The sequence below is a fragment of the Episyrphus balteatus genome, chromosome 4 (genome assembly GCF_945859705.1).
Source record: "Episyrphus balteatus chromosome 4, idEpiBalt1.1, whole genome shotgun sequence".
NCBI classification, from domain to species: Eukaryota; Metazoa; Arthropoda; class Insecta; order Diptera; family Syrphidae; genus Episyrphus; species Episyrphus balteatus.
The window spans coordinates 37,109,814-37,373,444 of NC_079137.1; the positions used below are offsets into that span (position 1 = coordinate 37,109,814).

At 31.0% G+C, this 263,631-nt stretch overlaps 11 protein-coding genes, 2 long non-coding RNA genes and 1 other non-coding gene across 29 annotated transcripts; 5 read left to right on the forward strand and 9 right to left on the reverse strand.

Annotated features, from left to right (window-relative positions):
- Window positions 1-3,883: 3,883 nt before the first annotated feature.
- Window positions 3,884-13,725, reverse strand: LOC129918476 (coiled-coil and C2 domain-containing protein 2A). Its single transcript, XM_055999060.1, has 10 exons — window positions 13,556-13,725; window positions 6,898-8,373; window positions 5,963-6,839; window positions 5,777-5,897; window positions 5,469-5,634; window positions 4,966-5,412; window positions 4,663-4,911; window positions 4,361-4,599; window positions 4,189-4,309; window positions 3,884-4,134 (listed from the first exon to the last, which is right to left on the reverse strand). The coding sequence occupies exons 2-10, from the start codon at window positions 8,353-8,355 to the stop codon at window positions 3,949-3,951; spliced, it is 3,864 nt and encodes a 1,287-aa protein (XP_055855035.1). The 5' UTR covers window positions 8,356-8,373; window positions 13,556-13,725; the 3' UTR covers window positions 3,884-3,948.
- Window positions 13,726-13,843: 118 nt separating this feature from the next.
- LOC129918477 (peptidyl-prolyl cis-trans isomerase E) lies at window positions 13,844-21,812 on the forward strand. The gene is made up of 6 exons (XM_055999061.1): window positions 13,844-14,150; window positions 16,293-16,469; window positions 16,532-16,753; window positions 16,953-17,125; window positions 17,192-17,353; window positions 21,466-21,812. The coding sequence occupies exons 1-5, from the start codon at window positions 13,950-13,952 to the stop codon at window positions 17,334-17,336; spliced, it is 918 nt and encodes a 305-aa protein (XP_055855036.1). The 5' UTR covers window positions 13,844-13,949; the 3' UTR covers window positions 17,337-17,353; window positions 21,466-21,812.
- Window positions 19,665-21,719, reverse strand: LOC129918478 (uncharacterized). The gene is made up of 6 exons (XR_008772964.1): window positions 21,601-21,719; window positions 20,880-21,373; window positions 20,530-20,594; window positions 20,279-20,347; window positions 20,008-20,078; window positions 19,665-19,795 (listed from the first exon to the last, which is right to left on the reverse strand). It is a non-coding gene; the product is annotated as an uncharacterized LOC129918478 (long non-coding RNA).
- Window positions 21,023-21,104, reverse strand: LOC129920327 (small nucleolar RNA Me28S-Cm3227). Its single transcript, XR_008773245.1, has one exon. It is a non-coding gene; the product is annotated as a small nucleolar RNA Me28S-Cm3227 (small nucleolar RNA).
- Window positions 21,813-24,922: 3,110 nt separating the features above from the next.
- LOC129918712 (uncharacterized) lies at window positions 24,923-42,713 on the reverse strand. Its single transcript, XM_055999415.1, has 16 exons — window positions 42,471-42,713; window positions 42,341-42,393; window positions 42,033-42,284; window positions 29,382-29,459; window positions 28,788-28,873; window positions 28,628-28,729; window positions 28,398-28,564; window positions 28,225-28,330; window positions 27,708-27,948; window positions 26,611-27,652; window positions 26,441-26,551; window positions 25,889-25,964; window positions 25,662-25,830; window positions 25,528-25,588; window positions 25,191-25,465; window positions 24,923-25,129 (listed from the first exon to the last, which is right to left on the reverse strand). Exons 1-16 carry the CDS (start codon window positions 42,625-42,627, stop codon window positions 24,992-24,994), a joined length of 3,114 nt encoding a protein of 1,037 aa, XP_055855390.1. The 5' UTR covers window positions 42,628-42,713; the 3' UTR covers window positions 24,923-24,991.
- Window positions 42,714-43,231: 518 nt separating this feature from the next.
- Window positions 43,232-57,402, reverse strand: LOC129918396 (uncharacterized). Of its 7 annotated transcripts, XM_055998892.1 has the most exons (6): window positions 50,937-51,023; window positions 50,770-50,859; window positions 47,281-47,879; window positions 46,892-46,976; window positions 43,667-43,918; window positions 43,232-43,605 (listed from the first exon to the last, which is right to left on the reverse strand). In XM_055998892.1, exons 3-6 carry the CDS (start codon window positions 47,788-47,790, stop codon window positions 43,451-43,453), a joined length of 1,002 nt encoding a protein of 333 aa, XP_055854867.1. In that variant the 5' UTR covers window positions 47,791-47,879; window positions 50,770-50,859; window positions 50,937-51,023; the 3' UTR covers window positions 43,232-43,450. The 7 variants fall into 7 exon arrangements, with proteins under 7 accessions (XP_055854867.1, XP_055854869.1, XP_055854873.1 ...); XM_055998894.1 differs by lacking the exons at window positions 50,770-50,859; window positions 50,937-51,023 and adding an exon at window positions 56,691-57,402; XM_055998898.1 differs by lacking the exons at window positions 50,770-50,859; window positions 50,937-51,023 and adding an exon at window positions 54,428-54,445.
- Window positions 54,866-58,282, forward strand: LOC129918398 (uncharacterized). The gene is made up of 3 exons (XM_055998901.1): window positions 54,866-55,542; window positions 57,710-57,932; window positions 58,000-58,282. Exons 1-3 carry the CDS (start codon window positions 55,188-55,190, stop codon window positions 58,094-58,096), a joined length of 675 nt encoding a protein of 224 aa, XP_055854876.1. The 5' UTR covers window positions 54,866-55,187; the 3' UTR covers window positions 58,097-58,282.
- A 17-nt stretch (window positions 58,283-58,299) lies between these two features.
- On the reverse strand, window positions 58,300-62,364 carry LOC129918397 (uncharacterized). 2 transcript variants are annotated; one of them, XM_055998900.1, is made up of 4 exons: window positions 62,247-62,364; window positions 61,739-62,194; window positions 61,555-61,683; window positions 58,300-58,641 (listed from the first exon to the last, which is right to left on the reverse strand). In XM_055998900.1, exons 1-4 carry the CDS (start codon window positions 62,275-62,277, stop codon window positions 58,481-58,483), a joined length of 777 nt encoding a protein of 258 aa, XP_055854875.1. In that variant the 5' UTR covers window positions 62,278-62,364; the 3' UTR covers window positions 58,300-58,480. The 2 variants fall into 2 exon arrangements, 1 of the variants encoding a protein (XP_055854875.1); XR_008772950.1 differs by having other exon boundaries at window positions 58,420-58,641; window positions 61,744-62,194.
- Window positions 62,365-70,711: 8,347 nt separating this feature from the next.
- LOC129919523 (GTP-binding protein 128up) lies at window positions 70,712-75,801 on the forward strand. The gene is made up of 7 exons (XM_056000429.1): window positions 70,712-70,896; window positions 70,961-71,081; window positions 71,143-71,318; window positions 74,664-74,880; window positions 74,935-75,256; window positions 75,323-75,445; window positions 75,511-75,801. Exons 1-7 carry the CDS (start codon window positions 70,855-70,857, stop codon window positions 75,611-75,613), a joined length of 1,104 nt encoding a protein of 367 aa, XP_055856404.1. The 5' UTR covers window positions 70,712-70,854; the 3' UTR covers window positions 75,614-75,801.
- A 1,851-nt stretch (window positions 75,802-77,652) lies between these two features.
- LOC129918498 (golgin subfamily A member 1) lies at window positions 77,653-91,011 on the reverse strand. 2 transcript variants are annotated; one of them, XM_055999087.1, is made up of 8 exons: window positions 90,369-91,011; window positions 90,018-90,224; window positions 84,387-84,743; window positions 83,663-84,088; window positions 83,502-83,600; window positions 78,843-79,277; window positions 78,539-78,772; window positions 77,653-78,472 (listed from the first exon to the last, which is right to left on the reverse strand). In XM_055999087.1, the coding sequence occupies exons 2-8, from the start codon at window positions 90,210-90,212 to the stop codon at window positions 78,311-78,313; spliced, it is 1,908 nt and encodes a 635-aa protein (XP_055855062.1). In that variant the 5' UTR covers window positions 90,213-90,224; window positions 90,369-91,011; the 3' UTR covers window positions 77,653-78,310. The 2 variants fall into 2 exon arrangements, with proteins under 2 accessions (XP_055855062.1, XP_055855061.1); XM_055999086.1 differs by having other exon boundaries at window positions 77,654-78,472; window positions 90,018-91,011.
- A 2,264-nt stretch (window positions 91,012-93,275) lies between these two features.
- Window positions 93,276-166,040, forward strand: LOC129920067 (centrosomin). Of its 6 annotated transcripts, none has more exons than XM_056001232.1 (13): window positions 93,454-93,566; window positions 130,275-130,925; window positions 150,485-150,528; window positions 155,359-155,591; window positions 155,707-155,865; window positions 158,434-158,532; window positions 158,648-158,851; window positions 159,108-159,275; window positions 162,170-162,355; window positions 162,426-162,458; window positions 162,519-162,686; window positions 163,779-165,729; window positions 165,794-166,040. In XM_056001232.1, the coding sequence occupies exons 2-13, from the start codon at window positions 130,855-130,857 to the stop codon at window positions 166,033-166,035; spliced, it is 3,558 nt and encodes a 1,185-aa protein (XP_055857207.1). In that variant the 5' UTR covers window positions 93,454-93,566; window positions 130,275-130,854; the 3' UTR covers window positions 166,036-166,040. The 6 variants fall into 6 exon arrangements, with proteins under 6 accessions (XP_055857209.1, XP_055857204.1, XP_055857207.1 ...); XM_056001231.1 differs by lacking the exon at window positions 93,454-93,566 and adding an exon at window positions 107,571-108,374; XM_056001229.1 differs by lacking the exon at window positions 130,275-130,925 and having other exon boundaries at window positions 93,277-93,566.
- Window positions 166,041-179,501: 13,461 nt separating this feature from the next.
- Window positions 179,502-193,091, reverse strand: LOC129920069 (ubiquitin-associated domain-containing protein 1). 2 transcript variants are annotated; one of them, XM_056001236.1, is made up of 6 exons: window positions 192,694-193,091; window positions 192,089-192,542; window positions 191,822-192,027; window positions 180,138-180,255; window positions 179,778-180,081; window positions 179,502-179,709 (listed from the first exon to the last, which is right to left on the reverse strand). In XM_056001236.1, the coding sequence occupies exons 1-6, from the start codon at window positions 192,879-192,881 to the stop codon at window positions 179,561-179,563; spliced, it is 1,419 nt and encodes a 472-aa protein (XP_055857211.1). In that variant the 5' UTR covers window positions 192,882-193,091; the 3' UTR covers window positions 179,502-179,560. The 2 variants fall into 2 exon arrangements, with proteins under 2 accessions (XP_055857211.1, XP_055857212.1); XM_056001237.1 differs by having other exon boundaries at window positions 192,599-192,715.
- A 6,239-nt stretch (window positions 193,092-199,330) lies between these two features.
- On the forward strand, window positions 199,331-219,365 carry LOC129918188 (poly(A) polymerase type 3). 2 transcript variants are annotated; one of them, XM_055998578.1, is made up of 10 exons: window positions 199,331-199,416; window positions 199,516-199,784; window positions 206,218-207,051; window positions 207,118-207,314; window positions 209,272-209,486; window positions 209,582-209,936; window positions 210,000-210,251; window positions 210,392-210,860; window positions 216,102-216,198; window positions 216,299-216,440. In XM_055998578.1, the coding sequence occupies exons 3-8, from the start codon at window positions 206,280-206,282 to the stop codon at window positions 210,668-210,670; spliced, it is 2,070 nt and encodes a 689-aa protein (XP_055854553.1). In that variant the 5' UTR covers window positions 199,331-199,416; window positions 199,516-199,784; window positions 206,218-206,279; the 3' UTR covers window positions 210,671-210,860; window positions 216,102-216,198; window positions 216,299-216,440. The 2 variants fall into 2 exon arrangements, with proteins under 2 accessions (XP_055854553.1, XP_055854551.1); XM_055998576.1 differs by adding an exon at window positions 219,320-219,365 and having other exon boundaries at window positions 199,369-199,784; window positions 216,299-216,378.
- LOC129918189 (uncharacterized) lies at window positions 199,806-200,904 on the reverse strand. The gene is made up of 3 exons (XR_008772932.1): window positions 200,792-200,904; window positions 200,139-200,735; window positions 199,806-200,065 (listed from the first exon to the last, which is right to left on the reverse strand). It is a non-coding gene; the product is annotated as an uncharacterized LOC129918189 (long non-coding RNA).
- Window positions 219,366-263,631: the final 44,266 nt, after the last annotated feature.

Sequence of the window (263,631 nt, forward strand, 5' to 3'; positions counted from 1 at the left end):
GAAGCACTTCTGGAAGTGGTTCTGATGTACATTTTCCAGTACTTTTTTAACCTACAGAAAAAGCACTGAAACTTGTACTTTTAAAGTACTTATTTGGAGCACTTTCATGGATTTATATCCGTACTGCTAAAATCCATATTTTAATTTCATCTGAAAATAAAAAAATCTTCAAAACAAACAAACAATTCTTTTAAACTATTATTTAATATTTTATTGGAAAAACACAAAATAGTTTTTTTTTTTTGAAAACAAAATACATAAAAAAAAGATCCTTGGGCACGCGCCTGTGGCCTGGCCAGTTGAGAAAAGGAAAAAGAAAAAAATACTCTGCGTCTGCAGTCTGCACTTTGGTGGTAGTTTTTGTATCTTGTTATGATTTTTTTTTTCTAAATGCTCAAGGCTGAAGCTGCTGTAAACTCAGTCAATGATGTCTGGAATTGATCGCCACTAAAAGACAGAAAAATCAACAACTTTATAATTCATCAATTTTATAATCAGCATACCTTTATTTTCCAAATCAATTGGTGGTTGTTTTTGTATCATTTTTGTATTACTTTTTTTTTCTAAATGCACAAGGCTAAGGCTGTGCATTTTGATGGTGGAAATAAATTTTTGTGGCGTGCCGAAGAATTTGTGTGGTAGATATTGTTTAGAGAAAATAGTTTTCACAAATAACAAATAGCGTTTCGGACGCGTTTTTGACGCATTTCGGACGTGTTTTGGACGCGTTTTAGACGCGTTTCGGACGCGTTTCAGACGCGTTTTGGGCGCGTTTCAGATGCGTTTCAGGCGCGTTTTGGACGCGTTTTGGACGCGCTTCGGACGCGTTTTGGACGCTTTTTTGACGCATTTCGGACGTGTTTTGGACGCGTTTTAGACGCGTTTCGGACGCGTTTTAGACGCGTTTTGGGCGCGTTTTGGGCGCTTTTCAGATGCGTTTCAGGCGCGTTTTGGACGCGTTTCGGACGCGTTTTTGACGCATTTCGGACGTGTTTTGGACACGTTATGGGCGCGTTTAAGATGCGTTTTGGACGCGTTTCAGACGCGTTTTGGGCGCGTTTTAGGCGCGTTTTGGGCGCGATTCAGATGCGTTTTGGACGCGTTTCAGACGCGTTTTGGACGCGTTTCACATGCGTTTTGGGCGCGTTTCAGATGCGTTTTGGACGCGTTTTGGACGCGTTTGAGATGCGTTTTGGGCGCGTTTAAGATGCGTTTTGGACGCGTTTCGGACGCGTTCCAGACGCGTTTTAGGCGCGTTTTGGGCGCGTTTCAGATGCGTTTTGGACGCGTTTCAGACGCGTTTTGGACGCGTTTCAGATGCGTTTCAGGCGCGTTTTGGACGCGTTTTGGACGCGTTTCAGACGCGTTTTGGACGCGTTTCGGACGCGTTCCAGACGCGTTTTAGACGCGTTTTGGGCGCGTTTTAGGCGCGTTTTGGGCGCGTTTCAGATGCGTTTTGGACCCGTTTTGGACGCGTTTCAGACGCGTTTCAGATGCGTTTTGGACGTGTTTCGGACTTGATTCACACGCGTTTTGGACGCGTTTCAGATGCGTTTCAGGCGCGTTTTGGACGCGTTTTGGACGCGTTTCGGAAGCGTTTTGGACGCGTTTCAGACGCGTTTCGGACGCGTTCCAGACGCGTTTTAGAAGCGTTTTGGCCGCGTTTTGGACGCGTTTCAGACGCGTTTTGGACGCGTTTCAGACGCGTTTTGGACGCGTTTCAGATGCGTTTCAGGCGCGTTTTGGACGCGTTTCAGACGCGTTTCGGACGCGTTTCAGATGCGTTTTGGACGCGTTTCAGACGCGTTTTGGACGCGTTTCAGACGCGTTTTGGACGCGTTTTGGACGCGTTTCGGACGCGTTTCAGACGCGTTTTGGACGCGTTTTGGATGCGTTTTGGATGCGTTTTGGACGCGTTTCGGACGCGTTTAAGACGCGTTTTGGACGCGTTTCAGATGCGTTTTGGGCGCGTTTCAGATGCGTTTTGGAAGCGTTTCAGATGCGTTTTGGAAGCGTTTCAAACGCGTTTTGGACGCGTTTCAGACGCGTTTTGGGCTCGTTTCAGGCTTGTTTTAGGCGCGTTTCAGATGCATTTTGGACGGTTTTGACGCGTTTCAAACGCGTTTCGGACGCGTTTCAGACGCGTTTCAGACTATAGATGGATAGTTCCGCAGCCAAATAGTTCCTGGAACTAGTTCCTCACTCGGAACTAGTTCCACTATTTCCCCAAAATTAATTTAAACAGTTCCATCGTTCAGACACAGCCACACACAATAGAAAGAAAGAAGAAGAGGAACAAGAAACAAAACGAATGCGAATATAATCTCTGTCTCTGTTTGAAATATACAATACACACACGCATGTCATAGAATTCTCATCCAAAGCCAACACACATGGAGCACGAGTTGAGCGCCAAAAATTCACAAACCAAAACCACAACTACTTTCTTATGAATCATGCTCACGGACATGGAACTACATTAATAGTTCCAGTTCCAGGATCAGGAAAAAATATTCAATATCATACTATTTCTTTTTTTGATGCATTTTCCTGAAAAAAAACTAAAATTCTAGATAGTTCCGCGGAACTAGTTCCAGGAACTTGTTCCGACCGAAAAAAGAACCGTTCCATCGTTCCATGTTCGTTCCGGCTTTGGAACTGTTTTGCGGATCTCTGCTTTGAGTAATTTGCCTTGTCTATAATAATAATAAAATCAAAATTGAAACTTTTTCTCATGATTTCTCTTTCCAGTTTTAAAATGAAACCGTAATGCCGACTTATAACGAGTCGATTTTCGCCGTGCGGCGAAGCTTTTTGGCGTCAGTCGAGTCGTGTGAACGTAAGCCGCACGCGACTAAAGTGACAATCCCCATACTAGAGTCCTAGTCGACTTAAGCGAGACATATCATGTTGTTAAAATCGACTTGTGAAAAGTCGGGATAGGTATACCTACTTATACCTTTTGAATCTAATATATTTTCTAATAACTTATCGTTAATAAAAATTATCTGTGAACCATCAAGTTGCTAAAATTTTTTTGTTGAGATATCACTACAATATTTATTATAGTTATTTCAAAACTTTTAGTTTACATTTATAAAATGACATCATAGGACACCAGATTATATCCGATTAGTCTCTAGTAAGTTACCTGCACAAATTTCTAACCAAACTTAAAAATAGCTTATGATATTGAAAAAGCATCGGAAAAGGGCCCAAGAATTATTTTGCCTAGAGGCCCATGACATGGTTAATCCGGCACTGGACAGGTGGCCGGCTACTGGAGAAGGCCGGAATTAGGCAACTCTACCCTAACAGTTTACAAAATTTTGTTACTATGGATTTTTTTTAGGACTTTCTTTTCAGAAAGCATCTGTTTCAATACTGCAGAGTGTTCCAGAAAAAAATCACTTTTTTTTTTAATCTAAACATGCGTGCTGTTGATATTTTATGAATTACGAAGCCTTACAAAAATAAAAGAAAGTTCTGGGATCGAGTTACGGCATACATTCGTTAACGTATGGTTGCTATGTGTCCCTATCTTTTTCCACTAAATAAATAGAGACACAAATAGTAAAAACTTTAATGATGGTAATCGTATGCTGTAATTTGACCCCTGACTTCTGCATTATATGTTTTTGGGTCGAACCGGGTGAACTGGAATCCAGAATCCAGAGTTAATTTTCCCCATCACTAAAACTGAATCATGAAGTTATTTAAGGAAGCCTACATGTTAAAAGTACCATCACTCAAAAAATAGAAATTATCCGACTCGGCTGGTATTGCTATGTTTAAAGGAGGAGCCCTAAGTACCCTGTCAAAATGGCGATATTAAATAGGAAAAGAAAGTAGGAAAAGTCACACTTGCAGAATTGATTCCTGGATAAAGCTTTTGGTTATCATCTTTTGCTGTTTATTTGTTCAAATAATAAACATTTTTAATTTTATTTATGTTGGTATAATAGACATAATAAATATCCAAACTGATAAAACATTATACGGATACGCATGTATGTGCACAGCCACAGAAAATTCAACTTTCCTATCAATATTCAAATGGATTCCTGTTGATTTTATTCTCTCTGATATTGAAGATAAGTTAACATAAGAAAAATTTAGTGTAAATCCAAAAACCTTTAAAAAAATATTAAAAATTAAATATTAATAAAAGTTATTAAAAAAATCTACCTTGTAGTTTCCCAATTCTGCCTCCAATCTTTCAGAATGATTTATTGTAGATGGAATTGAAGTGAATGTCGATTCATATTCCAAATCAACTAGGATTTTTAACATTGAGTTTTGAAAAGCTCTGAAAATGTATTTATTATAACACTGTAATCGGACATGTTTTTACTTTTACCTATTCCAAACAGTTTTCTGCATTGGGCGCCATGCACTTATTTTTTTCATTATCTTCCGTTCAATGTTCTTTCTTAATTCAGATATATTATTGGAGCTCATATATACATAATTTAGTTTTTGAACGCCTCCAAGTGGAGCTGGATTTTTCTTGCTAAACATAGCAAACCAGCATGATGAATCTTCTACATTAAAATTCATCATAGACACCCGATTTTCACTTTGGATGTTACAATATATCTGGAAAAAATAATAATTCAAAGCTTTATTTTGGTTTATAGAAAAAAGAAAAATTATTATTACATTATGTTGAGAAAAGATGTAAAACACTTTATTCATTGGGCAGTAGGAATCTTTCGTTGAATACTTCTTTCCCGTAGTAGGGTCTAACAGTACAAGTTCAGTACCATCTTCATACAAAACATAAGCACTTTCACCGTGAGGAAATGAAATTCCTAGAACAACCCAACAACGAATACCGATTGTTAGCAAGTAATTCGCTAAAAGAACTCCAAGATCTTTGGCCGAGCCCCAACCAGTTTCAAGTAAAACCTAAAACAAAATTTTTAAAATCAATACAAATTCACACATAATGGTCGTTCCAACCTGGTTATTCAACCATATCCCCTTGAACTGCATATATGGATCAAAATGCTTGAGAATATTCAACAAAGACACATATCTGCAAGCAGTATCAATTAAATTTTCACTTATTTCAATTGGCAATGGAACTGGTTCAAGTAATCTTGTCAAACAAACTCGTTTGCCATCCATTGTACAAACTAATGGATCAATAAAACGATTTGGTTGCATATCCTTAGCTTCAATAGACCACTCCTGAATATGATTTCTAACATCTCTAAGCTCTGAACACTCAAGATTCTTCAAAGATATTTGGGGCATATCAAAACATGGATCCACACTAACATATAACCAAACATTGACGCGTTCTTTTATTTCAGGGATATTTTCTATTGGCAATGCTTCACTTAGAGATGGCGAGTTATACCCAAGAAAGACTTTTGGTGAATTCAGTTTGAAAACTCCTTCAATCTGAAAGGTGATTGGAAATTTTAAGCAATTTTTTTGTACTAAAATATAAAACTTACCCTTTGGTTTGTTAAAATTGTAGTTATTGGTAATCGATATTCACCCAACCAATTTGACTGAAACCTCTGATAGATTTCCATGGATCGCTCTTCACTTATGTGATTCTCTACATACTCATCAAAAATTGCAATTTTAAGATCTCCTTTTAGTTCAACTGGATTTCCTCTAAAATAAGATAAATTAATTTAATAACAAAGGATCTGAGGCAAAAACTGCAAAAAGTCCCACGTTGGGCGCCATTCCATGCATGGAAAAAATAGCGATAAAAGCTAAGATACTGAGGAATGGACTAACAAAATGTTCTTACGTTACTTGAAGAATCATATGTTCATTCCATGTTGGACTTGATCCATCAGCGGTCATTGTTCTGCTATTTTTATCCATATAACTAGCCAAAACATATGGTCTTACATTCGAATATTTAAAAGCTGTTAAAATGAAATACCATTTTCAATACAAACACGAGTTTGATGTTATAAATTATAAATCTTACTTTGTGAGCTAAACATCGATGTAGTACTGCTGTCTCTTCGGTCTAAATTTGGCGTAGAAAATGATCTGACTGGAATACCTGTAGCTCTTACAACATTGATAACAATATTAAATTTTTGTATATGCCGGTATTCTGGTTGTACTAAACTTTCTGAATTCAATGAACAACGAGGACTGAACATGGTTGCCAAAGATGCAAAAAAAGATTTCAAATCTACAATTGAATTGCCAACCAATAGCTTGTCAGATGTTCCACTTATCAATGCTAATTGATCACAATGATTTCGCACCACTTCATAAAGATTTTTAAGATATTTCTTTCCATTATGTTTGTGAATATCAATTAGATCCATCCAGTTTCCCATATCGATTACTTTCTCATCGTAGTCTTCTTCAATTTCTCCTTCTATATAAGGGACAAAACTTAAGTCTTTTGCTTTCATATCTCGTTTGTAGATTGAAGAAAGCATCCGCAAACGAGGATTGTTATCGATTTCTTCTCGTGAGCAGAATTCTAACAGAGTTTCTTGGAAAGTACAAGTGTCTTCTGATGGAATTTCCTTATTTTCGATATCCTCACCCTCAGAGGAATTTTCATCATCATCGTGAAGTGCTTCAGTTGCAAAATCGATAGGATTTTTCTTCTGATAATCTTTTCTTATTTCTTCAAGAATCTGAGTCCTTGGATTTGATTCAATAGATTGGTATTCATCGTCACAATTAAAAGCAATACTTATTTGGCCGGATAAATTTTCTTGCTTATGAGAAGAAAAACTTATGACTTCTAAGTCTTGATTGTTATTGTCAATAGATGGCAGTGGAACTATTATGTTGGCAATTTTAATGGGCCTGTATGGAATCCTTTTCTTTTCATAAAGCTAAAATAAAATTATTTCTTAGTCGAAAAATGTATAATAAAAAAGTTATTAAACTCACCTTTATCTTGATCTCCTTTGGAATCCTTCGATCTAGATAAATTCCCAAAGACTCATCGACAGCCAATGATAAATCGGGTTCCAAACGAAAAGTTTTGGTTGAACTTACTAACTGTCCATCAAATAAAATTCTCATATAGTAACTTTTAATTTTCTCCAAAGGACGACAAGGATCAGATAAGATGGTTCGTATGATTTTCATATCTGGCTCGCCTGGAGTTCGAGAGCATTTTTGAAGAGTTTTTTTTAAATCTTGTTTTATTGTTTCAATATTGGGTTTTTGAGGTTTTTCAGAGTACTTTTCTGGATCAGATCTTCTCAGTCTTTTAGCTCTATAATATGCTTCAAGTTCTTCACGGTATATCTCATTTAGTTCGGTTTCAAAACGTTTGGTATAAGAAGCATTGTCAGCATCTGTATCAACCTCAATCAGTTTAATTTTTATCTTTAACGATGTCCAATGAAAACCCTGGCGCTTACGAAGCTTCTTCAAGAGTATCCAAGTATCTAAAATATTTCGAAGCAAGTATTTGCTAGTAGTCTCTTCTTCATAGATTTCATTTCGTAACTGTTTTAATTTATTTAAATTTCCTTCAAGTTCATAAACATTTTGAGTTGTACCGTCTTCCAAAAGTTCATTTGCAATATTTCTTTGATCATTTAGTTGTCTCTTTAATTTTGGTATAATTTCACTATCTTTTCTCTTAAAATGAACATCGAGATAGCTTTCTAGTTTGTTCAACAAAATATGTTCCTCTTGCTGTAACGGATGCTGAGTGAATTTCAAGCCTTTTATATTCAAAGTCATGAATTTGCGACTTGGAATTATTGGAGTATTTTTGTCACCCAACTTTGCTACATAGAAAACTGGATTGAATTCCCATTCACAAACTGTTGCATAAAGAAGATCATCTTTGAAGAAATTAGTTTGATTTTTCAAAGAACTACCGGATGTGAGTTGCTGATCATTTCCTTCTTCATGATAGCGATTTACTAATCGAATCAGATTGGCATTTGGTTTAAGTTTACGATCTTCCATAAGGGTATTTTGAATATAAGGATTTATTGTTGAAGATGGAAAATATAGTGCATTTTCATCGAAAAATATTTTTTCAGATTCGACTCGTTTAATTGGATCATCATCTTCAATTTGAATAAAAGACGAGGCAGTTTGGATTTGTGGTGAATCTGCTGACGATTTGTCACTTTCTTCTTCTTGAGATGGAGATGGTATTTTCGATTTTGGTGAACTTGAAGTTTCTCCATTTTTACAAAAAAATGCTACACCCAATTCTTCAGCATCTTCTTCAATTTTATCAATGGATAGTTCTGTGCTGTTTAAGATAGCAGTTATTTCTTTCTCTGTTTCTTTGAATTCTTTAGTCAATTTTGGTTTATGTTTTTTAGGTTTTGGTTTGTTCTTTCGTCGCTTGTGAGTCTTTTTGCTTGATTCTGGCATTTTATCATAGTCTTAATTCTATTTAAATTTTGGAAGAAAATATGCTGAAAGGTTATAAGGTTTCAAAAAAAAAAAAAAAAAAAAAAAAACATGTAACCCTAATCTGTAACTACCCCATTGGTGTAGTAGGAGAGGATCCCCTCGACATCAAAATCATAAAAGTGCCAAACTAAGGAAGAGTATTCCGTGACATGTTCATAACCAGCCCTATCGAGGTATCCGTTCGGAGAAATTTTTTTCCGATTTGTTCGAGATCGGAGAATTTTCTATCGAGGTATCCGTTCCGATTGATATATCGGAGAATCTTCCGATGAAACATGGCGCCCATCAACGCATTGCGATGAAGTGTGATCAGCAAAGACTTTTTGACAGTTGTGCTTTGAATTTTATCGGAAATTCTCCGATACAAAATAGTTGCGGAATATTTTCAGAAAAGTTGAATTTCACAGAAAAAAAAATATAAAAATGTAAATATAATTTTGATTTTTTAGTGAAGATTAATAAAAAACAGCGACAAAGCCTCAGCAAGAGAGGTTGCTTGAAATTAAGAAGACTTGAGCACATGTGTCAAATGAATGCGATTGTATACTTTATTTTCTTTGTTCAGAAGTGGATACCTTGAAAGAAATGTAAGTTCCGATCGGAACGGGCTATCGTTTCAAAACTTTCTCCGAACGGATACCTCGATAGGGCAAAACATGTCCGGGATATTTCAGGAACATATCCGGGAAAAGTCGGGGACTTATCCGGGACCTGTCCCGGACCTTTCAATTATTTTGATTTTTGTTCGTGCCATCTCACTAAGACATAAAAAAATTAAATGAAGTTGGCTGCACTCAGTTTTTTTCATTTTTAAAATCAAACTTTAATATATATGTAGCGTTTTCTGGTGACTCTCTAGAGGAGTTTTTGGAATTAATTTTTTTGGACCTAAAATAACGGTACTTGTCATATACCGATTTTATTAAAGTTGAATTTGCTTGAACGATTTTGTTAAAAAATGTATATGTTGGTTTCAAGACAAGGTCTACCTTCTAATGAAATTTTTTTTTTGAAAATCATTATTAACGGTACCCACCTTTAATAGAACCGTTTTTTTTTTAAATCCAATTTTCTCCGAAACTCATAATTTTTGTATAATAATTTTGAAAAAATTAATTTGTTTTTTTTTTTTTTTTATTTGATTTTTATTTTTTCTAATCAAATTTTCGAAAACAAGATATTTCGGTTTAAGATGTTGATTAAAAATAGCTATACAAAATGGCATACCCATTTTATTAAAACTTGGTTTAAAAAAAAAAAAAAAAAAAACATTTATAAAAAATTAGTTTTTTTTTAAAAACGGCTCTAATGCTTTTGAAAATATTTTTTTTTTTAAATGCATCTTAATAACACAATTTAAACTGCATACTTATTTTGGAGTTCAATTTGATTTAACGTGGTTTTATTTCAATTTGAAAAACTTTGGGGATTTTGGCTTTCCACCATTTTGTTTTGTGGGGATTTTCTATGTGTGATTATCGGTTTTGGCCATTCATCACTAACCCAAAAAATAAACATTGGAAAATAAACTTTCTATTCCATAAAAACTCATTTCGGTTACAGGCTGCCTCCACTGTGCATGAACGTTGCTCTGTTGATGAATATATCTTGAAAAAATCCAATAGAGGCAGAAAAATCCATGCCCATTTAGACATCTTGTCGAAAAATCTTATTTTTTGAACATGACATGATAGCCCAGTAATTTTAGACATTTTTTAACCCAATCTGCGGAAAAATTCCTACTGGGCTCGATTTTGGTATAGACCTTCGTTACGGCGTTGTTATGAAGATGTGAAAAATCGACATTGATATCGTGTCCGCGTTAAGAGTTATAGGGGTCAAAAGGTCACAAAAACTGGTTTTTCACGATTTTCAGCAAAACGGTAAGTCTTATCAAAAAATTTTCAATGCAAGAATTGTAGACCAGATTATTATATATAAAAAGTGTCATGACACTTTTTTTCCTAAGACCCACCGTTTCTTAGGTATAACGATTCAAAAAGTTGAAGTTTAGTTGTAATCGTCATAATCCTATTCCTGAAAAAAAAAACTCCTAACTGAAAAGTTCCTGAAATTTCATTATTTTTTTAGCTTGAATTTCGTTCCTCAACTGTTAAGAATATGGGGAAACCAAAAAAAAAATGGAAATTTTCGCCATTTTTCCGATTGGGGCCCTTCTCCCGAAACCATTTCCCTGGGAATTTTTGTTTAGAATATGTCTAAAAATACACAGGGTGTGCAATAGAGAATGGACAACCCTAAAACGGCTTATAGCTACACTTATGATTGTTCTAAAAACAGATAGAAAAAAGTTCTATCGCAACCAGTTCATAAAATATGGACTTTTTTTCGTTCAGTGTATTTTAAATTTTATCATCTTATGTTTTCGTTCACTACAACCACGAATGAATGAATTTTATTTCTCCTTATACCAGAATATTTTTAAGAAAGTTGGCCACCTAGGTTTCTATAGATTTATTTTATACCACAGGTGTTTAAAATTTTTCATAAAATACTTTTTTTACATTTTGCATCAAAAAACAGATTTCAAAATTTTTTTTACGAAAATGTGCAATAGCTATGAAATTTTTAAAGTGTTTATGTACTCATCCAATTATTGTAGAAAATTATAAAAAAAAGAAATAAATAAAATTCATTCATTCGTGGTTGTAGTGAACGAAAACATAAGATGATAAAATTTAAAATACACTGAACGAAAAAAAGTCCATATTTTATGAACTGGTTGCGATAGAACTTTTTTCTATCTGTTTTTAGAACAATCATAAGTGTAGCTATAAGCCGTTTTAGGGTTGTCCATTCTCTATTGCACACCCTGTATATTTTTAGACATATTCTAAACAAAAATTCCCAGGGAAATGGTTTCGGGAGAAGGGCCCCAATCGGAAAAATGGCGAAAATTTCCATTTTTTTTTTTTGGTTTCCCCATATTCTTAACAGTTGAGGAACGAAATTCAAGCTAAAAAAATAATGAAATTTCAGGAACTTTTCAGTTAGGAGTTTTTTTTTTCAGGAATAGGATTATGACGATTACAACTAAACTTCAACTTTTTGAATCGTTATACCTAAGAAACGGTGGGTCTTAGGAAAAAAAGTGTCATGACACTTTTTATATATAATAATCTGGTCTACAATTCTTGCATCGAAAATTTTTTGATAAGACTTACCGTTTTGCTGAAAATCGTGAAAAACCAGTTTTTGTGACCTTTTGACCCCTATAACTCTTAACGCGGACACGATATCAATGTCGATTTTTCACATCTTCATAACAACGCCGTAACGAAGGTCTATACCAAAATCGAGCCCAGTAGGAATTTTTCCGCAGATAAAACCTAAAATTACTGGACTATGAGCATTTTGTTCAAATCATGGGCATGAATTCTGACGTTTCGTATACGTATAAGTTTTCTCTAGAATAAAGAGTTAAAACGAGTCTTTTTACCTCTACATTCAAGAAAATATCTTAAACATACGCAAAAGATAAAATGAGACGACAAGACATATAATTTGCCCAGCGAAAAAAAATGTGCTGTTTGTGGATTTTATTGCGGTTGTGTTGTGATATTGGGCACAGGGATGGAACTTTGCTGCAATTGCAGTAGATCTACTGCATTTTTTTCAAGAAACAAATCTACTGCCTTTAAATAAAATCTACTGCACTTTTGGTTTAACCCTTTGCTCCCGGAAAAAAATACAAATATCTTGAAAAAAAGTTTTGATATTTTCTAATTACACACTAATATGAAAAAATAATGATTGTACTAGTAATAACATTGTATAAGGAATGTTTTGAGCTGAGAGTACAAAAGGACAAGTCCATTTTTTATTAAAAAAAAAACTAACAAAGTAATTAATACGTGGTTTCATGCTGAAACCACTAGGAAGCAAAGGGTTAAAATAAATCAGCGAGTTTCATGTAAACAAGATTTCACCCGAAAAAATTCAATTTTTCAATTTTACTTTTACCCTATTATAAGTTCCGTCTTCCGTGATGAAAGTTGTTCACGTTCAGAAAACTCCCCGTAGTTTGAAGTTTTTTTTTCAGTTAATGAGTGAGGTAGTCGACAGGTCTTTTCTAACTAAAATTTAGGAACTAGTTTTGCCGAAAATATAAATTTCATTCGGGGGAAACTTACAATATTATATTTTTAATTTCTATGCCAACAAAAATGTTTTGGGTTGAAAATTTCCAAGTGAATCTCATGTAAAAATGTTATGAACATATTTGTGTTTGATCGTATTTCTGATTGCAGTCAATGCATACATTTTTCTTTTGTTCTGTTTTTGTTATATTTTCTTAAAAAGAAATAAATGTTAAGTTTTTGTAAATTTTTAGGAAATTTTATACAAATATAAAAATCTTCTGCGATAAAAATGAATCTACTGCATTAATTGTTCAAATCTACTTCGACTTTTTTTTCAAAAAGTCCCACCCCTGATGCTTATAGGAGATGCTGTGTAAAAAAAATGTTCCAGAAAGTGAAATGTTTGTGCAAAATGTCAAGAAACTCTCCAAATAATCTAGCACAATACAGTGCCTACGTTCTGTAACTCTCGCATCGAGAAATTTCTCGCAAAAAACACGCAAATCGGAACAAAAATAATGTGAATCGACACAAAAATCATTTTCTCACATTCGTTTGTTTCTATAAACAAATTTTTCTCGCCTTGTTTTAAATTTTTTCGATGCGAGAAGTTCTCGACTAAGTTACAGAACGTAGGCACAGGTAAGAATTTCGTTTGTCGAGCTACGTACTATAGCCTAGTACGCAGCTGAAGCGAAACGAAATTTTCCATACAAAAATTTCGTTAACGAAATTAAATTTGTTTTGTTTTTGTTTTTAACTTATTTTCTGATGTTTTTTTCTAGAATTTTTTTATTTGTATTTTTATTTTTACTTTACTATAATACCCGATGGTATTTTTTCGTTAACATGTTCGCTGTTGACTTTGGAGACTTCAAATTTTTCGTTTCGCTTCAGCTGCGTACTTGGCTTATAAAACGAAAAGCATAACGAAATTTTTCATATAGGTACTAGGCTTAAATAAATGGATTTCTCCGAGATTCTCATTTTCTATTTTTTAGTTATTTTGGATCAACTTCCTTTTCGTCTTTTTAAGCGACAGCACTGGTACTCACCTTCCACTAACAACTACGTTTCTTTGGCCAGTTTGATGTTTTAATACAAGTAATTTAAACGTATTCAAAAAATAATAATTAAATATTATTATTATTTATATAACAAAATTCGTGGAACTACTTCTCCTCTGCAGTTTTTATGTATGTATATAAAAAATAAAACAAACAATTTAAAATGTTTGTTTTGAATTATTTTCGTTGATATGGCAACGAGCTTGTCCTGTTCCAGTTTCCATTTGAAAAATGTGAAACTCTGCGAACGATTTGGAAACATGAAACATTTGACATTTCATAATTAACTCGCGGCTTTTTTGTTTACGTTTATAAAAGTTTTGCTAGATTGTTTTTTTTATAATAATTGTATATTTTATTAGAATTTTATAATTTTATTAAAATGTCCAATGATAAAAGAACCATCTATGTTGGAGCACTTGCCGATGAAGTAACAGAAAAACTCTTGAATGATGCTTTCATTCCATTTGGTGACATTGCCGACATACAAATGCCCGTCGACTACGAATCCCAAAAACATCGAGGTTTCGCATTTATCGAATATGAAGCTTCCGAAGATGCTGCTGCAGCTATTGACAATATGGTATGTTCACAAACAAACACATTTTATTATTCTTGTTTTTGGAGAAAGTAAGATTATTACGCTTGATAATATTCAAAGGCATTTAAATAGAGTTTGGCATCAAGCTCTCTTATCGAAAATGCATACATTTGATATCGACGATTCTCTTATTTATTGGATTAGAAATTACCTTTCAGACCGTTTAATACAAGTCGTATTGGATGGTTTCAAGTCTGAAACCCACAAAATAAACGCTGGTGTGCCCCAGGGCTCCGTTTTGTCTCCGACTCTCTTCCTCATTTTCATTAATAAAATCTGCTCTCTGAAACTTCTAATCCATTTAATTGTTTCGCTGATGATAGTACACCCTCAGTTTTTCATATTCGTTTTGAGGATTCTGATCTTGACAGCATTATCCAATGAAGAATAAGAAATCGCGGAGAATTTAATGCTTCAGAAACACAATACTGCTTACTGTCATTAAAACAGAACCTTCGGTTGATCATCTACTTCATGTTGTTAACATTCAAATAAGCTAAACGATGATGCCATAGTATTTGCGATGCTTCGGTCAATTTATCTTCGCTAGCAATCCCAGCAAACAAACTTCTTTCGACATAGAAAGTGGTTTCATACAGATGACCTTTTCGATTAGCAGCAAATATGTTTTTCCTATTCTTGGATATCAACGCCATTGAAGATTATTTTGTAACCTTTTTCTGTTAGTTGATGAAAAGACAAAAGATTAAACTTCAAATTTTCAACGAACAAAACATTTGTAATCGTTTTCGTTTTATTGTCTTCAGCGAAAAAATCTTGATCGAAATGTCACCTCTCTGCTTAGCCACCAACCAATGATGCACCAGACTTTGCTGTTGATATATTAATCGGGTCAACTCTTTGAATGTTATTGAAGAACTCTTTATTATTAATAATATGATAAATGTTGCACCAGAATCAAGAATAAAACGTATTTCTTGAAAATCATTGCTTGATTTCTTCGAGGCTGAACTCATGCAACAAGACTCAACTTTATCATTCGATGCATTATTCAGATATTATTCTTCACACAGCAAAAATTCTGGATCAGAATCATTTGGATTTAATATAACCTGGCTTCTTACATTTATGGCAAATAATCTTCGAACGGTCCGCTTGCATAGCCATTGTATCACTGGATCTAATGCTCTGTTCATGACCATTAGCACGCTTAGCACATTCGTCCAAAAGACGACAAATTCCATCGTCAATTTAAAAGGGTCCATCGTCTCTATAGCCGTTACCAAACTATTAAAACATTTTGGTAAAGTAAAAAGAAATTTACAAACGACATCTAGTTCTTCTAAGGTGGCACCAGTCGATCTCAGCTCACGCACTTTATGATCAAATTCAAGAAAATATTCATGAATGTCTTCGCCATCCTTGTATCTCCAAAACATTTAACTAGAACTGCATTGCATTTCTTCTCATTCAATTTCAAAGAACTTTTCACATTTTCATCTTGTTCAGCCTCCAAAAACGAGTTCAATGGAGTCTTCAAAAATATTTCCAGAGATTTTTCTTCTAGTAAAATCTAAAGTCGATATTTCCAATTCGAGAAATTCGTTCCATCGAAATTCTTTTCTTTTTGCAAAATATTTTCCATATTCTCTATACTGAACAAAATCTTCTTTTGACTCGATTTGAAATTTTGAAAAAAAAACAATAAAAACTTATACAACCCTATTAGATAACCTGTTATTATAGCAAAACGATGTTTATTGTTTGATAGTTTAAAATCGAGTGAGGAAAATTTTATTTGAATAAATATTAAAATATTAATAAATTGAAATTATTGTCAGAGATTAAAATAAAATTAAACATTACAGTATTAAAAAGCAAACTGAATAAAACAAATTAGTATTCTAACAATTCTCTGATCTAGCTGTAAACTGTAAATCTTACATTTGACCAAAACTTGAATACAATAACGTATTTGAGTATCTTGGACAGAATACAAAACCGTGCTTTTAAAATGATAGATGATAGATCGATAACTGAGACAATTGCGTCCCTCGACCACCGACGTAATGTTTCATTTCTCTCCTTATTTTATCGCTATTTTTATAAACAATGTTCAGATGAAATAGCTAGTTGCATCTACTAATTTTACATAATTTTAAGAATGACTCGGAGCTATGTGGACGAACGATTCGTGTCAACCTAGCCAAACCAGTACGAGTGAAGGAAGGAAGCTTTAAACCAGTCTGGGCAGATGATGACTGGTTGCAAAAACACGCTGGTGCTACTCTGACAAATGAAGAAGGAGCTGAAGGAACAGAACAACCATCATCTGAAGAAGTATGCATTATAAATCAATTCTTTCAACCTTTATTCTATTTTACTATATATATCTGTTTCAGCAAGTTGAAAATGTCACTCCAGTGGTTATTTCTAAACCAGAAAAACGTAATCCCCAAGTATTCTTTGATATTCGTGTTGGTGGCAATGATGTTGGGCGCATTGTAATGCTGCTACGAGCCGATGTTGTTCCAAAAACAGCGGAAAACTTCCGAGCGCTTTGCACCCATGAACAAGGTTTCGGGTACAAAGGAAGCACTTTCCATAGAATCATTACTGAATTTGTAAGTATATAGCTGCGTTCCTTTGGAAATATTTATCTACTTTTTAGTACTTAAAACTACTTTGAATTACTTTTGCTATACTGAAAAAGTAGTTCAAAGCAGCTTTAAGTACTAAAAAGTAGATAAAGATTTCCAAAGGAACGCAGCTTATGATGAATCATCTTATTTCGATACAAATGAATACATTTTTCTTTTAAAGATGTGTCAAGGAGGTGATTTTACCAATAATAATGGCACTGGAGGAAAATCTATTTATGGAAAGAAATTTGCTGATGAAAATTTCAACTTAAAACACAATGGCTTTGGAACTCTTTCGATGGCTAACTCTGGAGCTAATACTAATGGTTCACAGTTTTTCATCTGTACCACTAAGTATTTATTTTTTTGTTTTAGTTTCTTTTGAAGTATGATATTTACTTGGGTTGTTTTTTGTTTCAGAACCGATTGGTTGGACAATAAGCATGTTGTTTTTGGACATGTTATTAGTGGTGCCGATGTTGTGAGGAAAATTGAAAGATGTGGAACAAAAGCAGGAACTCCAACTCAAAAAGTAATTATATATTCTTGTGGAGAATTGAAGTAAATTAAATAAAAAAGAAGGTAATGAAATTGTTGTTTTGTTTTACATTTGAAATAGATTTTGTTAAGTTCGCGGTGCAATTTTGGGTTTAACTGCTTGATACAGTCTTATACGTTAACTTAGTCGAGGTCTGATCCACTTTCGTACTTTCTGAATTAAAGAGATTCTTGTGGGAGTAAATTCTGTAGTTCTGTCACAAAAAGCAAAAAACTAAAACAATTTGAATTGAACTGACGAAGATGAAACTCAAAATCAAGGAGAGCATAAAGCATACATTCGTCCAAAGCTTTCTTTCTTTAGTCGTACTACAGGAATGTGGAATGCAATACCCGCCTCAGTTTTATCTTCCCATATTTTTGTTCCCAGTTGAAAATGTGCATCGGTATCGCCTTTTAAATACTTCCCTCTTTTCCTAACGCTCTTACTATTAAGGGCATCCAAAACCCACGCAGATTATAATAAAAAAAAGGTTCTGTAATTCTGTCTTGGCATGTTTTCTCGCTTCGAATTACAGGCTAACCGTTGAATTTTATTACAAATTGCTAATTAGGATTTTTCCTTTTAAGTAGAAACTATTCTTTTAAAGAAACAAAAGTCACTATATCACCAACAATTAAGAAAACGTCTCCAACAATTTTAAATTTTGTGTTTAGTGTTATTTTTAAACTTGTTTAAAGTTTAGGTTCGTTTCCTACTCCTGCTATAATTTTTGATTGTGTTCGTTACAATTACTAGTTATGATTTTAAGAAATATTGATTGGGCTGGGCTGTTCTATTCAGAAATTATAAATGGTTTCTTATCTAATTACATAGCTAATTTTTCCGCAAATGCATACACTTTTGAGCAAAATAGTTAGACCTTGTCACGTATCCGTGCCTCGGATGGAAATTCTCCAATTTCATACGAATCATGCTTCCGACAAAAACAAATGTCGGGGCCAAATTTGTAAAACGATAACACAGCCACACAAAAACATATAAAAGTTCTGACCTGGGGTTGCGACTAGGTTTTTCATATAGTTTTTGGGTAGCGGAAACCGAATCCGAAGTCCATTTTGGTCCATCACGTCAGGTTTTCGAGATAACCTCAAAAAATGTCACGAAAACAAAAAAAAATTCTCTGATCTGGATGTGCGAATATGTTTTTGGATCGCTGAATTCAGATTCGAAGTCAATTTTGCCCTATCACGTCAGGTTTCTGAGATATCCTCAAAAAATGTCTAAACTCAAAAAAAAGTTCTTATCTGACATTTTTTGAGGATATCTCAAAAACCTGACGTGATACGGCAAAATAGACTTCGGATTCGGTTTTAGCAACCCAAAAACTATATGAAAAACCTAGACGCAACCCCAGATAAGAAATTTTGTTTTTTTGGTTTTGACATTTTGTTGAGGATATCTCAGAAACCTGACGTGATAGGGCAAAATTGACTTCGAATCTGGATTCAGCGATCTAAAAACTATATGAATAACATATTCGCACATCCAGATCAGACATTTTTTGAGGTTATCTCGAAAACCTGACGTGATGGAGCAAAACGGACTTCGGATTCGGTTTCCGCGACCCAAAAACTATATGAAAAACTTGGTACAACCACAGTTCAGAACTTTTATTTTTTTTTGTGTGGCTGTGTAATCGTTGAAACTACTTCGTTCTCGTTGAAATGCGACTACGTATTACGATAATCGTTTTACTTCAACGATACTCGTTGATCTTTAAGAATGCCATTTACCTAAAGTTTGACTTTCGTTTTCGTTTAGCTGTCAAAATATTTCTGCGTATGCTGGTAGAATGGATGTGAACCTCAAAAAAATATTTTTTCGGTTTAGTTTGCCCAAACGACTTTATTGTTTTACATAATCGCTCTTTGTCGTGACTATCGTTTACTTCAGTATCGTTGCTCGTTTCGTATTACGTAATAGACCCCCTGTATTGAAGCAAATTAGGTACTACCACTGCTCGATTGTATCCATACAGCACACGATTTTATCAATTTTGATATTTGTGAAAACTTCTCAAAAAATGATTGAGCATCATACTCAACTTCAGTTGCACCACGTGTGCAATGCATTTTTTGACTTTGTACCTGTAGTTGCATCGGCATCCTATATTGTGCTTGAGAATTTTGACGAAATTGCTTTTCTATTCAATTATGGTCAAACCTATGGTCCCTAGTTTCAAACGAGTGACAATCTCTTCAAAACACATCGTAACACCGAGTTTTTTTCGGGTCCGATGGATACCTTATCCAAAAAATCTGCTCTAAGTAAAACTTGTACTTATTAGCTGTTCCAAACCATTTTCAAGCAAATAAGATATTGTAACTAAAATAAAGTTAATGAAACAAGTTTTTTATTTTTACGTTCTTTATTTTTAAATCATTAAAAATTAATAGATTTTAATCATTTTAGATATTGACTGCCAAGCCAAGATTGTTGGTTTTTCAATTTCATCTTAAAACCTGAAAAAAAATAAGAAATTTTTTATTAATTTACTGATAACAAAAATTAATTCAATATTTTTTTTTTTTGTTAATTCAATCAGAATAAAGTAAACAGCATGGTTTTTATTTGGGTTCGCTCAGAAGAGGGAACCTGAATAGGTATGGATATCATCAAATCAGATTACCCATTTTTATAAATTATTTTAGTTAAAAAAAAAATGTATTCTCACCTCTAAAAGGAAAATTAAGTATCACCCATATCTTCAGAGGAAAGCAAGTATACGACATTCATCACAAACATCTGCAATAAAATAAAGAAAGAAAATTGTCAGAAGCGTCTCAAGTAATTTACAAAAAATTTAGAATAGGTATAAAATTTCAGACGAAAAGATTAACAGCATGGTTTTTATTGGGTTCGCTCAGAAGAGGGAACCTGAAAAGGTTATGCTATCATCATTAAGATGAAAAAAATACTTAGAAAAGTAAAACAAAAGAACTAACCTTTTGTGAGAATTTTTTTTTGGGCGGGCATACTTTCTAGATTGATCATACGACTTCAAATCATCAAAGCTGGAAAATAAAGAAAAAACATTTATTAGTTTTTATTTTGGAAAAGATACAAATTAATTGGTTAAGTGTGATGTCAGTGAAAAAATTTGTTACATTCTAATTCAAATGAACTATACTTTAAATGAATCATCATTATAAAAGAAGGTAGTTCTAAAAAAGTTAGACTAGTGATATATTCTTACCTTGATTATTTTTTTCCCGCCAACGTTTTCAAAATTGAGTCTAGCAAGAATGCCATATTTGCACGCTGCAATTAAAAATAAAAAAAGCAATGAATTTTTGAAGTTTTAAACATTCAATACAATAAGGTCTTTGAATTATTTATATCTTCAGTATCCTTTTGGTTAATTAATGTGAAATCAGCATAGCTTTTCTTTCAGATTATGGTTAACATCATGTAAGTTTTGAATACAATTGAATCGGTTTCATTTCAAAAACAACTTATGTCCAGTAGTTAACCATTGGACTTAAGTTGTTTTTGAAATGACTTATTCAATTTAAGATACAAATAATTCTTGGAGACAGTTCTTACCTTTTTATAACCCGCTTTTTCTTCTACATCGTGTCTGAACTACAGGCACATTTAACTCGTGTCAAACGAAACTCTATAAAAAGAAGAGGAATACAAGTTGTAGTTGGGTGATTTTTAATATTCAAACAAAAATAAGGATTAGAAATATATTTTCAGTATCCTTTTGGTTAATTAGTGTGAAATCAGCATAGCTTTCTTTCAGATTAAGATTTTCATCATTTAATTTTCACTTCTGTTGAAAGATTTATTAACAGTGCTTTGAGATAAGATAAAGGATAAATCCGTTAGGTACTGTTTAAGCCCATAAATTAGCGGGGTTTTGAGGGAGGATAAACAGTTTATACAACTGATTCCCAAAAAAGTAAATTTGTTTAAGTTTCAACCAAACAGAAGTGAAAAATTACTTAACTATTTAATTTGTGTTTTTTTTTATAATTACCTTATAAACTCCATCAAGTCCGATGTACAACTTTTTCATAATGAATTTCAGCCATCTAAAATGAAAAATTAAAGTCCACAATGATTACTCTTGTTTTATAGAAATGTTCAAAACAAAATTATAAATTTTTTCATATTTAATTTTCAGTTGGCCGTTCTTATCTATCCGCAATATATTTTAATGAACAAGTTCATTAATATTAGGCGATGAACTCTCATCATATTAAATTGAATTGAACCAAGTAATTTTTTGACAAATTAAAAATTTTTTTTTTTAACTTACCATTTATTTAATCCAAGATTATTCAAGGCATCTTTGGTTTTTTTAAGTTTATAAATGATATGCCAGATTGTTTAAAAGTTTGATTATATAAATGATTTGATATTTTTGGAAAAGCAAACATTTTTAAAGTTAAATAAAACTTCAATGTTCAAGTTAGGTAAAATAGTTTTTGAGAAAAGCACGTCCAACTTTGACAAATGACGATAGTAAAATGAGAAAGATAAAAGCGGAAAATGAATGATGTAAAATTAAAGTACAAAGTGAAGTTAGCTCCAATTTTATTTTATTTGTTTCCGTTTCAATTCCAGGATGTACCAACTATTTTATTACACTACGCTTACACTAACCGAGTATCAGTTTCGTTCCTTGAAAATTGGAAATTTTTTGGGCTACTTTTTGCAAAAGTACAAAAGTAAAAATTATTTTCTGTCTGGTAGTTGATAGAGTTAGGGCGATTTTGTTCACTATTGCTCAACTTGGAGCAAACTCTCAAGTTGACAAACTTGAGAGTTGACTTTAACTCGAGAGTTAAAACAAAAGTTGAGAATCTATTTTGTTCACTATTTTTTTCTTAACTCTCGAGTTTAAAAAACAAAAGTTGGCCAACTTTCAGTTTTGAAAATATCCCTGGGATATTTGTGACAGCAAAGACAAATAATGTCAGTTTATAATCATCTTTTTATGTTTTTGTCATCAGTTAGAATTTTAATTAAGTTTGTGTTTAATTTTTGGTGTTCAAAATGTCGAAGATTTTTTATTAGTCCGATTGTACGTGCGCGCCGTTTTTCAAGAATTTCAAATTCAAATCATTTGATTGATTTGATAAAATTATATTATTTGTATGGCTGTCAGTAATATAAAATGCGGAGTAATTGAAATAAATGTAACTGGATAGATGTGAATAGCGTCGGAAATGGTCTTTAGCAGAATTAAAAAAAAAACATAAAAAATTTACACCTCATACCACCAGAAAAAAATATTTTTTTTCACAATTTGATAAAATTATATTATTTGTATGGCTGTCAGTAATATAAAATGCGGAGTAATTGAAATAAATGTAACTGGATAGATGTGAATAGCGTCGGAAATGGTCTTTAGCAGAATTAAAAAAAAAAGACAAAAACAGAAAAAATTTACACCTCATACCACCAGAAAAAAATGGTTTTTTCACGAAGGTTTTAATAAAATATGTACATAAGAAAATAAATAATGCAATTCTTTCTCTTTAAATTTGTCTTTGTTTTCGTTTTGTTTTTGCATCATATTTTTTTCTATGAAGTTGTTCTTTTCCATGAGCAACATTCTATATCGATACCACTAAAAAGAAAATGTTATTTTTCGATTTTTTCCTTCGAAACATTAATTTTTATCACAATAACTGCCAACAAAATTTTGACAGAAAAATAAAAAAATAATAATTTTAAAGCAAACTATCAAGTTTGGTCGGCAAACTTCTACTTTTTCCGGAAGTTGAGAAAGCCGAAAGTTTATAAAGTCTCGAGTTTGAAATCGAAAGTTAAAAACGTCAACTTTGCGTGAACAAAACAAAATCCAGAAGTTGAAGATAAAAATCCTCAAGTTATGCTCAACTTCTAGTGAACAAAATCACCCTTAGTCTATTGGGCTTTTAAGCCAAATGTCAGTGTCGACGAAAAAAAAAAAAAAAAAAATTTTGACATTTCAATTTTGAGGAAAAGTAGCGTGTATTATGCATATCGACGGTTAAACTTCATAACCTCGTAAGTCGTTTTTGCAAGTTTTTCAGAAATCAAAAAACAAAATGTTGTGTTTCTTGTTTTTGTATGGGATCTATCAATACGAGTGTTTGAATTTTGTCATTCCTGAAAAATGTTCAGAACAACATTGTTAAGCTGAATATACCAAAAGATAGCTCTGAATTTTCTGAATTGTTTGCATTAATAATATTTTTTCGAATTTTTAGACTTACGAGGTTATGAAGTTTAACCGTCGATATATGCTTTTGTTTTCCTCAGAATTTGTTTTGATTTGATTGGTTGGTTTTTTCTTGTACTTCTTTAATAAACAGTTATGATAGAAAGGAAAAAGACAAAGACAGATTGCTTAAAAGCCCAATGTGCCTGGCAACACAGTGATTTTTCAATCGATTGAAAAATCACATGCGGTGGCTACAATCACGTTCCACTTTTACATTTTCTAGAAACAAATGTCAAAAAGAGGAAAAAATTAGCAATGGAACTGTACTGCCCTCAGAAAATTAAGTTCCCTTCATGAGCATCTTCCCCCTTCACTTCTATCCCTCTTGCCTACAAACTCACTGCTTAGGCGATTGAAAAATCATCGTGTAGCCAGGCACTATAGAATTATTAGGTGTGTTTTTTTATTACCACCGGTCTTAACTGGACAAAAAAAACGCCTCGGGGCTTAACCTGAAATCTTGGCAGCACTGCATATTGAATGTTCCGAAAACAGCAGACACAACAAAAATTTAGAGTTGTCATATTTTTGCTTTAGGGTATTTCTTGTATTTTTCTTGTATGTTTTACAAAGAGACACAAAAATGTATGCTACTAAAACTAGTTAAATACATTTTGTCACTCCAAAAGTGAGTTTTCACGTTTTTAAAAAAATTCTAAACAATTTTTGAAAAAAATAGTTTGGTAGCACAGATTTAAAACTGTTCAAAACGTTAAGCCCAGAGAAATCTCCGGGCTTAACAAGTAAGCCCACGGGGCTAAGGTGTTGTTGTATTTAACATGTAAAATGCTTAGCCCCGACTGCGTTTTATTTGTCCAGTTAAGCCCGGTGGTAATAAAAAACACACCTAATGTACGAAAAAATAAACATTTCAAACCAGAACCTCGACGTTTAGATGAAGTATTTTTTTATACAAAAAATATCTGCGGCATTTTAGGATGTCTCCACGAGGACAGCGATTACCTCATTTGGGCTCTAGTGAAAACAGAGCGAAAATGATCTCATTTCAACTGTCAAATTAAATAATATTCTATACGATTTGACATTCAAAATTAAATCATTTGCGAAATTAGCTCAGGGTATTACTCTAAGGGCCAAGGATTATTCCATATAAAAATCCTTGATTAAAACATAATCGAGTGTCAACAAACCGGCCCTAAGTTTAGAAAAATTAATTTTAAAAGTGGCAGTCCTATTTTTTTCATTTTCAGTCAGTATCAATTTTATCTAGGTATCTATTGAAACAAATTTTAATTTTTAACTAATAACCTTATGAACTAAGTTACTCGGCAGTCCACCGCTTGGACTTTACATATACTTTGATACTTTAATTTTGCAATCACAAAATGTGTGTTCGCTCTTGGTCTTAGGTTGAAAAAGCTATTTTTTTTTATTTGCTTTGTAGATATCTCATTATTTTAATCTATGTATACTTCTATGAGAAGCTTAATAGCCTAATAGAATGTAGTAAATTTCGTAAATATAAAATAATTTGTTTATGTTCATTCATAAATGTAGAATCACTTATGTCACCGAAATTTGACTTAATCAAATGATTGAGATCTGCATACCACTGAAAAATTAATATTTGTATATTATATATATATATTTTTTTTAATATGTTTGCTTCTCACTTCAAGATTTCGCCAAGTGGATACGTACTCCAATTCAGTTACTCCCATATCAGTTTTAACCTCATTAATTTCGACAAACATTACACCCTCTGGAGTTATTTGAATCAAACATAAATCTTGATCTAATTCCTTGAGCTCTCCAAGTTTCAAGACCATTGTTCGTCGTTTTGATAATTTGTTCCAATCGGAACTATGAAATTTTATATTCGATACATTTAAACTTATAGAGTCATAAGTGTGTAGTTCAGCAGCTAAATGCTTTTCAGAGAAATTTCCTAAAATTATTATTTTTTTTGTGGTCAAAATACTTAACATGAAGATCAAATTTGAAGCTTACCATTTACATACCAGACAGTGTCGGGTTCAGAGAAAATGTTCAAAAATGTATCTTGTAGTTTCTGTTAAAATATATCAAAAAAGAATAGTATATTTCTGTATGATGAAGTATTCAAAAGTGGAATAACGCCTTACCTTCTTAAAAATTCTTAAATCACTTATGGGCTCATCAATGTCCAAAAAAATCTTCCGACTCTTTAGAGTCTTCGAAAAATCTGTGATTAAAGCTTTATAGCCATCCCCAGTTATGTAGATTCTGAACAATGCATATTTACTTTCGATTTTCAACTCTAGTTCATTTGCTCTGAAAAACAGAACCTCATTATCTTAGAATTTTTTGTATATAGTTGAAAATTATGTACTTTTCGTCATTGCGTTGAAGTGACCAGCTTTTAAAAGGAAAATGCTGATATCGATTGAATGCCAATCCAAATGTTCCTAAATTGAACAAAATTAATTTATTTGAACTTAAAATCCAAAAAAAATCGTTTAAGGTCTTGACTTGTAGGTATTTGAAATGATTTTCGAACAAAAAGTCTCTTATGCGGAGATTCATCTTCGATTTCCTCATTTACTATTTTCTTTCTCTTTCTTATCTTTCCCGAATTTTTTTATTTAATTGTACTCGAAGTCGAAGTACATAGTTCGAAAAAAGTCTTGCGCTGATAGTTTACAAATCTACTTTAGAATGTATGTAGACTAACAAAACACAGTAGATTTTTGAAATACCTTTGTATAAGTGAATACAAAATTCAAAAAAATGAGAAAGAAAAAATCCGAGTATGGTTTGAGTCTCGGGTAAAATAACTGCGACACACAGTTTCGAAGAAGATTTCGAAAAAGCAACTTCTTGAATGTATGATTGTGCAAAGTGGTCAATTTTATCGTTATTGTTATGATTTCTTTGAGCATACCTAAACGATCCGTCCAAATTGTTATTTTCTTTTCATTTGGGTTGAATACAGTTTTCAGAATATTTGTTGTAGACCATTTTGAAATAGATTGTTCTTCATGTCTCCTTTCCTCTAAAAAAAATCTATTTTATGAAAGTAAATGCTTTAATTCTGAAGAATAAATTAAATACCAGTTTCCAAATGACTTAAATGGCTGTCTTCTTTTAGGTCTGGTATACTTTCAGGAGTTTTCACTTTTTGTGGTTTTTTAGTTTTATTTTTTAAAGGTTCATTTGATTTTACAGATAATTGTTCCTTTTTTAATGAGGTTCGATGTTCTAAGGATTGTCGGCTGCCAACTGAATCACGTCCATTTATATGTAAACTTGCCCTTTTAGTTGGTTCTATTTCTTTAGCCTTTTCATATGCAACGAGTTTTGTTGTTATTCTTGGTCTTCTTATATTTTTTTCATATTCTTCAGCCAAAATTTTGACAGGATTACCAAATTTATCTTTGAATGATGACTTTCGGTACGAGTCCTTGATCGATTCCAAAGTCGACATGAACTCTGAAAAATATTCATATGGTTGTGTTCCCCGATTTACTTTATCTTCATCAATAGGAAGAATCACGACTGGAAGTACATTTTTAAACAAAGGAAATAGTCTTTCAGGATTGCGTTGCATATCGAATGATAAGAACTGCTTTTGCAACTCATGTTCTTTATTTTTTTCCTCATTTTCAGCCTTTTCTTTAGAACGGCCCAATGTTGACTTGGATTTTTTGTCTTCGTCTTCGTTATGAAAATCTTCAGGAAATTTAAAAGTGGAAATTATTCTTGGGTTACAGTTCTCAAGAAAATTGTACATCATAGGCTTTGTAAAAAGATCGTGTAAATTAAAGTCATTTATAATCACAGGTGAACCGATTTTTAAAGCTTTTTCGGTTTCATATAAACTATCATTGACTTGAGATTGATGTTCTTCAAAAATACATACAATTGGTTCACTAGAATGACAGAAACAATCTGGTAATTCGAATGTTATTTCGAAAAATTTCGAAATGTCATCAGCATTAGAAACGTCAGAATAGACTTGAGTTTTTTTGGTTTCAAAGTGTTTCTCAGATTTGTACCAAGTCATTATTAACTTAGGAATGTTTGCAACATTTGGTTTCGTAAGTGAATTGATATGATAAACACCACCCAAAATTTGATATTGCCTCAAATTAACCTTAATTATAATTAATTAATTAATTTAAGAATAAATACTATTGTTTTAATTATACCTCCCCATTTGATAAATTCAGTTTATTAGGATGAAAGAGTATAATAGAGTTTGCATACTCTTGAGCGTCGTGCTCAAGAAAATCTTTCCGAACAATTGGAACCAAATCCGGTGTTATTATTGGGGGTTCTTTGGGAAGTTTCTTAGGAATCGCAGAGTTTTCCTTCTTTTTTGGTGCCTTTTTGGATTTATCATCCTTTTTGGCTTCCTTAGCTTTGAGCTCCTCTTCTTCAGCTTTTAAACTTAAAACACAAAAGAATAAACATAAAGTTGATTTTTCCAACTCTTTTGATAGATTCAGTGTCTCAAGTTAAGGAAAGACCACACCGGATAGGTATGCGGTAGCGGTACGGGCACGGTTCGGGTACTTGTATGAAATAAATTCCAAAGTGACACATCAACATTCAGATTTGGAATTTTTTTTTAAATACAAGTACCGTTACCACTACCGCTACCCGCACCGCTACCGCATGCGGGTAGCATGCGGTGTGGCCAAGCCTTTACAAAGACAAACTAACCGCATTGCTTCTTCAAAATCAGATCTCTCTTTAATCATATTTGCTTTAATTTCGGCTTGAATTTTTTTCTGACCTGCCCACTCTTTTTGCAAAGCTATTTTTAAACCTTTATCAAAAATTAAGCAATTTAAAAAAGGAGCCTGAATAATTCAATGGATATAATAAGGACTAACTTATCACGGTTTCATCTTTAATTGGCATTTCATTGTACCTAGCAAGTGAGCTCAAGTAATCAAAATGACAATATAAGCCCCTGATTACCATATTTTCTGACAAAACACAAAAAGGAATTATAAGTTCGGTCTTGATTTGTTTCAGTTGAATGGTTATGGATTTTGTTCTAAAATGTTTTTAAAAAAAATTAAATGGGCTTAGAAAATAGTATTTTGAAAAAGGTAAATACTCTTCAGGATCCAAATAAATTGGTACATTTTGAAAAGTCCAAAGATGTATGTCAAAATGTTGACCTTGATAGAAATATTCTGCAGATATTACATTAATTGATCTAATCAAAATTATATTGGTACAAAATTCTTTACTAAAATATCTAAAAATAAACTTACTCCATATAAGCGGCTTCAGAGTATAAAACACGATATGTTAAATTATCGATATAACAACATATTTTACTTTTGGCTGATTGGTATAGCTGTGAAATAAAGTTTATACAAAAATCAAGATTTTCCAGCGTATAAGCATTGCTGATATTTTTACCAAGTAAAAAATTGCATTAGGTACTACCCAACAAACTATTTTGGTTATATAAAGCTTTACAGATGCAATTGTTGCTTCTGTAAAGCATTATAGAAGCAAAATTGTTAGTAGGGTAGATAGTATAGATATGTAGTTCATACTCTAAGTATATAAGAACTGTCTGATGCTCCGCCATTTAATCTGATTCTGAAGATCTCAATTTTGTAAATTCGCTCAAAAAACTCAAACATAACATTTAAAGCAAGGAAAATCGACTCCTTTTGGACCGTTTTTACATCAAAAAAAAGATTGTACATATCTTATTTGCATTAATGTTAATCATTTTAAATTAAGGCCTTCAGACTCAAGGACGCAGTATGGGATATTATATTTCAAAAAGGAAGTTAAACTTCACAAGAACTTAACATTTCTAGTTATTTAAAACAACAAAAATAATTACAAACCCCTTCGATATCAAGCAGTGTTTCTTTTGGAATGTTTTTGATTGGACTTTCCAAGAACTCTTGGATTCTTTTTAGAAGCTGAAAATAAAAGGCTGTTTAGTTTTTTTTTCTAATACTCTGTAGCTTCTCATTTCTATTTTTTTTTTTTTTTTAATGAGAAGCGTCTGAGAAAAAGGCAAAACTTGGCTTGTATCTGGTCTATACAGGGTGTCCCAAATAAAACCATCCTGAGGTCATTTTAAGTCGAAAAACTTAAGAGGTAATTTTCTAGTTTTGGTCCCGTTTTCGAGTTATGACGGTTTTTATGATTTTTGCTCTCTTTTCCCCTAACTGGCTTATGTCGTTTTCTTTCACTCCAATGAGAGTACCCTTTTAGTACTTATTTTTGCACTTTTGAAGGTTTTGTGTTCTTTGACGCCACAAAAGTGTAAAAAAAAATTACTCCGGAGTACCCCGGATTTACTCCACATTTTTAGTCAGATTTACACCGATTTGCACACACACTTATGAATTTGACGTTTGACATTTTAAAATTTTGTTTGAAAAGTGAAAAATGCGAAAAGTTTTTTTTTTCAAACTCTTTTGTTATTAACAAAAACAACCATTACGAATATGTTTTCAATTGTATTATATTCCGCCAGATATATTTCTTCCATTTTTTCGTTAATTCTTCACCTTTTCAAAATGAAATTGAAAACCGAATAAAAAAAATTTTCAGCCAGTGTTCTTCGTCAATAACAAAAAAAATCCTGTGCCATATAACAAAAAAATCCCATTTTTTTCTGCGTTGATGGGATATTTTTATTTTACAATTATCAAACTAAGGGTGTGTGTCAATTAGGCTAAAAAACCCGATCAGAAGCGTGATGAAAAATATACCACAAGTAAACCTAAGTACGCTTCTACACGAAGACGCAAAGCGCAAGACGCACATAAGAGCAAGGGAGAAATAAAGTTCGAAAAAAAGGGAAGGAAGATTTTCTACCGTGAGTCCCCGGTAAAAAAAATTTGTGACTCTTTTTGACGTTTGTCTTTGATCTTGTTCTTTTTTTTGCGACTTCCGTTTTGACCGCCAACGTGATAAGACGCCATCTTCTGATCTACTAAAAAAAAAAAAAAAAGAGGGAAAATTCTGGAAGTTTTTTTTTCTTTCCATATTAAAAATGAAGCCGATTGTTAATGCACCCTACTCAAGGGGGAAATCGCTGCCAACAGACGCCACCGCTGCTACAACGAGTAAGATTATTAAAAACCACCGTCAAAAGCTTGAAGCTGCTCACCAGCTGCTAAATCTGCAAACCTACATCGCCAACTCCAATGCCACCGCCACTGACACGATGCCCACCAACAACTCCGATGCTGCCGCCACCGACACCATGTCCACCACTCCCGCCACCAACGCCACATACGCTAATGATGCCACAATCTCCACCAAATCGATTTCGGGTGCGCAAATGCTTTTAACACCGAACCACGCTGCCACGCCTCCACCAAGTGAATCGCTGCAACCCTTGCCACCTCAATTCTCGTCGCCACTGCAAACAACGACATTTCCCAAGCCTCCGCAATCCACACCACCTGCATCCAGTAACAAGACTCCATCCTGGAGCCAACAAATTGACGAAAATCTTGATACTTCTCAAGAGATGGACGTCTATGACAACGACGAGGAGCGCCTCTGGGTAAATGATAAAGATAAAGCTACGTCGGCGACAGGAGACTCTAATGGTTGGATAATACCTAGAAAAAGACAATATGCACTTGCACATTCACAAAAAAACGAGGCAACAAAACAGACGGTCGCCGAAAATCTAAATCAAAATCAGTTTGCTCTACTAAAAGATTTAAAGATTAACGTCAAGGCACCGAAAAATCGAAGGTTGGAGATTGTTCCACAGCAGCCTACAATAAATGATACTGTTCCCGGGACTGTTCCTGCTGATGCCGATGCTGCGACGGGGGACCCGAACACCACTAACTCCACTAATGAAAAACTGCTCAGAGGTAAGTTCTGTCCTCCAATTATTACAGTAGACGTTGATATGCGTAAATTAATTCAAGATATAACCAAAGATAAAACAGTAATATTTAATTACAAGCTGGTGTACCGCGGGTCTACCTGCCGGCTTTACGTAGATAACCCCGCGTTACACCGCGAGCTTCTATTGTTGATGAGATCCAATGAGGACGTTCAAGCATACTCATTCACTTGCAAAGAAGAAAAGACAACCAATCTAATCTTGAGAGGGCTAACGTCTGATTATTCGGTAGATGAGATCCTACAAGAGCTCAAGATTCGAGCTCCTTGTGTAGACAGGGTCACAAAATTTGAAACTATTCGATCCAAACAGTTATGTCTGGATTATAACCTTTTCTTAGTTCGACTGCTCCCTGGCTCGGGTGCCAGTGCAGTTAATTCAATCAAATATATCTTTAACACTAAGGTGTCCTGGGAGAAACCCAGAGGCAATAATGGCCCTCTTCAATGCAGACGCTGTCAACAATTTGGCCATTTGGCTAAAAACTGCGCGAACAGATATAAATGCGTTAAATGCACTGACACACATGAGCCAGGAGCATGTATGAAAATAAAATCTACTGAAAGCAAAGCTAAATGTGTGAACTGTGGTGATGATCACCCTGCCAACTTCAGGGGCTGTAAAGCCTACAAAGATTTCAAGGCTAAAAAGGCAAAAGCATTGCTGGATGCTCAACAAAAAAGAACCAAAACTCCCTTGATTGGCAAAGAAATCACTAATAGTGATTGCTTGCCTGGTGTCTCGTATGCTAGTCATCTAGTGAAATCAGTTCCTATTAAAGCAGTACCCAAAACGACCAACTCTAGGAGCACTCCCTCCGAATCTTGTCCACGTAGTAACAATGTTATCCATGAATTTATGGATCTTTCTAACGATCTATTTGGGGTTGATATGGGAACATTAGTTAAAAAAATCGAAGACTTCATGTCAAATATTTCTAAATTCACTTCTATTGTGAATAAGAAACTCGCTTATCTGGAGTTGGTCAATCAACTTCTCGTTTCTTCGACGCCATGAATCTAAAAATACTCACCTTTAACATTACGTCCTTGATTTCACATGCCAGAAGAATCGAATTACTAAAAATTCTTCTGGCTAACAATATTTCTATTGCGTTTATTCAAGAGACGCATTTAAATCAAAAACACAAAGTTTTTTTAGATTCATATAATACGCTCAGAGCTGACAAACATCAAGGAGTCGCAGTAATTATTAAAAACAATATGCAATATGAACATGTTAACGTCAATACTTTTCAGTTTTTGTATCCGTGTCTTTTTCTCTGTCTTAATATGCGCAGAAATAATGTAATCAAAAAAATTCTTGTTGGTTCTATGTATTTCCCGTCAAACTGCTCCGTCTCATCTCTCTTAGACGAATTAAACAAAATTGACTCCCTATCAAACAACTTTGATGGGGCAATTTTGGGGGGTGACTTAAATGCTAGGAGTCCAGATTGGGGGGACTCGATAACTAATGTTAACGGTAAAACACTTGCGGAGTGGCTTAGGATATCTAATCCTTCTCTAGGTCTTTTTTCTTCTCCTACGCCTACGTTTCATAGGAGCTCCTCATACCTAGATCATTTTTTGATTTCCAATCAGCTAATAAACCCGGTAAACAAGAACTTTGAAATTTCTACACTACATTCTTTTACTGAGCACTTTCCTGTACTCCTGGATTTATCCCTGATTGATCTGGATATTCCAATCCTGTTTACCCCAAGCGGGAAATCTTTTAAAAATACTGATTGGGGTTCCTTTAGAGAATCGTTAGACTCCGGACTTCAAAGGAATTTTCCACCTGTTTCCCGTTGTCTCTCCAACGAGGACATTGAAGATTTTATTTCTTCCTTCAATCAGACTCTTCTCAGTTGTCTCGATGATCACTCGACTAGCATTTCAGTCTCCTCCAAAAAGTATAATAATTTACCCCATGATATAGAAACACTCTTCAAAAACAAGCATTCTTGGCAAAGGCGACTCAAGCATATTTATCATAACAATTTCAATAGAACTTGCCCACAATATAAAGACTTATCTAACAGAATATCTCTTCTTAACAAAATAATTCAAGAAAAAATTTCGCTGTGGCTTAATAAGCAACTCAGCAATAGTTTAGGGAAAATTAAACCAGGTCCCCAGGCCTTCAAGGAATTTTTCAGGCTAGTTGGCAAAAAAAAAGCCTTTTCGTGCGAGAAAATAATAGTTAACAACACCCAACTCAATAATGAAAGTAGTATTGCTGTGGCGTTTGAAGATCATTTCAAAACCATATACACGGAATGTACCCCTTCACACAATCCCAGTGTAACGCAGGAGGCGATAGAGACTGTCAATAACATCAGAAGATCCAAGCCCGAAAGAATCTTTATTTTCAATGAAGTGAACACTTCCATACACCCCTCTGAGACACATATTTTCACGGATGTGGATGAGATATCGTGTATTATCAAACAAATTAAGCCTAAAAAGTCGACTGGCCCTGACGAGATTTCAAATTTCGCCTTAAAAAAAATTTCTCCCTTTGCCGTGGAATTTCTCACTATCATAATAAACAACTGTATAAATAATGGATTTTTCCCTACCTCCTGGAAAATTGCTAAGATCTTGCCTATTCAAAAGAAAAAAAATGTCTTCGAAATCAACAACTTCCGACCCATATCTCTTCTTTCTAACACAGGCAAGATCTTGGAAAGAATAATTCTCAAGAACTTGGAGTCTCCTGTAGAAAACCCTATCGAACCACTCACGGACTACCAATTCGGTTTTCGTAGTGGACATTCCACTGTTCAAGCTCTTTTAAAATTACACAATGATGTAACACTTAAACTAAGACAAAAACATTGCACGGTCGCCTGCTCTCTCGACCTGGAAAAAGCGTTCGACAGTGTATGGAGAATCGGTCTTCTCTCTAAGATCTCTAACTTGAACTTCCCGATCCACATAGTCCATCTTCTTGAAAGCTTTCTCCAGGATAGGCAATTTTTTATACAAATACAAGGCACTAAGTCCAATACTTGCGCAAGTGATAGGGGGGTACCGCAAGGGTCAATTTTGGGCCCTCACCTCTACAACCTATTTTTACATGATTTTCCGCACACACTTTCAGAATCTAACCATCATTCCACCAGTCTTCTATATGCAGATGACACCATTGCATACTCCAGTAGCAGTTCTCCTTTTACAGCCGCTCACGTCCTTCAAAAACATCTCAACATTATTAATGAGTACTATAAAACTTGGGGTATTTCTATCAATATTCCTAAATCAGAAATGATTTGTTTTAGAAACGCGAGCGGGAAAGGGCCTGCTAGCACGGTACTGGAAAGTAAAAATATCCTACTTAGAATCAATGGCCATAGCCTTAAAACTAGCAACAGTATAAAATACCTTGGGGTTAACTTCAGCAAACTTTTAAAATTTAATTCACATGCCAGAGCAACACTCTGTAAAGCTCGTAAAGTCTCGAACGCACTAACTCCTTTTCTAAGACATAAGTCACTTAGTAAAAGTTCTAAAATGCTATTTTACAAAACCTTGATTCGACCCATAATAACGTATGCCTTCCCAGTATGGTTTGTCATCTCTCCCTCAGTTGCCCTAGAAATCGAAAGATTTGAAAGGAAAATACTACGATGGTGTGCGGGAAAAAATTTTCAAAGTCACCACAAACGCTACTCCAACGACTATATATATAACGACACCAACACCATTCCGTTTATGAGATATGTCATGATTGCATTGAAAAACACGATCTCAAAGCTAAGTTTCTCAAATAATGACCTCGTCAAGGAAATCGTCTCCACTCAGTCTGATGCCCCTTGGGACTCGGAGAGGTATTTAACGGTGGCTGACATGTCCTCAATGGATCTGGACTCAACATCCGTCGTATCAGCTTTGCCTTTTTATTCTAAGACCGTATCAGGTCAAAATCGTGGCTGAACTATGTTCTCTTACAGCCATATTGCACCGGCAGGTGGGCCTGCGACGCACCAGCTTGTAATTACCGTTTTCTTATCACATATATTTGTTTTTTTCTTCACATCAAAAGTTGGACAGAACTTACTCTTTATTTATTTATTATTCTTTTATTCTATACTAACAATATTGTATTTTCGTGCTTTTTTAGATTATTTTATACTTATGTTTAATTGCCAAAACGGATAAGATTACATCTTTTCTAATCATTAATAATTGATCTCAAAATAACTAAAAAAAAAATTCAACAAGAACTTACAATACTATCGATTATATTCTCAAAAATATTTAAATATAAATTTATAATTCAATATAAATTATAATATTTTATACTGTAAATTACACTTTAAATGTACAGATTCAATAATCTTAAAGTCTTTGATACAATTTTATATATCAAAACAAAACTACCTCATAGGTATTCGCAAAAAAAAAAAAAAAAAAAAAACAAACAAAACAAAACAATCCATCCAAAAATGAAAATATCATACTCTGGCGTATAGTACAGGAAAGATAGACTTTTTCGTGGAACGAAATACAGGACGGCTGATTTTTTCAAATCTGAAAGAAGGGTATTAGAAAAGCTTAAGTCCTGGTTTTCGGGACACCAACCCCCTGGCGAAATCCGCCATCTGGAAAAACGCGAATCGGTCTATATCTACAAAACTATTGGCCTGACCGAATAAGTTACTTAACCAAAGTTGTAGGTAATATAAATATCTTTTCTTGTGCATTCACAGTTTTCCTGCGAAGACAACACTTTTGAGGTTATGTCGTTTTATTTTTTATTTTTTTCGGTTTTTTCAATTTTTCTCAGTCTATATGATAGTTACATAATTTTTTATCATCGTAAAAGTTGTAGAGCATCAAATTTCCATTAATTTGGTATACTTTTGGAGATTATATGACTTTTCAAACCAAAGATACCGAACTTTAAAGAGTAATCCTTCTCAATATCTTCAAACAATATACTAATATGTTTTTGCATAAGGTATGAAAAGAAGGCGAAATCGTGTACGTTATGTAAAAACAAGAAAAATATGATATGGGTGGGAGTGTGTTTCCCATTAATAAGGTGGGTAGGGCAATTTCCTCTATATATTAATTTAATATTAAAAAAATAAAAAATAATGGTAAAACTTAAAATATTGTGGTATAAATATTTTGTTATACGTCAAACATTCAACTTTTATGATGCTAAAAAATTATTTAATTATCATAGAGACTGATAAAAATTAAAAAAACCGAATATTTAAAAAATAAAACGACATAACCTCAAAATTGTTGTCATCGCAGAAAAACAGTGAGTGCACAAGAAAATATATTTATATTACCTACAACTTTGGTTAAGTAACTTATTCGGTCAAGCCAATAGTTTGGTAGATATAGACCAATTCCCGTTTTTTCAAAATGGCTGATTTCGCCAGGGGGTTGGTGTTCCGAAAACCAGGACTTAAGCTTTTCTAATACCCTTCTTTCAGATTTGAAAAAGTCAGCCTTCCTATATTTCGTTCCACAAAGTGCCTTTTTTTTTTACTAACTTTCCCGTACTAAAACTATAGTTTTAAGATCAATAGCTTTCGACTCATACATCGCATGACTTTCAAAAATATACCAAAATATTGGAAATTTGATGGTCTGTAACTTTTACGCTTTAAAAAATTATGTAACTGTTACCGGGAATGATAAAAACTTAAAAAAAAAAACGAAAAAAAAATTAAAACAACATAACCTCAAAACTATTGCCCGCTTAGAAAAATAATGTATCACAAAGAAAAAGATAATTAAATTTCCAAGAACTTTGGTCTGATAACCATTTCTCTAAGACTAATAGTTTTGGAGATATAGAGAGATTCGCGTTTTTCAAAATGGCGGATTTCGCCAGAGGGTTGGCGTCCCGAAAACCAGGACTTAAGCTTTTCTAATACCCCTCTTTCAGATTTGAAAAATTCAGCCTTCCTGTATTTCGTTCCACAATATGCCTGTTTTTTTACTAACTTTCCTGTACTAGTATTCGTACCTGGAGAACTTGTATTTGACGTATACTGTGTATACTCATTTTAGTTCTATAGTTTTAAGTATTTTGTATTTATGTATATATGTATATATGCGACCAAACGTCACACGTCACATTCTACTACAACTGCTCCTGAGCATGAGCAGATTCAGTTTTCAATTGACAGCCAAGAGGCATTCTTTGTAACTAGATAGTGCAGGCAATACTTGATAGCCGCGACAACATAACTTAGTTAAGCAATAATTATCTTTGAATTGTAATCACTTTGTAAAATCTTAAAAAAAAGTCTCAATAAAATCAATTCAATTCAATTCTTTTTTTTGCTGCTCTGCTTTATTTTATTTCGTCGGTCTCGCAGTCTTCTTCGTCGGTTGTGTATCATTTGCGTGTTTTGAATTTTAATTTATTCAAAAGTTTTCGTTGCACATAGACCCCACAGGAGTTTTTTTTTTTGTTTTTGTACATTTTGATGTTTTTTTTTTAGAATTAAAATACATAGTCTGCTTCTACACGAAGACGTAGACCTAGACGCACAAGATGCACATAAGAGCAAAATAGTCTAAGAGCCGGCAGCATATTTTGGCAGTTTTGATATAACCGAAATTCGAGTGTGCACATATCTAGATATGCACCACAGTATGTCAACGGAACAAGTCTGGCAGTGATCTTTTTCAGCTTTCCCTTGCCAGACGCATCCAAAGTGCAGCAAAAAATCAATTTTTGGCGTTTTGGTATAACCGAATAAATGATACACCAAAAAATCATAAAAAATCCCCTGATTTCGAATCTGTGGGTACAGCAAGTTTCTTTTTAAGCTTTCCCCCCGCCAGACCGCTTTAAAGCATTTTTAAGTGCATTTTTCTTATAAAAAACCTAGTTACTTATTTTCTGTTAGGTATAACCGTATGATGGTAACAAATTAATATTCTATGTGTATTCCAGGTCTAGAAAATATAATTTTTAGCCAGCTATTTTTCAGCCTTCCCTCTGCCAGACGCATCCAAAGTGCAGTCAAAAATCAACTTTTGGCGTTTTACTATGTATTATCCCAATAAATGATACACCAAAAAATCATAAAAAATCCCCTGATTTAAAAAATGTGGGTACCGCAAGTTTCTTTTTCAGCTTTCCCCCCGCCAGACCGCTTTAAAGCATTTTTAAGTGCATTTTTCTTATAAAAACCTTGATTACTTATTTTCTGTTAGGTATAACCGTATGATGGTAACAAATTAATATTCTATGTCTATTCCAGGTCTAGGAAATAAAATTTTTAGCCAGCTATTTTTCAGTCTTCCCTCTGCCAGACGCATCCAAAGTGCAGTCAAAAATCAACTTTTGGCGTTTTACTAGGTATTACCCCAATAAATGATACACCAAAAAATCATAAAAAATCCCCTGATTTCAAAAATGTGGGTACCGCAAGTTTCTTTTTCAGCTTTCCCCCCGCCAGACCGCTTTAAAGCATTTTTAAGTGCATTTTTCTTATAAAAACCTTGATTACTTATTTTCTGTTAGGTAAAACCGTATGATGGTAACAAATTAATATTCTATGTCTATTCCAGGTCTAGAAAATATAATTTTTAGCCAGCTATTTTTCAGTCTTCCCTCTGCCAGACGCATCCAAAGTGCAGTCAAAAATCAACTTTTGGCGTTTTACTAGGTATTACCCCAATAAATGATACACCAAAAAATCATAAAAAATCCTCTGATTTAAAAAATGTGGGTACCGCAAGTTTCTTTTTCAGCTTTCCCCCCGCCAGACCGCTTTAAAGCATTTTTAAGTGCATTTTTCTTATAAAAACCTTGATTACTTATTTTCTGTTAGGTATAACCGTATGATGGTAACAAATTAATATTCTATGTCTATTCCAGGTCTAGGAAATAAAATTTTTAGCCAGCTATTTTTCAGTCTTCCCTCTGCCAGACGCATCCAAAGTGCAGTCAAAAATCAACTTTTGGCGTTTTACTAGGTATTACCCCAATAAATGATACACCAAAAAATCATAAAAAATCCCCTGTTTTCAAAAATGTGGGTATCAGAAGTTTTTTTTTAGCTTTCGCCCCGCCAGACCGCTTTGAAGCATTTTGAAATGCATTTTTCTAATTAAAAACCTAATAGCTTATTTTCTGTTGGGTATAACCGTATGATGGTAACAAATTAAAATTCTATGTCTATTCCTGGTTTAGAAAATATAAGTTTAAGCCAGATATTTTTCAGCCTTCCCTCTGCCAGACGCCCTTAAAGGTTTCCCAAATAGGTTTTTCCATAGAAAAAACACCTAGTTTCTGTTTTTTTCTTATAAAATTGAAATAATATTTTTTTGTTTAGAGTAACCATATGATGGCCAAATATTAACTTTCTCTGCCTTTTACTGATTTAGAAAATGTAAGTTTAAGCCAGTTTTGTTTCAGCCTACCCTCTGCCAGACGCCCGAAAAGGTATTTCAATAGTACGGGAAAGTTAGATTTTGCTATATGGGGCATGAGGGTCTGGGAAAAAATCCGAAATGTCAGAGGGTAGGCTGAAACAAAACTGGCTTAAACTTACATTTTCTAAATCAGTAAAAGGCAGAGAAAGTTAATATTTGGCCATCATATGGTTACTCTAAACAAAAAAATATTATTTCAATTTTATAAGAAAAAAACAGAAACTAGGTGTTTTTTCTATGGAAAAACCTATTTGGGAAACCTTTAAGGGCGTCTGGCAGAGGGAAGGCTGAAAAATATCTGGCTTAAACTTATATTTTCTAAACCAGGAATAGACATAGAATTTTAATTTGTTACCATCATACGGTTATACCCAACAGAAAATAAGCTATTAGGTTTTTAATTAGAAAAATGCATTTCAAAATGCTTCAAAGCGGTCTGGCGGGGCGAAAGCTAAAAAAAAACTTCTGATACCCACATTTTTGAAAACAGGGGATTTTTTATGATTTTTTGGTGTATCATTTATTGGGGTAATACCTAGTAAAACGCCAAAAGTTGATTTTTGACTGCACTTTGGATGCGTCTGGCAGAGGGAAGACTGAAAAATAGCTGGCTAAAAATTTTATTTCCTAGACCTGGAATAGACATAGAATATTAATTTGTTACCATCATACGGTTATACCTAACAGAAAATAAGTAATCAAGGTTTTTATAAGAAAAATGCACTTAAAAATGCTTTAAAGCGGTCTGGCGGGGGGAAAGCTGAAAAAGAAACTTGCGGTACCCACATTTTTGAAATCAGGGGATTTTTTATGATTTTTTGGTGTATCATTTATTGGGGTAATACCTAGAAAAACGCCAAAAGTTGATTTTTGACTGCACTTTGGATGCGTCTGGCAGAGGGAAGGCTGAAAAATAGCTGGCTAAAAATTATATTTTCTAGACCTGGAATAGACATAGAATATTAATTTGTTACCATCATACGGTTATACCTAACAGAAAATAAGTAAATAGGTTTTTTATAAGAAAAATGCACTTAAAAATGCTTTAAAGCGGTCTGGCGGGGGGAAAGCTGAAAAAGAAACTTGCGGTACCCACAGATTCGAAATCAGGGGATTTTTTATGATTTTTTGGTGTATCATTTATTCGGTTATACCAAAACGCCAAAAATTGATTTTTTGCTGCACTTTGGATGCGTCTGGCAAGGGAAAGCTGAAAAAGATCACTGCCAGACTTGTTCCGTTGACATACTGTGGTGCATATCTAGATATGTGCACACTCGAATTTCGGTTATATCAAAACTGCCAAAATATGCTGTCGGCTCTCGGTCTAAAAGAGAATCGATCTTTCTCTCTCCCTTGTTCTTATGTGCATCTTGTGCATCTACGTCTTCCTGTAGAAGTCATCATACGAAAACAAGAACAAAATATAACCAATGAAAATAGCTGTCAAATTTGCGTCTTCAAAAAAATACTACGTGTAGAAGCGCGCGACGCACCGAAACGAAAATCAAAAGGAAATTTAAAGATAATTTCTGCGCCTTGCGTCTTCGTGTAGAAGCAGACTTATCAACGAACGTTTATTATGCTTCATATGTTATTAATATTACATTTTTTTTTTCAATTCATACAATTTTTCCTTAGGCCTGTTATCACTATTTTTTTAATGGAAATTATCCATTTTTGCCTTGTCACACACACAATTAAAAAAAAAAATTACTCTCATTATGTTCTTTCACTCCAGAAAAAGGAGTAAAAATTTAGAGTACTCCTTAATAGAGTGAAAGAAAACGACATTAATCTTTGCCAAACTACGACTGATTCGAAAGATTCAAAAATCATAAAAACCGTCATAACTCGAAAACGGGACCAAAACTATATAAAAAATTACCCCTTAAGTTTTCCGACTTAAAATGACATCAGGAATCCATGGTTTTTCACTTGGGGCGCTGACTGTGGGACACCCTGTATATGCCAATATCAGGGTGGTCAATTAAAGCAAAATAAAAATACTTTTTATAAAGCTTTTGTTATTTATTAGAAGAAAACTTTCACGATTTGTAAAATTTATAGTAAAAACTCGAAAACGCTAAAAGGTCGGACAAAATTGCAACCACCCTTATTTAAACTGATTAACCCAAGAATTTTGGAAACACTTAACATAATAATTTTTTTTAAATATCTCTCACCTCCATAGTATCACATATTCGAATATCATATTGCTGACCAAAATCGGATCTATCTAATTTTAAGTTTGTCTTTGTCTTATTTATTGACTCAATGTCTTGATTCAAAATACTACGTTCATCAATATCCAACATCCAATTGATCGTATTTTGAATATCTTCTATTTCATAATGAAGAGATTTATCGAAGAAATTCCGAATCTTTTGTGGTTCGAATGGTTTTGGAATTTTGTCACATTTAAGATATGTTTTCCACTTTAAATTTTTAAAAATTTATGTTCACAAATGCTTTATATTCGTTTTTCACTGACCTCTTTAATGTTATTCTCAATGTTGGCTTTTTCTTTGACTGCTAGCTCTACATCTAAGGTATTTATTATGAAATATAACCCATTAAAACAATTGAGATATAATAGTATGTAGGTGTAGGTATTTACAAACCCTCAAATAAAAGTGCACTTTTCCAAACGCGTTGTATCAGATTTTCATGTTTAATCTGATAAGCGTGATTTTCCTCAAGGGTTATCAACTGATATTCGGTTGTTTCAGGTGCATTAGTTTTCTTTGAATCTTTCGGTTTCGATTTCTTTTTTGGCATTTTGATAAATAATTCTAAATTATTCAGAGGATATTTAAAAAATATGCTTCCGTTTGATTTCTAAAAATAAAATTATTTCAGAAAGACAAATAAATTATTTAAATATTTAAAATAATTATTTTATAGTAGCTTAGTTCATTCGGTAAAGGAAAAGACAGTGTATCAAATACAGAAGTTCTGATTTTTGGCGTAGCGGTTTACAATTTTGGACCTATGAACATTCTCAAGTTTTCGTATTGGAGTGTTAATGTATTTTCAAAAATGCTACAAATGATAAAAAAAACCCAGTCTTTGTTTAATAAAGCTCTTAAGGTGACATTTTTGGCAAAAAGGTTTTTCCGTTTTGTAACTTATGACTAAAAATATGGCCTGTAGTGGTTTTAAAGTATTTCATTCATTTTACTAGGGACCAAACTTTAAATACTGGTTGTGGTCAAACGTGTGTGCATATGACGCTCAAATTTTAACTTCCTTTAAACGGATTAATAATGCATATCCTAGTTTAGCTCATAACCTTATAACGTTATAACTCTAAAGCTTGCAATTCATTAAAACAATTTTTTTATTCTCAATTAAAAAGTAAATTACATTTATTAATGCTTTCATTTGGAAGTCTTTTTAAATTGTTCGAAATGGTCAAGGACTTGGAATATAAACTTGGAAATACACTTAGCAAATATGAGTCAAAAAGGAAAGATAATATATTTTATCAGACAGAGTAAAGGACGGATAAATAGCAAAATATAATGATTTATTCTTCATCAAAAAAGGTTTTCAAAAAATTTTCACGTTCAAATTTCTTTCTGCAGTTTTTTTTCACATTTCAATGACGCTGAATCATTCGGTGCCTTTTCTTTATATCCAAACCAAGTGGATCCTCTTCCGAAAATGTTGCAATCGAATCTCTTCGTCGACTTAGAAGACCCAAATGTTGCAAGCTAACTGCCGGTACAGAACATCTTCTTGATGACGGAATTTCTTAAAAAAAAAATTATATTTAAAAAAAAAGGATGCATTCAAAAAACATTTACAAACATACCAGAAATTAATAAGCTCTTTGGTCTACTGACACTAGGTACAATCAAATTCGTAGGGATGATGATATTTTCAACAGATGGACTATCTGCTGTGGGTGGTAGAAGTAATGATGTGGTGCTATTCGAACAGCTACTCCGTTCATGTTCATCTACAGATGTGTATGATCTCAATATGGGATAGATGCGTTTGGACCGTTGCAATATTGGTCGATCAACAGATTTCGATCGGGAATTCATGGAGAGCAGCCGGTTTTCTTCAATTTGAGATAGTTTTTGTATCCTTGAACGTTATTGTTGCAGATAAAATTCGTAACACAAAGATACAGAATAGCGAAAAGTAGACACAACATTTATAAATATATCAAAAATCAAACAAAAGAAAAACAAAAGAGAGATAGAGAGGGTAACCAAAGATTAACAAAATAAACTTTTTATTTTACATACCATTGCTGTGCAATTCAATTTTGAAATCGTTGTTTTTTTTTTAAACGTTTAGAAACGAAAACAAAATTTTGTTTAACAATATCGATGTTTTTTTTTTTGTTTGATAATTTTGGTGTTAAGCCGTATGTATTTTCTGTTAGTTATTTGTGATGGTTGATTTTAAATAATTTTGTAAAATTTTGTTTATTATATTTTGTTATTTTAAAAGAAATATCCAATTAATATCATAACTTGCCAAAACAAACTTTGAAACTGCTTTTAGACTGTAAAACAATCCAATTAAAAAAACCGTTTATACATAATGGGGCATATTCAAAATTGTTGTGTAACTGTACCTGGAGTCTAAACAATTTAATTCAAAAAGGATAAACTCGAGTTTTTCTTATTAAAAACAGCTTGAAAAGTCTTTATGAATATGCCCCAATGAAAATAAAACAAAACAAAATTTTCTTGAATTAAAAATGTTGCTAATTCCTTCAATATTACAATCGTGTTACGGTATGAGCTACCAATTTAGTAACATAAATTTGAGAACATTTACTTACCTTTCACATGCGTCAATAATAGTCCTTAAATAAATTCCATCAAAATTTACGCATAAAGCCGAATAATAACGAAACATAGTTGCGAATAAATTGGGCGAAATTTTTTTTTAGAGAATTTTGAAAAAAAAAACTCGAACACAAGAATTTATGAATTGTCTTGTCTTAAATATTAATAAAATGTGAGGCTCACCTTATCAGATTGGTAAAGCGTCAGCAATAAAACCATAAACGTTTTTGCAAAAGACTTCTTTCGGACAAATAATGAAATAAAAAAGACTTGATGTCGTTAACTGGTAAGTGAATAAGGTTTGGCTAGCTCAGGGTGTCCCACAGTTACCGCATCAAATGAAAACCATGTATTTCTGAGGTCATTTTAAGTCGAAAAACTTAAGAGGTAATTTTCTCGTTTTCGTCCCGTTTTCGAGTTATAACGGTTTTTATGATTTTTGCTCTCTTTTCCCTTAACTGGCTTTATCTTTGCCAAACAACGTCTGATTCGAAAGATTTTTTTTATAAACGATCAAGAATTAATTGAAGTTTTAGTTTGCCTCAAAATAATAAGCGAAAAAAATTAATATTAATTTAAGTGTTTTTTTTTTATAAAATGATGTGAAAGCAACTTAAAAAACTAAGAAAATTGGGTTTAATGCAAAATTGCGGAGAAACATTTTTCCGCAGAAAAAAAAGTTTTGGGGCAAATTAAAACTGTAATAAACTCTTGGTTGGTTGTATAAAAAATCTTTGGAATCAGACGTAGTTTAGCAAAGATAAGGCCAGTTAAGGGAAAAGAGAGTAAAAATAAAACCGTCATAACAAAAAAAAAACGGGACGAAAACGAGAAAATTACTCAGGAATCCATGGTTTTCGTTTGGGGCGGTAACTGTGAATCCATGGTTTTCGTTTGGGGCGGTGACTGTGGGACACCCTGTATATGAACCTACTCGTTTCGTGTCAAGAAATTTGTGATAGAAGAAAACACTTATTCGTATAATTTTATCTTGATTTTTTTGCGTTCATTTAATATTTCTTTTCAATTTTCATATAAAGAATTCAGAATTCAGAATTCGTCGAGACCTTTCAAATAATATCTGTCCCTATGTGCTACACCAATTGTCAACAAAGAACGGTGATAGTTTTGAGGCCACAGAAGACTTTACCATGGGAAATACTTATCCCTTGTACAAGTTGATCGAAGGCAAGCTCCTGTTTTTGATCTAATTGAAAAATCATGTTTATCTAAAAATGTTATGGATTTGTTGCACTAATAAATTAAATTAAAATATTTAAGACTTATGACTTTTTTTAATTGTTTGTGAGGCCGTGCATATTTTCTTTTTACTGGAAAAAATTTGGCCCTAAAAGACTTTTTTTCATTATTGTCAAACGCCTGTTCGATTTTCTTCGGGAAAATAAAGTTTTTTTTTACTTAAATAATCCTTAAATTAGAAGATTTGCTGAACAACTGATTGAGAGAATGAAAACTGAAAAGGTAACAGTATCTAGAAAATGTTGTCTCAACATTTTACGCAATGGGACTATGAAGGCAGTTAACGTTAACTTTTTGAACTTAAATTGTTTCTTCTGTAAAATAATATAAGAAGCATTCTTTGAGTGCATACACATAAATTTATTAAATATTAAATGTTTATATATAATAAATTGTATTACAGCATCTACAAAATTAAAAATACAATATGATATGATTAAATTAAAAATTTAAACTATCTTAGAATTAGGAACTATTACAAAAAATCTTGTGCTTATAAAAAACATGTTTTTATTTTTAAATATATGGAACAATATGAATAAATTACTTAAAACAAAAATCAAGCTAATAAAAAGCATTGATACAAAAATTACATTTTCTTAAACTTTCATATAAAAATGCAAGATTAATCAAAAATTAAAATTCTATAAAATTAGCAATTTTCTTGTACAGTTGAAAACACTTATTTATTTACGAGTATATAACGTTTTTTTTTTATAAAAAATTAATAAATTGGGGAAAGCATTTTCACGTGAAAAAGGGGGAAGAAATAGAAAGAAAAGATACAATAAAGATAGAAATTAAATTAAATATAATTTTTTTTTAATTTTGTAAATTTTATTTACAAAGAAATACATTGAACAGTTAGATATTATATATTTTGTATATAAGTTCACATTTAATAGTATAGATATTCAAAAGTATAATGATTTAAGACTTAAAATAATTTAATATTTTTTTGAAATTAGTACCTTTGGATGGACGTCGATCGCTTTTCATTTGAGCATAAACTTGCAAGGAGCATCGACGATTATTCCGTTTGTCTCCCTTGGATTGCTACAAGTATGGAATATTGAACAGATTTTAAAATAAGTGTTAAAAATGAGTTATACAGTAAATGAATCTGAAATGAAAACTCAGCTAAGGGTCTATAAATATTTTGGATTCGTTAAAGTAAATAGAATCGTCGTTATAACTTGGAAAAGTTTAAAGATTATTCTTTCTATATTCGGTTCGATTAAAATCACTTAAATCCTTAGGAAAGTGTGGTTAAAGAGCCTATACGACTATGTACCGTAAAACTAATACAGTTTCAAAACTTATTAATTACAAAAACAGTGATTCCAAAAAAGTCTCTTACCTCTTTATAATGTTGAGTTATATCAGATGCTGCCTTCAATAGAAGATACAATAGAACAAGTACAAATAAATAAATAATAGGTTCAGTTGAAGCCCCTTTTTTCGGTGGCGGAGTCTTATTCAAATCCTTTTTACGATAAGTCTTTTTAAATTGCTTTAGTAAAATTTCATTTGATTTATCAATATTTTCTTTAATAATTTGTTGAATTGATTGATCTTTAGCAAGAATTTCAGCTGTAAATATCTGCAAATCATAGCAACAGTCTTGATGTTCTTTTAATTTAGCTGATATGTCGGCTTGACGTTTGATTTCTTTTTCTTCCAATTCCAATCGCAGAAGATTTTGTTGTTCTTTTTCAAATGCACTCAATCGATTGGATTCTTCTAATTTTTTTAATTGATTGTTGTTATCATAATTACGTTTTAGAGCATTTGTAGTGAAATATAATGTTACAACCACAAGGAGTATAGCAACAGAAGTTACAAATGTATTTTGTTGATTAGTTGTCATTTTGATTTGTGTCTTTTGTGTATGCTATTAACGGTGCTATGGTGGATCAAGGTGATGCATTAGAAGTTAGAATGATAGGAGTATGCAAGCTAAAAAAAAATAAAAATTAGATTTATATCTATCACTTATAAGTTATGATATATATGTAATTTCTTAAAAACACAGGATAAATTTTCAAAGTATTTTCTTTTTACTATTCTTAGACCGAGAAAAACGCGAAATTTTACTTTGCGAATGATTTGCATTTTCCGAATAGCCCTACTCTTAAAGCAGTCCTACTCTACAAAATCTTATACACCTCAGCTTTGCCAGAGCCGGCTATTTATCGCCAAACAGGCTCCTTGAACATTTCGCTACAATTTTTTATTACAAAAAAAAATATAAACAGACAACTAGTTTTGCTTACATTTTTCGTTTTTAAGTTTTGCAAATTAAATTTTATGCCCGTAAAAGAGCATGAAAACCAAAATGTGTAAACAAAACGAAAAACAATAAATTATTATTTTCGAAGTCTTATAAATAAAACTTATCTGACCGTATTTTTTAAAGCGGTTTTTTTTTTGCTCCAACATTTTTAAAATTAGACTCCTTGTCTCTAAAATATTTTAAAAACACTAAACCTATCCGATGCAGTTCATTTTAAATATTGTTAAAAGTTTAAACTCCAACGGTCACTGTAGCGTATGTGGAACATTTTTTTTATTTGTTATAAACAAATATTTTTTCCTTTTGTAAGTAAATATAATAAAAGTGGTTAATCATTTTGAAAATTTTCTTTCCATTTGACACCGATATCGTCTTTAAGCTCTATGAGATGCACAATACACTTTACCACGCCAATCGTGGTTTCCTTTACTACTAATAGCCCTCTTTCACTTCCAAATTTAATTTTTCTTTAGCTCGATGAATTGAGCGTTTCTGCAGTGGCCGCCCGGCCTAAAATTGTTTGGGTTTTTTTAGATCATTTTTGAAAGTTCTCTTTAAGATTCAATTTTTTCAAATATATATATTCCAAAAACACTAAATCTTTCGGAAATCAATAGTCTAGCAGTAGAAGTGTTGACATCTCTAAGAACTATTATTTTACTTTGCTGTAAACAATACCTCATAGTTATTTTCAGATAGACACTTCATTTTGTTATAAGATGAAGGGACTACAGTTATCATTCTATCATTTACAAGAAAAGAAACCCCTTCTCTTAAAGGCCAATTGTTTTTATTTTGTATTATTTTTTCGGATGTAGTTAATTAAAAATATTTTTAAAAGTGTTAATTCCAACGGTCACTGTGGTGTATGTGTAACATTTTTTTTTTGTTTGTTATTTAAAAATAATTTTTCTTGGGTAAATAAGTAATGATCCTGGATGGGAAAAAATTCTTTCCATTTACACTATATATTGGTAAGTCAAAATCTTAAAAACAAAGTGTCTTTTATTAAAAACGCCAAGAGGGCAACAAGCTTTTTCCCAATAAAAAAAAATCACAAATCTTTTATTTTATAATTTTTGTTTACTATGATAAGACGAAACATATATTACAATATATAGGTGACGTGGGGGCAAGATCGCCTATGGGGGCAAGACCGTTTTTGTACTATTTGTATGATAAAAATTGGCAGCACTTGTAATAGAAAATAAGTGGCTTCTAGTAAGATCGATCATGTCTGTAAGTATGAGCAAGTTCAGTTGAAAACACAAAAAGTTACGGTAAATTTTGTGTTTTTTCATGAAATTCTTAACTTTTATGTGAAAAATAGTTTGTACTTTTGAAAGTGAAATAATTAAAAGTCTTAAATTTTTCTTTTTTTATAATAAAAGGTGGGAACCGATAAATATATATCATACGTGTCTAATTATTGCAAAAAAAAAAATCCATTTTTACAGAAACAAACGGTTTTAGTACCAACAGAATTTGATAAGGCCGGGCGGTCTTACCCCCATTTGGGGGACAGTTTTTTGTTAGATGTTTTTTCAAAACGTATTAGCTTTTGTTCAGTATTTTTTATTTTTATTATAATAATGAGAGTTCCTGCAAAACACGTTAAACGGATAAAGACTTTATTTTAATTAAATGATGTTTTTTATTGGTTTTTAAGTCAGTTAAACACTAGCCCTCACTTCCCCTACGCTCCAAAATTATTGAATTTCATCACGCAGTGAAAATGTAAACAATTTTCCATCACTATTATTTTAAATACGTTTTTTTGTACTAATCATTTCAAAATCGTATACATTTTTAGAATTATCAGTAAAATAAACACCCACCATCAGTTAATAAAACACAACTTTTATAGACACATTTATCCAATCTTTTTGTAGGTATGTACATGTTTATGTATATGCAATTAAAAATTCTTTTTAATTACAAAGTTAAAAAATTGCACATCCTTTTCGTATCTATTCTTTCACAATATTAATACCTATTTTTACCCTGGCCTTTATGAAATGTATTCAAATAGTTACTTCTCTGTTATCGTTCCTTAAGCCGATGATATATTTATTCAACTAAATCACACTCTCTAATAAAGAATCTTTTATATTAATAAATGATGAGAACTTTTATCAGGTTGTTTATAGATACTTGTGTTACTATTGATGTTCTTTTTATCACTGCTCTCATTTCAATTTCAGTCCCCTTTTTTTAACAACTCCAAGCCATATAGTGAGGTAGGTATACACATAGTACATATCCCAGTAATAAAAACATTGAATACCAATATCAATAGAAAACAAAAAAAAAAATCACCGTCCTTTTTAATTGTTCCTTTCTGTAATCTGTGTCATAAAAAATCTGCTCCAGTTTGGGTAAAATCAATATTTTCTTTTCACTTTTATCTATTTTTTTGAATAGGCTTAATAGGTCTTTGAAAGTTTATGTTTTCTTTTTAACAATTCAATAAATAGAAATATTTAAGATATAAAAACACTTAACATCCAATAATATTTTTATGAAAGATAGTATAAATGTTCTTTTACTAACATAATATTGCGCCGTTGGAAAATTGGTCTGTTCTTGTTCTCTTCGTTATTTTTTAACAGTTCTGCTTATTTCTTTTAGCGAATAAAAAAGCTTTGTTTAAAAATTAAATTTATATTAAAAAAAGGTTCTATATAACTTAATAAATCTAATAAATTTTAGAAGCTCACTATCTAAAAGAATATTTAACTTTTCTGTCCTTCAACTGACACTAAGCGTTGTTATGGCAATGGTAGGATGTAGAGCTCTGTTCTTTGTGGCATGACAAATTGTTGACACATGCTCTTTGTTTATCATGCAAAAAAAAAATATCTTGGACTTGTTGAGGATGGATAGGGACTACACTTTGCACCAAAGAAATTGACCTTTTTCGATTTGTTACTGTAAAATTAAAAAAAAACACAAACAAAGGGATCCAAGCACACAAATGTACTTAAACACATTTTTAAACATATGTATGCTTTTTTCTATTTTATCGGACATTTCGTCGCCCTATTGGAGTACCGTATCCGCCAAATTGCATGCAAATTGTAGGTATGCAGTCTTATGTTTTCAAGTGTGCTCTTTTCAAATCTGTTATCCGTTTTTTTTTATCTTTTTTCGTTGCTGGGATATTCACGTATTAATAATTGACGTAAACATCAAATTTTTGAATTAAAGTCAAATTTTTCATGCAATTTATGTATGAAAATTTTGAGAATTGTTTTGACGTACGTCTTAATGCGGTTATGTTTTTCTTTTAACGTAGGTGTATGAATAAAAGAAACTTCTGATTTTCATGGTGTATACGGCAAACTCATTTTGGACAAAAATTTAAATATTTTGAAAACTAAACGCATTTCAGATGTCCAATAACATGTATATAAAAGATAGATTTTAACTAAAAAATCAAAAAATGCCAGCGGTTAGTTCTTTCGCAATAACACAGAGAAAAATAGACCACATAAAATAGAACAAAAACAATAAGATTTCTCTATGGTTTTCATCCAAGAAGGAAACCTTATTAAAACAATCGGGTTTTCCTTATTGTTTTAAAATCTACAAAAAAATAAAAAAAAAACGATGACCAGGCTGGGAATCGAACTGGAGACTTCAAATCATTAGTCGCCCACCTAACCACCTGAACCAACCTGCCATGAAATTATTGATCGCGATTTTTGTTCTAGTGCTAAGCTGCAAAAAAAATCAACTTTTCAGTCAAATTTTAATAAGATTTTCTCTATAAAAATAATAAGAAATCTCCTTAAAAAAACCTTATTAATCGTTGATTTTAATAAGATTTCCTTATGAAATGTATGGACGGTAAAACAATATGGCAATCTGTTAGTTTTTAGCGGGTCATATTTTTCTCTGTGAATCTTCCGAACATTTAAATGCGATTTCCAAAAAATGTAAAAATGGCGTATACGGCACGATTTGCACACCCAATCATCATGCATTTATTGCTGGTTTCTTTTTTAAATACCATTAAGAATTAAATTCATAGCTTCTTTTTTTTTAATTTTTCTAATGGCTCTTACGATTTTTTGTTGGGTTGTTCATGTTTTATTGTTAATTACGTAAATTATCTCATTTGGAAGGTGTAATTAATAAAATGCACGACTGGGGTCGCTACTTTAATGTTAAGTTTTTTACTGAACAAAATTAGGTAAAATTTAAAATTTTTAAGAAAAAAAATCTATTTTTATATTTAATTAAAATGATGTTTTACACCAAACCAAGTATGCCAACAACGTTTCGGACGCATTTCGGTCGCGTTTTGGACGTGTTTTGGACGCGTTTCAGACGCGTTTCGGACGCGTTTTGGACGCGTTTCAGACGTGTTTTGGAAGCGTTTCGGACGCGTTTTAGACGCGTTTTAGACGCGTTTTAGACGCGTTTTGGATGCGTTCCTCTTGTTTTTTGTTTGTGGCTACATAGTCGGAAGGATGGACATCCCAACAAACATTATCCCTTCTATAAAGCTTTACAGGAGCTACATTAACACCTCTAAAGCTTTATAGGAGCAAAGGACAATGGTAATTTTTGTATGGGAGCTGGCCCTGAGACCAATAACGATAAGTCGTATGTCATTGGAAAGGTATTTTTGCGTAGATCAATTGTTTATACGGCGCCAAGACTCAATTCGCTGTGGGGAAAAAGTTATAGCCATAAATGTAGAACATAGTAAAAATATGTAATAGACGGAGAGACGACCGCCGAATTACTGAGATCATACGGATAAGGCATACAAATAGTGTCAAATGAAAGATAAGTTGATAGAGAAAATGAAAAAAATAGGGTTACCGCTTTTAAAATGGTAACTTCTATGTGGCAACCCTATTTTAAAAGAAATAATGGTATATTAAATATCTTTGTAGTATGATCAAATAAGAACATTTTTTAAATGCCAAACAAAAACTTAGATAGTGAAAAAATTAACAAAATAATATAAGAAATGTTGGCCGCCTAAAAATATGGCAACGCTATTAACGTTAACAAAAAAAAAACAAATCAAAAAATATTTTTTGAACAACAGATTACAATTTTGTATCCACTAAAAGGCTGAACTCTATATCAATCTTTAGCTGACAAAAAGACGATCAAGTACTTGGGAACCTTACGGAAATCCTAAGAAATACTTTACAGCCAAAATGTGTGATATCATATGTTATCTTCTTACCTTCAACTCTTTCAAATTCCATAGTTTTTGTAATAGTTTTTCTGTGTTTCTTAACATTTGCGTAAGGTTGCCAAGTAGGTACTTGCTCGTCTTTTTATCAGCTAAAGATTGGTACAGAGTTGAGCCTTTCAGTGGATACAAAATTGTAATCTGTTGTTCAAAAAATATTTTTTGATTTTTTTTTTTTTTAACGTTAATAGAGTTGCCATATTTGAAGGCCAACATTTCTCATATTATTTTGTTAATTTTCTCACCATCTAAGTTTTCGTTTGGCATTTAAAAAATGTTCTTATTTGATCATACTACAAAGATATGTAATATACCATTATTTCTTTTAAAATAGGCTTGCCACATAAAAGTTACCATTTTAAAAGCGGTAACCCTATTTTTTTCATTTTCTCTATCAACTTATCTTTCATTTGACACCAATTTTATCCCTTATCCGTATGATCTCAGTAATTCGGCGGTCGTCTCTCCGTCTATTACCTATTTTTACTATGTTCTACATTTATGGCTATAACTTTTTCCCCACAGCGAATTGAGTCTTGGCGCCATATAAACAATTGATCTACGCAAAAATACCTTCCCAATGACATATGACTCATCGTTATTGGTCTCAGGACCAAAATTACCATTCTCCTTTGTTAGTCAGGATGTTTAAATTTATTTTGTGGAACTAGTTTATTTAAATTTTTCAGCCCGAAAATCTACAAAAATGAGTTTGAAAATGTTCACTTTTGTACTTTTTTACGTTTGCGCCAGTATAGTATACCTAAAATATAGCTACAACGAGCACTCTTTGCGAACAGGTCAAAAAGTGAACATTTTCAAAAACATCTTTTGATAGTTTTTCAGCCTGGAAAATTCAAAACAATGATGCAGAATTCTTGTTTTTTTTTTATTTCTATTTTTGTAGTGTTTTCCAAAAACAAATGATTATAAAAAGAAAAAATATTTTGTACTTTTGTAAATTTCCCAATTATAGTTATATCTTTATACCTTAACACGCCTTACGAAAAAGTATAGTTTTTTTTGCAAGGAGTGGAAAATTTATTTCATTGCTTGAATAAATTTAACGGTTGAAATTACATATTTTTTTTGCTTGTTTTTTTTTTTAATTTTTTTTTTTTGATTTATCAATTCGAACGAGTATTTTTCCGTTATATTTTCTCTTGTATTTCATGTGAAAAATCTCGTATATCATGTTGCATCCAACAACAAAAAAGCAATTTTATACCAATAAAAATATTCCACACAACTTCACGAACACACCTCCTTTTTCAACAACGCACCCACTTGTTTTGCAACAACAAAGAACAACTACATCAATGCCCCGCAATCAGCTGTCAAAGTGCATTTTGATGACGACATTTTTTTTTCGATAATCGAAATAAATTTTTTTGCGGCGCGCAGATCCGCCATTCTCGTCGTATCTCCCATTCAACAATTGCGTCATTTATTACGTAGCAAAAAGATAAGATTAGTGTGGGATTTGTTGACGATTCGTAATTTAATGTTTTTTTTTTGTTTGAGTTTCTCATAAAATGATTCATAAAAGCTGCTAAAACATATGTTTTCTGTTTGTTTATCTTTTATTTTTCTGTTGATTTCATTCAAAGAAGACTCATCTTTGTGAACATCGAATAAAAGTAGAGGCAAAAAAAGCTTGTTGGGAACTAGAGGGTTGTATTTCGGAGCAAAAGATTGCTCTCCCGTCGTCAAATAATAATTGTGTATTCTAATAAAAGTTATTCGGAAAATGGTCTCTCCCACCATGTACTTGCACAAAAACACATTAAACAACTACAAATACTCTGTAAATGGAGCTGAAGGAAATAGAGGAGCAAATAGTAGAAATATACGTTCATCTTTGCTCAGCTCGTTGTCACCAATCATTCTAAGCACTGGATTGGGTCGGTCAGAAGAAATTGGTGCAGCTATCGCAACAGCAGGTGAGCAGCCGGCAAAATATTCATTCTACAACCATCACAAAGAATACTATAGCAGCGGCTACGGCAACGGTTCAGTGAACAACACAATTAACCCAAAGCTTCGAGCTCTACTGATTTTGGTGGCACTTGTTTTAGTCGGTTATAAGATCTATATTATTTCAAGTAAGTCGAAACAATTTTTATAAAGTAGATAATTATTATCATAGATAAGTAGTATTCAAATGCATTTTTAGATTGCATTTATTTAAATGATTTAATAAAATTATATTATATTATATATATTATATAGTCTCTTCTAATGCGCATTTTAAATTCTTAAAAAATTAAAATCAATTATTTCTTCATCGATCTGTAAATTAATTCAGTTCAAGGTTTATTTGTTTCTTTTATTTTTGGTGGTGTCGATTTGAATGCAATTCGGGAAATGATAAAAATCCAAAAATAGAAAACCAAATCGATGATCTCATTGTGAAGTAGGAAGAGTAGGTACATAACGAATACGTAGAATGGGTGGCAGGCATATACAAAGTGAAGTTCATTTTTTTTTGTTTTGTTTTTTTATTTTTTTGCTTTGCCTTTTGTTGACGTTGAACTTGGTTCATTTGAATGTGAAACATCGCACTGTCGCACCTTCCTATCGTGGGGTTTAGATGTGCACTGTTTTATTAGATTCTATTTAAATCTTTGTTTACCTTTTAGCGTTTATTTGATTACATTAAACAAAAAGTAGGTATGTAAAATAATAGAAATATCAAGGAGGTGTATTTTAACTTAAAAGAGGTACTAATTTATTAATTACATTTATAATTGAATATTAACAAAAAGTAAATTACATCAACAAGACTTTCGTTAATGTACTTTTTTTGAGGTCATTTAAATTTAGCTTTTTAGTTTGCAGTTTTGGATGTACCTAATCGGCCAGAACTTATGTGAAACTGACCTACATTTATGTGGGAATGTATACCTATTTATTTTTGCTTGCAAAACTTGTTCCTTCTTAATACCTTAGTTGCAGCTTGTCGTCGATATAATTAATACAGCCATGCGAGGTATTAATATTCTGGGTTGCATTTTGCGTGGATGATGATTAAGCAAAAAAACTGATTAATGATATCGACTTTATATTAAATATGAGAAAGAAATAAGCTAGATTATATTGTGTGCAATAATTTCACAAAATAAATAAAATAGCTCATCAAACTAGGTTAGCTTAAAAATTATAGGTATACTAAAGAACTTAACATACAGATTGATAAATTTACACTTTATGTACATCTTAACCTTGTAAAGTCCAAATATAGATAACTTACCTTGTAAACTCCAAATGTGGTTGTTTATGGTGATATTTTTATGTTCAACGTAGGTACACAACGTTAAAATAATTTTAAATTTTCATTTCCAAAAGTATGACGTCAAAAATCTACGATTCAAGGCTAATACAAGCATTTAAAAAAGATTTGAATGTACATATAAGGCAAATTGCACATATCGTTCATGGAAGTGACTCATTTCACTTCAAATGTTTACTTCGATAAAGGTATTTGGTAGGTAAGATAAGAGTTTTGGAGGCAATTCTCTAAGGGAAAAATTTAAGTATAACGGTACCTATTTGCCTTTGAACAAAATGTACTTTTTTTATGCAAATATGTGATTCAGTGATGTGGTGCTGTTGAAAGAAATTCTAGCTTACTGTATAAAATGTTTGATCTGCTTGTTTCAACTGACATTTACCACTGCAGTCATCTATCAAAAAACCCCGAATGAACATTGCGTACTTTTATTTTAGTAATTTCTTAGGAAGACGAACAGGAAAAATGAAAATTTTTTATACGGTTCGTTTTCATGTCAAGTTTTATTTGAATGCATACATTGAGTGTATGCATTAAAATAAAGTGTATGCATTCCCTTTTGGAAAAAAATAATAAACACACATGTTAACGAAATCCGACGATGATGTCGGTACCAGGCACATTCCCTTGATTTTGTTGCTGTTGAAGAAATATACGTACATATACTCGTTCCCTTCGTAAGTTTATTGTTTTCTTTCTGTTTGAAATTGTATCAAAAGCTTCCCACATTCATTATAATACATCATTAAAGCCCACGCTTATGCAGTTTTTTTTTTTTAATCTTCACATTTTATTATATCAATCTCATTTTTATTCAACGCTACACGTGAGTGGCACATTATTAATTATTATTATACGCTGTCAACATTTCTTTCGAAGGTCATTAAAACATTACAATGCATAAAATAATTCATCCCACGTCTAATATAACACAAATAAATTTAAAAAAATGCGTGTTTTGTTATTTTAATAATTTACAGTGCCTTACACCAGTCAAGAGAGTCTCTCCAATATTGGAACAATCGCACAAAAAAAACTTGATGATACTCTAGAATGGATTTCTCATCCAGATGTCCAAACTAAAATCAATCCCATTCTCTGTGGGATAGCATTTTCCGTGTTTTCGTTTGTTCTTGTTTATTTAGATAGTAATGTGCCTGGAATAAATCCACCATCTCCATTTTCGCCACGTTCCAAAATGCTGTAAGTTTATAATAAAACTTTTTCTTTTAAAAATCATTTTTAATATTATAATCTTCATTCTTTGCAGATATCGGCGGCAAAAGACTAGTTCCATTCACCTTGGTTATTTGACAGCCATAGCTGGTGGATTTGTTGTAAGCGCATTAATGCTCTTGGATTTCTAGAAAAAAATTAAACCAAGATTGGATTAACTGAAAAATGTGCCTTTTTGGTTATGTAGATTTAGATGAATTTCTTTCACATAACACAACACACGAAATAAGTATTATAGTACAAATAACTATTTATTTTTTTTTAGATAACAAATAAATATACGACAGCAACAAACAACTGTTGTAGTTAGTATGTATATTATTCCTTTTTTTAAGCTTAAGTAAATAGTTATTATTAGTTAACAATATATTTATGTTAGGTTTGGTTGTAAACATTTTTTGTTTGTTAACATTATTTAATTTTTTTTTATTCAACATAATTTAAATTTATTAAAAAAAAAATATTTAACAATTAAACTTAAAGCTTATATAAAATGTTAATGAAATTGTTTAAATTTATTTTATTATATCGTTATGACTTTGCAATAAAGCAAACGCGGATACATTTTGTATTCTGTTAAGTTCTGCATCTTGAGGTTCTATTGGAATTAGCTCGATTTTGTGTATATGAAAGCGGTTTTGAAAGTTAAAATTTCCAACGCAACGCACCAAACTTGCTGAAAATATAAATTGCATAAAATTATTAAAAATTATAAGAATAAGTCAAAACCTTCAGACGAATATTGAATTAAAAACAAAAGGTACTAATTTTTTTCTGCTCTAGGAAGCAATTATTGCTTCAAACCTTAGCAAGTTGTGCTTTTGTATCTGAAGAAACTCTTATAAATAGTGTTACCCTCGTGAACTTGGCAAACAAATTTAATTTTGGAATAATACTCAAGGATCAGATAAAAATTTAAAAATATTTTTGGTCAAAGGGTGAGTTATGTGTGAGAGGGCTGAGTTATGTGTGAGAAAGTTTTTATAGCAGCTGACATAAATTTTGTTTAAATCTAAAATTTGGTGTAAAGGTTATCTGTTGATTTTTAAAAAAAAAGAAAAAAATCAAAATTGGTAGCATTCAAACTGCAATAAAAAAAGTTTCATTTACAACGGAAAACAAAATATTGTTCCAATAACTTCCTTATTACTCCCGATACGATGAAAACTATAACCATTCTGAAATTCCTTAGGGCCATTATTTACGTTCCTTTATAAAGTCTTATACCACAGGTGTTAAAAAATTTTCATACTTTTTTTTTTACATTTGAAGGGTACAGGGGAAAAACGGCACATTTCCACTTTTTGTAAAAAAAATAAACTAATGATGAGGTCTTGTAGTAGTAGTATTTACTGAGCACTATCTGATGGCATCCTTACTTCTATTAAACAAATTTAAGCCTTGCTGAAAAAATAAATTAATTGTATGCTTTTAGTACTAAGTTGTATGGAGAACAAAATTTTAAAATGCGTTTTTCTCGAAATGTGTTGGAAAGGACCAGTAGGGTGGGTCAAAAAACTCGAAATTCTTTTTTTTGAATTGGTACTCCGAAAAATCGATTGCTAGACCCCTCCAGAATATACACACCAAATATGAGCTCTTTGTATTAATGGGAAGGTCCTCCGCTTTGCAATTTTCCATTTTTACATCAAGCTTCTACTAAAAAAAAATAATTTTTTTATTTATTGACTTTTTAGCAAATTTCTTTTCATATTCTTGTAGGAAATTGAACGCTCTACAAAAAAGGCCTTATACACTTTTTTCGTTTATCTAACCGTTGAATAGATATTTGAGGTCCAAAAATCGAGAAAATCTTTAAAAGTTCGTTTTTTGTTCTTAATTTTGTAACAAATTGAAAAATTATAATGATCAAACGCGCAAGACATATTCTTGTTGAAAATTGATTGCTCCACAAAAAAGGACTTATTAACTTTTTTCATTATGATAACCATTCTAAAGATATTCGAGATCAAAGTTAAAAAAAAATATAAAAACATTTTATATTTTTAAAAAATTTCTAATTCACTGAAACTTCATTATTTTCAAATTAGCAAGATATATTCTTGTAGGGGCTTAAACGTTCTACAAAAAATTCCTTGGAATGAAACTGATTGCTTTAACCGTTTAGAAGATATTCGTATCCAAACCAATGCTCACTGATTTCAATAGTTTTCTTATGACCCGTATGCATTGCGATTTGGATACGAATATCTTCTAAACGGTTAAAGCAATCAGTTTCATTCCAAGGAATTTTTTTGTAGAACGTTTAAGCCCCTACAAGAATATATCTTGCTAATTTGAAAATAATGAAGTTTCAGTGAATTAGAAATTTTTTAAAAATATAAAATGTTTTTATATTTTTTTTTAACTTTGATCTCGAATATCTTTAGAATGGTTATCATAATGAAAAAAGTTAATAAGACCTTTTTTGTGGAGCAATCAATTTTCAACAAGAATATGTCTTGCGCGTTTGATCATTATAATTTTTCAATTTGTTACAAAATTAAGAACAAAAAACGAATTTTTAAAGATTTTCTCGATTTTTGGACCTCAAATATCTATTCAACGGTTAGATAAACGAAAAAAGTGTATAAGGCCTTTTTTGTAGAGCGTTCAATTTCCTACAAGAATATGAAAAGAAATTTGCTAAAAAGTCAATTAATAAAAAAATTATTTTTTTTTTAGTAGAAGCTTGATGTAAAAATGGAAAATTGCAAAGCGGAGGACCTTCCCATTAATATAAAGAGCTCATATTTGGTGTGTATATTCTAGAGGGGTCTAGCAATCGATTTTTCGGAGTACCAATTCAAAAAAAAGAATTTCGATTTTTTTGACCCACCCTAAGGACCAGTGCCGTTTTTCCCCTGGACCCTTCATTTAGTATCGAAACACAAATTTCAAATTTTTTTTTAAAGAAAAAGTGCAACAGCTACAAAAACTTTTATCTGCTTACCCGTGAGTCAATTATTGGAAAAAAATTATAAAAGAACTGTAAAAAATGGAATTTGTAAGTTGTAAGTTGTAAAAAATTTTCTGTATTGGAAAATGTGTGCACACGTATTTTTTGATTTTTTTTTTTTCAATGCAAAAAATGTTTTATTTGCAATAAAAAAATTTTTTAAAGCCAAATATTTTTCTTGCATTAAATATTTTTTTTTTTTTCAATGGAAATATTTTCAGTTGCATTAATTTACATTTCATCGTTGGTCATCCAAAATAAAATGGGCAGTATTTTCAGAATAATGTTTTGATAGAGAAAACTATTTGAAACCATACAAATTGAATCGTTTTATAGAAATTTTCAAAGCAGTTTAAAATTAATTTCTCTAAAATAGACCTTAAAATATCTTAAAAAATCCTACATTTGAAATACGGAATACATAAAAGTGGAACCATTGTATATATATTTCTATAGTACTATCAATCCATGAAAATACTTTAGCGACATCTTTTGGTAGCTCTGCACTTCAATTTTCTGCATAAGGTTCAAACATAAAATAAACTAGCGATCCCAGCGGTGGCGACGCAAAACAGAAAATTCTACTTCATGAGAGTACTATAAGAATATATATACAATGGTGGAACTTACCCGTTGGAAAATTTAGCAAAATATTTTCAAAATCATAATAGAATCCTTGCAAAACTGGTCCCGATTCACTCCGCAATAGAATAATGTGCTCAAATCTTATTTTACTTTTCGTTATTTTCATTATATTTCCTAAATAAAAAAAATAGTGAAATATTGAATTTGTTTCTTAATTTAACAAACTAACCATACACTTCATATAACGCCTTCATATCTGGATATAATTTGAAATTTCTCAATACAAACGGAACACTTCCGGTGATGAAAACATTTTCCCTCTCAGGTCTTGATCTACTTGGTGTTATCTGCTGTTTTGATGATTGTGTCAATTGCGATGACTGACTTCTTTCTAAAAGTGGTTTCTTCCTTGGTGGCGGAAGATATTCAACTTCGCCAAAATCTTTAACTACCCCTGTAGTAGTTGATTGTTTTCTTTTATTTCGTGGAAAATTATCTTTATTGAAGATTGGAGCCAATTTAAGGGGTGGTCGTTTTAGTGACAATTTTGACATAGACGGAAACAGACTTGCTGTTGTCGTCATGTTGGGTGGAAGCATACTTTCAGCTTTGCGAAATTCTCCATCGGTTTTTTTCTCATTGAATTCCCGAACAAATTTGGACATGGAATTTGTCTCCTTGGGAACTTAATGGGGTGGTCATTATAAAGGTTGGGTGTATTTAAAAAGATTTCTTACTTGTTTTTCGTAATCTTCCATAGCTTTCCATAATGGTTGTTCAAAATAGCTCAGGATAAAATGAACAACTAATGTTTTCTACTTGTTTTGCTATGTTGATTTATTTTCAAAAATAACTGTAATTATTATATTTTGTAAACAATTTTCCGTTCGAGACTCGTACAGTAGGAGAGTCGATGGCAAAAATTGGTTTGAAATTGAAATATGATGGCGTTATTCACAGAGCGTTCATAATTTAAAAGACTAATAAGATTATTTCCCAAGCGATAATACCTGCTTTACTTTGGAGGTGGTCGGCTTATATTAAGATTAAAATTGAATATGAAATAAATCGCCTTTTCGTCCAAACATTTTTCACTAGTAATTTAGAGATCTAGTTTAGTGATCTGAGGCCCGAAGAGAGCGTTCTCATTGATCTCAGTCCTCCGTTTCATTTCGACGTGTCTACTGCTTTTTCAATCGCACTTCATGATTTGAAACAATTGTCTCAATTTGCCCCACATGAAGCATTTCAAGACGCCCCAGGTGGGGCATTTCCAGATGCCCCACGTGAGGCATTTCCAGATGCCCCACATGGGGCATTTCAAGTTGCCCCACATGGGGCATTTCAAGTTGCCCCACATGGGGCATTTCAAGTTGCCCCACATTTGGCATTTCCAGATACCCACATGTGGCATTTCAGATGCCCCACGTGGGGGATTTCCAGATGCCCCTCATGAGGCATTTCCAGATGCCCTTATGGGGCATTTCAAGATGACCCACATGGGGCAATTCCAGATGTCCCACGTGGTGCATTTCCAAATGCCCCTCATGGGGCATTCCCCACGTGGGGCATTTCCAGATGCCCCACATGGGGCATGCCCCACATGGAGCATTTCAAGATGCCTCACATGGGGCATGCCCCACGTGGGGCATTTCCAGATGCCCCACTTGAAGCATTTCCAGATGCCCCACATGGGGCATTTCCAGATGCCCCACGTGAGGAATTTCCAGATGCCCCACATGGGGCAATTCCCCACACGGAGAAATCTAGTATATTTAATCAGAATAAAGTTGAATATACCAGAAATAAAGTTAAATATACCAGAAGCATAGTCATCCCTGCCTTATTTTTTCTCTGTGCACGTGGGGCATTTCCAGATGCCCCACATGGAGCATTTCAAGATGCCCCACGTGGGGAATGCCCCATGTGGGGCATCTTGAAATGCCCCACATGGGGCATGCCCCATGTGATGCATTTCAATATGTCCCATGTCCCATGCCCCACGTGGGGAATGCCCCATGAGGGGCATCTGGAAATGCCCCACGTGGGGAATGCCCCATGTGGGGCATCTTGAAATGCCCCATGTGGGGCATCTTGAAATGCCCCACATGGGGCATGCCCCATGTGATGCATTTCAATATGTCCCATATGGGGCATGCCCCACGTGGGGCATTTCCAGATGCCCCTCATGGGGCATTCCCCACGTGGGGCATATCCAAATGCCCTGAATGGGGAATGCCCCACGTGGGGCATTTCCAGATGCCCCACATGGGGCATTTCAAGATGCCCCTCATGGGGCATGCCCCATGTGATGCATTTCAATATGTACCATATGGCGCATGCCCCACGTGGGGCATTTCAAAATGCCCCGCATGGGGCATGCCCCACGTGGGGCATCTGGAAATGCCCCACGTTTGGCATTTCAAGATGCCCCTCATGGGACATGCCCCACGTGGGGCATTTCAAGATGCCCCGCATGCGGCATGCACCACGTGGGGCATTTCTAGATGCCCCGCATGGGGCATGCCCCACGTGGGGCATTTCCAGATGCCCCTTATGGGGCATGACCCACGTGGGGCATTTCAAGATGCCACTCATGGGGCATGCCCCACGTGGGGCATTTCAAGATGCCCCTAATGGGACATGCCCAACGTGGGGCATTTCAAGATGCCCCGCATGGGGTATGCCCCACGTGGGGAATTTCAAGATGCCCCTCATGGGACATGCCCCACGTGGGGCATTTTAAGATGCCCCTCATGGGACATGCCCCACGTGGGGCATTTCAAGATGCCCCGCATGGAGCATGCCCCACGTGGGGCATTTCCAGATGCCCCGCATGGGGCATGCCCCACGTGGGGCATTTCCAGATGCCCGACATGGGGCATGCCCCACGTTTGGCATTTCAAGATGCCCCTTATGGGGCATGACCCACGTGGGGTATTTCCAGATGCCCCGCATGGGGCATGCCCCACGCGGGGCATTTCCAGATGCCCCGCATGGGGCATGCCCCACGTGGGGCATTTCCAGATGCCCCACATGGGGCATGACCCACGTGGGGCATTTCAAGATGCCACTCATGGGGCATGCCCCACGTGGGGCATTTCCAGATGCCCCAGATGGGGCATGCCCCACGTGGGGCATTTCCAGATGCCCCACATGGAGCATTTCCAGGTACCCCACATGGGGCAATTCCCCACACGGAGAAATCTAGTATATTTAATCAGAATAAAGTTGAATATACCAGAAATAAAGTTAAATATACCAGAAGCATAGTCATCCCTGCCTTATTTTTTCTCTGTGCACGTAGGGCATTTTCAGATGCCCCACATGGGGCATTTCAAGATGCCCCTCATGGGGCATGCCCCATGTGATGCATTTCAATATGTACCATATGGCGCATGCCTACGGTGACCATATTTCTGGAAGCGAAACCCGGGACCGATAAAAAATTTGTTGGATCGTTTTGAAAATATTGATTTTTCAAAAAAAAATAAAATTTTTTTAAATGAATTTTCATAATTTTTCTTTATTTTAATATCAAGATTTCCTAAACGATTTTATGCGAGCGTTTTTGTTGAAATCATTTAAGTCGCTTACGAAATCAGAAATCGAAAAAGAATATTTTTTAACCAAAATCGGGAGAGCTGTTTTTTAACATTTTAGTTTCATTTCAAATGATTTTGAAATTGTATGATCTTTAACATAACTTTTAACATGTCCTTAAAAGTTATTTACTCTTCCATTTGTTGTTCTTTATTCGAAAACATTTTTCCTGGTGTAGCAACCTGAAAAACAGAAAATGGAACTAAATAATTGATTAATATTAAAAAAAAAAACTAAAGGTCTAGAGGCAAAACGAATATTTTCATATAAAACCAGCACAACGAAATCGTAAACGAAAATTTTACTTTTCGTTGCAAAATACGCAGCTTAGGCAACGAAATTCTTACCTGTGCTAGAATATAATTATGGAGAGTTTTCAATCATTTGTCAGTCCCATTTATTTGTACAGGCAATTTTTCTTGCAGCAAAAGTTTTTTTTTTTGACTTTGGAGACTTAAAAAAATTTTCGCTTTGCTTCAGCAGCGTACTAGGCTTAATGCTTCATCCGAAAAATTTGAAAAATTTTAATTTCAACCACTTTTTTCTTGTTTTCCGTACAAAATATTTAAAATATTGAATACAAAAATCAGAGAATGTGCAAATACGGGACAATCACGGGACAAATTACATAATACGGGACACTTATACGTCCCGGGTTTCTTAAATAAAAACCCGGGATAAGCTGTAGAAATACGGGACAGTCCCGGGTTAACCGGGACGGATGGTCACCGTACGCATGCCCCACGTGGGGCATTTCAAAATGCCCCACGTTTGGCATTTCAAGATGCCCCGCATGGGACATGCCCCACGTGGGGCATTTCAAGATACCCCGCATGGGGCATGCCCCACTTGGGGCATTTCCAGATGCCCCGCATGGGGCATGCCCCACGTGGGGCATTTCCAGACGCCCCACATGGGGCATGCCCCACGTTTGGCATTTCAAGATGCCCCTTATGGGGCCTGATCCACGTGGGGCATTTCAAGATGCCACTCATGGGGCATGCCCCACGTGGGGCATTTCAAGATGCCCCTCATGGGACATGCCCCACGTGGGGCATTTTCAGATGCCCCACATGGGGCATGACCCACGTGGGGCATTTCAAGATGCCACTCATGGGACACGCCCCACGTGTGGCATTTCAAGATGCCCCTCATGGGGCATGCCCCACGTGGTTCATTTCCAGATGCCCCACATGGGGCATGTCCCACGTGGGGCATTTCAAGATGCAACTCATGGGGCATGCCCCACGTGGGGCATTTCAAGATGCCCCTCATGGGACATGCCCCACGAGGGGCATTTTCAGATGCCCCGCATGGGGCATGCCCCACGTGGGGCATTTCCAGATGCCCCGCATGGGGCACGCCCCACGTGGGGCATTTCCAGATGCCCCTCATGGGACATGCCCCACGTGGGGCATTTCCAGATGCCCCGCATGGGGCATGCCCCACGTGGGGCATTTGCAGATGCCCCGCATGGGGCATGCCCCACGTGGGGCATTTGCAGATGCCCCGCATGGGGCATGCCCCACGTGGGGCATTTGCAGATGCCCCGCATGGGGCATGCCCCACGTGGGGCATTTGCAGATGCCCCGCATGGGGCATGCCCCACGTGGGGCATTTGCAGATGCCCCGCATGGGGCATGCCCCACGTGGGGCATTTGCAGATGCCCCGCATGGGGCATGCCCCACGTGGGGCATTTGCAGATGCCCCGCATGGGGCATGCCCCACGTGGGGCATTTGCAGATGCCCCGCATGGGGCATGCCCCACGTGGGGCATTTCCAGATGCCACTCATGGGGCATGCCCCACGTGGGGCATTTCAAGATGCCCCTCATGGGACATGCCCCACGTGGGGCATTTTAAGATGCCCCTCATGGGACATGCCCCACGTGGGGCATTTCAAGATGCCCCGCATGGGGCATGCCCTACGTGGGCCATTTCAAGATGCCCCTCATGGGACATGCCCCACGTGGGGCATTTCAAGATGCCCCCCATGGGACATGCCCCACGTGGGGCATTTCAAGATGCCCCTCATGGGGCATGCCCCACGTGGTTCATTTCCAGATGCCCCACATGGGGCATGTCCCACGTGGGGCATTTCAAGATGCAACTCATGGGGCATGCCCCACGTGGGGCATTTCAAGATGCCCCTCATGGGACATGCCCCACGTGGGGCATTTTCAGATGCCCCGCATGGGGCATGCCCCACGTGGGGCATTTCCAGATGCCCCGCATGGGGCACGCCCCACGTGGGGCATTTCCAGATGCCCCTCATGGGACATGCCCCACGTGGGGCATTTCCAGATGCCCCGCTTGGGGCATGCCCCACGTGGGGCATTTCCAGATGCCCCGCATGGGGCATGCCCCACGTGGGGCATTTGCAGATGCCCCGCATGGGGCATGCCCCACGTGGGGCATTTCCAGATGCCCCGCATGGGGCATGCCCCACGTGGGGCATTTGCAGATGCCCCGCATGGGGCATGCCCCACGTGGGGCATTTCCAGATGCCCCGCATGGGGCATGCCCCACGTGGGGCATTTCCAGATGCCCCTCATGGGACATGCCCCACGTGGGGCATTTCCAGATGCCCCGCTTGGGGCATGCCCCACGTGGGGCATTTCCAGATGCCCCGCATGGGGCATGCCCCACGTGGGGCATTTCCAGATGCCCCTCATGGGACATGCCCCACGTGGGGCATTTCCAGATGCCCCTCATGGGACATGCCCCACGTGGGGCATTTGCAGATGCCCCGCATGGGGCATGCCCCACGTGGGGCATTTGCAGATGCCCCGCATGGGGCATGCCCCACGTGGGGCATTTCCAGATGCCCCGCATGGGGCATGCCCCACGTGGGCATTTCCAGATGCCCCGCATGGGGCATGCCCCACGTGGGGCATTTCCAGATGCCCCGCATGGGGCATGCCCCACGTGGGGCATTTGCAGATGCCCCGCATGGGGCATGCCCCACGTGGGGCATTTCCAGATGCCCCGCATGGGGCATGCCCCACGTGGGGCATTTCCAGATCAGCCGGCCGCGAGGTATTAGTATCGCTAATTTTACTTCAAATATCTGAACTCAGATGTTCAGGATGTTTTTTTTTTTTTTGTTCAGGTTCATTTGTTACATTTTTCGTCACAGAAAAAATATAATGTAAAATAAAAAAATTTTTATTATCAATTGTTTTGCTTCATTGTTGTTTTCCATTATATTAAAAGGATCTCAAATCTGTTAAGACGACAAGGAATTTGTTAAATTTTTTTTTAAATATTCAAAAAACTTCGCATTTGAACGCTTCATTTTTCTCCTTGCACTTCCTCTTATTTCTTAAAATGCCTACGGTTGTAATTTTCTCCAAAAAAAACTTTCATCCAATCTGGGATTTTAAACTGGAATAGTTTTTTTCGAGCAACAACTCTTACCACTAAACCGCACTTGTAAAATAGAATTTAACTACAATTTTGACATAAAAAAATACATAATATTTTTTTGGAAAATATTTATATCCTGATAAGGGAAGGGCCTCTCCCAGCATAACTTTACCATAGCACCTCTTAATCGCAAGTAAGGAAATCTTTAAAAACACAATTTAATTAGCAACACCAGGGCCCTTTAAAAAGAAGTTAAAAAAAAGACAGAAAACAAGAATGAACTAATTAGCACAACTTTCTCAGTACACACACATCATTGCAGCATTCAATAGCTGCGTTCCTTTGGAAATATTTATCTACTGCTTAGTACTTAAAACTACTTTGAACTACTTTTGATATATTGAAAAAGTAGTTCAAAGCAGCTTTAAGTACTAAGCAGTAGATAAATATTTCCAAAGGAACGCAGCTAATCAAAACCCTTTTATCCTTAAGGATTCATAATAATGTGAATCTACCCATCCAAGGAAAAAATCTCTACCAGCAGCGAGCATCATCACTTGACAATCGAATTTATTTCCGGTCCGTATAAGGAATATATATCTACGTACCTATAATAATGGTAAGTGCAAAAGTCACCCAAGGGAAAAAAAGACATACCACAAGGGAAAAACAAATAAAAAAATTAAAGATGACCCAACAAGAATGAAGAATAATAAAGTGCAAGGATTGGTTGTACAACCTTGCTCTCTTGAACAAAAAGCTATACTCCCGATATAATTATCCTTTGTGATTTGGTACCCAATCTAACTTATAGAGGACTTTGGATGCAAAATTAGCACGAAGTTGTATAATTTCGGTATGGCTCTTCTTCAATAAATTTTGTGATGTCATATAAAGCGGGTTGTTTCAAAATCCGAAATCCCGTAAACACAAAATCCCGAAAGTCCAAAATAACGAAAACCCAGAATCCCAGAATCCCGAAAATCCGAAAACCCAGAATACCAAAAATCCAGAAACCCAGAATCCCGAAAATCCAAAATCCCGAAAAATTAAATAAAAAAATGAAAATTTTTCAACCAAAGTTTAAGTGAATATATTTCAATATTTTGGCCTTTCTGGATTTTGGGTTTTAAGGATTTTGAGTTTTCTGGATTCTGAATTTTTGGGATTCTGGGTTTCCCATATTCAAGTTTTCGGGAATGTGTTGGTCTCCCAAAATCCCGGAAACCCAGAATCCCAAAAAACCGAAACCGAAAACCCAGAACACCGAAAATCCAGAAACCTGAAAATCCAGAATCCCCAAAATCCAAAATCCCGAGGTAATAATGAGGTAATTTTTCCATATTATTCAAGTTTTGTACCCTTTCAGAACCTTTCAGAATACAAAAACTTAAATAATATGGAAAAATTACCTAGAAAAAAGTCGGATTTCTTAAGAAAAAAAAAATTTATCTCGGTTATTTATGGAATATTCCCAACAATGTTATACCATTTTGAAAAGAGAATTGAACACACCAACTTTTAAGGCAACTTGCCGAAACATTGTAGTGCATTTTTTTTACACTACGGCTCATTGAATTAGAGTCATGTAAAAATTTTTAGTACTAAGTTGGGTAAAAAAGTAATATTTTCTTTAAAACTGATACAGCTGAGTTAAAATTTTTGAATGCATTTGATAGCAGGGTTATTCAAGGTTCCGTAACAAAAGAAAAAAATGAGAAAAATTAAGATTTGTAGTCACGGCACATGAAAAACCGTCACAGGGTGACCATTTTTGGACTTTTTTTCAAATGTCCATAACTCCCAAAATATATGGCTGCGATTTTTTTTGTTATTTTTCTGATAACTGTCACCACCTACCCTAGCTACCGTTTTCGTTTCGACGTTAACTTTTGGGACACCCTGTATATGGCGGAGTACCTATAGTAAAATAGGAAATATATTCATAATGGTTGTTTTTGTTAATAACAAAAGAATTTTAAAGAAACATTTTTTTTTTCAAACAAAATTTTAAAATGTCAAACTTCAAATTCATAAGTGTGTGTGTGCAAATTGGTGTAAATCTGCTAAAAATGGTGAGAAAATCCGGGGTACTCCGTAGTACTAAAATTACACCGGAGTAATTAAGTAAACGAACCACTGTACAAAAAAATCGACACTCGAATATATATTATACCAATTGATTGAAACAAATGTATACCATTTAGTAGAAATGTCATGTTCAATTGTCAAATTTGACAACATCAACTTGCCTCTTGGCACGTCCACGCGATTACTTTCGGTATTTGTTGTCCGTCGGAATTTATTTAATTTAGCAATTTATTGCTATTTAATTATTAATTTCATACAATTGACTAATAAAATTGATCAACAATGAGTACAATTTTAGAAAAAATCTCAGCCATTGAGTCTGAGGTAAGTTAAAAATTCAAAAATTGTATTCGACTGAAAACTAACCCCAATCGGAGTTTTTCCATAGATGGCTCGGACGCAAAAAAATAAAAATACCTCTGCTCATTTGGGTTTGCTGAAAGCAAAATTGGCCAAATTGCGACGAGAACTTATTACACCAAAAGGAGGTGGCGGTTCAACTGGCGAAGGTATGAAGAATCTTTTTGAATCAATAAACTGAGTTTTAACTTCTTGTTGTTAAAAAAAAAGGTTTCGAAGTTGCAAAGACCGGAGATGCCCGAGTTGGTTTTGTCGGTTTTCCTTCCGTGGGTAAATCGACTTTGTTGTCCAACTTGGCTGGAGTGTATTCGGAAGTTGCAGCCTACGAGTTCACAACGTTGACAACGGTTCCTGGATGCATCAAATACAAGGGCGCAAAGATTCAAGTAAGTACCACAAGGTAGTCACCTAGGTCCGCTTCTTTTTAATGTATGTATATGTAAATGAAATTCCATTTTTACTTAAAAATGCATCCTGCTTAATCAATGCATATGATATCAAGCTATTTATGTGTATTAAAATGCAGTTATTTCTTATACAGCCCTATTCTGCTATTCGATTCACGTGAATCGAAGAATTCCCTTTCTTAATCATATCAAATTGGTTTTGAAAAACTTCTAACTTTCGATAGCAAAGTTTTGTTTCCGTCTTTTTTAGAAATTCTAAAGAAAAAATTAATTGTTTAATCACCTTTTAAACACTTCTTGTTTTAGACTTTCGCTTGAATCGAATAGCAGAATAGGGCAGATAATCTTCGAAATGATTTAAATACACTTGCTTATTGGAGATTACTTCTTCGATGAGTTAGATGACGTCTCTTCCTTGCCACTAAGAAACATAATGAAATTCATCCAAATTTTAGAATGGTGCAGAGAGGCACCAAACACCAACACCTAATTCCCAATAAATCCTTCCCTTACCCATCTAAATTCCTTCCCACCCTAACCCTGGGGAGCAAATTGGATCCATCGAGATACTAGTGAGATGATTCGACTTGTCGGATAATCACCCCTTCAACCTAACCTAACCTTAGTGGTGCAAGTAAAATTTACTACCGCTCAATATAAACAAATGTAATGTTTTCAGCACATCGTATTTTGACCCCAATATATTGCGCAACAACCATATTATCAATGATATTCTTGATCGCAAGCCTGAGATTCGTGATGTTTAAAAATTCTGTAAATTCAAAATTCTGTTTTTTTTTTTTTAATTCTGCAAATTCAAAATTCTGGATTTCAAAATTCTCTATTCCAAAATGCTGTAAATAATAAAAAAAATTGTTTTGATAGTGAAAAAAAGTGCGCACATTTTTCATTATCAAAACAATTTTTTTTTATCATTTACAGAATTTTGGAGTACAGATTTTAGCTATTTTTTTTTTAATAAAATGCTTTGAAGTTAAGTATTTCCCCCAATTGAATTGCGTATGGCTTACAGCTATTGGATTGAATTTGAATAACATACATACCTTGAATACCAAAATACCTTGAATACCAATATTTAAACCAAGAATCTTCATATACATATTTCATCATTTTTTTTTTTTCGTTATTACTTGCGATATAGGTACTATATATCAAGTTATGCATTCGTACAAAAAAAAAGTTGAGATAAAATTTTTCCACTACATTACGATGGTAGAGAATGAAAAAAAAGTGGGTCCCGGAAGTCCATCTGTCTGTCTGTCTGTCTGTATAACGAGCTACAGCCTAAACGGATATACTAATTAATGTCAAACTTGGTATTTAGCGTTATTTGGCGACTCTCCAGAAGGGTTTTAGGAATTAATTTTTTTGGACCAAAAATAACGGATCTTGTCGTATACCGATTTTAGTAGAATTGAAATATCTCAAAAACGGCTCCAACGATTTTGTTTAAAAAATTCAAATGTGAGTTTTAAGTTAAGGTCTATCTTCTAATGAAAAACTTTTTTTTTGAAAATCATTGAACCATTTTTTTAAAATAGGATTATCTCCGAAACCGCTTATTCAATTTCTATGCAGAGGTTTATGCAGAGGAAAAATTAGGGAATAATAGACACTGTTATAATTAATTCCCATATTAAATACAAATTGTTCAACAGGCAAAAAAAAAATGTATAGGTTTGCAATGTACAGAATTCCAAAATACAGAATTTCGACCCATTCCCTTTCATTACACTTAGAATTTATTATCGCAAAGGCCAACTCTATGCTTGGTTTCGTAAAGCGAAACTGCAATGAGTTTACAAATCTTTATGCTTTAAAATCAGTTTATATGTCTTTAGGTGGTCCAAATCTAGAATACTGTTCAATTGTGACCTTTCGACTTCGATTGGCATAAATCGAATCGAAAGAGTTCAAAAAGCATTCACTAGGTTTTTAATTAGGCAATTAAAATGGAGAATTGATACTCCTTCTTACAATTCAAGATGAGCTTTGATTGGTTTGGATTCTCTAGAAAAAGACGTTCTGCTCAGTGCTTGTTGTTTGTTCCTGTTGTTTTTTCTTATCGAATTAAAAGAAGAATGCTTCAACGTGATTTTTTTATGGATATAATTATGGTTGTAATGTAATCTTTCTAGGTGCATTGAGCTTTATAATAACTACTGTAATGAAATAGATTTGGCAATGAATAATTAAGAGTATGAAGCAAAAATATTGTATTTATTGAATTAATTAAGTTTATAATGAAATTTGTAAATACACTCCTGCTCAAATTTAACGCACATCATATTTATTTTATAGAAAATTCCTACTATTACTTTGTCTCACAGTATCGTGGTTATTTTCTCAAATAAGACAGCAGTGATCTTAAATTGAAGGTATGGAGTAAAATGTTTGTGGGGAAGATTTGGAGAGATATGCTGAAGTCTATCTGTCAACCCGCTAACCTTTTAGAGATGAGTCATAAATTTTCATGAAGTAAACTCTGCTTTACAACACCTACGGAGTTAGTGAGCTCTCCTAGACCTACTTTAAATACCCAAAAATACTTGACTGATATCCTCGAACACCATGCGGTTCCAATAACCCCTAGATTTGGTCCACAGTTGAGTCTGATGCACGATAATGCATGCTAGAGTGGTTTGAAAATATCTTCAAGATTAAAATATGCCACCCTTGAATTGACCACACAGATATTTGATTCAATAGAACATTTGAATTCAATAGAACATGTCTAGGAAATGTTGAAAAAAGTGCATTTGCAGCCGAAATCCACCTCCAAGCATTCTTGATCCACAGAAAATTGGAGTGAAAGAAAAGTTACAATAAAACCTTCAAATGTTAATTCGTGGAATGAATAGATGACTCCAAGTTGTCATAAGCGCTAGAGGAGACAATGCCAAGTATTGAATAAAATTATTGGAAAGAACTGTCACGTGCTTCCATTTAAAAAAATTTTTTTTCTTAAAAAACAAAAATTATTTTAATATCAGTTTTCAGACCTTAAATTGCTAAATTTGGTTCATCTTTTTTTTAGTTGATAATACTGTTGCAGTTTAGCATTTTTCTGACTTGCTTAATAACAACCAAACACAAAAAAATACAACAAATAATTTAAAAGCCATTTTAAATAAGATGTAGGGGTATGACTAAAGAAGAAAAAAGTGTGCGTTAATTTTGAGCAGGAGTGTAGTCTGTAAGATTTATAAATCCGTAGATGAATTAAGAATAAAAAATAAATAAATTAAATAATTTGCCTTTAATCTTTTACCTACTGTTTCTTAACGTCAAATTAAATTTTAGCTTTTGGATTTGCCTGGAATCATTGAAGGTGCCAAAGATGGTAAGGGTCGTGGTCGTCAAGTTATTGCCGTGGCACGAACTTGCAATCTTATCTTCATGGTGTTGGATGTTCTAAAACCTCTGGGACATAAAAAACTTCTAGAGCATGAATTGGAAGGTTTTGGAATCCGTCTGAACAAAAAACCACCAAACATTTACTTTAGAAAGAAGGACAAAGGTTAATCATACAAAATCCAATAAAAATATAATTTCTAATGATTCATTTTTGTAGGTGGTGTTAACTTTAATTGCATGGTGCCACAATCCGAGTTGGATGCTGATTTAGTAAAAACAATTTTATCCGAATACAAAATTCACAATGCCGATATTACTCTACGTTACGATGCTACTAGTGACGATTTAATTGATGTCATTGAAGGAAATCGTATCTATATCCCGTGCATTTATCTCTTGAATAAGATTGATCAGATTTCAATTGAGGAACTCGATGTTATCTATAAAATTCCTCATTGTGTCCCAATTTCTGCACATCATCGATGGAATTTCGATGATTTATTGGAACTTATGTGGGAATATTTGAGACTTGTTCGAATGTGAGTATAACTAAATTGGGACAATCTCAAAGTTATTCAATTTTTATTCTTATTTTTTCCTTTTAGCTATACAAAACCGAAAGGACAACTGCCTGACTATACTTCACCAATTGTCTTGCACAATGAGAGAACTTCAATTGAAGATTTTTGTAACAAATTGCATCGTACTATTGCGAAAGAATTTAAATAGTAAGTTGATAAAAATGATGGTTAAGTTTTTTTTTTTTATTAATTAAACTAATTTATTTTCATAGCGCTCTTGTGTGGGGATCATCGGTGAAACATCAACCTCAAAAGGTTGGAATTGAACATGTTCTAAACGATGAAGATGTCGTACAGATTGTGAAGAAAGTTTAATTTTTTTTTCTATTATAAATAAATATTTTTTTTTATAAAACACAAAAATTTGCAAGAATTACAACTTATCTATCAATCGCTTAAACATCTTTTTGAATTTATAAACAATTTTATTTGAGTAAGTTAAAATTGTATATCGATCTAAAATTCTATAAAAATAAAGATAAGTTTTTCTTTAGCTCAGAGAATGGAAGATTTTTATTATGATTACATATTATATTTATGCAAGATGGGATCCTTGCTATAAAGATAAGAATGTCACGTTATTCCATATGAATTCCATAGAAAAAGTTTTTTGGAGCTTATAACCCCTTTTGCACATTATTTTTTATCAAAAAGTATGAGTTCTTTAACTTTTTTTAAGTCAATCCGTATCTACATGATAAGTGTAAGTGACAAAAAAAATTTTAAGATATTTCGACAAAAACTTAAAAAAATTCAGCAACATGAATTGTATTTTTTTCGTTTGGCTCTAATAATATGGCAAGGTACTGTAGTATATGGCTGCTCACATGCAGGTGTGGGTTCGAGTCCTACCCTAGGCAGCATTCTTTTGCTTATCCCCCAGCTTGGACGCCACCCGTGAAATTATTCTCAATTCACTGTACCAAAAAAAAAATCTTTCATACCTTGCTATTCTTTCTAACCACCACCGTGCAGTATGTATTTAAAAGACCTTGGGTCTTGCAGGCATATAGTTAAAATTATTATTATTAAAAAAAAAGTTGTACTTTTGCAATTAAAAAAACTGCCATTATTTTATTCTGATTTAGCCCTTTGATATAAGTCAACTATTTTATTTAAAGTTGGTAAGCCATTTTGTTTGAGTTATTGTAGTCAGAAATGGAAATAGTGTAAGTGTTAAAGTATTTCAATTTAAAAAAATGTTACGTACACGCCACCGTGTCCGTTAAGTGTGTGGATCAGAATCAAAACCCATTATATCCACTTTTCAAAAAAAAAAATGACTTAGGTATGAGGTTTTGTTTCTATTATTCAAATACATACGTTGCGCCCAAGTTTCAGTCTCTAATTACATTTTTTGGCATAGAAATCAGACCACAAAGTTAGAGGTTAATTTCAAAACCCATTTTATCCACTTGAGCTTTTGTTTCAAAACCCATTATATCCAAACAATTTTATTCGCATCAAAATCCATTATATCCACTCAAAATATTATTATTAAAATAAATTTGAAATTCAAAAACCATTTTATCCATGGGATGAGATTAGATGGGAATATCGGAAAATTTATATGGATTTTTGAAAAAAAAATTTTCGGCATTTGGGATTGAATTTATTTGTTCAAGAAAGTAGGCGTAGTTAAAAAAAAGGATATAAAGTTTTCTTTTTTTTTAATGCCATATTTTCTTATTTTGGTCTGAAATTCAGAGGTGATTTTCAAAATCCATTCTATCCAAATTTGTTTTGGGTATAACTCTAAAACCATCAGATCACGATTTCTGGACTTAAACTGTAGGGAATCTTAATTGAATCAATCCTGCATTTAAAAAAGTACTAAAAAAATGTTTCGTTTACGAGATACAAGTTTTTCTCGATTTACTCGAAATCAAAAAAAGTGGATAAAATGGGTTTTGATTCTGATTCACACAAGTGTATATGCTAAAATATATAGAAAAAGGGTATATATCTATCTCTGCCAAGTAGTTAAAATGTTTGCTTGAAAAATACCAGTTGTTCGCCATAATCTTCGTTTAGTGACAATGTCTAACTTAAATCCTTTTCACGTTTTGTCGTTTCACCGAAATTTCAATATTTTAAAAAATATGTAAGTTTTTTTTAACAAAATTCTTTATTTTTATTCAGTACAAGTTAACACTTAAAAAAAATTAAACAAAAAAATAATGAAAATAACAAACAATTTGCTTAATAATAAATTCAGGCTCAAGAAATAACACAATAATATAATACTTATATAATTATTAGAAGAAGGAATAATATTTTTTTTTAAATAATTTTTCATAAAAAAGTTGGCATTTAAAATACATAAAACAAAAAAAAATATCAAGAAATGTTTTGGAATTGGAATGTTGTTAATTAATTTTTTGTAACTTTATTGAAATTTGACTATAGATTTTGGTAATTTTTTTTTCTATTAATTTTTGTTTATTTATTTTTTTGACTATTTTCGAATAAATGCTATTTAATAAATTTTGTATTAAATATGAAGGTCTGATAATATCTTTATTATTTGTATCTTTTTTTTCAAAGTCAGATATGGTAGTGTGTGTCTATTGTGTTTTATTAATATTTTTGTTTTAAATAATTTTAATTTCTTTTTTTTTTTTGGTCAAATTGTAAGTGTGATTTATTTATTTATTTTTTTTTTTTATTGTCAACTACTAAATTAAACGCAATTCAAATTTATAATTTTATATATCAAATGCTTTATAAGAACAATAATTGTAATATTCGATAATAATTTCTCATACAACTTTATACAAATGTGGGGTTGGTTGAATTAATTTGATTTTCTGTTTAATATAAATTTTAAATATTTTTTTTTGTGTGTAAAATATGGAAAAGTAAAGCTGCTTCTTTTTTTTTTTTCTTTTATTAAATGTAAATATCGATACATATTTGAATACACAAAAATACACACTTTTGTGTATTCAAGGAAAAAAATAAAACATAATGTTTATAGGAAAAATAATTATTTAAACATTGTGTTTAATATTAACTTGGTGGTATCGAGAAGGCCCTTTGGCCAGTTCCATGATCGGGTTTCGAGCCAAACCAGCTCATTTTCCAATTAAGTGTGTCATTGAGAAGCTTCTCTTCTTCTTTACTTAATTTAAGAAGTGTCGCTACTGCTCGAATCAAATGTCGTGCTTCAACCTAAGGGTTAAAAAATATATATAAGTGAGATAGGAAGAATTTAAATTCGAAAATATAGGTGCTTACCTCTCTGCTAGTTAAAAATTTTACAATCACATGCTTCAAATATTTGAAATTAACTTCATCCATGACAATTCCACCGTCTTGGGTCGTTGTAGAATAAGGACAAACACCATTTCCGGTTATGGAATCGAATGAATTGCCATTGTCAAAGGACTTAGTGCTACTACTACTTCCACGCATTTCCCTCTGAACTGTCTTCTTAATATCAGTTAACCGTTGATTAAGATTTTTTATCGTCTAAAAAATAAACCCATAATTTGTTAAAAAAACAAGCAAATATTGAATTTCAAAACCATTATTTTATTACTTTATTTTTTTCACTTAGTTCCGTATTTATATCATCGATATGCGTTAGTTTCTCTTCTTGTCTTTGGATCACAGATTGTAGTTCGCTAACTTCGATTTTGAGTTTTGAAATTTCTAGATTTTTCTCTTTCATTTCCAATTGCAGCTCTTCGGTTTTTTCTTGAAGTTCATTTGTCTCATCGCGTTCCATGCGTAGTTCTTTTTTCAAAATCTCTTCACTTTGAGATATCTCAGCGTTACGTAAGAGGGCAGTTAGTTTTTCTTCTTTTTCCATTTCAAGGCAATTTAAGATTTCGGTTAATTGTTCTTGTAGTTGGGAGTTTTGTTGACGAAGTGTTTGGGTAATCTGTTCAGAATTATCAGCATATTCGGTAAAACGTTCTTCGGCGGCTGCGAGGCGGGTTTTAAGTTCGAGTTTCTCTTGTTCAAGGTTTTCCTGGTGAAAAAGTAAACGATAAATAAGTAATAAAAAGTTGTTTGAAAGAAAACAATTATTTGCATGCAATCAGGTTTTCGACTCCTTCAATTGATAGTTTTTTTTTGTCTTAATAAGCAAGTAAAAATAATTTGAAAATGCCATAAGATATGGGAAAACTTTTACCTGTAATATTAACGTTTTGATAATTCTCACATCTTGGAGAATATCAAAATTTAATAACGGAAACTTAAATTTGATGAGATTAATTGATACAAAACTGGGGTCAAATCGGCTTTTCAAATACTTTTAGGTATAATGAATATTATACTTCCATTACTTCGAAATGAAATTTAAGTTATTAATCCGGTTTTGTTGTTACCTAAAAAAGTCACTCTTTCGCTTTGGGAAATATAATACTTTAACCAAATCTTATAGGTATAACGTATCGCATGGTGTTTCAATTTTAGTTTCAAATTCTTCTATCCTTGAAAAACAAACACAACAATTTTAAAATTGGTTTTCTTTAGTCTTTTTAAAAATAAAACCTCAGCGTAAAATTTCACTTCGGTACATTTGTGTATTACTTTAAGAAGAGAAACCCATCATTGAATAAAAAGGACCAATCTTTGTTACGTTTACAAGAAATTTTGGACTTTTTAAAAAATACCCTGAAATAATATATAATTTGGCCATATCTAAACAAATCATGTTTTTAAAATAAAAATTATCAATTCAAAGTAAAATAAAACAAAATATTTTCTTGTTTAAAGCAATTCTTTAATTCATTGTCTTTCGGGTAATATAGCGTTTTTCCCAATTTGGATAGTAATTTTTGTGCAAGATCAATTTTTTGGAATGTGATTTTATTTAAATTTTAAACAAGAAGTAATATGGGACTTTGCTTTTGGAGGCCAAAACAATCAAGGGTTGATTTTTCTATCATCAGTTAGAAAAATAGCGTCGATATTAAAAATACTAATTCCAATTCTTTCGAAAAATGTTGGAAAACTTTCGGCTATAAAAAGTATTTTTTTTTTTCAATCTAGAAATATATTCAGCCCTATTTTGAGTTTCAGGTGGAATGTTTTCCGCCCGGAATTTTAAAAGCTATCATGAGTTTCACCCGCAGGGAATTTACATTTTCCGCTTAACTAGGTTCTTGTTCGCCACCAAAATTTAAGTGAGAGAAGAGCTGTCGAATACCTCACAAGTTACCTAAAAAAAAGTTGAAAGTACAGGAAGAGGTCCGAACGGGAACAACTTTTGAAATTCATTTGTGGAATCTTGTTCAAGTGAAACTCGAAATAGGGCTGATTGATTCAGGGTGATTGCATACATAGACGAACAGCTCTTAACAAGTTACTAAAATGGGCAGAACATTTCGAATTAGGAGTGAATAATGAAAAAAAGAAAGAAAACTTGTCCTCTTTCCAAGAAAATATATAGTTTTACAACTAGACCTTCCCTTTATAAATGGTGTTGAATTTATTTTCTTAGACGAAGCCTATTGGGCTGGGTCTTATTTTGGATACATTGAATTGGAAAACAAATGTATAAAAAAGAATAAAGGAAACCATTGCGGCACTTTTCTCATGCATAAAAGCTATTGGGAATAAGTTGAGACTATACCCAAAAATAACTCACTAACCCTACCCGCTGTGCAGGGTGTCAGAGTGTGAGGGGTTCCAGTTTGGTGGACTGCTTTGGACAAAGTAGCATATCACTACAAACTAAGCAAAGTCCAACGAATCTTAACAGATTTCTTTTATAATGAAGCTGATCATTAAATTTATTCTCTTGTTCCATAGCTATCGAGTTGGCAATAAAGATTTTTGAATTGTTATTAAATCCATTTCATCCCATGAAATGAAAAAAAAATATTGTTAAAAATCAAAAGGAGATGGCACATTTTTGGGCCCAGTGTGTTCACTAACGAAATGGGTATCAAATAAAAGGTGACGGTAAGCACATTACGTGGGTAAAATATTTTCAAATTCGTTAGTGGGATTTTGGAGATATTTGAGTTTGAAGTTTCGGATTTCAAAATCAAGATTTCAGCTATTTTTTCGAACAATTAATCGTAGAATGCGTAGAAAGGACTTTTTAGATTGGAAATTAGTTAATCTTTCTTTTTCTACTACATCATTTTTCTCTAGGAGTTATACTTTCAGAGTAACAGAACCGCAAAGTATCTCATTCTCAGTAATTCCGCACTTAACTCTAAGAGTTGTTTAAAATATTTAAAATATCAAAAAACACACAATTTTCGGTAGTGTAACTCTGAAATTATATCTCCTAGAGAAAAATGATGTACTAGAAAAAGAAAGATTAACTAATTTCCAATCTAAAAAGTCCTTTCTAGTTTTCTGTCCGACCAGTGGTTCTCGAGATATTGAGACATATGCGTTTTTCAAAATGGCGGTCGCCCCACAAGACCAAACAATACGCAATCTGATATTTGTACTTGGGATAAACCCCTCTTCAATACTGCATTCAAACTTAGCTGACGTCATAGCTTTTTCCAGATTTTTCCCCATTGACTGAACTATAGTTTCTATTCTTATTATTTAATAGGCATATTTCAGCGCGTTTTTGTGTATTTTGCTTATTATAAGGTTTTTGTAAGTTTTAAAGAACTATTTTATATATAGAATTAAAGGTTACACATTAAGCTATCGAAAAATTGCAAAAAAAAAGTGCATGTCACCACTGAATATTTTGATATTTCGATGTGCCAAATGCCTCGCTTAAAAAAATCACCTTTTGAGAAGTAAATACCTAATATGTATTATTTTTTTTAATAAAGAAAATAACTTTTGATACAGATTTATAGACAAGAGAAATACCTTTCATTTGATACCAATATTATTTCTGTACACCCATTATTACGCATTCTTCGATTAATTGTTCGAAAAATTAGCTGAAATCTTGATTGTGAAATTAGAAACTTCAAACTCAAATATTTCCAAAACCCCACTAACGAATTTGAAAATATTTTACCCACGTAATGTGCTTACCGTCACCTTTCATTTGATACCAATTTCGTTAGTGAACACACTGGGCCCAAGCTCCATAGAAAAATGTGCCATCTCCTTTCTCAATTCATAAATTGAATCGATTATTTTCAAAACATGATAAGTCCATTTTGAATATTTTTTGTTAAACCCACTAAAAGGATGATTTTATTAATTCTTATGAATTAAAATCTTAATCAATAGATACTTTGATATACATATGAATAAGGATAATACATATAAATATTTAAATTTAAAGTTAAGCTCAAACTTGTTAAATAAAAAAATATGTTGTCAGAAACTTTGTCAATGAACTTATCATGTTTTAAAAATAAATGATTCAATTCTGAATTTAAATGTAATTATTTTCATTTTAAAAATCGATTTGATAAAAATTTAAAATGTTTATCGCTGTTGCGAAAATCTGTTCCCCTGTTACAAAACAGGGGTACAGATTGGCACTTCTGATGGTTTATTAATTAAAACCCCATGAAATTATTCATTCAAAATTCCACAAGATAACCAATTTAAGCAGCAATCTTAACCATCAGATAAAAGAGCCCAAGTAAATGTTTTCAATTTGACCACAAAATAATCAAAACTTTCTACTCATTCACTATAGGATAATAAAGAATATTATCTATCTATCTATAGGATAATAATATGGTTCATGTGTAAATCAAGTGTTTGTTGATATATCTATTAGTATGAGTATGTTTTTATAAATCCAAAACCAGCTATCAAATCATCATTTTATCATTATATAAATAAACTTTTTAGTTTGAACTGCTTTCCAGTGATAAGAACTTTATCTTTCTTTCCAACGATATCAAATAGAAAAGATGATAAATAAAACAAAAATAGAAGTTAAAACAAGAAATCAATATATTTATTGCAAACAAAATACATATTTAGAATAAAACAAAATAAAATTAACAATAAAATAACAATAATAATAAAATAATCAAAATGTTTAAACAAATATTAAGGTTTTGGCTAGGTTTAAAGTTTTTTTATAACATAAAAAAAAAAAAATACTATATCACTTTTGTTAGTAAAGTTGCAGATGTATTTTATTGGGCATGTGTGTATGCAGCAATTTAGAAAATAATTAAAGCAAATACTCAGTTGTGTGTGTGTGTGAATATTGTTAGTAAATGACACAAAAAAAGCATTTCCTTTTAACTATCCAAACAAAGAGAGGGAGGGATTTTCAATTGGTACTCACAAGTTTATTATGCACACACAGAATTTCTTGTTCACCCTCCTCACGGCTTTCTTTGAGGGCCAAGTTTAACTCATCGATTTCTTCTTCGAGGAGTTTTATCTGAAACAAAAATATTTTATTCAAAATATGTGCTTAATTGATTTTTGATATTTCAAATAGACCTTGGTGTCCCTCTGCTGAAGATCATCTTTAAGTTTTTCCATTTCAAATTCTAGGTGTTTGACTTTCTCTCCATAGTCATCTCGAGCTTTAAGAGCTTTTCTTTTTTCAGTCGTTTCTTCAGCAACTTGCTTAGATAAGCGACTAACTTGCGTTTCTAGTGCAAGATTTTGACCACTCCAGGAGCTTTTAATATCCGATAACTGTAGGTGGGCTTCTTCCAAGTGTTGTTCGAGGAGCTTTCGCTCTTGAACAAGAGCTTGTATCTTTTCATCAGAACCTAAGGATAATATTGTATCCATTCTAGCTTGATCCACAATTTGAAGGCGCACTTTAAGATGACGATTCTCTTCTTCTACCGCAGCTAAAGTTGTGGTAAGATTATTTTTGCCTAATTGTGCGGAATGTCTGAACCGTTCTAGCTCATCCTAAAAGAGAGGGAGAGTGAAATAAAACAAGGGTAAATTAGAATTCAAAAAAGGCATACGTACCCGAAAACAGAAAGGTTCGAAAACAAATTGACAAATAAAATCACTTAAAATAAATAAACGTGTAGAAACTTTATTGCATTTTATTATGTGTGTATGTGTTTGGGAAGATATTAAAACCATTTTAGTAAATAGAAACCCAGTAGAATTATTCATTAGATAGAGTTAATAAATCAAAATCGGTTACAACAGACACTCTATAGAAAAATTTTATTATAATTTTCTTTTCAAAACTCACCTGTAAATCTTCAACCATTGGTTCAAGCATCTTTAAACGTTCTAGTTCACCAGTTAGATTTTCAATTTGCTGTTGATTTTGTTTCATTGCTGCCAAACGATCGACAGCTTCTTGTTCACGAAACGATAAAAGACTTTTAAGTTTTTCAATTTCAACTTGTTGAATGTTTTGAATTTTTTCTTGCTCTTCGGAGTGGAGATCTTTTTGGGTTTGGGCTAATTTAACCGATTCCATTAGAGTGGCATTTGTTTTTTCAATACGATTTTTCTCTTCTTGGAGTGATTGCAGTCTTTGGGTGAGATCGGTGACTTTAGTTGATAAATCATTGCATTGGCTGCGTAGGGTGTGTACTTCAATCTTTAATGAGAAATAAAAATTATAATTAAAATCAATGAATTAAGTATAAATTATTTTTATTTCATAGATTAAAAATAATTTTTTTTCAAAATTTTCAAAATTAAATATAAAATTTATTTTGAAATTTATTTCATATCTGAAGACTTTACCATTCACGTATGAATGGTTTTGATTACTTATGCTCCAACATAAACAATATTTTTTAAAGTTTTTTAAGCAATTGTTCTATCAAAATGATAAAACATCTCACAACACAACCCAACACCACAACTAAATCGTTATCTTTGTTCATAATTTTTACTTTGTTTTTTGTTAAATTCCTATTTTTTTTGTGTATAAGTCGACGAGTTAAGGAATATTTAGGTATCAAATCAAAGGTAAAACTAAGCGGTTTTCTGGCATAAAAGTGTCTTAAGCTATTTGTTGATAGTTTTTATAACATATAGAATATATATTTATTTAAAACGGTTTTGACCTCCCAACATGCAATTTGATTTCTTGCATAACAAACAATTTTTAAAAACAATGTTTATAAAATAGTATGAGTCGTCTAAAAAAATATTTTTTTTTTTTTTTCAAAAAAAATAACACGGTGCGACACTGAAAATACACCCGAGAAATAACATAGTGTAGGCTGTTCGTATGGTCGAATAATGCATAAAAATATTTTTGTTATATTTTTGGAACCCTCCATTTTTTTTTATTTACAAAAAACCATTTTTACAGACCTTACGATGTAATCTATCAATATTTCAGTCATTTTTCTAACAACTCTCAATATGTTATATGTTTTTGGAAAGAGGATTTCCAGACCTTTTGAATGATGTATATAAGTCTATTGTTTAAACAAATTAAGTGTAGGTTTTTATCCCTCAAATCTTGAAAAAGTGATTTTTTTCCCAATTTTTTCAACTTTACCCAATTTTTTTTGCAAAATAAAACAAACAAAAAAATAAAGTAAGGTTATATTCTGAAAGAATATATATTTAGGCACAAATTGGCGTATTTTTTTTATTGAATTTGACCAAAACTGCGGAATCTATGCTATTTTTTCGTAAATAGAAAATGTGGCTTTTCATGATGTGAATTGCAAGGTGCACAATAGGGTGTTTATTATTTTAAAATAATAAGAATTTCTATGCTCCTAGGATCTTATATGGTTGGAAATAAACTAAAAAAAATATTTTCCAAGTTTCAAGTCTCTAACTTAATTTTAACCTGTGCCGGCAAGCGGTTGAAGTTTCTTATGGGAATAACATGGGGTTTCTTGGACCTTGTTCGATCAATTTTAAATTCCAGCCAAACCATTCGTTCAAAAAATTTAAAACTTTACAGACTCAAATTTAATAAGTGTAGCTATCATGTGAAAATTTTTAAGATTTTTAATTGTTATAATTTTAGAGATTTAGCTTGGTAAAAAAAGTCATTTTTTCAGACTTTTTCAAAAATCGCTTTTTACCCGTTTAATGTCAAAAAATTAAAAAACATACATTTTTAAACACAAATAAGCGTAGTATTTATATTTAAAATTTATATTCAATTCAAAGTTATATAATTAATTAGTTTTTTGTTTATTTACTACAGTACTTTTTCTTAAATCGGGAACACGTTTTTTGAATATCGATGTGACTTGAAGAATGAATACAAAACTAATTTTTTATATAACTATGAATTGAATTTGCATTTTAAATATACATGCTATGCTTATTTGTGAATGAAAATGTATGTTTTTTAAATTTTTGGCATTAAACGTGTAAAAAGCGATTTTTGAAAAAGTTTGAAAAAATGACTTTTTTTACCAAGCTAAATCTCTAAAATTATAACAATTAAAAATCTGAAAAATGTTCACATGATAGCTACACTTATTAAATTTGAGTCTGTAAAGTTTTAAATTTTTTGAACGAATGGTTTGGCTGGAATTTAAAATTGATCGAACAAGGTCCAAGAAACCCCAAGTTATTCCCATAAGAAACTTCAACCGCTTGGCGGCACAGGTTAGAATTAAGTTGGAGACTTGAAACTTGGAAAATATTTTTTTTAGTTTATTTCCAACCATATAAGATCCTAGGAACATAGAAATTCTTATTATTTTAAAATAATAAACACCCTATTGTGCACCTTGCAATTCACATCATGAAAAGCCACATTTTCTATTTACGAAAAAATAGCATAGATTCCGCAGTTTTGGTCAAATTCAATAAAAAAAATACGCCAATTTGTGCCTAAATATATATTCTTTCAGAATATAACCTTACTTTATTTTTTTGTTTGTTTTATTTTGCAAAAAAAATTGGGTAAAGTTGAAAAAATTGGGAAAAAAATCACTTTTTCAAGATTTGAGGGATAAAAACCTACACTTAATTTGTTTAAACAATAGACTTATATACATCATTCAAAAGGTCTGGAAATCCTCTTTCCAAAAACATATAACATATTGAGAGTTGTTAGAAAAATGACTGAAATATTGATAGATTACATCGTAAGGTCTGTAAAAATGGTTTTTTGTAAATAAAAAAAAAATGGAGGGTTCCAAAAATATAACAAAAATATTTTTATGCATTATTCGACCATACGAACAGCCTACACTATGTTATTTCTCGGGTGTATTTTTTTTTTTTTTTATTTTGTAGCACAGTGTAATTTGTTATGCAATTCTAAAGAAATTATTCATCGATACTCCAAAACAAAATTTCAAGAAAATTCATCAACTGGTTTTCAAAAAATTGATTTAAAAAAGAAAAGTTGAATGACTAGTTTACGAGAAAGTGAGAAATAAAAAACGGTTCAATTTTTGTTTTTAAGTTAAAAAGATGGATTTTATTTGCGATATTACACACAATTGTTTGAATTAAAATCGTTACAGCCGTTTTTGAGGAAAATAATTTTAATTTGTATCCTTAAAAAAATTCAATTTTTCCTCTAGGAGTCTAGGGTATCCCATAAAACCCTCTTATATTTGAAGCAGATAGTTCAGTCAATGGGGAAAAACCGAAAAAACTTGTGACATCAGCTAAGTTTGGATGCAGTTTTGAAGAGGGGTTTATCCTGAGTACAAATCTCAGTTTTTTAAGTGAGACAAAAATTTGTATCACTTAAGCCTGAACTTATAGGTCGATTCTCTTCAAACTTAGTATGTACCAATTTTGGAGACTGTACACAGAGGTTTTTGAAATTTAATTTTTAGGAACAAAAATAAAGTTGATAGGTCTATTTTTGTTTTGAGAAAATAAAATTTTTAGATTTTTGAAAAAAATTAGCATTTTTTTTTTTTTGAAAAATGAAGAATTTGAAAATTGGTGTTGACTCTTTTTTTCATAAAAATTTTTTTAAATGCTTCTTGATTAAAGAAATTAAATATCAAGGGGTCTTACCCAATTAGACAAATTTAATTTGGTAATTGTGACTTAACATGAAAAACAATGAGTGAATAAATAACGGTAGTTTTAAATTTTTTGTTATTTATCTCTCTCTGTTTATTGAAAAATTGTTTTGAAAGTAGGTAATTCAAATTTAAAATAGTTCGGTTCAACTTTTTTCGTTTTTCATGTTTTAGGTGATATGGGCATTGAGTAGAAATTGAAAATAGTTATGCTTTCATGATAAAAAATGTATTAAGGATTTTTTAATGGGCAAAAAAAAAAAAAACGATACATATAAGTCTGTTAAATAAATTATATTGAAATATATATATTGTACTATTTATTGGAAAAAATACATTTAAGCGAAGAATTTTGTTGCTAAATGAACCAAAGCTCAAATGTGCTATTTGCGATCTATAGCAATTCAAACAAGTAATTGATCAAACTAGTCTAATCGTGTGTCTTATTCTTGCATGATTACAACGCGTCTTTTTGTTTTTATTAACGCTGTATTGCTTTCGCGTTTAGTAGGTATTATTGGCATGAAATATTCATCCATCTCAGACTAAAAATATGGTGCCCTCCTAAGTAACTTGATTCTACTTTTAAATCTGTTCGAAAGTAAATTACTATTGTTTTTTTTAACCATAACTGCATTATGTAATGTTTAAAGTACTAGTTAGAACCATCTAAACATAATCCAATGAGAAATTTTACGTGGATTGCGGTATTTAATTTTCGTTCGCTACAGAAATACAAAGATGCCATTTTGCGATTTCGGACACTTGTATTGTAGAATCGAATTTTAAAGAATTGGGTCCTTGATGCTAAGAGTAGCTATGTATATCTCAATGTATCAAACACAGTCAAGGGTGTTTTTAGAAGATTTCTTTTTATGAAAAACTGAGTTTAATCTATTTCCCTTTAGTGGCTCGGGGTTGCGACGGAAATTTTTTTGAATTCTTAACAATATTCTATAAAAAATTGATAATAAACCAAAATTTTGCCAACATGTTATTATTGTCTTGAACAGCAAGACCATTAACGTGTAACCGAGTCTCGCCTTTCAATTACTTATTTTTTATTTTTTTTTTGAAAATGAAAAAAAAGTTACTCATACGCCACAGTGACTTTTGTTCGACAATCTTTAGTATTTTAACTGTTTTTTTTTTTTTTTTTTTTTTCAAGGACAACAACGTTGTATTTTAATTAAACAAATAATGCAGGTAACAAGACAAGGAGTTCCGCCAAAATATTTGCGTGAATGATCAAGAACAAAAAGGAGGAAGTCCAATAAAGGTAAAATTCCCATCCTCAAAAACCAAGTACACAAATTAAAATTGCCGTTTAATTATTAAAATTAATTTTCAAACCTTTAAGGTGTTTGGTGTTATTTTTAGGAAATTTAAAATACTTTAAGGATCGAGAAAAAAAAGTAGGATTACTTTTGTAAAGTTTACTTGTTTACTAATTATACTAGTTAATGTATGCAGGTACTTGTTTTGCTCTTATGACCCAAAATAAATAAATAAACAGAATTACATTGACAGTTTCTAGCTTTTCCTACATAAAAATTAAATGCTGTTAGTCTACTTATCAAGTGGTTTACTGATAACACATTAAATGAAAGTATGCTACCAAAACTGATAACAATCCATTTAAATAGTAGACAAAAAGTATTACATTAAAACTCTAATCAAATCACATTCTATACGAAAAACCGATAAAGATAACCTTCTCAATTTATTTTTCTGTCCCCTCTTTTTTTTTTGGTTGATATCATCCCCCAAGTCTCCCAATAGACCGATTAATTATGAAATAACTTGACTCACAAAAAAAAAAAAAAACCAACCACCAAACAACACTCAATCCAATTATGAATAAAAAATTATAATCAACAAAAACAAAAACTTACATGATCGGTCCCGTGGGCACCCTGCTGAGATGCCAGCGAAGCCGCATCGTCCATTGAATTCACACTGATTGTCGACGACAATCGACTACGCATGCGATTATTGTTATTCGATATGCCGCGACCACCAGCAACGGTTGCGGCGGCCACATCCGATCCAGTTTCTTCTTTTATTTTGTTTTTTAGCGATGCAAACATTTTGCCTATTTGCTGTTGCAAAGCCAGCACAACAATAATAACAAATTATTTAACAATAATAATACAATTCCAATTGAATACAAAAACTAAATTATTTATTGATACCAAGGAACAATCCAAGTGGAACAAAACTAAATCAATCTTAAGCTTACGTACAACTAAACTAAATTTTATGAAACTTTTTTTTGTTTTTTTAACGTCAACGTCGTTCGTCGTCGTCGTTTGACGATTAAGAGGGTTTTTGTTGGTTGTTGAATATATGAAATATGAATGACTCAACAGGAGGAGCACTGCAACATGCCTCCACCGACCGCGATTAGTTTTCGTTTCTTCCGTCGTTTTTTCACACCCACCCGCGATCCTTTACAAAATGTTATCGGTTTTTCCTGCCTTCTTTTCGAGAGTCAATTAATTAGGAAAAAATTTGCATAGAACTTGGAGGAAAAAAAAAGGTGATAAAGAGCCAACAATTGTCGTCGTTTGGTCGGCAAATTTCGGTGGAAACTATAAAAGAGGGTTGGTTGGTTTAATTGTATTTCTGTTTTTTTTTTTCGGTTCGGTTGGGTAATTTTTATGCGATGGGAAGAACACAGGTGATTGCACTTGTTTTTTATCTACTTTGAATTTTTAGTGAGGCAGTTGATAGATAGGTTTTTATTGAAATGAGATGTGTTTTTTTTATTATCTTTTTATATTGTAATTTATCCAAGAGGTGGATTTTTTCTTTTGTAAAAAAGAAGAGAAACACAAATTTTTTTGCTTATGTGCAAAAAAAGACGATGTTGACAGATATTTTTCATTTGATGATGACAGTGTTTTGTTGACGTTTTTTTTTTTTGGTTGTGGGACATTTTTTGGGACAAGATGACAGAAAGATTGTAATAGATTAAAAAAGATTGTAGTTTGAGGGTAGATTTACACTGATTTTATAAGGAGGGACGTGAACTATTTAAAAAGAAATTTTAGAATAGGGGTATTCATGAAGCGGTGTAAGCCCTGGGTAAAGGCTTAACTACATTGGCTCAAAAAGTGAAAAAGTACAAAAGTGAAAATTTTCAAAAGCATTTTTGTATAGTTTTTCGACCTGAAAAATTAAAACAAATGATGCAGAAAGCTTATTTTTTGGTCTAATAAACAATTTGTATACTCTTTTTCACAAAACAATTGTGCTAGCCAGAAAAAAAAATATTTTCACTTTTGTACTTTTTCAAAAAATGGCGCATGTAGTTAAGCCTTAAACCTGGTAAAGTAGTAAATATGTCAAAATTTTTTTAAGTATTTGACAGTTTTAATGGTCAAAACAGACGTGCAGTTTTTTCCCTGCAGCTCTTATGGGAGAAAAATGTGTATGCAGCGCATAGATGCAAGATTCGATGCCAAGTTTCATTTCAGCCACAACAAGAAATAACAAAAATACAAAAAAAATTGTAATTTGGAATTATTAATATTGGCAGTTGACAGAATCTGTCATTCAAAAATTGAAATAACGTTTGTTTTGAATTATAGAGGAACTAATTGAATTTATAAAACAAAATATAATCATCTTGTTTTTTTTTTTATATAAATTCAATTAATAGCCCCGTTCTATTGGAGGTGCTAGTTTACTTATGGCAAGTTGTACAAACGTGGTTCAGCCTCAGGGCCCCTGTTCTGTAACTTTTATCACTGGCGAAAAAATATTTCAATGACTTTAAAATCCATTTTATCTCATCAAAATAAAAGAAATTTCGTTCAAAATCTTAATTTCTTAGTTCAAAAATTTTGATTTTGAAAGAAATTTTGCTATATTTATGGAAGAAAATGGATTTTATAGACGTAGAAAAACGTTTATCGCCAGTGATAAAGTTACAGAACAGGGGCCCAGGTCAGGAATTAACCTCGCCGATTTCATCGGATTAGCAGTGGATCAACTCTGGTTCAAGGATGGATTTAGCTATTTCAACCTATATGGACCTACAACCAGTGATAAAACTCAATATTTTCAGCGAATTCAGAAGATAAAAGTTGCTGAACCATGGATTAAATATTTGCACAACTGGCCCATACATGAGTAGATCTAGTACTACAATTAAAGCCTTAACTACTTCAATAGCATTGTTTCATTGGAGGTGGTAGTCTACTAATAGCCCTGTTCCTTTGCGAGGTGTACTACTAGTAGTCTACTAGCAATTTTCAATGGAACGCACTTTCAACGAATTCAATACAAATCGTATCTACTCGGGAGGAAGAGCATAGAGGAAGGAATACCTAGAGACGCGACTTCGGTTGGTTTTTCTCTTCCACCCTACAAGCTGCAATGAGAGGAAAAACTCCACAGTGCTTATATGTGGTAGTTTTCCCGTGCATTTTAAATGGCACCAACACATTCAACTGTGGAGTTGAGCTCAAAACAATTAAAAACAATTTAAGTGCTCAGTAGGAAATAAATTCATAAAAAAATAATATAATAAATTCAAAACACGAACCTTTTTTTTTATTTCTGTACATATTTATTGAAAGGTGGGTGTCTGGAGTGAGCTATTTGAGCTATTCAAGTTCATGTACAAACCAAAATCATGTTTAAATTCAAAATTTGTGAGGACATCTACTGGTGAAAGGAAGGTATTAAACGAATTGTACTTTTCACACGTATTCACAGATAGGAAAACAAGAGAAAAATAAGAGAGATTATCTGAAATTAAATTTGAGGGTGTTTTAGGTAAGGGGGGTACGAGTCGGCTCTCTAGGTATTCCTTCCTCTATGAGGAAGAGCATGAGTAGATGATGGTACTAGATTAACCAAAACATCTACTATTAGTAGACTACCACCTCCAATAGAACAGGGCTAATTTGTATGGGAGCTAAGATTTAGCGTGATCAGTGTAAAAGGCTATAGCGAGAAAAAATTTTCACTTTTGTACTTTTGCAAAGTGATGAATGTAGTCAAGCCTTTATTATTTTGTAAAATCAATAACCACACATCCCTAATTTGTACTAGATTTTAAAATAATTTCTCATCCATACAAATCGCACCTCGCTGATACCAACGGTTGTTTTCAAATTGAAATAAACTGAACAAAACCAAACCAGCCGCAATTAATTTTTTATACCAAATACTGCAAGTGCAAAGAATTGTAATTTTTTGTTTTGTTTTAATAGATTTTTTTTTCATGTTTGTGACTTGATTTATTGTAAAAGAAACTATTTTTTGTTATTTTATTAACTGTACAAGAGAAATTGTTAAGTTTTGTTTAAAATGAGTGAAGAAAATAATAAAATTGTTGCACAAGTCGCCGATGACAAGGTGGATGCTAAAACGCAGGACGAAGTTGATTCTTCTTCTGGAGTTCCAGTTGTTGATGAAGTCAAGGAACCGTATGTATTATTTTTTCATATTAAATTTTGTTAAATTTAAAAAAAATAAATACATAAAAACAAACTTTCATGGTCAAGGTCGATCACTGAAAAAAGATCTTTTTAGTCATATTGCCATGATTTGTTGTATTTTTGTTCTTTGTTTGGACAAAATATAGGCAAGGGATTTCTTATAGCCACTTAATAAGTTTGAATTCATGTAGTTGATACGAAAAGGACACCTTTCGAATAATACTGAACTAAAAAGGTAAGCTTATTATACCATACAAAACGCAGTATATTACTTCGCAGTAGGTCGCTGATGTGATGTTAAGTTATAAATTCAATCATAATTATTATGATTGATATTATTATATTATATATATAAGAAATTGCCACCCTTTGATTAGGTTAAGCTTTGTTAAATTGGAATAGCGTGCTAAGAATCCACTAGTCTCTCGGAACTAGTCCACTCGGAACCTCTTACGACTGACTAAAATGAAGAGTATTTTAATAGAAATAATCTTCCAAATGGAGTTATTGGAAAGAGCTTAACTAATCGCGACCTTAGGACAACAAGGTTCTAGCTGACATTTTTTCCAAAATTGAGTTATACAGGGTGTCCCACAGTCACCGCCCCAAACGAAAACCATGGATTCCTGAGGTAATTTTAAGTCGAAAAACTTAAGAGGTAATTTTCTCGTTTTCGTCCCGTTTTCGAGTTACCACGGTTTTTATGATTTTTGTTCTCTTTTCCCTTATCTGGCTTTATCTTTGCCAAACTAGGTTTGATTTGAAAGATTTTTTTTACAACCAATCAAGAATTTATTACAGTTTTAGTTTGTCTCAAAACTTTTTTTTCTGCGGACATCCGTTTCTCCACAATTTTGCATCAAACACAATTTTCTTCGTTTTTTAATTTGTTTTTTACACTTTCATATCATTTAAGTCAAAAAAACACGTTAATGAGTATTAATTTTTTGTGCTTTTTATTAAAGCCCAGTTTATTTTAATAAAAAATAAGTTTTATTTCATTAAAAAGGCTACTGAAAGTAATTAAAAAAAAAATAAACAAACTGAGTGAATTAAAAAAAAAAATAATTTTTAAATAAAAAATTAATTTAAATGAATTATAAACTTTTTCTGAGCTATTGTGGTTAAGAAAAAAACAAATAGATAAAGCTCAGAAAAAGTTTTAATTCATTTAAATTAATTTTGTATTTAAAAATTTTTTTTTTTTTAATACACTCAGTCTGTTTATTTTTTTTTTTTTTAATTACTTTCAGTAGCCTTTTTTATGAAATAAAACTTATTTTTTTTATTTAAATAAACTGGGCTTTAATAAAAAGCACAAAAAATTAATTAAGTGTAAAAAACAACTTACAAAACGAAGACAATTGTGTTTGATGCAAAATTGTGGAGAAACGGATGTCCGCAGAAAAAAAAGTTTTGAGACAAACTTAAACTGTAATAAATTCTTGATTGGTTGTAAAAAAATCTTTCAAATCATACGTAGTTTGGCAAAGATAAGGCCAGTTAAAGGACAAGAGAGCAAAAATCATAAAAACCGCGGTAACTTGAAAACGGGACGAAAACGAGAAAATTACCTCTTAAGTTTTTCGACTTAAAATGACCTCAGGAATCTATGGTTTTCATTTGGGGCGGTGACTGTGGGACACCCTGTATATTGCATTACACTAAAAAGGCTACGCTCTTTCGATTGCCGCTATACAAATTTGGCTATATCTTTCCGTTTATGAAATAACTCATGAAATTGAAGCCAACAAGGTTCTATCTACAAACACTGAATATGAATTTAATTTCACAAAGTTCTAATTGCCAGATAGAACCTTTTGCCCTAAAAAACAAAAAATATTTCGTAGATAGAACCTTGTTGAATTTTACGTCGTAGATAGAACCTTATTGCTGTAAATGAATATTTAAACATATCATCATTAGAACCTAGTACTCCTTGGAATTTTGGATGAATAAACTATACAATACTTTTCCAAGGATTTTTGGTGTGTTGAACTCGAATACGGGGTCAGAAATATTCTATCAGCTCTAGTTTTTGAAATATTGCCATTAGGAAATGCAAAAACACGTTTTTTGGCTGATAGCTCTGGTCAACAAAGTTTGACTATTTTTATTCTGAATAAACCAAACTAATACTTTTCCAATAGTTTTTGGTGTGCCTAACTCGAATATAAAGTCAGAAATATTCTCTCGGTCTTAGTTCTTGAAAAAAAAACGTGTTTTGGCTGTTTTTGAGGTTATGCTATGAGGTGAGATACCTTTTGTCAACATAATTTTTAACGGTTTCTACTTATAAGAACTGTTTTTTTTTTTAATTTTAAAATCGGTTTAAATCTTTCCGATATCAATTTTATTTTCCAAGATATCTTAAGTTTAAGTACGTGAGTTTTGGCTTATTTTATCAATAACGTTATTTCAAACTGCAGTAACTTCAAATTAAAATATCTCGGATTATAAAAAAGACATCGCAAAGATTTAAACAGATTTTTAAAGCAGAAAAGCAATTCTTATCCAAACCCTCACAAAAACTGTTGAAAAAAATTCTCTCACATTGCAGCATAAATTCAGAAACAGGTGTTTTTGCATTTTCTAACGGTAATATTTAAAAAACGGGCGCTGATAGAATGTTTCTGAATTCTGATTCGAGTTCAGCACACCAAAAACCTTTGGAAAAGTATTATTTGGTTAATTCCCTAAACAAACAAAGTTCTATCTGAAAAACTAAATTCCTTACCGTGACACAAAGTTCTATCTGGTAATTAGAACCTTCTTGTCCTACGTTTATTTACCTTATCGTTGAGCAAAAAAGTTCTATCGATTTTTTTAATTATAAATTATTGATTAACTATTCTTTATAGTTTTTATTGAATTAATGCAACAAAATCCATGAAACAATATAATGTAAAAATTGAAGAACATGTTTAGAATCAAGTTTTGGTTGAAAAGTTATACACGATTAAATATTACATCTTCGTTTTCTCTAAAGTGATAAGAGTGCAGATAGAACCTTCTTGTCCTAAGGTCAAGCTCTACTCTGAGGTTCGGTTCGAATTCTGATATTAAGGGCGGAATTCTTAGTCGTCACTCAAGTTAAAAAATATCTTAAGCATTCGCTCAGTCGAATCCTTATTCGCAGTCATCACTGGAGTCGAAATTTTTCTCAAGTCAACGTCTGAGGAGGCTTTTTTCAGTCAGTCGACATTAAAACGCAAGTATCATTGCGAGCGTTTGTTTTTTGTACTGAACAATTATAATTTGTACTAATTTTATAATAAAATAAATGTTTTTTTTTTTTATGACAGTTCATTATTCAAATCAGTCAAATTTTCGAGTTTGAAAAAAATTTTCCTCAAGACAAGATTTTTCTTTACTCAAGTAACGGCCATATTTTCAGTTCCCTTAAGGTTTAAATATTTCTCAACTTACTGGAGTTGAGAAAAATCTTAACTCGAATAACGATTATGAATTCCGCTCTAAGACTTCAAAGATTACAGTACAAAGAGATGAGAATAATCTTAAAGATGAATATTTACACTTCTGTTAGTGCTATGCTTGAATGTTTGAATTGGATGAGTGTTTAACAAAAGCTGACTTATGATGCAATGGTTTTTATCTTCAAAATGAGAAATGGAATGCTGCCGGAATATGTCTCGGATGGAATCTTGGAAGTAGTGAAAGTTAAACCGTACAGTCTAAGAAAAGGTAACAATCTGAGGCCAGAAAGCTGTCGTTTAACAAGAACGTAATTAATTGTTTAAAAACCTCCCGGCCGATATAAAGAGTGGAAACAGAATAATCGAATTAAAAAAACAGCTTATTAATTTCATTAAAAATAATATCACGTGGTAAAAATACAATTTGTATGAAAATATGCAATCGTTTTTTTTTTTTAAGTTATATAACTAACTAGCTGACCCGGCGGACTTCGTTCCCCCTTTTCCAAGTTTTATTTCCAATTTTTGATTTTGTAATGTGTTAACCTTTTCCCATTACACATAGGTACATACATATGTAAAACTGTTTAAAATATTAAACAAAGCAAATCATTTGTTTGACAGCTATTACAAATTTTTATCGGAATTTATTCAACCAATAAAGGTTATATAATTCACAAATATACAAAAACTGGCTCTGGTTTCACTTCTTATTTTTTTTTTTGCAAAAAGTGCCTAAATCGATGAATCCCGCCTGCCATTATAGAAAAATATGACTCATTCTCCCTTTCTTTTGTGAAACTGTTATTTGTGTTTTGCACCAGAGGCCTGGAATTCCAACACCAAGAACGATCTTTTTACTTTTTTTTTGTTTAAACAACCTGGGGTCGAATTACGGCATACGTTCGTTAACGTATGGTTGCTATGTGTCCCTATCTTTTTCTACTATTTAAATAGAGACAGAAATAGTCAAAACGTTAACGTATGGTCGTAATCGTGTGCGGTAATTCGACCCCTGTTTTTTTATGAAGTTATAACGTAAAATTATCGTCCGTAAACCGACTATACAAACAACCATTGTTTTTGTTTTGTTGACTTTCGTTTTTACTTCCAAAATTTTTATTTGCGGAATGTAGCATCCACTTTCAACGCTCATTTTTAATCCACTTTAAAAATAGTATTCTCTCTCTTACATATTTTGGTTTCATTGAAGTTTGTATTTGTTCGTTTCTAAACCGTTACCGTGTGAGTAATGTTGGAGCCAGTAACCGAAACAATAGCAATAGGATAAAATCTTAAAAAAAAACGATTAAAAATGAAAAGATTTCGTCTTAATTCTATTCATACATACATACGTCGAAATATTTCTTTAAAAAAAATAAATCATTTGATTTTTATGCGGAAATTGTATTAATGGTAGTTGAAACAACTTAAACAAATTTTAAGATGCAGTCATAAATTTAATTGAGATATACTGATGGTAAACAATTTTCTTTGCGGGACTAACATTTTAAAGAGTTAATTCATGTTTGTTTTTATTACCCTTGAATATGAGCGATTTTGAACCCCAAATATTGAATTTGCTTATAACTTGACAACATACCAGGTCCAACTATAAAACAAAACCTGTCTCGAACGAACCTTATCACACACACACACACACAAAATTTCATAAAAATCTATATCTACTGTCATTCGGACTTCAAATATGGAATTTAACTATAACTTGACAACAGCGACACCTACTGGGTCCATACCACACACACAAAATTTCACAAAAATCTCTCCAGTCTGGTCAAAATATGCAATTTTTCTAAAACTCGACAACAGCGCCACCTACCGGGTCCAATTATAAAAAAAACCTGTCTCGGACGGACCTTATCACATAAACAAAATTTCACAAAAAATCTGTTCAGTCGTTCGTTCAAAATATGAAATTTTTCTATAACTCGACATCAGCGCCACCTACCGGGTCCAATTATGAAACAAAACCTGTCTCGGATGGACCTTATCACATCCACCAAATTTCAGAAAAATCTCTCCAGGGGGCCAATTCTGGTTCTGTGAATAAGTGAAACGAAAAGCTTTTCACTCATTTTATTCTCGTTCTGTGAAAAAATGAAAACAAACATCAAAAATATTCATATAAATATATATTTTTTTCACTAAATTATTTGTGATATCATAGGATGAGAATCGTTTTTCGTTTCAAATGAATCGAAAAAGTGAAAAGAGTGTTTGAAAGCTAAAATGAAAAAGTTTTTTTTTCGATTCACGTTTTCACAGAACCAAATTGGCCCCCAGTCTGGTCAAAATATGAAATTTTCCTAACTCGACAACAGCGCCACCTACCGGGTCTAATTATAAAAAAACCTGTCTCGGACGGACCTTATCACATAAACAAAATTTCACAAAAATCTGTTCAGTCGTTCGTTCAAAATATGAAATTATCCTAAAACTCGACAACAGCACCACCTACCGGGTCCAATTATAAAAAAAAAACTTGTCTCGGACGTACCTTATCACATAAACAAAATTTCACAAAAATCTGTCCAGTCGTTCGTTCAAAATATACAATTTTCCTAAAACTCGACAACAGCGCCACCTACCGGGTCCAATTATAAAACAATCCTGTCTCGGATGGACTTTATCACATACACAAAATTTCACAAAAATCTGTCCAGTCGTTCGTTCAGAATATGCAATTTTCCTACAACTCGACAACAGCGCCACCTACCGGGTCCAATTATGAAACAAAACCTGTCTCTGATGGACCTTATCACACCCACCAAATTTCAGAAAAATTGGTCCAGTCGTTTAGAAGGAGTAGGCTCACAAACAAACGCACAGGAGAATTATATATATAAGATAATCTTCTTTTCTTTCATTACCTTTATCTAGAGCTAGGAATTTAAATAGAGTCCAATCTTACAAACATTGTGAAGATGGGCATGGGTACTCTTGGCTAAAGCCAGGATGGTTTGCAGAAACTCTATTATAACAAATAAAACTAGTCAGAGAAAATTAAAGACAGAAACTCAACGAGCAAACCTAAGCTCTTGGAGAAACCTCTGCAGTAGTATTGAATCTTGAATGCACATTGCACAAACAGACTAAGGAAAATTCTTTCCAAAGCAAATACACCTATAGGTTCCCTAAAAGGGCCTGATAATCAATGGACAGAAATCCTTTCAAGACAGTTTTAAACTCCTGGTTCAAACCTATTTCCCAGATTGTAACTCAGAATTAGATAATGAGTCAACAAACTTTATACATTCATTTAATGAAAGTTATTACGAAAGAAAAGTTAATTTCTCTCCTTATAAATCTCCAGGTCTAGACAGCATCTTCCCCTTGATGCTGGAAAAGGAGTGAATTCATTATTCCATATCTGATTACAATATTCCAAAATAGCCTACAGTTGGTATATGTTATTAAGACATGGCATGAAGTCAAAGTTGTCTTTATACCAAAAGCTGGTAAATACAGTTACACGTATCAGTCTAACTTCTTTAACACTCAAAACACTTGAAAGGTTAAAAGATATACACATCCGCAACTATTTAAGGCCGGATGGTATATCACATTTTCAATATGCATACACAAAAAGCAGAGGTGTAGAAACAGCTCTAAACTATGCAGTCAGAACGATAGAAAAATCACTTGCGGTAAAAAAAATACACCCTCGCATTATTTCTAGACATCGATGCTACGATATGATGGCAAAAACGTCTGTACAGATTATATGACCCCTTACCTAGACCTAATTTGACTTTTAGACCAAAAGTTAAAGGTCACTAAATAATATAGTAACCCTATCAAAACCCAAAAGTATACTCTTTTCTTTGTAGTTGCGTCTCGAAATATATTGAAGAGACCAAGCGTTCAACTTCTAAGCGATTCAAAAGAATAAAGTGACTAAATCTAGGTCAATGACCTGAGAATTTAGTAATTTTTTCCATTTCGGATCATACATAAATGTTTCGATTACGTCATTCCTTAAATAAATCTCTCAAACTATTTATTCTAAATTTGAAGTTTTCAAAAAGGTATACAATTTTGGTGCCTGATATCGCTGTTCCAACATCTTGTACAGATTTTTTAAAGGTCCCAAGAGCTAAAGGTAAGTTCATACTTAGAATCAACTAGTTAATTCGCTACTTCTGATACCTACTTCGTTAAAATAGAAGGAAACAAAGAATTCTTAGTAGTTACATGACCACACCACTGTTGGTGTGGTAGGTTCTCAACTTCGATAGATTTTCTCACACTGTGTCAGTCTAGTAAGCTTGTTGGCCGATATAGTCCACCAATAATATTATCATTCTTTAATGTGGTACCAAAGATTACTCGTCTTCCCAGATTGAATAATATGCTTTACAAAGCACAGCAATTCCACTATTATAATAATTTGACTGGTATAAAAAACCATAAATGTGTTAAAACTGAAGTATTCTTTTATCCTTATCCTTTTTTTTTGTCTCAAATACGTCAGTTGCAGGTCTTTCAACTTAAAACTACATATACTTCATTTTCAACGAAACATACGTTACGTACGAGAAGTACATCTACTTGCACAACGATACAGCAGCAAATTACATTTTTCCGATCGTGCTGTGTGGTAGAAAGCATTTTGTGTGCAATTTTCGCACTCGTGTCGAGAACACAAATCCTTGTTTTACAAAAGCGATGTGAGAATTCCGTGGCGGTAGCCGTCGTCAAAAGAGGGCATTTCCGCTTTTTACGTAATCAAGACAACGGCACGCCTAAATGCTGACGATGACAATAGGCTTGTGGTAAGATGAATTTTTTTTTCTTGTAAAATTGGCAGCAGTACAAAAATAAAAAGTATCCGATTGCAAAGGCGCATTATACATATGAAACACAAAAAAAAAAAAAGTAAAAGAAGGCTACAGGACAGAGGTTTGCAATGTAAAGAAAGAAAAAAAAAAAAGCTCTCTCAAGTGAAATTCAAGTGAGACTGAGTCAGTGCATTAGAATTTCAATTGGATCAATTGATTAAAGAAGAAGATTCAAGAGCACTAATTAAATAGTCGAGAGGTTTGGGTGTTGTTGTATTCAGGACATGACACATCATTGTTTAGGGAAATAAAAAAAAATACTTTTGCAGACGTAGACTATAGGAAAGAACATTTGGTATTGCTAAATATTAAATTAAATGGATAGTAACAAATTTATTTAAAATAAAATGAAGTTGGGTACGAATACAAGTACATTGATAGTTCGATTAGCCCTATTGCTTAATTAACTAGAATACTTTTCATAGCTTTTTTAAAAGATTTTCTAGGAATTCATATAAAAAAACTGCTTATTTGGAATTAAATGTTCCTATTAGTGCAAAAATGTATTAAATGCAACGAAGAAGCGTGCAAGACTTAAAGAAGAAAGTAAAACTTTCAATATTTTCAACGACAAGTGAGGCTATCCAGGAACTGCAACATGCTATCATGAATAACAGTGCAGTGTTCTTTAAATTACCGCTCTGAGAAGAAGGAATGCATACGAAATTTGCACACAAAAGTTCATTAACCGTACTCTGAGCAAACTTCTAGGTTCTTCACTGTAGAGGGATTTATAAGTGAAAAGTTTCATTTTCTATATTTTCCAACAACCGATATTATTTTCAAAGAAAGTTACCGACAGTCGATGTCTAGCAGTGACAAACTCCAAGAAAGAGAATGAGGTTGGACTAGACTTGATATATTTTTTTTTGTAATGGATGACATCTAGATGGCTAACAGGCCATGAAGATAGTTAAATTAAATGGCTATAAGATGGATTGGCGAAAATAAATCATGCAGTCCAAATTATAAGAATCAAAGTAGACATATTTTTTGATTCCTCAAAAGATTTATTGATTTTGAAACGAAATTCGATATATGTTTACCACGGGATTTGGTATAATATTAGCAATAAAATCCCAAAAAACGGAATCGTATCAAGCACACAACATCAAGAAAAACTTTTTAAATAATTGTTGTAACTAGGTCTCGAAAAGAAATAAACTAAAACTACATAAATACATTTTTAATTCTAACCCATTTTTACGAAAGCAAAAAAACACATTTTTTAGAGATTTTACCTGTTGCAGGTTTTCCTAAATATCATAAAATCTATGATTTTTCTGGCAAACTTGTAAGCAACTTTTTTGTTCATTATTGTTTTCTTCATAAGAATAAATTTATAAAACACAATGTTTATTATACATTTATCGAAGAAAATCGACCCCAAAGTCAAAAATTATCATGGGTAAAAAAAAAAATACCCTTTAAAAATTAAAATCTGAGCAATAAAAAAAAATATTAACATTTTTTAATGCAGTTACAAAGAATAGCATTTCTTCTAAAAATCAAGGCATTAATGAAGTTTCTATCATAAGTATTATGGAGTTATTAACATTTACATGAGTAAAAGGCGTATCAAAGTAAGCGTTTTCTTAAATCATCGCAAAAGGGTATCAACTTTGCAGATAGAGAGTTACTGTAGAACAATTTTTTTCTTACAATATACCTCAAAATGTTCTTATCTCATTCCGGGACACCCTGTATAACTGAACGAGATATTAACTTAATAGTTCTAAATAAGCTACAGGAAGCTGTTATCAAAACTGCACATTGACTGAAGTTCATAAGTGTACTTTACTTTAAATTACGAAAGTTATAATTTGAAAATGGCAATTCTAACCAAATTGCTCAATTATAGTTAAACTGAGATAACATTGATAGTTCATTTTCCCAGGTTTGTTACAAGAATTATTTTTTTCTTAAATACTCAAAAAAAGCAAGGTTTTCCTTTTCTATATCGACTTTAAGAAAAATTACATCGGCAATCTAAACAAATATCAAATTAGAAATACAAGGCTACACTGGTTCTAGCTTATGTTTAATTTGGACCATGGCCAATATTTAATAATAAACATTAAAGAAATAGAAAACTGCAAAAAACTAAATTGAGAACACAAGACACAAAAATACAAAACAAAAAAACCTGCATCAAGTGAATTTTCCGACGCGACACTCGTACGTCGTATACGCATCGGAAATAAAAGGAACACAAAATTCAATTCAATGCTTGTCAATTTTGGCCGCGTGCAGACGTAACTTGTGCACAAACAAACGATCCTAAGAATGACCAACTGCCAAATGTCTATGTAGAAAAAAACTACCCATAAAGACGTCTTCAGTGGCGGCAAATTTTTCTGATCATCAGCAAAACCAAGACGAACTCGAGATATATACATAAACATTGTTTGAGTAAGGTCCTATACACAGTAGCAGCATCATCGTCGTCATCATCATTGATATAGTTGTGGTGTCTATTTCTATTCCAAGATTGACTGCCAGTGCTAAAGTTGATGCTATCATGGGAACTGTGAACAGATAGATTCAACAACGCAAACGACGACAAATTAACAAGACTACCCGATGAAGCGAGATGCAAACAGTTGGCGCACTTGTTTACTTGGGAATCACTTTAAAGAAAGGTTCTTGTTTTTTTTTTGTTTGGTTTTTTTATTTTATTTAAAGAAAAATCTTCCTGGCGACTTGAATGCTGACGAAGACTTGTTCATTTAGCATCATCGTTTGGAGTATTACTGCTTGTTGTTCTTTCTCTGTCATTGCTAGCCAATTTAAATCGAAAAACTTTTTGTAAAACATCGTTTATCGACTCAATCATGCATGGCGTTAAAGCACACCTACTTGGGTAGTATTTTTTTTTGGTATTTTTATCTAAATCACATTACGACGTCTGCTTTTCGAGTACCCTCCAGCACCAACCGTTTTTCTATGTCATTGTTCAATGTTCTCAGATGTCGACACAGGCGCTATTTTCTTCTACCCCATCCTCTGATAAATCATTGTCTACCGGATAACCCCCTATATAACAACTGTGTGTCAATGTCATGACAAGAGTAGGGTGGAAAAACAACATAAAGGAAACCTTCCGGCGCGGCGCGCACTGTTAAAAAAAATCTCTCTACAGTGCCTCTATTCGGCATCGGCACACAAATTTAGTTACAGGCCAGCTAATGCACTCATGAGATATAAACAATAATCCCAAACCCAACCCTGTTCTTTTAATTCTAGCTCTCTATTTCTCTACAGCTAGAGCACATGCTCTGTGGATGTTGTTTTTAATTTTGTATAAAAATAAAATAGAGAAAGAGAGAAAACCAATTTGTAAAAAAGAAATGAGAAAAAATTCTAATTGACATCAGTCGTTGGAAATTTCATATTTTCAAATACGAATTCAAAAAATGCATTGATGTACGTTTAATGCATAACCTTGCATTGTCACGCAGTTAGGGGTAATGTTCATTCACAGTATATCGGCATATGTCGAACAGATTTTTTTTTTTCTGATTTCTTTTATTCGTATTTACTTTTTTTTTTTTCTTATCGCTATTGTGATTATGTTGAAACGGTTTTTATGGAAATAGAAATAAATATGTAAAAAACAATGATAAAACATAAGCATACAATGATTCCAGGAATTTATTTTAGAATAAATAAAATGTTAAATTGAAAAAATTACTAAAAAAACTTCCTAATTGGTTTAGAATTCTAGGTATTTTCTTTTATTGATCAGGAATTGTCACGAAATTTCAATTATTTTGTGAAATACTAACCTAGGATACTTCATTTGACCCCTCTTATTTCGGGTTAAGTTTCCTTCGTTCATAAATTGCACATGTTAGCCGATTTCACACATTTAGTGTAGCATTTAAAGTCAGAGGATGACGTTTTGCTTAGATATTTGTAACAACATTTGGTTTTCTAACCACGTTTTCATATATCAATTGTGTGAATCGGGACGTAACCTGTTGGAAAAGGATTTGAAGAAAATCCAATCGATGATGGTCTTTTTAGATGCTACTACTTATTCTTGGTCTTGTCTTGATGATACTACTACGATCGTTTGGACATTAATTAGGGAAATTTATACCAAGTTTAGTTCAAATCGGTTCTTTAGTATGAAATAATAAATTATCGCATTGAATGGAAAAAACCATTTGAACACTTAATATGAAATTTCCACAAAAATTGTTTTCGAAAATTATATTTTTATGAAACTTTTTTTTTCTAAAACGTGTTTTTTTAGATATAAGGTAGTAAGCGCCTATGGCGATAGTTTTCCTTATTTGTTAGATGGTAAAGTGAACATGAAAATATACGAAAATTGTTATAAAAACTGGGTTTTGATAGAGCACTCAAGTTAAATGAGCATGAGAACTTGAAATTATTTCAACGTTTAGTTAAGTGGCCATAACTAAGACATTAAATCCTTAGCGGGCTTTAGGTCTTCATTAAATCTCAAATCTTCGTCGACGTGTCTACGTTCTTGTTCAAGAAATATACAATATCTTTTTAAATTTTGAGAGGTTTCCTAAAATTTATTTGATGCTTTTTTTAATTTTCAATATTTCAAAATCATGAAAAAGACATTTTAAACTTTCGAAATTTCGAACGCCGACGAAGAAGACCTAAAGCCCGCTAGGATTTAATATTTTAAGAAAAAGGTCACGAAAATAGAAATTATCCTTAACTAAAACGCTATAGGAAACTTATTACATTGTTAAAGTTGGGAATAAACATTACTTTAAAATAAGCCAGCAGTTTTCTTTGATAATTTAACTTGAACATTTATTTATATGTATTAATATTTAAATAGTATGCTATATGAAAAAAACGTAAAGATTATAATATGCATTGAAGTAATCTGTACAATTAAACAATCAAACTACTTTTACTGACTCACTGCATTTATTTCCTTTGTTTACATTTTTACAAATTAAAATATTCTTATCAATTCAACGAATATGTCAAGAGTCAGCTTATATTATTAAAACGATGCAACCCTCCATAATATTCTAAATAAGAATGAGTAGGTATTCTTCGTTTCCGAATCGACAGTCATGTAAGAGTCATTAAAGTTTTTCTGAATTAATATTTTTTAAGTTTACGTAGGTTCTATATTCTATTTGTTTAGGCTTGCGATGAGTATGCTATGCGTATATTCTTATCAAAGCTACACAATAAATATGGGTCATTCTAAGTTTTGTTTCATGGCATGCTAATGAGGTATAAGTATAAAGGGTTAGTATCTTCCACTAGTATTGAATCGTATTTTCAACTTTTGTCGTTAAAAACATGTTTTTGTTTTTGAAATTCATTTTCAAAAACAATCCTGATGTTTTATTTTTTTATTTCTTTCTTTCTACGACATTCTTCAAATAAACAATTGTTATCTGATGACGCCTGCGTCGTCATAAAATTTCAAATTATAATCCTTGCTACAAAATATCTAACAACAAAACCAACCACCTAGGGATAATGATGCATGGCACGGGTGCACGTTTGATTAGGAGCAGCTGCTGTTGCTTTTGCTTTGGAATCAATTGACTCTCCAATCCAAATCTACATTCAGTGTAGATACCGAGTGTGTAAGCAAGTAGAGTGTAGATTCCACAAAGGAGGACGCTTCATTCTGTATTTCGATGCGCTCTCAGACACCAACGGGCGACAACAACGACGACTATACGAACGCTTGCTGTCATTTTTTCGTTCTCAGTTTTATTATCGCTTCGCGCTTGTATGAGTTTCATTCGTATTTTCAAAAAAATAAATAAAGTGACTGTATTGAGGAGGGTGGAATCCACAACAACAACAACAATCTCACTATTAAATCGACAATTTTCACCCGTATCTGTAGTTCGGGAGAGCATGTCAGAATCAGACAATCTGTAAAACAGCGAGAAACAGAAATACAGGCATCCATGAGATGCGATTCTTCCTCTCAGATTCAGTTCTGTTCTCGCTTTTGATTTAACTAGACATTTCGTTTTCGTTGCAAGTAACAAAATATTTATAACGCGCGTGGCGGCGGTTTTCCGTTTTATTCTTCCATCTCTTCCTCTATGTTTTTTTTTATTCATCTCACTCAAATTGTAATGTGCTGAAATTTTGTGTGTTTAAAAACCATTGAGATCTAATTTTAGATGAATTTTGAGATTTTTCGTTTTCAAGTCTTTTGTATCTCAATGAATTATTGAAAAAAAAGAAGAGATATTCTTGAAATTTTTTTTGGCGGAATAAGCAAAATGTGATTAAGTGAAAAAAGTTATAAAGGAAAAAAAAGAATAAGTTCTTATCAGTTAACGATGACTGAGGAGTAGTTTTGTGGGTGCTATAAGCTCTATAGAAAACTTGAAACGACAAATTAACCCAAACTAAAAAAAAAGTTGAATTCAATTGAATTTATTTTTATTAATTTCAATTAATGTTTTGTTGTGCGTATTAATATTTTTGGAATAAAAAAAAAAAGAACAAGATTTAAAGTGAGTAAATTTCCATTACTTTTCTTATTGTTGTTGTTGTTTTTGGAGTTTTGCATTAAAGCGCAAGACAAACAAAAGAATGTAAACAAACTGTATACTATTGGGGATGCTTTTTTTTAAAGGACGAATTTATGATGATTCATCTTTCAGAGTAAGCATTCCTTGTTAAAAAATTTGAATAACAAACAAAATATTGTTATAAACAGATTGTGTGTCAAATGGAATAATTTTCGAAATGGTTTTTGAAATCAGTATATCAGTTGTTGCCATTTTTGGCGGATAAAAGGTCCTTGAAAGGGTAAAATGTAAATTTATGAAAATTGTTAACATAAATATGTGTTAAAGGAAGGATACAGAGTGTTCAAAATTTAATGCTCTTTGTGTTGTAGTTGAATAGGTTCCGAATTCGTAAAGTTTGAATGAAGAAAGAAGATCGAAATTGTAGGGGTACCAACAAAAAAATTCAACCGCTTTGCTTTTATCATCTCAAAAAATATAAATAAATGCCTATAAAATCTTGTTTTAGAGCTGGTTACCAAGATTTACGTAGGTTGATACCAATCTTCATTAATTTAAACATTTGATTAGGTTAAAAAGAAAATGAAAAGTAATATTGTTTCTTGCAAAGAAAAAACTTCGCTATTTTAACCGTGAAAACTGAACGCTTATTCAAAGATTATTGTGAATATTTAATTCCATAGTCTCAAAAACTTTTTAACAATATTTCTTATAAACATTTGAGATCCTTCAATTAAAAATATTTGTATTTGGAGTTATAATATTTCTAGACCTAGATATTCTGGATCTTCGTAACATACAATTTTTTGCTTTATTTTCTTCCACTTCTGACCTAAATTAAAATCGTCTCCAATTAACTTTAGAAAATAACGCTTCCAGCAAACAGTATTAAAAAATTTGAGATGAAGAGTCTGAAAAAGAAAGAAAGTAGGTACGGCTATACTTTAAAAAAATGCCAATTTTGGAAATAGCAATTTGAAGTTTAGTTTTAATATTTTAAAAGAAACATGTATCATAGTAATTTGCAACCTTATGAATACAGATATTTTTTTTTTTCATTTTGAAATTTTATTGCATCTCTTTTTTGTTCTATTTGAAATAAAAATGGTTTTTGAATTCGTTTTTCTTTGACTATCGATATGTCAGCAACCAATAAGTGCACAGGAAAAAAATAGGTTCAGAAAACTTGACTTGGTTTCGAAAAATTGCTAAATAATTGAAATTTTGTTTTTTTTTTTTATAATTGTTTTCCAGTAGCGTATATAGACAATTAGCTCTAATTTGACCGATGTTTTGTTGACAAAGCAAGATAACGTGAGGTTCATCTGCTCTAATGAATTATAAAACATATTTTTCAATCATGATTATGTTAAATTTTGGTTTGTGTGTTTGAGCCATGCCTTAGTTAACCCTTTCGGACCCAGCGTTACTCTCATGTAACATATTTTTAAAAATTCGTAAAAAATATTCCATTAAATATTTTTTTAGGTTTCGATGGCTGAATTGAAAGATAATGATGCCTAGTTACTGGATTATTACAAAAAGTTAGTCAAATATCATACCTTTAAATTTTTTTATCGAAAAAGGAACTGAATTTCACATTTATTTTTTTTGCAAACATTTTTTTTTTATATACATATGGTCATAATTTTGAAAAAAAGATATAAAAAAGTTAATCCAGAAAGTGTTTGTTTTTTGGCTTAGAAGAAGTAGCATACATATATTATTGTTCTATAAAAAGTTATTTTCTCAGTTGTCCGATTTTTTTGGTGGTCATAGGCAGTGCATGTTACTAACATGTAACATGAGAGTAACACATTAGTTTTGCTATTTATTATTTTGAAAAATAACTTTTTGCTATTAGTTGTGATGTTTTGGATACGATAATACTGAAAAAACATTTTTTAATATTGATTTTCATAGCTTGGGTTCGAAAGGGTTAAACGCCGACTCGTTTTCGAAAATGAGGATTTCGTAGAGATTTCAGCAAAAAAAATGTTATTTGGATAAGTTTTTCAATGGAGATTTGAGGATTTTAAACGACTCCAAAAGGTTTTTCTGCTCGTTTTTTTTGTGAGACCTAACTTTGTGAACGAAGTTGATTAAGCAATATTTAAATTGTTTTAGAGTAAACTTACTGTCAATACCGCTCTGAATCAAAAGAGGACTTTTCGGTCTTTAGTAGTATGTATATGCAAAACGGCTATGATACTCGTATATCAATTCAAGATCATTTTTAAATTCTTTTACGCCCCTATTGCGGGTGTCGTTCAACTTTAAATGCGATTAAAGTCGATAGAATCGATTAATATCTATTTTGGTATTGTGTATTTCTTTCAACAAAGATATTTCCTTGTGTGAATTATCAACTTGATTTGAGTCGATAGCAAAATTGTAAACGAAAATGATCGAACTATAAAACAAAAAAATATCATTTACAATAGAGACGCACAATACCAAAATTCAACAAATCACACTCACACTAAGAGCCTGAGGTTCCGACATTCTCGACAACAGTTACAATGATTTTCATCAATTTTTTGTCATGAAAGGCTTAAGGTTTTTTGTCTATTTTCACAAACCGCTATGCTTTGTCTTTGAATTTTTTGGAAGATAGTGAGTGTTATAACTACTAAATGAAGGGTTTTCTAAATCGATGGAAAATTTGAAGAATTTTTCCAGGATCTGATGGAATTTGAATATTTTTTCAAAAGTTGATATATATTTTCTTGTCTTTAAGGCGAACTGGCGCAGTCTTATTAGATTAGAAGCTTTACACGTTTACATAAAATGCTTATACATAGAATCAAAGTGATGCTCAAAAAAGTGGTGCCTCTAAAATTAATTCCACAAGGATGAGTGGCTTGATTTTGAGAGTAATTCATATAATTACTAATTACTAGCCCAAACTTAATAGAGTCGTTTTTCCATACCACCTTAATTTGAGGTCGAATGACTTAAACACTTTTGAGAACACATCTCTCGCCCTCTCGTTTGCCGCCAACAACAACATACAAATTCAACTTAAACTCAATTTGCGGTTGAGGAACTAAGCACTCGATGTTCATTAAGTGAAAATGAGAGTAAAAGTTGGAAGATTGAGGTTGGTTTCAAAAAAGAAAAACATTCATTCTTTTTGGCACAAGCATAATTTTTTGGGCTCATTTTAATTTTCGGTTTTTATTTAAAGCTGCCTCCTTCATCACTCCTGCTACTAAACTAGCATATTACAAGGTTTTATGATGAAAAAGGTGTCATTGTCCTGTGAAACACCTTTACCATACCTCAGTCAGAAAATACCTTTACAACAACATAACTTAAGAACACAATACAATACAATACGAACATAAACTTAAAAGCTCTGTTTTAATTATGAATCATAAAAAAAAAACAAAACCTTCCACTTTGTCATCGGATGAAAGGCAAAAAAATATCCTCATACAAAAATTCTCCTAACCCCCATTCATTCACACGAGGGTTGAGTGAGTCATTCAGTTGGTTAAGCAAATATAATGTGTGCATTTTAAAAATATGCTCACGTTTATGTAGCATTACGGCAGGTAACCGATAAGAATTTTTTTGGAATTTATATTTCAAAAAATATTTTTCACGTTTCAATTAATCGAAAACGTTAACAAAACTCTTCTAAAAACATAATCTTTATAGTTTTCTCTATGAATTTCTGAACACATAAAGGTATTAAAAGCAGAAGAAAACATAGAAAAAAACAAGCTCATACGCTCATAAGAATAGAACACAGCCTATAACTTCCAAAGTAATAATATTTAAGATCCCTTTCTGTGTGCTTTATTCTTCTAGTTGAACAAATATGCGAATTCGCATTGTGCCTTCCTGAGCATGATGCATGAATCATAAGAACTCATTTAATCATAACATAGGCAGGTAGAGGTAGCTAAGGTACTCCTATTTTAGAGGGATGTTAGCAAAAAGTAAAAGAAGTCGAATAAGAGTAGGTCCTTGACGTGACATTATTTCATGCTTTTTTTTTCATTCAAGATGGTTGCATTATGTTGCTTTCGTATAAGTCATTTTATATCTTTCGCGAACGTTGACTCATTCAGTCCACTACTTAGTTGGATGACTGTTAAAGTATGACGTGCACTTACTTGTGTAGGTACCTACTCAAAAACTATAGTTCTTCAAATATTAGTATGTTAGCAAGGTCTTGTCATGAAAAGGATGTAGTCCTTGGACTTTTAATTAATTATGAAGCATGTTTTTACATAGTACAGTAAAATTTTGGAAATGAAATTGCTTTTTTAGACGAACATTTTTTTTTTGGGGTTTTGGATAAATCTAATTCATCGTTAAAGTAAATTTTTAAAGGTGAAAATATGTAGCTGATATATGAAAAAAAAAACTAAAAAATAAAATATCTTATACAAAAAGTGCAAATAACCAGCTCTAATAGTACCTTAAATGGACACAAGATGACTGTTGTTTACCAGATAAAATTTGCCTTCTTGTGTTTATTTTAAACTTAGGTTGAACTTAAGCCATATAAATGATAAGAATATGGATTCTGGTAACTGACGGCATTATCAACATTTGGCAACTCTATTTTCCGACTTTAGTATCAACAACTGATCTTTCAATTTATACAAATACTTAGTTTTATTCTTATTTTATTGGTTGAATAATCCGATTGGAATCGCTTAGACTTAAGTTTTGTTTTCATTTAGAGTGCAAATATTTAGAATTTCGGTTTCTGTTTTTGGATATCTATACCATCCCACGTAGTTTCACACAATATTTTAACAAGTTGATTCCTTAGTTCAATTATCATATACATATAATTAATTTTTATAATAAAAATCATATTTTGTTGTTTCATATACCAACATTAGGGTGGGTCAAAAAATATCGAAATTCTTTTTTTTTTTTTTATTATTTTTTACTCCAAAATAGAATATACACACCAAATATGAGCTCTTTATATTATTAGAAAAGTCCTCCGCTTCGCAATTTTCCAGTTTTACATCAAGCTTCTACAAAAAAAATCATTTTTTTATAAATCGACTTTATAGCAAATTTCCTTACATATTCTTGTAGGAAAATGAACGCTCTACAAAAAATGCCTTCTACACTTTTTTCGTTTATCTAACCGTTTAATAGATAGATACTTGAGGTCCAAAAAAAGTTATTTGCTTAAAAGTCGATTTATAAAAAAATGATTTTTTTTAGTAGAAGCTTAATGTGACGGAGGACCTTCCCATTAATATAAAAAGCTAATATTTGGTGTGTATATTGTAGATGTGTCTAGCAATCGATTTTTCGGAGTACAAAATAAAAAAAAAAGAATTTCGATTTTTTTTACCCACCCTAACCAACATATTTTTCAAAACACATGCTCAATGAAAGTGTAATTAAAAATCAATCATTTAAAGTTCTAATTAAAACTACTCTTACAAATACGAAAAAAAAAAAAACAATCTCAAGATATCTTTTTAAACAAGAACAAACTTTCAGATATAAAAGAATGAACACATTTTGTTCGATGTTCTCACATCATGATGTGTATTCTGCATGAAAATGAAAATTAGAAAAGAACAAAAAAAGAAGCACATGGGATTCTTCAATTCAAAACAATATATTATGACGTTCAATCTCAAGACTATCGTAGGGTGGTGTGAAACTTCTGCTACTATAGTTCTGCCTCCAAAATGTGTAGGTGCAAAAGATATCTAGATCTGGTGCGTGCAGAAGTGAACATTGCCGAGAGTTAACCCACAAGTTGTGTGTATTCCCGTAACGTATATCACATCAGAGCTTGTTTTCAGTTGTAGGTACATAGTTCCACAGCCTTTGGCGTGTAAACAGATATTTCTGTTAGCAACGGAAATCGAAATCGAAATTATAAATTCCAAAGATTTTGCATCAGACACTAGATATAGAGAGCTACCGCGGCTGGCGGGAGCAAAAAATAGTTCACACTTTAAATAACACAAATCAGGTAGAGTGTGGTTGTAGAAATTACCCGCTAAGGGTCAATGCGTTAAAAGCAAATATTATTTTTGTGTATTTAAATGCCACCATCGATCATATTAAGGACGTTCAAATTGTTTACATTGGGTTATAGGAAAGAGATTTTCCACCAGAAGGCGCCAATGGATCATCGAAATATGGGCCATTCGAACACACCATCCATCACAAATATTTATTTAATTCTTAAGCAAGACATGACAACGCAAAGTGTGAGATGTGTCTCCTAGTTTATGATTTTTAATGATGCAGGAAGTCTGTGTGGTTTCATTGATATAATGATGGTCAAGTGAACTAATTGAAATTAATTTGAATGAACATTTGAAATAAACGTAGGCATAACATCAAAATTGAATAAACTGAGTGATGAATATTGAGAGGGAAGTTTAGAGAGAAGAAATAAAATTCTACACAGATCATCACAGATATTTTGAGTTAAATTGATGTGAAATGGAAACTAATGAAAGTAATTAATCTTTAATAAAATAATAGAAAATGGATTTACTACTGTAGGCAAATGTGATATACGAGTAGATATAAGGGCAAGTTCATAAAAGCAGCAGTGCAGCAGTTCTGCAAAATATAGAACTTCCATTCATTCATGCCAAGGACTGTCTGTTAAAAACTATTCGTCTTTGTTTCTAAGAACGAGTACTAAATTAGTCAAAATTCACAACATCATCAATTCTTTATTGCAGCACTGCTGCAGTCCTGTATTTATGAACTCACCCATACTTCATTGGCTGGAGATTACTTTGAATGAGAATTGAAATAAATTCAGAGGGTTAAATCAAATCTTTTTAGTAAGGACCGCTTTTCGGGTATTTTTTGTCGCCAGTACTACAACTACTGTATTTACTCAGTGTGACGAAAAAAAAAATAAAAAAAAACTTTTCTGGGAAACTACATTTAGCTCAGGGCAATTAGTCAAAATATGGGCATGAAATCGCATTTTTCGCGGGACAAAATTTTTTTCATGGAATGTGTTCGGGTGGTTGTCCTTATCATAAAAGTCAATTTGTTGGGAAAATTGGAGGTTGGGAACAGCCGCCATCTTGGAAAAGAGATTGGTAGCGTTTTTATTGAATAGCTCCATTGTTATTCATTTTAACAGAAAATGACAAAGGTAGGACTTATTAACAATAAAATTATCTAAACAATGATATACAAAACAATTCCGTGAGTTGATTAAATAAAATTTTATAGTTAGTCAAAGTGCGGGTTTGTATCGCAAGGTTGGGACAAAATGACATTTTTTCATATATCTGACGAACTTTTGATTTGTTTGGATAATTCTTCAAGAATGAATTATAGTACTTATAATTACCTATAAAATGAGCCCACAATCGTTATTGTAACCATCGTATTGTAGAAGTAATCTAACTCCGAAACTCTCCATGTACTAGTCAAAAGTGAGAAAAAAGCTAGTTTTTTGCTAGTAGGCCGAGAAAATTTTGGGAGTAGAGGTATAACCAAAATATAAGTACGCAGTTTTGCTGCCATACTCGTGTTAATGTCGATTTCAAAGGTCTGACAACTCTAATTTTGGGCTTTATACGGTTTTTGGGGGGTTTAATAACGTAAGTTTTCCAGTTAACGTGAATGGGCTAAATTTATACTATTTGAAATTATAAATATACAAGCTGATTCCCTATTATTTTTCCTAAATCTAGACACCCCAATCTTGAGGATGTGACCAATAGAACTCAAGATATAAGCCGTTTATACGATTATGTTTTAGAGGCTTTTTTGTTTCGATTTTTGTTTGTTTATTTGAATTGAAAAGCCTGATATGGTTAGTTAAAAAAGCTTATATCGTGAGTTCTATTAACCCCATAGCCGAGATTAAGGTGTCCAGATTTAGGAAAAATAATAGAGCATCAGCTTGTATATTTATAATTTCAAATAGTACAAATTTAGCCCATTCACGTTAACTGGAAAATTTAAGTTATTTAACCCCCCAAAAACCGTATAAAGCCCAAAATTAGAGTTGTCAGACCTTTGAAATCGACATTAACACGAGTATGGCAGCAAAACTGCGTACTTATATTTTGGTTATACCTCTACTCCCAAAATTTTCTCGGCCTACTAGCAAAAAACTAGCTTTTTTCTCACTTTTGACTAGTACATGGAGAGTTTCGGAGTTAGATTACTTCTACAATACGATGGTTACAATAACGATTGTGGGCTCATTTTATAGGTTTTATAGGTAATTATAAGTACTATAATACATTCTTGAAGAATTATCCAAACAAATCAAAAGTTCGTCAGATATATGAAAAAATGTCATTTTGTCCCAACCTTGCGATACAAACCCGCACTTTGACCAACTATAAAATTTTATTTAATCAACTCACGGAATTGTTTTGTATATCATTGTTTAGATAATTTTATTGTTAATAAGTCCTACCTTTGTCATTTTCTGTTAAAATGAATAACAATGGAGCTATTCAATAAAAACGCTACCAATCTCTTTTCCAAGATGGCGGCTGTTCCCAACCTCCAATTTTCCAAACAAATTGACTTTTATGATAAGGACAACCACCCGAACACATTCCATGAAAAAAATTTTGTCCCGCGAAAAATGCGATTTAAATTACTAATTTCCCTGGGCTAATTACGTTTTCTGTGATTACTAAAACGGAATATTTCGTTTCTTTTTTTTTACATAATATTATGTACCTCCAAAATATGGATTTTCAGGCAAAAATCGTCTGTTTTAGCTTTTAACTAATGAACAAATTTTAGCTTCGTGAACTTTCAACCGTTTTCCGTATTTTTTCAAAGAAGAAATCCAGGGATGTTTTAAAAAAACGTAGTTTTCACCTTTATTTCCATCATCAATGGGATTTAAAATAAATCGATTTGAAGATTTAGGGGACAAATAGGCAAGAAGTGCAACCGAAGAAATATTCTAATTGGTGTTATTATTTCTTAGATTTTAAAGAACAAAATGCATGGAAAGAAATTCAATGATCACATTTTTTTTTTAAGAACATGGCTCAAAAATTCAAATTTAATCGGTAGAGGTATGTACTTGAAATTGAAAATTAGGTAAATAAAATTTTAATCCATCTTAAAAACATTTTTATTTATAAAAATGTTGTCTACTATTATATTACCAACAGCAAACTCTTTTTAAGTTTTAAAAACATGCATTTTTGTGCTTGAAAATATTTTTTTTTTTAAATCAATTCAGTTTTAATATAAAAATTATAAAAAAAAAATTATCTTTTCGATATTTGACGAATTTTTAAAAATAATGAAATGTATTATTTATAAATAAAAAATGGGACATGATGATATTTTTGCAAAATACCGAGTAATAAAAAAAAAATGAGACCTTATGATTTTGCATCTTATCAAACTAAATACAAGACAAATTGATTACCCTTAACAAAGTTTTGTCTCTTACAATAAAAAATTCTTCATAATTTGAAATTAAAAATCTTCAAATGTGTCATTGATGCCCTTTAAGGCCATAGCTGATTCCATGCATTGCATTGTCATCCTCGACTAAACAGTGGTGCCTCAAAAGTCGGTAACACTGTATTCAAATAATAACATAATGAAACAAAATTGTTTATTATTTTTTTTCAAACTGAATCTTCTTAAGGTTTCCGTTTCCCTGTGTTTAAAACGATCTCAACAATCTATACTTTACACAACAGATTACTCTTATACCTAATTAAAGAATAATGTAAAGTTAAAAATTCGAAATAATCCCTTATCTCTTCTCAAGAAGTCCATTTAGGTCATATAACATTTATGTTTATTTCAATTTTTCGACCAAAAACAGAACCAAATTAAATATTTATGTTCTTTTTAAATTGTGCTGACCAAATTATCATTTCATTACAATACGTTTCCTCATAATAACTAAAGACTTCCTCATGTTCAATCCATATAGTGTTAGAACTAACAAGACCTCTATACACTTTCTCTCTCTCTCTAACTCTATCTCTAAGTAGAAAAGCATGGTCTTTGCATCTAATATATAATTCGTGTTAGCATTAGCTAACTATTACACGTTTGTTGAACAAGATACAAAAAAGTGCATTGGAGCGTTAAGTGTTCTACAATCGTATTGCAAGCAGACACGGGGGCGTTCTCCACTCATATATATCATTTCTGATTGAGCAATATTCACTGAGGCACTGCACTAGCTATAGCAACAGTTTATCTCTTGCATAACCTCAAGAACAAGAAAGAATACAGATAAAAAAACGCAAACAGAATCTGAAATCTGAATGCTAGATGAAGAACCCCACCCAACCTATATCCACTTGCAATTTTCATTAAGCGTCAGCATGTGTCCAGAAATAAATGGATGAACATAACCATGCCAGTTTAGTGGTGGAGTGTAGATATCTATTCAAAAGAAAAGAAATGAAATTCATTTATAAAGGACATCCTGGGTAGCATACACACAGCTTAAGTGGATAAATAAAAATTGAGAAAAAAAAAAATTGGAAAAGATTAATTAGCGGAGGCGGTTATTTAGATATACCACCCGCATATCTCAAGGGAGACTAAACAACGTTTATCGTAATCCAAAAAAACAAAAACAACTGATGCAGATGTTTTGGTTAAGAGAAATTTTCAATCAATAAATAAATTGCTGGACTTTTGTTGTTGTTGTTCCCCTGGTCGTTTGTGGTTTTGTTTAAAACAAATATATAAACGTAGAGAGATGATGATGATTATTTGACCAAATAGCCTACACACGTTGTAGACATTAGGTTCCATCTCATGCCAAGCAAACGATTAATTTGAGAGCGTTTTAGTTTTTGTTGAGATATTATAAGCATCTTAAACAAACAGAAAAAACAGTGAGTGAAAAAGATGTGCACACTGACAGAAAGCCACTGTTCTGTTGCTGCCTGGTGCTTGTATTAAGTTGAAACATAAACGCCCCACCGCATCATCATTACCGGATATTACTATCGAAGCAGAGTGGGCACAATCACCACGAAAGACACTCTTGGTCAAACGAGGGCAATGATATACGAAGTAAATTAAGATAATAAAGTACTAAAATACTTGGAAAATGGTTCAGTTTATGAAAATCTTTCTTTGTTTGAAGAATGGCAAAGAATGTTGTTTGAGGAATTGAAGTACAATTTAAAAATGTTTCTTTAAAAATTTCTAGAAATGCATTTGTTTTAAAGAATCTGGTCTCAGAATCCGTTTTTAGGAAAAAAGTCATTTTACAGACCGTTATATAGCTTATAACAAATGGATAACCAAGACGCTGAAAATGATACCTCGTTCGACAAATTATGATGAGTAGTTTAGAAGTTGTGAAGGAATATACATACTCGCTTAGATACAAACCGGTCAAATGCTTAATAGTACGATATATTTCACTAAAATTTTGTCTAAACTTTGAGTAGAAGCAGTGAAACCAATTTCGAGTGTATTTGTTAAAATTACAGCAATATTGTGAAATTTTGCGGTTTACGTCAAGTCATTGGTCCATGTCAAAAACAACTATCAAGAGTTAATTCGAAATAAATAAAAGTTAAATCTTTATTAAAAACCAATTTCACTTGATTAATTTGTTGTAAATGTTATTGTTTTTTTTTGTATTTATTTTTCTTTCAAAGTCAAAATAGAGACAATAAATTCTATTCATCGCGAAATGATCATCATCATTGATCTCTAATTAAGGTCAAGCGATGTAATTTAAAACCTATTGATCGCTCTATTGTGCCTATGGCATGTGCGATATGCAAAAAAACTTTTTGCCAATCACAATAAAATACTGATTGATCTATTTACAATTTATTTTTTTAAATTAAATCGCCATTCCAAGCCCATATAGATAGACTATAGCCTACCTTTTTAATTACATGCTACATCACATAAGAATACCTAACACCAGAGCGCGTTAACTACGCTAATCGTACTTATCGCAAGATTGATTTTTTTCTCTCCTTTCTGTTCGTTGTGTATCGTTTTTTATTCAAATTTTATTTTTTGTTTACATTTTATGCATCATTGGTTCTTATGAGCATGGTAGGATTTGTTTAACCACAATATGGAATAACAGGCGAATGCGAATAAAGATTAACTTTTTAGTCGTAGTTTTTAATCCTGAATTTCACGTGGAAATTTTTCCGCCCGAAATGTTTTTGTTCGCCTGGAATTTAAGAAGCTATCGTCAATTTCAACCGAAAGCAATTTCCGTTTTCCTCTAAACTAATTTCATGTTCGCCACAAAAATTTAAGTGAGAAAAGAGCTATCGCCTACATAACATATTGCCAGAAAAAAAAGTTCAAAGTTTTCCGAACGTGAACAACTTTTCCCCCGAAACTCACAAAAGTGAAATTAATTTTTTCGGGGTAAAATCAAGATAGGGCTGAATATTTTTGTTCATTATTGCCCACAAAATCGAAATATTAAAACAAAAATTGAATTGAACAAACTTTTGATTTTAAATTAAAATAATTTTAAACTTTATTTGAATCGTATTTATAGTTTTTCTGCATCAAAATTTAGAATAATTGATGGATATTCTTCAAATAGACAGTTGGTTGAAAGCTTGTAGACAAGAATACAGCTTTTTAAGGAAGGATCACTAAATCCGGGGTATGAGCAAGTATACGCTCATAATGCTAGGAATTAATGAAAAATTTCGTATCCTCCTGTTTTTGAAAAGATAAAAGGATATATTTTTTTTTTTTTTTGTATGAGCGTTAAATAAACCAATTTCCCTAATTTCAAGTTTGTAAATCACAACAAATTTCTACAATTCTCTACTTATTCTTTCGTGATCAGTACTTTTTCTATATTAATCCGCAGCTAGAACTTTGAAAATTTCTATATTTAAAACCAAGTACGGCCCTGCTTCAAACGAGAACAAATACATCTCTTCACATCTTTTAAGTATTTGAAGTAGCAACAACAACAAACTGTGTGTGGGAAAAAGAAAAACCAGTTGTTATTGTAATGCTTTCTTTATTTGAGCGTAAGCTTTTATTATTTAGTAGTAGTTGTTGTTGTTTTATCTCAATAATTGTGCAATCGTGAAGGCTTTTATGGAATTCAAATCATTTGATCGCATAAAAAAAAAATTCAAACACAAACAATAACGAATTCATCACAGAAAATGCCGCATGAATTAGAATATCAATTAGATAAAATGTCATTGGGTCTTGTTTGATAGATATTTATTAAGTCTAGGTAATAATTTAGAGGTTCTTCAACTTTGTTTGAAGTTTTTTTTAACTTGCATCTTGCCGTCTTCATCGTTGTTGGCTGCTGTATTGAATAGAGTTTAGTTAATTGACAAATAACGTGTGGAGGTAGAGAGTCGTTTAAGTCATATTAAACGACTTGAGCTAGTAGCACAATTTTGCTGATTTATTGCCAGTGCGGTATAAGTGACTGCCTAACTTATTCTTAATGTCTATTAAGTTATGAATTAGACAGGATATTTTCATTTAGCTATTTTAATATAAGTAAACTTGGCCAATTTTCTAATCTTTTGAACAAAAGACTCAATCAGGAACTATTGTGCTCAAAAAATTTGAATACTGATTAACACATTAAAGTATACTTGAGAATTAAGTATACCTAAGTTTCATGTCTTCGAGCTCATTATATTATTTCAAATAAACATCCCGACATGATAAACAAAATCTTTGTGCTCTGCTCAGTGATTAATTAAAATTAAACCAAATAAAAATAACCCAAAATAAACGAGCCTCTGTCGATAGATAACGATAAGGAGGTCATAAACAGCTCAGTAGGTTATTTAAACAGATTGCAACAAAACCACACCAAAAGAACTACAAAGAAACTTCCAAAGGTTATCAAACAGCTGACTTAGTATAAATATTTCGGCTTAAAGAAATTAACTCTTAATGAACTGCAATTGAGTGCGTCTATAAAAAGAAAATACATCTAACGTCTGCCACCCTAGATTCATTAAATAGATTTTGAATAGCAGGACACATTGAGTAGCACCTTGCATGCTTACCTAACCTCAAAAGAATCCGAATCAATAATAATAATCAAATCCAACCTCGTTTTTATGAAGAAGGTGTAAAATGAAAAAGGTTCTCCTTTTCTCCACAGGATGGTTGAATGTAATCTAATACATCGTTTGAAACAATCAATTTAAAGCTGCATCAGAATCGGCAGAGGTCTAAAACGAGAGTTTTCGAAATTGTTTATTTTTTTGAAAAATTCACCTGGGTGTTAATATTGTTGTATGAGAAATGACAGGTAGATGAGGTGTTATAATAGTCAACTAGAACAAGTTAAGTATATTGGAGGCGCCTTTTTGTTGTCATAAATTATTTGGAATAATTTCTATACAATAAAAGAGGTCAATTGATGTAGAACGCATTTTGCTGTTTTTCTATCAAGTTCATATGTGTTTTGTGTTGTGTTGTTTTTCTCTACTTCCACAGAGAATTCATTAATTTTAAATGGGTATAACCAAACAAAAGACGAGGTATACGCTCTCATTCTTTGTATACATATAAACAAGACATACTTTTATTTATGTATACTTTTCCGTGATTGCAAATGGATGTTCTGATGAATGATGAGGTGGATGACGTACTTTCCGAGGAAATATTGAAACAATGCAGTTAATAATAAAGGAATATGGATTTTTAGTAAAATGAACATACCCACGGAGAGAATATCTTGTAGAACGTGACAAAAGTACTCAATTATTTTTGTGACGTAGTAAAAGTTTACATGTTGTGATTTAAAATACGTACCTATTTGCGACGCAACTATGTAGGTTGATAAAAATTCATGACTTAATCAATTAAACAAAACCTACATAACCACAGACGATTATTATAACAATCTGCCAGCGTATAATTTAGTTTTGAAAATAAAAGGTTTAAATGTTAGCTAAGGATGGGTAAAAATGAAAAATCTTAAAGTCGAAAGAAAGCTTATGGATTGAAAAATTTAATATTTGACGCAGGCGATTTGGACATAACATTTTTAATCGATTTCAATACTAAGCTTCAGATTTGATCATATATAAGGTTCTGACCAAAGATGATGAGAGATTTTCTTTTCACTGATTCAAGGGTAACATTTAATTTTTTTTTGCAGAGTTTATACTTTCTTAATCTATTCTATAGTTGGTGTCGCGTCAAAAAAAAAAACTAAATAAAATCGATTATGAAGAAATTAAAACAAAAATGTGTTTTTCACTATGCCATCCATCACGTGTACAAATTTCCTCTGGTTGAACAGAATTCATTCACTGAAAATCAATGATTCAAATTATTTATTTCTTTTCAAAGATTGTATTTATTGACTTAATTTTATCAGACTTCGACTTCAAACTATGCCATCAGCATTCATTCGCAATGAAGTTTCCTCCAATAACTTTGTAGCACACCATTGAATGCAATACACTAGCCCAAAAAAAAAAAGGAACAAATGTTTTTTTTTAGTGATTTTCGATAGGCCTTATCTCAATAAAAAATGATCGTATCATGATTATGAAAGTGGACTAAGTCACTTTTTGCATTGTTTGAAGAAAAACTTACATAATAATTTTCTTATAACGATTTAATTATATTTCTTTTATGAAATCACTAGAGGAGCAATAAAGAATTTTATTTACTGCGATTTCGCTTTCAAATAAACTTTACACCTTAAATAATAATTATATTTAGGCTAGATTTGATGCCATTTTTGGGAGTGACTTAGTCCACTTTCATAATTAAGGGCACATATATAAGCTACATTCTTCTAGTTTTAGGAATTTAGTACTAAATATTTTATTTCAAATAGTAAAATAGCTAAATCTGTTCAAAACCCAAAAATTTTCCAATTTTTGTTTTTATTTTTCTCTTAAAAAAGCGAGAACATTTTTTCTGATAAAATGATTTTTGGTTTTTGAAAGATTTATTTATTTAGCTTTGTTTCAAACTTCTACGTTTTTTTTTAGACAGCAAAATCAGACATCAAACAAAAAACCATACTCTTGATTTTGGCTATCAATTAAGAATTAAAGAAATTAAGTTTACTTTGTTAAAAAAAAATGTTTTCTTAAATTTGTGATCAATTTAGAAAAGCCATCAAAATACGCAGTTTTACGTATTTTTAGAAAATGTACGGCCTTTTTATAACTATGGGTGATAAGATTAAACTGAGACTCAATTATTGAAACTAAATATACCTGAAATTAATTTCTAAAGTGAAACGATTTATTCATCAAACAATTTTCTGTTCTGAGGGTTTGAACTTTTGAGATGAAATAAAACACCACATTCTTGCAGCCGTAAATGATTTTTTTCTTATCACTTTTAAGTTAAAAGTCAAATTATGCAACCTTTGTATTTTAATCATTTAAAATTACATTAAAAAAATGTATACGATAGCTACTGGAACTCTAGTAGAAACTATTTTCAATTCGTTAAAATTGAAAGACATTACATTCAAAAATGATATTATAATGAAAGAGTATCGCTAAAAATGGGTTTCATAATGCTGTTGTTATTTTGGCCAAAATTCTGAAATAACTTTAAGGCCTAAATACTAAACAGCCTAATAAGACAATAGAATTACTTTTTAAAGACAAGATTTATGAATGCTTACTGCTTCAATCGAACTTGCAAACGTACTTTTGCAAAATATTAAATTAAAAATAGAAAATTTTCGCTTAACTATTATTCAATGTTACTATTATAAAAATAGAACTTGAATTCAATTTTCCTCTAAAAGAAAAGAAAAAAATTGTTTAAATAATTCCATAATAATAACAAAATTACAATTTAAAATTGCAAACCATAAATAAACAACAAAATGTGTTTTTTTTTTGCGCTTTTATAGAAAATTAAAAACTGTTTCTATAGTAATTGAACAAAAAAAAAAAACTGACGATCTATGAGTTGGTACATTATTAACTCAAGATGCGTTTAAAGTATATCCATCAGAGCTGGATTTAACTATAAAATTTATCAGGCCTGATGTGTAAATATTTTTCGTTTGTTTTTAAAAAAAAGCCCATCTCCCACTTGACCCCGTTTTCGTCCAACCTAAACCCCCTTACTTTCTGTCGCATCATTTTATACAAATCACCCTGTGTACTGAATTGCATCCTTCAGGCTCTGCTCTAGTCCCAAATCCTACTCTGACCATTATCATTGTTCATCAGTACAATACAATTCCACATGAATTTATTAAGTCCAACAAAAATTAGTTACCTTCCCTATTTGGAAATTTATTTATACTCAAAGTCGTATCGTCTAATGTTGTTTTACCTCCAGAGTTTTATGAATTTTTTTTTACAATAAATTGCTTATGAGAACTTGTTGAACAGTTTGTCAAATACAAAAAAAAAAAACCCCAACCGGAATATATGAACTTCAGAAATGTTGGGGTATAGAAAATCAACCCGCTGACGATGACGCGTTGTCACTAATGGTCACTTTTTCTCTTCCCTATTACATTCAATTGTATTTATACAAATTTCAAGGAAAACTTCCTGTAACCATAGCTAAATATGTTGGCATAACAAAAGAATAAGGATTTCAATTCAACCCTGGGGGCTTTGTGTGGAAAAATTATTTTCTTGAGAATTCAGTTGTATAGAAATTTTGTAAAATTCGCAAGTTGTGTCAAGCCAAACAGGGTCGTCGAGTTCCCTAGGACAAAATTAAAAATCCAAAAGAATTCAACAAAAAAAAAAAAATTATTGTAAGTTGAATGTTTTCTTCTTTTTGATAAACTTTGTTTGTTCTCAATTTTTGTATATATGAATTCGTCGTTTTTATTCGAATGCAGTTGTAAAATGCACATCTCCAATGTTGTTCTCAGACATTGCTTTGATGTTTGTTGCCAGACCTAGCCTATGTCACAAAGTAAAAATATTTTGTTTGCTAATTATCCGTCAAAAAAACGCCTGCCAAGTAGGTTTTTAAAAGTTTTATTTTATTTTTTTTCTAGTTCACATTTTAAATATATGTATATCTACTTGAATGTAATTGTTTTTGTGTGATGTGCAATGTGATGTTTCCGTTCTACTTTTTCGATGCAAAAATAAAAATAATATTTTTGCTTAGTTTTTATAAATTTCTTTTGGCATTTTATGTTGTGCGAAAAATTCTTTTGGGGTGGTAAAATAAATTATGTTTTCTTGTGGTGACAGTGTGGGAAGAAAGTATTCGACAAAGTCATTTGGTCAAGAAAATAATGAGCTGTAAAAAATGTACATATTTGTAATTAGTGGCAGTAAGTACAAATTAAATGTTTGACTGCGCAAGTTATTTTTTTTAATACAAAGAATGACAATTAGAGATGACTTAAAACATAAAATTGATTGGACGTTTTTCGTTTGACCTTGTTAAAAAGTCATTGATTTCGATCAGAAGTAAAACAGGCGATTAATGTTATGCTCAATGGATTTATAGACAATTAATCAAAATTCAATTAAACCTCTGATAAATGGACGTTCATAAATGTAAAGACTTAAATGTTCAGAATCATAGTACACGTGTATTGTGCACTATTCTGAATACATCGAAATATAAGTTAGCAGCAAATCACTTTTTACCTGTTCAAAAATTGAATGCTTAATTGTAAACAGGAAATCTTTATTTCAGACAAAATTCAAGAATCAGAATTTTGTTCAGTTTCTTTGCAAAACTTTTTGGGAAAAATTAAGTGCACAAAATAAATGTTAATTAAGAAGCATCTGTATTTAAATTTTGAATAACATTTTCTGAGCCGAGATATACACCAATAAGTAACCATAAAATAATGTATGTAAATTTTTGCAAAAAAAGAGTAATATTTCCGCTATACGAATACCGCTATACGAAACGAAATTTTATTAGAATCACGCAAAGGAGAATGGGCAAATTTGTATGGAACGTGGACTCTGCGCGGCCATTGATGAATTTGTTATTTTATGATGTTATTAAGCCTTACATATGTTTTGCAGAAGTTGTATCCCTGTGACGTACTTCAGAAACGGATAAAATGCACTTTTGCATTTAACACTTTAGGTATTCAGATTGTCTCTATGTTGTAACTTTAATATTTATTTTAAGTTATTATGATACTCTGTCATTTTCCCTAACTCTGAAGATCTTAATCTTGAATATCCACCCACTAGAACCCAAACTATTAGCTTTTTTAAACAACAATTTCAAGCCTATTTTGAGAGTTTTCATGTTCAATTTTTTCTTAGTTTGAATCGTTTGAAAAAAAAGTCGAACAAAAACAGAAGAGTTCTATTGGTCGGATTTTCTAGATCAATGTCTTCAGGGTCAGGGAAAATGACAGAGCTTCATATTATATATTTAAAATAAAAATATAATTCAATTTTTCCTTCACACATTAAACGATGCATTAACAATACTAATATGGCAATATCTTGCATTCTTAAAGTAATACCGCGAAACTTCCAATGTAAAAGTTTTTCCTAAGATAATATAGCTCTTTGACTTGATACCAATTTCATTAATGGCTGCTCAACGTCCAAAATGCCCATTCTCCTTTAATCGAAATCGTTAGAGCCGTTTTCGATAAAATTTCAATGTTTTAAAAACTCTATATAGAAGTATGTTATCTAAAGGAGAAATTACTTAAAAATCCTCTGTAGCAAATTTCATGCAAAAAATATGTAACGTTTTGAACCGTTATTAACGGTAGCTGTCATTATGTAGAATCGTTTTCTTGTTTTCTGACTTTTTCATAAACCATTCAATCGATTTCAAAGAAAATTTTTGTACTAAATGAAATAATTGTTGTAACTATATTTTATATAAAAACTATCTTAAACTACAACATTTTTTAGTTCTTACCTTATTATGACTTAATCATAAAGACACATTTTTTAAAGATTATACCTGGTGCAGGTTTTTCCAAATATTATAAAATGTATGAGTTTTCAGTGAAACTTATGAATGACTTTTTTTTGTTCATTATTGTTTTCTTCATAAGAATAAATTAATAAAATACTATGTTTATCACCCATTTATTGAAGAAAATTGGCCTCAAAGTCAAAAATTATCATGGGCAAGAAAAAATGAACACCTTTAAAAATTAATACCTGTACAACAAAAATTAACATTTTTTCAATGCAGTTGCGTAGATTAACATTTCTCCTAAAAATAAAAATCTTAACAAAGTTTTTATCATTAGTATTAACGAAGAAATAAACATTATCATTATAGTAAAGGCATAGCAAAGTAAGCGTTTCCCTAAATCTTCGCTAGGTGGTATCAAGATTGCAGATAGAGAGTTACTGTAGAACAATTTTTTTTCTTAAAATATCGTCAATAATCACCCCTTGAAATGACCTTATCTTATTCAGGGACACCCTGTATAAAATGTTATGACATTTTCTTTGTTAAAGTAGAAATTCTTGTTATCAATACTAAAACTTGTTTTTTCTTGTATTAATATTCCAAGTAAGGCTCCTTCCTTGCAAGAATTAGACCAAATACGTTTTGAGTATTCTCTTTCTTTTAGCCTTCAAAGTGACATAACTCAAAATCAGTAAAATTTGAACTTTTTTGTTATATTTTTGTAGGGTAAGGTGGTATAAGAGTGCGCATTTTAGACAAAATACCATATAAAACAATAACAAAAAGAATTTAACTACTTTTTTTATATATAGTTTTTAGTTTATAATCAAAGCAACGAAAAAAACTTAAAACTGGTAACAAAAATGTATTAATTCAAAAGTTATAAACAAAATACCACATTAGGAAATTTGCGCACTCTTATACAACCTATTGTGTAAGAGTGCGCGGCTTAGTTTGTAAGAGTGCGCAGCTGCGCACAGGTGTAAGTTCGCACAAAAGTCGCAAATAAAATTGCCTATCTTTAAATAAACAGAGTATTTTTCAACCCATCACTCCTTGCATGAGGAACAATCAATTTAGTCTTTGATTAATGGTTCCGAGAAAATTTCAATATTTCCTAGTTACTCTCATTCGCTTGTTTTTTGTAAAACTTTTATTTGGTTTCTTTTTGTTTGGAATTGCTTTTTCTAGCTGCTGTTTGCTGGTATATGGACAAATGCCAGTTATTTTGAAGCCTTGGATAGCATTTACTGCTCTTATAACCCGCGCACTCTTATACATCATCATGGTGCGCACTCTTACACGCTCAGACATGTAATCGAAGAATATATATATATTTCACAATGCACTTTATGACCAATCGTACGTGTTCCTTAAATGTTTCTTTTTGTCGACTTTTCAATGTCCCATACTTTGTTTATTGTTATTTTTTGTTGTTAAGCGGAAAATTTAATTTGTTTGGCAAGAAAAATTGGAAAAAAAAGTGCTAAAAAAGTTAAACTTAACTAGCACCTCTGTTTACAAACACATTTGCATGAAATTTTGACAGCAGATCAAACTCATTTAGATCTTTCCAAAATAAGTGCATTCAGTCTCATATTCCCTTTCAAACCGTAGAAAATGGCCTTGCGCACTCTTACCAACCGCGCACTCTTATACCATCCTACCCTATACATGTATGATGCTTTGAAGGCCATACTGTGAATATGAAATGCGTAATTTACATTAAATTTAATTTTGTATAGCTTGAGTGCGAAATGATGCACCACCACCGAAGTACGAAAATTGGCGCCCAATGCCAATTTATTTATTTTTTCTTCTAAATTTAAATAGAAACAATTCTTTCGTACAGAAAAAAAACCCTAAATGACCTAAATTTAAGACATTTTAAATTAAAGCCGACATTTCTCTGTTGCTTTTTGAAACTGCTGCTACTGCTGCGGCTGTTGTCAGAGAATTATTCCATTTGACTGCTGAACACAAAACACTAAAACAACAACAACAAAAAATTCAAAAAAATAAATTTAATTTATTTAAGAAATAAAACTATATATCTTTCTTATTTATCATCAGGTTGCACATTCATTAGATAGAATAGAAACGCACAACGTATTTTACGCGTGCACCACTGCAAAATGACTCATTATATTGTCGTCAGTTGAAAAAAAAGACAAGCAATCAAGAAAAAAAGGAACCAAAGGGGAACTTCAAATAAAACAAAAAAGCAACTAACAAAAAAATACGTTGAGTGATTTAATAGAGATGGTCTTTTATTTTTTATAAATATTTTAACTTAAAAGCAAAGCGATTGAAATGGAAAAAATTCTTCAAATGACATCAAGAAACAAACAAAAAAACAAAATAAAACCAAATAAATAAATCAGTCCAAAATGTTGTGACAAATGGAAAAATATGATAAATGACATTTTGAATCAGAAATGAAAACTGGTTAAATTTTATGTCAAAAACAAGAAACACCAAAAGAACAAAAGTGATCAAAGCTAATTTTTTTTTTAATTTTTTGTTTTGTGAAAGTTTTTATTTTCTTTCTTTTGTGTAAAAAAATATTTTATTTTCTGTTGTTAAAAACTGAAAGAAAAATTATTTATTTGGCAAACAAAGTGATTTACAAAAATTCAGAAACATAACCAAAATGGCTGGAATATTTCGAAGCCATTCGGTTAGCGCAACACCAGTTAAACGAACATCGTTAAGTCCTTTTTGGTAAGCTTTATTGTTTTAATTTTTATTTAATTTCTTTTTTATGATACATTTATTACTCATTCAGACACACGAGTTGCATGTCATTTATCCATTGGAACAATCAACTGCATGTTCTTTTTGTGATTTTTACTGAAATTTATGACCAAACAAAAAAAAAATGAATCATTGTATATAGTCAATATTTATGTATTTATTCCTCAACTTCTAAAATAAAATTGGATTCAATAAAAGAACATTTTTTGAAGAAAACACAAAATATTTTAACAAGTATACAATAGGTTTGTTTGATGAAGAAAAACTAGAACAGAAGAGATCAGATCAGCACCAATTCTTGAAAAATGCCAAAACAAAAAAGATCAGAAAAGTACACCTTCCTATTTTATAGGGTTGATTATTACCTATCAGTTTTGAAACTTAAAATTAAAATAAATGTCTTTGTTATGTTATTTAAATAAATTATAAATTAATCAGAATATTTGTCCACATTTTGAATTTTTCTCCATATTAAGAAGATTCTAAACAAATTTCCATTAATAAAACAAATCAGTTGCTGTTTGTCACTTTTCACTCGTTTGCTCTACCTCAAAAGTAGGAGCAGAAAAACTTGAACTAAAATGTGCTGGAAATCTTCATGGAACACAAAATGACAGTTTGTAGAAAGTTTAGGGCATGGTTTTTCTTCATGAAACACACAAAACTGTACTTTTCGGATTTTTCTGTTCTTTTCTGTGCAGATCAGATTCATTAAACAGAACTTATTTTAATAAAAACACATTATTACACATATAAACGTATTGACACAGAAATTAAAAAAAAAAACTCTCATACAACATTTTTGGAGCTGGGGATTTTAAACATTTTTCTGAGAGTAACAAAATTTTAGATCTTAATCAAAAGATTAGCAGCTTTATGAAAAGTTTGATTGTGAAACATTTTTTAAGCATTTTTTTTTTTTTAATTTTCGACGTCTATGACTTTTTTTTAGGGAATAAATAATTACTTAACCAAACAATAAAAAAAATTTTAAGAACGCTAATTTTCATACAGATTGATAAAAAAAAGGTTATTGGCAAAAAAAAAAAAAAAAAAAAAAACAAAAATAAATTTCATGATGGTCAAAATTTTCAAAAAAGTTGATTTTTAAAATTTTGAAATTTGAAAATTTTCAACGTTACATATGAAATTGAGTCTTATTTTCGCGGAATCTTGAATAAAAAGAAAACTAATCGAGCTACAAAATCGAAGTTTTTGGGTTTCGTGTAAGTTTAGGTTACCTCAAATTTCTGCACAAAAAAAAAGTTTGAATTTCGCATTTTTTTTTGATTTTGAAACCTTAATTTTGAGTTTACGTTTTTAAACAAAATCTTGAATATTTTAAAATCCATTTGAGCCACAAAATTGGGTTTTATATCAAAAATTATGTATTCAAAAGCTTCAATTAATGGCAAAAGAAAAAATTTTTTTTTTAAACGCCTCCACTCTTCCTGAACAAACCGGAAGTGCACTAACTTATGAAACTTTAAGGTGAAATAAAAAATGACTGGATGGAGCTACAAAATTAAATTAATTAAAAATTCGTTAAAAATATTAAATTAAATAATTTTCTAGGTTTCGATGGCTTAATTGAAAGATAATAATGTCTAGTTACTGGATTAGTAAAAAAGTTAGTAAAATATTAGACTTTTTTTTTATGTATGGTCATAATTTTGAAAAAAAAAGATATGAAAAATGTTAATCCAGAAAGTGTTTTGTTTTTTGGCTTAGACAAAGTAGCACATATTATTGTTCTATAAAAAGTTATTTTCTCAGTTGTCCGACTTTTTTGGTGGTCATAGGCAGTGATGTATGTTACTTACATGTAACATAAGAATAACACATTAGTTTTGCTATTTATTATTTTGGAACATAACTTTTTGCTATTCATATGTCTTAGTTGTGATGATTTTGACACGATAATACTGAAAAAACATTTTTTAATATTGATTTTCATAGCTTGGGTTCGAAAGGGTTAAAAGTTAAAAAGACAAAAAGTGTACCATATGTATTTATAAAGAAACAGCCGACTATCGCTACTACGTTCTCAACACTCAAAACCAAATATGTACATACAGCAACATACTAAATGCAAATATATACAATAATCATTTCCGTACCATATTGTTTAATATTCGCTACGTGTAAACATAAACATAAGTGAAAAATTAGTGTAAAAAAGTTGGCATTTGTCAATCAATCACTAAATTACGTTTTCATATTGAATCTTTAATTGCGAACCTTGATCTTCGAAAGTTTAATTCTTTCATAAGACTAGGTTCAAATCGAACAGCCTTAAAGTTATTAAATAATCCTAATATTTAAAATTAAATTCACATCCTCCAACTAAATAAAAAAATCTTTCATTTTCTTACAAAAAAATTCTTCACAACTTTTTGCAGGGAAATCAATTAGCATTCGTGTCAATTAAAACTGAAAAAATTTAACTAATTGCATGCAACAGACAGACCGTAGTCATATTTTTTTCTTTATTTTTTGATTAATTATATGTTTGTCTGCTGCTAGACTTACATATACGTGACTTGGTTTACAACAAAAATACAAAAAATGCATAACGGCATACGCCCTCACGAATTCATCATTCAGCTCCCACAGCGAAATTTTTTTTAATCAAAAGGAAAGTTTTTTTTTGCATATCAGTCGTGTTGTTGAAGTGAATCTAACCAAAGTAACGAACTCTGTAACGCTAACTTTATGCAGTTCAAATCAGCTCTCTTAGAGTTCATTAAACCTCTTCGTGTAATCAGTAATCTACATAATATTATAAATTCTTGTTTATTTTACGTTAACGTTGATAAATAGTTTTGTATTTGAAAAAATAAGCTTCTTATCACTTGAAGACTGTGCTGCAATCCTATTCAAATATTATGTAGATCAAGCGAGGAGTAGTCACTCAACAACATTGTCAAACCAAATAAAATAGGTATACGAATCAGAATACAAATCCGAATCCGATTCCGAACAAACAGAATAGAAACGAAACGAAGATTACAAAAGTTGTAGTGCGTGATGTGATTGAAATGTTTACCAAAGGAAAATACAAATGAAAAAAAAAGATACGAAAAGACTTACTGCTGTTTGTGATAAGTTTTCGAATGAAAATACTTTAGACTGATACTAACCATATCGAGGATTCACTCTGTTACTTGAGTGTAAATACAAGTTTTTGAAACACATTTTTTTTTTGTTCTTTTTCGGTTGTTGATGTGCGTTTCAGAGGATAAGATTATGCAAGATAACAAGTGATTAATGTTTCTGATGAAGTGTTTACACTATTTATGTGAAGTGATGAAAGGATTTTTTTGTGTGAAAGTTTAAAGAAAAAAAATCACATAGCCATTTGAAAGTTACTTATCTATCATGAGTAAAGCACAAAGCAATGTGGGACATAGACTTCGCTTCAGAGCTAAACGATACTTTTATAGCGATGTTTTCAGGTATGTTCAAACAAAGAAGGGCTTTTTTTTACTTACAGTTGATAAAATTTCCAGAAAAGACGATGAAAAAAAAACAAATTTCACTGCTCCTTGAGATTTACTTGTAATTTCAATGTACAAGGCAGATAAATAAAAAAATGGCAAAACTGCATTTTTTTTAAAGATCTTTAGCTTGATGTTCTTAACAAATCCTTAAAAAATATAAAAAAAAAAACCTAGAACAATAATTTAAATGATATGATTTTAAAGTTTATTACTGAGCGTAGATGAAAGATGGTTAACAAAAGCATCTAAGGCTTGATTTCGGCTGCGTAAATCCTTACGCCATCTATTCCAAACGAAGTTATTTTGTAAATAGTCGTTATTCCAAACTGCCGGTTGCTCGCTCAGTTAACGTTTAAAAGAATTTCGACGATTTTTGTACGTTAACAAAATTTAGAATTCATTTTCATTTAAGTCTTCAATATTCTAAACAGTCTTAACCCAAGTTCGTGCAACCTTGTCGCGCATTTTGTTTTCTTTAAGCTTTTGTGTAAGACCCAATTCGTCAAAAGCGAACAAAAATTTTCAACCACATCTTTTTATGTGAACTTGGGTCACTGTGACGTATACGTAACTTTTTTTTTGTCAATAAAAAACTTATATAGTTAACATTAAATTTCTTTGACAAACAAATGCTCTTTTTGAATAACATCTTGATGTTCAACCTTGGTTACATCTGTAAAATTAGCAAATTCAGATAAAGGGAAGTTTATTATAGATAAAATAGTATAATTGATGCAATTTGCGTATGTTACCAAAAACGTTTGTAAAAAAAAAACTTTTTGAAAACTTATACAACAAGATCTCGTCAAAAATTGTTCTCCTCTCTTCGAGTTCCACGTTAAGCGCGCAGATGAAGTACGATATTTAGCCCAAGAAAAAAAATTAAAAATTAATATTGACAGAACTCGAAAAACATATTGAACATGAAGAAAAATAAGCCACTTTATTAATAAGATGATGCTCACTTTAAATCCAATCTTCTGAAAACAATAAGATCGCTTATTAAAATTAATGGAATCCGTTCAAACTCTGTTAAATTTAAAATGAACTTAATTTCATTTTAATAAGGGTTTTCTTAAAAAAACTCGACTATAAATTAAAAGACTTATCAATTCTATGTGCATACTTATTGGTATTAAAATATTTTCTTTTAAAAAGGAAATCATATAAAATTGAAGTAAAAATCTTCTAAATGCTTAGTAGTAATTTTTTTTGTCAGATGATGTATTGTTTTTATTGGTTGATTCAATGTTGAAAAAAAATCATACATGAAACATCTTTAACCCCTTACTGCATGATTTTTTTTTTTTTTGTGAAAAAAATATATATGGTAGATTTTGTTAAATAAAAAAACACGTGTTTCAGGAATTTTCAATTTTTTGAGTAAAAGTCGGAAAATTTTGGTTTTTCCGGTTTGGATCATATTTGGCACATTGAGCAGAAAACGAACAAAAAAAAATTTAAATTAAATTAATTATACGTAAAAACTACGCGCTGGAACTGTATGAGTCTCAATAAAATAGATTAAAAGGCCTTTTAATCTATTTTAAATTAAATTTATAACATTCCGCACGAAAACGTAAAAAAAACGGGTGTAGATAATAAGAAAAAAAAAATGAATTTGTTCCCTTGTTGCACGATGGCTCATATATGGACCAACAGGAGGGGAACATTTCTGCACGGTGGCTCATATATGATCCAATCACTTAGTGCCACTTTCAAATGTCTAAAACTTGATAAATGTAAAAAAATATATATTAGCAATTATAATCATATTATATCCTTTATTGGCATATTTTTTTAAAAGTTCTTACTCATTGTTTTATATTTTTTATTCAATTTTCAATTTTTCAAATATGCTCCGTTCTGCCTATCACCAGTTCGGCCACTTTACCGGATAACTATGCTCGCCCAAATCATTACAGATGGCGTTTTATAATGTTATTTAGAGGCCTTATATTACTTAATTCGAAAAGTTTAAACAAAACTAGATTTTTTTTTTTAACTTTAAAGTATTAAGGCTTTTTATGGTTTGGCTCATATATGAGCCACTGTGCGGTAAGGGGTTAGATTAAATTTGATACAACTTAAACAAATTTCAAAATTTTTATCAGACTTCAGCTTTAGTTGCAGTTTATAGCAACAATTTTCACAGTCAGATAACTTGATGGTAATGCGCACGCCTGGGGACTCAAGAGTTGTAGGGCCGATACCCAGAGGCTGCCAATTTTTTGAATTTTTTTTTTTAATGTCTTCACATAACATAAAAATAAAAAACATTTTCGTATTAAATTAAATGGATTTTTTTTAAAATAAAATAATTAAAGAAATTAAGAAGATTTGTCAGCTTATTTTGAGACAAAGCTCTTTTTTCAAGAAACCATGCAAAAATCTTCTGAATTTAATACATTGTTATTTGTTTTAATAAAAATTTCTATTGAATTGTTGTTACTATGACTGTGACGTAAAAGAAGTTAGTTGGCCGACCACCCTACTCTTCTTGATCAGGTCTTCTCTAATTCATAAAGTTCGTTTCCCAGTGGCTTATATATTTGTTGTAATTCAACCCGCCTCCCCTGAAGAGGAACCATTGTGCGGTCCCAAATACCGTTTATTTGAGAATAAATAAAGATCAAGATTTTCTGTTTATTGATAGACCGAAAAACTGTTTTGGTCAAGCACTTTTCTGACGGCTACATGCAGAATTTTATGAAAACATAATTTAATTTTTCTTCTGTGATTGATTTATCTTTTAGAAGAAACGCTAAAATAATATTATAAAACGTGAAAACTGAAAACGTTCATACAAAAATGAATTCTTTCATTTTTTTCTTTTTTAAACAAATCATCTAATGCGCAATAAGAATAAAATTGGTGATCTCATAAAATGTTTTCTCTTTTCACATTTTGTTATCTTTGCAATGAAAGAAATTAATTACTTAAAAATTAAAATGACATAAAACAGCGCACAATTTCGAAAAATCATATTAATACTCATGATCATTTATTTATTCATTCGTTCATTCAATGAACTTTATCTCTTTACACTTTGAGTATGGATGCTTGTGAAAAAAAAAAAAAAACAGTTTGGCTATATTCGAAACACAAAAATAAAACCCAGACGAAAAAAATATTTTCAAAAATATACAGACAGGCATACTTTGTTTTTTCTTAACAAATTTGTCCTTCACGTTCGATACAAATTACGATTATTTTTGCCTTATTTTTAAGTTTCAAGGGAAGAAGAGGATCATCTCACTTTGGGTTGATCATTCTCTTCTGTATTTATTTTGTTTGTGGTATTTATATATATTTCTTAATGAAATAGGGTATGTTTGCCTGAAATGGTGCAAAGATCACCCATTTTTCATCATAAAATTATGCTGAAATGTGTCACGAAAATAAATCCTTGAGATACTTCTTTTTTTTTCGAAATTTATTTTCCCATAAAAAAATGTCAATTTTTCGATATTTGACCGCTATTGAAATCTTTTGACAAATCTGGCTATGTTCTAATAGTTTGTGGTGAGGATTTTTTTATTCGAAAAAAAAAAACAAAAAAAAAGAAATAGTGTGTGTTTGAACACTTTGCCTTTGGGATATTCAGCTGCTTTCCTGTATGTGTTTTCATCAATTTTAAAAATAGAACTAAGAAAAGAACGCATGAGTTTTTCAAGGCAATTATACAATTTTGTTAGGGAATATTTTTTGGAGTTGTGATTTTTTGTTTGTATTTCTCCAATGGACCGACCGACAGAGACCAAAATGAATTGTGGATGAAATATTTATAGTTTCAAACATTTTGGTCAGCGGGTGCCCAAAAGTTTGTTTTCCTTTCTTCTCTGTCAACAAATCAAGATAGCTTTAGTTTTTTTTTTTAATTTAAATATTGTAAATAAAAGTTTTAAAGGATAAAGCAAGACATGTGGTTAAATTGATAACAAAAAAAATCTTAATCACTAGGTCCAGGTAGGTGGTTAATGTAATCAAATGAAAGTGTTCGTATGTTTCGGTCATTAAAGCTAATGAAATAATTCACTTTAGATGTACAATGTACATAGATTTTGTTTATGCCATGCAGATGGTTGGCCAGTGGGCAGTAAGAATAAAATACATTTTTATTTACAAATATTCACATTGGTTGTTTACCAAATCACCAATAAAATTATTTCATGCAACTAGTGCACGAAGATAAACAAAATGTTGTTTAAAGTAGCTATAAGATGCTTGATTTAAACTACATATATATGTTTCTTCATTTTATAATCATTGATACGTTTCTAATAAATCAGTCTGATACTAATAGTGTTTCTTACTTTTTTTTTTTTGTTGTTCAAAAATCAAAAACCTGTTTGATAGGTTTTCTTCAATTAGAGCAACTTTGTAGCAAAATCTGATGTTGATTTGTTTCTGATTTATTACAAACTGATCGAAATGAAAAGAAATGTTTATTTGGTCAATTTAGTTTTACCTCTTTACGAAATAGTTTATTTTTATTTTACCCTTTGTTATTTTTATTTACGCTTGAATGTAGAGTTCAAAAAGAAACTTTTAAATTATTGAGCTATTAGAAAATTGTTATAAATAATTATATGAACATAAACTTATCGCAAGATATTAGATTGAAACAGTTAAAATACCTTTCCGATGATCCAAGAATTGTTTAACGTTGATTACAAACATTGAATATTAGAGAACCAAATTTTTTTTTATCTTGGTATGGACAACGGACGAACTAAAGAAGAATCAAGTAATGGCAAATGTGTCATCTTTATTCCACTTTGCAAGAGTCAAAAGAGACATTACTCATAAAATAAAAAAAAAACATACAAAAAAGTGATTTTCGATGAAAAATTTTACTTAAAAAAATCGGTAAATTTTTTTGATGAAGAGAAGAGAAGGTCTCGATATTATCAAAAAATAAAATGCACGACTGGGTCGCACGTACTTGCTCTTTTTTTAATATATTTTTTTTTAATATTTTATACTTCAAAATGATGTCTGTAAATTTTTAATAAAATTGACTTATGCTTTGATGAAATATATGAACTTAAAAAATATGTCAATTTTTGAAAAACGGCAACGCCATATTTCCGTTTTCCGCATTTTTTGAGAAAAACTAAAAACGCAGTTTTGTTAGAATCAATAAGAGTATTGCACACACCAAATTTAATCGAAATCGTTAGAGCCGTTTTCGAGAAATTTGCAATACCTTGAAAACGTTATATGGGAGATATGCGTTAAAATGGAGGTATTAAAAAAATAAAAAAAACGGGTCTAGGGAATTATGTAAAAATCATCTGTACCAAGTTTCAAGCATCCATCCGTTTAGGCCCTAGCTCGATGTACAGATGGACGTACAGACGCACAGACGCACAGACCGACGGACGGCATGACGAAAACCACTTTTTTGATCTTCTCCATAATCGTAATGTTGGTTTTGATTAAAACCTCGATTAAAAAAAAAAAAAAAAACAGATATGGAAAAATTTTATCTAGGCAAACAAAAATGCGGTCCAAACTAAGTAGTTACTGATTTATTCTTAAATTTTGTTAACAACACTATTTTACGTTTCCAATTTTAAAACTAATGCGTATTGGTAGAGCAATTAACCCTTAATTAGATCATGTACTTGAAAAAAAATTTACCACATCAAGTTTTTTTCAAAAATGCATTTTTTCATTACTTCATAAAAATGACTCTAATTACAGGTGTTTTTTTATACTGATTAGTTTTAGTTTCGCTTAACAAAGACCAGCAGTAGTCGGCAAGCATATTTTTATCCCAAACTGCAAATGTTGATGAAAGCGATGAACAATAGCTTATGCCTTTGCAGGTTTTCAGGAAAAGAAAGTGTGACTGAAGAAAATTAATTTTTAAGAACCTGATGACTCAGTTTTGTGGTTTTATAACGGAATCAACGTCAGGGTACAGAAACTGATTTTTTCCTTTTTGTTAAAACCTAAAGTCTTTGTGAGACAGAAGTAGCAGTCCGTTGTTTTTTTTTTTTTGTTCCTTTGTTAAATTTTCTACAATTTCCGAAAAGTTTCTCATACAAGAATTTCCGCGAATTAAAAAAAAAAAATTAATTAAATACTTTGATTTCCTACACAAAACTTTCATAGCATCTACTAAATGATAAAAAATAAGACTTGTTTTTAAAATTTCAAAAACATCTTCCTGAACTGTTTCGACTTTCAAACGAAGTATTCCATCAAATTTCTCCTATATGAAAAATAGTTATTAATTTTTTTTTTTGAAAATTGTTTTAGCTTTTTCTTAAATATATAGTTTTTTTTTATAATTAAATATTAAACAAAAAAAAATATATCTCTATACAGGGTTTAAAAAAAACTGAATTTTTGAAAAACAAACAAAAAAACTTCAATTTACATGATATCTTTCAAAAAAAAAAAACTAACATTACGAATTAATTCACTAATTCCCAATTTTTTAATAGTCACATAAACCTCAGATAGAGCTTATTACTAGGAATAAAATCACGTTTTTAGAGTTTTCGTGTACATTTATTTCCGTTTCATGTATCGGGTTTCCTAAGGACAAACTCAACAAACACTTGTCTCTAAAAAATAATCCACATATTGATACTTCCGACAGTTTAATTTTCAGCTTTTTTAATTACCAAACTTTACTGCCAGCAAAGTCATAAAAAAACAAACTTCAAAGAGTAAAAAAAAAAAGAATAAACCACTCATACATCTGTCAGCGAGAACATCCAGGTCCAATTAAACACACTATAACACGGATGTTAGCCTAAAATAAATCCCCTGGATTCAATGAACTTTCCACTTAATACCTGTCTAGTTGCACTGCACACTGTCTAACGATCTCAACATTTCTTCAAAGTTGACATAAACACATGCAAGTCTCAAAACACTGCTTTATTTTGTAAATCTTGTCTTTTTTTTTGTATAATTTTTTCCAATTCTAATGCATTTGGAAACATCCCTCCACAAAAAAAAAACACATAGTTGGGTACCTACATTATGGACTCTTGCTCTCTTTCTCTACTGGAGGTTCAATTTTATTTATAGTTCAAAAGTCTTCTTCCTGGATCATGTGTTAGATGAAAAAGATGCAATGATGATGATGATGCGACTCTACATCTACAATCTACATACACATGTTGGTCGCAGCAATATTGTGCCTAATTAACCGTTAGTTATTGCTTCAATTTTCCATATGTGGAAAAAAATGACTTCTTTTTTTTTCCAAACGACTTGCAACCTAGACAGCGTGACGTTGTTTGGTTCTTTGATGATTTTTCTATCTTTTATTTTAGTATGTGGACTTTTTTTTCAAACAAGAAAAAAACATCACACCATCTACAAAAACACACCACACATAGCAACTGATTTTGTCATTCTGTTCATTGCTGTCCTGAAAAAGTCAATTAAGAGCTCATTGGGTATAAATAAATTTTAATTGAAGTCGTTAAGCTTTATGCCAAAACGTTATTTGAATTTGCAAAAAGCCCACTTGAACCATTTAGGAGGAATTCGTTTTTATTTTAATTTTTTTGATGACCCACATGGAGAAGTCATTTTTATGTTAGCTTAATTTAGCTATGATTTCACTATACTAAATTTTTCTATTCTATAGAAAGAAATTAAATAAAGAAAAAATAAGAAAGAAAGACCTTTCAATTGGTTCAGATAATAATTTTTGAGATTTTTTACCATGAGATCAGAAATTATGTTTAAGAGTAGGTACATGTTTTATACTTAAAATGAGTCAAATATACTCTTAGAGTAATGTAGTTTGACACCACGTGGAGTGTCCGTTAAAATAAAAAATTAGCAGTGCCTTGTACTAGATATAAAAGAGGATTTATTTGATAAGGAACTAACTTTTCAATCATCAGTTAGATTGTTGGAGTAATAATGTCAAATAAGAATATACTTTAACTAGACCTCGCCTTACATGAAATTAAAAAAAAGAAAACAATAAATAAATAATTTTTTTTTTTTAATATTACGTCCTGTATTTTAGCGGACTTCTGGAATCAAAATGTTTGATATCAAAAAATTTAGCTCAGTAAAAAATAGTAATTCGGTGCTCAAACCAAGCATTTATAACTTACTTGGTTTTTAAGTTATTGAATTTTCCGCTAAAATGGACCGAAGTTCTACAAAATTTGAAATAATTAAAAAAAATTAGGTTGGACTGGCGATGGCGTTCAAATTTCAAGCCTTTATAATTTTTATTTTTACAAATATTTTTTTTGCTATTAACAATTTCCCTAAATTAAGACACGAAATTTGGTTATATAATTTAGCTTATTAAATGCTTTTTGGATGCGCAAAATATTATAGCTCCTATAAGCAATTTTTCATTTCAATTTAAAGTTAAAATCTGCAGTTTCCGTCTGCTGAAACAAATTTTTAAAAAATATTTCCAGAAAATTATAGTCTCCTAGAATAAGATGACATTTTTTTTTTCCCAGAAATCTTAGCTTTTGAAAAAAAAATATGTTGCTCAAAAATTAATTTTTTAGCTCTCTTGGGTTATTTTTCATTTCAATTTTAAGTTTAAATTTACTCTCCCGGTAAAAAAAAAAATATTTTTTTTTTGAAAACTTTCGACTATTTCAATTCTTGAACTAGATCCCATAGCCTAGCCAAAATAGGTTAGGTATGCTGTGGAATACGTAGCTAAAAGTTCAAAAACGAATTGTTACCGCGTCAAAAGTTATTCAAGATCAAATTGTAAAAGCAATCGAAAAGAATTTTATGAAATGTGAAGTGGGTTAAATTTTGGACGTGCGTCGCTAAATACTTTTGTTTAAGTTGCAAAACAAAAGAATTGAGACTTGTGAGTTTTAATAACATTTATAAATCTTTACAATTACATACAAACACCCGTTGTCTAACGAATTTTACCTTTGATTAATATTTCACTGCCGATTTTTTTTTCATCATCATTAAAGTATTTTAATACATTTAAAAATATTTGTTTTTATTTCGAAAGCCATGCTAGATTAAGGCTCAGAGTGAATTCAAAATCAGTGCAGTACCAAACCTAAAAATTCCAAAAAAGGATACATTTTTACTCTTCGGAAAAATGATTGTTTTTAGTCATACCTATCAATAAACCTTAAAATTTTCCCTTTTGAAATTGTTTATCTCATTAAAGATCTCATCAAAGAAAGATCTCATTAAAGAAAAAAAAAATGAGTTTAATTCACTTAGGGATATTAGGGTGTGTCACTTTTGTATGGCGGAAAAAAAGTACCCTAATTTTGCAATGTAATATGTAGTGGTCAAAAGTTATATTAGGGTCTACGGTTTAATAATATGTAAAAAAAAAATTATAATATCTTTCGTCTTTGGCTCGCTCAATTTTGATAAGCAATGCAACTTTTAAAAGCTATTACATTTGAAAATTTAATAGTTGAGCACTTTGACACATCCAATTACATATTAACATTCATAATTCATGCATTACACAGGTCAACACGAAATTTGTGCTTGGGTTGTGACTATGAAATTAAGATAGATATATTGGGCAGGTTCAGAAACGTTATGGACTAAACATTTAGGTAATTTCTCGGTCTCTGATTGGTCAGCTGTCAAAAAAAATCCTTCCAATTTAGGTAATTTTATTGGAAAGCTGACTGGAAAGTTAGGCAAGAAAATTTTCCCTAAAAATTTAGGAAAGTTTTTTTTTTTGTCAACATGACAGCAGATTGTTTTTAATTAAAGAATTAATTTAGCAAAATGAAATTTATTTGTGTAAAAAACAACTAAAAAGTGCATTGTCGGTCATAATTAATTTTATTTATTCATTACAGTTAAGTGAAATTTGGTGTCTTACCCATGCGACCGGTAAAATTCTTAAATAAATTTCGAAATTTGACAATACCATCACATCCAAACTAATTTAGTCAATTTACTCAAATTTCCGTTCAGAAAATGACGTTGCCTAAATATCTAGGTCCTAATATTTCCTGAACGTGCCCATTGATTCTCATCTGGAATTTTTTTTTTTTTAATTTGCTTTTGAAGTCAGCAGAGCAATTTCCAGTATTCAAGTAAATCTGTCTTTACAAAAATTGTCGTGCTTAATTTTGGCAAAAACTCGAGAACGTCTTAACCGATTTGGCTGATTTTTGTTTTGTTTTCTTCATTTTAATGATGTTTTCATATTCATATTCAGAAAAAATAAAAAAACCAGGAAATTTAAGAAGAAAAAAGACAAATTAAATAGAAATTTTCGTTTTATTCGAATTTTTGTCAGATGGGAGCTTGAGGCATTATATGATACCTTCTATTTTCAATATTTATGGTAAAAGTAATTCACTCCGAAATTATTTTTATTATACAAAAATAATTGGTTACAAAAATAACTGTATCCAAACATTAGCCAATATAGTTTATATTGAAATTCTTTATTTATTGAAAAATTAAATTAATTTGTTTGCATAGTACTTTTATTATTTTGTTGCATATGCAGGGTCTCTAAAAAGTAATGGATCAAACGAAATGTGCTGATAGGCCAACTTTAGATCTTTCAGAAATTGGTAACTTGTTGATCCCAAATCCTTGAGGTTTTCGATTAAACATGCAGTTCTTGTGAAATTTCGAAAAATCCCTACTTTGCAACAGTATTTTGCTTCCTCTGCCCATAATTGATTTTTGTTTTTTACGATTCTTTCACTAAAACATTGCCTAACAATAAGAAACAATTAATTAACAAAAATATTTTTTATTTCATACGCCGTTTTTCTGCAAATTAATTAACAGTTCCAAGTTTCATAAAAACTCAATTTCTTACTTTTATTTACTTTACGACTTTTACGACTTTAAATTATCTACATTTTATACCTTAACAGTTTTTTTGTACAATGCACGGTTCTTGCACTATAGCTCATAAAACTGGAATTTGCCTCACAGGGTATGAAAATTGAATTTTTGCTTCCCACACTACAAAAGCAAATCTTAGGAGGAGAAAGGGTGATTTTCTAATGTTTTGGTTTACCATTGACCCAAAAAGTGCAAATTAAACCCAAGCACAAAAATATTTTTATTTTTGTCGACCTGTGTTATATTTGTTTTTCAACATAAACATTTTTTTCATTTAAATTTTGTCCTCTAAATTTTTTGAATTTCCATATGCGGATATCACTACATAAAACAACATCTAATAATATATACAAAACAAACCTGAAACTTTAAAAAATTCTTTTATTACCAATAGAAAATTTGTCTTAATTTTTGCTTTTAAGTTTGCACTACTTCAGCAAATAAAAAATTGTTTTTAGTTCTGGAAGAATGAAGAATTTTCAGAGATGTGACCCTTACAAAACTGCACATTCATTTGAAGTAAATTTTGGCCATGCATAATTAAGTTATGGTAGCTTTCATATTAATAAAAATTCTTTCTCAAACGTTTCGGATTATATTTCTCATGTCTTACTTGGATGATTTGTTTCTGTATCGAGCATTTACTTTTTTCACATTTCTATCATGTAACATTTCCCCTTTCAAATTTTATACAGAGTCAAGGAAACCATCAGCGCACGAAACCTCCAACACGATGAACATCAGACAAACTCTTGATCTGACGCAATTAATAATTCACCTAAATTAATGTCTGTCCAGTAATGAATGGCAAAATGAAATATAATACAATAAAACTGTCTGTTGCATGTCAGCTTCCTGATTCTCCCCTAGTTTTTTTTTTTTTTTTGCTTCTATTTTTGAATATTGAGACCAAACTACACACTCCGAAGTCCAGAATTATAGTATAAGTTCAAACAAAAAAGTCAGTGCCTTGAAGTTATTGCCCGGGAAGCGAGAGACACAGTAGAAATTACTGACTGTTGCAAACAGTAATTGGAAGTGTATTTCCTAATTACCCCATTGAGAGATAGTTTATTTTTACATAAAATAATTAAAATCTTCATTTCTCTTCCCATCAGACCAGACATTGAAGGTTATTAAATTTTTTTTAATTAAAATTCAAGTGTGATGGAAGAACTCTGTCTTCCTCTAAAACTTGTGGCATCAAAGATCAATACACAGAAAGTTCAATGGTCAATCATATAGATACAAAAGTTGTAGACAGTGTGTCTTCTTTGTGTTTTCTATTTTTAAACAGGACAAGATATTCAAATTTCCATCGAATGTTTCATAATTAATTCATGTTTTTATTTTTATCAAAAAAAAATCTATTTTTTCCTTTGATTATTTCTCACCTCTGATAATAAACATATGATTTACGTAAGATTATTCCATTTGTGTGTGCATCCACCCGCGTCATAGCTATACCTATTATTACTGCATAATATCCCACTTAAACGTTGTGGAAGAACTCCCTCGATGTATTTTTTTTTTTTCTTTTTCAGTTTTTGTCTATTTTTATTAGAATTTTCTTATTTATCTCCACGGCTTGCTTTACTTAAGTCGTAATCTTTCTTTTTATTATCATCATTTAGGCATTCGTAAATCTTCACTTTCATCGAACTCTTATGGACCATAATTTTTTACAGTGGAACAAAGTATGTTGAAAAGTGGATAAAAATTAATGATCACAGTTTCATTTGACATGGAAAAGCAGGATGGCTCCTTGCTTATTATTTTTACTTGCGATATAGCACATTCCTCTCATAGATTTTATGAGTTTGACATTTCCTTTACATTTGCTCTTTTTATTGTCTCCAATGAAATTAATTCGAAAATCGTTCTTTATTCACGTCCTTCTGACGAAACCTGATGTCACTAGTCCATCCTCTAAACGAAAACGTTAAAATATCCTATGAAAAGAGGTAAATTTCCCTGGATAAAGTGTTAAGAACACGGGAAACTACTCTGTTTTTCCCCATTGAATCGTTTATTTTCAAAACATTATAATTCCTTTGGACGAACAATGTTTCTGACAATATATTTTTTGTATTTAACAAGTTTGAGCTTTATTTTATTCTTATGCATCAAAGAATCTATTAACTAAGATTTTAATTCATAAGAATTAGAAAAAAAAAAAATTCTTTTTGTGGGTTTAACGAACAAAATTCAAAGTGGACTTATCATGTTATAAAGAAACACTTAAAAAATATATTTTTTATTTTATAAAAAAGTTCAAGTTTTATGTATCAAATAATAATTTATTTTGAATGTCATACCTACCCAAAATGCAACAAACAGTTTTTTGACAGTGTTATTACCTATGTTTCTGTTCTAAGATGTTTTATGCCAAAAGCAAGTGTAGAAAATCCTGTACTGAACTGTTACAGACAGGACAATAAATATGAATTTTGGAATAGGAATAAAAACTTGTACTTTTCTGTACTGAAAAGTTCAGAACAGCCTCCATTAACAACACTATTGAGAAAAATGAAGTTGGTAACAATAAATGGCAGATTCTAGGTTCGTTTAGAAATATATCTTCGAGTGTGGAAACAAAAGGATTAGATATTTATCATGAGGCTTTATATCTTTTTTTACTTTTTTGACAGAAGCTCATTAAAAATATTTGAAAATATTTCATGCATAAGAATTTGTGCAAAATTATAGAATGGCTACATATTTTCTAGGCTCCATATGAGCTGGGAAAATGAGTGGCACAATTTTGATGGCCCCGATGGCTTTAATTATGAAGCCATCAAAATTGCGCCCATCATTTTCCCAGCTCATATGGAGCCTAGAAAATTCAAAACAAAAACCTTTTCGTTGCTTGCTTAGAGGTGGTTTTTTTTTTTTTACTTTTAATGGGTTTAAATGATCCGATCTGTTTATTACTCTACCGACTGTTGAAACACTTGCAATAACACCAGCTTTTTGTGTGATTTTTGCCGCAGCGTCACATGAATTTGAGGCAGACCTCAAAATTTCTATCCGATTAACTGCTCTTTTTGCCGTTTTTTTTTTTTGCCTGAATTCATATTTTTCCTCTACGAACTTTTATTTCTGAGGTACGAATAGGCAACACTAAAACTCCTATCAATTTTGGTAGCTATAGCAGACCCGGTCAGTCCTTGTTTATTTAACAAATCAATTTTAGCTCTTTCGACACTATTCAAAGCTTTTAATCTACTATTTTTTTTTTAATTTTAATTAAACGACCAAATCTCACTAAGAACACTTCAACCTTTGATTTGGTATGCCATTTTTTTCTGATTTGTTTTCTCAACATCACAAGCTAACGGTAAGCATCATCAAATGATACATTTAAGCTCAATCTTCGGAGAAAAATGGACAAAATACAAATTTGAAAATTTGTGTGCTTATTCAGTTGAAGCGGAGTGTATTTCTTAAAAAAAATTGTAAGAAATTTTAAGACATTAAATTTCATAATTAGAAGAACAAATGCTACTCAAATGCTACATATTTCACCCAAAAATCATTGAACTCCTCTGGGAAAACCGTTAGATGAACAGGGACAAATTGAAATTATCCTCATTTATTATCGTTCAAATAAAATTTAACTTTTTAAAATCAGCTGAAGTTTAAAAAAAATAGTTATTTGAAGAAAAACATTAAAAAACCTTATAACTCGAAAACTCATAAGTTTTTCGACTTAGAATTATCTGAGGAACCTATGCTTTTCGTTTGTGGCGGCGACTGTGGTACACCCTCGTTTCTCATTTTCACTTTCCTTTTTCCTCCGAGAACTCTTTTTTCAAATATCAAGTTTGTCAACTTTATCTCCATCTTCTCATGTAGTCAACTCCACTGTTCAACGAGGCGTTGATAGAGTACACACGGAATTATGGTCGTTCTTGGGCGTCATCATGAAGTTGGCCGGATACATCTCTTGCGTCATTCGTTCCTTTACACGCACATGCTTTTTAAAAGGAAAAACCTCGTCTAATTTTATAAACAAAATATCGAAAGTGTGGTATTGGTGGTTTGTTTGTTTGTTTGTTTGTTAGGTGATGACATGATTTCGACCACTCGAAGACGACCCTTTTACACCACACGTGAGTTAAGACTTTTTCTCCATGATGATGTGCAAAAGAACAATATGGACGATATGGTGCACTTGATGACTTCGATGTTAGAGTTGAAAGAGTATTTTAAAATTGCATTTCATGAAGGTATTACATTTCAAAGGATTTCAATGTTTCTTTATTTTCGTTTTTTTTTTTTGGAGAGTTTGATGGTCGTCACTTTATGTGGCAGGCTATTTGTTGATTTTATAATAATTTGCCACTAAATCTAGTCTGGCTCATTGAGAATGAAGAAAATAATGCTTCGAAGGAGAGTATGAGCTGTCGTCACTTATGCAATATTTTAGGTGTTTTATATTTTTGTTTGTAATTCAATTGCGTTTGTTGGGTCATGAAAGAATAATACTTTGAGAAACTCGTAAATTTCGAAATGGAAAGGTGGGTACTTTGTAATTTATTTCTTTTTGAAAAATGAGAACTTCGAAACACGTGGTCAGCTAATCATTGAGGTTAACAAGTTTCAGCTAGAACCATCACATTGATAGATGGTTCATAACTTAAAGCGTAAGTTTAAGAACTAGCAGGCTTTTAAAATACTACATTTTTGAAAACATCAATAAGCAAATGTTATATTTTAAGAGGTTCTTAAAGTAAACTCTTTAAGTCATCAATTTGCTTTTACACTTGCATCTGTCAACAAAGAAAAGCAAAATCTTCAATTGTATGTTTATCATCATGATCCAGCGTTATAAAACTGGCGTATAATTATACGAATTTATGTCTGCTATTCTAGTTAATAAATCTATTTTTTGCAGCAAAACAGACCCTCAAGTAGTTGCGTTGCACTGCAAACTGCATGTGTGTACATTTAGTATAATAATAAGCCCATTTAACTTTGTGACATGAATTTATTAATATTTATCTCAATTAAAGTTCTTTTTTGTGTTGTTATTGTTGAATATATGCATGAGGATGATGATGAAGAGCATGCTTAAAGAGTTAAATTGAATTATCGTACTCCATATTTTTTAATCTGCCTTATATTCGCCAATAAAAGATGTTGTTTATTTGTGTCTAATCAATTTATTCTTTTATTATGTTCTATTTACAGCACTAGTCCTGGACAACTTCAAGATGTTACAATGGATAATTCTTGTAAGTATTGTAATAAATATTGTTAATTTAATTTATTTTTAAAAGGCAATTAGATTACTCTTATTGAGGGTTTCATTGAATAAATAAGGAACATTTTTTGGATTTATTATTGCTAATTAATTTTCACTTCGAATCGGAAATGACATTTCTAACAAGCATTTGGACTCTTCCAAATAGTAAAAATTAAAAAAAACTTATTTTTCTTTAAAAACGGCTATAACGAATTTAATTATTAAAATTTTTGTGTGTACTGTCGCAAACAAGCTTTAAAATATTTACTGAACCGTTATTATTGGTACCTGTCATAGAACAATTTTCTTCATTTCTGACTTCCTCGTTAACGATTCAACCGAACGATTTCAATGAAGATTTGTTTACAAAAGCTTGTTTTAGAAACGGTAAAGTTAAAAATATAAATAAAATAAATTTTCCAAAAACACATTTTTGAATTCTTTAAAGGATTTTAAAATTTTTTTTGTGAGAAAATTCAATGTATTTTTTAATCAATAAATTATTATTTTTTATGAATGGCACATTATTATTTTTTTTTTTTAATATTTTAAAATTAATATATAATAATTAAATAAAAAATATTTTTTTTTTAAACGGCTATAATGATTTTCAATTTTTTTTCTAAAAATTCTTTCTCATATAAGAAAACCAAATGACATATTGTACTTCGTTTGGAGATCAAAACCTTTATAAACGATGTATTCTCAATATAAATTTTAACAACAACTAGTTTGGAATTCAGATTCAAAATTAAACGGACCAGGTCCGAAATCCCAGGTTATTCCCATAAGAAAAATTCAACTGCTTGGAGGCAGGGGTTGGAATTAAGTTAGATATTTTTTATTACATTTTTTTTATAACGACGAAATAAACGAAACAAAATCATAATTTCATATACATATTTTGAACTTTAAGTTTGAAAAAGTTCAGTAGGGTTCACTATAAAAATATGTGTTGGAGATTTTTGTTGAGCGAACAATTATTTAAGAATCATATTTCAGTTAATTTTTTTAATGATTTATTGCACAACTACAAAAATAAGAAAAAAATAATTTTTTTCCCATGTTATTTATATGGAAAATAGAAAATCAGAAATAGGCACCTCTTAATAATAATAAATTAAGAGCTCATCTTTTGAGAGACTTTTTTCTTAATATTTTCGAAAATGTTTAGCCTGTTTTTTATTTAAAAAAGGAAAGTTGGCTCTAAATGACACATACTAATCTATATACAAAAAATCAGTTGTTAATGTCACTAGTTGGACAACTTTTTTGTCACAGGTCACGTGCAAATTTCTCTACAAGAAAATGTCAAAGATTTTTTTTTTTAAGTTCAATTCAAAATATAATGTAGAAACGTATGATGTAAATAATAACATTTATTTTGAATGGAAGGCTAAGGATTTGCAGTCTGAATCATTCCAATTACTTTTATCTGTGTTACAATTATTCAATTCATCACAGAAACTCGATTCCCACAGCCTTATTTATTAGATTTCACTAAACAGCTCTAAACGGCTCCATAGTTATACAATACATAAAGTTGTATGTATAAAACATTTTCTTAAGGCTTGGCCACACCGGAGGGTATGCGGTAGAGGTACGGGTAGCGGTAACGATATTTGTATGAAAAAAATTCCACATCTGAACGTTGATATGTCAGTTTGGAATTTTTTTCATACAAGTACCGTTACCTCTACCCGTACCGCTACCGCATACCCTCCGGTGTGGCCAAGCCTTTAACCATTAAAGTTATGCTAGGTGTGTGTCCAAATAAGTATGTACTAAAAATGGAAAATTAGTACTTTTAATCACGACAAACAACTCCATCTGTCGATAAAATAACTCCATCTGATTTGAAAATAAACAAACAAAAACGCCAAAATTTCTAGTAAATTATGTATATTAGGAAAAAATCTCCAAATTTCTTATTTTTTGTTTTAGTTGATTTCAAATTGTTCACTTGAAAAATTGCAAATTTAATCCAAAAACAAAAATACACACAAATCATTTTTATGTATGCTTTCTTTTGTCTGAAAATTATGTGATGTTCAAATGGCATTTAAGCAAAATAATCCTTATTCACCTAAAAACGCGTTTAGCTTATACAACCTCTATTAAAAGTTGCATAAAGTTTATAAATGACAATTTTGTGTTTAAGAACATTATAAAGAGTACATAATGCTATGCACTGCCTCTCATGAGTTTATAAATAGGACTGCCAGTGTTTGAAAATTATTTTTGTTAATTTAATTTTTTTTTTTTAATGAGTGACTTTTATTTATGTTGGTATGTTTTATTTCAATCGAAAACCCTTAAAATTAATGTTGTTTAACCTTTCGCTACTGGATATATAAAAAAAATATACCTAGGTTTTAGAAATATGTACCCTACGTTTTAGCCCTAATGTTTTTTCCACAGTATTTAACGCTTCTAATGTTGTATTCTTAAAAAAACTGGGTTTTTCAAAAATTGTATTGAAATCGCCAGAGTATTAATAAGTTTGATTTAGAAAGCCAAAAGAATTATAGAACCCAAAATTTTCGGCATCTCATAAGATTATCATTGGGATATAAAATCTCAAGAGCTTTCTTCTTTTTTTCAGTTGAAAGACTGCTATTAATATAATAGTGTTCGCTTATAAAATTTATTGATTTTATTTTGTTTTAAGTACCTTTTAAATATTGCCCCACACAGAGCTCGTTTTGCAATCAAATGTTTCCAATGTTAAGAAATCAGCAAATGTAAACTTTATACCAAGCAACGACGACCGGTTTGCGAAAGCTTTTGAAAACTAATAAATTTGTAAACAAAAAGAAAAAAAACATTTCAGTTTTGTATGTTTATTTCGCTATCTAACCTCTGTACTTAACCTCTGGATTTAAAGTAAAACATCAAAAGCCTTTACAGTATACAATATCAATCATTGTTATAGGCTCTGATAAAAATGTATATGTTTTATTGTTAAATAGAAAAGCAAACTCATTCCGTTCAAACAAAAAAAAAAAAAAACTTTAAAACAATAAAACCGACAAAAAATTGGCAATCCTCCAAATTTTGAAGCAAAACAAAAAAAATATTGCAGCTGTTTCATTTTGACCACAATGATATGAAAAATCATTAAAAAAAATAAATTTTCTTTCGCTTATTATAAAATGCTAAAGTAGAAGGAAAAAAATTCAAATATTTTCCGAGTTTTTTTCCACGTTCGCGTTTCCACCATCGTTTGTGAATTATTATATCTGTGGTAGACATCGAATGGCAGCTAATTTGTATGACTGTTAGCTGCTATTTAGTTTTTTGTTTGTGTCTTATTTATAAAAATGGTAGACGCCATATATAAATATAAAGTTTTTTTTTCTAATTTTATATTAAAAGATGGAATTTAAATCGGAAACGTGTTCCTTAATTTGATTATGATAGGAATTGTATATTAAAATATTTGTGAACTTTATGATTATGAAAATTGATTTGAAAGATATCTAGAGGTATTTGAAATTATTCCATTATCATTAAACTTTGAATATTTTAGTAGAACCGACATTTCGATATTATTTTTATGAACGAATAAAGCTTCAAATAATACTAATAAAATAACTAAAGGATAACACTGACTATTTGGACGAGCTGAATCCGAATCTGAAGTCAAATTTTGTCCATGCACCTTCAAAATTTTAAGTAAATTGCAAAAAAAACCATATAAATCGCATTAAAATTGCGGATTTTTTTCAAATTACTTAAATTTTGAGGGTGTATGGGCAAAATTGACTCCAGATTCGGATTCAGTGCGTCAAAATACATAAAAAAAGGTAGCTCCGGTCAAATAATAGTTGAACTTTATACATAAACTAAGAAAAAGCATTCTTTTCATATGTATTTTTGCAAAATCAAGACATTTTTGACATATTCGACATTTTCCTTTGAATTAGCCATTTTTGATTTATTTTCAGCGAAAACGGTGAAAGATTGACCTTTCCATTTATTTTTTTGGTAAAAATCTCAACCATTGAGAGATATTTATTTAAAAAAATAAATCTCAACCGATAACCTTTATTTTTTTAAATAAATCTCAAACGTTAACTGAAACTATTTAAAGTAATGTTTTAACTCTCAGAGATAAACCGATTGAAAATAAAGGTTGACTGTGATTTCTGGTCTCTGGTTTAAAGTGCTGAAATGAGCACATTCTCAATTTTGTTTTAGTGTACAATAATGTGCAAAACACATATAAAATTCAAAAAAATATAAAATTCAGCTAAGTTGTATACATTATAAAAAAATTCTTTCAAATTTGCGTGTATTTTGTATGGGAAATCTTCAAAAGCGAATGACGAGTGCTAAATTTTAATTTTAAAGACCCAAATTTTTAGGGAATTTTTTTTTAGTATTTGCTACAAAATTTTGAAATGGGAATGACAAAAATCGATGGTAACCTTAAAAAAAAATAAACAAAAACACCCTAATATAATATGCATATAAACAAAAAATAATCTTAAGGTCTTTTTACCTTCTGCCTCAATAAAAAAAAATTAATTTTTGTACGAAATGGATTTAATGTCAAAAAATAAAAATTAAAAACAAAAATTCCGGACTTGTCCCTTCAAGTTTTTAGCTCAAGCCTTATAAATTACTGTTAGCCAAAGCCAATAAAATACAAAGCCAACCTAACCATGTTTGGGGACAATGAATTAAGCTTTCGCGAAATTATAAGATCAAAAATGTTTTTAACTGAACAAGATGTTGAAGGTTCAGACAAATTTTGAAAAATATATTTCAATTTTCTTACCGATTGTTATTTTTTTATTTTTTTTTTTTCTAGATGCCATTGGATACCGATCACCATGCGTTAGCTTACAACAGTATAATGGCACAACATCGCCGGCACAAGGTCGTTCCGTGCGTGAATTCGAAGAACAAATGGCCTCATTACGTAAAGAGAATTTCAATCTCAAGCTGCGTATATATTTTATCGAAGAAAGCATTCCTGGTTATAATCAATCCAATAACACCGAGGGTCAAGAGACTCTCATGAAACAATTAATCGATACTAAGGTGGGTTGCTTCTTAAATAAAAATTTTGTGCCAAATATTTCCAATCTAAGATCGAATGCAATCATTCGTGAAATATGTTACATTTTCATGATTTTTTTCAAATTTATTTTTTAAGGTGGAAATGGAAATTCTCCGAAAAGAAATCCACGAGAAACAAGATCTTCTCAAGGAAGCCGCTCAAGCTTTAAATCAAATGGAATTAATACAAAAAGATACCGAGGTTAAGAGCCAAGCCATCATTGATGACCTAAATCATAAAATTCAATATTTAGAGGTAAGTTTTGAAATAAATTCTGCTATTTAGCTTTGAAGTTGTAGTTAACGATAGAGAGGAAATAAAAACGTTCTACATGAATAAGTACTCAGGTAAAAAATTCAAATTTTATGTGGGTGAAATTAAATCATGCGTATCAGAAATTGCGGCCAAGTAACATAGTGCCTTAAATAATTTAGGTTTCCTCAATTAAATCAAAAATTTCATGAATGTTTGTAGACATTCATGGTAAAGCAATTAATGATGTATGAAATTTATAGTACTTCTTAAATGGTGACTTATGACTTTTTCAAGGTCTCAAAAGATTTTAAAATATGAAAAATATATGAATTAGAATGAAAAACAGATAAATAGAATTTCTTATTGGGAAGCGTACAACAACTTTCTTGCACCTATATAATTTTTAAATACTCGCACAATCCCCCCTTGCTCTTATAAAATTGTATGAAAAAATGTTTTTTTTTTCATGACAATGTCTTTAGCAACGTTAAAAGAATGCCATTCAAATTAGTAAGCTGCGGCAGGATAAAATACCTGCCAGAAAAGTTCCAAGTTGGTACAGTCTGTTAAAAAATTCATCCGACTTTTTAAAACTATATGCGTTTCTTTCCAAGAACAAGTACAAAATTTGCCAGAATTTACTTTGAATTACGCCAATAATATCGGTTGTACTTTGCATTACTGCTGTAAATTTAAGTTAAGACTTATGAAGCTCTATAACTCAGAAACTACTCATGTTCAGTAGCTCAAGGTCAGCACCTTTTCGAATAGCTAAACAAAATCTGCCTTTTTCAGTATGAAAATGGTCGAAAATGGCCCGAGTTCATTTCTTAAGGATTTAGTATTAAAAATTGCAAATTTGATTTGGTTGGAAACTGGTTTGTCCCTTGATTTTGAGTCAAAACCATATTTGTCGTCTTCGACGATTATAGGACAACAATTCTACCATTACACTGCTTGGCTCTAGGGATCCAATTGTTGTGTGCACTGGCTTTTTAACTGTTCCATATCTCAGACAAACTTATGTACTTAGGGTTCCCGATCCATGAAGGGGTCCCTGCCTGAAACACGGTCAGCAGTTTTCCATCGTTCATATCCCTGGCGTAATTACTCTATTCGTCTACATCTACACCGATTGATTAGCATATGCGTGTTTTTGCTGTTTAAACTGCTGTTTTAAATTCACATCTTGGTGTAGTCCTTACAGTTCATTATGTAAAATTCCCCTCTATACGCCCTCGAAGAAGATTTTTCATTTTGCTTTCAAGTTAAATATTATAAATCATGTGTGGTTGATTCTCACTAAACAAATAATAATAATAACCCTCTGTAGGCACACCTCTTTTTTTGCGAATTTGGTGTATACTTTTTCATGTCGCTAGAACTTTTTTTGTCTCACTATTTTATAGAGAATCATATATGAAATTGATGTAGAATATTCCGAGGAATTCGAATATTGTATTCACAATTTCAAAAAAAGGTATTTTCACCCTTATAGGTAGGTAGAGATGGCGGTCAAGGCAAACCATGTTTGATTGACCCAATTAGCGCAGGATGCGCCGTTTTGATACCAAAACTTATGAAACCTGTGAGTGATAATTGGATTTATTTGAAATACATTTTTTAATTGGTTTTTAAAAAAGGGAAAAACAAGTGTTAGGCAGTCCTAAATCCACTTTGTTGCATTTAGGAACGAGATCAAGTCTTTGATCTTTGATTCTGAGATGTTATCTATGACATTAAAGAATTCGCTCCCCAGAGAGAGTGCTCTATTCCTAGCAAGGGCGGGACATTGACATAGGAAATGGTAGACCGTTTCTTTTTCTTGCTGGTCCAAGCAGCTGCGACAGTAGGTATTGTGCGGTATACCCAACTTTGCTGCATGTTCCCCTATCGGCCAATGTCCTGTACACACCGCAACGATTCTGCTAATATCTTTTCTGGGTCTAGAGATTAGGTCATATGTTTTGGATTTATTATAGGTGGGCCAGATTTTTCTGGATATGACGCAGCTAGTCAAGTTGTGCCACCTATTGTTAGCTTTTGTTAGGTATTTTAAGAAGATATCGCCCTTCATGACTCCTATGGGAATGTTGACTATTTCTGCTAGTGACTCATGAAGGGCTTTCACCCTTATAAATACACTTTTTTGTGAACACCTTTTATTTTGTCCTGCCAAATTCGCACCCGTGTGCCGACAGAGGGATAATAATAATAATTTTTACTATATGCCTGTAAGACCTAAGGTCTTTTAAATGCAACTGCACGGCAACTAGTTAGAAGGAAGAGAAAGATAGGAAAGAATTTTTTGTTGGTACAGTGAATTGAGAATAAGATGATTATTATCTCATATAGTCCCACGGGTGGCTTCCAAGCTGGGGGATTAAGAAAAAAATGCTGCCTGAGGTAGGGCTCGGACCCACACCTTCAGGTTAGCAGTCAAGTACTACATCCACTGCACCATTGCCACCCGCAAACCCACACTGAATTTAAAAGTACACTCCGTTTGTCCTTTTTAACTCTGATTTAAATAGAATATTCTTAATACATATATCTCCTTTTTTTCAGATGGAAAACAAAGAAATGGAAAAATCTCAATCCGGTAAATTGATGGACGAGCTTCTAGGACGATCTGACGTTTCCTCAAATATAAATGCTGTTCAGAGAGTGTGTATTAATTTTCTAAATTTATTGTTTCAATTATTTTGCAAAATAAATCCTTCACTCTGCTAATTATGAAAACGATGTTTTTCTTCTTTTATCATCCCAACTTTTCATATAGATTCGTGAACTTGAAGGTACCGTCAAGCAGTCAGAAGAAAAAATCAACGATTTTCAAAATCAAATTCATAAACTCGATGAAATTCTAACACAACGCGATCAAACAATACGAGAATGTGAGGACAAAGTTAAAGAGCTTGTATTCCAGAATTCAGAACTGCTGGAGCAGCTCGAGAATAAGGATAAAGAAATTGCCACCGCTGAGGTGAGTTGTTCATTTTATTTTAAAAAATAAATTTATTGAAATTTGTGAATAATGGAAGTATCACAACTCGAATTCGATACTTCCTCTCAGAAGAACACATTTTGAGATGAGTTCTTTGAACTTATTTTTAAAATAGATTGTTTTTTTTTTCTTGACACCTTGATGTCATTTTTGTATATTTTTTTTGAAATATTAATTGGTTTTTCCATCATATTTTTATTTTTGTGTGATATTGTGTGTGTTTGTTGATATGAAGAGGTCTTTGCGAGGCATACGCCAGAACAACAAAGATCTAAGTGACGAAAATCAAACCATCACCGATAGTCTTGAGGCAGTCAAGACGAAATATTTACGTGACATGGCAAGTTTGAAAATTTACGAAAAAACTATCAAATGTCAACAGGAAACGATTGTGGGTATGCATGTAAGTTTTTTTTTTTCTTAAATTCAATTCTCCCTGTTATGTGTATCTTTCTTTTCTTACTCCCACACTTCGTTCTTGGTGAATGCCATTTATTTCTTCAAAATGCACTTATCATCATTTGTCAAAAAATAAATTAGTCAGCAATTGCAACTAAAACCAAGAATATGGCTAAACTCCTACAATACATTCAAGATTATGAGAATCAACTCTCAAGACTTAATGATGAAAAAAATCTTACCCAAAGAGAAAATAGATTTTTCAAAGCTATCATTGAGAAATTGGAGAAAAATGAAATGCAATCAATGCAAGCAAATGGAAAGACATCAATAGCAGCTAAATTATTTCAAAATCTGTTACCAAATCGATGTCAAAGAAATTTATACTCTTCTGCCACTACAGTTGACTATCGAGCAGTTTATGAACTTAAAGAGAAGTTATGCTTCAATGTGACTGGAAGTGATCATGTTCATCAGACGAATAGTGATTCAAGTTTATTTTGTAGGGCTGGAAGTAATGAATCAATTACTATGCCAAATTTAGCTCCGAATATTGTCGATAATAGACAAAGAAGTAGTAAGAAATGCCAGTTTTTCAATAATCGCATGGTTAAGGTAACAGAATTTATTTTGAATTTTTTATGTTGGCGAAGTTGTTTCTTGTTTTAATTCTTAAGGAAATGACAATCACATCAAGAGGTGTGCGATATATGTGTGAAAATATAAGAGATCCTCAATAATACTATGATGTTTTGTTTTGTTATCTTTCATTTTTATATTATATTTGATATGGATTTTGAATAAATTTATTCAATTTTTGACTTGTTTTGGTAAAAATCATCTTTATTCATTTGAAAAAAAAAACTTCAAAATTAAAAAAAAATGTTTTGATTCTGAATTATGATTAAGAAGATGCATAATTGCATATGGACCAAAAAGCGGACTGTTACTTTCATAATAAAATGATATCACAAAATTCTCTGAAAATCCATTAAAAAGATTGTGATCCTTGTAACTTAACCGTTAATTCCATTTTTGCATGATAACTGTTTTGTTACATAATTTTGGAAGAAGATTTTTGGGTTTTCTTAAAAAAAGTCTGCTCTTCTAATGAAATGTTTAATACGCATAGTGTACCTTTTTTGAGATTAAGAATATTTAGCAAAATATTTTTTTTAACCTGTTGAGAACAAAAATGTTCGGATTGTAACGTTACGTAAAAAGAGCTAAATTTAGTATTGAAAATGACTCGAATTGTTTATTTTACAATAAATACCATTGATATAAAAATCTTGCCTTATGACTAAAGCTTTTAGAAATTTCAAAGCAATAGGATAGAAATCGAAGGATCGAACTGAATCGTCCACTTTTTTCCGAAAATGACTTTTTGATGAAAATGGCATCTTTAGACGTAGACACGTCTTCTTAGTCGAAGCAAAACAAAAAAATATTTTGGCTGTCAAGTTACAGGAGTTGAAAAATCCCACAAGTTTCAAGAGTATTGTGTCAAAATTTGAAATCGATTGGAGCAAAATTGACGAAAAATGAGAAATTATAGGTCAAACAGCTGAAAATAGGGCCCGATTCAGTTTTTTGCGTTTACCCAACAGTTTTCCAAAATGGACTTATTCCGTTCTTAAAACTTACGATTGAATTTAAAGATGGACTTTTCTGGATCAGAAATTATTTATTTATTGTTGAATTTAATGTTAACCGCGGAACTTTCTCTTTGGATTTTTGAAGTTCGATCTTATCCCAATTTACACACATTTTAAGCAGTTGGCTGACATTTCCTACTTTTTCGTGCGACATCTCATATCATCTGACTCAAGATTCAAGAAAGAAGAAAATTCTAAGATTTTATACGAATCATGCTTCCAGGTGTGCTTCCAACAGTTAAAAACTCTTCGACAAATATCTCGATAGAGCCGGTTGTCACTTAAATGTATCCAAGAATTCATGCTCTTAAACATGGCCATACAATTAAAAAAAAAAAAAAACGACTTAATTGACTTCCAAACTAACCGCACTTGAACCGTATCTCTTTTCTGAATAAAATATTGCATCCATTAGATGTGTGAGGTACTCCACCTTATATTTTTACAAAAAAAAAAAATTAAATTAAAATTTAAAAAATTAAATTTTTGTGTTGATTAAAAAAATTGACATTTTTTGAAAACGATGGAAAATGTGACTTATTACATATATCACTTTCAAATTATAAAGACTAATATATTGGTTAATATGTACTCTGAAAAAAAATACCCACACAAAAACAAAAATTAATTCCCATTATTTTTTTGTTTTTGCAATATCTATATGACGAACAAAATGTCTTCTAAGGGCCAGTTGTACAAACGTGGTTCAGCCTCGGATCAGGAATTTAACACGCCGATTTCGGTGGATTAGCAGTGGATCAACTTTTGTTCAAGGATGGATTTAGCAATTTCAACTTATATAAACCTAGAACCAGTGCTAAAAATCATTTTTACCACTGAATTCAGAAGATGAAAGTTGCTGAACCACGGATTAAAAATTTGTACAACTGGCCCTAAGTATATAACAGCATTTCATATATTAAGAAATATTAAAAAAAAATGCACATTATAATCAATACAAAAAACCTACTCATTTACGGTATGGGCTACGATCTATCTCATTATTCACAATATTCACAAATAAAAATCATTTTCATGACCAATCTGTTAACAATATATAAAAAATCACTTTTTCAAATACAATGGTTTCATAATAAGGTCTCACGAATCATATATCATTTGCACACAAGTTTCTAAAAACCAACTTTAAGAAATAGTCTTAAAAAGCAATATATGGCTGGTATCCAAAGTGTAAAACTTAAAACTAAATAAATCCAAAATGGTATTCTTAATATTTCAGTCCCAACGACTACGCGAAGAACTTCAAGATCATAAACGACAATTGGCCGACAGGATTTGTATGCTAGAAGAAAATGAAGAAAAACTTAAAACCCAAACAACACAAAATGAACAAAAAGCCAAAGCTATCCAGAAACTCGTGTCGCGAATTGAAAGCCAACAATATGAAATCGATCGACTAAAGAAGGTAAGTTTTCTCTTGTTTTTTGAAATTTTTGAAACATATTTTTAAAAAATATTGTTTTTCTTCTTTTCAGAATAACACCAGTTCATCGTCTCATATGAAAGAGGTAATGAAAACTAAAATATAATTTTCTTTTTGTTCTTAAGATAATTTCTTTCCAAAATAGCTTACCAATATCACCGAATGCTCTGGATTGTGTCGCTCACTCAGCGATACCGAAACCATTGCCGAATCGTCCAGCTTGCGAGCTCAAATGGAGAAAATCATTGAGCAAAAAGATAGCGAAATTCGCAAATTAAATGCAGAAGTCAAAAAGAAGACTGCTAATCTACAGGTGAGGATGCAAATTGTAATTTTATATATGATTCATCTATTTTTTTTTTTTGTTGTACGTTCTGGGCCACGGACGACCTAGTTTGATTCTACAAAATGATTTGAATAGTTATTGCAACAGGAGTTGTGTATTATGTGCGCTGTGGCATCAATATTTATAATTTTTTGGCAGCAAAAATTTTATTTAATTTGAATTTTCTTCAGGGATGTTCTAGATTTGCTTGATTACGTACGTATGTACCTACTTACTAGACACAGTACTGTTGACAGAAACATATGCCAATTTGTTAATGGAAATTAATTGCAAAAAGTGCTTGCATCTTATGACGCATGTTATGTTCTGATTTTCGCAATTTTATGCCAGAAAAAATTGTATTAAAAATGTTTAAATAAAGAATGCACTTGTGTCTTTAGATCATTTCTTGAGGTGTTAATGCAATTATATGAATCAAAAATGAGATCAGGTCATGAAACATTTCATTGGCACCGAATGATTTGAAAAGAACTACAACTGTTCATAAATAAGCACCTGTTAGCTAAGAAAAACGAATGTTTCTTGGTACAAGCCATTAATTCCATAACTTGATGATATTGAGAGCACTCTTTCTTCTTCCATAAAATAGAATATAGAGAGTTTTTCGAGGGGCTGGCTCTTGTTTTCATTTTCATTAGCTAAGAGTTGACTGCAATTCCCGAACTTTAGTTTGGTCTCCTTATGGATTGATATTAATGATGATTAGAATTCATCTTCCCCATTTATTCTGTAGGCACCTATGTAGCTCATAACTTTACCCAAAGCAGAATCCGTAATTTCACTTAATACTAGTGCATACTTTTCTCCATACTGTTCAAGCTTTACGAGCAGTTTTTCATATTTAATAGCCAAATAGAGGAGATAGAACCCCAACCTGAGGTGTACCACTTTCAACATTTTTTGTTTCCTATGTAAACAAGGCTCTTGAATTCAGCAACTAGTAACCTTCTTTTCCATGTCCCTATCGACTGTTAGAAGATGTACTCTTCAATTTTCTTTCCTTGAAAAATACCTTTTTTTCTGTTGTAGACTTAATTTATTTTTTTTAATTATTTACAGAACCTAGTTAACAAGGAACTGTGGGAAAAGAATCGTGAAATCGAGCGTCTTACAAAATTGGTCAACAAATCCAATTCTCTGCCAACAAGTCCGCAAAAAGAGTCTGAACAATTGATGCAATCATTTACCGATGTTGAGTATGCGCAAGCACTCGAAAATAACAAATTGCTACAAAAGAAGGTCGATATTCTGATTCAGAGGCTAGCAACTACCGGCAATCATAATTCAGATGCTATGATAAAACAATTGAAAAATGAAGTCAAAGAAGCCAAAGACGAAGCTGAGCGATCGGAAAGATGGCGTAAGGAATGCGCTGACGTTTGTAGCATTCTAACTGCTCGTTTGGAGGAGTTAGCTGGTTTCCTTGATTCCCTGCTCAAGCACAAAGATGTTTTGGGTGCTTTGGCTGCTGATAGACGTCGTGCAATGCGCAAAGCTGTTGATCGTAGCTTAGATTTATCAAAGAGTCTGAATAATATGTCTCTTTCCATCACCGGCATGTCAATGATGGATCAGAGTCTCGCACAAATCAGCAACCTCTCTGAAATTCTAGACTTTAGTGTTGTGAATAAAGAAAATAAGACATTTAATTCCCATGAAGAACTTCATGGTCAAACCATTGAAACACTTCAAGCTGAGCTTAAGGCTCTCAAGAAGGAACTAGACAGAACTAAGTACAATGAAAGCAAAAGGGATCGTCGTAGTCTACCGACCGCTTTCGAAAATCAATCAGAATCTGAAGCATGGTCAGAACCTGATAGAAAAGTATCTCTGGCACGCATTGGTCTCGAAGAACCAAGAGCTTCAAATGCCTGTAAAGAAGAACGTAGTACAGATAGTGAAAGTGAACTCAATCAGAGTCGGTCCAAGTCAAAGACTCAAGAGAAAATTTCTCAATTGGAGACAATGATCTCTCAAAAAGATGAAAAGATTCTTGAAATTCAATGCGAGCTAGTTGATGCCGATAATCGTTTGAAAAAAGAAAACCTACGAGTTATTGACATGACCAAAGAACTGAAAGATCTGCGAAGTCGCAATGAAGATTTACATAGTGAGCTGACAGTTTACAGGAACAACCAGGGGTCTGGATTCGATGTAAACTCCCTCACACGACAGCTAGAAGATAAAAGTCGATCGTTGACAAAGATTCAAGACGAACGTGACAGAATCACTGTCGATCTCAAAATAAGTGAACTACAAGTAGAAAATATGAAAGTCGAGCTGGAAGAACTTAAAATGAAGCACGAAATGGCAATTTCCCAAGCTTCAGATCAAGAAAAACAGAAACTTAATGAATTAAAAGAAAATTTAACATCTTTAATGGAACAAAAACTTAAAGAACAACAAGAGAACCATGAAGACACGCTGGCACGTGATTGGATAGCCAAGTGTATGTACGATGAACATGTTCGGCAATTCCAACAGCTTCAAAAGAAACTTGTGGAAGCAGAGAGTACAATCGAATATCTCACTGAAAATGAGGCTGAAATGAAACAAACCCTGATTGATAATGAACTTTCTATGAGAGCCATTAAGAAGAATCTCGATGAAACCACCCTGCAAGCATCCAGAGCGGTATTGGAACGTACCAAGGCACTCAATGAAAAGCTGCAGCTGGAAAATCGTACTCAAGAGCTGACCGATCAAATTCAAGCGCTAGAGGCTGAAAAGAATGAATTAGTGACAAAAATAAATAGTCTGGAGCAACATGTGTCTTTGAAGAGGAAATCTTCAAATCACGGAAGTGATATTTCTCAATCTGGTTACACCTCGGAGGAAGTCCTTGTCGGCACAGGCCGATCTGCTGCTGGTGGACAGCGTGTTCATAATTCATCACCAGATCTTGGTATAGAATCTGACGCCGGACGAGTGTCTAGTGTTGAACTAACCCATGCACATTTATCAAAACTTAAGACAGTGGAGTTGAAGTCTAAACAGATGATTCAAGAAGGTAAGATTTACTTTTTTTTTTGTAATAAATGAAAAATTATAACTAATATGTAATGATATTCTAGATGAAGAAACAAATGTTGTTACAACTCCCTCAACAACACACGATTGTGCCAAGGTAGACCAAGAAAATGCTGAATTACGTTCGAAATTAATTCGCACAAAACGCGCCTTACAAGACACCGTCAATAAATTACGCTCATCTAACCAAAGAAAAGAACAAGTTGAAAAAGAAATTAAATCACAAATTCTCAAAACTCACAATGTTTTAAAAAATGTTCGTTCCAACATGGAAAATGAACTGTAGTGTGTAGAGTGTGTAGTGTAATGTTGTTGTTGTTGTGGTGGTGTAGAGTTCTTTGATTGTTAGCGCTGCACACAGCACATTATGCACTCATAATTAATTAATGTATTTAACTATTTTGTATGTATTAACTATTTGCATTCAGGGCTCCTTTAATTTATTATCCTTTCCTTAATGATTCTTAGTTTTTTTTATAAAATATAACAAACATGCATTTTAGTTGTTAAATATCATTTTTATCTGAAATGATTGACGGATCGTTTAGAAACTGCAAGTCAGTCAAAGTTTTAAGATAACCGTTTTCCTTTCGAGAAGTCTTGACCGAAGAACTTTAAAGGAAAAATGGAAGTGATTATTTTGAAAATAGAATTGAAGGGTAAAAGTATCCCTGAGACCTCTAGGGGCTCTTGTCTATTGCATCAATCCGCGTGCTAGTTCTGTTCCTATTCCGAATTTATATTCTGTCTAAATCCAAAGATTACTCATATCGTCTTTATTTGATAGATTTCTTACATTACAAAAAAAAAACTTGCTGTAAACGCGTTTACTAAAAAACTTGTCACAAAAGCCAATGTTCTTATCCTTATTCTAGAAATCCAGTGGCCATAATTTTGAACTAATTGCCTTTTTTCTATTTTTTGTGTAGTTCATATTTCATAAAATACATACAAAAGAAAATTGAAACAAACAAATGTGTCATATCAGGAATAATTTTATCATCATCATTAAAAAAAAAAACTATATCATAAGAACTATATCATCATCATTAAAAAAAAAAAACTATATCATAAGAAAATTATATCTATAATACATATTTTTGCTGATAATTAAGACTTTCTTTAATTTTGTTGTTAATCACTCTAGATGTACTTTAATAATAATTATAATTAATTAAAAAAATAACTATTAGTTATAGGAATTTTTCTTTCATAAACTTATCGTTCATATTGAATGATTTTATAGAAATATTTCGAAGAATAGTGTGATTATTTTGATTTTTAGTTGAAAAATAAAAAAATTCTAAAATTAAATATAAATTACCTAAAATAGTTTTAGTTCTTAATTATTAATAATTTTTTTTATTAAGAAAGCTTAAGTTAGGTTAAGAGCTTTAATGACCTCTGCCGATTCGGATTCATTTGGGGCTTTCCTTTGTGATTTTATTTATCGTCCAATTTCTTATAAAAATTTTGATTGAATGTAATTTTGTAATAACTTTTTACTTTAATTCAATATGTCCAATCCTAAGATCATTGCAACATGAGCTAAAAAGTTGTGTGTTTCAAATGCCGAATTTGACAAGAGAATTAAAATTCAGTTTGATTTTTTAAAATTACTTTGTTAAAGCTCCATGTTTCTTATGAATGCTTTAATGAAATTCTTTTTTTATCCAAATCATTGTGTCCGTAAAGACAATTCATTTCAGTAAATTAAAATATTTGCATGTACCTAACACAACTCGCATACACAAATTCATATTTAATAAACAAAAATAATAATCCAAATTTAATAAAAATAAATCTCCAATGTGCCTCAAGTTATGTGTATATAAATTAACAAATTAAAAAAAATAAAGTCAAATTCATATAAAATTAACTTGCATTTTTTCTTAACTGACAAAAATCATCAATGAACAATAGAAAAATGTTATTTGCACATTTTGACTAATAAAATTGATAAAAATGTACTACATAAATGAAAATTCTTTTTGATATTTTTTTTATTTTAGATTGACGAAGAAGTTGCTTTTTAGTTTTTTTTTTGTAAATTAAAATTTAAAAAAAATATTCAAAATTTAAAAGAAAAAACCTAAATACCTTATAACTCATTGTATAATAAACATTAAACAAAAAGACGTTCCCTTAATTCCATCGGCATTATTTTTAATTAATTTTTAAAACTCATAAAAACATCTAATTTGCTTTCTCCTTTTTGTAATAAAATTAAACAAAGATTTATGTTAATAAAGTGTAATTTATGTAAAATAATAAAAAAAGAAATACGAAATGTACCATTTTAGATAGTAATATAAATATGGATGATATGAATAAAAAAATTATTTTAAAGTTTTTGTAATGAAATAAAATAAAAATGAAGTTGAAAATAAATAATAACATTGTTTTCTTTTTATACGAAACAAATTGTAAGAGGTTTTTATCAACTTTCAGACAAGAAGGATACAAGGTCATAGTCTTGACTTGGATACTCAGATATCTGCCTCCGAATGTAAGAAAAAAAGATGTTTGAATGCCAATAACTCAGCAACCAGACCTCCAAGAATCTTTTGGTTTTCATTTATGAATAGAGTTTAAAGAGACATTTAGTGTGATGAACTTGGGTTAAATTTTTTAAAAGGCATTTTTTTCGGGAAGCGGTTACCTTGATTTTTTTCGCGAAAATCCGAAAAAAATAAATTTGAAATTTTTCACATAAAAAGATAGACCTGTTTATTGTGAACTTGTATCTGTAAACCAAAACTTGTTTCGAGATTTTGATCCGAAAATAACAGCTTTGGAAGAAAAAAAAATATTTCGATTGCAAATAATTCAGCAACCAGACCTCGAAGAAACTTTTGGTTTGCAGTTATGAATAGACCGTAAAGAGACCTCTCTTTTGATGTCTCACTCGATGGATTTTGAGGAAATTTTTGAAAATGTATTTTTTGTAGGCAAGGGGTTAACCTTGATTTTTTAGCGAAAATCCCAAAAAAAATAAACTTGAAATTTTTTACATAAAAAGATAGGACTCTTCATTGTGAACTCGTATCTGTAAACCAAAACTTGTTTCGAGACTTTGATCCGAAAATAACAGCTTTAGAAGAAAAAAAAAATATTTCGATTGCAAATAATTCAGCAACCAGAACTCGAAGAAACTTTTGGTTTGCAGTTATGAGTAGATATTAAAAAGATATTTCTTTTGATGCATCTTTCGATGGATATGGAGGAAACTTTTGAAAATTTATTTTTTTTAGGCAAGGGGTTAACCTTGGTTTTTTCGCGAAAATCCGAAAAAATAAATTTGAAATTTTTAACATAAAAAGATAGACCTGTTTATTGTGAACTCGTATGTTATGAATAGAGTTTAAAGAGACCTTTGTTGATGTCTCAATTAATTAAGAGAAAATGATCACAACAAAAACATTACTGTTAAAAAAAGAGCCAAGTTCTCCTATGTTGAAGTTATGCTAGCACAAAAAGTACTGAAATGTAAAAGTGTACCAAGTTCTAAAGCTTGGCTTTAAATTTGTATAGATAAAATGTTGATTGTTCTCTTGACAATTTTTCTTTAAATTACCGATTTTTAAAGCTGTTTGAAAAATTGCCAAGTAAACAATCAACATTTTATGTATACAAATTTAAAGCTAAGCTTTAGAACTTGGTACACTTTTACATTTCAATACTTTTTGTGCTAGCATAACTTCAACATAGGAGAACTTGGCTCTTTTTTAACAGTAATGTTTTTGTTGTGATTTCACTACTTTTTGCAAGGTATTGCTCAGAGAAAATGGTCGGTTACCACGACCCTTGTCTAAAATTGTCAAATTTTAAATTTTTTCTTTTGTATAAACTCCCAGGTCTACTATTCTACCAAATTTTAATGTTCCACGAAAGTTAGAAAAGCTCTATAATATTTGATGAAAATTCACCGGAAATAGGCAGTTGCCACGCCCCCTGGCTGAAATTCTCAAATTTAAAATTTTTTCCTTTGTATAAACTATCAGCCCTACCATTCTACCAAATTTCAAGGTTCTACGATAATCAGAAGTGCTCTATAATATTTTATGAAAATTCAGCGGAAATGGGCGGATGCCACGCCCCCTGAATTGAAGATCTCAAGTTTTCGATTTTTTCCTTTGTATACCCCACAAGTCCTATCACCGTGTAAAATTTCAAGTTTCTACGATATCGAGATCTCCATAATTTTGATGATCTGTCAGTGAATCAGTGAGTCAGTTACGGTTTTTGCGATTTTTAAAGCCCTATATCTCAGAAAGGGAAGGTAAAAGGGGGAAATGGCCTGAGTTGTTTCCTGTAAATAAGGGTGCAGTGCCAAAGTTGCTAGAGAACTTGGCTGGGCACTACCGTGCCCCTTGATCTATCCACATTTATCTAGAGACATTTATCTATCCACATTTATCTATCCACATTTATCTATCCATATTTATCTATCGACATTTATCTGTCGACATTTATGTGTTGACATTTATCTATCGACATTTATCTGTCGACATTTATCTATCGACATTTATCTATCGACACTTATCTATCGAAATTTATCTATCGACATTTATCTATCCACATTTATCTATCGACATTAATCTATCGACATTTATCTATCGACATTTATCTATCGACATTTATCTGTCGACATTTATCTGTCGACATTTATCTATCCACATTTATCTATCCACATTTATCTATCGACATTTATCTATCCACATTTATCTATCGACATTTATGTTTCGACATTTATCTATCGATATTCATCTATCGACCTTTATCTATCGACATTTATCTATCCACATTTATCTATCCACATTTATCTATCGACATTTATCTATCCACATTTATCTATCGACATTTATCTGTCGACAATTATCTGTCGACATTTATCTATCCACATTTATCTATCGACATTTATCTGTCGACATTTATCTATCCACACTTATCTATCCACATTTATCTATCCACATTTATCTTTCCACATTTATCTATCCACATTTATCTATCGACATTTATCTATCCACATTTATCTACCCACATTTATCTATCCACATTTATCTATCGACATTTATCTATCGACAATTATCTATCGACATTTATCTATCCACATTTATCTATCGACATTTATCTATCCACATTTATCTATCCACATTTATCTATCGACATTTATCTATCCACATTTATCTATCGACATTTATCTGTCGACATTTATCTATCCACATTTATCTTTCCACATTTATCTATCCACATTTATCTATCGACATTTATCTATCTACATTTATCTATCGACATTTATCTATCCACATTTATCTTTCCACATTTATCTATCCACATTTATCTATCCACATTTATCCATCCACATTTATCTATCCAAATTTATCTATCCACATTTATCTATCGACATTTATCTACCCACATTTATCTATCCACATTTATCTATCCACATTTATCTGTCGACATTTATCTGTCGACATTTATCTATCCACATTTATCTATCCACATTTATCTATCCACATTTATCTATCCACATTTATCTATCCACATTTATCCATCCACATTTATCTATCCACATTTATCTATCCACATTTATCTGTCGACATTTATGTGTTGACATTTATCTGTCGACATTTATGTGTTGACATTTATCTATCGACATTTATCTATCGACACTTATCTATCGAAATTTATCTATCGACATTTATCTATCCACATTTATCTATCGACATTTATCTATCGACATTTATCTATCGACATTTATCTATCGACATTTATCTGTCGACATTTATCTGTCGACATTTATCTATCCACATTTATCTATCCACATTTATCTATCGACATTTATCTATCCACATTTATCTATCGACATTTATGTTTCGACATTTATCTATCGACATTCATCTATCGACCTTTATCTATCGACATTTATCTATCCACATTTATCTATCCACATTTATCTATCGACATTTATCTATCCACATTTATCTATCGACATTTATCTGTCGACAATTATCTGTCGACATTTATCTATCCACATTTATCTATCGACATTTATCTGTTGACATTTATCTATCCACACTTATCTATCCACATTTATCTATCCACATTTATCTTTCCACATTTATCTATCCACATTTATCTATCGACATTTATCTATCCACATTTATCTATCCACATTTATCTATCGACATTTATCTGTCGACATTTATCTATCCACATTTATCTTTCCACATTTATCTATCCACATTTATCTATCGACATTTATCTATCTACATTTATCTATCGACATTTATCTGTCGACATTTATCTATCCACACTTATCTATCCACATTTATCTATCCACATTTATCTATCCACATTTATCTATCGACATTTATCTATCCACATTTATCTTTCCACATTTATCTATCCACATTTATCTATCGACATTTATCTATCTACATTTATCTATCGACATTTATCTATCCACATTTATCTTTCCACATTTATCTATCCACATTTATCTGTCGACATTTATCTGTCGACATTTATCTATCCACATTTATCTATCCACATTTATCTACCCACATTTATCTACCCACATTTATCCATCCACATTTATCTATCCACATTTATCTATCCACATTTATCTGTCGACATTTATCTATCCACATTTATCTATCCACATTTATCCATCCACATTTATCTATCCACATTTATCTATCCACATTTATCTATCCACATTTATCTATCGACATTTATCTACCCACATTTATCTATCCACATTTATCTATCCACATTTATCTGTCGACATTTATCTGTCGACATTTATCTATCCACATTTATCTATCCACATTTATCTATCCACATTTATCTATCCACATTTATCTATCCACATTTATCCATCCACATTTATCTATCCACATTTATCTATCCACATTTATCTGTCGACATTTATCTGTCGACATTTATCTGTCGACATTTATCTATCGACATTTATCTATCCACATTTATCTGTCGACATTTATCTATCCACATTTATCTATCCACATTTATCCATCCACATTTATCTATCGACATTTATCTGTCGACATTTATCTATCCACATTTATCTATCCACATTTATCTATCCACATTTATCTATCGACATTTATCTATCCACATTTATCTATCCACATTTATCTATCGACATTTATCTATCGACATTTATCTATCCACATTTATCCATCCACATTTATCTATCCACATTTATCTATCGACATTTATCTATCGACATTTATCTATCGACATTTATCTATCCACATTTATCTGTCGACATTTATCTATCCACATTTATCTATCCACATTTATCTATCCACATTTATCCATCCACATTTATCTATCCACATTTATCTATCCACATTTATCTATCCACATTTATCTGTCGACATTTATCTGTCGACATTTATCTATCCACATTTTATCTATCCACATTTATCCATCCACATTTATCTATCGACATTTATCTGTCGACATTTATCTATCCACATTTATCTATCCACATTTATCTATCCACATTTATCTATCCACATTTATCTATCCACATTTATCCATCCACATTTATCTATCCACATTTATCTATCCACATTTATCTATCGACATTTATCTATCCACATTTATCTATCCACATTTATCTGTCGACATTTCACTTCCTCTGTCACTGCCCAGCACTCTGTCGCACTAGGAAAAAAATTCTTAGGAAACTACTTCTTTAATGAATTAGAAGAACTTTCGGAACTTTCAGGCAATAGCCTACTGAACTTTGTAAAGTCCTCCAAATGGCTCGAACAACCATAGCATTCATAGGTTATCACTTTTTCATGAAGTTACAATACTTCAGGGTATCACAAGGGATCTACATTGATCTAAGTGTGACGGTAACAAGATCAACTGTCAGCCCATTTAACCTAACCTAACCTATCCACATTTATCTATCCACATTTATCGATCCACATTTATCTATCCACATTTATCCATCCACATTTATCTATCCACATTTATCTATCCACATTTATCTGTCGACATTTATCTGTCGACATTTATCCATCCACATTTTATCTATCCACATTTATCTATCCACATTTATCTATCCACATTTATCTATCGACATTTATCTATCGACATTTATCTATCCACATTTATCTATCCACATTTATCGATCCACATTTATCTATCCACATTTATCCATCCACATTTATCTATCCACATTTATCTATCCACATTTATCTGTCGACATTTATCTATCCACATTTATCTATCCACATTTATCTATCCACATTTATCCATCCACATTTATCTATCCACATTTATCTATCCACATTTATCTGTCGACATTTATCTGTCGACATTTATCTATCCACATTTTATCTATCCACATTTATCTATCCACATTTATCCATCCACATTTATCTATCGACATTTATCTGTCGACATTTATCTATCCACATTTATCTATCCACATTTATCTATCGACATTTATCTATCCACATTTATCTATCGACATTTATCTGTCCACATTTATCTATCCACATTTATCTATCCACATTTATCTATCCACATTTATCCATCCATATTTATCTATCCACATTTATCTATCCACATTTATCCATCGACATTTATCTGTCGACATTTATCTGTCGACATTTATCTATCCACATTTATCTATCGACATTTATCTATCGACATTTATCTATCGACATTTATCTGTCGACATTTATCTATCCTCATTTATCTATCGACATTTATCTATCGACATTTATCTGTCGACATTTATTCGACATTTATCTATCCACATTTATCTATCGACATTTATCTATCCACATTTATCTATCCACTTTTATCTGTCGACATTTATCTATCCACATTTATCTATCCACATTTATCTATCCACATTTATCCATCCACATTTATCTATCGACATTTATCTATCTACATTTATCTATCCACATTTATCTATCCACATTTATCTATCGACATTTATCTATCTACATTTATCTATCCACATTTATCTATCCACATTTATCTTTCCACATTTATCTATCCACATTTATCTGTCGACATTTATCTGTCGACATTTATCTATCCACATTTATCTATCCACATTTATCTATCCACATTTATCCATCCAAATTTATCTATCCACATTTATCTATCCACATTTATCTATCCACATTTATCTATCCACATTTATCCATCGACATTTATCTGTCGACATTTATCTGTCGACATTTATCTATCCACATTTATCTATCCACATTTATCTATCGACATTTATCTATCGACATTTATCTGTCGACATTTATCTATCCACATTTATCTATCGACATTTATCTGTCGACATTTATTCGACATTTATCTATCCACATTTATCCATCCACATTTATCTATCCACATTTATCTATCCACATTTATCTATCCACATTTATCTATCCACATTTATCCATCCACATTTATCTATCCACATTTATCTATCGACATTTATCTATCGACATTTATCTATCCACATTTATCTATCCACATTTATCTATCGACATTTATCTATCCACTTTTATCTATCCACATTTATCTATCGACATTTATCTATCCACATTTATCTGTCGACATTTATCTATCCACATTTATCTATCGACATTTATCTATCGACATTTATCTATCCACATTTATCTATCCACATTCATCTATCCACATTTATCTATCCACATTTATCCATCCACATTTATCTATCCACATTCATCTTTCCACATTTATCTATCCACATTTATCTATCCACATTTATCTATCCACATTTATCTATCGACATTCTACCAAATTTCAAGGTTCTACGATAATCAGAAGTGCTCTATAATATTTTATGAAAATTCAGCGGAAATGGGCGGATGCCACGCCCCCTGAATTGAAAATCTCAAGTTTTCGATTTTTTCCTTTGTATACCCCACAAGTCCTATCACCGTGTAAAATTTCAAGTTTCTACGATATCGGGAAGTTCTCCATAATTTTGATGATCTGTCAGTGAGTCAGTGAGTCAGTTACGGTTTTAGCGATTTTTAAAGCCCTATATCTCAGAAACTACTCATCGTAGGAGGCTGAAATGCGAGGTGTTTGGTTTTGACCAGCTCAACAAATGTAGCGAGTTTGAAATTTATAGCATCTTTGGTGTGGAAGTTAGAGGGGGGTCGAAAATGGCCTGAGTTGTTTCCTGTAAATAAGGGTGTAGTGCCAAAGTTGCTAGAGAACTTGGCTGGGCACTACCGTGCCCCTTGATTTGTTTTGCTCCGGGGCTCAAAAGTAAAACAAACAAAAAACTAAATAACAAATCAAACCGTATTACGATGACACAAAGCATGACCGCTGTTTTGACTTAAATGAACAATTTTCGACGAACAGACTTTTATATTTCGGATAAAGAAAAAGAAAATTCTTCATTTTTGTTCTAATTTACAAATTTTATTTAACTTATTCTTAAAGTAGTTGATGTAAAATAAATACACAGAAATAATTCAGTCATTTTTTTCGTATGAATAAAAATAAAATTTCACAATTATTTTTTTTTTGGCAATAAATAATAATTAATAAATATAATACAAACATTACAACGTTTAACTTTACTTAGCAATTTATAATGTTTACTATAACAATTTTGGTTTTGAATGATGGATTTGGGTTGATTGCTTTCTTTAACCGAAACATAGTTCGATTCAAATATTTTTTAAGGACAGCGTATTTTAAACGTATTTTTATATAAATATATGCAACTAACTATTGACTTTTCGATAGTCTAGTAAGCTTACAACATTAAAATATAAAAAATGAATTAAGCGAACATACAATTTAAATAGCAATAGCTACAAGTTTAATGCTAAGACTATTTATAGTTTTATTTTTTTTTTTATTATTATTATTTTCTTAAGATGTTAATGTACAAAAATTATATTTTTTATTTTTATTTCTCTAACCTAAGACACTTAATACTTTTTTTTGACCACAATATGTGTGCGCTAGTAAAATACTTTCTATTTAAAAAAATATTGTGATTTTAAAACGATTGCAATAAATACTATGACTAATAAGTGTTTGTTAACTTTCTCATTAAGTTTATTTATTTTTATTTTATTAATTAGCAGGACTGTTTACATAAATATTTTTTCTTCATAGGAGCAAACTTTTATTTTAAATTTTTTTAAAGACAAAAATAGCGATTAAATTTCTTTTATTAAAATATTATTCAATTAATTCGTTTTCAGCTTATTTTAAGAACAAATTAGTTCTGGAATCTATGAAGTAAGGGCGGAACAAGTTATAACTCTTTACTTTTTTAAATGTAATAAATACCTTAGGATCGCAAACATGTTAATAAAATTGAGAAACAGTTGCAAAACTTCGAAATGGAAGTAAAAATCTAAACAGGGGAACCATAATTTTAGAATATTTTAAAAATCTTTTAGTTTAATTTAACTTTTTATTTATCGATTTGCATAAAAGACTAAGAACAATTTATTTTTTCTATGGCGTTATGTAGATTTTTTTTTTTGGATTTAATTCAAGTAAACTAGTTAAAATCATTAATTTTGTATAGTTTGTCTAGATACTCGTATCGTTTTCAAAACGTGTTGAAAAGCTTAGTTTAATATTTAAAATCAAATTAAAACGAACGCTTAAAAATATTTATGTTGGATGAAAATTGAGTTTTATTTTCAGTACTAAACTGTTTAATGGCGTAAACGTTAACAAAACATCCAATTAAATAATCCAAATGTCAGCCAAATTCAGATCTTGCACATTTAATGTGAGAGAATAATCCCAAGGAAGAAGTGATAATTAGTTTTCGATTTCTTCGAAATTTATCATGATAAGAGATACGATTGAAGGCTTTGTCACTTTCTCACAAATGGTTGTGGTTGTACTTTAAAAAATAAAATGCGCGACTGGGTCGCAGGAACTTGCCCTTAGGGTTAAATGCTAAATTTTTTTATATAGAAATTTAAAAAATTTATATATAAAAAAAAACATTTTTCAAAGGAAAAAAACTACATTTAAAATCTAATTGAGCATCAAAACAAGTATGTAATCTGATTTCTCTAATTTAGATGCATTTCTAGAAAACAAATTTCAAAATCGTTTTTTAAAAAATTTTTATTTTTAAATAAAAAAAAAATAAAAAATTAAATTGGTGTGCCATTTTGTAGAAATTACTTATCAACACCTTAAACTAAATTTCAAAAAATTCAATGTTCTCGAAAATTTGATTTTTCAAAAAAAAAGTTTCAACATTTTTTTAAAAATCCAAAAATTATTTTTTCAATTTTAATAAAAATTTAAATCAATATTAATTTAAATATTTATTTTTTTTTTTTTCATTCAAAATAATTTAAAAAACATTATATGGGTTAAGTGGTATAGTATACCACATTAGACGACAGGGTGTACCACATTACACACTAGTTTTCACACACTAGTTTGACAATTTAGGGGTCAAGTCAATGTTTTTTAAATTTCTTGCTAAGTAATTATTAGACATTTCCCGTGAGACTTTTACCGTGAGACATTTGCCGTGAGACATTTGCCGTGAGACATTTGCCGTGAGACATTTACCGTGAGACATTTCCCGTGAGACATTTACCGTGAGACATTAGCCGTCAGACATTCCCATGAGACATTTCCCGTGAAACATTTACCGTGAAGCATTTGCCGTGAAATATTTGCCGTGAGACATTTACCGTGAGACATCTGCCGTGAGACATTTGCCGTGAGACATTTGCCGTGAGACATTTGCCTTGAGACATTTGCCGTGAGACATTTGCCGTGAGACATTTGCTGTGAGACATTTCCCGTGAAACATTTACCGTGAGACATTTACCGTGAGACATTTGCCGTGAGACATGTCCCATGAGACATGCAATATTTATTTTTAAGTAATTATTTTCTTATTTGCTATGAAACTAACAGGGCCCAGATTCACAATAAACATTTAATAAGTTAGGCAGTGAAAACTTTAACAATAAAGTGGCATGTCCAATATTAGCCACTAAATTGAATGTTAATTACTCTGTAAACACAACAAGTATCTTTAGCTATTGTTTGTTGTTGTTTACCATGCAAAATTTTACTGAGCTAAGTACCTAATCATTAAATTGAAACTTAATTCTAAGTACTCGTATGTTTTATTATTTTATTTAAAAACTGCTTATGAAAATTTTTTAATCTGGATTTATTTAATGTTAATTATAATTAAACAGCTTTCAGTCTTATTTAATTTTTAGGAAAAAATGTCTTAAATTTTGGTTAGCATTTAAAACTTGATTAAGATACAAACAAACTACAGGAAAACTTGATGTTAGTCTTAAATTTAGAAGAACGATCGAAATAAGATTTTACTTGGATTTACTTTAGTTTAAAAGTTTTAATTTTTTTTTACAATTTTAACAACTATTTTATTTACTTTGATTTTTAATAACTTTATGTTAAAAAGAAATCATAAAATGTATCTACAGAATTTTTTGGGAGTTTTGTTTTTCTAAAAATTGTAATTGTAATATCAACAGTTTTGCTATTTTTGTCTATTTACAAAGTCAGTGGTAGTTTGTGTGTGAGAGGTGGTTTAGGTGCATTTTTTTTTAAAGGTTATTTTTGATTATAAATAAATACATAATTTCACTTTTTGTACTACAAAAGGATTTGTATTCATTTCTTTAAAAATATATATAAATATAAACACAAAAAAAAGAAAATATATCGTTGGGTGGGAGATCAAATATTACTATATTAACATTAGAATTTAATACAATATCCTTCTACTATCGAAGATGATTGTAAAATTGATTGATTCCTAAAGCGTGTTTTTCTTCGTGGTATTTTTGCAGGATATGTGTTATAACGCTGGTTGTATCATTATCACTGCCATGAATTCTAACTGAATTTTCATTTTCCAATATTCCTAAGAATGCTACATAATTTTTTTTACAAGAAATCATTTAATAAAATTTAAATTTATGTGAATTTTATAAATCTTACCCAAAAACATAGTCGGATTATCTAAACTCATTTGAACTTTGGGCAATTCAAGAATCGCTCTTAGAATTGGTGAATCCTTTGCTAGTCCATCACGCAATTCAATTAAACTCTCAGTTCGATGGCCACAGAGATATTCACAGGCAGCAGCTTTGTTGTTGCAGGTTTTCTTTAAGGCTTTTAATATTTCTTTTTCTTCGAAGCCCATTTCGATTAGCGACATGACGGTTTCTTTTGACGGAGGTATTTCACGATGGCTATAAGAGCGAACTATTTCTAATAAAGCGTTTATATTTTCAAAGATATCCTGCAATTGATATAAATGAAAAAAGAAGTCGACTATTTAGTGAAAATTTAATTTACGTTTTCTGGAGATAACCCAGGCGGGCAATCAGTTGCTTGATGTATGCTATCTTCGTCGCTGGGTATTTCATCGCTTTCATGCTGAAGTAACCATTCGAGAGTTTTTGCATAAACTCCGCTGAAAATAAAATTTCGTTTTTTTTATAAATTTGATGTAAAAGTTATCTCAACAAAAACATTATTGTTCCAAATGGAAGCAGGTTCTCCTATGTTTACAACAGGTAAAATAGTTATTAAAAAAAAAATTGTTACACTCATGAAACTTGGAAAAAAGTTTGCTTTTGGGATAAGAACCAGTTGGGCGGAAGGGTGTTTTTTCGCGGACAAGAGGGAGGGGGTAAAGGTCAAAAATATAGTGAAAAAAATTGTTTGTGGAATATAATGATATGTATGTGATGTTTTTAAGGTATTTTTGTATGCTAAATCTAATGAAATACAAATAAAGTCAATACGATTGGTCTTAGAAAAGTTATTGCCGATTAAAAACAAGGGTGCTTGTTTTTAACTTCAATAGGTAAAATTTAACCGAAATTCGGGATGAAGGTTTAGATAAAGCAGGTAAAAGGGATTCATAAAGTTGGTGAAAGGGTGCTTTTTTAATGGGTTAAGTTATGTGTAAGAAAGATATCATAACAGCTGACATACATTTTCTTAAATTTTTTTTAAACTTGTTGAAAAAGTTTTGTTTGTTTTAAGAACTAAGAATCTACAGATTTTACAAAATTATTTTGAACGAAAGGGTGTTTTTTTTTAAGAAATGATGAAATTCGAAATTATTAAGACAAAAACTGAAAAAAATGTTACACCAAAGAAAATTGGTACAAGTGTTTCATTTATAACAGAAATCAAGAACCTGAGTAGTCTATACAAATATTTTAGATGAAAGGGTGTTTTTTTTTTTGGGAAATAGGAAAAATCCGCGATATGTCCGATAAAATCAAAGGTACCCTTACGAAATTTATAAAAAATATTGTCTTTCTTATGGAAATTTCGAATAAAATAAGTTAATACATTTTTTTCAGTTGAAAGTGTGTTTTTTTTAGGTGTAGAGAAAATATGGATATATTGGAAAAAGTGAGTAATAATAGCGGTACCATATTCAAATTCAGCAATTATGTTACTTTTGAGATTAGAAACAGGAATCTAAAGTGTCCATAAGAATATCATGGTTAAAAGGGTGTTTTTTTTAGTGAAAACAAAAAAGAATGGGTTACCCTAATGAAATTTGGTAAAAAACAAGAATAAAGAGTTTTTATATAAAAAATTTAGGTTAAAGCGTGTTTTTTTCGGAGAGACAGTAAAATCTGCAATTGGCGCCAAAAATCCAATTATAATTGAATTCAAATGAAACGTTGTTTCAAAATTTGAAAGTGATTGGTAAAGAACTTTTAGAAATTTGCATTTAAAAGCAAATGAACATGAAACGCTATGAAATAACCTTGAGTTTTGAATTTTTTTTTTTTTTTTTTTTTTGAATTTTGAACTTTATTTGGCTCAGTGGCCATTTATATTTAATGATAATTTACATTTGATATTTATGTTACATTCAAAATAATTGACCTATAAATTTTAATTAATATAAGTTTTGGCATATATAAATATTTGATTTTTAAATTGATTCAAATTGTTGATATTTCTAATGTTGATTGGAAGATAGTTAAAGGCCTGTAATCCCATGTAGAGTATGCTGGCTTGTGCTCTACTAGTTCTGGTCCGGATAATATTGAACTCTTCTACATTTCTTAGGTTATATGGTATTACTCTTCTTGTAGGTACACTGGATTGTAGGTATTCTGGGCAAAGATTGTGTTTTATTTTGAATACAAACACCATTGCCATCATATAAAGTCTTTGGTTGATATTTAGCCAATTTAATGATTCAAGCATTGAAGTTATTGAGCTATACCGATCACATTTTAGTATTGTTCGCATGGCTTTGTTTTGCAGTTTTTGTAGTCTAGTTTTTTGGGTTATGTTACACAAATAGAGAAGACTTGCACAATATTCAAAATGGGGCTTGACAGTTACATTAAACACTTTTATTGCACTATTTTTAGAAATGTTTTTACGCGTCCTTCTAAGGACTCCTAACTTTTTTGACACTTTCTTACATATGTGGTCTATGTGTTCATTAAATGATAATTTGTTATCTAACACAATGCCAAGATATTTAATTGAGGTTATTTGTTCTATTATAGTATTATTGATTTGTATGTTAAATTGCAGTTCATGTGATGGGTTATTTAGTATCATAAATTTTGTTTTATTGGTGTTGAGAACAAGTTTATTCATATTTAGCCATGTATATATTGCACTTAAGTCTTTTTCAATATTGTCTTTTATTAGATTTAAATTATTTCCTGATATATAGAGCAACCCGTCATCAGCAAATAGTACTAGTTTAGAATATTGTATCACTTTTTCCATGTCATTTATGTAGAGCAGAAAGAGAAGGACACCTAGGATTGTTCCTTGTGGAACTCCTATATTCACTATTGCAGGGTTTGACATTTTATCGTTGACTGTTGTTTTTTGAGAGCGATTGCATATAAAGGATTTGAACCACTTGAGTTCCGTATTTTTTACACCATATTTCTCTAGTTTATTCAATAATATAAAATGATTGACTGTTTCAAAAGCGCGTTTAAGGTCTAAGAAAACAGCTATAACACAATTTTTTGAGTCAATTTCTCTTTTCCAGTCACTTACTACAAAATTTACACAAGTTTCACATGAATGGTTTGAACGAAAGCCAGATTGGTATACACTTAAGATGTTATTGTTGTCGAGGTGTTCTTGGAGTTGAATGGATACAATTTTTTCTATAATTTTTTCATATAATGGAAGCATATTTATGGGACGGTGATCACTACATTTAATTGCACTTGTAGTTTTCTTCTTTGGAAGGATCAGTGATTGTTTCCAAGATTCGGGGAAGACACCACAGTTGAATGAAGTATTTATTATACTCAAAAGGACAGGACCAACAATTTCAATAGCATCTTTAAACATTTTAGTATTCATAAAATTAAAGTCGTTTTTTTGATTTATCACAGTTAAGGTATTGCTTATATCACAGACTTCAATTAAAGTAAACTTAAATTCTATATTGCACTCTTGGATTAGACTTATATAATCAGAAAATATCACAGAATTGGTAAGATCATTTACACTCGTAATGAAAAAGTTATTCAGTTTTTCAGCTATTATTGCACTATTAGTTTCTATATCACAGTTTTCAAATTGCACTTCTGTTATTTCTTCTTTGTTTGTTTTGAGAACATATTTTTTCAATTGTTTCCACATATCTTTTTGATTATTTTCACTATTTGTTTTATTAGATATAAAATTAGACTTTGCAGTTTCAATTTGCTTTTTATAATAATTTCTATATTGATGATAAGTCTGTCAGTCACTGAGTGAATTTGAAAGAGTTGCTGTTTTATAGAAGTTTACTTTACGAGTTTTTGCACTTCTTAACGTGTTATTAAACCATTCTCCGTTTTCATATGGAACAACTCGTGTTATAACCATACTGTCGACTAAATTTTTTAATTCGTTAGCAAAATTGTCGCTTAGCACATTTACGTTGTAAGGAATGTCAGGGTCGAAATCGAAAAAAAAGGGTTTATTCTAAGTTCATTTATGAAATGTTCTTTATTGTACTTACAATATTTAATAGTTTTCTTATTTTGTTTTTTTCGTGTACATTTAATGAGTACTTCAATAGCCTCGTGATCACTAATTTTTAGAGTATGTTTTACTTGAGCACTACAAAGGTATTTGTTATTAGTTAAAACATAATCTATTAAAGTCCTTGATGTTTGTGTAATTCTTGTTGGTTCTGTGTTTAGCATGGTTAAATTATTGTCCGTTATTATTTGGTTTATACGTCTGGTGTATGTATTTGTTTGGTCTAGCCAATCTATATTAAAATCACCCATTATTATATAGTTACTATTACACTGTTGTAGAAAGTCTATCCATTGTTCTAAATAGTCACAGAAAGCATTTTTTGTAGACATATGAGATCTATATATTGCACTTAGGTATATCACAGTTGTATTTTCATATTGCACTTTAATAATAAGACACCAATAATTCATCGCTAAAACATATTTTTTGACGAGTGAGCATTTAAATATTTTTTTAACATAAAACACTAATCCACCAGTGTGACTGGATTCACTATCACAGTTTAACATGTAATAACCGTCTAGTTGGATTTCAGCCACATTATGGTCACATGAGTTTCTGTTAATATTAGGATATCAAAGTTATATTCATTTATAGTTATCTGTAGACTAGTAAAGTTGTTTGCAAGACCTTCGATATTTGAGAAAAAACACTTTATAGTTTCTAGTTGCTAGAAACTATCGCGATTTTCGACAGCCTTTAGCTTTCTTAGAAACACTGGACAATTATTGTCAGATGCTGCATGATGTGTATCCAGCTGGAGATTTGTTTGTTCATTTAAGGAAACACAATTAGCACATTTATACCTATATATCACTATTACATCGTGATTTCCAGCACACTTCATACATATTTTATTTTTATTACAGTATTTTGAGATATGATTATAGCCACAACAATTATAACATTTTAATACTCTTATATATTTCAATTCAATTCAATTTATTTCATAATGGTGTACAAATAAGACTGAGTCTTTTATAGTACCTTAAGACAGGATTTGCAAGTACAATTTAAGTTATTTAGATAAGTAACAATAATAGTACATACAATATTTTAACAAAAACAAAAAAAAAAAAAGTTAGATAAAATTTACAAAATGATTTAAATTTTAGGTAAGAATAATTTTATTAGACTAAGATTAAATATTTTATTTTCAATTTACTGTTTGCATGTTTAATGAATTAAAATAGTTAAATATTGCTTTTTTAAACTGTAAGATTCCTACTATTTGTTTTAAACTTACTGGCAAGGAGTTCCAGAGTTTGCTGGTATATACATAAAATAGTCTAGAAGAGTTCAAATAAGTGCATAAAGGTGTAATAAGATTCAGAGTTCGGGCAGATTGTGAAAACTGTAACTTTTCATATAAATATAGCGGCGTTTTTCTTTGAATTATTTTGTGTAAGAATATACAACATCTCGTATCCAAAAACTGTTCAAAAGTACAGCCAAGGACAAGTTGATGGTATTGAGAGACATGGTCAAACCTACGCAGATTAAAGATATACCGAATTATATTATTAAAAGCAACTACCAATTTATGAAAAGAACGAGAATCAAGCTTAGCGTAAACCACTGCAGCATACTCTATGATGGGCAAAAGCAATGATTTGCTGATTTTTAGTTTGGTTTCAGTAGGTGTTAGGTATGAAAACATATTCAATTTTCGAAGACCACCGTAGATGCGACCAATAGAGGTATTAATATGATCGTTAGCTGAAATGGAACGATTAATTTTAAAACCAAGGCTTGTAACAACATTTTTAAACTCGATTTGGAATCGAGATACGAACACAGGTGGAAGATTGGTTGTATCGAATTTCGGTTTAGAGATGGCAATGATTTGGGATTTTGCTGGGTTAAGCGTTAAGCCATTACACAGAGTCCATTTGTAAATCTCTTCCAGATCTTCATTCATTCGGCAAGTTAAGTCTTCCAACAAGTTAAATGGTCGAGATAGATACATTTGGACATCATCTGCATAGAGATGCAACATTACATTTTTACAAGTTAATGGAAGGTCATTGATAAACATGCAGAATAAAATAGGACCTAAAATTGAACCCTGAGGAACGCCAGCAACCAATTCAATTGAATCCGATGAAATGTCACAAACCTTAACTCTTTGACTACGGTGTGTCAAGTAGTCTCCAATAAGTCGGACAGACCTCCTACTGAAACCAAAATATAAATTGAGTTTTTCACAGAGAATACTGTGATTGACTCGGTCAAATGCTTTTGTAAAGTCAAGCAAGCATAGTAGCGTTAACATACCTTGATCAAACTGGATTCTGATATCGTCAAGTACTTTAACCATCGCCGTAGAGCAACTATGCTCTGCCCTAAAGCCTGACTGCACCGAAGATAATAAGTTTTGACTTCTTACATATTTAGAGATCTGGTGCGATATAACTTTTTCGAAGACTTTCGAAAGGCAAGGCAAAATACTTATGGGCCGATAATCAGCACTCCTTAAAGGGTTGTTTTTTTTGGGTACGGGGATAACATTTGCACGTTTCCAACATTGAGGATATGAAGAGGTCGTGATACAAAAATTTATAATATGGGTGAAGATAGATATGATTTGCGGTAAAATTAATTTAACAAAACGAATTGGAATTCCATCTTCACCGATAGAATTGGATTTTAAAGAGAGAATGTTCAAGACCAATTCATTTTCAGTAACTACCTCAAAGTCAAATTCTGTAGAGGCTTCATATAAAGCTAAGTTGTTAGGCATAAAATTTGTTGTTTGCAAGTTATTGGCTACAAAACTAGTGTTTAGGTCATTTGGATTGGGATAGTTGTGAACTACTTCTTTTCTACCAACTCCAAACGTACGTAAGCTGCTCCAGAACTTCTTAGAGGACTGATTAGGACTTAGTTTTGATTCAAAATATCTCTTTTTAGCTCTGCGGGTAACATACGTTGAGTGATTACGAGCTCGACAAAAGATCTCCCAGTTTAAACTTGTAGAGTTATTTTTCCATCTTGCATAAAGCTTGCGACGACTTTTGATTGAATTTAACACTTCATTAGTAAACCATGGACAGTTTTTGTTTCTTATTATGACAGTTTTCAACGGGACATGTTTATGGTAAAGTTCAAGCAAAAAATGCTGAAATAAATCGACTTTATCATCAACGTTGTACAAGCTATAACAACTATTCCATGGGCAATTATGAGCATCAACTTGCAAGTTATCAATATTAACAGCCTTGAAGTCACGAAATTGAAATGAAGACGAAGTTAAGATGTTAGAAAAATCAATATTGTAGGTGCAAAAAAGTAAATCATGGTCAGAAATCCCTTCGATAGATATTTGGTCGATTAAAAGAACGTTTGACAAATCTGACACTATCATTAAGTCAAGAAGACTTGGGTTAGAATTAGGACCAAAACGAGTTGCATTGGAGTTGACTATAGATAAGCCAGAAGCTGCAATTTCATCTTTGAGTTCATTTGCTCTAATATCATTGAGAAAAAGATCTGAATTATAATCCCCGCATAGAATTATGTTTTCATAGTTCGCCGATATTTCACGAACAATAGAAAAAAGAGGTTCAGGTGAATAACTTCTACTCGGATTGTAAACAACACCTAATATGCATTTTATGTTACCATTAGAAACCTCTAAAAGCAAAAACTCAATCCCAGCGTTATCAGATTTGGCAATGATTTTAGAATTCAGACTCTCTTTGCAGTAAATTGCAACCCCACCTCCAATAGTATTAGTGATTCTGTCGTTGCGAACCAATTTGTAATTGGGTAGTTGGTAAAAACATTCAGATGTCTCGGGCTTGAACCATGTCTCTGTTATGCAAATAACATCAACTCCCGAAGAACCAAAAACATATTTAACAAAATCAAGTTTGTCTAAATTTAAACTTCGCGCATTCATACAACAAACCCTGAATCCATCACGAGCGTTAGAAAGTATTTTCAACATTGATTTAGTACAGACATCACTACCGCCAGACATGATAAAACAAATAGTATTATAGAACAACTACAAATGAAATAGAAAAATAAAAAGTAAAATATCTTTCAAACAGTAAAAAGAATTACATAGGTAAAAATAAATGAAAAATTAAAAATGTATAAAACAAGTAAAAATATATAAATAAAAACTAAAATTAAAAATGAAAAATGTTGTAGGTACCAAAAATACAGCTAAGATGAATTATCATTATAATTAATGATCTGCTCCGGTTGACATCACTGGAAGAGTAGTAAGTGAGGAAAAAGTACTAGCATCAATCTTCGTTTCAATATCATCACTGCTTTTTCTAACATAGACAAAACCATTTTTTGTTCTCGCAGAAAACAGAAATGTATTGGTAAACACGACATCATGAAAACTAGGAAAATAACGGGAATATCTCAAAAACTTGATGTGATACAATTTTTCTGACTCGGATTCAAGGTGCACCTAAATCCTTTAGAAAAGTATAATTTGGTTTCTGTAACAAAAAAAAGTTCAATTTTGTTGAACAGTGTTATTATAGTGGATTTTTCATATTTTGAAAAGATTGACCATGATTTTTCCTCGTCACGTATCACTGTGAATTCCTGCATATTCACTCTCGAAATGACTTTTTTACAGTACCACTACAGTTTCACTCTGGATAAGTCAGTAAGAAGTTGGAATAGTCTTTCTACTCTTGGGACCTTAAAATGGCTTGTTTATGAATTCTATGAGTGTGGATAGTAATTAAAAGCATTTTAATAAATTGTATTGTTTTTAGAAAAACGGGAACGGGTCGTTATTCTGCATTCCAAAATTCTGTATGACCAAAATTCTGTATTTGAATAAAAAATTCTGTATGAACATAATTCTGTATTCCATTATTCTGCTTTTCTATTATTCTGTATTTCAAAATTCTGTAAATCCAAAATTCTGTTTTCAAAATTCTGCAAATCCATTATTCTGCTTTTTGGAATTCTGTATATTCCAAACTTATACATTTTTATCTTGAATGTTGAACAATTTATATTCAATTCACAAATTTAGTATAACAAAGGAAAAATTAGGGAATATGAGTATATGTTCTACTTAAATATTTCAGTTTTGTGTCAGCAAATGGCAATAAAAGACCTTACAAAAAAAGAGAAATAAACCCTTACCTTACAAAAAAAACCAATACAAAATAACAAAAAATAATTTGATGAAATATGTACATAATGAAGATTCTTGGCTTAATATTACTCGTATTTTGGTATTCAAGGTATGTCATTGCCATATGCAAATTAATTGGGGAGATATTTTACTTCAAAGTATTTTCTGCAAAGAAAATACCAAAGATCTGTATTCCAAAATTCTGTAAAAAAAAAAGTGCGCACTTTTTTCATTATCAAAACAATTTTTCTTTTATTTTGGAATTTTGGAATACAGAATTTTGAAATCCAGAATTTTGTGTTTACAGAATTTTGGAATACAGAATTTTGAAATCCAGAATTTTGTGTTTACAGAATTTTAGAATACAGAATTTTGAATTTACAGAATTTTAAAATACAGAATTTTGAATTTACAGAATTTTAAAATACAGAATTTTGGAATACAGAATTTTGAAATCCGAATTTTGGCCCAAACAGAATTTCGACCCCAACGCACAGTGTGTCGTCCCCTTATGATAAATCACTTTTTTTTTTGTTAAAAATTAATATTTTTGCTATTAAAATATAATTTAGAAGTGTCAACTCATATGAAAACATATTTATCTTAGAAAATAACCCAGGTTATGTATTCAAAATAAGCTCCGAAACATGAGTACCTCGGAAATCGAAAATATTTTGAGGAATTTATGGGAATCTTTGAGAGTGTATATTTCACGTTTGGTAATTGTTTGAAAAATTTTATTAATGTTATTTTGTTTACTTGAGTGTTGTTGTAAAACGTATAACAAAAAAAAAATAAATTTATAAAATTATATATGAGTTATTAAAATTTCTTTGATAAATGGCCAAAAAAAAAATTTAATTTTTAAACTTAATTTAAAAAAAAAACATATAAAATCATATCGATAATTTTTTTATATTATTTTGCCTTTGGCCTATACTTAATATTGGCAAAGTTTGGTCTGCTTCTGTTTGCGATTACCAGAGATAATCACATTTATGTGCTACGAATCAAGTACTCAAAATAATTAATTTTTTTAGAAACATCTTCAAGGGGATCACAAAAATGAAAAAATCGATGTTTTTAATAATTTTTAGCCATACACAAGTAACAAAAAGCTGTTCATGTAATTAAAAATATTTTAAATATTGTTTTCAACAAAAAAAAAAGGGAGCGGGTCATAATTCAGCTTGTTAAAATTCTGTACGACAAAATTCTGTGGGGTCAAAATACTGTAATACCATAATTCTGTACGTCATTATACTGTAAATACAAAATTCTGTACGCCAAAATACTGTATCAACAAAATACTGACATGAAAAATTCTGTTTTGTAAAATTCTGTACGGCAAAATATGTACTGTATATCAAAATTCTGTAAAAATGCTGTAAAAAAATATCGTTTTGATCAAAAACGATATTTTTTTACAGCATTTTTACAGAATTTTGATTTACAGAATTTTGATGTACAGAATTTTGAAATACAGTATTTTGACCAACCAGAATTTTGCTATACAGAATTTTGACTTTCAGAATTTTGTTCCTACAGCATTTTGCACATACAGAATTTTGACATACAGTATTTTGACATACAGTATTTTGAATACAGAATTTTGCAACATACAGAATTTCGACCCCAACCCAAAAAAAAATTATATTTTTCTGCATACTAAATTTTTAATATAATTACTTGACCCGGCCACGCTCTACTGTGTATTATAGCGTATTTACCAACCTCGCCGATATAAGAATTTACGAAAATGCAAATAAAACGTTATTTTAAAATTTGAAAGCGATTGACAAAAAACTATTCGAGATTTGCTATGTAAAGAGAAGATAAACAAAACAAGTTGACTTCAACTTAAGATTTCTCAAAGTAGAAAAAAGATATTGAAAAGATTTAAACGGGCTTTAAAAGAAAACATTTAGTTCTTTTAGAAACTGTCACAAATTTATTTAAAATAAATCACCACGTTCAAGAACATAACCTCAAAAACTGTTAAAAAACGACATTTCAGATTTTCTAACGGGAATATTTCAAAAACGTGATATGATAGAATTTTTCTGACTTCGGATTCGAGTTCAGCAACCTTACGAAAAGTATATTTTTGTTTATATATAAAAAAAAAAAAAAATAATTTTGCTCACAAGTGGCTTCTTCAATAAATGTTAATTTCATAAATTATACTAAAAAAAAAAGTAATAGGTTGTTTAATTTGTTAATTTGTAATTTTTTTTTCTATTCCTGCCATAAAAACACAAAAAAAGATATTAAAACTCCAAAAACTTAGCTGCAAGTATTTATGATAAACTTTTGTATGGGCTCGACGGGTTGGGGTCGAAATTCTGTATGTTGCAAAATTCTGTATTCAAAATACTGTATGCCAAAATACTGTATGTCAAAATTCTGTATGTGCAAAATGCTGTAGGAACAAAATTCTGAAAGTCAAAATTCTGTATAGCAAAATTCTGGTTGGTCAAAATACTGTATTTCAAAATTCTGTACATCAAAATTCTGTAAAAATGCTGTAAAAAAATATCGTTTTGATAATGTAAAAAAGTGCGCGCGCACTTTTTTACATTATCAAAACGATATTTTTTTACAGCATTTTTACAGAATTTTGATTTACAGAATTTTGATGTACAGAATTTTACAAAACAGAATTTTGCATGTCAGTATTTTGTTCATACAGTAGTTTGACGTACAGAATTTTGTATTTACAGTATAATGACGTACAGAATTATGGTATTACAGCATTTTGACCCCACAGAATTTTGTCGTACAGAATTTTGACAAGCAGAATTATGACCCGCTCCCGGGCTCGACACACTGTGCCAACCCTAGAAAAACAAATATTTCTACTTACTTATTCACTTTGAGTCCATAAGTCGCTTTTTCTTTCGAAAATCCCATATCTATAAGGCACTGCAGTGTGTCATCCTGATTGCTTTGTTTATTGGCAAGTTTACGTTTTAATATCCCAATCAATTTTGTTGCATGAGGTCCAACTCCGATTACACGCGCCGAAGCTTGCGCCAGAGATATTATAACTTTTCTTACATCAAATTGAAGCTAAAACAAGAAAAATAACAATTCATAACAATAATTAAGTCCAACCGAAAAATCTACTTACATCAGATTGTTGGAATATTTCATTAATATCCATCGGATGTAATGGATTTGGAGAAATGGGAATATCTTTGGTAGCATTTGTTATTTCATCGGCAGTTGGTGGTGCAATTTGTTTGGCAACCAGCAGATTTTGAGTTAAAAAACGACGTTTCTGTAAAATAAATGTTTCCTGCTCAACAACATTCAAACGTTCCAAACTAGCCATTTCATCGATCTCAAGACCAGTCGGTTCAGTTCTAAGCATACGATATTGTGTGCTCACGTGCCACACGTCGGACACGTTAAATGAGAATTCACCAGTCTCTTCGTAGAGTTCGAGGAGAACTTCTTGTTTCAAATCGACAAGTCGTTTTGTAGGATCAATGAAAAATGCCAACACTCGACCATTCGGACAAATAACCCGAACACGAATCTTTTTAGGTCTTGGTTCATCTTCAATTTGGACTTGGGGTTTTCTACAGAAAGAAAGATTCTTTTTAGTCAACCAAAGAAGTATAAAATTGATAAAAACCTTCTATTGAAGATTTCTCGAATTCTTTGCATTATTCTGCCCATAAAATTGACAATTTAAAAAAAAAATTACTACTTCCTTCCTAGCTTACTTACAATTTTGAATGTTTTTGAGTCGAAATACTTGGCCCATTCAATTGTGAAGTGGAACTCGAACTACATGCTGCTTCAGATTGATAATGTTGTGATGTAGTTGAATCTTTGTCAGTTCGTTTGCTATTATTTCGAGAAGCGACCCATTTAGCGCGGCGTTCTGCAAATTTTTCCCTTACCCAAGGTATCATGATGGTTGTGAATTGTGCCTCCCGAATGTTTGGTGATTTAAAAAAGCCTTATTGGCAAATAATTGACCATATTTAGGTATAAGCAATTGTATGATGTATTGATGATTTGATTTTATACATGTTTTTTAATTATTTTATTTATTATTTTAACTTAATTAAAATATTTATTCTTTGGTAGAATTATTAAAAGTTTTTGTTTTCGTCTGATTGGAAATTTTTTTTTTTTATTTGTTGTCAAAGTTTTTTGCACTTTGTGTGACATTTTCCAGTTTTTTTTACATATGGGAAAGTATAATTTTCCATGATGATGAATGGAAGTGGAATGGTTTAGAAAAAAGTTAAGCAAATGAAATGGAAATGAGATAAGGAAGACGTTACATTTAACATGTTTCTCTCTTTCAAGAGTTGAACAGCCCTTCAAGCAAGAAAACGGAGTCCAGAAAAGACAGTCCGACCTCCGACCGAGAAAAGCGGGGTTGCACTCACACACTTGCAACTTTTTGTGTATGAACACAAAGTCGAACGAGAATCGTGGTGGAAAGTGAGAAATGGAAAAAAAAGTGAAACAGACATAGCCAACAAGAGCAAAAGCGTCATTTTGTTATGTTTCGTTGAAGTGTATAGTCGCGTCGCGTCGTGTCTCGTGTCGATGTTATTATAATATTAGTATAATTATAAACAATATCAAATTATAAACAATATGGAAACAAAAAAAGGTATGTTGTATATATCGCTCAAAGTGTTTGGGTTAAAATGTTGTTTCTTCTTGTGTTGTAGATGTAATCTCTAATGATGAAGAAAAATCTAGAAGGTGAAACATGCGATTGGGTATCTAAAAAAACACCAACAACAGCAGCAGCATCAAATGAAATAAAATGAAAAAAAATGTATTGTATTTTATATTGTATTTATTGTGAAAATTTCGTTTGCCAAAATAAAATAAAAAATAAAACAGTTTCAGTGAAAAAAAAAATAAATCTTGTTCTTTTTTTGGTCGCAAATGCGAAACGTCATCGCTTTTTTATTCCTCTTTCTGGTAGGTTTTCGCTGCTCCGACTCAGGTCCGCCTTCGGCTCCGTTTTCTCGGAATGGAGATTTTCACCACACTAATACATATGCAATCGACTTCGCGGTGATTATAATTTCCATACTAATTTGAGCCGCCTTCGGACCACTTTCTGATCCGAAGTCGGACTCAGCTCCTCCTCAGGCGGAGCGGATTCGGACCGAGGTCGGACCTGTTTGCTTGAAGGGAGAATTACATCATCTGTCAAAAAATTCGCTGAAGAATGAGTGCACACAGTGCCGGTTTCGACAAGCTATAGTTTGTATACGTTTAGTTTAAGGCTTACTTACGCAAGTCATCCATTTTGGAAAGAAAGGAGGTATCCTTAAGGTTTGGCCACACCGGAGGGTACGCGGTAGAGGTACAGGTAACGGTACGGGTATTTGTATGGAAAAGATTCCAAACTGACACATCAACGTTCGGGTGTGGAATTTTTTTAATACAAATATCGTTGCCGCTACCCGTACCGCTACCGCGTACCCTCCGGTGTGGCCAAGCCTTTAAAGGCTTGGCCACACCGGAGGGTACGCGGTAGAGGTACAGGTAACGGTACGGGTATTTGTATGGAAAAAATTCCAAACTGACACATCAACGTTCGGGTGTGGAATTTTTTTAATACAAATATCGTTGCCGCTACCCGTACCGCTACCGCGTACCCTCCGGTGTGGCCAAGCCTTAAGGCTATCTAGAAGTGTTAAGAAGAAGCCTTGTAAATATCAGTTAAAGAAGACCTTTATAAGACCTGTTTGAACCGTTCTAAAGAAGTATTGTATTTTTAAGTGACAGAAGGCCTCTATAAGACCTGTTTCAAGAGGTTCTTGTAAGTATGCAAAGTTTTTATCCTGCAGATATGCAATGTTTGTAACGCATTAGAAAAAAACATCACATTTCAATGTGAGGTTTCAATTAGCTCCCAATTTTCCACTCATCTTTAATGTCGTTTTCGATTGGAATCACTCAAGGATTCACTCATTCTGAAATCCAATAAAACAATTTGAATTGCTTCCACTCAATTCTATTTTTTTGTGTTTGTGTTTGTTTTTCTGTAAAATTTAAAATGTCAAATATGGCATAAGACTTGAAGAATAATTAATATGTGAAGAAAATAGTACCTAATATTCAACAAATTAATCGGGAATTCGTTTTGCAAAATATTTTAAAAGCTTAATTTATTTGTTTGAAAATAAATAAACAAATTAATTTCAGAAAACGAAAAAAATTTGAATGAAAAATAATAATAAACAATGATTGAGTGTATATTTGACATGTGAGTATTCATGTATTAGTGCTTCTTGATTTGATTCTGATTTGAAATCAAGAAGAGAATTTCTCTTCTGAGAAGCGTTCTGGCTGTCATTTTCATGCCAATAAAACGGATTCAGAAGTCTTCTGAATGATTCCGGACGCTTCCGGAGAGCCAATGGAAAACGACATAATATTCGAGCATGTGTCTACTGGTAAGGTGCTGGCTTGGTAGGCAGAGGTACGTGGCATCGATTCCTGGCCGGGCCATGTGATGAAAATAAAAAAATGTGTTCTTTTTCAATTAAAATAATATTCTCATCATTTCAGAACAACAGAAAAAGCAGTGGAATTTCCAAAAAAGGTTGAGAAACAAAATAGGAAAAAATTAAAATAAATTAAATAATATGTAGAAAATGCAAAACAGAAAAAATCAAAAGAAAATAAAAAAAATGAAATAAAATTCAATAAATTCTTTTTTTTTAATGCATAAATTCAACATCTTCTTCAACACCTTCAACAACTTCTATAAGGCCTTATTATAACACCCTACGCAAGTAATCTGGTTTGTGTATTAGATAAACCCTCTGCAGGAAGACCTCTGTAAGGCCATTTTATGCTGTTTGTCACAAGCTATTAGCTTGTGGATGACCTGTGAAGGAAAGTCCTATGCAGTTTCGGTAAAATGCGCCAAAATGATTTGCATAAGACCTGTCCTTCTTGTTATGAAAGCCAAAAAATAGCTTGCATTGACCCTTATGAAAGCTAAATTGTTACTTGGGTAGTCTTCCAAAAGAAATTGAGGCGCCTTGTTCTTGATTTTGGACACCATTGTCCCAAAATTTGGGGCGCCTTCATTCTTCAAAAAGCTTAGCACAAAAAATACGACCGCCGTTGAAAAAGTAACGGCTTGGCCACACCGGAGGGTATGCGGTATAGCGGTAACGATATTTGTACTAAAAAAATTCCACACTTGAACGTTGATGTGTCAGTTTGGAATTTTTTTCATACAAGTACCCTCACCGCTACCCGTATTTGTATGAACAAAATTCCACATCTGAACGTTGATATGTCAGTTTGGAATTTTTTTCATACAAGTACCGTTACCTCTACCCGTACCGCTACCGCATACCCTCCGGTGTGGCCAAGCCTTTAAAGGCTTGGCCACACCGGAGGGTATGCGGTAGCGGTACGGGTAGCGGTAACGATATTTGTATGAAAAAAATTCCACATCTGAACGTTGATATGTCAGTTTGGAATTTTTTTTCATACAAGTACCGTTACCTCTACCCGTACCGCTACCACATACCCTCCGGTGTGGCCAAGCCTTAAAGGCTTGGCCACACCGAAGGGTACATGCGGTAGCGGTACGGGTATTTGTATGAAAGAAATTCCACATCTGAACGTTGATGTGTCAGTTTGGAATTTTGTTCATACAAATACCCGTACCGCTACCGCATGTACCCTCCGGTGTGGCCAAGCCTTAAGGCTTGGCCACACCGGAGGGTATGCGGTAGCGGTACGGGTAGCGGTAACGATATTTGTATGAAAAAAATTCAGCATCTGAACGTTGATATGTCAGTTTGGAATTTTTTTCATACAAGTACCGTTACCTCTACCCGTACCGCTACCGCATACCCTCCGGTGTGGCCAAGCCTTTAAGGCTTGGCCACACCGGAGGGTACGCGGTAGAGGTACAGGTAACGGTACGGGTATTTGTATGGAAAAAATTCCAAACTGACACATCAACGTTCGGGTGTGGAATTTTTTTAATACAAATATCGTTGCCGCTACCCGTACCGCTACCGCGTACCCTCCGGTGTGGCCAAGCCTTTAAGGCTTGGCCACACCGAAGGGTACATGCGGTAAAGCTTTATTTGTGTAAAGCTTTATAGAAGCAAAATTGTTTGTAGGGCTTGGCGACGGCCCAGGCTGCCCCCCCTTAAAACCGGCCCTGAGTGCACAGAATGCAGTCGCGCGATGGGCTGACAAATTCCATATACAAAAAATGCCTTTAAAAAATCGTTTTTTGTTTTGATGAAAAATTCAATATTTTTTTTAAACAAATAGTTACACTGGGCACTTGACGCTGTTCGTGACAAGCTATTAGCTTGTGGAAGGTCTTGAGGAAATTCGATAATGTGCACCAAAATGATTTGCATAAAACTTGTCCTTCTTCTTACACAAAAGTCCAAAAATATTTATTATAAAAATTGGTACTTGGTGGTGGTAAATAGTAAATGGCGTAAACGCGCAGCTTCTGTAAAGCATTATAGAAGCAAAATTGTTAGTAGTTAGTAGTTATTATCCCACTTGATCCATATAGATCATTTATTAACGCGTATTACAACAACTACATGAGATCTTGCTGTTCAAAGCAAGATCACGATTTGTGATCCTGATGAAAAGCAAGATCTCATGTAGTTGATGTAATACGTGTTAAGGGGGGAAATCCCTCTGGACGACACCTTTTTCAATATTTTTTTATGAAAAACTGAAAGCACTTATTGAAATTTGGAAAAAGACAAGATATTACTGACATTATTAAGTATTGAAAAAAAATTTTTTGAAATGAAAAAATAACAAAATGGCGGCTCTGGAGCCTTTCAAAGTTGACGCCGCTAGTTTACGCCGTGCAATGCACAGGTCCAGGAAATCATCTTAAATCAAAAAGGAAATTTTTTTCCGTTAGATGATATTAGTACGCATTGCATAAACCTAAATTTATTTTTTTTAAATGAAAAATAAAAATTAGAAATCAAAAAAACGAAGAAAACCATGTTTTTTTTTACAAAGAAGTAGTTAAAAAAAATATTTACTGTACAAATTTTATTTAACTTTTAGGTTCATGTTGTGGCCAATAAGTTAAGGAGTAATTTGCTTCAAATTTCAAGTCGATAGCGTCATTAGTTTTTGAGTTACATTGCACGGCGCGGAAAAAAACTAGTTTCGAAAAAAATGCGTTTAAAGTTTTCGTTTTCGTACTATGGTAGGTTCGGAGCGCATTGGTTTCGGGACTATCTAGGCACTTTTGAGGCTTTATTTAAGGCTAAGACCACTGAAAATAGTTTCTTCGGTTGATAAATAAATTTACTACGCAAAAAAAAAAATAATGCAAAAATAAAAAATTCCAGAGGGATTTCCCCCCTTAATTGATAATCCATATGGATTCAAACAAAATTTGCGCAGTAGATCCATAAAAAAATGCAGTAGATTGAAAAAATTCGCTGTAGATTTTATTTAACAAGCAAAATACCCGTATGTTTAACTAAGTGCCGGGATACACGGTGATTTTTCAATCGCCTAACCAGTCAGTTTGTAGGCAAGAGGGGTGATGATTTTCCTCTTTTTGACGTTTGTACCTAGAAAATGTGAATTGGAACGTGATTGGGCACAACACTGTGTAGCTAGGCTCCAACAGTCAAAATAATTTTCTTATTACAACCAAACTCATTTAAATTAAGCATTTGTACTTCCTTTTAGATTTCTTTTTCACAAATCCAGGCTCTATCTGTTCTGCCAAAAAAAAACACTTTAAACAGTGTTAATCTTAGTGTTTTGCAGCTTTTTAGAGCTGGTTTTAAGTTAAGAACAGATTTTGTCCAATACCACTTATTACAAAGGAATTGGTTTTTTATTTCCTTAAAACGCTTGGAATTTGATTTGAAGAAGTGCAGTAGATTTGATTTAAAGTGACAGTAGTAGATTTATTTTTTGCAATAAATTCAGTAGATTTACTGCAATTGCAGCAAAGTGGCAACGCTGCTAAGTCATACCTTTCCGGTGTGGTCTTTCCAGTATGCGATTTCATGCAATAAACCTACCCTAATGTCAATTTTGAATTCCTCTCTTGGAGTTTTTTTTTTTTTGGACTTTGACAAATTGCATGAACTTGAACGAAAACATAAAATCAAAATATATTACCTTATATGTATGTATACTGTGGTTTATTAAACAGATAATTATTTATTATTATTAAAATAATATCTAGAATTCAATGTCAGATAATTAAAATTTAATAACATACCACCAACAAAATACCTTACTATAATCCACCCCTAATTACATTTTCCACTTTCCCATAAAAATACCAACAAAAAAAAACTACCTACCTGGCAGTTCTTTTATCTTTCAAATCCATAAAACCCGAAACACATCGAAAACGAAACATCATTATTTTTCAAGACAGCCATCTTGCAAAGCGGAGTTAACGTCAAGCGCTTTTGTGTGTGTTATTTTTTTCTTCTTGCAAAACTTTAAAATTCGTTTATTACCACAAAAAAAATCTACTAAAATTCATTCAAATTATTATAAAATCTTTCGCAGTTTACTTCCTCAATTAAAAATCAAACTTAAAAATGGTTTAAAACTTCAAAAAACTCACCAATGCATCCATAAAATCGAGAGGAGAGAAAACTTCAAATCGAAGAAGAAAAAAAAAAAAAAGTAGCTAGAAAAAAAAAAAGTTCCATCGACCCACAACGAAAAAAACGACGAAATTTTCTTCGAAAATTGTGAAAATCCAAAAAAAGCATTTATACAATTTGTTTTTGTGCTAAACTGTTCAAACGAAGAAGCTGAAGAATTCAAAAAAGGTTTGTTTTTATTTTGTTAAAAGTTTAATCGAAATCTTTTTTTAAAAACTTTAATTTTCATGTGCGTTTTGAGACTCCTCCGTCCTCCAAGCAAAATAAAAAAAAAAACAGTCGTCGTCTGTTTTTTCGTTCTTCCGTCTTCGTAGTCCGTCGTCGGTGGTGGAAAAAGTGTATTCTTGGAATTTCTTTTTTTTTTGTTTCTTGTGGATAGCAAATAAATGCGTGGTGGTTATTATTTGCTGGTTGCTCTGTCGTGGAGCTGTGCAGCGTGCTCCTCCAAGCTCAAAAAAATATAAACGAAAACAAAATGTTGTTTTTTTTCTTTATTTTCTTGCTTTTTGTTGTAATTTTTACTTGGTCCAAAATAAGTAAACTAATTTTGCAAAGTCACTCCTGGCATTTCTTTGTTTTGTTTGCAAAATGTTGTTGTGTTAATTTAGCTTCAGAAAGTTGCTTATTATGAGATTCGTTTTTTTGTCCACTTTGTTTGTTATCAATTTTCAAGTGAAATTGATTTCTTATCATCTCGCAATCTCGTTTAAGGTTAGTGCACGCTGTCGTCGCTTTCTCATAATAATTATACGCAGTTCGAATTAGAAATGTTATTGATCTCTCTCTAGAATGTCGATCGGGAAGAGAGCTAAATAACAAACAATAAAAAAAAAACAAACAAGCAAAATATCATAATTTTAAGTAGGTTATTTTTATTTTTTAACTTGATTTGTCAAATTCCTAACAGCTTTTTTGGGTAAAAGAATGTTTCAAGTCCTTCGCCGGGTTCGAAGATCTATGAATGACTCAGAGTAATCATGGAATATTTTGTTTGTTTTATTTTTTTTGTTTTGTTTTTTAAAGAATGTGAGGTGATTATCTTTTTCTTATGTCTGTTCTTTGTTTGCTTTTTACTGTGATCGTTTCGTATACCCATGAATTGTTGAATTTGTATGGCTTCTGTTAAGAAAGTGAAAGATGTTATTTGGAGATCTTATTTCCGGTTTTATACTTACATATGTCTCAACTTAGTCGAATAATTTCTACTTTCCATACATTTATAAGAAGAGAAATGACACTGCTCCCCTTCTTGATGGTTGAAATTTATTTTTTCGAAAAAGCAGGGGTGAGTTATTTTTAACTAAATTCCCCTTCGTGTTTTTGGAGATCATTTCAAAATCTAGAGTCCTTTGCCTATACAATTTTAAACCAAAATTAATTTTATAAATTTTTAATCTCTATATTATATTAAAAATAAATAATACATTATTACAAATTTGACCAATTTTTATTGTTTAACTAGCTGACCCAGCGGACTTCGTTCCACCTTTTCTAGTATTTATTTCCAATTTTTGTCATCTCCCCAAAGCCTGAATAATTCAATCTTGTCGATGCGACATTCGAAATTAGATAGTTTGCGTAATTATCTCATTTTGGCTCTAGTGAAAACAGGCTATTAAACAGAGGTGCGTTCTTTTTCTAACAATAGTTAACTATTGTTAACTATCGTTAACTTTTGTCGTTCCTAAACTACAAAATAGTTACGATTTGTAACTATTTGACAGATGAACATCGTTCCTAAACTCGTTTTGAAGTGTCAAATAGTTACAAATCGTAACTATTTCCAACTCACCTCCATGATATGAGTTGAACACTCATGAGATTGTTGATGTGTCAAAGTGAATGTTTTGTTTACAAAACAAACACAAACAATTTTTTTCTTTTGAAATAAGCGGAAAAAATTAAAATAAAAAGAGAGTTTTGTAATTTTTTGATGAAAGATAATTTATTTTGAATAAAAAACAATTTTTTTCGTTATAATAATGGAAATAAAAGTATTCTCAAAAGAAATTTAGCTGGTGGTTTGACAGTCTAACAATCTCTAACAATAAATCGTTCCTAAATGATTTGTAAAAAATCCAACGATTTCTAACAATGACACTTGAACAATAATTTTTGACATAACAACGATCTTTGACTATTGTTAGAAAAAGAACGCACTTCAGCTTATATCTTGAGTTCTATCGATCGCACGGTTAAGATTGATATCTTCAAGCTGAGGATAAATGACAGAGCCTAAGTGCTTATATTCAGAAAGTGAATTTGTGTTAATTTAGCCTAATCACCTTGATTGGAAAATTCGAGTTATTTAACATTCCGAAAACCATATAAATCCGCGATTTAAAGCTGCCAGACTTTTGAATTCGTCAATAAAGCCCATAAGGCTATAAAACTGCATATTCACATTTTTGTTATACATCCACTCCCAAAATTTGCTCTGGGCTCTTAGACTATATTGTTTTTGCCAAAGACACCAAAGATCACTTTCACATTCGCCTTCCCAGTTGACACCAAAGAATTGCAATTAACAAAACTGACCAAATCAACCACCAACCAATAACAAAATTTGTCAAATTAAACCCGAAAAAATACGCGGCTACTTGAGTATTGAGTCTGCCTGGTACGGGCTGTACAAAGTCATGTTGTTTTGAGCCGGGCTTCCCCGTTTTCCATTAAATGTGATTTATTTGACATCACAATGATTCGACAGAAAAAACACAAAAAACATATAAAAAATGTTTCATAATAATAAAACACTTTGATTTTCAACAAAAAATTGCGATTAAAAACATTGGTTGGCTTTAGAATGTTTAAAATTTAGAACTATACGTATTTTTCAATAGTGAATTATAAAAAAATTAAAAAAAAACAAGTGTTTTCTCAGAAATAAAAAAAAAGTTTATGGTGGGCCAACCATTACCATTTATGTGTATGAAAAATAGATGTTGGCCGATTCCCAGACCTACCCGATATGTGTAAAAAATTTCATATAAATCGGTCAAGCCGTTTCGGAGGAGTTTGATAACAAACACTGCGACACGAGATTTTTATATATTAAAAAGAAAGATAAAACTCATACATATTAATATCAATGAATGCCAAGTTTGTTTTGTCCTGAAAGAATTAATATTCAGTCAATCCCTGGGACATGTGTTAAGGTCGGCTAGTTCTTGGTCGTATTGGAACGTTGTATGATATTATCTTTTTGACTCAGGGTCTCCTTTGAATTGTACAGTGCGAAAAACTAAGTCGGTCGGGTTTAATTTTTTTTTTCCTTTTGAGAGATTGTAATTTTAATATGTTGGCTTCTTTGGATCTTCATACTAATAATTCTTTCAAATTTTGTTGCTCTTGCTGTAATAAGAAGAATCTTAATCGTATTTTTTTCTTCTCTGCAGATGTAATTTTTGTTTTAGAAAAATATTAAAAAAATGTAGGTATTAGGTGTAAATTTTTGGTAAATTTATCCTCAATTGAATTTTCAAAATAGGCATCATCATTCATATATCCTGAGTTGGACTTTACTTATATTCTCATCAACAGCTGCTTGTTGTTTTTGTTCTACAAGTCAACTCTTACTGCACTTACGGATAGTTATGCTAAAAAAACACCTATTTAAAAATTATAAAAAAAAAACGCTTTAAGGCAAGTTAGAGCAACAGATATTGAATTCCTTCCAAATAACGGAGAAAAAAACCTTTACTCGCGTAAATAATCCTTTCCTCGAGCTACTAAAAGTCAGTGGTTAGACAAAATATACTTATTTTTGATGAAAAAATGAATAACTCTTGAACCAAAATAGTTCATATCCACCACATTTTCCTTGCGATTGCAAATGGAAAGAAAATCCTGAACGTGGGTATTTTGATTTTCAATTGAAAGTTATTCACAGCTTTATTGCGATTTGCAACTATCAATCGATAGTTGATATCTTATTACTTAATTAAGAAAAGTTTTGAAAGCAGAGAATATTCCTAACCGTTATTAAATGAAATCTAATTACAAAATTCCATTAGAAAGTTGGCCAGTTTGCTTGTAAATTAGGTTTAAAAATCCGAAATCACAATAAGGCTGTTAGTCTGTCTTACTGTTCAAGATAGACTTAGAGCGGCTGAGAAGCTAAAGGACTGAGCGATAAATTTTTGAGCTGCAATTTTGAGCAAAGAGTTGACCCATTTGCTGAGCAGGAATCTAAAAATGCTAAAAATTCTATAAGAACTCGACTCCCAGGGCTCAAGGTCTGAGTGGCTAGTTCTATACATTTTCATATATGTTTTAATGTCGTTTTGACGCTCAGAACTGTCGCTTGAACCAACAAATCTCTTCAGCCAGCTTGACCTCTTGGGTTCTAGATAGCAGTCTGGGGCTCTAAACAGCTGTATTGAGCTGCCTATAAAATCAAGTTTGTTGAGGTTGTACTCGACTTGTGCACGTTTTCATACGCAAATTACAACTTCGTGTGGTTCCAAGAAATCTCTGATGCCGACACACTAGAGACTGGTATACTGCCGTGATAAGAAAAAAGGGCGCATATACATTTTTGTAGTTTTGAGATAAATGCATTTTACTGACAAGGGAAAAGGTTGAGAATTGTAAGTGCGCTCAATTTCAAAAATGATTTTAAGCAACTTGTATTAGGAAAATTATAATTTTTAGTTTGCACAATAATTATATATTGTTCAAGCTTCCCAAATGCGTATCTAATTATTTTTTTTAATTTTTAGAGTTAGTAATAAATGCATTTTTCTATTGAGGAATACAGTGGAGTAATATTGTTGTGCTCATATTCATTGACTATTTTGAGCCACTTGGAATTGGAAATGCACTGTTTTTAGTTTACATATAAATGAGGCATTGTTTCAGGATGTCAAATATGCCTTTAACTCAAATTTGGATTTTTGGCTCATGCGCCCTTTTTGATTAGCACGGCAGTATAGTTGACCAGTGACCACGTTTGACTGTTGGTAAAAGGCAGAAGTTAAAAATTAACAACTTTTGGTAGTAGGAAACAGGTGACTAAATCAACGACTGAACAAGCGTATATAACTCGTCTGATTCGTCATCACTCATCACTTTCCATTTTAAAAGGTTATACACATGTATATGAATCACTTGAAACATCTGTTATTTAGTCTTGTATTGGAAGGAAGTTCTGCTATTGCAGGATGACTCGAAGATCAAAATCATTTTCCACTGTCATAAAATCGATTGAAATACTGAATTAACAATAGTTCAGTAGATAAAGTGCTTCACTGCACCGGTCTAGGTAGCTTTCTAGCATTTTTGCACAAGTTTTGAACTGGATATTGTTATTAGGATAATCTGTATATTTGTATATGATAGAATAATCATAATATGGATATGGATAAAAATGTTTTAACTTTTTTATTATTATTATTACATCCTTTAAAGGGCAAATTCTTAATTTTATTTAATTGTAACGTATCTATTCTTCGTTTTAAAAATATATAAAAAAAAAAAAACATATCAATTCAAATGATTTGTTTCTTCATTTCCGTGGACCAAGAAAAAATGCTTTTCATCCTTTGTTGTTCTATTTTAGTGGTTATACAAAATATCCACCTATTCAAAATCAATTTTTTGTTTCCCCAATTAGGGCTAGAGCAGGCAACCATTTTTGTTCGTGAGAGTTAATCGATTTATATCAATATTGTGTAAAAAACCGTAGTAAGAATCCATGATTATGGAACCAACAGAAAATTATTTCCATTTAATAAGTCATCTATCCCTAATACCAAAAAATTGGTTTTAAATTTGGCTTCTTTTCGAAAAAAATATGTGAGTCGCTGAAAATATTCACATAACATAATAGATGTTTTTTTTTCGAAAATTATTTTTTTTTTATTTTTGAATATTTCACACATTTTATATTTACTGATACCTCACATCAGTTTTCTTGTGTTAGACCTAAATTTATCATATCAATATTACAATTATAATAATATCGAAATACTTTCCTTATAACTAATAACAAATAACGTACAAAAATTGCAAAATGTGAAAAAATGTATTCTTCCTTCCTTCCTAAGAATTTGTTTCTTTCTTAGCTAATTTCAGTAAAAACCAACAACATCATAATTTATTTGTCATTTTTTTTTTGCTTTAAAATCAGTTTTTAATTTCTTGGAATTCTTTCTTTTCTTTCAACCTTGCATTGAAAATAAAATATGGAAATAATTTGAATCAAGCCTTGATTTCCAGTAAGTTTCAAAATCATGTTCACTTCGTGTTGACCTACTAAATCACTTTTTTTTTATCTAAAAAAAAGTGCAGAGAGTTACCATTTAGTCAACCTGGCCAACAGTTGAATTATTTAACGGTTACAAAGTATTCCATGTAATATATACAATATTTCTGATACTTATCATCGAAATATAGTCAATAAATAAAATAGACTAGCATGCGATATTGAGTCTGGTGATTTATCATCATACTGAACTAGTATAAGCTTTGATGATAGCGATCATTTGAAAGAAAATTATAATTATATGAATTGATTACCAACATCTGATGGTTTGATAGGTTAATTCATTTTAATTTTGTAATAAACAAATTTTTTCTTTATTTTTTTTTTTTTCAGACAAATAATACAAGAAGAAAATTAACCACAACATAAGCAAATAACACACAATCAAGTAAAAAATGTGGAACGCCGATGCCAAACTTCAAACCACTCAACAGAATGGCACCAAATCGCTTTCAGCTAGTTCGACATCGGGCAGCAGCGGTGGTTCTGGGCCTGGTAGCAATAAATCACAAACCGCACCCAAGACACTGGGAATGACTTCGGCCATAAGTTTGGCTGATCCTCGTCCCGAGGATATCATCAAAACAGACGAACTCCGTCAGACGTTAGAGCCGTACAAAGTATTCGAATCACAAGATGAACTCAATCACCGTATGGAAATCTTGGCAAAATTAAATACTCTGGTGAAACAATGGGTGAAAGATGTTTCAATTGCCAAGAATATGCCAGAAGCGGCTGCCGAAAAACTAGGAGGTAAAATCTATACATTTGGATCATATCGTCTGGGAGTGCATCACAAGGGTGCCGATATAGACGCATTGTGTGTGGCACCACGTAACATCGAACGAACTGATTATTTTACGTCCTTCTTCGAATTGCTCAAGAAGCAACCCGAAGTTACGGAGTGTCGAGCTGTTGAAGAGGCCTTTGTGCCAGTTATTAAGATGAATTTCGATGGAATTGAAATTGATTTACTGTTTGCGAGATTATCACTCAAAGAGATACCCGATGATTTCGATTTGCGAGATGATAATTTATTGAAAAATCTTGATCCTAGATCGGTGAGAAGTTTGAATGGTTGTCGGGTTACAGACGAGATACTCAGTCTTGTGCCGAATATTGAAAATTTTCGTTTGGCATTGAGATCAATTAAATTGTGGGCTAAAAGTAAGTTTATTTTTTTTCCCCTTTTTTAATAAATAAATCTAACTGTTTTTTTTTGTTTGATATTAGAGCATGGAATCTATTCAAATTCACTTGGATACTTTGGTGGTGTGACATGGGCTATGCTTGTTGCACGCACTTGTCAGCTATATCCGAATGCAGTTGCCGCAACTTTAGTTCATAAGTTCTTTTTGGTCTTCTCCAGATGGAAGTGGCCAAATCCAGTGCTACTAAAGCACCCAGAAAATAAAAATCTGAGATTTTCTGTAAGTATAGAAATTAATAATATTTATGATTAATTTACTAATTAATTTATTATGGCACTGGTACCACTATGGAGGCCAGAGTGGACCTGGATACATAAAATAAAGTTTTTGTACTCAACAGGTTGTTTGACAACTTTCATCTAGTTTTCACTGGTGTGATTCTTGTTACTGCTGGTTAAGCTAATCCTCAGACTAAGTCCGCGTGTTTTTATAGGCATAACGTCTCAACTCCAGGTCTCCAGTAATTGTGTTGTAGTGGTATTTCAGCTCCTTGCAACCTTTTCCAAGTTCTGAAGATTTCTCTTCAACAGTGAATAAATGTAAATGTGACCTAGCACGAGCAACATTAAGAAGTGCGGATTATATTAGCGCGGAACTATCTTAGTTTGGTCTTTAATCTCAAAAAATTCTTTCTGCATATTTAGGCTGATCATTGCATTGCATTGTTAATTTTTAGCTCCTCAATATTGTGTTCTTTAAATAATCCAAGATTCTATAAAAAAAAATACGCCTACATCGCTTCGTCCAGGTGTTTTAACTGGGATGGCAAAGTCCGATAAATTTCAGGTCATCATACGCTTACATTGCGTAATCTACCTCCGAGGCAATTTACTTATTTGGAATGGTTCTGCGCAAGGAAAGTCGATGAAAAGCATGTGAAGTAGTGATCAAGGTACTGCTCAGCAATGATTTGCATGGTGTTAATATGAGCAATGCAAGAAGTTCCATTTCGGAAACATTCTAGTTTTTCTTCTATTCGATATAAATCAACTTATTAAAATAGAAACGACAGAGAGAACGCAAATTTCCGTCCAATCTTTGCTTCAGAAGCTTAACGTTATTTCATTTTGTGACTCTTCAGGAAAGCATTCGAAGTTTCAACTTCTCTCGTTGGTGCTCCGTGTAAGAAGTTTGCAGGAAAACTGTCGAGCTCTTTTTGTAGTCTGAAATTTTTTTTATCGCGCTTTCATTTAAAATGTCCTTGTAAAAATTCAAATTTGTGATGGGCAAACGTTAACTTTCACATGACTATCAAAGATCCTCTCTCTTTGTAGCTTGGAGCTATGGACCTGCTGCCATTTGTTGCCCGAGTGCTCCAGTTGGAAACAAAAGTTGTTCATGACGTTAGCAGTCAAACCCGTCATCTTGGCCAGATAACGCTCTACATTGATGGTTACGGCTGCTGCAGCGTGTGGGCCGTCTTGAAAGAATTCCAGCCAAAACTTCAGCGATGGTTAAGGAGAAATAATGGAAGGTTTTAATTGAAAACCTTATATGTGCCCTTAATTATGAAAGTGGACTGTCACTCCTAAAAATGTCATCAAATCTAGCCTAAAAATAATTATTATTTAAGGGATAAAGTTTATTTGAAAGCGAAATTGCAGTAAATAAACTTCTTTATTGCTCGTTATAAGAAAATTATTATATAAGTTTTTCTTTAAACAATGCAAAAAGTGACTTAGTCCACTTTCATAAGACATGTGTGTATTCAAGCAATTTATAGTTCTTCGCGTTCATCATTGCGTTATGGACTGCAAACACTTCTATGTCTTTATCTTAAATCTGAAGAACGAGTGGGTTATAATTAGTTTCTACATTTTTCTAGATGTAACTTTTACTTGTTACATATGAAGCGGATTATATTTCCTCAGAAAAAAATCAAATACAAATCAACCAAACTAGTATGCCAATCCAAATACATGAACTGCAGTTTTATATCAATTTTTTATTTACACAAAAGTACCTGATAAGTGCCCTGGAAGCGTTCAAATGCAAAAAAAGAAGAACGGTTGATTATAATTTGTCCGTCACGAAAGATTATAGGATTGGTCGTGTCCTTACAATTCTGCTTTATATATTTTAAGAATCCATTTTTTCAATTGTACATGAACTCGATTATTCATGTTTAATTTGAATTTAAATTAATTCATCTTTGATTTTGATATTTTTTTTTAAGGTATGGGATCCACGGGTAAATGCAGCTGATCGTTATCATCTGATGCCAATCATTACACCCGCATACCCTCAACAGAATTCTACATTTAATGTGTCGGAATCGACAAAAAAAGTTATTTTAAATGAATTTAATCGTGGAATGTCGACAACAGATGAAATAATGCTTGGACGAGCCAAATGGGAAAGGCTATTTGAAGCTCCAAGTTTCTTCTATACGTGAGAATATTTTTTGAATTATTTAATCAATTTTAAGAAACTTGCTTCATTCTATAATTGTCTTTTTATTTTTTTCCAACTTGTTTATTTTTTAGTTATCGTCATTTCATAGTTCTACTTGTTAATTCAAAAACTGCTGAAGATCACCTTGAATGGTGTGGTCTAGTTGAATCGAAGATTCGTCTTCTTATTGGAAATCTAGAGCGTAATCAACATATTTCTCTAGCACATGTTAATCCAAAATGTTTTGAATATAGGAAAGGCGATACAAAATGTCAGAATAGTGGAGGAAATAGCAATCTTTCAAATTCACAAGATAAACATCCAGTTTCGGATGCATCATTTTGTTCGATGTGGTTCATTGGTTTGGAATTTGAACGCACTGAAAATTTGAATGTTAATTTAACAGAGAATATTCAAAACTTTACAGAGCATGTTATATCACATGGGGTATGTTATTTGAAATTACTCATCTTTTTAAAATATGTTTAATAATGTTTTGTTTTGTTACAGGTGAATATAAAAATGCTGAGAGAAGGCATGACCATAGAAGCTCGTCATGTAAAACGCAAATTACTTAGTTTGTATTTGGATGGGGAATATCTGAAACGGGAACGACGCTCTATGGAGAGTCATAATAATTTTAATAATTCGATTTTAGCTACTAGAAAACGCTTGTCCTCCGAGTTGGAGAAACAACCATCGTTAAATAGTATTGGTGGCAGCAGTGGTGTTGTCTCGAAGCGCAGTAGAAATAGTGAATCAGTAAGTAAAACAAAATGATGTTGATTAACTTGAATTATATCAAAATAAAAGTATTTAGAAATATGTTTTGCTATAATACAAGTTTATTTATATCTGAAAAGAAATCTTATTTTAAACAAAACCTTTTTTTTCTGTCTCAGCAAAATGAAGAAAATTCAAATGCATCGTCAGGCAATAGTGACTCAGCAATGACTCCGTCAACACCGACTTCAACAACACAATCGCCGCCACAATTTCCAACAAAATCCAACACACCACTCAAAAATGGCAGCGATGATAGTCCACAAAAGTCATCGGACGATTTATCATCAACAACTGCAAGTAGTGTTACCAGTACAACAGCATCAGCTGCTGCCTCCAAAGTTGTTTCAAAAACAAACAATCCAGCAACAACGACGACTGAAGTTGCTTGCTCGTGACATCATAAATTCAAAAGATCTTTATCATCCATAAATAATAATTATAATAATAACAACAATAATAACAACAACAAAATGAACAAAACTGCTGCCACCGCTGCCAATTCTACTACTTTTACTACTGTCGCTGCTGATACTACTGCCGCAAGTAAGAGTAAAGAGGGGGAACCGATTATGACGACAATTACTTGTAAGTTTTCTATTTAATCATTTTACATTTATACATTTTTCTTATTCTCTTTATTTTAAAAAAACCCTTTTTCGTGTATAAACAATTTTATTTAGTTTAATTTTGACATAAAAAAAGAAAATAAATGCAAAAATAAATAAACAAAAAAAAAAAAATTAAAAAAAAAAAACAAAAAAAAAAAATACAAAAAAACAAACAAAAAAATTAAATAAAAAAATGAATATTTATTTTGCAAATAAATCGAAAAACCAAAAAAAAATATAAAATTCTTCTTTATTTTTTCTTCTTATTCCTCTAAAATGAATTCTTCTTTTAGGCTTTTTAATTATTAGGTAGTCAGAAGTTGTAAGATTAGACAAAGGTGTTGGTGTGGTAAGAAAGGGTGTATGCGTACTTTTTTTAAAAACTTATTTGGGACCTGAAATTTTCAATTATTAGAAGAAAATATATGTGGATTCTTCAAAATTTTATCAAATGACAAAATCAAGCAAGCGCAGATAGCAGCGATTTTATGTGGATTGTTGAGAAACTTAGTTAAGGATAATGCAAAAGTTCAATGTTAACCACTTCCTTTTTACCAGTGAACAAAAATTAACTTTTATTCTCAATTTTTAGTCAAATGATTATATAGGAGGACTGCTGATTGAAGGATTTTTTTCAATTAATTAAATTAACCTAACCCTGACGTTGGCATTAAATAAAATAAGAAAGGCGTTGACATTATATATTTTATAAAAAAAGTACATACGCTCATTTACGTGTTCAAGGTATTCCTTAATTTTTGTTGTCATAAATTTTTGCATAGAGTACAAAGTAGATTCTTATCAACACGTATGAACAAATTAAACGAAAAAAGAAATAATTTTATCTGCAATTGAAAGGTATTACAAACTCAAATATCAGGTGTTTGAGATAGTTCGTTGTTCAAGTAAATGAGCGAATTATATTAGTAATGACTTTCCAAAAAAAGGGAATATAAGGCATTAATCATTGCTGAGAATAACCAGGGTCTCTTTTGTGTTTATACTAATAGTAACTATTGGAATATGAAAGACAAAACTTAAACTTTAGCTTGAATTTTGATGTCATATAAAAGTTATTCAAAGTTATGATAGTTGAAAAACTCCTTACCTTTTTAAAGATGATACATTTTTCACTTAACTAAAATTCAATCGATTATTGACAATAGCAAAAGGGGTCAATAAACAATGAATTCGAGTTTATAGACTATGAACAAAATTGCTTTAACAGACCACATCTTGCGGATCAACAACACATAACCATCATAGGGTTACTCATAATGAGCAGCACTTGAAAAATAAAAGTCATCACAAGGTACTAAGGGAAGAAATTTATTTTCAATACTATTTGAATAGTCCTTTTTTTTTAAAGGTACACTTTTTGGTAGTTGCTGTTTTTTTTTTGTGTTTTGATGGTCCATGATGACTTGCTCTACGATGCTACAATAAGCTAGCCTAGTGCGCTGATCTCCACCAGGACAACAGAATGCTTACGAAATCTCAAGGCATGCAATGACAAGATGAACAACAAAAAACAAACAAAAATCTCATGTGCCTAAGTTGAAACTTCTCCGAATAAACTGGTATAATTTTTAATTTCGCTGGTGGAACAGCGTTCTGCAGAACGAAAAGCAGAACGATTTCATTGTCATTTTTGTATGGGATTTTTCTTTTCGCATCAGCAGCGTACTAGGCTTTAAATGGTTTTGACAAAAAAAAAGAAATAATTTTAATTGAATCTTTTGGTGAGTTCGTAAACACATACATATATTTTGTAAAATATCAAAGCGAACCTTTTTAATATGCAAATATAAAAATCCTTTGCCAAACAGTCTATACCGAAATTCTAAATATCTTTTTTCTTGTGCAAATGCGCGTTCTCTTGCATTTTCGTTTGGTGGTTTCTGCTTCCGTAAACTATTAGTAAACTATCACTTAAAGAAGGAACTATTCAAGGCAATTGATTTAAACAAAAAATTAAGGTGTCTGGTCTGGACTAGCCCACAAAAACTGTACCGAAATTTGTTTTAAAAAACATATTGTGCTCATGACTCGATTTTGCGCATGGTTTTCCCCTTCAGTACTACATTCAACTTGGAAGGTGACAAAAGCCTAAAGCCAGAACTATAATTGTCGGATGCGTCGGACGAAACGGAGGGGAATAGCGCTCTCAACCGCACTCGACGAATGAAAACTTGTCGAAAAGTAAAAAAAGAACAACAACAAAAACGTGAATTTGACATTAGCATCCGACTGCTTCCTCCAATTATAGTTCTGGCTTAAAGTAACCAATGAAGAACTACAGTTTCGTTAAATTGATATATTAGACACAAACCTATTTATTCGTAGAAAGTAATACTTTGGTTATAGTCGTAATCTGACGTTACCGACAAAACGTGATTCATCTCTTTCTCGTAGGTTAGAGAAGATAAAATCATGTCAATTTTATGAAAAATAAATTTTAAAAAGTTATCAAACATAAGTCGATAAGTAAGGTCTTCACACTGAGAGTCTCGAGAATAACGCATATATGTAAACAAATTTGATTTCTCATAAACTTATAAAAAAAAAAAAAAAAAAAACAAATCAAAAAAGTAGGTAGATATTATGTCCTTAGAAAGAGTACTCACTAAAATACAACGTTGACGTATCATTACTTTAATTTTAGACAAAAAAGAACCAGAGCCGTTTTTCTGGACCCTTAAAATGTTACTTTTTACTTACTTAGGATTCGTTAAAGAAAATCGAACTCGAGATAACAATAAGACATGACATTAAGATGATGGAGATTACGAAAGAAGTGGGTCCCGCAATTCTGTCTGTCTCTCTCTCAGCCTAGAACTGTGTAAATACATCAAAACACAAAAGCAAAAAAAGTATAAAAAGTACAAAATATCATAAGCAAAATTATATTGATGTGACATTTAAAAATTTCAAATATGTATTTGAAAATTTGAAAACATTTTTCGCTTTGTGATTTGATGCAGTTCAGGCTTCAGGCTAAAGCCTTATGTCGACTTCTCTCGAGTCGATTTTAGCCGCACGATATGTCGCACGGCCTTAGACGACTAAGATTTTTCTATGGGGATTGTCACTTTAATAACCTGCGGCTTACGTTCACACGAGTCGAAAAGCTTCACCGCAAGGCAAAAATCGGCTCGTGAAAAGTCGGCACTAATCGCTTAGGCGATTTGGTTTAAAGTTAGTAGTTAAAGGTTTTAGATAATTCCTCTTATTTTGTAAAACGATTATCGTTTAAACTACTTCGTTTTCGTTGAAATGCGGCTACGTATTACGATAATCGTTTTACTTCAACGATACTCGTTAATCTTTACGACTGCTATTTAACTTTCGTTTTATTTTTTTCGGTTTTGTTTGGTTAAACGATTTTCTCGTTTTACATAATCGCTCTTTGTCGTGACTATCGTTTACTTCAGTATCTTTGACTTGCCGCTCTTTTCGTATTACGTAATATACCCCCAGGGCATTTAGGTTTTGAGCCAGACATAATTATGAACAGGATTTTTATTGGTCGGAATTGAATGATAATATGTAACTGTTGCATTGAAAATAGTAACTTCATTAAAAGGACCTTTACAGTAACTTGGAGTAGTCTTATAAATGTTCAGCATACAAAATATGACCTCTTAAGAACAATTTGGCTGACTTTTCACGAGTCGATATTAGCCGCACAATATGTCGCTCGGCTAAAGTCGACTAGGATACTTCTACGGGTATAGTCACTTTAGTCACCTTACGTTCACACGAGTCGACTAAATCCGAAAAGCTTCGCCGCACGGCAAAAATCGATTCGTAAAGAGTCGGCATTTGTTTAAAAGATAGGTATAGTTCAAACGAAAACTCCATTATTGATGCTATTTTTTGAAGATCCAAATAGGACTTTGGGATTTTGGGTATTAATAATCGAAAAAGTGGAGACGATTAAAATCTTGTTTTCCTTTAGCTTTTTTGTTCGCAACGGTTGTAGCAATGAAACAATTAAGTAAACATTAGCTTTTGGGTATATCTGTAAGGGTATAGCTGCCAACAATTTCCACCAATAAAATTGCGTTACATATATAATTTTTTCCAGTAAGAGATGTTGTTGTTGCAGCGTTGTTTAGACAGCGTTTGTGTTTATTTTTAATCCAGAGAAGAGATTTCGAGAGAGTAAAGTAAAATCCGATTTCTATGATACTAAAAAGATAAAATGAGGATTATCTGTTTTTAAGGTTAGAGGATGGTTTTAAGAAAAAATATTTATGCTTCTTCTTTTTCTTCCTCCACTGATTTTGGAATTTCAAAAAAATTTTCATTTTTTTTTTTTTGAAAAATCAATTTTTTCAAAACGGATTAATGAATTTTCTTGAAATGAACTTCAAATATGTGAAAAAATAATTTCGTCAAACTCCACAGCAAATTTTGTTTTGTAAATACAGTCGACTCCCTCTAAGTCGAACTCCCTCTAAGTCGAATTTCCCTCTAAGTCGAACTTTTTCACCATTTTTAATGAACAATTTTGATGAAAAAATAAATCCCTCTAACTCTAATTTCTCTCTAACTCGAACCGATTTTCGAGTCTTGTGAAAGTTTGACTTAGACTGAGTCGACTGTATTTCGAAATTTTTGTATACTTACAAAAAAATTATTTTTTGAAAAACCGATCCGAAAAAAAGTCAACGTTAAAATTATTAAGCTGCACATTGCTATTTTTATTAAGAACTAAATTTAGGTTTTTGCACAGATACTGCACTTGCTCTGATTCTGCGCATTTGATAAAACTGTAAATTAATTCAAATTAAATTTTTCTATATTACTGAACGAACATCCTTGTTTTAGCATTTGATATTGACGATCAACACTATTGTAAGGAAACCAAGTCTTTGTTATTCTTTTACAGGAAATAAACAAGACTTCAAGATCCGTTTCCTGATACGAAAAGGAAAACAAAATGCTTTTAATGTTAAAGTTTCGTATCAGAAAATGGGCCTTAAACGGCATAGAGGAACATATTTCAATCTTTTAGTTGCATGCCTTTAAAAAAAAGTTCTCCTTAAAAGTAAAGAAAAAAAAAAAAAAAACATTCTGCTTCATCCCTCGTAACCAATTACATTTATGTATGGTTTAACTCTAATCCATCGATTTGCAAACATAAAATTGTATCAACTCAATATCCATTTTTTTTTCTTCTCTTTCTTTCTCATTTTATTTATATTCGCAGTGTAGTAACAAGAGAACTTTATTAAAATCAACAACTTTAAAATAATTCGGAACCCAAATACGGAACTAGCAGCACCTACCGCATCTGAAAACATCTTGTAAATACAAATAATTATAAAACTAATTAACATTTTTCATATTTTTGTTTTTTTTGTTATGTGTAATAAAACATGAATGCTGTCCTTTATATCTCTATAGAGTGTGGTTAACAGCAGGATCAAAATATATATTAACCTGGCAAAAGAATAAAATAAAACAAACAACATCAACAAGAAAAAGTTGGGTATATAAAATATAATTAAAACTAAATACATATAATATTCAATTAATTTTGGTTTATACTTTCTTACATTGAAAAAAAAAACAAAAAAAAAATAACACTAAAATAATTATTATATAATATAACATATATATATAAAAAAAAGAAAAAAAAAATCAATAATTTTTATATTATACTTTACAGAATGATTAATAAAAGAAAATGTCGAAGGTTTCCTAAAAAAAAGCCATTTGACTTTTCTTTTTCTTGAATTTATTGTTTAAACAAAAAACAACATCAACAAAAAAAAAAATATATAAGTTTATAAATATATAAATTTAACTTTATTATTTAAAGAAAACTGAAAAAAATAAAAAAAATATATATTATATAAAAAAAAGGTTTCCTTCATTTTTGAAAGGAAATTGTATAAAATTGGAATTATTCTAGAATAAAATTAAAAACAAAAAGAAAAAACATAATTTTTTTATTGAACTTGTAAATATTTATATTCACACCACACATATAAATGTATGTATCTATAATGTAGCATCATAGAAATTATATTAGATTGGTTTTGTTTTCTTCTTTGTATTTTTTAAGTTACATTTAGTATAATTTAAGTATTTTAGATACAATTAATTCATCTTCCAAATTTATGGGTAAATTAAATTGCATTGAAAAAAACTATGAATATGAATGAACGACTTTTGTATTTTGAGCATTTTTTGAAAAAAAAAAACCGTATATCTTTTTTGAGAATTTTAAGAATTGCATTAATTTTAACAACTCAATAGAATGCAATAGATAATTATGATTACGTAAAATACGAATGCACTACAGTTTTCACTAAACATGGTATGAGGCAACAATAAATTTACACGATATAGGTTTTCTTTTTTCCAAATTCTTGCAAACAAAAATTGAAAACGTGTCACTCTTTTGAAATAGCACAAATATCCTACGTCAAATAAGTGCGTATCCCAGATCATCATCAAAATTTGGTTTTTGATCTTTGCATTCATAATGTCTTCCCACCATAAAAAAGTCCACTTTATTTTCTTACTATTGTGTCCTTAAAAAAATTCTTTCCTGTGAATTATTTTCACGTGTGAAATGGGGAACAATTTTTTAACATATCTTTTTTTTTTTCAAATACATTTTGGAAGCGAATTTTTCGAGACTGATTAATTGGATACCATAACAATTTAATGAACATTTAGGCGATATTTAATTCTGATCATTTAGAACCTTCAAAAATTCAGGTGGCCTGCTTTCAACTCGGCCAATTTCATTTATTGATATTTTTGTATATGTTTTATTTAACCTTAAATGCAACTCGACAAAATCTTAAACACATCCTTTTCTGCATCATTTTTTTTTTGTTTGTGATTCGTGATTTTCGAATTACTAAGCGCCAGTTGTAAACATATTTAAAATATTCAGCAATTTTTATGTTCTTAAATCGATGTTCTATCTGAAGTTTAGTTTTGGTTTAAGCTTGCTTGATTCCGCGCTAATCCGCTGAAATCGGTGAGTTTAAAATTTGACCAAAGGCTGAACTTTGTTTTTACAACTGGACCTACGGCAACTAAGGTGATCTGAATCGGAATCCGAGGTCAATTTGACACATAAAGGTCCAGGTTTTGAGTGAAGAAAACCAGCACTTTAAAACCGTGATCAGATTGGGCCTATCGGACCTAGGAATTGTATTCAGTGCATCGAAATAAATAACCTTAAAAGGGTCTACTTGGGTGTGCACGCGATTTTTATTTTTTTTTTTTTTTGCTAGCATTTTTATTCAACCCCACTTTGTACGAACCTTCAAGAAAAGTGTTTATAAAATCTATTTAAATCTTTCACATATATGGAATTAAAAGAACTTTTAAAAAATCGATTTTTGTCTTAAAGTACAAATTAGTCGTGGGTATGATTCATTTGCAATTTTTTTTAAATTTTCCCATGTTAACATAATTTAGATTTCCTTAATATTACTTTAAGTTAATAGATTTATGTATATCATATCAAAATTATCGTATTCGTTTATTATTTTTTAGATCATATTTAAGTATAAATATATTGTGTGGATATTTGTTTTGTATGTGTATGTTTATTGCTTTTATGCACTCTTCAATATTCATTGTTATGCAATTTTGAAAGAATATATTATTCATATATAAAAAAATGTATGTTGAGAATGTATAGCTTTAAGAGATGACAAAATTTGATTTGAGAATAATATTTTTTTACTCGGCTTATCTATTCTAATATCCATGTAGAAATGCAAAAAAAAAAGAGACTTGCATGCATATAGGTATATAATATGTGATCAACCGGCTTGATGCAATTAATGCGTTTTCTTTTATTTGCTTTATAATTCTACAATAAATAATTAATGGAATACACTTAAATATAATTTTTAATTTTCAGTTAATATTAAATTTCATATTTGCTTTATATAAATCTATACACTCGACGAGGTAAAGCATCTCTTGTAAAACTATACTTTCTGATCATATTAATATAACTTTGTAAATAGAAACATATTATTAAAAAAACTTATTAATTAAAATTAAATGGTAGGTGTCACATGAAAAAAAAAACACATTTCATTTTCAAGATATATCCATTTAATTATACATTAACATTAAAATTATATAAATTAATGCATTGGTATTTAATAAAAACAAAAAACGTGTGTTTAGCAAATTTTCAAACACATAGACGAGTTTCATTTTGACTTAAGAAAAAAAAGCAAAACAACATTCAAATGTATAACTGAAGAAAGAGTTCAATAAAAAAAAAGCCAATTAAACACAAAAATAAAAAACAATTTTAATTATTATTCAGTTTTCTTATCCTGTTTAATTTTTTTTTAATTTACAAAAATTAAATTTATCTTTTTTTTTCTTTTGAAATTTAAATATAGTACTTAACTAATTTTTTTTTTCTTTATTTAGATATTTTTCAGGTACATAAATTTGCCTTCCATAAATAAATAATTTAGATAAATTTTATTTCATTTTTTTTTCTTTTAAATAAATTCTTTAAATTGTGACTATGTAATTTTTTTAATTAATGTAAAACAAATTTTAATTTCATATTTTCAATAAAGGAAAAGAAATAATAAAGAACTCGTCGACAGAAAAATTTGTGTTTTATTTCGATGGTATTTTCCATCGAGTTCATTTACCTTTTTTTAAATTTCAGATTTCGCTTTTTTTGTCTTTTAGGAATGGTATTGTGGTCTATAGTTGTAATTGGATAAAGATTACATACCTACATTAAGTAAGTGGTATAAAAATGACAAAATTCCGAATGGTTATTATTTTCGCTAAGCAAGAACACAAACCAACATTTTTCTTCATATTACCTATTTAATTTTCATACCAGTCCAACTAAAAGTACAAAATCGTATCAGATTGCAGTTGTCTTTAAAGCTGAGTAATTAGAAATAGTGAGCGGGGTCTAAAAATTTAGTCAAGTTTCGGGTCTCGAATTGGTTAGCTGTCTTAAAAAATCCTTCTAATTATGTTGATTTTATTGGAAAGTTAGCCAAGAAAAATTTCCCTAATTAATTTTAACTCATATTTCTAAATTTTCGGCCCGAAAATGATGCTAATATTAGGCACGTTCAAAAACATCAGGGAATTCATTTTAAAGTAGCTGATGTTACTGAATGTACCCATTAAAATAAGTTGGACTTTTTGGATTGATTCCACATGATCGGAAATGAGATTTTTAAATGAGAGAGAATTCAAACTGAATTGTTTGTTTTTATCATTTAACGACAGAGAAGACAAAATATGAAACACCTAAGTATAAAGTGATGTGGTAAAACTAATTTATTTTCCTATCTCCATTTAGGCATTTCAATTCTTTTTCCATGAAACTGATCGACGATGTAGCATTTTGGATCAAGAATGCACAAAGGTGCATTTAATCCAATATCTCGGAATCATTCCATGTTACAATAAAAATTAAGGTTTTTTACGGGAATGTTTTTTTCTTAATTATGTACCCCTACCTAACATTAGGTAGGCTTTTAATTCGATACATTTTTTTTTACGGGAATTCGATATTTTATGAACTTGGGGAAATTTTTGAAATGTGTTTGAACTGCATTGTCTTTTCAAATGACATTAAACATATTGTGGGGTGAATGAAGGAACTAAGACTTAGTTTATTTATTTTAAATTAAATGAAGTCTGAATTAATTAGAGTTTACTGAGATTAGATTTTTAAAGAAATCAGTTTGAATTTTGTTTATTCATTTTAAATTACAAAAGAATTTTCAAATACGTTTCTTAATTCAAACATAAACTTAAATTTAATTTTTAAAAATACATATTCCTTTAACATAAACATGCGTTCATGAAAACCGCATAATGTTAAATACAAATTTTTCAATCAAATAAAGATATCAGCGCAAAATTTTAAACGATTTAGTAAATTGCTAAAGCCATTTAGTAAGTTACTAAGTTAAAAATCAGTCTTTTTGGTTTAGTAACTTACTAAAATGGCTTAAGCAATTTATTAAATCGTTTAAATTTTTGCTCCACTGTTGAGTGCCCCGTAGAATTTAACAAGTTTTTCTTATAGTAGGGGAGCCCAGGAAGGGATTTCGCGCGTTACTCGAGCGCGTCAGAAAATCATATGGGGAGAAAGCTTGTACTCAGTAATGTACTCCTACCAAATATAAAAGCTTGATACAGTGGTTTGCGTTGTGTGCAGCCCGTCAGATTAGTAAAAAAAAATCGATCCTCGGAAATACTCGAGCGCGTCAGATTAAGAAACGGTAGGTTAAGTACATCTAGAAAAGTGTATATTTCAATAATCTGACAATTTGAGCGTGGCATAAGAAAATGGGAGAGGCACAAAGTTGTAAAAAAAAACGTCACCTCGAAATACTCGAGCGCGATTAACTTTTTTTTTTATTCTGAAGGGAATTTTATCAGGAACACGAAAAACATAATATAATCTGACGGTTTTCATGGGGCAATATAGCCAAAATTATCGATAAATCATGAACGTACAGTAAAAAAAAATACAATATTTTGGTTCGTGTTGCTGAGTTTTTAACGTTTTTGTCGAAATATCTTAATTTTTTTTGTCTAAACCTAATCTAAAGAATTCATTAAATTGGATAAAAAATAACGTGTCCCAAAAGACGTTTTATATGGAATTTACTATAGGAGAATATCCAGTCCGGTCCAACACTCAAATTTTTGTATCGAGGTATAACGTGACATTCTTAACTTTATAGCAAAAGCCCCATCTTTAATAAATATAGAAGCTCTGATCGTCTGGTCATTACGTAGTGTTCTTAGATTTGGGGTATTTTTTCTTTCGTTAAAGACCAGACGAGCAAAACTTATGACTTTAGGTACGTTTACTTTTAAATAATATAATATCATACGAAAGAAAGATTATCAAGTAAGTATCATAACCATTTTTGCTTACAGAAACACGAGATGACGACAAAGTTGAACAAGTGGAAACCAACCTGGAAGACGAATCCAGTTATTATGAATATTAAATTATTATTGATTGACCTTTGTATATAATATGTATATAATGTAAATTTTGTATTACATCCAGTAAGTAATAACCAGAAGAAACGAAAAATATTGTTATATTCAAAAACTGTCTAATTTTTTTTTTTCAATTTTGTTTTTATTGAACTTGTTATTTACAATTGACTTAAAATTAACTTATGTCTAAGATTCATTGATAGATACAAAATTTTGTTGGCACAGAGGGGGCCTAACCTTATACAATGACTAAGTTATAAAATATAAATAAATATTATACATGGATAAACTTAATTTAAAGTCTGCTGACTAGTTTGTCCTCGGGGTGTTCAGACCCGGATGTCCAGTTGTGGGGTTGGTTGAGTTGGGTTGGTTTGGTAAAAACTGTCTAATTTTTTTTTTAAATTGTCAGATTAGCAATACACCTTAACATAATTGTCAGATTATCATTTAGGGTGACTCCAACATCGAGCTGAACCTACAGTAGAAAAATCTGACGCGCTCGAGTAACTTAAGTTAACAATATTTTTTTACATTTTCAAAAATGATTTATAAGTGTAGGCCACGTCCAAATCGTCAGTTATTCAAATTGAACACTATTAGGAGTTCACTGAACGTACCCTCTCAAAATCTGACACGCTCGAATAACTTTTTTTTTTTAATTTTTTCTACCGCTTTTTGTAGCCACCCACCACTGTCTTATCGTCAGATTAATATTTATCGGTTATCACAAAGTCAATGCGAGTATACCCTATTAATATCTGACGCGCTCGAGTATTTCAATGTGGCAGTTTTTTTTTTACATTTTCTTAACGTGTTTATAAGCTCTTATCCCCACTTAAATTTAAAACTTTCATATACTTTTTTTCGTTTTAGAACCTAATCTTCGCAATCCAATAGGTCCCCATGGCGCTCGAGCAACTGCAAATTTAGCATCTCAGGCTCCCCTACTATTACTATTCTAACTTGTTCTGACGTTTCTCACGAAACTGTGCTGTCCTGTCCTGTTCTGATCTAGAAAAATCCTCGTTGAACATACTTTATGTAGTTTCGATAGTTTGTCACAAAATTGTTGCACTTTACATAGTGTAAGATTGTATTCTCTTATAACTCATTTCATTACGTAATGCAGTTTTCATAAAATGCTTTTTCATTAAGATGCCTCTATCATTTGACAAACTAGAAAGAAACGTTTCAAGGTTAGGACATAATATGCATAAAATTTATTAAAAGTTTATCCACTTTTATGAACAAATAATGTACAACGTCGGCTTAGAGTGTAAACCTGCTAACTCCACTTTTACACTCGTGACAAAATTGATAAAAAATAAAATATTTCTAAATGTTTCAATAAATTCAAGACAGCATAAAGTTATTCCTTAGATTTCATACTATTAATAAAAGAATTGATAAGACTTGAAAGCTTTTTGTATTTTTAATCAATTTTTGAAATCATTTGTATATGGAGTTTTCAGGTGGGAGTTAGCAGACTTACACTCTAAGCCGACGATAGGTATTATGTGTAACATATCCTCTATATTCTTACTAATCGATTAGATAAATGAAAATAAAGTAGCTTTACGAGTTTGACTGTGCGGTAAGATCTTGACCTCTGACAATTGGAGGCACTTTTCCCGTCCAATGGGAAACATAATTAAAAAATTAATTAGGTTCATTGGATTAATAAATATGCAATTATAGCTGCAAAACAAAAGAGTTTTGATTAAAAAAAAAAAAAATATTGTATGCCTCGACTTATCCACTATTCTCCTATAATTCGCTAAGCTATATCAATGTTAATGTAGAAGAAGCTTTTGTATACATATGCAATGCAAATGTATGGTTAGATCGTGACCGTTGACAATTGGAGGCACTTTTCCCGTCAAGAGGGGAACCTTACAAAATTCTCCAAATCTAAATGCAAGAAAGTTTTCCCTCGCAAAATTCAGAAGATGGTGTATTGATATAAAGGTTTAACTATTAAATAAAAGTTTCTTAAAACAAATAAACAAAATTAAAAAAAAAAAAAAATAATGATAAATTCCAAAAAGACAATTTATAAACAGGTAAATTATGATGTTACACTAAGAATAATTATAAAATGCAATTAATATGTAATTTTTTTTTTTTTAATTTGTAATAAAAAAAAACTGCGTTCAATCCTATTAACAAGCTGGGTTTATATTTTTTATTTAAAGGGATAAAAACAATGTTCCAAGTTAATAAGTGAAATGTGATACAAAAGATGTGATTAAACTTATTTAATTTCATTCATCTTATATAACTTCACTATGATCTGGAATATTAATCAAAGATTTAAAGTAGCTTCTTTTCTTGAGATGGTTTACCTACGTTTTAATTGATTGATTGAGTTTGTTCTTTTCCTAATTACAAATGCTTAATTTATTGTAATCATTATATACAAGTTAAATAATCTTTCATTTAAAGTTTTCCTCAAACAAGATTATTAACGGAGTACATAATGATTCTATAGATAAAAGTGCCGGTGATTATATGAAAGTGGTCTAAGTCACTGTTAAACACAAATTAATCAAGTTACTGAAAAAAAGAATTTATAGGTACAAATTTTAACGGGAGCTCTTTGTTGAAATGCAAAACTGTCATTTATTTGTCCTTTTGAAAGTAAAAGCAAAATAATGTTAAATTCTTATTAATTTTAGATATTTGAATAAATTTTCGAATATGGTACCTATTTGTAAATAATTTTTGAAATGCAGTTAGCAGATTTTCAGTCTCAGTCGTCGATATGAATATATAGATATTAATAAATTAAGGAATTTCTTTTAAATAAATTTCAAATGAAAGCTTTTTTTGATGGGGTTAAAAATGAGAAACTAACATAGAAGTACATATAGAAGCTGAAGCGATTTTTTTTTAAATTGGATTTTAGAAGAAATTTGATGTTATTCTTAGCATGGCTCTAACTATTTGATTAAAATTTTTGTGAGTAATAAACATTTACTGTAGCCTATAATACGCTTGACTTTTCATAATCAGCTTAAATTTTTTTTGTCTCGATTTAGGTGGTTTTAGCCTATAAACTATAGGCTATATATTAATTTGGTGCAAGTTTACTCAAAAAGGCATTATAAGATCGCTCATGCCTCGACATAGGCGGTTATATGGCTTGTGACCACAGCATAAGTGGTTGATTTGCTTACAGTACCTATTTTATACAAAAAAAAAAAAAAAAAAAAACAAAATAAAAACACTAAAAACTACCTACATTTTCGAAATAGTTTTCCATAAAAGTGTTTTTTTATCACACTATCTAAATTTTATGGAAAAATTCCTTCGAAAAATAAAACAGTTTAAACTTTTCTAGGTATTCATAATTTTTTTTTTTTCAAAATTTGAGCTCACATTCCTTTCTTGTTAAATATTATGTTACCCATTGAATTCTGAAAGCAAAATTTAGTTTAATGTTTGTTTTTACATTGTTTCAAACTCGGAAAGTTTTAATTTAAGGCTTACAATTAGTTCCAATGCATGGGGATTGACCATAATTTTTTTCTGTTTCAAGCCAAATTTTGGGAAACGAAATCTCAAACATAAAGATTTTTTAGAATATACTAACATTTGAAATGAGTTTTCAAAACAATTTTTTTGCATAACATTAAACTTCGAAGAGAGCAAAAAAAAAAAAATAAAAAAAAATGATCTTTTAATATTTTATCTTATATTCAATAATAACAAAAACAAAACAAAAGGACTGAAACTCTCAAGAGATTTCGTGGGTTTATTGAACTTTAAAAGTCAAACTTAAGATAAGTGGTTTTGTCGATACTTTTGATTTAGCGTTTGATTTCCCAAAAACACACCACTATAATTTAAATGCTAGTGGAATATTAATTTCGTTTTTGCTTCTGGCTGTAATGAAAAATATGCAACTTTGCCTTAAGATAAAATTTTTCATACTCACTTATTCATTCCATCTCGAATGTTTGGGACTTTTTGGGTATTACTAAGTTATGGGTTCCTATTTCTCATTTAGAATACCTATCAGGGGCGGATCCAGGATTTTTTTCTGGGGGGGGCACAAGGGACGGATTGGCAAAAAAAAAACAGCAATAACAGTTAGAAATAAAGTGAAGTACCATACGACTGACTAACAAGCAGAAAATTTTAACGACCCACAGTGGTCTAAAACCTGGCCAAAAATATTTAGGCACATTTCCCACATCAAATAGGTACCAAATGACCAAAAAGTTATTCGGAAGGAAAAATTTTCATTTTCTTGTTACAGTAAAAGCCACTTAAGTGCTAACCCTCTTACTCCTGGATTAGCCGGAAGAAAAAAAATATAAAAAATCAGAAAATGCACGTACAATTCTGTGCTATATTAAAGTTAGTAATCTATTCTTTGTTTAATTTTTTGACTTAAGTTGTTTCACCAAATAGATTTTGAGAAATTAAGTTTTAAAGATGAAATTTTGAAAAAAAAAAATGTTTACGTTTTTTAATTGATTTTGTATAAAATTTTGCAATATTATGGACATAATTATACCATTAGTTAATGACCTAGTAGTTTTTAGTCAAATACTAAAGACTTCATTCTAATAAATATTAAAGTTCCTAAGAATAACAAAAAAACTGAATCCTACTTTTTTGCCGGGAAACCCAGTTTTTTTTTTTATTTGCATTAACCTTTTGTAACCCAAGGTCGTAAATTTAAAAATTATTAAGTCAATCGATTGGCCTTTATCTTTAATAAAACACGTATTTTTTAAAAATTCAATAAAGTCATTATTTACTTAGTTATTTCGATATTTTGGGAGTAAAAAAAAGTTTAAATAATTTATTTTTATATAAAAATTCAAAAATTCAAGCAAAAAACTATCTAATATTAATTTTTAGGCACTTTCCTAAAATCCAAAAATAAAACCCCGTGGGGTTTACTAACAAAAACTATTTTTTTTCTGAATTTCGTAGTTTTTATACAAATTTGCTTATTTTCAAAAAAAGCCCAACTTTCAACATTAACTGTCAATTAAAAACTATTGGTGCTATTTATTAGAAATTTGAAGTACTATTTCGATAAAGCAATACTTAAAGATTATAATATTAGAAGCTTCAAAAGAAAAAAAAAATAGTTTGTAGAGCTTTTATGCAATATTTTTCGGTTTGTTACAGAAATGTCACATGGGGCTACAAGGGGTTTAATTGTTTTATACCTCAAGAATATTGTGTTCAAATCGTAGGTCTCTTGGAGCCAAATTGACCAAGTTATAAGTATTTTAATACTACCCTTAGGAACGTTTTAGTCTTTTAGTCCAGAGTTCAAAACTTTAAATCGTTATCCCCACAACTAATGTTTTCAACGCCGGTGCTCCTCATAACTTCAAAACTACTGCACCGATTCTTTTGAAATTTGGAACACTATTATTTTTACATATTTTTAGAGGTATCCCTGGAGAAATTTTCTCAATAAAATAATATTTATAAAAATCTATAAGTAAGGGTCGCTTTTGAGGAGTTTTTTTTCAAGGGGTCTTTATTTTCGGGGTGCAAACTTGGGCAAACTTCTGAAATGCAAGTTTGTTCTACATATATTGCAGTTCTATAATGTATAGTTTATGCAATTTTGTGACGTGTTCCGCTATTTTAAAAACACTAATGTTGAAAAAAAAACAACGAAAAAAGTGCAAATTTTTTAACCCCTCTGTATGAAAAAATAGAGTTGCATATAGGTACAATTATTTTTTTTATATCATTCAATGTCATTCGATGTCCATATCAAAATTTTTCACCAAAATCACTTTAAAAATTCACTTTTTTTTAAATCGAAAAATCGTTTATTTATTTGTGAGGTGGAGCTTTTCATGGGAAAGGGATGAAACAATCAACAAAATTCGCATTTTCAGCCAGAAATAGACAAGAATTTTACTCAAGTTCTTTCTGTTATTATTCATATATTTTTAAAACTCTTATAGTTTGATTTCCTTTAAGTATGAACTTTAAGTTCTGGGGGGGGGGGGGGGGAACGTGCCCCCGTGCCCCCCCCCCCTAAATCCGCCTATGATACCTATTGAACTTCTTTCAAGAGTCATGAAATTTGTTTGCTATAAAAAGGAGAAAGTTCAAAAATATGCTATTTTTTAACAAAATAGATAGATACATCCTTTTGTATTACAAGTAAAACTAATAAATGCGTGATGTGTTTCAATCTATTTGAAAATAAGTTTTCAATATAACAATTTCTGCTTTTTCAATGCTCGTTGATCTCAGATACATATTTCTTTTTTTTTCAGAATCCAAAATTAAGAAATTTAGGTACAGTTTCTGCATGAAAGAAAAACTGAACATTAATTTCAAAAATGTCTTCATCATCAGAAGACAATTAAGAAAAACAAAAAAACCTTAAAATGTATGTTCAATTTTCCTACAACATTAAGAAAGGAGTCATCATAAAACGCGAGGACTAAAATTCGTATCTAAAAAGGATACAACTAATAAATCACTATGGGTGCGGATCTTGTTAAATCTCTTAGAAAAATATTTCTATTCCGAAACAAAACAAAAAATAATTCGCAAATCTATCACATGAATATGAATAATGCTGCAGTCTCCTTCAAACTCAAAAACAAAAATATATTTATGATCCTTCGTTCCGTGGAATGCGTGAATGAGTTGTAAAATCGTCGTCTTAATCCTCGTCGGCCGTCATAAAATTTTGCAATTCAAAATTATTTACTATTGTTCTGATCGTGAAATACCGTCGCGGAAATTTGTATCCCTTAATATGTATTTTATTACAACCTCGGGAAATTTGGGTTTTTGTGTTGTTGTATGGATTTGGAAGATTTACTGCATTTTTTCACTATCGCGACATTGGTAATGGATACAAAAGTACCTTACCTTCCGTATATGACCTGTCCCAGGTATAGAACAAGTCACCTTCGCCAGCGGCAATTAAGGTGTACATGAAAGTAATTAGTGAGATATGCCAGTGACTCGAAATTAGTATAAAAGATCCCGACTTGAACTCGAAAGTTATCAGTTGCATTTCAGCCTTACAGTGTGATAACATACAAAGTAAAAGTAAAAAACTCATTCTATTCTAAGACGAACTTTGTTCAGATGGTGTTATGAATAACGTTTCTTAAACATACGGTCATCACTGGGTAAAGTTTGTCTTAAAATGGCTTGAGAATTGCAATAGTTCAAAAGTATTAAAAATATTCAAAAGTATTTGAAACTTCTGGAGACTCATTCTACTCTGGTTGGTGTTTTAAGTTCAAGTTTCATCACTGGGTTGAATGTGTCTCCTGAGTTTTCAAAAAAAATCCACGGTAACTATAAAAATGCAGTGAAATTAACTAAAGAAATAAAAACTTAAAGTATCTTGCGGCACAGTTTATTCAGTATGATGGTTGAAAATCTTATCACTGGGTAAAATGTGTCTCGTGAACTTTTCGAAAATCTTCAGTGATCAATTTGTTTAAGTTAAATTCATAAATATTTTGCAAGATTGAAGGGCGCAATTTGTCCATTTGGTGGTCTGAATTTATCTTCATCACTGGGCAAAGTGTGTCTCTTGATCTTGATTTCAAAAAATGCAACAAAGATTTAGTGTGCAAATGTGATATGTGATATAAAAATTTCAAACAAAATATAAAATAAAAACAATTTTAAAATTAAACAGCGACTGTTGGGATAGTCCCTTTTTCAAAAAAATATATTTAATATTAAAGTGACTAGACCGAACACTCGTGCTAAAATTTTAAAATTATCATCAAATATTTTTTAAAAAATAACAAAAAGCTGTGATATTCATTGTGATAATTATAAATATATAAAAAAAAACCGCAAGCAATTAACTTCTTTGGTGGTCTAGCTTTAAGTGATCGTGTTTCTCATAAAGCTAGACAACCATTGAAGTTCGTTGTGGGAACCAACCTAAATACAAAATTTTATTAAGTTTTTGTTCTTGTGATATGAAATAAACATTTTTCATTGAAATCAAAGGAACGATCGTTGTGATATGATAACTTTAAAAAGCCATATCACAGTGATTTTCCTTTATATTTCGGTGTTAATACTCAACATTATTTAATTTTCTATTTACATATATTTTTGTTTAATTTTGTGAATTAAAAAAAAAAAGTTGAAGTGAAAAATAAAAGTATTAAAAATGTAAAACATCGTTTCAAATAAGAGAACTGTTGCTGGGATGTATTTTAATAATATTTTTATTATATCACAGTGGCTGTTCTTTTTATTTTAGGCGATGTCAGCAACGTTATAGTGATTTTAACTATTAATTTCATTTGTTTAAAAATATTTTATATTTAAAAATGTGCTTACAAAAATATTCTTTTAAAAGTGAAGGGAACTGTTATTGTGATTTTTTTATTAATTTTAACAAATATCACAGTGGCTGTTCTTTTTAGTTTAAAGAATCTCAACAATTGATCTTTTAGCCTTTATTAAGACTTTATCTTCAACTTGATATAATCATCTGCAAGTAGAGGAGTAATTATGTTAATTCAATTATAAAACAGTTTTTCTATACAGGATTTCCTTATTTGAAATTTTGAAAATATTTTTCTTTTTGTGTAAATATGTATTTGCTTCCAAAACATATAGGTAACATTTATAAATATTTTATTTCGCACTATGTGTTTTTGAGTTGCAATTTTATTTGCTTAAAAAAATGTTTTTATATTTAAAATTGAAATTATATATCCTTTTTTACCGATTTAACTTTAATATAAATATTAAAAAATTAATATTAACACAAAATGAAGAATATTATTTGGTTTTATTGTGAAAATATAGGTACCTACGCTTTTTTGTTTCAAGTAAGCTTGAATTTTTTTTAAAGCAAAATCGGTTGAAACTTTTACTTAAAACTTAGCTACTATTGCAGAATAATAACATCAAAACGGATGCCACCAAAAGAACGCATTTTAGGGATAGATTTCTCAGTAATTAGGTGTTTATAATTTTTTTAAATAAATAATATTTTCCTTAGGATAAAAATACTAATTGTGAACAAATTTATGAAATACCTTAACTATTTACGGAATATTCATCAAATATATCAAATTTGGTAAAACTAGCCTGTTGGGTCGTTTTTTGTTTACCTTTTATCAATTGCAAACATTTAAGTTTAATTTTCAACTGTTTTTTTTTTTTTTTTATTTCAAAAATATTAATTCAGACTATTATGATCATGTTATGTAGTTTTGCTTACCAACCTGGACAAAGTTTTAAAATTTGTCCACATTGACATCGATTTAGACCATATACATTATATTTTTGATTAATATACCTACATTTCTAAAAAATATTAAATAAATTGAAAAAAAAAAATGTTTTTATCAAAACACAGAAATGCTTTATTTCATCCAAAACTACCACCCAATCGTTAGCTGAGCGAAACTATATATCGTCCCGTTTCTGCTTGAACCTCGTAAGTACATTTTTGTTTAAGATTTTTTTTTCTGTTAAAATTTGCTCTAGAACTTAAAAAAAGAATAGATACAAAGGTTTTAGTTTAGAAACAACTCAATCAATATGTCATAAACATAACTTGATTTCCTTTTGTTCAATTCATAATTTTAATTTTTAGAAAAATGTATATTTCTTTTAAGAACAGAACAAAATTTGCTATGTTGATACGTGGTTCACGCAGAAACGGGACGATATTTGGTGTTTTACCCAAATTTTCGAAAAAAAAAAAAAAATGTAAACGAGTTTTTTACTTTAAAGTGATTTTCATACAATTTTTTTTTTGGATTTGGAATTAAATATTGTAGTAGAGTAACTAAAGCAAATAATTAGGGAACCCGGCCGAACAGCTCTGATTTTGACTATTTTTTTTTTTCAAACGTAGGTAATTAAAAATACTTTAAAGTCTATAGATTAAAAATTGCCGATGTTTCCGTATTGTTTTTTAAAATTAAAATTAAATTTTTTTTGAACAAAACCATTTTTTTTGTTAAAATTTCATAAAACAAATGATAGCAAAAGATTCTCTAGGTAATTTAAGGAAAAAAAATATAATGGAGTAAGGGACAATCTTCCATCGTTTAAGCGATAAATGCAATTTTCTCCCAATCTGACTTCAAACACAAAAAAAAATATTTTGAAAACAACGGCAACACCTACAATATTTTAAAAAACATTTTTAAAAAGCCAGAAGCTCATTCTTATCTCTTAAATTTAAAAACACTAAATTTAATTAAGGGTTTTTGAAAAAATGGTCCTCAAACTCAGAATTACAAAAAAAAAAATGTTATTAAAAAAATTTAAAATTACTTTTTTCCAAACTTTTTCTATTTTGAAAAAAAAAAAAATTAAAAATTACTTCAATTTCAATGGGGTTTTTTTGATAAAAACTGAATGTTTGCATTGAAATAATTAATTTTCTCAAAGACTTTGGTAAATAAGAACTTTAAATTTTTGCTATTTAACTTTCAACAGTAAGGGTTATTAAATGAATAAAAAATAATTTTATATTTAGATGTTGAACTTTAAAAAAAAAAAATAATTTAGATTTTTTTTCAAAACTTCTATTAAAAAAAGTTCTTTGAAAATAGGTACTTTTTAATTTTTTTAATAAATCGTAATACATATTGACATTTCCTTTTATAATTTCAAATCATAATAAATGAATGCATTTTATATTACGAAAAAATTTTAAAAACCACATGTTAAAATTTTTTCAATAATTTTTTTTTTCAAAAATCTGAGTTCAGTTACCATTCTTTCAAAAGCTTTTTATTCAATTAACTTAATTTTAATTGTATGACTAAGCTGCTAGCTTTTTGAAAATGTTTATTAAAATATTGTAGGTGTTGCCGTTGAGTTCAAATATTTTTTTTTCTGTTTCCTAGACAATCTTTTAGCATCAATTAATTTATGAAATTTAAGAAAAATTTTTTTTTTGTTCACAAAAATCTTCAATTAAGTTTAAAAAATCAAAACGGCAACCCCGGCAATTTTTAATCTATAGATTTTAAAGAATTTTTAATTACCGACGCGACGTTTGAAAAAAAAAAGATCATCAAAATCTAAGCTGTTCGGCCGGGTTCCCTAATATAGCCAATTTTTGAGCTTTAGTTACTCCACTAATTGTATAAATAAATTAATTAAATATTACATACTCTGCAAAATGAAAAAAAAAGGTGAAAAAATAAATGCGCAAATTTGTAAACGATGTAATAAAATGCTAAAACTACTTCCGGCAATCTGATGCTATCCAATCGATTTTTCTTTTTTTACATGTAAATTTTTTTTTTTCAAAATTTATTTGCACTGGTTTACTACTACTACTGGAATCGTACCCCAAAGCTGATAAATTTTTATTTTTTATTTTTTTTTAGTATAAAGTTTTTCCAGACTTCGCTCTTGAAGCAGATACATTTTTTACTTTCCGTGCTAATTAGTGTACAAAAATTTGAAATGCATTTTCAAGATGATTTATAGAGAATACTGTAATATTTTACACATAACATATTTTACATATAAGATATTTTTGATTTCCTTAACAACTTTGTCTTTGTCCTAAAAAATATTTGTCTGTTAAAAAAAAAAAACAAAAATTAAAATCCTATTTATTATTTGATCAAGTTCACATTTTGATATAACAAAAATATAATTGCATGCATACTTGCATTATTTCTTTTCCAGAAATTCGTTCACCATCTTCAAATTTGTCTAATTTTTATATAGGTCAAAAAAACTATAAAGGTCCACAGTGTTAAATCTTAAAAAATTGACCACAATGTCTTTCATCTGTGTTATAAAAAGTATTTTCCAAATTCAAAGTTTTTCCATACCTCAACTGAACTCTCAACATTTCAAGCAAACCAACTATAAAGTTTATTCCTTTTAAAAACTATATACCTATAAAAGGTAAAGGCAAAACCAACAACTTTAAAAAAGTTTCATTTAATGTTTAGAGTTTTATTTGATGCCAATGTGAATCTACCATCAACATTGATCACATACCTATAGACATTTATATGTACCTACCTACACATAATAATAAATTCCAACTCAATTAAAATCCCCAAAAAACTAAGCAAATTCCAAACACTTCCGGTCTATATAATCTGTTTATCCTGTATATCTCAAGGCTTTATGCGGTTTATCCTCTTCCGCCTCTATACTTTTGTATTCCACAGTTGGACTGAACTGGAGCTGGGCTCTCTCTCACTGTTAACTTTTCTTGTTTACAGAGAAACTTTTACTTACGAATTAAAAGTGGCTTGTAACTGTGACTGTGTTTTTCCTGGTATAGTTTCTGTAGTAGGTATAGGATTGCATTCTCCAACTCCCAAAAATATTATACAAAAACTTTTACTTCGATTTCCGGTGATACAAGATCTACCCACATCGTTCATCGTTCCGTTAAGTGGAACTTTTCTAAAGAGAAAATCAGAAAAAAAACTAGAATCTCTAAGGATTGTTGAGAAGAACCAATACCACTGTCATACTGCCAACTGATACCATAGGGATAAAGAAAGTAAAGTAATTCCCATCCGGCATCATCACTGGTTATCCATTTGACGTTTTTCAGATCAAAATCATCTGTATCCGCTGTCGCCCATCAGCCAAGTCAACCACCCATCCAACCGGAAACTGAAGGAATGGAGTGCTTTTTGCTTTGTTGGCAGGTGACCATTATGAAGCATCATAATTTGTTTGCATCAATTAAAAACAAAATTATGATATCGAGTGTCAAAAATGACTGATACCGTTATGGTATAGCACATCTGGAAATCTAAATGAGCATCTGCAATCGATTCGTGTTACAATATAATTCATCATTGTGGCACCGACCCCGGTGAAAGTTGGAGCCACTCCCAAATAAGGCGTAGTGGAGAAACTTTTGGAAAGTCGGATGGCTCTTGACTTTGTCCACTTTAGGTAACAATGGTCTCTTTCAGTGAAACATGAGACTCTCTGGTCATTCTGACATGAGAATATTCATCACTTGAAACACTGCTTCAGCAGGTCCCATAAGTAGTTGCAGGCGTTGGTGATGGTGATAGCGATGGCGGCGAAGTGGTCCTGGCCAATATGTATGTATAAGCCAATTGAAGGGCTATAGATACAATAGTGTATAGGTCGATATATAGTAAAAAAGCATCAGCAATCAGCTATCGCACATGTGTAAGCCGAGAGTAAACATATTGACCGTTCAATTTATTTGACGTCTAGGGGATGAGATTGATGTGGCTCTTGTTGTAAAGAGGATAATATTTCTTTCAACCGCCATTTATATGCTATGGACTATAGCAAGATACAACCTTCCACATTTGGCTAAAAGTCGAGGGGGAGATTTCTTTTAAAGAGACATAACAAAAAAAAAACTACTCTTACTGAAATGTTCAGCGATATAACTAATGATGAAAGGAACTACTCTGATTCTTTAACTAGATATATAGTGAAAATAGACAGTAGTGTGCCAGTGTGGTTTAAACGGCACTTATCGAGAATGATCGCAGAGGAAATGGCTTATAGATTATCCAGTTGGATGTTAACAACCCTTCTGTGTTCAATTTAAGAGATTATATTGATGATTCTATTATTTTAATGCAATCTCTTTCTGTTAATCCGTTTATCTATATTACTCATTTGATTTGTTGAGGAAAGGATTTAATAAAAGTCGTAACGGATTGTCAGCCATCCAGTGAACTTATTGAAAGTTTAATGTGGGATTTCAATAAAAATACCACAAAAATTCAAAACTTAATTTTGAGAAATCATTTTCGCAATTCGATTGGCGACAGGAGATAACGATTTGATGATAAACTTGCTTCACTTGAAAACTATAATTTCTTTTTATTTTCTGTAAATCGTTAAAACTATACCTTTAGTCAAAACGGTAGATGATAGCTAAATAGGCCTTGTTTTTGGAGCATTTAATAATAATTTTTGTATGCAAAATATATTTTGACTTAGCAAGCTGATGGAAAGTGATAGTAAGAGTTCATACTAATAAAAAAAATCATCTGTGCAATTAACACGTGGTAGAAGTGAAACCTTAAAAAATCATTTTTCTTGCAAAAAAAAAAATTAAATAGAAAAAATCTACCTATTTTTATTCTATCACCTTCAAATCCATGTTTTTTATACGACAACCTATATAAATTTTATATCATCTGAAAGCTTGTTGTCTAAGCTCAAAATATATATATCGATCAGGTCTATGAGACATCTACAAAAAGAGCTAGAATTTTTTAAACTCGATGAAATTTCATCCAAAAAGCAAAAAAAAAAACATTTATTTTTATGTTCGCATGCTATTAAATCAATTTTTTGTTTGACAACTTATAAAAAATTGTATACCATGTGAAAGCTTATTGTTTCACCTTGTATAATGATGTATAAATCTTATTTCAAAGATGTCTACAAGAGAATTTAGAATTTTTTAAAGTCAACCATGTTGAATTTCCAGACTGAGATTACGGTACTTCCTACACTGGTAGCTGGTCATCAACAACAGATCTCCACAGGTGTTTTGAGGTATTTTTAAATTTTTTTCAATTTAAGATTGTGTAACTTGTAGAGCATCAAATGTGTGATACATCAAATACAGCATGCGTATTAAAGTTAAATCAAATTTTTATGTGCACTAGATCAAAAGATATAACGTGTGTTGGAAAAGAACATCTTTTTACCGTTATCTCCGAATTTTGAATATGAAATTAATTGAAATTTTGTACAATTATAATGTATTGAATCATTGAATAATTATATATAGAAGTGACACCGATAGTTTCTAGCGCTACAGAATTTTATTTTTTTCGGCAATTAGATGTACTAAAAAATCCCCAGAGAGAATGGGGCCACGGTTGCCACTCGCATAAAAAATTTCCTACCAAAGTTTCCAAAAAAACCTACCAATTCAAAGAAAAACCTACCCAACGAAAATTTTCGATTTTAAGAGAATAAATTCTTGTTTAAAAAAATAAAATGCACGACTGGGTCGCACGAACTTGCTCTTGGAGTTAAAGTTGCTTAAATTTTTAAGACTTTCTATATAGAAATTTGGAAAATAAAATAAAATTCGTTTAAAAAAATAAAATAAAATCTGAAATTAAATTGCCCTCCAAAACAAGTATGCAGTTTTGATTGATATATAAACGTGCATTTTTAAAAAAACAATTTTTTATAAATAATTTTTTGGAAAAAAACTTTTAAAATAAAATTGTAATGCCATTTTGTAGAAATCACTAATCAAGAATGTGAAGTTAGTGTCAACACAAAACAAGAAAATGGATGAGTTCAGACACCAACAATGAGGATACTGCGTTTACATACACTACTTAATATTATTGCTCTCGGTTTAGATGGGCACATTTGTTTGGCACAAATATTTTGGGTAGATTTGACATAATTACAATTTTTTTTGTCAATTATTAAAAATAAAATTATTTTAGAGAAAGAACTTGGAAAAACCTACCAAATTGACTTCAAACCTACCAACCTACCCAAGGTAAAAAAACCTACCCAGTTTGGTAGGATCCTACCCACTCCGGCAACCGTGAATGGGGCTTGTCTTAGAAAATTATTTTTCCAAAAATTTGTTTTTAAAAGAGGAAATTTCACTAATACAAACGTAACAAAACAAATATCAAATAGAAATAAATTGTATCGACACGTCGACATCCTATAATAGAAAAAAAATAAGGAAATTTTACTTACACATAAAACATAAAACAAATATCAAACAAAAATAAATCGTATCGACACATCGACATCCTATAAATGAAAAAATAAAATAAGGAAATTTTACTCATACATACAAAATTACACAAATATCAAACAAAAATATTGAAAAGTTAGTTGACATTATAAATGTATCCATAGTAACTCGAAACTAAAAACAAGAAATTTTTTATTAACGACGAGAATTTGAACAAAATTAAATATTATTGTTGTATATCCTAGGCACGTTATAGCTTATAGGGCATGAAAGTTATCCTTGTTTCAATAGTCCTATTAGCGTAGGTGACAAGGTGATTGCTCTTTAATTTTGCTTTCTGAGCTCGTATCCCCACAGAGATTGCTATTTTTTTATATTATATTTTGTTTTGGAATATTATGAAATGCGTAACAATAAGAGCCTTTTTTTGTGGAATCGAAACTTAAGCATTTAATTACAACATAAATCTTTATGTGACAGTTTCCCCTGAAGTAAAAATAGAGCCTATACTTTTATGTTCAACATGAATTATTTAAGGTTCGTTTCAGCTAATGGCCCTTAAAGAAAAAAAGAAAAACGTTAAGAAAAACTCAACGTATTATTTTAAATCAGGTAAGAGCTCAAACCAATAAGTCGATTTGGCTCAAACTTTTTGTTTATTTTTGATTCCAAGGAGGGGAAAGTGAAATTTTTTAAAGGTACCAACTAGAGATGCTGCGAATAATGATTCGGTCGAATCCCGAACATTCGACCACGGTTATACATTCACTTACTATTACGCTATTATTACTATAATTCACCAAAACTTATCATTAGTAAATTTGATTTTCTACGAGCCTTACCAATAATCAAATTAAAGGCTCACTTAAATATTTAACTGAATTATACATATTTCCAATATAAACAATTTAATACTCAGGTTAAAGGCTAAAGCTCGGCTAAATTTAATAGTTGAGTTTCATAACCATAAAATTTAACCGAGCATTAGCTTTTAACCTGAGTTGTTTTTATACACTAGCCCAAAAAGTTAAAGGAACAAAGGAAAATTCGTGATAGCTCCAAAACAAGTAGGTACCTATTCGATTTGATTTTTTCTACTAAGATAGATTTTTAGAAAAAAAAATTTCAAAATCGTTGGAAATAAATTTAAAAAAAATTTAAAAATAAAATTGGTATGCAATTTCGTAGAAATTACTAATCCAAAAACTATTATTTTCCCAAATTTTCTTTCTGTTTTATATCTAAACTATATAAATGCTTTTGTATAAAAAAATCGTTGAAATTAAATTGGTAGTTTGGCACGGTTCTACGGTAGGTTAATTTAAAAAAATTTAAATGATTGCCCAAAAACTATTATATATTTTTTTTTAACAAAATCACTGGTACCGTTTTCGAGAAAATTAAACATTTCCGAAATTGGTTTATGACAGGTATCGTTATTTTTGGTAAAAAAAATTAGTTCTAAAAACCCCTATGGAGATTCTGCAAAAAATGCTTCATACGAAGTTTGATGTTAATCGGTAGATCCATTTAGCTGTTCCTTTGGGAGGTGGCAAAGTACTACTAGTAGTTTACTAGCGATTTTCAATGGAACGCACTTTCAACAAATTCAGTACAAATCGTATCCACTCGGGAAGAAGAGCATGAGTAGGTAGATGATAGTACTAGATTAAATAAAAAATCTACTATTAGCAGACTACCACCTCCAGTCGAACAGGGCTATAGTAATCCCATGTCTGATTGTTATCTCAACTTTTTTTTTGTAAGAATGCATAGCTTGACTATATAAAAAGCATGTAAAAGCTACATTCTTCTAGTTTTAGAATCTTAGAACCAAATATGTATTTTATTTCAAATGGTGAAATAGAAAAATCATTGGAACTATCCCAAAACCACATTTTCTTGCATTTGCGATCAAAATATGCCTTTTTACCTTTTAAGTTTATTTGAACATTTTATTAATAAATATCGTTTAAATTTTAGATAACAAAAATGTTTTAATTAAAAATAAAGAAAAGTATCCAAAAATGGTATGAAAAGATTTTTTTTTTTTTCAAAATTTAACATTTTATAAAAACTTTAAATTTTTATATAAAAATCCTTGTTCGCAAACATAAATCAGTTTAAGCAAATAAACGAGGTTGTTTCGTATTGTACAAAAATAATTTGAAATATGTATTAAAATACTTTAAAATAATGTGAAATATGGCCATATTGTATGAACTTAATCCCTACCTACTCTTGCATTATGCGGTTTAAGAAAATAGTAAGTATATGCCACAGTGCATGTGGAAAACATTCAAACAATGTGAACTACAACTTTGGCCTAGATATAATTACAAAAAGCACCCTAATTAAAATTAAATAAACACTTCTATAAATGAAGAAAATCTTCTTGTCGTTAATAAAAACAAAAAACAAAATCCTTCCAAATATACATAAGACCAAACATTCAAAAATAAATATTCAATTCAAAATAATACAAAAATTTAAAATAAATTCAATTTCAATGTTACAGAAACAAAAATAAACAAACACACTACTAGCACAAAACAAAACTAATACAAATACACCAAATATAAAAATATTGTAGATGTGGTTACTTAGTAACCAAAAGTCCTTTTCAGGGATTTTTCGGCCATCGAATACACAATCCTAAAACGATTGTGGCGCTACTCCTCAAACGATTGTGGCTCCACCCCTCAAACATAGCGGACGTTTTTTCCGGTGTCACTTCTATATATAATTATTCAATGATTGAATTACCTATCTACAGTACAATTTTCGTTCATCTATCTATTAAAACAAAAAAGTTATAACAAGTTGAAGTCGTGTCGCGTTTTCGTTTCATCTTGTTTCAAATCACTACGATACTAAAGAAGTTTTCACTTCAAAAGTGTTCTGTTGTGTTTTTAAGAAGTAATAAGTGAGGAACAAATCTTAAAATAGACAAAGTTTGTTCATTAGATTGTATCAAGTGAAAATATGTGTTTTTTTTTTAACAAAAACTAATAACACTGGCTTACAAAAATAACCTTTTTTTTTGTTGCCGAAACAAAAATATACTTTTCTGAAAGCTTTAGGTGTGTTGAACAGGAACCTGAAGCTAGAAAAAATTGATCAGCTTCCGTTTTTGAAATATGTATTACAGTTAAAAAATGAAAAAGAAAGGTTTTTTTTTAGTAATTCGGGCGTTATTCTTTTATGCAAGAAAAATTGTTAAGAAATAAATAGTATTGGTTTCTATAAGAACAGTTTTTCTTCTTTCGAGACCTGTTTAAATCTTTCCCATATTTTTTGTATAAAAGAAAAAAAATGAGAAAAATTAAGATTTGTATACACGGTACATGAAAAACCGTCACATGCCCATAACTGTCGAATGCCCATAACTCACAAAATATATGGCTGCGATTTTTTTTAATTATTTTTCTGATAACTGTCATCACCTACCCTATCTACCATTTTCGTTTCGACGTTGACTTTTGGGACACCCTGTATAAGCTTCATCCATTACTAGTGGACAATTTTGATGTGAGTCTATTTTATTAGAGTTATCATTAAGTCGCTAAAAAAAAAAGTTTCGAAAAATTTGATTTTACATTTCCCAACTTACGACTCAAATATCTCTAGAATGGAGATCCCTAAAAATAAGCCTTCATTTGATACTCTCCTGTCTCAGCCATGTACAAACATGCTTAATAACAGAATCTAACCAATTGCAATTGCTGGACGAAATGTGTTATAGTAGATAATTCACTTGATTTTTTAATTGCATTTATATATTTCGTGTTCAAAGTACCACATTTGTATGAATATGTAATGCACAAGAACAGGCTATGTTTAATATCTTTAATGAAAGATTCCTTTGAGTCTTAACCACGTAAACCATTCTCCCTCTCATATATAAATCACTAATTTTACATTTCTTCCATTAAACCTTCTCCTTTATTAGTGCTCCTATATATTAACTGATAACCGCAACCAGCTGTAAGACTTCGATAAGAAGACGGAAAAGGAAACTCTCCTCCTTAAAACAAAGCAATCGCATTCTTAAAAGAATCCGTTAGGCACTGCTCCTCCATTTGCCATTTGCGTAATATCTAATGTTTACTTGTAATTTCTTATCATCATTATAATATACTAAACGTCCTGTGTATCCCAGGAAATACGGTCAGTTAGGAGATCAATCGACTGATTTTTATTTTTATTGAAATATGCTGTGTCATGCAGAGGATAATCACCGCTATGTGTGGTTTCCTTCTGACAGGAAGCACTGATTCATCGGATTTAATGGTATGTCAGTATTGCGGTAGAGTCCCCATTGACCTTTCTCAAAATCGGTAATACCCACTAGAGAGTAATTTCGTCTACATAGCATATATGTACACTTTTGTGTGACTTGGGTTCGCCGGAGTCGAAGTATCCTTGTGATAATCAAATATCCTCCCAAGGCGAACAAAAGGCGAGTTCCTGTTTAATTCATTTATCTACTTCCCCCCCGACAAAAAAAAAATAAAACATAACATCAAGGAGGTGCGGCGGCGGTAGTGGTGCACAGAGAAAACAGTACAGAGAGTAAAGGTTAAAAGCATCCAGGTGGCACAAAATGCTTGGGCTATAAATCTTTTCTCTTCACGAAGTCGGTGTGCATACGTTTAAAGATTTATTGTTCATTTGTAAGCGAGGAGCCCAGAGTTTTGTTCATTGTCTCAACGGTAAGTTTCATTAATTTTGCACATTTCCTGCGGGGAAAAAAATTTATCATTGCGGAGGTGGAGATGGAAAATTCTCAAAAAAAAAAAACAAAACAGAACTTTTATTATAAGAAGCCTTATGTAAAAATTATGTTGGTTCCTATAGAAAAAAAAAAAGAATTCATGTAAATCTTTGTGGGAATGGAAACTCTTTTTACTATGAACGCAAAACGAACGACTGACGAGGACGACGCGACGATACGACGGGTTACGGGAAGATGGGTTGCTTTCTAGATTTCTAGAACTACTGGCACTCTTGGTAGCGAATTTCGCAATTAGACTAATGAAAGTTTGCAGTGTATTGGTGAAGTGGTCAGAAGATACTTAACTACTTTTGGTGCAAACTTTTTCTTTTTAATTAGAGCAGACTTAATTTTTGTAGATTTTTTTTTTCTTTTTTTTTTTGTCGGGTCTTCGCAGACTTATTTTATTTTTTTTTTCTAAATCCTGAAAGAATATTTGAGTATATGAGGAGTGCGCTGGATGAACTTTGTGGAATTGCTCATCGTAGGTATCTATGATCTATCTAGAATGAGAATTAAATAAGTTTGTTTTTTATCTCGTTAAAGGTATAGAGGATTTTTATTTTCTATTTCTATATGAAGTCACCAACTTTGAAGAGGACTGAGAACGAACCGGTGTGTGCAGACGAATCATTATAATCTTTTAGACAAAATATGATTTTTATTTTTCGTTTTTGTAAATTTATTAGAGTTGAAGAAAAGTTGTAATTTGAGGGAAGTTTTGCAAAAGGTGAGCTTAGGTGAAATGTGAGTGTGTCATTTTATTTCTTTGTTATTATAAAATAAGCTTTCAAATGATTGAGAGATAATTTATATGAAACCTGATATGAATGAATCCTAATCTATCTGTTTCAAGGAAAAGCGATGTACTTGTTGGTAACTGCAGCAATCTTTTCTGGTAATTAAAGAACAAAAAGAACTTTTCAAATAAAAATAAAATGAAAACCTGACTTCAATGAAATATAATGCATGTAAGGATTTTGTTTTTCTGTTTATTTACAAACACCGAGGACAAGAAGATGAACATTTTGTTCAATTATTAAGTGCAAGTGTTTATTTTAATTCGTTTAGGATGTGCTAGCATCTAAGCCAAAGTTGTAATTCACATTATTTGCACGTTGTCCACGTGCACTGTGGCGTATACGTGCTTTTTTATTGGCTCTTTTTTTAAACGCATATGCAATCTGGCCATATGACACATTATTTCAAAGTATTTTACTATGCTGTTGCTGAATGGAATGGACCCACTCTAAAAAAGTTTATAATCCTTTATTATGTTTATGATTAATATTTTTTGAGTGGGATTAGAAGTAAGAAGTCAACAGCTAAAACGAACACTGTTCCTCTTAGAAATAAGAGACAATGTTCATTCGTAGCTAACAGTTCATTTCCTACAGTTACAATCAGACGATATAAAAGGAAGTTTTTAGGTGTGGGTGCCAATATAAAAGCACTTTTGTATTTTTTTCGTTTTTTTAAGTGTTGGTCTCTTTCTAAATAAAGAAGAGATACATTTCTGAGTGTATTGTTGTTTAATGCATTTGTGTTTGTGATTTGGGTACAATTTTGAAGGATTTTTTTTTTTTAATTTTCAACTAGTACCAAAACAATCTATGAATAAAATGCAACACCGGTGAAATTCAGTGAATTTATTCCAGTTTATATGAAAAACAAAAACCAAATATATAGTTTTGCCTTTCCTTTTCAATGTGAAAGGGTGTTTTCTTGGACCGATATGAAAAGTTACATTTAATAGTTTTAATGGAATTATGTTTTGCATGATTTAGGGGAATTTTTTAGTGCTATAAAAACAGTTATTGTTTAGATGCATTTTTTTTTTTTTTTTAGATTTAGGTTATTTAACATTGTTAAATCATGTAGTATATTATGATTTATAATTGCTTTGAAATTAAATTTAAGTTTTAAAATTTAATTTTTTATTCTTCTTAAAAGAACATTCTTTTAACTTGTATAAATTAAATAAACTGCTTTGGTTCTAACTTTTTCATTTCCAAAACGTTCACACACAAAAGAGATTGTCTGTAAAGTCGGTTTACGGACGATTATTTTACGTGATAACGTCATAAGAAAACATAGATGAAAATTTTCATACTTTCATGCATTGAATTGAATTTAATAATAATTTATTAAAAAGAATAATTTCTAATGAAAAAAGTGAAAAAATTACTTTCATTACCCAAAAATCAATTTTTTTATAAAACAACCTATAATAAATTTTATACCATCTGAAAAACTTTTTGTTTAAGTCTATTATATCGCCCATGTCTGTGCGAGTCTACAAAAAGAGCTAGAATTTTTTTTTCTATAGCAAACTATATTAAATTTTACACAGAGAAAAATAGACTACATAAAAAAGAACAAAAACAATAAGATTTCTCTATGGTTTTCATCCAAGAAGGAAACCTTATTAAAACAATCGGGTTTTCCTTATTGTTTTAAAATCTGCAAAAAAATAAAAAAAACGATACCACCTGAACCAACCTGCCATGAAAATATTGATCGCCATTTTTGTTCTAGTGCGAACTTGCAAAAAAAATCAACTTTTCAGTCAAATTTTAATAAGATTTTCTCTATAAAAATAATAAGAAATCTCCTTACAAAAACCTTATTAATCGTTGATTTTAATAAGATTTCTTATGAAATGTATGGACGGTAAAACAATATGGCAATCTGTTAGTTTTTAGCGGGTCATATTTTTCTCTGTGTATATCATAAGAAAGCTTATTATTTCACCTTTCATATGATGCTTCAATCATATGTCTATGATGCCTACAAAAAAAGTTAGAATAATAAAAAATAAAAAACGGTTAAAAACAGTCAAAAAACTTGGGACACAAAAAAATTGTTTTTCCCTTTATTCGGTCGAAAATCATTTTAAAATACCAATTTTTTGCGCATGCATGGGCACGGGTATAGACTATGTAGTCTATAAGTTTGAGAACGCTCCAAAAAATTGGTAAAAATAAAAACCCGCCCAAATATATACCCCAAAAAAAGTAGTTGTTTTTTTTTTTAAATTCATATTTCGAAATGCAGAGACTTAAAAAAAATTCGTAAGAGACCCCTAATTTTTTGTATTATCTTTCGAATGACGTTTTTCAAATTGTCAATTTCCCCTACCTATAATCACTACTTTGTCAAAGGTCTGGCTCATGTTTTAGTTTTAAAAAATTATTTATAACTTGGTTTTGAAATTTTTTAGAATTTTTTCAATACTATTGTCAGCCCAACGATAAATTTATCTATCGATTAAAAAAACACAACTTTCCACAACGTTGCGTTTAAAAAATAGCCATTTTTTGCAATTTAGTTTTACCCCTATTTACCCTATTAAATGACGGAATTTTTAAAAATCCTTCATTTGTATTAAACTTTCAAATAAAATATAGAAGATTTTTGTTTCTCTAATAGTTTATTTTTAATTGATTTTCAATTCATCGATATATAAGACATTATAGCGTAAAAAAAAAATTGGTATGCGCTTTTCTCAAGCGTTGTATATGTACTTTAGGAATTTTTACTGAACACTGAATGTATTCGTTTTATATCTCAAATTAGTTTGTACAATGTACATTACTAGTTTAAGTTATCTTGTTAATTATATTGAATTAATTAATTACTGATCTTTAATTAAACTGCTGACTAAGAGATTTTCTTTTTTCCCCGTTCCCGGTCTCTCTGATTCCGACCAGCATTAAGTTAAGAAGTAAGATCCTGAATAATAAATTATAATTTTAAATGTACTTTGTGTCTTTTATTATTATTGTTCTTACATATTAAGAAGATATCAATATAAATAAAACACAATATTAAAAAAAAAAACTTCAAAAATACTGTTTTTTTCTAGTTTTTTTTCCACTTTGATTTTTTACATCGATTTTGGAACTTAAATTCCCCCTCTAGCGAGACCATGACGCCCAAAGTGCATTCTTTTTGTTATTTTATTGCATTTCTATAAAAAGTAAAGAAATTAAAACACTCTGGTGATTCTTATTTTTCAATAAATGTTATTGCGGTGCTGTCACCTTTTCGCCCTATCGTCACTTTTTCGCTGTGTCGCCCTGACCTCACGGCAGTTTGTTGGTATTGTGTAATGAGAGATCCACGGGGTTTTTTTTTCTAATTGTCTTAATTTATTGTCTTAAGATCAAAGTTTTCTTACTTTTTTCAAAAAATAAGAAATTGGTTTTCATATTTATTCAAAAGTTTAAACTAACCAAAAGCTAATTCTGGGTTAAGTTTAAGAATATGATGTTTTTTAATTATTAATTATGAATAAATTAATTTGTGTAATAAGTATGAATAAGACATTATATTGAAAGAACATCAAAATTTCAACTTTTCGTCTCTTCGATTATTTTTTTCTTATTTATCATAAAGTTTCTTCTTCGAAAAAGTTTCATTTTTTTTTAAGGAACTAAAGATCGAAATTATTTTTGGAATAACAAAAAAGTTGACAACTTGAATAATACTAATACTTAATGTCAGCATTTTCACAAAATGGCTGATCATTAAAAAAATAAGTCAATCAAAATAAACAAATTCTTACTTAACTCACTCGGCGAACAGAAATCAAGCAGGGCCATCATTATAGCACCGAATTTGAATAGAAATTAGAAACAACAGAATTAAAATTTTCAACAACCCACCACCAAACATTTTTTTTGTCGAACAACATTGTATATTAGGTGTTGGCATACGATTGTCGACGGCACCACATTGTTTGTGATAATTCAAATGATTCATTAAAAGTGATCGAACCAGCACTATCTGAGCGCCATTATCATGGTTTCCATAGAGTTTTCGTCATCAAGTCACCTCATCGTCGCCTCATAGTTGCATTATAATAATCAATGATAAATAGTGCGGCGGGAAAATTAATGAAATACTCCCAATATATGAGGGCGTACGGCGTATATTATACATGGGATAGAATTTATGAGTAGAGCTGTTACTTCTGGGAGCCTGGTGCTTTAAATGTTCCATCGATCGATTTTTAAATTCATAAAAATTAAAACGATCATTGGAACTTGGAAGATCAAACATCAAAGTGTTATATCGTTGTAAGACTTTCAGTTGGCAACATTGAAAAATGAAAACAACACACTATTGGTGTTCAAATAAAATAGATCCATTGTGAGTTGTTGAGGATGATCGATATGAGGGTTTAGGAATAAAACGTTTAAAAGTAAAATTAAAATTGGTTGTTTCATTGCTTGTGAATTATATTATGTATTATATATTTAAATAGATTTGAGTTAAATAACAATGTATGTACCTTAGGGTGGGTCAAAAAAATCGATTTTTTTTTTTTTTATTTTGTACTCCGAAAAATTGATTACTAGATACCGGTAGAATATACACACCAAATATGAGCTCTTTATATTAATGGGAAGGTCCTCGGCTTCGCAATTTTCCATTTTTACATCAAGCTTCTACAAAAAAAATCATTTTTTTATTAATTGACTTTTTAGCAAATTTCTTTACATATTCTTGTAGGAAATTGAACGCTCTACAAAAAAGGCCCATTAGACTTTTTTCGTTTATCTAACCGTTTAATAGATATTTGAGGTCCAAAAATCTAGAAAATCTTTAAAAATTCGTTTTTTAAAATTAAAGTTGGTTGTTTCATAATAATTAAACGCGCAAGACATATTCTTATAGGAAATAAATTCCTCCACAAAAAATTGTTAACTTTTTTCATTTTTCTAACCATTCTAAAGATATTCGAGGTCAAAGTTAAGAAAAATTATAAAAACATTTTTTACTTTTCAAAATTTGCCCATACACTGAAAATTCTACGTTCTACAAAAAATTCCTTCGATATTCGTATCCAAATCGCAATGCATAAGAAAAAGATTAATGAAAAAAGTTAACAAGACCTTTTTTGTGAAACACTTTATTTCCTATAAGAATATGTCTTGCGCGTTTGATTATTATAGTTTTTCAATTTTTTACAAAATTAAGAACAAAAAACGAATTTTTAAAGATTTTCTTGATTTTTGGACCTCAAATATCTATTAAACGGTTAGATAAACGAAAAAAGTCTATAGAGCTTCTTTGTAGAGCGTTCAATTTCCTACAATAATATGTAAAGAAATTTGCTAAAAAGTCAATGAAGCTTGAAGAAGCTTGATGTAAAAATGGAAAATTGCGAAGCGGAGGACCTTCCCATTAATATAAAGAGCTCATATCTCGTGTGTATATTCTACAGGTGTCTAGCAATCGATTTTTCGGAATAAAAAACAAAAAAAAAGAATTTCGATTTTTTTTGACCCACCCTAATGTACCTATTAGAAACTTCAGGTGTATCAGAAGGAAGAACAAAATTTATCCACATTTTATAAAATTTCCTCTAAATTCATCGAATGATACAACATCTAATTGCTGAGTTATTGGCATTCAAACATCTTTTTTTCTTACATTCGGAGGTAGATATCTGCGGATCAAGGTCTCGAAACAAGTTTTGGTTTACAGATATGAGTGAACAGGTCTAATGCATTTAGGTAAAAAAATACATGTTTTTTTTTTTTGGATTTTGGAGAAAAAATCCCTTGCAGAAAAAAAATGCATAGATAATAAAAAATTTCCTCCAAATTCATCGAGTAAGATATTAAAAGAAAGGACTTTTTAAACTTTATTCATTAATAAAATCCAAAATTTCCTTTGAGATCTGAATGATATTTTATTTATATAAACAGGTTTCTTCACTACATAATTTTTCGTGGGGCCCTGGCATCCCTTGGGGCCCCAGGGCACTGCCTCGGCTATCCCACTGATATGTACGCCCCTATTTGAAATCACCTAACGACTTAGGTGATTTTAACGAACATTTGTATGTGTACTATTTGTATTAAAATTTTTAAACATTTTCAATAAAAGAATATTTTCGAAATGTTACAAAATCAATTTTTTGAACAAAGAGTTCAGCGATTTCAAATAAAAATAAATTTTATCAAAATTTTGTTAATAAAGCATTTATATCGTCTTAGTATAAATCAAAAACAAAATTTTGATGAAATATTTTTTTGGATTTTTGAAAAAAATGTTGAATTTTTTATAATTCACGATGTGATATCAATCACAACTTACAAAATTAACCCAGTAGTGGGAAAGTACCCAAAGTACGTGATTTTTTCTTGCATTTTGATGTATTTATTTTTAACAAACGACACAGACGAAATTTAAGCCTCATTATGACGCACAAATTCTTTTTACCAAAATATAATGCCACAAGCGTGTTGAAAAAAAAAAAATACGAATCCTTTTACCAAAAAAACCTAACCAAAACTACAAACTGGGGAACGAGATTTCCCAACCACACTGTACATCAAGAACCCTACACCACTCTTAAACAGTGCTAGGTTCTTAATGAACCTCCCGGAAAGATCTTTATGTGGCAACCACAGGAAGCAGTTATTTTTCCACTTTTTCGCATTTGAAAAGATGAAATACCAAAAAATATATACAAAAATAGCTAAAAGAAAAACTTTTGAGGCACCAACACAGGACGACAACATCTAACTGTGGCTTGCACCACTAACCGCCTCGCCTGGTTGAAGTTTTTCGGTTTGTTGTTTCTGTTTACCCAGCTCAAAATTGTGGTTTTCGCGAAACAATTTTCCAAAAAACACACTCGAAAAGGCTCAAAGATATATGAAGGAAACTACCAACAAAAAAAAAAGTGAGTGAGGGAGAGAACTAGCAAACAATAAAGAGTGCAAAAATGAAAAAAAAGAAAACCAAACACACAAACAAATCTGGAAAAAGGACATTCGAAATGCAATATAAGAGGCACTCTAGGATTTTTTCGAGGTTTCGTTTTTGATAGGATCTAAGCTCCCAGCATGGTACAATGGCTGATGGGAAGTCTTGCATGTGGTTTCCTTGTATCACTACTTTTCACTATGTTTTGACCATTTTTTCTTCTGTTTTTTTTATTTTTGCTTATGGTTGTTCTTATATTGAAAGAGATGGGAAGTGCCTAGCTATGATGGTATAGTGTGGTCTCCTCTACACACACTTTTTTCTTCTTGTTTTCTTTTTTTATTCGTTTTTTGTTGTTGTTTCATTTCCTGAACACAATGTATGGGAAACAAATTGGACAGGAAAACAACGACTGTCCTTGTTCCTTGATCTTTTGTGTGTATTTAACTTGAAAGTTTAATTATAGAAGTTGCAGAGGATTTTGAATTCTTTTTTGGAATACAAAAATTGTGTTCAAAGCGAAGACATGGTCTTTTGTTGTCAAAGAGGTTTTTCATTGTTCCTAAGAACATTAGAACGAAAAAAACCAAAAAATATAAAAAAGAAAAGAGATTTATTGCAACCGGAATTTGTGTGTGTGTGTGTGTTTTTTTTTTGCACGCAACGGAACTAGTTTTTGTTTCCGGTGTTGATATGGAATTTTTGGCAGCTTTTTGTGGCATTAAATCATTTCTAGTAATGAAAATAAATCTTAAGCTTAAGAGCTTAAGACATACAAAACAAAGTTAAAGATGTTAGAGGCGTACAAAGTACAAACCACTGGCGCAGCAGGAGAGGTGGTGTCTCGGGACCCCTAAAAATGTCAAGGCCCCACGTGAAATTAAGTAAAGCGGGCTCCAAAATAAATAAAGTGTTTTGAGACAAACATCAGAAATATTTGTAAGCCTGGAAAACAGGGGCTAGAGATAGACTCTATGCATATTTTTTTGAAGTTGTAAGAAGTTCAAACATTTTTAAATCTGTATAAGAGAAAGTTATCCCGCTTGTTAGAAAAATTTGTAATTTTGTTTGCCAGCAAATTCTCGGCGTAGGTTCTTGAAAAATGCAAAAGTAAATATTTTTCAAAATTCAATGTTTTTTTCGAAAATAAAAAAAATTGCTTGGATGCATAGGCCTGCCAATTGTAAACTCATATCTTTAAACCAAAACTTATTTCGAGACTTGGATTCGAAGATCGAATTTATGAAAAAATATATGCGATTGCAAATAACTTCGCAACCAGACTTCAAAGAAACTTCTGGGTTTCAATTATGAATAGTGCTTAGTGAGACCGTTCTTTTAATACCTCACACGTTGGGTTTGGAGGAAATTTTTGAAAATGCATTTTTTCGGCAATGGGTTAACCTTGATTTGTTCTCGAAAATAAAATAAAAAAAACATATATTTTTTTTTTTTCCTTAAATGGATGGACCTGTTCACTTTTAACTCATATCTGTAAACCAAAACTTCTTTCGAGACTTTGTTCCGCAAATAACTGCCTGCGAATGTGAAAAGAAAAAATTTTGATGCCAATAACTCAGCAACCAGACCTCCAAGAATCCTTTGGTTTTCAATTATGAATAGAACATAAAGAGACCTTTCCTTCGATGTAACACTCGATGAATTTGGAGGACGTTTTTGAAAATGCATTTTTTCCTAGATTTTTTCTCAAAAATAAAAAAAAAAAAAATTGAGGTTTTCGGGCTTAGATGCATATGCCTGCTCATTGTGATCTCATATCATCAGGTCACCCTCCAGTTTTGAGTAAAATGCAAAAAACTAAAAAAAAAACAGTTTTTGGCATTTTGGTTTTTTTTTTGTTGCATTTTTCTCAAAACTGGAAGGTGACCGGTTAAAACGGACTTGAAATTCGGATTCAGCGGGTCCAAAAACATGGAGAAAGATAGGTCTTTACCCTCTGTGCTCATACGAGTGCCACACCGAAAAAAAAAACCAATATCAATTTAACATTTTTTAAATATCAAATTAACATTTTTTAAATATCAGCCAAAAATGCTCTATAAAATGTGTTTTATGATATTTAAAATGTTAAAACAACATTTTTATTATCAGGACGATATTTAAATGTCACATTTTGGAAATTTTTTTTTGATATTTTATTATCATTTTTTCATATCAATTTCTCATTCCAAATTATTGAAAAATATATAATAAAAAATTCTTAATGTGTACTAATTTAAAGGCGCTTTGTGTTTTTTCGAAGTAAAATGTATGATTTACTGAGAAAATTTGATCGGCACTAAGATTTTACTTCACATAGTTTGGGAGAAAATAACAAAACAATTATATCACCTATAATAGAAAAAATAATATCACCATTATTTTGTAAAGAATATTCCCTTTCAGAAATGTTTTGAAAAAAGAAAGAAAATTCTTAAAATAATAAAAATAATAAAAATGAAAAGGAAAGAAATAGGTTTCATTATAATAAACTAAAACGTAAAATCTAGTCAACATTGATATTTTAATCGTCAAAGTGAAATTTTCACTATCCACTTGAAATTAAAAAATGTCAAAATAATATGATAAAATATCAAAATTGATATTTTAATTGTTGGACGACTTTTGTCACTGAAAAATGTTAATTTGATAGCTGTTATTATCAATTTTTTTTTTCGGTGCAATTTGGCAGGACAAAAATAAAAAGTGGTCACAAAAAAGTGTCTTTATACCTAAGGGTGAAAATAATTTTTTTTTGGAATTGTGAATACAATATTGGAGCTTCTTGGAAAATTCTACATCCATTTCATATATGATCCCCTATAAAATAGTGAGACCGAAAAAAGCTCTAGCAATATGGAAAAGTATAAACCAAATTCGCAAAAAAGAGGTGTGCCTACAGAGGCTTAGTATAATGAGGCAAAAAAAAAAAAACAACGAAACAGGAATAAATCCTTACAAATTCTATAAAAACAAGCTCACGATATTATTCTGAGCCACCTACATACATCAATTTCACATTATTCATACACCTACAATATGTAAGAGAAAATTTTACACAAAAAAAAAACCAAAATGAGAATAAAAAGTTCACCCACCTTCGGCATCAACACCCTTTTATCGGATCCCGCAAATGCCACAGGATACAAGTAAATGCACTTATCAAAGTTTAAAAGGATACATTCGTTATACTCGTACGTTTACAATTTCAATACAAAGCAAGCTTGATGACATATCGCATTGCAAAATTGCAATGTTATCCTCGTCCTATTGAATATAGTTTTTTTTTTGTATCCCAAAAAAATAAGAAGACCATCCAACCAGTGTCCTTAATCCTTGATATTGCAAATGTCATTAAGAGAGAAGAAGAATGAGTCTAGGGATAGTAACAAATATATATCTATAGTCACATAATATACAAACATACTTTCGGATATTTGCAAAACCCACAAAACTTCGATATTGGATTGAAAGTAAATTCAGGAAATTCAAATTTAAGTAATCTTTACCACAAAATGGACAAAATAAACACAACATTGTGAAATCGATAGCTTGGAACATTTCTGCTTAGTTGGAAGTATTATTCTTCTTCAACCCATGTCCACTTTCATTTTGTGGCCTTCGATATATGTATTTATATATGTATGTATGCATAAGAGGAGCATATGTAAATATTTTTATAGATATTTAAAATACATTGCTCAAGGTTCGACCCGAGACTTTTGTGTCCTTTGATTCGTTAGACAATTATTGTCCTGCGACTTGGGACTGGGAATTGTTGCCAGGTTACCAATGTAGATGGACTTTAGCATTTGGACCATAAACTAACAAAAATAGAAGGTACAGGAGTCACTATTAAAGAACAGAATTCAAAAGATATTTAGGACAGAAGTAATCATGAATCATGAACGATGCACATTTTCGACTTTGGTTAATTTTAGTATTTTTACGTGCTCTTCAGGGAAAGTATTGGTTTCGTGTCAGGTTTGAGGTTATAATGAAGACCAATATTATGATGAAGGAGAAATCTTCACGATCTTTTTTTTTTACAGTATGATTCGTATCGGCTTAAAAATAGTGATGGGAACTATCGAATAAAAACTATCAAACTATCGATAGTTGTAAAATATTCATTCATTCGATAGTTTTAAATCATTCATTCAGTTACTATTTTCATTCGAATAGTTTTTTCATTCGATAGTTTTTTCATTCGAATAGTTTTTTTAAACGATAGTTTTTTTTCGAATAGTTTTTTTAAACGATAGTTTTTTCATTCGAATAGTTTTCTTAAACGATAGTCTTTTCATTCGAATAGTTTTCTTAAACGATAGTTTTTTCATTTGAATAGTTTTCTTAAACGATAGTTTTTTCATTTGAATAGTGTTCTTTAACGATAGTTTTTTCTTTCGAATAGTTTTCTTAAACGATAGTTTTTTCATTCGAATAGTTTACTTAAACGATAGTTTTTTCATTTGAATAGTTTTCTTAAACGATAGTTTTTTCATTTGAATAGTTTTCTTAAACGATAGTCTTTTCATTCGAATAGTTTTTTTAAACGATAGTTTTTTTTTCGAATAGTTTTTTTAAACGATAGTTTTTTCATTCGAATAGTTTTCTTAAACGATAGACTTTTCATTCGAATAGTTTTCTTAAACGATAGTTTTTTCATTTGAATAGTTTTCTTAAACGATAGTTTTTTCATTTGAATAGTGTTCTTTAACGATAGTTTTTTCTTTCGAATAGTTTTCTTAAACGATAGTTTTTTCATTTGAATAGATTTCTTAAACGATAGTTTTTTCATTTGAATAGTTTTCTTAAACGATAGTTTTTTCATTTGAATAGTTTTCTTAAACGATAGTTTTTTTCATTTGAATAGTTTTCTTAAACGATAGTTTTTTCATTCGAATAGTTTTTTTTTATTCGATAGTTTATTCGATAGTTTTTATCCGATAGTTTATTCGATAGTTTTTATTGGAATGAATAAATGAATGAATGAATGAACTATTCTATAGTTCAAATCATTCAGTTACTAACTATCGATAGTTCAAATCATTCGATGGTTCCTATCACTACTTAAAAATGCTTTGTCAAATATTTAGAGTTTCAAGCTAAAAAAATTACAAAAAAAAAACAATATAAAAAATAAAATTCGAATTATAAAATCTAATTTTCCCATTTTTGCCACTTCACACGAAAAAAAAACACCCTAAAATATTTGAATAATCGTTTTTAGCTGTTGATTATAATATTAAGGCCCAATTTATTGACTCTCCATTAAACTTAAATCGCCATTAAAAAAGGGAATTTTAAAATTAAAAACAAAATTCGTTTAATTCAGTCTCTGTTAAGGATTTTTTTGAAGTTTGAAATCATTAACTAATTGAGCATTAAATTTAAAAGTCCTTTTAGTTAAAAAGCCAAATTCGACCTTTTAAGAGGGATTTTTAGAGCAAATGGAGGTTTAAAAAAGGATTTCTATTTATTCACTCTCCGTTAGCGTCAAACATAAACAAAAAATACCAAGACTGGAAACTCGGCGGTCAACTGACGTTTGCCTACAAGCTGCGTGGTGTGGTGAATGTCGTGAACCTATCGTTGTGTTCGTGTCAAATGTGTGGTGAATGTCGTGAATCTATAAATGTGTGCGTGTTAACGTCATTTACCAACGTGGTGGCTTTCACATATATTCACAGACAGCACTGTACACAAAAGGGTTTTGCGGGGAAAGACGTACGAAATTTTCCAGTCTTGGTATTTTTTGTTTATGGCGTCAAATGTCATTTCAGTTATTATTTCATTATTATTTTATTTGAAAAAATTTGTTCATGAACAAAACAAAAATTATGTATGTACATTAACAGTCCAGCATAGAATATTTTTGTAGGGACATTATGTATGTAGGTATTTATTCCATAAATAAGTTACAATTTAAAATGACTACGGCTCGCCAGAAATTTTTTTTCTATGGGTATGACGTACGTATGAGGGTTAAATAGACAACACTTCAATTAAGATTTTTTTTCATCTACTTCGCCGAGCGCAGGAGAAGCATATATAGTAATAGATCTACCAGAAACTAGATCTTCTTCACTTTAAAAGAATCACGAGGTAAAACTAATGAGATGCTACATAATGTAATCATCCCAAAACATTGCAATTGTAACAGTCTTTTGGTTACCACTGATGGTACATATATCGTTATTCTCGTCAGTGTGCTTTCGCCTGTCGTTTACGGCTCCAAAATACTTACGGGCCATAGCTTTTATGTTTTTTGTATTGTTTTTCCTTAATTCAAATCTTCAAATTTAAAAAAAATTGATTTCACAAAATTTTGCTTTTGACAGTTTTATTTTTAAAAACTAAAAAATCCGTAGGATATTTTTAATGGAGTTTAAAATTTTAAGTTTCCATTAAAAGTAAAGACTTTAACTAAAGTAGAGTGAATTAAATGAATTTTTAATGATGTATATTTAAAGGCGCCAATAGTTAACAACGCTGTTAACTAAAACGATAAATTTCAAAATTTAATGGAGGCTCAATAAATTGGCCCTAAATGCTTTAGTCACAGGGTGTCTCACCACTAATTTCAAATGCTACGATTTCTCTCAAAAAATATATCACTTTTTTTTTGAATGTTTATTTGCTTACCAAATAAAATCGCAATGCTAATTAGCATTAACTTAAGTTTCATAAGGCGTAGCATTATTTTTTCGGATTTCGCTTATATTTAACTTGTTAATGTTAAATGTTACAACTTTTTTCAAGGCCGTCATATGGGGATATCTTTGGTTTCATTGGATTAACTAGATATTCAAAAATACCTTCTGTCATATTATGGTGAAAGTCATATTGCATCAACATAAATTTTCATCCAGATAAACCATTAGTTCCAACTTCTAAAAACTCTCGCACTTTAAAAGTGCGTGGTTTAAAAAAAAGCCAATAATTAAATTTAAACTTGATGTTGTTCAAAAATTAACAAAATTTTAACCATCGTACTAAGTTCATCGTCTTGAGTAGATTTTCATGTTCAAACTTATGTAGGTATGTGGGTCATCTTATCCAAAACTCTAACCATCATATTGTAGGAAAAAGGAAAAACTTTCTTATGAGAAAACTTTTAAAAGTATCTACAAGGGCAAGTGCAAGAATATGAAAATAAATAACATAATGATTTTGTTGCATGAGAACACTAAGGAATTTCTTTTACTATTGAAACGAATATTTAAAATTATTTTAATAAAAACTATAGAGGTTTTTTTTTTTAATTAAGTGTTTACCCTTCCAAAAATTTAATTAATCCTTTTCTAAATTATATAATGTAAAATGTACACTCTGTAAACAATTTCCGCTGTTTTGCAAATTAAATTTATTAAACTAGAAAGAAAATACACCTGTTTGCAAATCAAATTCACCTTTTCAATATCAAGTATTTTAATTTTGATGGATAAAACTCAAGCAAGACTTTTCTTTTTTTTTTTGATTAAAAATATACATAAATAGAGTTCTTTTAAATGAATTCTCTACACGACTACTCAAGCAGAAAAATATATTTTATTTGAAAAGTTCTAGAAGTAGGACAGTAGTTCATGACTTATGATGGTAAAAATGACTCATACTTGACCAACATATTATATTTATATAGGTACTTAAAAAAAAGGGAAACATTTGTTAGTGAATAATTAGAATATTCTAAATATTTTAACAGAAAAAAAAAATAAAATAAATTTATATTCGGAGATTCAGTTTGGTAAAGAAAACCATTTTATTCAGATTGTTTTCAAAAAGTCATTCCTTACACGTTCTTTTTCTTCGTTGACTGGATTAAATAATCAATTTGTTTATCAGGAGTGGATGTTACTTCTCTTAAATAGAGCAGATATTACGGTTGAACTTTTTCCAGGGTAGGCAATAAAGATCACACAATTTGGGGTACACCTATACTTGATCATCTTATTTCCAATATACACCTATATACTTTAGCAAAATAAAACACAACAAATTATTTTATTATTTAAGATTTTATTAAATAATTTTCCTTCATTTTTGTTTGTTTTGTTAAAGAATATTTCTCCACTTACAATTGTTCCATTGGTTTTAACATTATTATTTATTTATTTATTTAGTAGTTTTTTTTTTTTTGGTTTCTTCTATTATTTTGTTTTGCTTGGTTTATTATTAAATATTCAAATTAAATTAAATTTTTTATTTTTTGTTTTATTTTATATATATTCACTTTTGTGTATAATATATTATCGCTGGTATAATTTGCATTTTGTTTCACATATTTATCAATGGAATCATCATTATCAAGTTTATTTCTTGTTATTTTATTTATTTTTTTTATTTAAATAGTTTTACTACTTCGCTTTTGACTTATTACATAAAATTATAATTTTTTGTCTGTTTTTTTTTTTTTTATTTATTTTAAAAATTTGAAAATTTATACCGTATCGGTCCGATATCGAACAATGTTCCATTTCTGATTAATTCATTCATCGTTATTTGTTTTTTTTTTTTGTTTTCTGTTCAATAATGCAACTAACAATTAATATAATTAATATGAATTTATATTCTATGTATAATAATATAATATCGATTTTTGTTTTTTTTCTGTTGTTGTTGTTGTGTCGCTATATATGTTTTTTGTTTTTAATTTCTTTAGTTTTTGTTTTTTTCTTGTTAGTTTCTCTACTTGAATTCCATTTAAAGCGAGGAAATGAAATAATGTTCCTTTTATTTTTCAACAAATTTTATTTTAACATTTTTATCTTTTTTTTTTGTTTTTTGTTTGTACACAGAATGTTTTAGAATTGTTTTGTAAAAAAATATTAAAAAAGGTTAAACATATAATATTATTTTTTAGGGTTTTATATTCAAAGGCAAAAATATGAAAAAGGTTTTTTAACTATATATTTTTTAAAATTAAATTTAATAAAAAAAAACACATAAATAAAAATTTCAAATAAATAACGCGGACATCGATTTTGTTGCTATATTTTGTAAATATTTGTTTATTGTTTATCAATTTCTTTTTTTTAAATTTATTTCTTTGCTGTTTAAAGTTTATTTTATTTTTTATTTTGCATTAATAAAATATATAATTTGTTTTCTTTTTTTGTTTTCTTCTTTTTATTGTTTTAAGTTAAAAGTAATACCATAACGGTTGGTGGTGGTGGTTTTTGGATGATGCACAGTTCAGCAGGAGATAGTTGTATGTTTTTTTTTTTTAATTTAATTTTTTTTTTGTGTTTATTGTTAATAATATTTGGGTATATTATGTATATAGAGTTTATTTAGACAGTATAATTGTAATATATATAAAGTATACGTGTTCCAAAAAGTTGTTTTTTTGTTTTGTTTATTTTAGCATTTTATTTGGTTTTGTTTTATATTGTTTTTAAAGAGTAGCATGTATTTTTGTTATTGTATATTTTCTTGTTTGCATTAGCTAATAATAATTGTATGTATGTTTCATTGTAGTAATTTCCTTGTAAAGTGTTTAATGGGTTTTTTGTATTTTTATTTTTCTTTGTATAGCAATTGTTATTTAAGAAAAAGAAGAGCCTTTAACTTCGGTATGAATGTTAAATATTTTGAAAAAAAGAATATTTTTTAAGCCATTTTCGTTTTTGTTAGCCATTTTTCTTAAGTGGCCCACGCGCCATAAAAAAATATTTTAGTTAATAATTACATATCTAAAAATTCCTTATTTCAACTAAAATTTTTAAACCTTATTCGACTGAGTTTTTCAAGATTGGGTTATATTTTTTCATTGTTAATGATGATCAACATGTTCAAGATAAATTTTGACACTTTTTTCGATATTATGGGTAGTATTTTTTGATATTTACCGGTATTGAGAAAGTTAAAGTTGAAAAAAGGTGAAAATTATTAATTTTTCAAGTATTTATGAAAATTTAATACATTTTTTTATCAAAATTTAAAAAAAGTTATGATAGGTGTCCCGATTAGATTTTTATATCAATGAATTCAAAAAAAAAAACTTTTTTTGAGGTTTGAATTTTTTTTCTTTCAAAATCAAAAACATTCATCAAGTACATATATGGTTCTTCTTTTGCAGCTAATTTTTAATGAAAAGATTTGAGTTATTTCTAATACATATGTATTTACAAAAAAAAAAACTGTATCTGTAGATACTTATAGAGTTTCATTTTGAACAATTTTTATTTATTTATAATATAATAATATATTTAGTATTATTTTTGTTTTATTTAAATTTGTCTATATTGGCAAGGATTTCATATTGTATTTATGTGTTTTTTAATGTATTTTTTAAGTTTATGAATTAAAAAAAGAAAACTAATACTCCTTACACCTACTTAAAACAAAAATTGTTCTAAAACAATTAAATTAAAATATAAAAGCTTATTTAAATTGCTAATTATATACTTTAAATAATAATTTTTTTTATATATCTACTTTTAATTGAAAATCAAATAAATTGACCTACGTTGTGTGTGTTTGTCTCTTATGTTTTTGTGTATTTCGTTTTTTTTTTTATTACATATCGCAAATCACAATTTTTTGTCTCACAATTTTTTTTTTTATTATTATCTATAAGAAAAGTATTATCTTCTTCATTTCATTTCTCTTTGCTATGGTTACTTATATAATTTTTTTTTGTAATTTAAAAATTAAGAAAAAAACTATTTTATGCTTTTTGCTTTCTTATATTATATAGCTAATAAATAAAACTATATTTTGTTATTATAATATATATATACTTTTTTTTTCTTATATAATTATAATAATGGTTTTTTTTTATTTTAACTACATTTATCGCATTTTTTCTAATTTTATTTGCATGAAATTGACGTTAGGATTTTTTTTCTTTCATTTCAATATAATTGATGAAAATTATTAGAAAATTGCAAAATTTTCATTTGTGCCTTAGAGCTAGAAAATAAAATTATTAATTTAACTAAAAAAAAAAAAAAAATTGTGTCTGTGCTAAATCATGGTGTGTTTTTATTTTTAAACAATATTTTTTTATTTTTACCAATTAAAATATAATATTTCTGTGTTCTGAAAAAATTCTCCAGATTCATCACAAACTCTACAAACAACACCATGATTTTGTGTTCAATTTTTGTATTGTATTTTTTTTTTTAATAAGTGTATTTATAATTATTCCCTAAAATTTTGCTTAATTGTATACTTGTTTTTATGTAATGTTAAGTATTTTTTTTTTTTTTAATTTGTGTGATTTTAAATGCATTCTAGTACTATAATAGGATTTTTTTTTATACAATTTTTATTTATTCGTTTCCGAATAACAAAAAAAGAAAAATTTAATGATTTATTTTGTGTTTTTATTATGCATAGAACTACTATTTGGCCATTTATATATATTTTTTTATTAAACATTTTTTTTTTGTACAGTATTGACTTTTAAATAAATTAAAATTATATATATGTACTTTATATACAAAATTGTGTGTATTTTTTATTTATTGTTTTCTTATTATTTTTTTATCTAATAGAAAAAGATTTAAAGAAAACTAAAGGCAAATATTTAAAAATGTTTGCATGCAAAAAAATGCAATTCAAATACAAATTCATTGTCTTTTTTTCGATTTTTTTGATTTGAAGTGAAAAAGCTTCTTTTTTTTATAAAACAAAAAATGATTTTAGATCTTTTCTCAATTTGTCATTCATTGTGTGTAGTTGCAGTATTTTATATTGATTTTTATTTAAAAATTTAAGAAAATGATAGTCATTGTCCAAAATTAATACAAATTTTATCTTTGATTGATAGTACCTAAGGGCATAGAAGTTTTGTACTCAACTGAACACTTTAAAAACTACTTTGTAAATGAAAGATTTTTTCATATAAAAAAGAAATAATAATTGAGTTATATAAACAGCCTTAAATATAAATGATTTATTAATGCAATCAAGGTTGAAAAATTAAATACTTTACCAAAAAATTGATTTACCTACTTACTTCTCTTTTATGATAAGATTTCTTTTTATTTATATAGAAAAAGTACAGTGATTCTTGGTTCAAAAAAGAGATAAACTTAATTTCGAGAAAGGGATATTTCTTTTCACACCAAGACGCTTTTCTTTTAAAGTTTTTCAATCACTATGAATTTTAAGAACACAGAACGTAACAAATAATTGAAATTTATCACCCAAAATTCAAGTCTGTGACCACAACATAAATAGCTTGGACGTCAATTTTTCGCGTCCCAGTGACAAGCAATTTAATATAATCTAGTGAGCAAATTTGTGTCCCGTAGCGGTGAGAGAAAGGGTTGCTCGAGATTCGACAGTGTCCCAGACTATAACCAAGTCCAAAACGTCGATTTTTAGTATTTTTAAAATTGAGCATCGCTGGTAAAACTCGATCTTAGTCTAAACTCTGAAGTATTCTTTCAAGACGAGCGAGCTCAAGAAAGAAGCTAAATCGTTCATATCTAGCGATGGGTCTGTTAGAAATTTTGGAAGAAGATGACCATTTTCATAGCAAAATCATCTTGAGTGATGAAAGTCATTTTTGGCATAAAAAAGTTCCACAAGCCACGCAACGGATGTTATAATCGAATTATGATCATTTCGTTGAATGTTTTATTTTAATAAATGACCTTGATCGTGTTTTATGTTTATGTTATAAATATGATTCACTTCTAAGAACAAAAATATAACCAAATTTTAGGTTTGGCCTATATGAATATAGCCCAATTAGGATTGAGCTGCCATACTGAAAATGTCGTCGGGAATTTTGGAAAAAGATAGCCCAATTTGCGATAAGTAGCCCAACCTGGCAAGCCTGCCCCGGTGCTGCTCAACGTACACCGAAAAAAAATTGATAATAACAGCTATTAAATTAACATTTTTGAGTGACAAAAGTCGTCCAACAATTAAAATATCAATTTATGATATGATTATCATATCATTTTGAATTTTTTTATTTTAGGTGGATAGTGAAAATTTCACTTTGACAATTAAAATATCATTTTGACATTTTTTAATTTTAAGTGGATAGTGAAAATTTCACTTTGACATTCAAAATTAGACTAGATTTTACGTTTCAGTTTATTATAATTATATTTCTTTCTTTTTCTTTTTTATTACTTTTATTATTTTAAGTATTTTCTTTCTTTTTTCTTTAAAATCAAACAAAACATTACTGAAAGTGAATATTCTTTGTAAAATAGTGGTGATATTATTTTTTCTATTTATAGGTGATATAATTGTTTTGTTATTTTCTCCCAAACTATGTGAAGTAAAATCTTATTGCCGATCAAATTTTATCAGTAAATCATACATTTTATTTCGAAAAAACATAAAGCGCCTTTAAATTAGTACACATTAATAGTTTTTTATTTAATATTTTTCAATAATTTGGAATGAGAAATTGATATGAAAAATTGATAATAAAATATCAAGAACAATTTCAAAAATGTGATATTTAACCCCTTGTAGCCCCATGTGACATTTCTATAACAAACCGAAAAAGATCGCCCAAAAGCTGTAAAAAACATATTTTTATTCTTTTAAAGCTTCTTACATAAT

Excerpts from the sequence above, each read along its gene's own strand:
- LOC129918476 (XM_055999060.1), bottom strand. The coding sequence starts at position 8,355 with ATGCCAGAATCAAGCAAAAAGACTCACAAGCGACGAAAGAACAAACCA. Across the intron at positions 5,413-5,468 it reads CAATTTTAACAAACCAAAGG|ATTGAAGGAGTTTTCAAACT; the intron begins GTAAGTTTTATA and ends ATCACCTTTCAG. Across the intron at positions 4,600-4,662 it reads ACATCTTTTCTCAACATAAT|ATATATTGTAACATCCAAAG; the intron begins GTAATAATAATT and ends TATTTTTTCCAG.
- LOC129918477 (XM_055999061.1), top strand. The coding sequence starts at position 13,950 with ATGTCCAATGATAAAAGAACCATCTATGTTGGAGCACTTGCCGATGAA. Across the intron at positions 16,470-16,531 it reads AACAACCATCATCTGAAGAA|CAAGTTGAAAATGTCACTCC; the intron begins GTATGCATTATA and ends TATCTGTTTCAG. Across the intron at positions 17,126-17,191 it reads TTTTTCATCTGTACCACTAA|AACCGATTGGTTGGACAATA; the intron begins GTATTTATTTTT and ends TTTTTGTTTCAG.
- LOC129918712 (XM_055999415.1), bottom strand. The coding sequence starts at position 42,627 with ATGCCAAAAAAGAAATCGAAACCGAAAGATTCAAAGAAAACTAATGCA. Across the intron at positions 27,949-28,224 it reads GATTTTGAAGAAGCAATGCG|TTTAAAAGCTGAAGAAGAGG; the intron begins GTTAGTTTGTCT and ends TTGTGTTTTAAG. Across the intron at positions 25,130-25,190 it reads CCACTTGGCGAAATCTTGAA|TGGTATGCAGATCTCAATCA; the intron begins GTGAGAAGCAAA and ends TTAATTTTTCAG.
- LOC129918396 (XM_055998894.1), bottom strand. The coding sequence starts at position 47,790 with ATGACAACTAATCAACAAAATACATTTGTAACTTCTGTTGCTATACTC. Across the intron at positions 46,977-47,280 it reads TAACTCAACATTATAAAGAG|CAATCCAAGGGAGACAAACG; the intron begins GTAAGAGACTTT and ends CCATACTTGTAG. Across the intron at positions 43,919-46,891 it reads CGATCGACGTCCATCCAAAG|AAAACCGGCTGCTCTCCATG; the intron begins GTACTAATTTCA and ends CTCAAATTGAAG.
- LOC129918398 (XM_055998901.1), top strand. The coding sequence starts at position 55,188 with ATGGTCTCTCCCACCATGTACTTGCACAAAAACACATTAAACAACTAC. Across the intron at positions 55,543-57,709 it reads TAAGATCTATATTATTTCAA|TGCCTTACACCAGTCAAGAG; the intron begins GTAAGTCGAAAC and ends AATAATTTACAG. Across the intron at positions 57,933-57,999 it reads TCGCCACGTTCCAAAATGCT|ATATCGGCGGCAAAAGACTA; the intron begins GTAAGTTTATAA and ends CATTCTTTGCAG.
- LOC129918397 (XM_055998900.1), bottom strand. The coding sequence starts at position 62,277 with ATGGAAAGCTATGGAAGATTACGAAAAACAA. Across the intron at positions 62,195-62,246 it reads TGGAAGATTACGAAAAACAA|TTCCCAAGGAGACAAATTCC; the intron begins GTAAGAAATCTT and ends CACCCCATTAAG. Across the intron at positions 58,642-61,554 it reads TTTGCTAAATTTTCCAACGG|CAAGTTTGGTGCGTTGCGTT; the intron begins GTAAGTTCCACC and ends TTATATTTTCAG.
- LOC129919523 (XM_056000429.1), top strand. The coding sequence starts at position 70,855 with ATGAGTACAATTTTAGAAAAAATCTCAGCCATTGAGTCTGAG. Across the intron at positions 74,881-74,934 it reads CTTTAGAAAGAAGGACAAAG|GTGGTGTTAACTTTAATTGC; the intron begins GTTAATCATACA and ends TCATTTTTGTAG. Across the intron at positions 75,257-75,322 it reads TATTTGAGACTTGTTCGAAT|CTATACAAAACCGAAAGGAC; the intron begins GTGAGTATAACT and ends TTTTCCTTTTAG.
- LOC129918498 (XM_055999087.1), bottom strand. The coding sequence starts at position 90,212 with ATGTTTGCATCGCTAAAAAACAAAATAAAAGAAGAAACTGGATCGGAT. Across the intron at positions 84,744-90,017 it reads GTGCCCACGGGACCGATCAT|ATTGAAGTACACACCCTACG; the intron begins GTAAGTTTTTGT and ends TTCTCATTAAAG. Across the intron at positions 84,089-84,386 it reads CAATGGTTGAAGATTTACAG|GATGAGCTAGAACGGTTCAG; the intron begins GTGAGTTTTGAA and ends CCTCTCTTTTAG.
- LOC129920067 (XM_056001229.1), top strand. The coding sequence starts at position 93,448 with ATGAGTGAAGAAAATAATAAAATTGTTGCACAAGTCGCCGATGACAAG. Across the intron at positions 159,276-162,169 it reads AAACGATTGTGGGTATGCAT|TCCCAACGACTACGCGAAGA; the intron begins GTAAGTTTTTTT and ends TTAATATTTCAG. Across the intron at positions 162,459-162,518 it reads CATCGTCTCATATGAAAGAG|CTTACCAATATCACCGAATG; the intron begins GTAATGAAAACT and ends TTTCCAAAATAG.
- LOC129920069 (XM_056001236.1), bottom strand. The coding sequence starts at position 192,881 with ATGATACCTTGGGTAAGGGAAAAATTTGCAGAACGCCGCGCTAAATGG. Across the intron at positions 192,543-192,693 it reads ACTCAAAAACATTCAAAATT|AAAACCCCAAGTCCAAATTG; the intron begins GTAAGTAAGCTA and ends TTCTTTCTGTAG. Across the intron at positions 180,082-180,137 it reads CTGGGTTATCTCCAGAAAAC|GATATCTTTGAAAATATAAA; the intron begins GTAAATTAAATT and ends TATCAATTGCAG.
- LOC129918188 (XM_055998578.1), top strand. The coding sequence starts at position 206,280 with ATGTGGAACGCCGATGCCAAACTTCAAACCACTCAACAGAATGGCACC. Across the intron at positions 207,052-207,117 it reads AATTAAATTGTGGGCTAAAA|AGCATGGAATCTATTCAAAT; the intron begins GTAAGTTTATTT and ends GTTTGATATTAG. Across the intron at positions 209,937-209,999 it reads AGCATGTTATATCACATGGG|GTGAATATAAAAATGCTGAG; the intron begins GTATGTTATTTG and ends GTTTTGTTACAG.